Source organism: Gavia stellata, chromosome 25, assembly GCF_030936135.1.
Source record: "Gavia stellata isolate bGavSte3 chromosome 25, bGavSte3.hap2, whole genome shotgun sequence".
In the NCBI taxonomy this organism is placed as follows: Eukaryota; Metazoa; Chordata; class Aves; order Gaviiformes; family Gaviidae; genus Gavia; species Gavia stellata.
The window spans coordinates 8,047,905-8,273,278 of record NC_082618.1 but is presented as its reverse complement, the minus strand read 5'-3'; the positions used below and the strand labels follow the sequence as shown (position 1 = coordinate 8,273,278).

General features: G+C 44.8%; 9 protein-coding genes across 12 annotated transcripts; 5 read left to right on the top strand and 4 right to left on the bottom strand.

Annotated features, from left to right (window-relative positions):
- The first annotated feature begins 12,817 nt into the window (after positions 1–12,817).
- Positions 12,818–13,570, top strand: BHLHA9 (basic helix-loop-helix family member a9). The gene has a single exon (XM_059829473.1). The coding sequence runs from the start codon at positions 12,818–12,820 to the stop codon at positions 13,568–13,570; it is 753 nt and encodes a 250-aa protein (XP_059685456.1).
- A 2,828-nt stretch (positions 13,571–16,398) lies between these two features.
- TRARG1 (trafficking regulator of GLUT4 (SLC2A4) 1) lies at positions 16,399–24,429 on the top strand. Its single transcript, XM_059829516.1, has 3 exons — positions 16,399–16,800; positions 23,678–23,810; positions 24,422–24,429. Exons 1-3 carry the CDS (start codon positions 16,399–16,401, stop codon positions 24,427–24,429), a joined length of 543 nt encoding a protein of 180 aa, XP_059685499.1.
- A 17,522-nt stretch (positions 24,430–41,951) lies between these two features.
- GOSR1 (golgi SNAP receptor complex member 1) lies at positions 41,952–73,679 on the bottom strand. 3 transcript variants are annotated; one of them, XM_059829160.1, is made up of 10 exons: positions 73,645–73,679; positions 73,552–73,568; positions 73,035–73,143; positions 71,216–71,303; positions 70,884–70,991; positions 69,617–69,708; positions 69,171–69,245; positions 53,219–53,248; positions 44,261–44,343; positions 41,952–42,918 (listed from the first exon to the last, which is right to left on the bottom strand). In XM_059829160.1, the coding sequence occupies exons 1-10, from the start codon at positions 73,677–73,679 to the stop codon at positions 42,794–42,796; spliced, it is 762 nt and encodes a 253-aa protein (XP_059685143.1). In that variant the 3' UTR covers positions 41,952–42,793. The 3 variants fall into 3 exon arrangements, with proteins under 3 accessions (XP_059685143.1, XP_059685142.1, XP_059685144.1); XM_059829159.1 differs by lacking the exon at positions 73,552–73,568 and having other exon boundaries at positions 73,029–73,143; positions 73,649–73,679; XM_059829161.1 differs by lacking the exon at positions 73,552–73,568 and having other exon boundaries at positions 73,649–73,679.
- A 275-nt stretch (positions 73,680–73,954) lies between these two features.
- On the bottom strand, positions 73,955–101,728 carry CPD (carboxypeptidase D). Its single transcript, XM_059829154.1, has 21 exons — positions 101,046–101,728; positions 98,219–98,466; positions 90,201–90,343; positions 89,280–89,449; positions 88,325–88,692; positions 87,713–87,904; positions 86,631–86,798; positions 85,328–85,437; positions 84,766–84,868; positions 84,132–84,274; positions 83,366–83,535; positions 82,460–82,771; positions 81,019–81,214; positions 80,607–80,742; positions 79,641–79,790; positions 79,123–79,218; positions 78,964–79,028; positions 78,672–78,803; positions 78,099–78,284; positions 77,686–77,785; positions 73,955–77,030 (listed from the first exon to the last, which is right to left on the bottom strand). The coding sequence occupies exons 1-21, from the start codon at positions 101,726–101,728 to the stop codon at positions 76,804–76,806; spliced, it is 4,098 nt and encodes a 1,365-aa protein (XP_059685137.1). The 3' UTR covers positions 73,955–76,803.
- A 7,063-nt stretch (positions 101,729–108,791) lies between these two features.
- On the top strand, positions 108,792–112,193 carry TMIGD1 (transmembrane and immunoglobulin domain containing 1). The gene is made up of 5 exons (XM_009820085.1): positions 108,792–108,870; positions 109,869–110,147; positions 110,646–110,924; positions 111,788–111,891; positions 112,161–112,193. Exons 1-5 carry the CDS (start codon positions 108,792–108,794, stop codon positions 112,191–112,193), a joined length of 774 nt encoding a protein of 257 aa, XP_009818387.1.
- A 1,886-nt stretch (positions 112,194–114,079) lies between these two features.
- On the top strand, positions 114,080–133,986 carry BLMH (bleomycin hydrolase). Its single transcript, XM_059829325.1, has 12 exons — positions 114,080–114,092; positions 114,330–114,527; positions 114,975–115,084; positions 115,756–115,897; positions 117,206–117,294; positions 118,610–118,702; positions 122,569–122,724; positions 123,238–123,396; positions 123,495–123,562; positions 123,880–123,997; positions 126,453–126,522; positions 132,980–133,986. The coding sequence occupies exons 1-12, from the start codon at positions 114,080–114,082 to the stop codon at positions 133,129–133,131; spliced, it is 1,368 nt and encodes a 455-aa protein (XP_059685308.1). The 3' UTR covers positions 133,132–133,986.
- A 14,549-nt stretch (positions 133,987–148,535) lies between these two features.
- SLC6A4 (solute carrier family 6 member 4) lies at positions 148,536–160,812 on the top strand. Its single transcript, XM_009812777.2, has 13 exons — positions 148,536–148,998; positions 149,747–149,881; positions 150,671–150,890; positions 151,322–151,460; positions 151,857–151,991; positions 153,825–153,928; positions 154,638–154,765; positions 155,110–155,222; positions 156,022–156,153; positions 157,266–157,365; positions 157,701–157,801; positions 159,801–159,968; positions 160,738–160,812. Exons 1-13 carry the CDS (start codon positions 148,536–148,538, stop codon positions 160,810–160,812), a joined length of 2,013 nt encoding a protein of 670 aa, XP_009811079.2.
- Positions 160,813–165,412: 4,600 nt separating this feature from the next.
- On the bottom strand, positions 165,413–183,917 carry NSRP1 (nuclear speckle splicing regulatory protein 1). 2 transcript variants are annotated; one of them, XM_059829327.1, is made up of 7 exons: positions 183,898–183,917; positions 182,595–182,682; positions 172,750–172,806; positions 171,291–171,422; positions 170,134–170,341; positions 169,437–169,545; positions 165,413–167,050 (listed from the first exon to the last, which is right to left on the bottom strand). In XM_059829327.1, the coding sequence occupies exons 1-7, from the start codon at positions 183,915–183,917 to the stop codon at positions 166,015–166,017; spliced, it is 1,650 nt and encodes a 549-aa protein (XP_059685310.1). In that variant the 3' UTR covers positions 165,413–166,014. The 2 variants fall into 2 exon arrangements, with proteins under 2 accessions (XP_059685310.1, XP_059685311.1); XM_059829328.1 differs by lacking the exon at positions 183,898–183,917 and adding an exon at positions 183,672–183,695.
- Positions 183,918–185,328: 1,411 nt separating this feature from the next.
- EFCAB5 (EF-hand calcium binding domain 5) lies at positions 185,329–218,914 on the bottom strand. The gene is made up of 19 exons (XM_059829515.1): positions 218,349–218,914; positions 213,387–213,543; positions 212,591–212,654; positions 210,680–210,750; positions 206,933–207,088; positions 202,052–202,151; positions 201,048–201,329; positions 200,442–200,585; positions 198,304–198,518; positions 196,937–197,093; positions 193,329–193,618; positions 192,294–192,466; positions 191,296–191,524; positions 190,426–190,578; positions 189,106–189,209; positions 188,030–188,283; positions 187,217–187,446; positions 186,918–187,014; positions 185,329–185,468 (listed from the first exon to the last, which is right to left on the bottom strand). The coding sequence occupies exons 1-19, from the start codon at positions 218,912–218,914 to the stop codon at positions 185,329–185,331; spliced, it is 3,582 nt and encodes a 1,193-aa protein (XP_059685498.1).
- Between the last annotated feature and the right edge of the window lie 6,460 nt (positions 218,915–225,374).

Below are 225,374 nucleotides of genomic sequence, written 5' to 3'. Positions count from 1 at the left end.
CTCCCCTTGTCCTCAAGCCATTAGCGCAGGTGGTGCCAGCTCTGCCCAAGGGTGACAGCGCAGGCGCAGTGGGATGTGTTGGCCGCTCTCTGTCCCCCACCAACTCCCCCATTTGCTCCCGCCCAGGTTCCGGGTCAGTACCACAGCCTGTCCCGGCTCCATCCCTTACAGCTCCTGATGGAGAGTCCCCTCCAACCTCCACAGCCAAACCCGGTGCCTCCATGGCCCCCGCAACATGAGGCCTTGCCGCTCAGCACAGCGAGCTGCCAGGAAGGCGACGGAGGTTCGGCTGAGCACATCAGCCCTGTTCAGGGCAGGAAACCACACTCCGCTTGCACCTCGAGGAGCACCGCAGAAGCAGCACAAGGTGCAGCCGCTCCCCCTGCAGCACAGCGGCTGCAGAGACATGGGGGTAGCAAGCAGCCCGCAGCCCCCAGGGTGGCCGGTTTTCCATGCACAGCTCTCTGCATGCACGCAGGAGTTTTTCCACATGCTTCCCCCCGCCGGACACGCTTCCTGGCTGCTCCCACCCATGGCACCAGCCTCTGCACTCCACGGTGCAAACCCCCCCTTTGCACATCTTCCTCTTTATCCAACGCACGGCATGAGGTGAGCACTTGGACAAACCGCCCGTGGGCCACCAGGACCCCTCCGCCGGCTGGCCACCCCTGGCGTGACACCGCCCAGCAGGCCCCGGTAATGCCACGTCCCAGGAGGACCAGGCAGCCGAGCACGCCGGACCCCGGCCTGGTGGGTGTCCCGGAAAGCGTCCCCATATACCGAGATGCCCAAACTGGAGCCACCTCTGTGCCGCACCCAGTGGGCCTTATCTGGTTGCACGTGCCAACCCAGGCAGGTGCCCTTGCACAGCCCAGACAAAACAGCCCCACCAAACCGCTGGGCTTTGTTTTTACTTTGGTTTTCGCGCTCTTTCCACCATTGCAAAAACAACAACAACAACAAAACCCCAAAACCTGCAAAGCAGCTGAGCCTCCCTCCTCTCCCTGGAGCCAGGGGGAGCACCCACCCACACCCAGACACCCATCACCCTGCGGTGACAATGACCAGCCCTGGGTGAGAAGATGCTGCCAACCACGTTCTCAACCCCCTCCAGCCACCCCCACCTCCGACCGCAGCACAGCTCCAGCTGGGAGCATCCTTGCTGCAAGAGCCAAAAGCCAAGTCCTGTGGTTCCTCCCCGCCACCGACCGGCCCCACGCAGCCTGCCTGGTGTCCGGCTGTCTGCCTGGCATCTGCCCAGCCCCTGCCTGCCAGCCCACGCATCGCTATTTCTGGACTCTTGTGCAAGAGGCTCCTCCAGCCACGGCCACACGAGCCTCGGTGCTTGCCTGGGGCTGGGGACCCGGGGCTGGCATCGGGCACCCAGGGCTGGCAGCAACCGGAGAGCAGCTCCGGAGCTGCCTGCACCTCCAACACCGGCGTGGGGCAAAGGGGGTGTTTTCCTGGGGGAAGAATGGAGGAGAAGAGGGTGGTTGGGGAGCGCCGTGCAAGTGGCAGCGTTAGACAAGAACTAAGAGAGCAGCCAGAGTCCTTTGACTGGGAGGGGGCACAGACAGCAGCCGCGAGCCCAGCTTTCCAAGCTCCTCCAGTGCCCGCTCTGCCGGGCTCTCCGGGAGGTCTGGGCTGTCCCTTGCTGGTGCAGAGCACCAGCTATTCCCTTGCCAGAGATTGCAGAGGGGAAAAAAGAGGAATAAAGGAAAATGTTTCCACCCTCCCACCCAAGGAGCACAGCAGATCCTTCCTGCTCTGTCCCCTGAACATACCGCTCCTCAGTCCAACTCAGCATTAAACTTTTCCCCCAGTATCACTTTCCTGTGGGATGGAAACCCCAAGGTCTGCGCCGCATCAACCCCAAGCTCTGCTCGCAACCCCTGGGCACGGCCGGGAGGTGCCCGGAGTTCAGGGCAGCTGCTCGGAGCCTCCTGCCCCCGGGGAGCCAAGCAGGGCACCAGAGCCGGGCAGGTCCCCCGCAGCAAGCATGGGGAGGAGGGCAGAGACCCAGCTGCAGCAGCAGCACCCTCCTTGGCCTCTCAAAATACCAGACAGAGAAAGAAAGAAAGGTGGTGGCTGCTCGCAGGAAAAAGCCTCCAATATCAGATTAAGACCTGGGCCAGCTATCGCATTGCATCTCTCTTCCGAGAGGGAGGAGGTTGCAGCTGTATCTGCCAGCGCCGCAGCCCCAGGCTGCTCCTCTCCCACCCAGCCCTGGTGCCAGCACCGCTGAGAAGGCTCGGCCAGGTTTGCTTCCCGCTGCAGGACCTGCGAAGGAGAAGGAAGAGGTGCTGGTTAGCAGCCTCGGAAGAAAACCGCCCATGGCAGAAAGCCCTGGTCTTGAGCACAAAGGCTTCCCTATCTGCCAGATCTTTGAACAATCCCTGAACTTTGCAGCTGGGACTTATCTTGGGGCAGATCTGCAGGACGTCCTCTGCGATTCTGCTTAGGCTGGCCAGGCCAGCTACAGCCGAGGGAGCCAAGAAGTGTTGCTCCTACTGATCTACATATGCAAATTATCCTCCTTAGCAAACACTGATAAAGTAACTAGGGGTGGGATAGCCAAGTCGATGTGAAGATGTCTCTTGGGGATGCAGCGAGATCGGTGTGCTCCCTCCGGCCGCTCAGCCCCGGCCAGGCTCCCAGCTCCCGGCGGCTGCTCTGGCCAGCCTCCACGGGAGGGGAAACCCGGCAGTGCCATCAACCAGTGGCAGATGTGCCATTTTCCCAGGATGGATGCACACTTCAGTGAGCTGACTTGGCTAAACCAGGCTCCCCTCTCCATCCCAAGGGAATATTATTCCCCTGCCAGCACGGGGGAAAGCATCTCCCTCCGTTTGCTGCTGCAGGGTTGGCCGCAGCAGACAGCATCCAGCAGAAGACAGAGCAGAGCCATCCGCTGGGATCCCAACTGGCGGCATCGCTGGCCACGCTGGGCAGGAGCGGAGGAGGAACTACCCGAACAAAGAGCCCCGCTGCACAGAAGTGTCTTTCCAGGGGGAAAAAAACCCCAAACCAGATTTCAACAGACTTACAATGCAAATCTATTCAGGCCCCGCAGGGCACTTCTGGCTGTAGCCAGCCATCTAATGAGGGTTTCTTGCGTGCCCTGCTGCCACCGCTGCTCCTACCTGGGGGCCACCGACCGCCCCACAACCAGCCACTGCTGCACTGAGCCCGAGGGGGTCAGGGGCCACCTCCGAGCCAAAGCACTCGCCCCCGCAGCGGGCACAGCCCGCAGCACCGCTGGCACGGAAAGGGGAACTGTGTCCCCTCTTGCCCTTCCGCACGGCGCCGGGGCAGCCCAGCACTGCTGCCTACCGCCTGAATGCTGCTGAGCTGGGGGAGCTTAGCATCGTCTCTGCCCCAAATGCTGGGGGGCAAATAGCCCCCACAGACAAATACCCAGCCAGCGGGACCTTGCTCGGCTGACAGCACACAGGGACGCGCAGGGATGCTGCAGCCAGACCCCCCTCCTGCAGGTGAGACGTCAGCATCTCTGGGCCGACGAGAGCAGGTACTGCAGCCGTGCCGGGAGAGAGGAGGAAGCCGTTCCAGGAACGTTCACACCAATTTTGAGGATCTGGTTGGGAGGAGATGCAGGATCGTGATGCTGGGCAGCAGCCAGATTCCCACTGCAACCACACTTAGCTGATGCGAGAGCTGATGGCAGAGGGGAGCAGGCCAGGTGAAAGCCAGACCCAGCCACGACAGCTTGCCAGAAGCATGGATGTGCCCACCAGGGCCGGCTCACCCACTGTCCCCCTGCCCAGAAAGAGGGACAGGGACCCCCATCCCACCACGCATCTGTCCTGCTCGGCATTCACAGGGTGCCAGCTCCTGGAAGGGCCGTTTCTCCACCCAGCAGATGCGGCCGCTGACGGCTCCGCTCCCGCTGACGGCTCTGCTCTGGAGCAGAGATCCCGGAGGTGCCCACGGGCAGAGCTGGTCACAGGTTTCCCCTTTGCTCTTCCAGCTCCTTTACAAGCCCTCCACTATTTGTGCATCACAGGGAAGTTACTCCAACAACCAGCACTTACTGCTCTCATTTAAAAGCTATGCTTTTAAACAGCAACTGTTCTACTCAAAGGCTTTTTAACCTCGTGAACTTTTGCATTTATTTATGATTTTCTTTAACAGTGCCAACCTGCCCCAGCGTTAACCCTGCAGTCCCCAGCTCAGGCAGCCGCACGTCACGCAGGGGTTGCTGTCACGCTGCCATCAGGGGGGTTTGTGGAGAAATGTCACCTCCCAAAACACCCCCCCGGGCCCCAGAGCAGATGGAGACGGTTCAAAGGTCCCCAGCAGGCACACACACACACGCACGCTGCGGTTTTGTCCTTGCCTAAGCAGTTAAAATTAAACACAGTGACTCTGCCTGGCCTTCCCCAGCCAGAAGAGGAACTTTCAGCATCTTCAGAGCCACACAAGCACTTTCCAACAGTGGGGAAAAGACAATGAAGTAAAAATTAAAAAAATAAAGGAGGACACAGAGGTGGTAGATCAACTTGTGTCCCCCCCACACCTCCCCGCTTTGGCACCAACTTCAGGATCCCTCCTGATGCTACAGGAGGGGAAATAGATGGACAGACAATACAACACTTCACTTTCCTGGGCGCTGCGGGACCGCCGCTCCTTCACCTCTTGCACGCCACAACCTACCCCAGACAGAAAGAGATGCACTGGGATAAACTCTGGACTTTGCTCACTGTTTTCCGTTCTCCTTTTGCTGGGGTCTTAGGGGATTTTCCAAGAAAGGGACGAGGAACCAGCAGGGTCCAAGGGTGGCTCAGGACAGCAGGACAGAGCCCTGCCCGCGGCGCTGCCCCATCACCTCCCCATCTGCAGAGGAGTTTCTCCAGGACAGACAGACACTTTTGCAATATCATGTACTTGCCAGCAGCAGCACAAGCTGAAAGCAGGGACGGAGCAGCAAGAACAAGCCCTGCCTTTACCCAAACCGTGCCAGGAGGCCCCAGCACAACACCCATGGCGATCCAGCCCCCAGCCAGGAGCGCAGGGATGAGGCGGCCGATGCCCGGGGATCCAGACGCCCCAAGGCCCCTTCCCCATCTCAGCCCTTTGGTGCACACACCGACACCGCTGCATTTCTGCGCTCACCAGCCTGCGAGGCGGGGACCCCGCTGCTGCCAGCAGCCTGCCTTCCCATTTCCCAAGGTGCTGGCGAAAGCAGTGTGGCGGGGCAAGCAGAAAAGCCCACGTGACTCCAGGATCTTTCCATGACAGAAACTGTAATTCCAGCTAAACAGAGGGCTGGGGATTTCATTTACGGCACAGCCTGCAGCCGCAGCATTCTGCCGTAACCAGATCCACCAGCCAACCCCATCAAGGACTATTCCAGCTATGCCAGTGCTCCCCACCCCAGAGCTCGCATTTCTGGGGCGCAGGGCGATGCACAGGGCAGGCTGGGGACTCCCAAACCCAGCAGCCTTCCAGAGGAGCTTCAGGAGCTCCCACAGCATCCCAGCTCCATGGCAAAGCCGGCCTCTTTCTCAACTTCCCAAGGGCAAAGCAGTTTGTTCCACCTTTGTGCGCACTACCCAGCTGCCGGGCACAAAGCATCTCCCGATGAGCATCACCGCGTCCCTCCTCTCGGTCACTGGCACAATTGCCTCCCACCCGCTGACCTCACCCTCTCCTTGCGGGTACCAACCCGCAGCACTGGACCCTTCGCCCCAGACTCGTGCCGCAGCAGAAGGGAGGTGATGGTGGCAGCACCCAGCCGAAGCACCACCGCGCCCCGGCACACCCCGACCACCTCCCGGCACAGCCATGCGCGGCACTGCGCATACTCAGCTGTGAGGCCAGCTGCGTGTTTAGCCACAGGGACAGGTGACGGCTGAGATGAAGGGAATTTTAGTCCTTTCCACGCTTCATTTTTAGCCATCTGCTCGCTGACGCTCAGATTTTGTTGGTCCCGGGTGAGCTGGCACAGGCGTTATCTCAGATGCCAGGATCACATATCTGGCTGTCACACGCGCTGCTCTCACGCAATAGCTGCAAACAGGGGCATCTTGCAGATTTCCTTACTTTAAATCAGATTAATCACAAGCTACTTAAAGGAAACCACTGTCTTTCCCCGGTAATTCCCATGAAGATGATATTCAACACTCCTTCGCTTGCTGTCCAGATAGCGCTGCTGTAGGTTACAGCGAAACGGCCGGGGACCGACCACATTCAGCCACAGCCTCAGCACTGTTAAGCTCCAAAATTCACATGAAAATACTGAGGGACCCAGGCAGAGCAGTGCTAATCGAGTTACACACCACCCAGACTGCTGGTGGGAGAAGCAAACAGCACCATGATCAGGAATTTTTAATTATATCTGAAAAATAAAGAGAAGTGAGAAGAAACAATGGGAGCACTAAGTTAACCAACTATCCAGAGAAAGGGGGATCCGGGCAACGACCACACGTGTTTTACTGTACTCTCAAATTCTGCTTTTAAATGTCAGCGCCGGCAGTGCACACAGGCGCCCTTATCACACGCAACAAAGAAAAGTGCTGATGCTCAGGAAAGGCTCGGGACAAGGCTGGAGCGCTCATCGCCGCCGCCATCAGCCGACCTCCGCGCAGAGCCTGGCCATGCCACGGGGCAAGGAGCCGGGCGCTCGGCAGAGGGGACACTGCCTTCCCGGATGAGCGCAGGAGCTGGGGACCATGATGGAGACCCGTTTGGGCGAGGAAGAGGAGGAGGAAGAAGAGGCCATATTTAACCACAGCAGATGCAACCTTGGATTTCAAGGTCTTGCCCAAAAGACTCACCCCGACTGGCTGCAAAGGCCTTGGTCCAGCCACCTCAAAGGGCAGGGTTACGAAGCCGGGACCCTCGGGGGCTTACGCTGTATTCCAGGGAAGCCCCTTTAACAACACCCACCTTGGCCTGAGAGCAGCCTTGCACAGTCCTGGGTGTTCAGAAACATTCAGGAGCATTACCCAGATAGAAATAAAATGCAGGATCCGAGTGTAAATCAGAAGGATTTGCGCTTGGTTGCTCCCACGCACTCGAGCCCCCTTGGCCGCTGAGCAGCTCTCCAAAAACTATAAGCGGTGCCCGCTGACGGGGAACTGGGGAAGGGCTTGGGACGGCTCTCTGAAGGCAATACATTGAATGCCCTCGGTCCTCACCGCAGGGCTGGGAGTGGGCTCCCACGGCCGGTCCCTGCCGATCGGGGAGAGGCACAAACACACGTGTGAGCGAGCGCGGCGCAGTACGGAGACAACACCAAGAGCAGCCATGTACTTTGGACGTTTCACCTCCAGACAGCTTGAGAAGGTGAAACAGAAACTGAGCTGTTCTCTGGCCCTGTAGACTAATGCAGTAAGTATAAATTACACTAAATACTAAGCATGGTTCAATATCAGAGCGCTTGCTACCCAGGCAATCTTAAACCAGCATGATACAGCCGTAGGGAAAAACCACCACCCCAAACAATCGAGCAACAACAAAATTAACTCAAGTCAGCTGCAGAATTAGCAACATAAAAAGTGACATTCAGGCTGTCAGGACTCCGTTTGAACCGGGATTAAAGCTGATGCAATAACAACTTCCAGGCCGCTGGAAGTAGGACAGCGTGACGGGTGACAGCGCTAGCTGGCTGCGCCTTCAGTGCCACGAAACAGCCACTCACTTGCAAAATAACATCATCCTCAATCCACCCAGAGAAATGCCCGGGGACTCCTTGCCGCTGGCGTGCTTTTCCTCTAGCGGCTCCAGGACTTCCCCACGGGAGATGACAGGGAGTCACCGGAGCAGAGGTGTCCCTGTCAGCAAGGTCACACCTGCAGGAAGTGACTCTCCTGCAGTGTCCCAGCCCCAGAGGTGGCTCCTGGGCCAGTGGCACATCACCAAGAGCCAGCTGCAGGGGACCGGCCAGCCAGCCCTGCTCCTCGCGTGCCTGAGGAAGGGGCCTTGGCACAGGACACCCTCAGAAGTGGGACAGGGACAAGACAGGGGCTTGGGGTGGCCTTGGTGGTGGGACAGGGACAGCACAAGGGCTGGTATTAGCTGTTTGATGGGGATGGCACAAGGGCTTGGGGCGGCCTCAGCCATGTGATGGCATGGAGTGCCCCAGCTGCGTGATGGGGCAGCCTGGGGAGACCGTCAGAGCCTCTGCCGTGCCGTGGCACGGGGGGCATTGACTGTGGGCACAGGGGCTTGGGATGGCCTTAGCAGCGGCACGGCATGGGGACGGAGTGGCACGGGATGCCCTTGACTGTGCCACGGGTATGGCACGGGAGCTCAGCGCGGACAGCACGAGGGCGGGGGATGCCCTCGGCCACGCAGTGGCACAGGATGCCCTTCACCCCGAGAGGGGGCTGGCACAGGGGCTGGGGACACCCTCGTCCCCGGCGCGGGACGCCCCCGGGACGCGGGGTGGGGACGGCTCCCCCTCGGCCGTGCCGCGGCCCGGGGCCCCCCGCGGCACCCACCTGCCGAGGAGGCGTCCTCCGCGTCGGAGCTGCCGCCGCTGCCTCCCTCCGGGGAGCTGCCCGCGGGCGCGCCGGCGGGGCTCGGCGGCGGGCGGGGACCGGCGGGCGGCGGCGGCGGCGGCGGGGGGGGGGCTCGGGCCAGCGCTGCCTCCAGGTAGCCCACCTTGAAGCGCTCCTCGGCCAGCGCCCGCTGCAGGCGGCGGAGGTGGCGGCGGCAGCGCTCCAGCTCCCGCTCCATGGCCCGTACCGAGCCCAGCTCCATGCGGGGCGCCGGTTCCCCCGGGAACTCCGCCTGCCAGTGCCGCGCGAAGTCCGCCCGGGCCGCCTCGCCCGCCGCCATCCCCCGCCCCGGCCCGAAGTTTCCTCCCCCCCGGCGCCGCCGCTGCCGCCGCCGCCGCCGCCTTCCGCCCCCCGCCGCCGCCGCGGGGCCTGACGTCGGGGCCCGCCCCCGGTCCGCCCCGCCTCGGCACGGCCCCGCCGGGGCGGGGAGCAGCGCTGCCACCGCCCCCCGGGCGGGCTCCGGCTGCGGGCCCGGGGGAGGGAGCGGCCGCGGTACCTGCGCCCGGCGGCTCCGCCTCTGCCGCCCGTTCCCCGGGGGGCACCGCGGGCTTCCTCCGTGATGGGCTTCGGCAGGCCGGGGCGGGCGGGGGGGGGCGGTACTCCCGGCTGTTTCGACCTTCGGTTCCTCCGTCCCCGCCTCGGGGACTCCCCGGAGGAGCTGCGGGACGCGGGCCGGGAGGATGCTGTGCGGGCGAGGAAGCGTCTGGTGTCGGCAGCGTCAGAGCAGTAAAGGAAGCGACAGCTAATGGCACAAACAATCCCACACGCTGCAAGAAATCGGTCCCCGAGCCAGGAACAACTGAGCCTCGAAGGCACGGGGTAGCTCCTCTGCCACCGAGCTGCCCTCCCCCAGCCCACGCCTGCCCCGGCCTTTGCCGTGGGTCTCCGTCTCCCAGCCATCCTCACCCTCGGGCCAGCGATGCTCTGCCTGCCCTGCCCGTCTCCGGATGGATGGGCCATTCCCGCCAGATGGAGGGGCAGCCACAAACTCCTGCAGTGGGTGGTGAAGGCCCACGTAAGGCTTTTCCCCCACTCTGTGCCACGGCGCGTGTGCCCGCTGCCTTTAAGCTGCCAGGGAAGGGCATGCCCACCGCCCCCGGCTCATTCCCGCCCCACGGGATGGGGCTTTCCAACCCCACGCCCTGAGCAGGGCCGGCAGTTGCCTTGTGCCATGCCAGGCGCTGGGGCATGGGACTTCGCGGGGTGCCGGGGGCAGAGAGGCAGGAGCCTCCAGGCAGCACGGCCGCGGGGAGCTGCCTTCTCCTGTCTCCTGCAGCGTACTGCAAGATGGCTGGCTGTGGATGACTCACGATCCAGTGTCCCTTGTGTAACCTGGCCATGCCCCAGCAGGAACAAAGCGCCCTATTTATCTACCCACAGGGCCCAGGCAGTGTTGCAACAACCGCCTCCTCTTCCTCTCCATCACCACCCGAGCAGGGGGCTGTGCAGGGGTGGGCACTGCCCTGCACGCCAGTCCCTGAATCTCACGCCTTGGCACCATGGGATCCCTCTCTGTGGTCTCCCTCCGGCACAGCCGTGCCTCCTGGTGCAGCCTTCCCGAGGAGGATGGGTGGTGCTGGGACACTGCCAGGAGCCGGGCAGCCCCCCCAGCCCGTGTCAGCTGCCGCCTCACCACCCCATCAGGGTTTCATCTCCAGTGGGGGCTGTGCTCCCAGATGGCCCCAGCAGCTCTCACCTGGAAGTGGCGGTGGTTTGGGGCTGCTGGATGGATGCAGGTGGGGGGCAGGCAGTCCCAGGCCCTTTGCAGGAGCTGCAGCCCCCGCTCAGCAGCGGTGTGAGGGGCAAAGACACCCAAAACACGCCTTTGGGCTGTGACACCCGTGAAAGCTGTGACGATGCTGCCCAGGATGGGCAGGTGCCCAGCGCTCAGCAGTGCCCCAAGTCCCATACTCATGTGCTGGAGAGGTGGGGTATCCCCGGGGGTTGAACCCCTTTGTGGAGGCTGGGAAGAAGGGGGGGGTACTGTGAGTGGCCTGATTTATGTATGGCGACGGATAATTACAGCTCTTTCATCATCTGTCAAGCAGACAGGCCCGGCAGAGCCTTACAACACATTTCTGGCTCCCCGTCTCAGCCCATAAATCTCTACAGTGCGCGGTGATAAATCAGCGGGGGCCGAGGGAGCAGGGCCAGGGTGGGCGTTCCTGCTGGCCTCCCACCCTGTAATGGGCACCTAGGTAGGAAGCATCCAGGACGAGGTGGGGACGGCCCAGCGGGACGCACTAATTACAGGCGGCAGGTGGCATCCGATGACCGGTGATTTACGTTTGGCCTTGCCCTCTTCTGAGAGCTGGGGCTGGATCCCTGCAAGGCCAGGGCTGCCCAGAGTCGAGATGCTGGGAACAGCCGGCAGTGCTCCCCAGCGAACTCCCGGGGGCTGCGGGCAGGATGGGGACAGCCTCGGGGCTGCTGCCTGCCCTCTGCCCCTGCCTCTGCCCAAGCATCGCCCCGGCGGGGAATGGCTTTGCGCCCAGCTCAGCCACCTCCGTATCTGCTCCGTACTGCACCTCCCGACCTCCCACATGAGCAAAAACACCCCTGAGGCAGGGATCCGTCCTGCTTAGCTGGGTTTTGGACAGGCATATCTCTAAGTGGGCCCAGCGTGCACGTCCTGCTGGCGTTCAAGCATCCCCAAGAGCCTCTTGCTCCCGAGCTGAGCTCACTGTGTGAGTCGGTGGCCGGGGGAGCACCCGCTCCTGGGCAGAGCAAGACTGGGCGGCCAGAAGGCCGCTGGGGAGAACAAGAAGGCCATAGTGAGCACAGGTGAGTGCTCAAAAATATTTGCAAGCTTCACCTCCCTTTGAAGTCCTGCTGCCTGGTCCTCCCCTCTCCCCGAGGCCCCGGCTCCTGATTTATTGGGTTCCTGGAGCAGAGGCACCTAAATTAGCTCCGACTTCAAAGAGCCAAGAGAGGAGAAGGGCAATAGACAAATAGCCCCCCGCTAATTGTGGCTATTGATCAAACATGAGCCGGGACAATCAGATAGGAAGGGATGGATCAAGGGGGGCACGTTCTCCCAGGGGCTCTGCTTTCGCACCAGTCACCCCAACAATTTGTCAGACTTACTCCTGGGCCATTTTTCAACATGTTACCCTTCGCACAGGAAGGCATTTAGCGACTGCTCGCTAATGAAATGATGGGCAAACACACGTGGCGGCCCCACGCTGCTCAGAGGACAGGGACCTGGCCCTCCCCCTGGCCTCCGGACCCACCACACCTGGCAAGTCCCTCTGTCCCACCAGCTTGGGGATGCAGGGAACAAGGAGCTGCTTTCAGCATCGTCTTCCCCAGAGTAAGTGCTGGGCAGACCCAGTAGCACCAGCCCAGACAGTTCTGCCCCCAGGCTCTCCGCTACTGGGAAGGGACAGGAAGGCTTTGGAGGCAGGTAGCACTTTAGCTCTTTTATCACCTGCCCCAATCCCTCCTGCCACATTCCTGCTTCCTGCTCCGCAGGGCAGAGGCGTGCCAAGCCCCCCACATTCCTCCGCTGGCTCCCAGGGGCTGCTCCTGCCCAGGCACCCACCTACCTCCGTGCCCAGGGATGCTCCCAGCTCGCTGGAGTGCAGCTGCATGGAGCAGCCCTAAGGCACCATCTCAAAGGCAGCTCAGTGCTCCAGCCCTGTTCCTGAGTTGTTTTGTCTTCTCCTGCACCCAGGCAGAAGACTCGGTGGTTCTCCTCAGCAACATCATCACTCTGTGCTTCAGTTTCCCCAAGCTGGGAAATAACAGAAATGCTGCAGCACCCATGAGCGCGGGGGAGCAGAGCTCAAGCCCCATGCCAGGGTGGAGATGCCCCATGGGGCTCTGCCCCGCAGCACCATATAAAACCCAGGGATGACCCGTCCCAGGCTGAGCTGCCAGCTGCCCTGTTGAGGAGAGGGCAGAGCAGCTCGAGAAACTCCTGCAGTGACCAAACTCTTAGCAGAGACTAAAGCAACCACTGCAATGTGTGCTTGGTAGAGGTGCTTCTGCTCCTGCAGCCTGTGAGCATCCCTCTGTGAGCTCTGGGCACCCCAGCACCGGTGCCCCATGCTCCAGCCTGGCACGGTGCTTGGGAGCATCCCTGCGGGCAGAGGCCAGGCAGGGCTCGCCCAGTGCCCCTCCGCAAGGCAGCACACCTGCAGGCAGGTGAGGAGGGTCGGGAGGAGCCACGTGACGAGCCCCGCCGTGGGGTTTTTAGAGGCGGCTGCGTGTCCCTGGAGGAGTGTCTCCCACACCTCGCAGGAGGCAGGACCACAGCAGCACCTCTCCCGTTCCCCCTCTCCGCGGCCATGTCCGGAGCAGCCATGGGGCAAGGCACAGTGCCGGAGCCTGACAGCTCGGAAGAGGAGCTGGAAGTGGGGGGCGCACCCCAGGCGTGCTACGGGCAGGGTCTGTGGGTCCCCCAGGGCAGGGAAGCAGCCACCTGCCTGGGGGATGCCAAAGGGATAAAGGTGAGGAAGAGGAGCAGGCCAGTGCGCTCCAAGGCCAGGAGGATGGCTGCTAACGTCAGAGAGCGCAAGAGGATCCTGGACTACAACCAAGCCTTCAACGCCCTGCGGCTGGCCCTCAAACATGACCTCGGTGGCAAAAGGCTTTCTAAAATCGCTACCCTCCGGCGAGCCATCAACAGGATCACGGCTCTGTCCCTGTCCCTGCACGGCGCTGGGCGCTGCTGGCCCTGCGCCCACTCCGAGTGCCGCGGCCGGGCCAGGGTCCCTGCGCAGGAGCCAGGGGCGAAGGCCAGCCACCCCCAGCTCCCCTGGGAGCCTGGTTATGCAGGTGCTGCCGGCTTGCAGCACTGCCTTCCGTCCCCTCTCTACGCCAGCTTTTCTCCCGAGAGGCAGCTCCAGCGCTATGAGAGCCCGAAGGAGGATCGCTCCGTGCCCAGCCCTGCCTATTGCTCCAGCGGGACCCACCACCCCGGGCTCCGAGGCCAGCAGAGATACACGGGCAGCCTGCAAGACCCCCTGGCCGGGACGGTGCCCTGGCAGCTGGGCTATTGCCAGAGCTGGGGACACCAGCAGTGCCTCCCCATCCACTGACCTGCAGGGCTGGGGTGGCAAGACGGTGCCGGGAAGGTAACGCATCCGCGGGACAAACGGGGGAAGCGGGAAGGGACTGTTGCGTGAGAGAGAAGCGCTGCAGGATGCAGAGCTCATCCGCGATGCTGGCCAGAGCTGTGAGCCCCCGACACGCCGTACGGGACCCCAGCACTGCCCGGCTGGGGCTCTCCACTCTGCGGGAAAACTGGGGAAGGTGGGAAGTCCTCTGGAAGTGCCAGCTCTGTGTTTCTTGTTGCAAGGTCTCACTGCTGCCAATTGTCACTGTTATTTATTCTCTCTTGCTTGCTCTGTGAGAAAACACGACTTAAAAATCCAACACCGGGGCACTGGCTGTTAATATGTGTGGGGTGGACAGATGGGCTGTGGGGATCACGCTAAAACCCCTGGCTGGCTGGTCGCTCTGGCTCCCGCCGGTGAAAGAGGGGAGCAGAAGCTGGGGAAGGTTAGTGCCCTGGGACTTTTGATGCTAAGCTCCTTGGTGCAGACGTTTGTGGCCGGCAGATTTGCAAGGCCGGGCCAGGAGGGGAGACAGATGTCGGCTTTCATAAAACCCACCCCCCCGTTTGCGGTTTCCTCCTGATCGCAGCAAAGTGGCTCCGGTGGGACTGATAGTGCGCTCCCGGCCAGTCCCAGCGGCGGGGAGGAAGGGGGGAATTTTGCCTGAAAGGCCCCTTTGGCCCCTTCCCTCCAGCTCAGAGAGCTCAGACCGGCTGGGAGGGCTCCCTTCTACCCAGGGCTCAGCAAACTGGAATTGCTGCAGAAATTAGGCAGGGTTTTACTGCCGCACACATGACAACCGGCAGATTTTTGGGCAGGGTAAATAGCACAGCATTGATTCCTGCAGTGCTGAGGCCCTGCAGAGCTCCTCCAGCCCCACTGCTCCCGCCCCAGCACTCCCACCCAAGCCCCATCGCAGGTTCCCAATGCACCAAGGGCAGTCTGAGCTCTTTCCCTGCAGGACGGGGGGGCATACGCTGGAAAAACCATCTCAGCCCTCCCCTCTGGTGTGCCAGTCCCTCCCCAGGGTCTCCTCCTCCTCCTCCCTTAATCCCCAGGTGGGAGCTGGGCAATGAGGAGAGGAAAGCTAGCAGCAGCCGGGAGAGAGAGCTCTTTGCTCAGCAGAGGAGCCTCTTTAAAGTGCTGATGGTGTGTGAGGCATCTTGGCTTTAATCTCCAACAGATGCTTCCCCTGTCAGGAGAAGGCCTGCAGCGATGTCTGCTGAAGGAATCCTGCTTCTCCCAACAGCATCCCTGCGCTGGGCGGCTTCCCCTGCTCTGGCTCTCCCTGGAGCAGCGCATGCCCCCGCTCTGCCCCGTCAGCACCCATCGCACAGGGAGTGAAAGCCCAGCAATACCAGCATTCAGAGAAGGTTTAAGTGAAACCCAGCCCTAATCCAGACACAAAGCCCTCCCTCCACCCAAATTTGCATCTCCAGGTTTTCAGCTTTGGTGTTCAGTCAAGGCGAGACAGATGGAAGCAGATGGCCGGAGAGGCAGAAGGAGGGGGAAGGCATAACAACCCCGCGAGACCCCCCGAGGCAGGGTCACCCCGCTGCTCTTGGGTTCACATGTACAAAACGGGGGTCCTAATTCTGCCCGGAGGCTGTGGGACGGGATAAGTCCCAGGGGGGCAGGTGGGGGGGCAGCAGCCTGGCAGGTTCTGAGTAGTGTTGGGCATCAGGCAGCAGGTTCCTCGGGCACTTCTCGGAGAGGCAGAAGCTGCTGGATGTGCCCCGTAGATGGCACTCACTGCCAGGGAAATCCCAGACAAATTTGGAACTGAAGCATAATACAGAATGGGTGGAAAACATCCATCCATATTTGCCAGGCATCCAGGTTACGTGGGTTTTTTTAGCCCACCCTCCTGCCCCTCACAGCATCCCCCACTCCCAAGGATGCTGTCATTTGCTTTACAGGGTGTAACCCACCCCCGCACCTGCACCCTTTCTCCTTTGCAGGTCCTATGGAGGGACACAGTATCTGTCACTGACCTGCTGTCCCTGTCCCCAGCTGCCGTGTCTCCAGGCTCACCCCCGCGCGGTGAGGGCAGGGCGAGCTCAGCACAGCGTGCCCAGGGCCTCCTCTCACCCTGTGCCCGGGGAGGATGCTTTCCCGGAGCTGCTGGAGCCAGGGACACGGCCGGGCACCCGCACACGGCCCAGGCACCGCCACACCTGCGGGCAGCAGGCAGCCGCTCCCGCACAGGGCAGCCCCAGCCCCTCTCCGCAGCGGTGAGGGGTTCGTGGGACTGGTCTGTGTCGCATGTCCCCCAGCTGCCCGGGAAAAGGTTTCAGCCAGGAGGGACCCAGCGGCAGCAGGACTGTGTGTACCCGCAGCCAGCGCAGAGCTGCCCTCGGCATCCCGCTGCTCCTCCGGGGCCACCGAGCCCCGCTGGCACCAGCGGAGCCCGGGCAGGGCTGGGCTCTCACGTACCGCTGCAGCGGAGCGGAGCCCGTGGGAGCCCCCGGGAGGAGCGGGGGGCCGGTGGGGCGGGACAGAGCCTGGGGCTGGGCCGGGCTGGAGGCGGCAGGGGACACCCCGGCTTTCCCACCGCTCCCCCCCCCCCCGCATCCCCGCCAGCATCCCCGGGGACAGCGGCGCCGCCTGCACCGGGGGCTGAGCGCGGCCCGGGGGCGGGGGGGGGGGAGACGGGGACGGGGACACCCCGGGGGCGGTCCGCGGCCCCGATCCTGCCCCGGGGGCCGAGCCGGGCTGGCCCCTCCTCCGGCACGGCCTCCCGCGGGGCGGTGGGCCCCGAGCGCAGAGCGGCGGCGGCGGGGCGCGCTCGGAGCCCGCTCCGCCGGGCCATGGCGAGCGGCGCCGCCGCGCCCGGGGGCTCGGGCTCGGGCTCGGGCTCGGGCTCGGGCACGGCGCTGCCCACCCGCTTCCAGGAGACCGAGAAGCTGCTGGCGGCGACCGAGGGCCGGGAGGAGAAGGGCCTCCGCGGCTCCAAATCCTTCACGGCCGCCTTGCCCGGCGAGGCGGAGCGCAACGGGCACGGGCTCGCCTACAAGTCGGTGTCGGTCGGGCACCTGGAGGCGGCCCCGCTCTCGCCGTCCCGGCTCAGCCTGGGCAGAGCCTCCTCCACGGCCACCAGCACGGCGGCACCGGAGCAGGGCCGCCCGCGGGACTACCTGGTGCTCGCCATCTTCTCCTGCTTCTGCCCCGTCTGGCCCATCAACGTCGTGGCCCTCGTCTTCTCCATCATGGTGAGTGCGGGGCCCGCCGTGCGCCCGGACCCGCCCGGCTCCCCCCGCGCCGCCGCCGCCGCCCTCGACGGTGGGAGCGGGGCCGGGGAAGGGGCCGCCCCGGCGCTGTCCGCGGTGCTGCACCGGCGGGGACCGGGGGCGCGGCGGCGACCGGGGCGGGAGGAGCCCGCACAGCTCCCGCAGCTCCGCCGGGAGCGCGGGGAGCTCGGCCGGGCTGTGCCGCTGCTCGGCTCCCGCAGGACGCTTCCATCGGTGTCCGGGGAAGGGAGGCGGGCAGGGGCTCTCCGAGCCGGCGGGGACCCCCGGCAGGGCCGGCGGCCGAGCCCGGGACAGCCCGCGGGGAGGCGGCGGGATGGAGAGGGGCGGCCCGGCATTTGGGGTGGGATCCGGGAGCGCGCAGGGCAGGGCCCCGGGAAGCCCGATGGCCCCGGGAAGCCCGATGGCTCCGGGAAGCCCGGTGGCCTCGGGAAGCCCGATGGCCCCGGGAAGCCTGGTGGCTCCGGGAAGCCCGGTCCCTGCCGCCAAGCAGGGGGCCAGAGAGGCTCGCTCGCCGGGCTTCCCCGGGAAGGAGCTGCGAGGCAAAGCAAGGACAAGGGATCTCCCTCCGCACCTCCTAGCAGCCGAGCCCAGCCCTGCAGCACTGGGAAGACCCTGGCTGGGGGCTGGTTCCTGTCCTCGGATGCTTCAAAGGAAGGGGCTGCGCTTGCAGAGCTTTTAGAAGCAATTTTCTCCATTAAACATCCCCCACACCTCAGCAAATACACCAACATCAGAGCAGGGGAGAATAAAGCCAGCCCGCCTCCCACCCATCTCGGGTACGGGTGGCTCAGGCAGCACGGCCCTGCAAGTACGGCCACCCCCTTACCCATCAGGATGCCCCACTGCTTTACAGCCCCAGGGCACCTTTTATGCCCTTGATTTGCAACAGAGGCAATTTTTTTCTTTGGAAATCAGCTCAGGGAAAGCAGTTACTGCTTACTACACAGAAATACACTGAGGGGCACCTGCAGCCAGCACTTCCCCCAAAACCACCGACGACTTGAAGACAGACACCGGCAGTTGCCACAGAAAGCCCTCTAGAGAGACCAGTTTCCATTTTGTGGAGGAATCACCATTTCTGCCAGTGCCAGCTGTCATCTGCGTAGTACAGTTGTGTGGCGGAGCCTGTTTAGGCAGCATACGGGGAAGCCAGCCAGCCTTGTTTGGCTTTGCACTGCAACAAGAGGGAAAGCGGCTGAGTATTGCATATCCATGGTAATAAACAAGATCTCTCATGGGGATTTTCCAACCACATTAGCCTTCATGCAAAATAGATTCTCACACTCTCCCTTGCAGGCGTTAGAGCCTCCAGCACAGTGGAGATGTGCCTTGGGCCACATAAGCCCCATGGAGTAGAAGAGTAAATAGTGAAAAAAAGAGCAGAAGTCAGTTAATACTGCTAGACAGCAAGGTACCAGTGTGTATTCACTGTGTTAAACCCAAAGGGAGGCAGGACCAACAAGGCAATAAGACTATTTGGCTGCCTTCTGCTTCCAAGGCCCTTGACAGCATCAGCCAAAGCCCACCCAGACCTGGGGAAGGGGATGTCCGACCCCAGCCCTCTGGGTCCGCCGAGGCAGAAGGCACGCTTGGATGAGCTTGTTCTCCAGGACAAGGTTTCTAGCACACACAGCATGTTAGTAGCCAGCACGCATCCTCTGGCCCCTTCACAGTCACCCCTGCACTCCCTGTCCCATGGGACACTTAAGTTATTACTGCCCTTACCAGTCCTGGCCATGCCTATACCATTACACACACACAACCCCCCCCCCCACCCGCCAGCCAGGGACCCCTGCACGGTGCCAGCGGAGCGGGATGAGGAGTGATCCTTGCTTTGCGCTGATGCTGGGGAGCCAGGAAACATCTGGCTGGGTCCTCCTGCCAGCAGCAACAGCTCCCGGGGCATCAGCTGATGTTTCACCTGCTTACGGCAGGGAGGAATTTAGTTCCCAGTGACCCCCGAGGCTCCCACAGACTTAGGTCTCCCCACAGAATAAAACCCAGGAGTGCCTGATCAGGCACAAATCTGAGCAGGAACCAGGTTTTCATGATTCCTGGTACCTGGGGGGCCTTTCCACAATGTGCTGACATTCCTTTAGCTCTGCAATTGTATTTTTCTTTCCTAAGTCAATGCTTTTTGCATAGGAAAGCTTTTTTCTGGGTAATAAGTAGCATCCAGAGAGGAAAGCAAAGGAATGCTTTTGGGTTTAGTGCCTTATAAATCATTTTTCAAAAGCTGTTCTCAGATCCTAGCAGGGCCTATGGCCAGAGGCAGAAAAAAATCCCCATCTGCTCTAGCCCCCAGCCTGTTCCTGATAATGCTGTTCTCATGGAAATGAGTTACCTGGAGGCTCCTCTACTGACCCTTGGATGCATTTTTCTTGACCAAGCAAGGACCTGGCTGCACTAATGGGTCTGGGTCCCTCTCCGAGCTGGAGAGCAGAACTGGTGGACACAAGGGCAGCGCAGCCCCCCAGGACCCATCTTGGAGGAGTGCAGGGCAGGGCTGGGTGCCACACACACGCACACGCTGTATTGCTGTTATCAAATCCCTTCCCCTTCCCACCAAAATGCAGCCACATCGGGGGAAGAAGCAGAGAGGTCACTTACCCGTACAAAACTCTGAACAAATGAAGTGAAAAAGAAAAGGTAAATCCAGCCAGAACCAGCATAAAGTGATGACAATTCTACACAGCACTTGGTGTCCAAAATAAGTAGTGTCATTCCCAAAAGATGTGGGAGAAGTCAAACTATCCTTACTCATTTTAAACTGCACAGTCATCTATCTAAGTCTGATGTTGACTTATACCTCTCTCAGAATGTTATCTTCAACAAAACGCAAGTGTGGAGGATTAATGATTTACTCCGAGTAACTGGTGGAAGGCAGCAGAGTGCATCCAAAGCGAGTTCATAAATTGGGAAAGATTGCGGGGAAGAAGAGGTGACAATTCGTCTTCTCTGTCCCTGGGACTAGCACAGAAAAGTAATTGCCTTCATTTGCAACAAGACAACTTAGGTGATCTATTACGGAAAAAACCCCTTTGAACAGTAACTTGAACAGATAACAGTTTGAAAACAGGTAAGATTAATAACTCCTTTGAATCACGCAGACTTACCTGGCCCCATGGGTGCTGCGGTACAGCGTGCCTTCCAGCCCCACTGCTAGGGTCCTCCAGATTTTCTACTACTCCGCTGTCACACGGCGTGCCTTGGCACACACAGTGACTCACTCCCCCGTAGCCCTCAAGCCTTTCTGAGCTATTCTGCCTTGGCAAGTCTTGATTAATAAACAAGATGTTCATGTTTTTATGTGGAAAGCAAAACACAGGATTAGTGATACTAGAGAGCTATAATCAAACCGTTCCACACCGATGAATAATATATGTACAGTAACAAATGCTCGCTAAACACCCCATGCCAATGCTGATATATTTTTCATAATTCTTCAGGATAAATGAGCAGTAAACACTTCCAGAAGCTGTAGTGATAAATACATCAAATTCGTTAGGCTATGTATTTTCCCTAGAAGACAGCTAAAAGTGCATATTTCACTGCAATCTAACCCACACGCTGCAAAAATATTACACATGCTACCAAAACCTGAGCCTAAAAAAACAATCCCAAATGTTGGAAGCTGCCAGTGAGCAGGGCAGGGATCATGTCAACCTCTGGGCTACTGCGTCCTCCCCATCTCTCGCCACCAGCCCATGAGGCTTCATTTTGTCAGCTCCTGTTCTCTAATGAAAACAGGCTCTCGGCTGCATCCCATCGATTTTGGGTATTGTCTGTCAAACGTGCTGTCAAGACCAGAAGGAACAAGGTCTTGAGCTCTCTTGGTGTCAGCGGTGGGGACATTGTTACACAGGGTGGCACGTGAGCGGAGCGGGACATTTGCAGGGATGCAGTGGAAGCAGCCGCCTCTTTGAGGCTCCGCTACGTTATTTACATGGTGATGCAAACTGAAAGTAGTACATGGAAACCTTCAAAGCTGCATTTTACCTGCCCGAGCAGTACGGAGCAGCAGCCAGCACGCAGCCCGGGCTGGGCTGGGGGCCTCTTGGTCACGGTGCTGCCAGGAGGGTAGTGGAATTAAAGCGGGACGAATGGAAAACAGGGTAGTAACATCAAGTATTTATTTGAATTCTCAATGATATTTCACGGTTAGTGCTGGAGCTGTGCTAGGCCTCCCGGCTCTTAATTCTCTTTTTTTTTAAAACATTTGGCAAGAGACCCTTTCCAGTGCAGTTGTTATTTCCGAGATACACCTTTTTTTGAAAGGAAAGTGGGATTGTTTTAGTACACTTCCACCTTTTTAACTAGAATATTTATTTTTTTAACTTGGCTTTTCCCCAGTTTTAGCAGCCACACTCCAAAGGGAGGAGCTGACACATGGTACGGGGCTGCGGGGAGCTGCCGCCCCACAGCCTACCCCAGATCTCCCTCTCCTGAGAGCCGGCCTGACCGAGGCAGCATGGCTGGAGACAGCCGGGGGAAGAAGCCTTTAACCCGTGTAAAAATGTTAAATACTCAAAAGCAGAGTAACTGCTTCAAGGCAGTTAAATTATCTACAAAACCCTGTCCCCTGTGAGGTCGAGGGGAGTTTTGCCGGACTCCTCCACCAGATGAAGGTGACAGACCCGTGTGCTGGGCTCCCTCCTCCTTGCCCTGGTCTCTCCGCCCAGCCTTCTGCTTCTCCATGCTGCTTCTCTTTCCCCCCACCCCAAGCCTTCCCAACCAGGTGCAAATGTTACCGATGGACCTTAAAACTCCTTATCCAGCTTCCCTCCCTCCAAAACCCCTTCCCGATGGGTTTCACGGGAGGCAGAAGGGCTCTGTGTGAATTCGGGAATGCGTTTCGGTCTGGAGAGCCGTGCTAGTCGCAGACCAGCTGCCTCTTCCCTGTTTTGCTGATGGGAGGGCTCCAGCCTCTACCGCACATGCAGCGAATGCTGACGCACGGTGAGTAATTTCACCATAATAACCTCGCCGTGGTACTGCACGGCTGCCCTTCTGCTAAGTGCTAGGTCCTCCCTCAGCCAAGCGCGGGGAGCCCAGCACACCGGCTCCGGCAGGCTGGGGAGCACTCTGGGCTCTTCCCTCAGCAGTAATGCTTCTCCTTCACCAGGAACTCTTACTTTCAGTATTTTTCACTTGGGAACCAAATGATTGCCAATTACAAGAGCAAGAAACAAGACTGTTTCTTATTTAATCACTTACTCTGAAAGTTTGCGATGCATCTGTTCATTATACGTTTTCCGATGAGCTGCGCTTGGTCTTCGGGTCGCTGTGTGTGGTTAGCTCAGGTGGAGGCTTCTCTTGCCCAGCGGACCAGGAGCACTGCTGTGCACAGGGCAGTAAGAGAGCTGGCACTGAAGCTCGGAGGAGTCAGGCCACAGCATCGCCCTCGCTGCACCGTCAGGCAGCAGGCGAGGTGTTGGTGAGCCCATGCTCATCCAGTCTCATGCCTTTCCTCTTTGGGTGTGAGCCCAAATCCTGCTCAACCCATCCAGCCCCGTGCAGCTGTGGCCCCGGCAGCGCTGCTGGGCAGACCTGGGGGAAGCTTCCCTAACCCCCCTGGAGATGCCCCAGGGGCTGGGTCTCTGCGGAGCCCATGGGTGCCCAGCCCTGACTGAGCAGTGAAAAGCAAAGTTTCCAAGGGAACCTCCAAGTTGTGTTCTCCATCCACCCTGGGTTGCCACTTATTCCCAAAGACAAGGACCGCTGCAGCTTATCCCACCAAGAGCATCCCGTTAAGATGCCCACCAACATCAGCGCCAGGCAAGTCCTGTTCCAGCTCCGACTCTTGGGGATCTCTCTTCATCCCTTAATGAGTCCACATACAATAATTTCCAGGCACCTGCTAGTGCCTTTCCCCATCCCTGCCACAGCCAGAGAACCTGTTCTTTTAGTTACAGAGCAGAGGAAAGCTTTCACTGAGCTGCCTGCAGAAATCAATAGAGCAGCAGGGGAAATCACAATGAAACTAGAAGCAGAATAGAGAAGCTATATGGACTATTCCTTCCCTCCCTACAGCACACACAAGAGCGCGAATTCACTGTAGGAGGACTGCGTTTAAAAACAGAGATGGCAAACGCAACCCATCTATGTTGATGCAGAAATTCAGGGTAATGCAGAGGCACCAGAGCATATCCCATCACAAGATGAAAGCCAGCAGTTAGTGCCCGCTTTATCAAACCCGTTCCTCTCGCACACACATTCAGCTCCAATGGCCAGCAAAAAGGCCACATGCTGCTATGGAAATGTTATTCCTTTTTTTTCTTTAGTCTGTTGGTAATAGTTACACTCTCTCCTTACATCACTTACACTTACATCACTTCTCAATACATAAGTTTGCAGAAGAGGACGGAGGTAGGATGCTTTTCCTGCACACAAGCTGCAGAAGGGCAGTGGTACCCCTGGGGGACGCAGTCCCCCCGCACAGTCCCGTAGGAGTGAGCTGCTCTGGGGACTGAAGTTAAGAATTTCAGGGGTTTCCATGAAAGAGTCAGAGAGGGGCTGCTGCTGGCTGGGGCTCACTGTGCCGCCTGTCCCACGCCGCGGCTGTTTCTTAGTCACTCCAACAAAAGACAGACTTGAGCCAGTCCAGCTGCTACCCAGGGCAAGCAGAACAGCATCCCAGGCGGGCTGCTCCGGGCACGTCACGTTAGCCGGACCACAGGCTGTCAAAGCCGTGGGCTCGCAGAGGGGATTCACGTGCCACCCTGAGAGCGCCCGGGATAGCAGATCCAGCCCCCCGCTGACACAGCAGCTCTCATTTTGGGGACTACAGCCCGAGAGTCGCCCGTTCTCAAGAGCCTCTTTCTGTGTTTCCCCCCAGTCGAGGAACAGCGGGCAGCAAGGGGACATGGACGGAGCCCGGCGACTCGGCCGCATGGCCAGGCTGCTCAGTGTCGTCTCCATTATCCTGGGGACCATCATCATCGTGCTCTACGTTTCACTCAGCGTCAGAGGTAACATCTCCTTCTCTTTTCCCCAGCCTGGCTAGAGCAAGAACCTCGCATGGCTCCTGCCTCCAGCCCAGTGTATAGGATACACCTGCCCACCATCCACCCCCCTCCTTGGGCAGGCTAGGGTGCTCCGTTCCCACCCCAACTGCCACGGTAGGGCACTAAGCACCTGTACGGTCCAGGCTGGTTTGACCGTCACCAGCTGCACACACACATGCAGAACACCTTGGAGAAAGGGCTCCTTGCAGGAGCAACACACACCATCCAAATAACAGGAACGGAAAGTCCCCCCCTGTGCTGTCCCATAGCGCAGTGGTGACCATAGAAGGTCCCTCTGGTGAAAGATCTTGTCCTGGCAAAGGCTGTGGTGGGTTTGGAAGCGTGTAGTGGGGTAAAAACTGAAGGGGTTCAGGGTATAAATCAACTTGCCCAGAAATGCAATCCCAAAATGTTTGGGGAACCTCCCAAACACAAACCCACCTGCCAAAACCAGCATGACCAGCGTGTAGCTCAGGCAAACGGGAACCTCAGAAACACACAAAGCCCAAACCAAGAGCGTAAGGGAAACATCTGTGACTACTGGAAGCTACCCTAAGACTCTCTTTATTTTACAGCTTCCTAGAAGACGTTTTAGCATGCAAATACCTCGAAGAGGAGGAAGACAACTTTCCTTTTGGGGTTTTTACTTTCAGCCTTGCAACAAAAAATTGTCACAGTGTAGGTGGGCAGCCCTAGGCAGCCTGCTCTGGAGCGCTGTCTGAAGGAACGCATGCTTCTACTTCACCGCCTCTTGGAAATGAGTTTGTACAAGTGATGGGATAAAAAAACCATATTGCAAGAAGGAATGGGAAAGGACTTCAGATTCCGAGCGGAGAGGAGAAGGGGGAGATCCACTACCTCATTCCCCTCCAGCAAAACTCACGGAGTGGGGAAACAACTAAAGTGCAAGAGGAGGAGAGAGCATCAAGAATGAAGCTTATTTTAAAAGAAAAAATTTAAGGCAAGAACAGGACATTTTGAGGAATCCTCCTAAGAATTTTGGCACAAGTCACTGAATTTTTGGGGGGTTGTTGGTTTTTAAATCATCGAATTCTCTGTCTCTACAAAAAAAAAAAACAAACACAAAGCTCAAACTGCCATCAGGAGCTGAGAGCTGTTCCACGGAGGAGGAGGGAGAGCAGAGCTGCAGCAGGACCACGGCTCTGCTCCGAACAAAACGCAGCCGCAAAAGCTGGAGGATGTGGTGGGTGCTTTTGTATTTTTGATGAAAAAAAAAAAAAAAGAGACAATGACCATTTGCATGCCTTTGGGAATGTTCTCCATGTCTGTTCCTATGAGCTCTTTTATCACTTAGGGCAGATCTCAGAGCTGGCAGAGCAGGATGTTGCTGCATGGGAACGCCAGGCTCCTCCTCACCCCGATCCCATGGGGGGGTTAATGGAGGGAAAAAGAGTGCTTTCTCTGTGAATCCACACATTTCTCTCTCTGTGCACCCAAAGTGAGGTTAATACTCATGGAGCTGAGAAAAGAGCCTGGTTAATCTGCAGCAGCAGTAGCAAGGCACGGAGAGCCCGCTCTATCCACGTACATATTTATGTCATGTCATGTCCATCACACAAAAGCTTCAGCATGATCCAGCCCCCGCCACTGTCAGTGCTCATCTCCCCGACCCTTTTGGGCTTCAGCTTAGGGCCTTCCAGGAGATTTTCAGAGGCACGGAGGAGTTTAAGAGCCCTGCTCCTGTCCCTGCACCCCTCCCATGCTCTTCTGCATCTCTGAAAATCTCCAGCATCCCCGGAGCTGGCTGGGGTCAGTCCCACCAGTAGTATTATTTTTTAATGTTTTGTATTTAACGTAACAAGAAAATAGACTTTGCTCCTCCCGATCTGCCTATAGGTTCCCCGCACCCTGCCGTGTCTTCCACAACACGCGGCTCCTCAGCCGTTTCCTGCGGGATCCGATCCCGCCACGCTCCCTCCAGCCTCCATCCAGCCCCGTCTCCTCTTCCCGCCCCAGCAACCCCGTCCTTGCCGCGGGTTGTTACTGGGGTTGTTCCTCTATCCAGCCACCCAGACTATGCAAAGTTTCATCGCCTGTTATTTTATTCAGGCTTTGTAGATGGCTTCTGGCCATATCCATTGGCTCCGTATTAGCTGAGCCTCTCTCTTTTATCAAAACTTTGCGGGCACAAGTACACGGCCAAGAGCTGCACTCCCCGGCCTTTCTGTTGTCTCCAGCTGACAGCCTGGGACCTAGAAACATGGACTGCACTGAGAAATACCGTGTTTCAGGGCACTTCTGCTCCCCACCATCAATCTCCTGAAAAAAACCCAAACTTAGACCAAATCTAATGCTCCTGAGGGCTTGTCTACATGGAGAATCACTGCACACCATAAGAAACTTCACGACGTGGTAACCGCCTGGCGCTAGCTTCTTCTCTGGAGTACGTGAGTGGGCACACGTGCGTACGTGGGGTTAGCATAGGGTAGGGGTCCACTGTAAGTCCATGCTGTAGTTACTCTGTAGTAACTAATGTGCAAAGCCGTGGGCATCGCTGTGAAAATTCTCTTGTCACCTGTTTGATTGCTCCTCTTTAAAGTGTTTTCTTTTTCTAGGCGTTATTTGAATCCAGGGGGTAAGAAAGCCAAATCCCCTAGACACGCTGTTAACGTTTTTCTCTACATTAAAAGGGATTCTGGGGACTCACAGCAATAGCACATCGCTACAGTCCTTTCTTGGGCTCCATTCCCATCCACCCCTTTGCCAGGGCTTTATTACAAACCATTGGCTTCTAAAATGGACCAAATTTGCAACCTTTCTTTTGCAATTCATTTTTTGTGAGCTTCAGCAAACAGGGGCCGCTGAGCGCTGCTGGGTGCGAGCTCCCACCCGCAGCCACTGCCAGGGTACCCCTTGGCACCAGATCTCTTCTTCCCGAGCTCGTCAGAAACCCTCCCTTGGAAATTCAAACTCTGTACTTATGGTTGATGAAATCCCATGAAATCCCCCAAACCTTTCCTTCTTTAACGCTTGAACCCGAAAGCTGCTTGCTGGAAAACTCGTGTTATTTTTTCTGAGATTCGTAAGGGCAGTGCTGCCTGTCCGTGCATCTTCTGCCCTTTGCTCTCTGAGCTGCTGAAATTCAGCTTATGGTAAGAGCTGAGCAAGCTCCTCCTTGGGCAGGAAGAGCCGACATTCAGGGAAAACTGCCGCAATGAGTTATAGTGCTTGAGAGCGCCGAGTATTTATTAAGTAAGAATTTAAATGCTCTTTTACCATTATATAAAGCCTTTCATCTGAAGTGCTTTACCACGTGTAAAGGATTAACCCTTGCCACGCCCCACGAGGTGGGTTAGCATTACGCTGCTCTAACTGCACGGATGGCAAAGTTGCTCAGAGTCACGTGCACCGTACAGCTCCAGAAAGAAACCCGTTTTTCTTTCTCCTCCTTACTAGAGCCATGTATGAATACAGATTTCCTTTGAATCTGATGTTTCCAAAGGGATTTAGGAAAACCCACACTACACTTCAAAATGGACTGGGATACCTGCAGTCGTAGGAACGAGGGGGCTTTGCGAGGCAGCTGCAATGGTCCTTGCCAGGAGAAGTCCCAGGCTGGTGAAACACAGAGCAGTAGAGGTACCAGAATTCATCTGAATGCAGGAGAAGGCAGAAGCTTTCCCAAAAAACCCCCCGGTGATGATTTCTTGCATGCACCCAAACGTGCTTTGTGCCTTCTGTCTTAGCCTGTATCATCAGGCTGCTGGGGCGGCTGCTTCTCATCTCACTATTAAGTATAATAAAAAAGAAAAACTAAGACACTTAAATTCCTTTCATTTTTAATCTTCTTTCTGATTAGATACAATTGCACTGCTCTGCACTCTTGAATACAGCTTTTTGGTTCTTATCCCGCACTTAAATCCGGGGAAAAGCCTCTACACTTACTCCTGACAAAATATTTTCTCTCCTCGTAACCTGGCTCTCCAGAGGTAGAGAAACAAACTCCCCAGGGTTATCTGGAGATCTCTTCTCCCTGCTCTCCCCCAACTTCCCCATACATTTTGCAGCCTGATATTTTGCAAAGGTTTTGCCACTAGATTTTTGCTCTCCACGTCACGCACGGTTTTATCCCAGCTCGGCTGCCTGATTGCCTCTTGTGGGTGCATTAGGTCGTATTTGCAAAGGAAGAAGTTGCTGTGCCCCCAGTCCTTGACACACACCTCACCTGTCACTGTGTTATGAGGAGCTAAATCATGACAGAACTTCATCCTGAGGCCACCAGCAGGCACGGTTCCTCTTTTGGTCTATGTCTGGGGAACAAAAGCATCCCTCGTGATTTTTTGCTGACTTAGCGTTCACCTAAGCGCATTGTGTTCTCCACATCCACAACCGCTCCTCTCCTTAACTTTCTTTTTAGCACACAGGAGGGAGACCACAAAAAGTATGTCATCAAAAGACTTTCCATCCCCACAAACAAGCCCTATTACTCATGTCACAGCTCTTTGCCACCTGCTGCAGCCTCCTCTCTGCATGTCAGAATCAGGTTTTCTGTGTTCACACCTATAACAGCCACAAAATCCGCAGGATTTGGCCACCTTTTACCCCCTAGTGAAGCCGGCAATAGGGGAGAGGCGAGAGATCCAAGCGATGCGGTGGCAATCCAGCCTTACCTGACAGCGAAGTTGAGCTGGTAGGAGGATAGCTTGCTGAAGAGATGGAGAAGGTGGGAAACATCTCTAAATGTAAGTTGAAGTAGGAGTTACGATCGACAAGTGTGAGGTCCTGGTGGGATATAAATACACGGTTTGCACTGCTCGGGAAAGCGTCTCTGAGTGGAGCGCATGGCTGACGGCACCTCTCTGGCATCGGTGTCCCTGGGCTCTTGTCCCCAGGGTTCGGGGGACTGTCAGGGTCCGCGGGGCAGCACAGAAGAGCTCTTGCTGGGTACAGCCATGCTAGACTGAAGGCTTAAGCTGAACAAGCGATTTGCTGCCACCCAGCAGATGAGCTAGCTTGGCTTCATACCAGCTTCTCATAGGATGCAACGACCGACGGTCGGGAAAGGTCTAGCACGAGTCAGTTGGTCACAGCAACACGCTGGCTGGTGCCCGCCGGGTGCCCGCAGAGGATACCGAAGGGATTTGAGCACAAAGGGAGGAAAGAAAGAGACAAAAGATTTGATTTCAAAGTTCGCTGTGTTAACGATGAGTTTGCTTTTGCTGGTCGGTATTTCATAGAAACACTTAGGTTGGAAAAGACCTTTAAGAGCATCAAGTCCAACCGTAAACCTAACCCTGCTAACCCCTAACTCTGTTCCAGTTCACCCCTCTCTCCCCATCTTTGCCAGTTTAACATGCTTTCCCCTCAGCATTTCTACCCTAGAGCCATACACGAGACTCACAGGCTCTTCCCTCCCATCCTCTGCCTTTCCTTTGAGCCGGGACAGGTCTTGTTGGCAATGAGATGCCGTCGCTGGGCTTTGCTGAAAGGCGTTATTGAGGAACCTGCTCCTCTAAGGCTCTGACGCAGGCTGGCTGCGGACTCCAGCATGTACCACTGCAGCAGTTGACCTTCCAAATACAGTCTTCTCCATGTAGACAAGGGGAGCAGATCTTGCCTTTTAGATAAAATTAAAACTCCATTTCCATTCAGTCCGAGTCCAGGGAGAGGCTGCAGAAATGCACCCACTGGGCTCGTCCCGTGACTTTATTTATTTCTTTTTTCCTGATACCCCCAACCTTGCCCTATCACTTTGTTACTTATCACAGAACCACAGCCAGGGCTGCACAGTCAGGCTGAAATAATTTCAGATTTAAGGTCAATTTTCTTTCAGCATACATGCTTTAATTCTGGCAAAGACAGTTAGACTTGGACTGAAGACTCCCATGCTTGGGCACAAGCCAAGGGGGTGGTGGGGGAAAGCAGCTTTTTCGAAGTGGGAATATTTGTAAAGGACTTGCTGACACCAGTAGGTAGCGAAATTCAAACCTATAAATACCCATCCAGGATAAGAAACATCAGAAAGGGAATGTGTGCAGGATTCACCAAGGCAACCCTGATACCCCTTCGGAGCAGGTGCCCCTGTTAGATGGTGCCCAGGAGACGACCCTTTGGGTGGAAGTGCAGGGTCTGTCCCCCCAGTGCCGTCACCACCATCCATGCACCGGCTCCTCCTGGTTTGAAGGCAAACTGGAAGAGCCGTGTTTCACACACAGCATGACCACATCAGGAATTGCAGCTGGGCACTTCTCTTTGCTGATAGATGTTTCTTTTTCTGCAGGATGATATGGTATATCTTATATACTTTCTTTGTATTTCTTGGCATGAGAAAAAAATTAAAATGTAACATGCATGGTCAAAGCTGAACTTGTTTTTTCTGTCTAAAGGAGAAAAAAACCCTCCAAACTACCCCTTTAACTATTGCTTCACACTCCAAGAGCAAGTAGATCAGAGGGTATTTTGGGTGCGGTGGGTTGCAAATAATACATATAAGCAAAAGGCAGAAGAAACCAGCACAAGTCAGAGCAGAGAAAGGTCCAGACAGATCAGCCTTGTGCTGCAGAAACAAGCGGCACTGAGCTCCTCGGGAAGCACAGCTATTGCAGGAGGTCTCCAGCCGGCCATGCCACAGGGCACGCCTGCCCCGGGAAGAAGGAGAAATCCTCCTTCCTTGCAGCACACAAACATGGGATGGAGAGTAGGCACTGGGAACTGCTTCTCATTGCTGGCCCTGCCACTGCGGGTCAATAGTATGGTGCACAACCAAGTCCGAGAGAACATGTTCCAAACTGCTCAAAACCCAGAATTATTGATCAAAACCATAGATTTCAAGAATGCACAGCAATATTTGGTCTGCACTCAAAGTGCCTAAATGCAAGCAGTTCCCAGTAAACAAGTCCTTTTTAAAGTTTCTCAAGCCAAGGCTTGAAAATTCAGCCATTGCCGAAAACAGTGGCTTTAGTCTTTGCCCAGGAAGAGTTTTCCCAACCAGACTGGAAAGCTGTTGACTGGGTACAACACACACCTTGGGTCACCACCAGAGTTATTTCTGTGTAACGGCACAGTGGTCAGTCAAGGCTACCGATCTCTACTGAAGATTAGTTGCGCAACAACCTCATTCAGCTGAATCCTAACAGCCTCCTCTGGCTGCGCGTCTCTGGCATCCTCCGGGAATGAACAGCAACGCAGCTTCCAACCCAGCTCAGCCTGGAGAGAAGACTTGCCAAGTCTGAAATGAATTAGTTGTCTTACACAGCTCTCTCCTCTGTAGCAATATGCTCAAGCCGTCCAGACTTCAGGGTAGGGCTTACTGGAGGTAAGACAGTCCCGCAGCTTCCCGCGGACGACTCCTTCCCTCTCCCAGCAAAGCAGCACACACAAAGCATGCAGGCGGGAGGCAGGGATCAAAAATGAGGCTTTATGGCCCCGGAGCTGGTACCAGACACAGCACTTCCACTTTCATCCATGTCTATTATGGAAAAAGACAGATGTAAATCCTCTGCATTGTTGGCAGCCCGCAGTGTGATTCAGCAACAAACGTACTTAATGGCCCTGCCTGGAGCGCGTCCTGCCGATGAGATTCCCGATGAGATTCCGGCCACGGCAGGGGCCAGTCACTCCCCAGCGAAATGGCCAGAGGCATTACGGAGCAGCCCGGGAGGTCCGGGGCTCCACTTCCCCGCACCCAACGGAGCCCACTGGGTCATAACTCAGCAGCAAACGCTGCGATGAAACAGGTTCAGCTGTTTGACTTGTTGTGGTCACGTTTAGGAAACGATTATGCCCATGTTGGTGGGGCAGCAGGATGAGCAGACCCTTCAAGACCACCTCTGTGGTCCAAACCCAAATCCCTTCGCCTCTGACGTGACACAGCAAAGCTTTGGTCTACCTGTCATTTTTATAAGCAGTGTTACGATAAACACCTCTTTTCCTTTCTTAAGGATGTAAGCTGAAGGGTTTTTTGGGCAGCAAAAAATAAATAAATAGGGAAACCCTCCAGGTACTCAAAGCCAGAGAGGATTCAGATTAAATGTTGGCGAACTCATGAAAAACAGATCTGTTATCCTCACGTGCATCTCAGAAAACGGTCAAAGGAACAGTAATCAGTTCTTCTAGATCTGCCACTGCCCACAACACAAAGCCCAGCCCCTATAAGCCGGAGCTTGTCCCAGTATCGGATCTGTCCCTGAGGTTTCCTATGGCTCAGGCAGCACCGCACTGGTACGTCACTGCCCCAACAACTCCCCGTGAGACAGAGCTGCTCTGCAGCCTCCAACACAGCAGCAACGAGCTCAGCCGTCCTGTTATCCCGCAGCCCTTCGCTGACACTGTACCACCCATCCCCTACCCGGCTCTGCAGCTTGCCAGGGCTTTCTTAACAAATTAAGCCTATTTCTTTGGTGCACCCATTCCCCGTTACTTTGAAAACTGCAACTCTAACTAGACCTGCTGGTTCTTACTCCTAAATACCCTCCCCTTATAACACTACCTGAATCAGTGTTCTCGATGTTTAGTTTCACATACGAGGGCTGGGATATCGGCTCCTCAAACCTCTATCTTTAAGACAGATAGCCACGGATACTTACTCACAGCCACGGATACTTACTCACAGCCACGCAGGTCCGAATGTACACCACGCTACAGCTACGCCCATTTCGCACTAAGGCTGGACTTCGCACGAAGCCCGCGTTATTCAGCAGCAGCATCCCCTCGCCGCCTCTGCTCACCCAGAAGTGCAAGAGGCGTTACTGTCGCACAAGGGCCCTCGGCACAGCGAGTGGGATTCCGGGGGAGGTCCAAAGAGCCACCTTTGCTTGTCCCGATGGAGAAACAAAACGTAGATGTTTAGAAAATTCAGCGTAACTTACTTCCCGCTGTTCAGCAAAGCAAAGGGACTTGTGGTTGTGGTTGGTGGTACCCGCGCATAACAAAAGACCGGGACGGAGCGGTCCTGGTGGGAAGAGCTTTCGAGGAACAGATGCAATCTGCCCCTCAGCGCATGATGTCTGAGGTTGCTTTAAGCCAACTTTGGCCTTCTTTGTGTGTTGCTTTAAGCAGGCAAGAAGGCTGAGCAGGAAAGAACAATGGGTTTGTCCTGGAGGAGGAGGATTTTACTCACATAAAAACCCCACACCATGGAGAGATTCCCCTCGGAGCATCCTGACCGTGCCGCTGAAGCAGCTGGGCAGATGCAAGTTCCAGAATTCAAAGACGGAAGCCGACAGCCTCACCTCTGCTGTTTCGCTAAAAAGACGGGAGTGCCAAGTGCTTTAGCCTCCTGTTTTATTAATACGCTGCTCTGATGGGCTCATGTATAATAGATTCGCAAAGGAACAGCAAGAGGTTTACATCCAATTTCCATGTTGCATATGTTACTACTAAGCACTATAGGCTCTCTGTTCACCTCTTAATGTTTGTCTTCGCTAATGAATTTGCATGAGCTTTGGGGTTCAAGCAAAGGACAAAAACTTGGTCACCAGTTCCTCAACTGTTTTCTGTGACTTTGCTCCAGACAGGAGCTATGAATTAAAAGCACAGGGAAGATGTTTCCACTTTCTCTCTCATTCCTAACACTGGCTGCTCTTGAAGAAACACGTGTGCAGCTGAGAGTTTCCCTGGGCACCCTCAAAGCCACGCACAGCCTCTTGGCAAGTCGATTGTGAGGCGCCGGAGCCGGAGCCCTGCGCTGCTGCAGCCGCCGCAGCCACGCAGGCAGCAGTATCGCGCAATCGCACCGGCAGAGCTCAGGGCTGCAGAACTGCAGCAGCAGGACCTCGTGATGAGCAGCGCACGAACACGCCTGGCTCTGGTACAGCTCATGCTGCTCCGCAGAGACACAAGGGGCTTGTAGCCCAACGCTGGGCCAAAAAAAAGAATAGATTGCACCCCAAACTTCTCCCTACTCACAGAACAGGTTATTAGCTGTAGAGAGAAAAAAAAGGTGAAATTAGGATGTATGGTGGACATCTTCAAAATTTGAAGTAGTTCACCAAACACACTCCTGGTAGGCTCCAGTAAAAAAGCAGAGAAAAACCGAATTTGACTTTGTTAGGGTGCTGAAAGCCTCCATCTTCCTATTTTCCTACCCAGAACCAGCCTTCCCCCTTCTAAACGCAGACTCTTCTGCAGCATGACTCCGCACGTTGCCTCCAGTTCAAAGCTGTCACCGTTCCGCTGCAAACGCAGTCAGAGCGACACGGCCCTGGCTCCCACATCCACACAGCGAGACATTTAATCAGGAGTCTAGCTGATCCTACGTGGCACGAGGTAGACGCTTCTATCACGTCTCAAACTCCTTTTTTTCATCAGACAAGACATACTTGACAAACTTTGTAGAAGGACCAGTGGTTAGAATCTATACAACGGGAAAAACGAGAGCCTGGCTTGCACAGGTGGGTACGAATTGCACCGGCAGATCAGGGCACTGCTCTAAATTAGGACTTTTCCTTTATGGTGGGTACTGCTGGATACTTCAGAAGATGAAAACTCCCATCCTGCAATCTCTAGAATACCTAAAATAGAGTAATGGGGATTTCTCCGTGAGCTAAGCTACCTAGTTTACGTGCTAAAAAAAAAAAAGACGAGTGATGGCCCTCATCGTTTCCAGCTTAGCTGTAGCGTTGGATGCTGTTCTCGCTCAAGAGCTGCCGAACACTTCTGAAGCTTGCGAAGTTGTTTGCGTTAATAGCACACAGCTTGAAACAAAGCAAAGACGGGAAGTCTTCCCAGCGAAATGCCTCCTTCTGCTGAGCTCGCTGTATCTCGCTGCCTCTTGGAAATGTTTAATTATAGGCTGCAGATTCTAAAGCATTTTCTTCCAATTATTTGGTCTCGGGTCCAATTTCATAAACCCCGTATTTTATACTCCCTCGCAGCGAGGATCGATGCAAACTGATCACTTCATCAATTCCAGTTGGGCAGAAAAACAAAACAGCACCTCACCCACCGCACTGTAATTCATTACCGGGCTGAAAGAGCTGGCCCGGGCACACAGCAGACTGTAATAAAATTAAAGGAATGTTGATTAGAGCTTTGAAGATACTAGGACTAAAGCAATGCTCTATTTTTACCTTATTTTTTGATTGCAAAACATACAGCAGCTATAAGCTGAAGTCTCCAAAAAAATGAGTTAGCAGCTGTGGAATAGGCTGTTCTTCCCCTGCCCAGGCGACGGCTTGTCTCAGCCTCCCCTGCCCGGAGCTCCCAGAGCATGGCCAGCCCAGCACTCGCCTCCGAAGGGCATTAGTGGCACCACGCTTGCAGAAGGGACTCGGCTGCTGAGTTAAGAAACATCTTTTTCTGAGGAAGCGCAGAAGTTCATTCCCCTGGGATGCAGCCGTGTCTGTGGTCAGACCCCAGGAGGCTGGTGGTGGTGCAGGACGGCCAACGTCTGCCTGACTGACGTGGCAAAGCGCACAGCGATGCTCTGCTAGCAAAGACACAGCTGCCTCCAAGAGCCTCAGATGTTCAAAGGCCAAACGGAGACATTGTACCTGAACAAACGGTAAAGATCCGAATACCAAAATCCCCACAGCAGCATCCCTCCTCCTTTCCCCTCCCAGAGGCACTGCGGCACAACTCGAGCTGAAGCATCCCTGAATTATTGCAAGAACTGATCATCCCCCAAATGTTTGTTGTTTTTTTTTTAAAAAAAAAACCCGAAACTTCATCTAAGCCAGAGCATAGGCTTGAAAATTATTTACATTTCCTGAAACGTATGGAATCTCGGGAAGAGCTGGCCAGCAGATCCCTCAGTCCTGCTGTAAGGCACAGACACAACCTGAAGGCGCAGTTGGTACCCGAATGCAAAGACCTATTTGTTGCGAGAGGGCAGACACACCAGGAATGGTCTCTGCTGCAGGCACCCGCCCGCCTTCTGCCTCTTTCTAAGCTATAGCTCTTTGCATAAGCAGTGCATGCTTTTATAGACCTGACTCACAAACCTCCCCACCTCAGTAATATTTTAAAGTAAATTTAGCACTGCTGATACATGCCTGACCTAGAGGGAACTCCATTTATAGCACAGCAGGGAAATAGCCACGTATGTCCCCTTCCGCACTCGGCTTCCCTGCTGGGGTGTTTCCCTTGCGCCGAGGGGACAGGCTGACCAAGTCCGAGCGTCGGCTCAGCCTCCCCGCTACGCTGCGTGGCGGGGGACACTCGGGGCTCTCCCGCTTGTTCGGCACCATGACACAGGTACCCTCCAGCGCTGACAAGGTCCTTGCACGGTCCAGTGACTCTAATGTAATAAACGATGGCTTGTGTTCATAGCTGGACCTGCCAGGGACACCTGATCGGCACTTTCACAGGGACTCCGGGTTTCTTTTTACATCTGCAATATTCCTGAGCACCCTGCAGAGTTTTAAGAAAAGGTTTCCTTAAGAAAGCTGACATTTCAGCAGCATTTCACCCTGAAAGAAGCCAGCTCAGCACAGGTCTGAAGTCAGATGGATCTGCAGCAGATGACATACCCAGGCGCATCTACCAGCAAACGTCTTAAGTTTCCACTATATAGCAAAGCAGCAAAACGGGATTTTGCAATCTGCAGCGAGGAGCTTCTAGTTCTTTTCAGTGCCCCTTTAGAAAGACAAAAGGTGAATAATATTGTCCCCACTTCCAAGAACCTTGCATCAGACGGATGGGTATGGGCAAGGAAGATAAGAAAAGAAGCAAAGCAACATCTGAAGGGACTAAAGCCGAGAGGTTTGCAGTGTTTGTGGAAGAGCACGCTGCGCTCCTGCACCAAAGCGGTTATCAGTGAATTTTCAGCTACAGCTCTAGGCATGGTTTTGATCGATAAGCTTCAAGTTGCTCTGGGACAGCCTTTCTGGACTTCAAAGGAAGGATAGATTTTTAAAAGAAATGAAAATTCAGGTGTTCGAAATGTCTAATGGAAGCCAAGCACCCAGGAAGAAAGGGAGGAGAATCTGCCAGGCAGTGCAGCGAGCAAAGAAAGGGAAAGCAACACAAGATGCAAGACCTAAACGGACACGATCGCAGAAGACCTCTCAAAAATCACACCACAGACTGACAGAGGATTCACAGGGTGTGAAAGTCAAAAGACAACCAGAAAATAACCCACAATGAGAACACTGTAAATGGTTTCAAAGGCAGAGGGACCGTGATTACAGCCAGACTTCTGCTTTACTAGCAGCGCTATCAAAACTGGGTTAGCAAAGCCTCAGGGTCCCATTAAGAACAAAGAGCAAGGAGGGCTGCAACGACAGGGAAGGATTAAGCAAGGGACGAGCAGCAGCACACACGCTTGCAACGGTCTCAAAGAGCTTGCAAAGAAGGGGGAAGATGAAGGCAACCGCAGGCTCCGAGCGTTTAATGAGCACATCCCAGACGCCGAGGCACAATCAGGGCAGCAGAGCTTTTGTACCTGAAGAGCCCTGTTATGGATAAAGACCTGGCATTCAGAAAATGTAAACACCTACTGCAAACATTGAGATTTTCTATTAAAACATTCAAAAAAATCAAGGCCACACAGCAGTACATCTCCCACGTTCAGTGAAACGGAGAAAACAAAGACACGCCTGCCTTTCCCTATGAATTTCTAATGGAGTGCTCAGCTCCCTTTCAGCAGGAAATCTGCTCGTGGAATTGCACCAGGACTGAAGGAGCAGAGCGCGGCTCATCCATAATGCACGAACACCCACTGCGCCCGAGCTTGTCAGGAAGGACAGCAGCTTTCAATATGAACAACAGTATTCTGGGAGGCGGATGGTTAAAAATATGTATCTTACGCCTGTGCCACTATAAATTATTGACTGTACAGGGAGCTGGAAAAAAGGATTCAGCGCCATTAATAATTAATTTTCTAATCCAAACAAAGATGGAATTTTATGCACCACTTATTACCAGTGCCACAAACTGGAAAAACTAACTGCACTTCCCACTATCTGAAGCCAGAATTGCCTTTCCATTTTCGAAACAGTTTTTGAAGTTTCCTCTCTAACTCGAAACATACAGTCAAAGCCTTCCCTTGAGAACGCATATGGTCAGTCCTCAAGATTTAGTAGGCACATTAAGGATACAGAAATCTATCTCTACTTGAAAGCAGCGTTACAGGCACAGCACGACAGCTCTGAAATGAAGAAAGCCACCCCTCTTCATTCTGTGTCTTATGCAAATAGACAGGTATCGCACTGCCAGGCACATTTTCTTGTTTGGGAAAATAAATCTGAGCGGCATTGAAAGATTTAGCACCAATTGCAAAACCACCAGATGCAGATGGGTCCTTCAGGCACGACACTGCCTGGTTTGAACACCTGAGGATGGAGGTGGTCCAGATCGCAGCATGGCTAGAGAGCTACAGGGTACGACAGAACTTCACAGAGAGTTTTTACGATTGCTCGTACCATGTTCAAAGCATCAGCTTATTTTTGGTGTTTGTGTTGTGATTGCAGAAGGGAAGGAGAAAGAAAGGTACCAAACTACCGAGAATCGTATTAAAAAGGGGGGGACGTACCTTATTGCTGAGAAGATTCTTCAGATCAACATCAGTTTTGGTGTGCATTTGGGAATTAAATGTTTTATACTATGGATACATAGAAAACTTTTCAAAGCTTACCTGCAAAGAAAACCATCCTTGTTCCATCTGTCAAAGAACAGCAAGAAAGAAAGTCATGACTATGTTCAGACCCTTCCAATGCGGACGCACACGCAGGCAGGAGGATCACATCCCGCCAAACCGAGCACTTTGGGTCAGGAAATGCTCCATCACATGAGGTATTTGGTAAAAAAATGGAGAAGAAATTAATTCGTGTGTTCAGTGACAATCCCAAACTGGAGAGCTGAATCTTCTCTGCATCCTCCCTGAAGTTTAGGTGGGCAAATATTGTCATGGGGAAAGAACCAAGCACCTTGCTTAGAATTCTAATTTATTATTAAATTACATATCAAAGCTTTTTTTAATACATACGGAGAATGCACAATAGGTGAAAACAAAAATAATTACAGTTACAATAAAGTAAGTTTCAAGAAGCTATGTGAAACACAAAAAATCAGTAAGTGCAATCAGAAACTCATTTACAAGGGTCTGGACTGGGATATTTTGTGAGAAAGGGTTTTATTTTTTGTCGAGTGTTTATTTAAACTGCTTTCCTCACTCAGTAGTAGACAGACCAAGAACCGCTTATGTATTCAGAACTGAAAGCATCACACTGGTTTCAACTATCCAGCTGACAGGAGAGATACAGGGCACCAAGAGGACTTGCAGATGTCACCTAGAATATGGCTCAGTTTTGCCTCAATATGTCTTTCACTGCAGTCTCTCTACTGCACACTGCTCAACAGCACCATTGCTCTGAAGGATTTCATAATCCGATACTGTTATAAGGAGTTTCGGAATTATTTCCTCCTTCAGAAGTGACACAGCTGTTACCTCTCCTTCCCGTTTCAAATGAAAGCTTTGGGGAAAAAAAAAAAAGTAAAAATAGGAAAAGGTTATGCATCAAGTGATCTTGGGAAACAAGCTGTTAGGTTTACAGAGTTAAAACAGTCCCGACTAAATGAGTTACACAATCAGAAGTGGTGGACCAGGCTTTGCTCCCTGGGTAGCAGTTTTGGGGGAGCTTCAGGAGCACAGCTCCTCAGAGGACGCAGCCCTGGAGGACAAGCTGTTGAAAATTTACCTGAAACTTTCACATCACCTCAAAATCTACATTTGCTCTTTCATTTTCAACATCCAGCGAGGAACTGACTCTTTCTTGTCACAGTGATCTTAAGACTGTCCGAAAGAAAGGACTTCTAAAACTACAAATGAAAAATTCGAGTTGATAATTCAGCGTAATGAATCTAGCAGGAATTTATACCACACTTCAATATGCAAAAGCTCCTGAAACCAACATTGGTTAATAAAAAGTGTTGTGCCTTCCCTGGAAGGGCAAACTCTCATACTGCCAGCAGCAGTACACTGCTTGGTCCCAGAGACGTAGAGGAGCGCAAAGCCCTGCCTCCACCCCTGCTCAGGCACACTCCGTGAAGGGCTGGGGTTTAAGTTACAGCCGTGGTCTGGGCTACGGCCACACAAACACTCGCTGTTGACTGAACACGCAACACTGGGTGTTGCCCGAATGCCATTCCTCTGCTCTAGCAACCAGCGCTTGAAGATCAGATAAACATGTAAAAAAAATTGTCTAAAAAGCAAGGATAAAAATATTTGCGTATATGGGAAGCACGGCATTGAAAGTTATCAGTACGATCCCTTATGTTCTAACGCCGAGCTAAGGGGTTGTTGGACAGTTTTAAAGTAGGTGCTTGTGTACTGGCAAGAATAAAGCAGAAATTTTAAAAGTGTGTGTGTGGGAAATGTGCCCTGTAGAAATATTACGGATTTTCTCACTTCATTTCAATGGCTTAGCAATAATCTTCTTAGCACAATTCTATCTGGTTAAGTTACGAAACTGCAACTTTGCCAGGAATTGCAGAAACGAGAATTCTTTAACCACATTTTTGTCCTTAGAGCAAGAGGAACCACACAGAATGAAAAACGTAGAGAACATATTTAGCAACAGGAGACATACAAACCTATATTTTGGGGTTTGAGATTAAACACTACAATCCACCGTTTTCATTCACAGTCCATTGCCCGAACTATAGGCCCACGTTATTAAAGACCTTCAGGAGAATTAGCAAGTCTTCCCCCTCGGCTGTATGCAAGCACACCACTTCAGAGGGCAATGCAGAACGCCTGCTGGCACTGCTAGAGGACTACAAGAAGATGATGAAGGGGAGACTACAAGGTTAATTAAATGTATTTTTCAACACAAAACTCTGTCTCAAAACCAACACAAATAAAAACCATGGAGGGGTTGCCAACACTGAAACCATTTCCAGTAAAGCTTTATCAGAGAGAATTCAGCATATTTCCATTATTTTATACTAAAATATATCAGTTCCTCCATAACATTTTCATAACATGAAAAATCAATTATGTTTACATATTTATTATACTCTACATATTTTCCATAGCAGCTTTTTCACACAATAAGATTAAATATATGCACCAAATAATCAATTAAGTCCAGTAAAAAGACTTGTTATAAGATTAAATAAATGAATTTATTTACGGTACTGCAGATCTTATATTGCCAACTATATAGCAACCAAATCCTACAAATCCTAAACAGAAGCACGACTGCTGATCAGGGTCCCTTAGGGTGGTGGAGGAATCAAAGAAAAAGCATCGGGGAGAAGAGGTTTGATCTCCCAACACAGAGATTCATTAATAAACCTCCTGTATCCACCAAGGTTTTCCATAAACCCCTTTAATGAACACTTCATTTCAAACCAGGAACATTCCCAAATCAACCAAATAATCACCCTTTATTTAAAATACAAGCCCCACAGTTTTACACGTATTAATTCCAAATGCTTTCTAATCCCAACAACAAGATGACTGATTGGAAGTCTTGGTCGACTTTTTAGCACAAAGTTTTAGTCTGCCAAGAAGCCTTCAAATCCATACGAACATTTTAGACGCAATAATGTGGTTTTGCACACTACACGGGCCCAAGTCTCTACTCCCTCCAACAGGTACTTTGCAGACACTGTAAAAAGCAGTAAAAAATTGCGTCCATCCCACTAGACTCTGTTCCAGAGGAGAACCTGGAGACTATCTGACATTTGGGGGCAATGGCGTACATGAAATCTGTTAGGAGCACTGTAAATTGATTGTGAAAAGAGTTAATCAAGTTCTTAGAAAGGTATTTCAGTGCCTCAATTTGAATTTATTGGGTTATGATATGACAGATGGGAAAGAGCTATTGAAAGAGCAGAAAAATCCGTCATTGGTGAATCGGCAATATCAAAGCCATTCCTGATGTCAGCTTTGTTTAGAGATGCAAACACAACAGGATTCATGATGCATTGTCTGGACAAAAGAATTTCCCCCTCCCAGATAATGGTAAATAATACTTGTTTCACTATTCATACATTCAACTCTTTACTATGAGGAGTTATGTCCAAAAAGTTTGCACGCAGATACATTTGCCTCAGGTATAACCATCATAATTTTTGTTTCTAATTGACAGTTTAGATTATATCCTACTTACAGTGTAAAAATATTAACACTATTAGAATAACTTTATCTAAATGACAATATAGACTTTTCAAACTGCTTATCATGTCTTTATAAAGACCTTTAGGATGCCAGCCAAAATCAAATTATTTACACCCAAAAGACTACTTTTAGGTGAACTCATGTTTGGTCACTTTTCAGATGACTGAACACTACAGTAAACAGCTGCTAGGACACTGTGCTCCCTTTTTACAAAGGGGGACTCGTCAGTCCCTTTAAAGCCACAAGAAACCTTACAAATCTTCCTCAGAGGGTAGTTTATTCATATTCTGTGCAAAAAGTGAACTGAACAACCCTTTTTTTTTTTTACTTTGAGGAATTTGTGTGAAGCACAGTTTTCACAGCACAAATTATGCAGAAATAACTAGTATCTCAACCATGAGTTAAAAAGAATTACAGAACATGTATTTAGTAGTAAAGCAACCTGACGGCTTAAAGCTGCAATATTCTTCTCACAGGCCAAAAGTGCTCAGTACTGTGCTTCGCCTACAGGGGAAACTGGCTTCCGACAGAGTTTCCACCCCAGGCAAGCGTAACGATCTTTTTCCACTTACCAGCCAACAACACACCTCCCCAGAGCCACTGAGCACAGAAACTGTCCTACCGGTTCTGGTAAGCATCCCATATTTACTTACCTTGCAACAAGAACGGGAATTAAAGACAAACAAATCCCACAAAAATTAACCAAAGGAAGATGTATGGCAGGGAAGGAGAAACACTGCAGCTTCAACCCAAAACCAGTGTCGCAGTCTACCATCATAAGCTCTAGACATCATGCTGATACTCCCAGCCATACCGAGCAGGCTGCTTCAAGTCTGTCGCTTCCCCCACTCACTTTTCCTTGACTGGGGGGCGAGGGATGGTGGTGATGAGTTTAGCAGAGTCCGTGGGGGAACATCCATCAATGAAAAGCATATAGCAGCAGTAAGATGGTACAGATGCCAATAATGCCACCCAAGATGAGGGAATCTCGTCGTTTCCGAAGGTTGATCCTTTGAATCAGGCTGTTCACTGCTGGAAACCGATCTTTAAGGAGTCTGAGTCAAGGTCATATCAGCAAACAGTATCTTCGCTAACAAGCCCCAAATTCTGTATGTGGAAATCCCAATACTGCAAGAAATGCAGAACTACTCCCAAGCTGGAGAAAGCAGATGCAGTGAAAACACCTGACGGATAGTTAGCGGGATTACAACTGGACTTCACTAATAACCATCAGAGAAAAGAGAGAACAGAACAGCTTAAGAGTTCACTTTTACACAGTATTCATCACCTGATCACCTTTACACAGTATTCATCACCTGATCACCTAAATTACCAGCGTTTGATATACTTTAATCTCCAATATGTGAGGCTTCATTACTTTTAATAATTGTGTTTAAATGAGACTAAAAAAAAAAATGGGGCAGTTATATAAAACACCTGTGGGATTTATTTAATGGAATTCCGTTACTGGGGAAGGGAACAACCAAAAGCATTTGACTGAGAAAATCATGCACATTGCATGACTACACACAGTTCAAGTATAGCACATAAGGAAGAACTCCTCCTACTGTAAAATCATAAGGATGTAAATCTATCTTTTAATGTACAAAATACAATTGCCAACAAGATAATAAGTTTCAGAGCTTCATGTCTTTGGAACCAAGAATCTTTTAAGGCCAAAGCTTATTGAATTTTTTTTTGTTCTTGCCAGTTGCTAAGAACTGTAATGAAATTTACGGGTTACCAAGATACATCTCTTCAGGATGTCATCTGTCTAATCAAATGATGCTAATGTTGTTCTTTGGGCCCTTATGACAGTAAGGAAGGAATAAGTGGGGAAAACGACAAAAACGCATGACTTGACAGTCCGGCACATTCTTTAGCCATGAGCACAGAATATGAGAAACCAACAAACCAAATCTTAACATCTACAAGACTGTGACAGACAAGAGGATACTCAGGTCATGAATACTTTTAGCTGTAAACCATAACAAGCAGCAATGTATGCCAAGCTTCAGCTCTGGACAGTTTTGAAAGCAAAAAGCAAGAAGTAAAATGAAATTACACTTTTACGAAAACATATAGCAGGGAAGGCCATAAAATGCCGTCACAGATTTCTACGTGAAAATTAAGCTACACTGATTTATATGCAGTATTCAAATTTGAGTAAAAACAACTTATTCACCACATTCATCATTAAGATGCTTCAGTCGGACTATCGAGTGAGACAGGTTAAAAAAAGGTCTGTTTGTCACTAATGACAATACCACGACAGGTTATACAGCCATTGACATCGCAAAGTGTTTTGATCCCCAAATGACAGAGTGAAAAATTGCACTATACCTCTTCTTATGCACTGGCAACACAAATTTTTAAGAAAGGATACTCGCCAAGGTATTCATCTTGCTTTGTATTGACTTCAACATCCCTCTCTGCGAAGTCATATTTTCTTTAGTTGCCATGGCAATGCTGGAGAAAGAAAAAAAAAAGAGTGGATCAAGTTGTTGGCGCTAAGAATAATCTATAGCTAAAACAAGAGGAAAGCAAGCAGACAACGCTTCTTTAGAGAACAATGAATGAGGTGAAGCAATATGAATGAAACCACATTTTTTCCATTAGTCTCTATCCTTTACACTTAAAGGATTTCTCTTTTTATATAAGCCATTAACAACTGAAAACACTGTGATTTCTTGAAAGAGGCAGTGTTTTGGCATATCTCCCCTAGTCCCAACAAGAAATGGTATTATTACAAGTAAACCTAAAGGTACTCTTCTGGCATAAGTTTTAAATTTAGAAGGTTGTTTAATCACAGAAGCCCCATTCTTACTTTCACTCTAGACAGCGTATGAAATTTCTTGTCTGCCATCAGGATATGATGGCTACAGAAGTAATAAGCAAATAAGAGCTGACTCACAATTAAAAATCAATTTGCAAAGTGAAGGTGCTGGTTGAGAGGAGATGGAAGTGCTGTTTGAGATCCGACACAGCTCATGGAGCTTTACACAGAAGGTTTCTGGACAATCAAGCTGGGACATACAGTCACCAGGTCTTTGAAGACATTTAAACACAACAAAGCGTTGAGATCTACTTTGACTCAGGATTAACACTGTCCTCTGACTCCAGATAAGTGGGCAAAGCTTGAATTCTCCTGCATTAACGTCTCTTCCCAGCCAGCCCCACATGACTGTTTTCCATAAGCTGGAGTTGAGGGAGCTGGTGTATAATGAAACCATATCCAGTGATGCTTCCATCGTAGCACAGATAAAACACATTTTTGAGCTTTGGTCCTAATTAAGAATATCATCCATGGATATACAAGTTTTCATACTCTGTTTCTTTACTAATATATGGTCCAGCTGTATCTACTTTATCCAGATATAAGGACACAGTACAGGTGAATATAAAACAGAATTATCCATTTCAAATTTAATACATTCTGGAAGTTGGAAAGAAGCAACTGTGCTATTAAAAATAAGATGTTTAAATGAAGATTTTAAAGAACTACTCAGCTGACAAAAAATTGTCTCTACCTTAAGCTTCTCTTCAGCTTGTAAAATAAAGCGTTATAGGATGGAAAATGAAAGGGTAGGCTACTACTTGTAGCCACAGGTAGTATTTCATGTGGCTACTTCGAATGCAAAAGCTTTGTCAAGACAAACTGTACAGACTCATTTAGATCTAGAGAAACAGTATACAAAAGTTTAGGCTCCAGAGATACAGTGGTTAAGAACAAACAGTATGACACATACTGCTCTCCTTGGCTGGCATGGATTTCAAAAATAAACAAAGTAGGACATAAATACAACATAGCTGGATAATAACTCAGAAAATGGCACCTATACTGCTGTTGACTGTATCTACATGAATAACAACAATTAAAACAAGTTCTTGGACTTCTGAGTCCCAAGTTTGTAAGCCTTAAATATGGAGGGAAAGTGTTCTGGAAGAATAAAAGTTAAGTGGAACAACACAATACAACAGATATAAATATGAGAAAAGGGAACTAAAGCCGTAATTTCAGAGGAGAAAAAACAGATAAATGCAAAATGCTCCTTTTACCCAATACAGACAACCAAATTTTCAAAAGCATTTTGTGCTTGCTCACACTCAGTATCTATATGTATACAAACACAATACAAAAACGACAGCTAGCATGAGCGTTACTTCTAAGGAGGGGCAGGCACAAAGCGCCGAAACACACAGTGCAAACCTAACCTTATTCGCAAGTTCTGCAATATGAACTGGACGCTGCATTTTACATAAAGCCTTAATATTTACTGCTGAACTCTCTGAATGCACTTGCTCAATACATCTGGTGCTCAAGCACGGTTCTGTACTAAATTCATCTGGGTTTCAGCGCTTTGGGCTTATCTTTCTGTAACAGTTAAAATGTGGAAACATCCATTTGTCCAGATACTAGTACTGAAGTACTTAGGTTGACCTGGCATTTCAGTACTGGAAGGTGATTAAAAAAAAGGACCTTTATCCACCTTAGTGTACCTTTCCAGGTAAATCTGGTAGGAAAAAAGTCACACACAAATTATATTTGTACACTTAATAAACATAGAACTGGCATTCCTGACATTTTTATAGCACAGACTATTTGATACATTTTATTTCAAATTTCTCTTGGAAGAAAACAACATTTGGAACAAGCAGCTCTGGATCATCTGATGTACCACTGGCTTCCCTACTAGGACACTACAGCCAGTATCACAAGAATAGCTGGCAAAACCCATTGGAGCCAAGTCTAACAATTGTCCTCCCAGACTTACAGCGAAAGGTCAGTATCACAGTTCGCAAACGTCTTAAAGAAGAAAACAGCCCGGATCAATGATCCCTAAAGTATTTCTGGAGCAGTGAGTTCCTTTGGGCTCCCTTCCATTGTAACTGCCTACTCTGTCTCAAGTAGCCCGTGATACAGTATCGTCAGCCCTCTCATAATGTGCCAGGCAAACTTTAAGAAATAAAAGAAGGAAAAAGAAAAAAAAGGGAAAGGAAAAAAAATCTGCTACTGCCTCTTCAAGGTGGAGGCTGCCTTTTCCAGCTCTGGTTTTGCCCATAAAAACTAAGAGCTCACCCAGCCAAAGCCTGAGTGTTATAACTTGCATGATTTTGGTTTTAGCAGTAGCAGAATACCTTGGAAAGCAAGACAAGTCCATCGCAAAGACATAGGTGACAGAAGGGCCAGCCTATGGCTCTTGTAGCTTTCAGGTCATAGAAAAGACTCTTCCAAAAGCTCTATACATAGAATTCTTTTAAATAGAACAACATGCATTGACAGGGCAGATCAATGTATTATTTTAAGGCTATATTAGCATTCTGTAAACTTGGACATACATTAGGAAATTGGGAGTTTATCAGTCAGAGAGGATAGAAACAGTTCGATAACATGTAGGCAAAACCGTGACATTTTCAACCAGCAGCTCTATGAGAACAGATTTAACAGTTTAATATGAGGTTTTGAAGTATTAGAGTTAAAAAAAACCCAAACAAACATGCCACGGAAGTTTCAGGGCAGAACTAAGAAAATCCTTCAAGCATTTTTTATCTGCAGCCAGCTATTTAGCACTTTTTTCTTTTATACTTTTGAATTGCCAAATCAGCACAAAGCGAAAATGAAACTCATGGTTAACAGGAAGCAACAGGGCTTGCAGTCACCTCCTTGGTGTTTATAAAGGGGTTGCCAGAATCTGTTAACCAATGCTCTTTGTTTCTGCAAAAAGAACAGAAGAAAGCCCACAAAGCTTCTCCTCTTAGACTGTGTAGTACTGCCATTCAGCACATTGTGTGTGCTTGTTCCTGTGGATATACTAACTCACCTAACCCATAAATGCACCTGATTTATTGGATTACATGGGAGTCTTTTCAGGACTAAAATTACAAGGAAAGAAAGTGAAAATTAGATTGGAGGAGAAGAAGAAAAAGAATTGCATCATTGCCTACCCCAACAGCGCATGAGTATACAAAAGAAAAGCATCTAAGAGAAGGTGTTAACAGAAATTCTGAACAGAGAATAAATGGCTGTATATCAATACAGAAAAAGCAGCTACCATCAAGGGCTGAAAAAGGAACTACAAAATCAGAACAGTAAATACATCAAATCGTATTGTATGTGAGAAGATACAGCATTTGATAGATTATATACATTTACAACTCAGCATACAGGTATTTTAGTTTTCTAAAGTAAAAAGCCACAAGCTTGCAAAAACATTCCATTTGCTATTCAGAAGAGCACTCAGGAAATTTTGAATTACTAGGAACCAAGTTGGAAGACAAAAGATTTCCTAGCTGCACACAGGAAAGCATGCTCAGTAACCTACAGCTTCTTATCTTGTACCCCCACACTGACTTGATACTTGTCCAGGTGAAGTTTTAATACAGCATTTCTCAAAACACTCCTGAATTAAGCCACATGTTTTCATAAGATGCATACAATGATTCATTAAGGCATCCATTAATTTACAGAAGTGAAAACACAAGATGATTGCCAGGATATAAAATGTTCCTGAGACACTTTCAAAATGCCTTTGGAAATAATTATTACAGATTATCATGGAACACAAGGTTCCTGCTTTAACATCTGAGGAGTGAAACTGTCCATTTCGTACAAAAAGGCAGGATGTAACTGTTTAAGTTTACATATTACAAGACTGGAACCATCTTCATTTCTTTTACCCAGGATTTTGAAAAATTTAGCTCAATGGGCTAGGTTTTACTGAAGAGCTCTGAAGAAAAAAATAATCATAGTCATTACCATTTTTAATATGATATGGTCTAGTAATGAAATGTAATTATGATATCCATGAACAAGAGCGTAACTGGATTCTAGCTACCATTAACAAGTCAAATTTTAAGTAAAGAGCACAGTTCTTTACGTATAATTTGATCACTCAAAACGTGAGCTGGTTTACCTAAGCCTTTGTATCTGTAAATGAGACTATTAAATTTAAGCACTACCAGAAAACACACAGCTCCTGGGGACTAGTCCACTGATTGGTCTTGTACAGTCTTCAGTATTGCAGCTTCCTCATATCCTCCATTAGACAGTTTTGGTTTCATTCCCACCCCTAACATACGCTCATTGACTTCCTGTTGCCATTTCTCCACTGACAAATGCTTTTTAAAAAAAATTAATCATATTCTTCCCATTCATAATATTGGCTCCATTTAGTTACTTGACACCATAATCTCCCCAGATCAAGAATACCTTTTTCTTACGTTGTGAAACCTCTACACAACATTTACGATAAAAGATTAGATGCTTCTTACTGGAATCAAGATGACCCTGATTTAACGTTCCATTTGGAAACCGGCACAAACTATTCTTGGTGCTGCACTAGCTTGAACGACTACAGTTGGGTGTAAACGAAGTTTCTAAAACCAGATGGTATTCTGCTCTCTAATATTAAAGCACTGCTGAAGCACAACATTAAAGACTGCTGCACTATTGGAGAAATCTCTTCTAGGCAAGCCCGAGGTCACAGCCACAAAGAGGCCACCCATCTCTTCCAGAAATCAGCAGGACTACCTCAAAATTCCTGTGCTTGCAGCCGTTTCTCCTCAAAATTTCCCTTACATTTCAAGTTCGTCCTTGAATGTTCGGTAGTGGCGCAGGTATGCAAGCAACCAAATTTCTCTTCAAAACTAGAACAACTAGAATTTGTACAAGGTTTGCAGTTTTCACTGGCATGAAAAAGTACAGAGTAATAAACATTTCCAGCCATTATCACAGTCAAACTAGACTAACATGCAGAGATACACTTTTAATACTGCCTGACTTGGAAGCAAAGTGTTTTTACCTAGACAAATGTTCAAGCTGCTGGGTGCCTTCACCCCATACAGCAGCCACATACATACAGCATATTATCAAGTAAAACGTACCAAAAAGTCAACTCCTTGCTTCATCCATTGAGACAGCTCAGTCAAATCTACACTGATGAAGAACTAAAACAAAGCTCTAAAGGAACAAGACATGTTTTTAAAAATCAAATAATTCACGTATTACTGGAACTTCTGCTTCATTTTGTACTCCATGAATCATACTTGCTCATTTAAATTCATTACAACGTCTATGATTAAGGGAATGGACTCTGTGACTCTGCATAGAAATGCAAGCTCTAGTTTGAAATTGGTAAAAATTCTGATTGTATCACTTATTCTTTGCATATACATACGTACACATATATTCGTATCTATAAAAATACACGTGTATATATATGCACACACAGAGAGTCTTTCAAACTACTTTAAAGATTGTTGTGTCTTTTGATGAAGCCCAAGATGAAAACAAAAGGAACATTTCCCCAAAAATGCAGGTGATTTTCCCTAGACACTCTGGGAAGGCTCTTTTGAAAAGAGCTAAGACTGAAAATCTAATTCATGCCTTTCCATTCTGTAAAGTCAAGATTCAGTGCAAGTGATTTTTTCCCTTTTATTAAATCCTAATTATTACCTACAGAAATACCCCAAATATATAAGGAAATGATTTTTTTTTAAAACTTAAACCTATGGTTTTGGTCTGGCTTCAGAGTGAAAGTGGAGTAGTCCAATCTGTTAATATACAAACACTGAAAAATCAGCCTGAATCAGGCCTCAGAAACAGTATTACAACAAAATCCTAAGAACTTATCACACCGTACATGCAAAACTATAAAAAAAATTCCAACTGAGCCAACCTAAAAATACAAGTTGTTGGAAAACAAGAAATAAATCATTTGCTATTTTGGAGAAGTGATAACGTTTGAAAATGAAAACCCGAGAACACCAAACATATTAAGCAAAATCTATGCTTATATTTAAATCTGGCCAACAGAAGTGAACACTGTTCCAAAAGAACTGCAGTACAAAGTATCACATCCCACTCGTTTCTGGAAAGAAATATGCTGCAGTAAGAACCCATGTCACGTAATTCATTTAAAAATTGATTAAAAGTTTAGTACTAACAAAACATCTGGAACGACAGCCCTGCTCATCGCTTTAGTTACTGATTCATTTCAGCTTAGGTGCCCATATATTCTCTTGCACGTATGTTTGCTCCCATGGAGGAACCACACACAGAAGAGTCAGGCTCTGCACTTCTTTGGTCTCTTCTCTACGGAACGTCAGAGCCAGGGTTCCACAATTAGTGCTGACTGTAGCAACGGGGTCACTGGTGTGCAGCCGGTCAACAAAAGCCTCTGCACACACAGAAAAATGCTTTCCAGTGCTTAGAATCACTGCTTAATAACAACCCCTAAAAAAAAATATGTTATTTCTTAACTTCCTGAATTACACCCAAATAATGAGTAATGAACTACAGCAGATGTAAACCTTGAAGACAGAGCAGTATTAGTAGCCAGAATAAGCTAATTACATCTCACTTCACTGAAGGAATCTGCATTCAAACAGCTTCCCCTGCACAATTCCCTCTTTTACTTGGTTTACAATAGATAAAGCAATTGTTAATCAGAAATTGGGTAAATTTCTATCTGGTAAATTCACTTCAAGTGCAGGAGGGTTTACCACCAATTAATATCAAACCCGAACACTTGCAATTACTGGGAATAACAGGAAAAAGAGTGAAACAAAAAATTCACCCTGGTTTCAACAGTGTCGAAACTGAATTAAGATGATATAAATGAAATCACATTTCATGCTCAATGTCATTACCAAAACAAACTCTCTTTCTACAAAAAGAAATGTAGAACATTTTTGGCAACAACTACAACAAGAAGTTCATTTACTACAGATAATAAATGGTGCAACAAGGACTCCTGAAATCCAGCCTCTTAAAAAAAAAATCAATCTAAAAAAATCATTTATTAAGAGAAGGAATGCTTTCAGTAAACAGCACCACAGAGCTCTGAACCAAGCCGTGCGGTAGGGATTATTGCGTGAGAAGCAGTCACTGTGGAGATAGCTGATTTGTAATCAACCACAGGACTGCAGCTCATGCAAATGAAACTCAAAGCAGTTTTAAACCAGCCAGGACACCTACTGATGACACCATGGAGCTTCTGAGTAGGCTCAAAACCGATGGAGGAACCTGGGTGAGTGTTCAGCTAGCTGCCCTGTTCTGAGCTCCAGTCTGCCACAGCTACGCTCCCCTGCACAGGTAAATCGACACAGAGGTTCACTTATCACACGTACTTGTACTCTCCGCTTCTCTGATGACACATAATCAAGAGGCTAGATGAAGAGCTCAAATGATAAAATACGAGTCATTTTGCAGGATATTAAGCTTAATAAATCACCATATGCTGTTTAATGCTCTAGTTACTGGAGTGGCAGCGAATAAGAGATTCAACAAATGTTGAGCACTTTTACGAGGTGGAAAAGTAGGGCTAGAAGCATGGCAATAAAGGAGAGGATTTTTAATCAGGAAAGGACTAGAACCCCAAGTAAAACAAATACTCACAATAACTGCGCCAAGTTTGGCAAATGTCTTTATGAGGCCGTGGTGAGATTATATCCACATTTTCAGACATTATTATACTGACCGCTTCTGGTTCATCACTGCACATTAATGTGGTTTAACACATTCCTCCACCACATTAATTATACCGAGCCCACTGTATGCACTTAAGCTAGCCAGCCCTTAATGGACATAGAGCCTTGCTGCACCTCTAATTACTCTTCTTGATCACTTATGCCAGTACATGCATTATCTGAAAGCATATCTTACTTTCTTTCTTCCTTTTTTTTTGAAAAGCAATAATCTAAAATTTAAAACCATTAAGTTAGGCACTCTGAATTATTGGTTTGCAAAATCCCAGAGTTCAATGGAAGATTGGGAAGGGCACAGATGATAAAATTTATGATGCTACGGTTCTAGAATTTCTAGATCAGTTGAGTGATACCTTCTCTAAGTATTCGAACCACATAAAAACCCAGAAGGTAAGTAACTGTAAAACAGCAATAACCTCTCAAGCCCTTGTGGTAAAAGCCCTTACCTAAATCAGCTGCATACTAGGGTGCTGTATACATTGAAGGATTACAGAAAATCATGTTGTGGAAGACTGTCACTATGAGAAGAAACAGCTTGACTACTGGAATAGCCCTCAACAGCTCAACCTGAGATTCACTCTGCTCTATCATTCCCTTTGTTTCTGTAGGGACTATTCACCTTTGAACAGACACCTGAATTTTCTAAACTAGGATGAATAAAATATTTAAGCAACACCATTATGTCAATATTGAATAGGGGAGAAAAAAAAACCCACCACCATTTCATTGTAATACTGCCTATGAGTTGCAAACAATGCAGTTATTGTATAAACAAAATGACTGATATCTTTGGACACAATTCAATATAAACACTGATTGTACAGAAAATAATGAAAATTAGTAAGTTCATTCCTACCTTATTGTTTCTTCTATCAGTCGATCTGAGCTGAAAGCCAAAAGAAAAAAAAACAAAGTTAAAAAAGGAACAAGCACTAAGTATTATTTTAGATTATTAAATCAAAGATATCCATAATATAATCCTTAACAGATTTGCCTTTAGAATGTCTTATTTCAGGATGTTGTCACTTTTTGCTACTACACAGATTTGGTATATGTGAGAGTCTTTGGAGAAGATGCATGTAGTGTCCTCTAGAGCAGCATTTCCTAACTGTATGCAAGAGCAGATGCTCAGAACACACAAAATACCGAGAAGACAGAAAAAGGGGAATGGGCTCCGTGACTCATCGCTAATTAATGTTAACTGAGCCTGATGTGCACCAGGAGCCCAGGACAGTTGGAAAGGAGTATTAGAGAAAGAAGTACCTATTTTTTTTTTCTCTTTAATCCTGGTCATTCCTGTCCACCCACTCAAAAAAAGCAATTAAAAATAAAAGCTGAGGCTTGGTTCCAGGTAATAACATCTTAAAACACTACTCCAGAGCTAGTTTACCAAACACTGTTTTATGGTGGTTAATGAGGCAAGTTCTTTCTATAGTAGTACCAGTTGGATGAGAATTAACTGATGCTTATGGGAAACAGAATACACGCCATCTGTAAGAGAAAGATGTTGATAACCCGTGCTCCTTCCCCTTCGCTGCCACACATTAATCGCATTTCTATGTAGCATCACTGGGAAAAGGACAGCCTGAAATACAGCACCACAGAGAGAACATTTAATTTAAAAATGGATGTGCGAGATTAAGATGACAAACAAGATCCTCAGAAGACTTGAGCTATTTCTCTTTTTCTGTACTCAACTTGTTATAGACAGGTTTTTAATCGCTGTTTTACAGCCAATTAGGTTTTTCTGGGATTTCATATCTTGTTACAGCAATCAATATCTCAAATGTAACACTGACATAGAATAGGTGACTGCATCCCCGCTTCCCATACTGCGGCAACAATGATGCATCCCTACAATTGCTCCGTTTACCCCACAGATTTACGCAAACTCTTGTAGAGTAACTGAAAAAAATGTTTGCAGTTTAAGAAGGAAATCAATCTGACAGAAGTTATGTTGTACTGCATATTGCTTCCAGTATTGAAGCAGAATTTATTGTTGCCAAACTAAAAGGATTAAAAGACACTGAAAGGGCATGACCGTCTTCATCTTCCCTCCTCCTTGCGTTTTGCCATCTCGGGAAGGGAAGGTATCAACAGCCTCCGGCGCAGCACAGTTCTGCCTCTGACTCAGCCAGAGCTGCCCGATTTGGAACTTTTCTTCTACCCACAGGAATTCTGGAGATCCCCCACACCTCCAGCTGGAGGCACAGCGAAGGAGCACGTTGTGCAGCGAGCGCACGCGTGTGTAAACTGCTCGGGGGGGGGGAGATGCTAACAGAACGTCCTTATTTGTCTGTGAAGAGGAGTGAAAACATGAAGGTTGCTATTTCAGTCTAGTCCATGGCTTGAAATATGGAGACAGCACACAGAGCACTAAAAATATTTTGCCCGATTTTAAGTTGAGAGGGACTCAACTGGGGCAGCAAACACTGAAAACACTAGAACTGGAATGCTTCTTTCTGCTCCCAAAACAAAGCCACACTCCAAAGATTCACATCAGTTGCAAGTACATTGGTTTAATCAAATAAAACCATTTTCATTCACTGTGTGGTATTTATTACCACTGGCACAGAGAAGTAAAACACCATGGTTATGTACACAAAGTGATGTAAGCAGCCTCAAGTCTCACAGCATCTGATAGTGCCCCCAAGGCAAGCAGAAGAGAAAAGCAATGCATTAAAGATTTCTGTAATCACTGAATCTCAAAGATACAAAATTCAGCTGAGAATGTGCCTTTTATACATAGTCTCTAACAGACAAGTGTATTATGTGAGCAGTGCACAGTAAGAATAAACTGCGAAACCAGTCTGAAAAACAAGAATAGTGCACAAGAATGCACCATTTTTAAAAAGGTTTGATTTTTTTTAATTTACTAACAACAAAAAGATACCAGGAGCCTAGCTGGAAATAAGTTACACCTACAAAAATTCTGTGGAACAAAAATGAAGGGCAACAAAGCTGGTGAGGGGTCTGGAGCACAAGCCTGATGAGGAGCGGCTGAGGGAGCTGGGGTTGTTCAGTCTGGAGAAGAGGAGGCTGAGGGGAGACCTCATCGCTCTCTACAACTACCTGAAAGGGGGTTGTGGGGAGGTGGTCCTGCTCTCTTCTCCCAAGTGACTAATAATAGGACAAGAAGAAATGGCCTCAAGCTGCGCCAGGGGAGGTTCAGGCTGGATATTAGGAAAAATTTCTTTCCTGAGAGAGTGGTGAAGCAGTGGAAGAGGCTGCTCAGGGAGGTGGTGGAGTCACCATCACTGGAGGTGTTCAAGGAACGTGTGGACGTGGCATTGTGGGACATGGTTTAGTGGGCATGGTGGGGTTGGTTGATGGTTGGGCTTGATGATCTTACAGGTCTTTTCCAACCGTAGTGATTCTGTGAAAACATTGCTAGAACAGTCCTACTTAAAAAAAAAACCACCCTACCCTAGAAAAATCATCACCAGCATCACCAACTCTTTATCCATTTAACTGATGAAATTGTAGCATTTTCGTGTTGATGAACTGAAGACAACAGGGAAGTTGAACACATTCAGAGACCTTAAGTAAACTAGGATGTTCTCCAGGGTTTTCAGAGCACAAAAATTAGGCTTGCCAGTTTGCAGCACAGACACTAATTGCTTTTTAAGTTAAGAGAAAGCTGTAGTTAGGCAGTTTTATTACTTAATCAGAGACATAAACACAAAAAATATTTAAAAGCTTCAGATTCAATTATATTATACTGCATTATTTTTTATATATGTATGTATACATACATATAAAAATAAACCCTGGAAAAGTAGCTACCTATAGAATGATAACAAGCAGAAGTTAATAAAAATGTCTAAGCCCAGTAATAAACAGTTCTCAATACAACAAACACAGACATTAGATGCAAATGCCAACACAAGGCATTTAACAGGCACCTGAAGTCACAAGATCAAAGTTTCTCAACTTACGGTGAGGTCATCCCAGCTATTTAAAAGGATGAGATGCATATGAATTTTCTTCAGAATGACTGATGCATAGGCAAGGGCAGATTGAACTAACTCTTACAGTCTTAAATAAATAGCTGGGAAGCATACACATTCACCAAACACAACTTCCAGTGTGTTCTTCCCACCCCAAGGAGCATCATCTTTTAACAGCCCTGAGAGGATTTCCAATAACTTCTGTACTTGCAAGTCTCCAGCAGGTGAACAAACTCCAGCAGAAAATGGCAATGACATTCACTGCAATTTTGGTAAAGGCAGTGTGAGAGGGAACGTTTTATGGTAAAAATCTGTGCATCGGAATCACTCAGAGCTCTATTAAGTTTAGTGCTTCCTGCAAAAGTTCACTTTAAGCAGATGCTAGAGGCTTTTCTAAGGGCAGTAACATGCACTCATACAGCATCTCTTAAAGTCTTTCAAAATTCTTGGCAGATGTGGATTGTAACGTACACTTAGTGATACCCAAACAGAAGCAAGCAAGTGTTTCATCATTTTACAGTTCATAACCATAGAAAATAACAGTCAGATTTAAGGAACATCAGGAACACGAAGTACAACAGCATCCAGAGTCCCAAGGGAAGTTTGCAGATATCTGATTATTAATAACCTGGTTTACACAAATAGAAGTTCTTCTGACAATTATGAATAATGCTCATTTCAACTGTTTGACAGAATAAAAAATAATATTGAAAGAGGTAATTTTGCTAAACTTACACATTCAAAACACTACAGAAAGAGGGTCTTAAAAAAATAAAAATCTCTTGACTTTGTTGTTCTGCTTTCCTAGCAAAGACAACAAATCCAGTAGACATTACCTTATCAGCATCCAAGCAAGCAAACGGTGGTTCTGGGCAATATTATTCTGATTTGCTATCTGTTTCAATAAGCTATACATTTCCACCTGCCGAGACAGATGGCACTTTGACAAAGCCATTTAAAAATACTATACGAAAGAAATGCTGAAAGATGCTGAGGCAATCACCTGCTGTCATAAGTGGCACAAATCCAACACCAGCAGTCATGCATAATCAGGCCTCCGTGCAACTGCTGTCTTCAGAAAAGGTTGTGCAGTTTGTCATTTAAATATGCAGACAGGTAAATTAATCCAAAGGAAAAATTAAGTGAAATATGCGTCTAGGATAGAAAAGAAGCCTGCCCATCACATCAAGCTTTTACAACTAGAGAAAGCATTTTATGTTCTTTGGTTTTTTTAAAGCAAATCTCTATGCCAGCAGTTAAAATTCAGCAATATAAATGATTACTTAAGTGAGGACTGGGCTTCTCCCATATCCATAGATTTTGCTGCTGACCTGCTAGCTGGATACCCAATACAAGCACTTGTCAGAGAAACAAAGATAGAGCAGGAAGACCCATCTGCACACAACTCATTTCACAATGCACTTTAAACCCTTCAGATGAAATTAAGGGCAATATTATCATAAAGAATAAGTTAAAAGGATTAGGGAAAATCCCTGTAGAATAAACGAATATAGCACTTGATAACTATTTTGTTACTTTCATAAAGAATAATTACAGAAATAAGAATTTTACTTTGTTCTTTCTCTAACCACAAGATATATCACTAGTCTCAGCTCTCTCAAACTGCCTGCACTAAATCTTTCGTATTTTTACAGTCCTGGATCACGAGGCAATGCGGAGCTTCCAGGAATGCAAATATTACAAAACATACTTGATACCCTAATACAAATATACAGATTACGATGAAGCAAATCAGACATACAGTCAGTTATTTCCATCATAATAATCGTTCCTAACTCACAAGTGAAAAAAACCACTGTGCACACACAAAAAAAACCCAGCTGCAACTCATTTTTTCTGCTTGCCATCAACGTACTTTATCACCTAAAATATTCAGATGATCATTAAGCGCTTTAAAAACTTAAGTAGAAGAATGTAAAACAGAACACTTTTTTTTCCCCCCTGTGATAGATAACAAACAAGATATTCCAGGTTTTATAAGACTTGTCTCAAGCTTGATTCAATTTAGTGTCAAAGAAAGACTGCATTCCACTGGAGCCGCTTAGCTAGTTTGGACAGTCTCCTACAGTTGCTAACGAAGACAAGAATTGGTGTAGAAGCCTACTCATTGACTGAGACTCAACACAAGAGCACAGCGAGACAAACATACCTAGGGTATATGACGCCCAAAGAGAGAAAATTTCTAACAGAGGACTTTGCTGACAACACAAAATTTGCTCTGTGTTTTTACGGAAAAGCAGAAGTAGCACCTGCTAGGAATGCACAACATGCAACAGCACAGGGAGGAAAAGGAATATATTTGTCTACAAAGCATACATCTTACATTTCCAGCACAAGAAGAGGTAGCTGGCCAAAAACAAAGACGTGAGGTTAAATGGCTATTTTCAGAGAGGAACAGTTTGCCCACAGAAACCATTCTGAGAGCAGAGAAAGGTTCAAATACCGACGCAAACGGCTCTCTTTTGTGGGTTCCCTTTACATATTAATTAAAGCATAAATCTGGATGTTAAGGAGATACAATGTTTTCACGCTTTCTGTTGCAGTAGGCAAAATGAAATAAGAGCTTACAACAATAAAACATAAAAACCAGCACAAACATGAGCATTAAGTCAATGAATAGATTTGCTCCAGAAGAACAATATGTTAACAACATCACACCTACAAACTCTAAACACGTAAGTAAGCTTATTTCTGCAGATCATTGTACTGGAGCGTCTGACGCTCAGTAATCACTTTCAGTAAGAATGAAGAATAGTTGCAAAATTGGAAAAGAAAAAAGCACAATAGCACAACATCACGTTGCTTTTAATCAATGCAAGCAATTTGTTAAATCTAGAATGAAAGGCACTGGAACATAATCCATTGCTCTAAGCAGGAGTTAACCAATATTATCTGGTGCTGAATTTCTTTCCAGATGGTTCACATGTACCTTACATATAAGGGAAAAAACCATGCAAAAGGCATGCTCTTCACTGTATGGAAGAATCTGCCCAAGCATTTCCAGGAAAATAAACTGGTGAAACCTACTCCCTCCAATCTGAAATCCTCACAAAATCCTCACGAAATCCACACAAAACTCACTAAAAATTGGACTCCTAGCTACATCACTAACTAAGCATCTCCCCAGCTTATCAATTCCGGCAATCTGAACTTAAGCTAACATAACTACTTTCTTTGCAGCTAACATCTGTAAACATGTCTACATATGCACCATAACCAATAAAAAGATTGGTTGTTCTACCTCAGTTTAAAGAACAATTTAATGGATGCAAGCACATAAGGGGGGGATCCTTTCCAAAGGGTACAGCCTGCACCTCCACTGAACTCCATGGACTTGTCTGGGAATTATCAGCAGAGTGAAAGAAATGTTTCTGTAAAAAGAGGAGTTAGCCAAGAAAGCTCTTTGGCACACAGAAAGACTACTGGGGAGAGTGTCTGATGTTTGAAAGTCCCAAGAGGGTGAGCAATAGCAATACTTCTTCCTTTAAAGCTAATCTATAAGGAAATAAGAGCCTTCTCAATAATCTGCAGTATATAGTTTACCCAAAGAACGCAGTTAAAAAAAACTCAAAATGAAAACAGCTCCTATTGTCTAAATGAAGTGCAGCAGCTGGTTGCCTGTTAGTAAGCATCAAACCAATGCCAGGACGGCACCAACAGCCACATAATGAGGTTTCTAGAGGCTCTCTATTCATGGTTGTGAAAGTTCCTGGATAGATTGACCCTTCCATATAATTGCTCCGTATTACCCATAGGAACAAAGTTAAATGAACTGAGAAGGGCAAGCCTTACTGTAAGTCATTATCAGTAACCACAACTGTCAGAACAATTCCAGTAACTTACTAATGGACTATATCGGCATTTCCTCAAATTTTACATGCTGCATGCAGAACTAGCATTCAGTGGGAGTACTGTTTTCACTATTTCCTCTGGTTTAAAACATATCATTTAGTTTATACCTTTAACTAAAGAGAAAAACCCTCAAAACCAAGCAACACAGCCTTCGATATCCAACATTAATCTGACAAAAAATGAGCTCTACCAAGATAACCTGGCATTACCGAATTGTTGGGCACACACAGACAAGATAGATGCACAACTTACAAGGAACACAAGCTGTTTATAATCTGTACTGCAACAAAAAAGATTGTGCTACTTTTCTAGCTCAGTGGTTTTTGACTAAAGCTCGACAAAGCTAAAAAATTTGTTCTACTGCTCACACACTCCTAAGTAACCAAGAAAAGAGAATACAAGGCAGAATGTCTTCCAGAAAAGCCCCGTAAGAGCTTTGTAATTAATATATTTTTAATTTCCAGTGAAGCTAACACAGAAATGAAGTGAGAGTTATCCCTGGGATGACAACCCAATTTTAATTTAGTACAAAACCCTAAAATATGCATCAATAGAAATGTATTCTGCTTCCTAACTGCATTTTCACCTCCCATGGTTTTGAGGGTTTGTTTGGTAGATGTAGAAAGCTATATGGCTTTCATCCAGGACTTGGCTGAAGTACCTAATGTTAAAACTATCTACCTGCCTGTTTGTTAAGTTTCAGAAAATTATTCTTAAAATTGCATAGTTAGCTATACAATATAATGAACACCTGTGGTTCAGAATGAAAGTGCACACTGCACTTAAACCATCTACAACCCAAATTCAGGATGCAGTTAATTAACAGGTGAAGATCTCAACATTTTTCTTCTGACCCAATTTCACTGCGTTCTCAGGCTTGTCTTTTTATTTAAGACTGAACAAGCTGCATTCTTCCAGAAGTGTGACTATACTCAATATAAACAAGTCTCTCAAGTGAGAGGAAAGCACTCTGCATCTTTCACTTGACAACAGAACTAAGGTCCTTGAAAGGTTGTAAGAAAAATTTTATTATCAGGCTAAAATAGGCATGCTTTAGTGAGAATTTGCGTCTAGTTCTGCTTATCAGCATGGATTTGATAGAAAGGATCCTCAGCAGATGGGAGTTGATGCCTTTTATCAAACCACCGGTAAAGCAACACACTAAGATATCTGCATAGCCTACCATACCGCAGCCAAGACTGATGAGAACCTCATTCTGATGCATTAGTACAGAGGTTCAAATTAAATAAACTCAAGAATGACATTTACACAGCAATATGATAACTTTCCAGAGGTACACTCTGTATTTGAGAAAAATGGAAATAATCACTATTTAACATCAAATGAAATTCAACAGCTTGTTTTTACTGGAGGTTCCTACAGCAAATAACAAGCAAGCACTTCTGACCTTAAAAAAGAAGGAAGTACACAGCCACGCTGACAAAAGATGACACGGCGCATCAGAATAATAAGTGATTCTCATATTCCACAAGACAAATTCTATAAAACTCCACAATTGCTGATTCTGTTAAAAAGATGCACCTACATTTCAGAACCAACCCATGTAAGAAGGATTTCAGTATTTGTCGAAGTCCTAATTTCAATACAGACCTTGGGGTGGGGGGGAAGCTGTCCTAGTTAAGAAACAGTGTTGAAAGGAAAGCTAAAAACAAATAAAACATGCATCACTGACTTGTTTATTTCTGAAACAAACAAGAAACTTCAGAAGCAAATACAGAGCTCTAAAGATTTAAGTGTGGTTTTATATCCCTCCCTCTCCCCAAATCAAGAGCATAGCGTTGTTTCTAAGGTAAAGCCCAGAACCGAGAACCAGAGCCGAGTTTTTGTCACAACGACCCTTTTCCCGTGATATATTCAGGTCATCTTTCACACTGTGTTATAAGGGTTTGTTCTTTAATTTCTGCAGACGTCCAAAACCACCTAGGATAGTTTCTATAGCCTCTTTCCTGGGGGTACATGGAAGTTCATGCATAAACCTTCACATTTTATACAGATGAAAAGCAAACAATGAGTTTGAGGTTCTTAATGCCAACACCTCTGTGACTGCATCCTTTGTCACCTGGATAATTCAATTTTGTAGTGGAAGTTACAAAGGAAGTCCCCAAACTCGGTTTTGTGCATGTGTGTGGTGGGTTTGTTGTTCCCCCCCCCCCCCCTTCTTCAAATACCATTCATTTTAGACATATTGAAGTATAAAAATATCACAACAGACGTCAGAAATTATTGATTACAGTATTTTTTAAAGCAATCCAACTATAAGGATACCATGCAAATAAATCTTCTGAGACGATTATAATCTTTGGTTCAGTGTTCTGGGGTAGGTTTGTTTTTTTAAGTCCTAAATACAGCACAGGAAGATGAAAAGCACTAGTTGATTTTACTCTAATGAAGCTCAAGCTATTTTTAGAGGGAAAACCTCTTTTAAATCCTGAAGTGCTTGGCTGATTTTCACGTCCTTTTATTAAGTTATTTATAAATAATAACGATACCCAGGAGAGCATCTTCCTTCATTGCCTGCAAGCTTTGAATCTCCCCAAATTCTCATTAAACTACTTCAATAACTTGCTCATACAGTCATAATTACAGTCACATAATAAGCAGTGAAGTTTCTTTTCTCCAGAAGACATGAACTGTCTCCCTCATTGAGGAATACTTACTATTAAAACAAGGAAATAGATAAGTTGTGCTCAGTCTGGTGTTGTAGTTAAGTATACGATATGCCCAAGTCTTGTATTAAGTCTGGGACTGTTACAGGGGAAGCCAATCCAGCTACTTATGAAGTGGCCTTGTGTCATTCTGGCATGAATCTTCAAGAGACAGAGGTTCTGCCAGCAGGCTTGGAGATAAACCCCATTCAATTCCATCTATAAGGCTAAAGGAAGGAATCACTGATGCATAACTGCAATTGAGAAAACTGCAGTAATAGGAGACAGCAAAAAGAAAAAACGGAATCGTATTTTGAAACAGGATTACAGTACAAGTCGATATGCATCTTTAAGTTTCCGCAATACTAAAAATCCTCCTTTGTTCAAATCCCTTCCTTGAAAACCATTATATTTGTGCTGCCGCTCAGACAGAGATATAGCCCTACCCAAAAAGTCTATATGATGGATATTCAGCGGTAAGTCAGTCAGTAAGGTAATTACTGCAGTCATCCTGACTAGCTTAGCTGAGGCACTAGCACGTACTTTTAATGCGACATTTTCCCAAACTTCCTTATTCCAGAAATAAAGAAAACAAGTCAAGGGTATGTAACTGCATTTGGGAAAACAGTGACAGACCATTGCCAGAGCTCTTGCAATTAATGGCCAGCAGAGAATCATTTTAACCCAGATTCCTCAGTCTCCCCTTGCACTGTATCTTCCAGTTCAATAGACAAAGTGCTGCAGCCTTCCGTCACTACTGCACAGCAAGTCTGCAGCCACATTACACCGTATTTGGTGATTCTGGGCAAACCAAGGCCATGGATAGAATGTATTGTCCTTTCATAGCAGATCTGTTTTGTTTTTTCATTACTGCTGTAAATCAAACAAAATTGTTATCAAGTGCTGCTTCAGTTAAAATTCATATTAAAATTAAGAGAACGGAGCGACAAGAACACCACATTCTGCTCTGACATGAACAAAAAATAAGTTTAATTTAGAGGCAAGTTTTGCAATTAAAAAAACCCCAACCCTTATTGGGCCTGACTAAAGTGGAGCTCAGCAGTTCTGAGGCTGCAGAGTCGGCAGCCAGCAGGCACCCAGGGAAGACGCTCATCACACTCCTCCCTCCCTGCTGCTTCCCCAACCACCTTGGGAAGGAAAAAGGAATTGGTGAATTAGCTATTTTTTCCTACAGTCTCCTTCCAAGAGAAGATGAAGAAGATGCAGTGCTGAACCACTTGTCAGCTGGAGCAGTTACTGCCCAGGCATCTGCGTGTCCTCCCCCTGCAATTGGAGGCGAGGGAGGGGATGGCAGGGGAGATGACACCAGTTCTCTGGTTTTAATCCAATACTGAAGGTCCACTGAAATCCATAGGAACCTGAGCAGCAACAGCACCGTGAATGGAAACCAGGGCATGCGGAGCAGAGAACAGGGATAACAAAGAGGAAATTACATTAAGGTAGAAAACTGATAGCTTTTCCCCCAAAAGATGAGCACACCTATAACCAAAAACCCTGTAAGGCGTCTCAGCATCTCATTAGGCTGACTTCTCGGTGCAAATCAGTACTGAAGTGAAAATTTATAAGCAACATCAAAGTTTGGAGGAAAAACGGCCAACAAGTCACTCCCTCTGTTAAGATCTGGACTGTATCATGAATAAAGTTTGAAAGCAGTTTCCCGGTGATTATTCTCTACTGAATGTGGCCATTGCTGCCCAAACAACAACAGGAAATTTGAAACAGTTCTGCTCAAAAATTAAATGTAATAGTCATAAAAGTATTTAGTACTCCAGAATACTTCACATATATGAAGTACTGCACAAACATTAATTTATCCTAATCATCTCCATGAATCAGGTATGTATTATTAATAGCACCATTACGCAACTGCTGCAGATTCCCGTTATTTCTTTTGCTCACTTCTCTTATTCCTCTTTTCTCTTTCGCATGCAGAACACATCCCTCTGATTTGTCTGCTCTCCTCCTTTTCTCCTTCCAAGTTTCTCACCCACCTACTCTGGCACCCCTACCCTCTTTGTTCCCAGTGCTAAACATTTTAAGACACACAGGGGTGTTTTGTGGCCTTAGCTAGCCTGAACACTTTGAGCAGGTTCTTCTCATCTACCTGCATGCCTTACACCTGATACTCTTAAGCTGAAAATTTTTTTACTGGATAGACTGATAGCCTGCATAGCAATGCTCACCAGAAACATGCAGCCATCTGACAACGATTAAAACCACAGCTAATGATATCTGCACCAGCACAGGCACCTGCTTCACCACCAGCCGCTCCTTTTGGAAAAGGACAAATGTCTCATTTTTGAGCACTGGAGCTCAGTAATAAAGGAACAGTCATACAGTGGCCCTACAACGGCAGAACAAATCTACTACAGCAAATGCTGGCGACCACTAAGTGATCTAGTTTTCATCTAGTTTCACAAGGAATTCATCATAGGTAATAAAATCTGTAATTTTTATCTAAACCTTGGAAGCCTTCATCAATTTGTACACAAATTCATCAGTATCCCCTGATATGATATCATTCACATACAATGCAAGTACTAACACAAGGGAAATTTTCACTCGCATACACACGCAATATTGCAAATTTAATCAAATACATCAGTCCCTGCTTTGCTGACTTTGACTATAATTCATCAATAACTGCAGAATTTTTCAGGGCAAACACTAAGTTGACAGGACTCTTTCCTCTGAGGCAGCACTTTTCAGAGCAGTTTTTAAAATGCTAAGCTAGATCTATTAATCAAAACTGTTTTCTTTAGATGGAAAACAGTATTACAAGAAAAACGATGACTTGTTTACCTCCCTGGCCAAAAGCATACAAACAGAAAAGATGAGACAAACACCTTTACTGAATGGCACAGACCCAAGAAAACAAGCATTCAAAAATCAACTGCAAACATGACCACGCTAGATTTGGTATTTCCTTAAGCATCTGACATGCCAGAAGATCTGAGGTATTAGGTAAAAATATTAACAGGGCATCAATATTCGACAAGACCTGTCTTCCAGCCTCATTTTAATTAACAAGTGTTAAAATTTTTATTAAAAAATTTAGGCATTATTGGTTTCCTTTCCAGAGGAAGGTAAAACTATCCTTGAATTATGTGTATGGAAATTACGTCGGAAACTGAGTGGCTTAGAAACTTTATGCCTCCTATCCACAGTCCGTAAAATTTCTAGACAAATCTCCTTTCCCAGTAAAACTCAGAATCAGCTGATTTATAAAATTAATTGAACCAGCAGCGAAGCTTTCAGTTGAATAGAGAAGAACACAATATGCTTTCTCTAACCCTCCCAGAACTGGGGTGCGGGAGCGCAGAGCCCCGCATGCCCCCAGCCCGAGGGCTGCCCCGGCAGCACCGTGATCCTAACGTGAAAGCGCACAACACCCTTGTGCCAGCAGCTCTGACACAGCAGCCAGCCCCACCCAGGGAAAGTGAATCCAAATGGATGCACGATCCTCACGTCTTAATGGATAGCAGTTTTATGTATTAGAGGCATAGCAAGGGTTTGCACAGCGCTTCAGCTGTTGTCATTCCCTTGGTGCTTAATATACGTTGCATCCTTTTACTCAGCAAAATTTTGTACTCACAGATCTTTTATTTCCCCTCCTTTTTTACCATTACCTACATATGTAAAATGAAGACACACAGATTCTCCTTCATTATTCTTCCAAAAGAAATGATGTTCAAAATGTGACAGAAAAATAAAAAGGCAGATTTAAGCAAAAAGCAGAGGTCCAGCTTCTCTCCAAAGTCCCTCCCAGAGAAGAGCTTTCTGGCTCTCCTCCTCTTACTCCCAAGTGAGATACCACCACAAACAATACCTCTCAGGGCTGCCAGCAAGCTTTTTAAAGAGCATTCACGGAAAACGCCACCAAGAGTAAACTCAAGTTTCCGCTTATCCTGTCTCACATGGTAGTGCATAAAGAAAGGCTGACAGCCGAGTCTGGTACTCTGCAGTAGGGTAATAGCTCATACGTTCTCCATTATCAGATCATGGAATAAATATGTAATAAGTTAAAGTACTTAATATCATAAATTAAGCAGGCTCAAGACCAAGTGAATGCTCCAATATTTGATATGAATATATCATTCCTGTGGCATTATTTCATAACTTTGCAGCATATAATAATACAGTTGCAAAGTTTATGTTCCTATCTCTGTTCTTCAAGCTCTTTTCATAGCTTTCACTAAAAATATGTTTGAATTTTTACTATTGTGTCTTTGTGACAATGTATATATATTCATCATGTAGTTCTGTCAATTAATCTAGCACCATGATTTACTGCACTGCACGTATTCAGCATCAAGACTCACACAAAGCTCATCAGCTTATCCTAGGAGCATATTTGGTGTAATCTGCCAGCTCCTGGTGATTTCTTGGGACCTTTTGCTAGCTTTTACAGCTTTTTGGCATTAATAGCTCATTGACTACTTTCTCTGAAGACAAGTATGTTGGAAGCTCTTTAATAATTTCCTCTGCCAGTATCTCTTTCTGAGCTTACTGATTCTCAATTCAAAAGTTTTGAACATCCTGCAAGCTTTGATTTCTCGCCAAGGTTGTCTTCTGCTTCTACACTGGATTTCTTCATACACCTTACAGTTATCTCCACCTTGCAGTAGTATTCCATGATTAGTTTTGGCCCTGTTTCCTACAAATGCCCAACTCATACTTATTTCTTGTTTTCTTTTTCTCAGTGTCGTGTTTTTGGGTTTTTTTAAGTCTTGACATTTTCAAATAATCACCTAGAATATGGTTTAACTGCTTCTGAAACTGCCTTATTTAATTCTATTTTTCATGCATTTTTATCCTAAAAACATGTTTAAAGAGATCAAAGTAATCAATGCCCCAACAAATGCTAGGCTCAAATTCTTAAGACATCTGCCAGATAACGTTTACAAAATGGTTTAAGTTTTCCTCTCTTCATTGTTTCAAACTTTTCAAAATAGTGCACTCAGAGGAATGTCAGTTTCTTAGAAGTATATTTTACAACTCCAGAAACATTTTATTTGTAACCTTCTTTAACAAAATGCCAAATGTATAAAAGTATTTACCACCCCTCCAACAAAAAAAAAAAACCAAAGCGAAACAAAAAACCCCAAACACAACATCTAGAAAGAATCAGGTTTACTCAGATTAACTGACATTGATTCTTCAAAGTACAACATTTCAGATAATATTCACCTCCACAATATTAAGACTGGGGTTTTTTTTCCTGGAAACTTTACATTTCCTGATCATTCATTTCTAATAAAAAATTCAACCTAACAGAACTCATAATTCAAGCTTTAAATAAATCAATTTCTAAGTTTTAAAGGTATTAAACAAAGTTGAGGATAAAGTGGTGGTAAGCCACAAACAAAAAATTTGGGTTTAATTTCCTGTAAAAGCTTTTTGTGCAGTTATGGCTAGAAGTTTAAGTTATCTTTAAGAAAGCACATCTGAGAAAGCCACAGGTAATTTTTTATTTATTTTTTTTAAAATGAAAGCCTGCCCTCTTGTGTAAGACTGAGGTTTAACATGACTACAGTCAAGAACACAGGCAAGAAGATCAGTGCTACTTCTTGACTACCTAGAAAACATGAACCTTCCAGCACTCTTTTACCAGAGTGTGCTGCTTTTGCTGAATGGGGAACACACAAAGCAGCTACTCATAATCTAACGCCCTCTCTGCAACAAGAATAAAAAGAAAGTGCTTCCTATATTGCTTGTTATGTTGGCCAATAAACCAGAGTCAATTTGCAAATATTTAAGTGCGCAGGTAATTTTGGAATTCGTGTCTTCCATGTACCTTTTGTACACCTTCAGCAGAGACAAAAGGAAAAAAAGGTTCTTCTCTGCCTAACACTGACAAATAAAGGAGAAGAAAAGGAAGAACAGCTAAATCATTGGGACTTTGTTTTGGTTTTTAACCCTTATCCCAGTTAGTATACTATGAAGGCATCTACTTCCTTAAGAGAGGAGGTCAAGCACGAAGTCACAAGTGACTTGCGAAAGCCCACTGAAGACAATGTACAAATGTCACTTAATGCTGACAAGATCCTAAAGTCAAAATCACTGAAAACTAGCATGACTACTACCTACTACATGCATTTCACAGTCAGCATGAGCAATAAATGTTTATCCAGCTACATAAGTAGCAGCACTGTCACAGAATACATGGAGCAAGGCATGCATCATGGGCAATAGCTACAAAAGGACAAAGCTTTCACCCATACTTGAAATTAAGAATGCTTCATCCCCCAGAGAAGTCAGACACCGCCAAAAGAAGTAAAAAACAAGTAACACCTACTTTCGAAGGTGTTCGTGTTCCTTCAGGAATAGTTCTGTTCTTCTGTTATTGACTCCAGACCCGCTTTTATATGATCTAAAATGTAAAAAATAGTAAGAATTGAAAAACATTGTTTCCAGAGGTTTTTCATTAGACACTATTAACTGATTTACATACCCATCACTCTGAAGTGACCAAATAGAAAAGTTCCAGCCATTTTTAATGGGATTTGGCATAGCTTAATAGTTTTACTTTAAAAACGTGAATTCCTTTTCAGTTAAAAAAACCCAAACCAAAACAGAATCTTATCATAACCTTAATAAAAGTCATCAATTCAAGTAACTTTTTTTGCTTTGTTCAGAGCACAGAAAAATAAGCTACGCCAAGTATTCTCCTACATGAGGGTTTCCACCTTCTTCCTCTGAGGACAGTCCCATGCCATCGCTGTAACAAACAATACGACTTACTCGATATCTTTTCGTACTGATCCCAACAGATTCTCCCTTTCTCGTATTGCCAAGAAGTTTGCTTTGGTTTTGTGGAATTCATGCGTATAATCCTGTAATAAAACAGTGATTCCAAAATTAGGATCCTGAGATCAATTTAACAACACAATATACTCAAGTTAAGATCCAACCATCTTTTAAAATGTTAACTGTTCTCTAATACAAAGTGCAAGACCAACTTATGAAATTAACATAAAAAACGCTTGCAAGTTACTGCAAAGTATTTTTAAAACTCACTGCTCTTGCAGTACTTGCTAACTTTTGATAGCTACAGCTAAGGTCATAGAGGAAAACCCACTGTAATTCCTTCTCCCAATTTCATGTATCTTCACCTTTCTGATGAATTATCATTTTGTGTTGGAATTTCCCATTACTGGTTGAATCAGAAGCCCAATAAAACCTGCTTATTTGCTGTGGTGAAGATATTCTTGGGTTTATTTTGTTGTTACACCGATGGAAAAAAAGTCTTTTCTGGACAGTGAAGATGACTTTTGATGGTTTGTTTTGGTTTTTTTTTTTAATGTTCAAGTTGCAATTTTACATTTGAAAACATGTCAGGCAGCTAATACTTCTCTAAAACTAATTTAACTGGCAACTGGTGTCCACCAAAACCATTGTAAACATTCAGCACTATTTTTCATAGAAATGCTACAGCTTTTACAAAACACCATGCTTTTTACATTGTGTATTGCAGATTCAAAAGAGAAATCAAACTGTATATGACCAGCCAAACAAAACATGCACTTTTAGCATTACTGTGCCATGAAAACATCACCAGTTTGAAACATGGTTGATTTATAACCCTAATTAGTAGCTTTAGCCATCACATTTCCTTCAACTCCCTTTAGCAGTTTAAATGGTTTTACAATCATATTTTCTCAAGTGTGATGTTCCGTCTCATATTGCTATGTGACAGACCACACAGACAAGGTAATTCATTACAGTACCCTTCCCCTTATGCTATATAAAAGACACCTACATAAGATGGCATACTTCACCGTTCTTTCTTAGCTAGGTGCTAGTCACCAATATGAGATAAAAAAAAAAATCCTCTTTTTTCAACTCAGAGTTCACTGATTGGGGTGCTCGGAGGGAAGAAAAGTGAGATGGGATTGGTGGCATTTAAATCTTCTGGTAAGACATTCAAGCATGTTGTGATATCAGCACTGCTAATAATTATTCCAAACAAAGAAACAAAATAAAAGCAAGATAGACGTCCGTTTGTTACCTGTAATATGTCTCTATGACGCTGTAACGTATGCATCAGTGCAGCATTCAGGGATGGGACTCCTGCGCTATTTGTGTATTCTGCCATTTTGTCATTTATTCCAGTAAGCTAGAGGAAGGAAAAAAAAAACCAACAAACCCAAAAACATGAAATGGCTTATTCTTGTAAGAAAGTTACAATGCATAAGTTGAAGGAGCTAGTTCTAACGACAGACACATACCTTCAGAAACACTTGTCTAATACCCACGCTAGTATTTCCCAGCATTCATCACAGAAACCTGTACTGCAATATCTCCTAGATGCTGAAGTAAAACCACAGTAACCTGAGTTACCTTTCCCAGAAGTTGTTCAATCTCCACAGCCATGGTCTCAAACATTCTGTCCTGGCTTGATCCATTTAAGAGAGGAGTTGTGTCAGAGCTAAGGAAAAAGAGGAGAAGCAGTTACGAAAAAGTACATCATCTTTTCACGAATGCCAGAAATAAAGAAACACTAGTGTTAGGTGTTGGCAAGCTCCACTACCCAGGTTTCCTAGAGGGATAAATTAAGCTTAGAAAAATTACATTTTCTTATCATACATGCCTTTACCTCTTATCTGAACTAATGACACAGCATCACCTGGGGAAAATATAACCTCTCCTTGGAAGATATGCCTGACACCAAACACTTGTCTACTACCAGCACGTGTCTAGTACCATTGCCCTTCTCTCCCCAACTTTTAAGCTTGATTTATTTATTTATTGGGAGGAGGGAGCACTGCACTATTAATATGTTATACCAGCTACATAATTACACCTTAATAATACAGTGTTAGGACGACCCACTTAAGCAGTCCAATTAAGCAGTCAGTGTTCTACAAAGCAATACAACCCACACAACTTATCACAATTAAAGTTTCATACAGTACACCTTCCCTATATGCTTTTTAAGATAAACTAAAACCACAATGAAAAGTCATATCTAAGCAAAAGAACAGAAGCGCAACACAGGGTATGCCAACCTGCAGAAGTATGACAACTAATACCTTTCAGAGACTATTTATTGCTTTGGTAATCTACCATAACTAGAGTAAGAGAAGTAAGATTTGCATAGGACAGCAAAAATAACTAAAACCATGAGATTACATGGCAAGTAACAGCACAGAGCCAGAAACAAGAGAGACTAGGACTCTGATTCAAGAGTAACACGATCATTCTTGAGGCTCTCTCAGGCTTCCAGAACCAGAAATTCATGGAAAGGTTCAAAACAGATTCAATCATCAAAACAAACAAACAAATAAATAAAAATACCAACAGACATACATGCAGTAGTCACACTCACAACTGATACACAGTGTTGGGACCCACAGTTAATAAGCAAAGAAGGGCAGTTTTTAAAGGTTGCGCATAGGGACGGAAAAGTTGATAGTGCTGTGGAACTGCAGGGAAGACCTCAACTCTGGCCCATAAGCTGAAAGGCTTGAGAAATTTTCACATTAATTCTTCAGTCAAACATGAATCTGCCTAAATCAAACAAACTATTCATATATATACACATGTATGTATTTATCTGATTCATATATATATAAACATATATACAGCTCTCGCTATTACTACTCATCTTAAGAGAAAGCCAGAAAGAAACAGCTACCCCTCCTGAAGAGAGGGCTAGTCCCCTGCGCAACCTTGGACCAGTCACAGCTGCTCGGCGCTCCGCTTCCCTTATCATTAAAACAGGGATTACAAATACCACACTGGCCCACCTAGGAGCTGTAAGGCTAAATTCCCCTAATACTGCAGTCCCTGAAAACCTCCTGCTAGTTTAATGGAAGAAAAACTAGAAAATAAGTCGAGGTAGCATGCATTAAAAAGCCGTATCGCTAGTTCACACGCTAACCCCACAGTTACAAACTGAGGTTTAAATTCAGCTTCCCCTAGTGACATATATGCTCTCACGACGCACCACTGCAGCTCATACACCTTTCTGATTCACGTCCCAGTACCACTCAATATCGCACCAAGACCAACACCAGCATCACAACATCAAGAAGCGATGAAATGAGCTTCTTAAGCATAAAAGCCACTGGTGGGACCAGCATTCAGCAAATTATAAAAATGAACGAAGAACCACAAGCAGCATTTAAAACATAAAGAAATGGGCTAGTACCTATACCTGTCGCGCCTTCCGTCTCGGGTGCTGCTGTAGCTGGTGCAGAGTTTGCTGAAGGAGACCAGCTTCAGGTCCAGCTCGTTCTCCAGCTGCCTCGCCTGCTTCCTGAGATCTGCACAGGGCGGCCGGGAGTGGGGGAGAAGTCACAAACCCGCACGGTGACCCCACGCCTTTGGGTGACGCGTTTTCACGAGGTGTTTTCAAGCGGAGCTGGCGCAGACCGCTCGGGAGCCCCAGAGGGGAACCCCACAGAGAAGGGGGGCCCGACAAAGCGAGGCCCTCACTGAAGGGGGGGCACCCCACGCCGAAAGGCGGGGGGGGGGGCGCGGCTTAACACTCACCGGTCCTGTCCCACACAAGCAGGAGGGTCCGGCGCGGGGTGCTGCCCCCCTCCCCGCGGGCCCCCTCCCCGCCGCGGGGCTCAGCCGGGCACCGCCGCCTCATGGCTGAAAGGCCGACGGGGCCACCGCAGCCTCCGAGCGCGGGCGGCGCCGGCCCCCCGGAGGCGAGCACAGGGGACCCAGCGGCACTTTCGCCCTGCCCGGACCGGGCTGTGCCCCAGGAGGGCCCCGCGGCGCGCAGCCGCCCCGTCCCCGCCACCCTCAGGCCCCACTCGCCTTCCCAGTAGTTGCTGCTCCCCGCCGCCATCTTTGTTGTCCAACGTCAGCCGCGGCCCAACGAGACCGCGCCGCCGAGAAGGGCGGACCAGAGCGTCTTCCTAGAAGCGCGGCGCCCGACGGGACGGGCGGGCCTCCCGCTGCAGCGCCCCCTAGCGGCTGGGCGGTGCCTCGCCCCGGCGGCCCCCACCCTGCAGCGCCGAGCACCGGGCGGGAGACGCCGGCCCCGGCCCCGGTCTCCCGCAGCCTCCTCCTCGCAGCCCCAAGCCCCTACTGCCCGTTGTAGGAAGAACGAGACAACCCAGGTGGACATCAAAATAGTTTTATACAGATTATTGGATCTCAGTATACAGGTAAAAAACAGAGAGCCCGGCTGAGGGCAGAACCAGGCCTCGCCTCACACCGCCCCGTCCCGCTTCCAGGAAAAGGCGATTCAAGTCCCTTTTAAAAATGTACATTTGAAGGCACAGTGCACGGACCGACACGCTCCAGGGACAAGCGCCCGCGGGGGACCGGCTCTTCGCCAGAAGTGGCCCAGGCACTCCCGCAGATGGACGGACGGACAGACAGACTGATGGCAAGGGGAGGCTGCTCCTGCCTTCCCAACATAGGTGACAAACAGCCCTGTGGTTCTGAGCACACCACCTGGTCCTGCTGCGTAGAAAAGTCTCACACCTTTGCAAAACGTCTCGAATCCACTCCCCTTAAAAAGATGCACCCGCTCCAAGCTAATTGCAGAATGCACTCTCAGGGGGAAAGGGCCAATTCCTAACAAGACTTATTGCTAGTGGGACAAAGCAAGGCCAGCTCAGTCCGTTACCTGCTGCCAGAGCAAACAAAGCCCAAACAGAGCCCTAAGAGCCATTTGCAAACTCAACTTTAATATGAAAACCCAGCTGTGTCTCTTTGTAAAGCCCTCAGAAGCAGGAAAAGTTTGGACATCAGGCAGGGTTAGCACTATTGCGTGCTGGTGTGCTGCAGCTTATTACACAGGGAAAAGGGTCACGGTCCAGGACCAAACCCCATCCCCTGCTCAGCACGATGAACTGGGAGCAGGCATGGGGATGTTCATGGCTCCTGCAGAACAGAGGCAACAGGAACAGCGCTTTCACACCACAGTGACGTGGGACAGGAGCACGGGGATGCTCAGGCTCATCTCCCTGTGCCCAGCACACCTCCCCAGCCAGATCTTATCAAGTGCTTTTTGCAATGTAATTCCCCATGGAACAGCGAAGAAGGTATACTGGTGTTTAAGGGTGATCTTTGTCCCTCCAGATAGCTGCACAAAATCAGCATGCAGCTGCTGAGACAATGAGCATGGCAGCATGGCCACAGGCATGTGGTTCTGGAAGGGCGTCTACTGCACACAGAGGTGAGGAACAGCTCCTTCGGAAGGCGATGTTCCCCCAGAGATGACCAGGCCAGAGCCCTGCAGAACAGACCCCTTCATACATTTGGGTGCAAACACCCCCCCCAGACACCATGTGCAGGTTTCACTAGTGGACCTCCCCAGGCTGCTGGAGAACAGATCAGCTCACTGCCTGAGACAGTGCTGCACCAGGCTCCTGCACCCCAGAGCTCGGGTCAGTGGGGCAAGAATTAAATAAGAAAGTGAGCAGCAAGAAAGTAAGTGCCTATTCTAACCCCAGCCTCCTGCCCAGAAAGCACAGAAACATCAGAGATGCATAAAGGCTTTGGAAATCAAACATTTCAGCTATTCTTCCCTTCTGGACATCCCTTCTATTCCCCACAAATCCCACGTCTTTGGGATGCATGCTGCAGCTCCTCTTTCCAACTTTCTGCCAAGTGCTACAAAACAGAATTGGGCTGCTCTTCCCTTCTCCTTCAGCACAGCCATTCAGCCCTTCCTCACGCCTTGCACCCAGGCCCCGCAGCAGCAGGCACAACTGCAGACACGCAAGCAGGTGGAGCTCTTGCTACATACTTCAGGGACACTGTAGTAGCAGAACAGAGCCAAGCCAGCAGGTTAATTTGATGCCTACCATCACCAGAGCTTAATGAGAGGGTGTTTGCAAAGTGCTCTGATCACTAAATGGTATTAGGTAGACAGTGGCAAATTGTGCAGTTTTTCTTCAAAATTTAAGACTGAAGTTGGGCCATGGATACTCCCATGACCTTCCCTGCTGCTTCAGTAACGCACAAATACAAAGCAGTCGTCAGATTTCACTGTTTCCTCCTGAACAGTAGTGGACTTGGGCAAAACTGATCAGGTGGAGTCAGTAACTGATTGCTTTTCTACAGCATCCACCACAATCAGTTTATCCATTTGCTTAGAATAACCTTCAGTGGCTCTTTCAGACTATTGTAACGCTAATTTGAGACCCCCAAAGGCCAGGTCTACTACACAAATGAAAAGCAACCAGGGGTGATGGGAATAAAGTTTCTTTCTTCCCCAGAAGTCAGGAACAGCAGTGCCGCAGCGCTGGCGAGCCACTGAACTTTGCCAGAGTTCACTGAAGCTCTGACAGTTGCTCCTTTCTCCAGCTCACATCAAGAATGGATGTCATCTCCCCCAGTTTTCAGGATGCCAAGTCACTGCCTGGAACTAGCAACACATTAGAGGTGCTCCACAACCACTGCAGATCATAGCAGGCCACAGCATCTCATGGTGGGGAAAAGCTCCAAGGCAGCAGCTGAAAACCAAGTACAGTCTTTTTCTGAGGGCTGCTCTGCAGAACGTGGAGTCAAGTGAAGGATCTGGCTTCCCCCAAGTACAGAGTGGAAAACATTAAATCAAAACAAGCAGAGAAACTGCTTTGGAGTGTTGTAACTACGACCCCATGCAGGTCTTGGGGCACTTCCCCACCATCTGCTCACTGTGTCGAGATGCTGAGGAAGTGCTAGGAACTCTGCTGGCCACCCTGTTAGGTTGCCTTTCAAACAATGTCATGTGAACCTCCAGATCTTGACCCAAAAATGTAACAAGCCATGTCTTTAGCCCGAAACACAACCTCCAGCACCCACTGATTTGCATGTACATAGGAACAGAGCAAATAGTAGAGGGAAGCTGGGAGCTGCCACCCACACCCCTGGAGGACACATCCTGCAAACTAATATTTCTAAACTGAACCACAGGGATCGCCCCCCGCCACCGGGTCTGGTCCATGGGAACCTTCTTTCCTGCCCCTGAGGTGTCAGTGTTTGCTGGAGTACAATGTTTCTTCTTCAGTGTCTGTTTCATCCTGGAATTCATGGCTCAGGAGCGACTTCTTTGAGCCAGTGGACATCATGCGGATTTCGTCCTCATAATCATCGTGGTGCTGCCGGAGGCGGTGGAAGCCATCCTTGTGTCTGTTGGACTTAATCGAGCAGACACACCAGATGATACAGGCGGTGAGGACCAGCGCAGACATACTTGCACCTGCCAGAGAGAAGACAAAGTTAATGCCATGTTCCCCCACCTCAGAGACTCATAGCCTTGCCATCATCTCTCTTCCCTTCTACAGTCACAGCCAGTTTCTTCACTTCACTGTGACCCTGCTCCTTCCTCCTAGGCCACAGAAAACATGCCATGCAAGAGAGCTGCTCCCAGAGCAGCACTGCACTAGCTTTATTTTCTGCGCTCGCAGTCTAGGATAGCATCACTGAGCTCCTCTGCAGACCACTGGGTATAAACTCTAGGCTCCCCAGCAGCTGCCACCTTGACAAAAGAAAAAAAAAAAAATATCTCTTAATGCTTACCTGGTGCCACCCCCCTCAAAGAAACCTTGGGGAAGAAGCAAGATCTCCCAGCTCTATGCACAAATAAGCTCTCCCCATTCCAGGCATCTCAAAGTCCATTCTGGACCCTTCAGAGCCCTGCAACACACTCTACTTCCTCCCTCCCATCTGCCAGCCCAGCATCACCAGATCCAAGGGTTGTTGGACCGGTCTGCAAGGACAAGCACATACTCAGAGGGAAAGCAGGAGATGGCTTAAGTCCACAGGTTACTTTTCCAGTTCAGCAAAGGGTGATTGTCAGCACAAACCCCTACGGAAAGCAAAGCTCAAAGCTTTGATCAAAAGTATCACTTTACCTGCAACAGTGACAACCAGCTCCCTTGGCAAACCAAATACCCTGTTTTCCGTGTCAAATACAATTAACACAGTGCTGGGTGCATCATGACGTACAAAGACCTGCAGAAAGATAAGAGAGCTCAGACTGTCTCAAAGCTTGTACCTCTCGTAGGTGTCCACACAAGAGAGGTGGTCCTGACCAGGGCAGGACCAGGCAGATGCCAAAGACAAGCGCAATGGAAAGAAAAGCTACTGCCCAAAACAACCCTGCTGTGCTGAGAAATTCTTCTCCATCCATTTATCAAGGCAGAAAACAGCTACCCTGGGCACATAATCTGCAGCTAAACACAGCAAATGAGGCAGAGCCCAAATAGGGGATGCCTTTATATGACAGGGAGCGGGGGGAAGATCTCTGGTACAGACATTCACATACCTTGACATGTTTCTGCTGGTACCCGTCAGCTATCACATTGATGTTATGCAAACCTGGAGCCAACAGCACATGGAAATAGCCACCTTCTTTAGTATAGACCCTCAAACCTTCATTGAGAACAATGGTAGCTTTAGAAATTGCCTTGCCACTCTTGTCTTGGACAAACCCATGGACTCCCTTATGAACCTGAAATAAAGCATTTCAAACACTTCATGTTCAGATCCAAGCACATGGCACATTTGTAACTAAAAACCAGGATCTAATCCTCCCCTCAAAATACAGCCCATTTTCCATCCCTGACCCTCATAATATATAAAAGTGCAGGATACTGCAAGGACTGCTTAGCCCACCATGAGGCAAAACAGCACAGATATTTAACTCTCATGTCAACACATTTCCTGGTCACTTGCTTCCTCTGTTCAATCCATTCCTCACAGTCTAAATTTTGACCATCTGTAATTACAGAGCACCAATAAAGACACAAAGACTCTCCATACTGCGCTCTCCCTCTCCCCCCCCAGCCCACCACCTTTCACTCCTTGCCAGAATTTCCTCCCACAGACTGCGACTCACCTCCACGAGCATGCTAAGGAGAGATTTCCTGTGGTCTGCCCACAAGCTGGGAAGCTGCCCTGCACTCGGGAAGTAACAGCAGCTGGTATAAACAGTGATCTCAGGACAATGACCAAACATAACACTGAAATCCTGCAAAAACCAAAACCACAGTTACAACAAAATAGGTGGCATTTAAAAAGTTTTGCAAAGTGCAGCTGGAGGTGGGGAAGCTTTGCCCAGACATCAGAACGAATATGCTTTTTAATGCCTGTTTAGCAGACATGGAAAGCCTTGTGCCATGACGAAGTACCTTCATACTTCCCAAGTGACTGTGCCATTCAGAGCCACGGATCACACCGCCAGGAATATTCTCATCTGTGAGAGCAAGAACACAGCTGTCAGACAGATCTGCTCCTAGCAGAGTCTAGCACAAGCTGACAGGGGCGTTAAAGGATTCAACCAAACATACCTGACTTATTTGGACAGCCTGGCTGGCCCAAATGCATCAGTGGATGGTTGTTTGCATACAGAGATGCCAAATGCTTCAGTGTTTCTTTGTTCTCCACTACAAAGAGAAAAGTGAGACTTTGGGAGTGCAACTCCTATTCACTGGAGGGGCAGATTCCCATTCTAACCCCATGACCCTGTATTAAACAGTGACACAAATTGTTTCAGGGGCATTCCAGATTTCCTCTAACACTGAGAGGTGGTATCAAAAGCAGACTTTATAGTAGCATTGGCAGAGGAAATGCTGAAATACTGTTGTAGGAACAGAAATGGTAAGTGTTCTGATCCCTAGCTGAATCCTGTGAGGTTTTATAGCTTTACTTAGCAGACTGTCAACTCCACATAAAGGGCTGAACACAAAAGGAGGCTACAGAACACCAGCAGCGCAAGAAGCTCTTACAACATGTGGTCACATGAACTTCTGCAGAGACAGCCCGAGGGTAACTGTGTGTGCAAGGCCCTGGAGGAGTTAAGTCATACCTGTCTGCACTGGCTTATCATATGGGTAAGTGACAAGCAAAGATCCTCCATCTAGCGCAACAGAGAGGCTGAAATCCTGCTTCAATATCAAGTTCTCTATGATGGCTTTGGTCTCAGGCTCTCTTGTCCCCGAGTACCGGGAGTAATTGCCTGTAAATCAGAACAACAAATAGAAAAGGGAAATGACAACAGTTTCCTCTGCTGTTTCAGAAGCCAGCACAAGTACATTCTTTGTTTATGTCTGAATTAGGTCTGCTGCACGTATTAAAAGGTATTTGTTAGATCTCAGCAGATGTGCCTGACATCAAGTAAAGCACCTAGTCCACACTACCCATGGGGGGAATTAATCTGCAAAGCTAAACAAATGTGACACATCACTATTTCCACAGGCTATTTACTTTTGTGAATGTAGAGGGTATTTCATGTGTGTTTGCTCTCCTCAATGTCACTGAGCTGACATTTTTTTTAAGAAAGCATTAGGGATGATCCGAGCCAATCCTGGCCAGAGAGAACACTTCATCCCAAGAAAGGGTGGGCATAGCACTGATACAGTGCTATGGATACAGTGCTATGGATACAGCAGGCCATTACGTGGAAACCAGAAAAGCATGAAAAAAGGAGACTGTTTCCAGGAAGCATGAGCAGAGGGCATTTTTTCAGAAATAAAGGGTTGAAGGAAATCAATTAACAGGAAAAATACATTACCTGTTGTCCAACCTCTGGACTATTCCTAAAGAATTCTGCTTCATCTTTTCCTTGCAAATAAGGGACTGCAAGGGGGATCCAAGCTTTGGAAGTTTCCCAGCAGCTGTGCTGCCTGGGCTCCAGGGCCAGAGTGCTGCTCTCTTTACAGGTAGGCCCTGTAACCAAACGACTACACCCAACCCTAGAGCAGCTAGCAGACTTCTACAACAGCCTGCATTTCTGCAGGGACACTATACACCACTTTACTTTAGTTTGCTTTACTTGTGAAGTCTGTGTCCAGATCTCTGCCACGAGCATTAGTCTGGCCTATCTTCGATGTGCAGCCTCTCTCTTGTGCTATCTCACGTCCATCTGGATTCAGGGAAGGCACAATCACAATCCGTGTTCGGTCAATCAGCTGAACAAAAGGACGAGAAACAGTACATAAAGCGCAATTAGTAGGGTTCATTCTCTGTACATGTCATTTGTCTGGATCTCATCCTAGGAACTGCTGCTTATACTGGTATCAGCAGTCAGAGGTTCCCACTGGCCCCTTGGATTTCACACCACCTCCCCATTATGTGTGGGATTGCTGCAACCCACAAGCCACTGTTAACAAGACAAGTCTTGCAGTGAGCACTGTCTTCTCAGGATACAACTAGAGGGCTCCAAGATGGTACCTCGCGTTGGTTACCTTTGTAACAGCAGCATTCTTCTTGTAGTTCATGCAAAGAAATTCTGCCAGTGCCAGGAGCAGCTCTGTACCAACGGGAGCATTTCCATGAATACCAGCAACAAAGCGGATCTTTGGCTCCTCAGGTTCGGACTGGTTGGGCTTGTTGGAAATTTCAAGGGACCAGATCTGACGGAACTCGACGCTCTGACCCAAACTGCCAAGAGATGAGAAACCAGAGCGTCAGCTCAGGAAGAGAGCCGCACGCCTAGCCTGGCCTTATGGAGAAACCCCAGCATGGAAAGGAACTGCTGCCTGCCTCCAGGAGGAGGCTGCAAAGACACGTGACGCACAAAACACAACCACATCATGAGAGATCTGCAGCAGCACTGGACCAAATTCACTATGAACATCAGTTTGAACACAAGCATCTGTTTAAGAATGTATCCAGGTCCAGATGTACAGGATGCCCAATGCACCATATACCTCTATATAGCCTATAACATCACTATAAATGTGGAACTGCTAAATGCCTCTGTGCCTCCAATGTTGTGGGTTTTGTTTGGTTGTCGGTTTTTTCCTTAGATAGGGATACATCTGGACATCAAACTAATTTACAAAGCACCTGGTTTAGAGGACAAAAGCAGGCCTATTTCCAGTAATGCGTAAGTTCTTGCTACAGTCATGCCATTAAGTTAGCAAACTGAGGGCAAGCAAAGCAGGGAACGCAATCGGGGCTGATGCAACTGCACGGACAATAGAGGCTACAGATCAGAAAAGCAGCCTTGGCACCAGCGGGGATAGCACATGAGCATGTTGTGCCTGGTAACAACAAGCAAATGAGGTCCTGGGACAAAGAGATTTGTGCTTTTTAGAGCTGACAGAGGGTAACTGCTACAAGTCACAAAGGAAAGCAGAGGACTGCAGACAGCTGGTCTCCTGCAGGAGGGCAGAGACCTTGGCTCAGGGCAAGCTAACTCAAACAGGTCTCGCACTATTGAATTAAAATCTGAAGGCAGACAAACAAAAAAGGCCATTTGATATTTGTAAGTCAAATTTGATTACTTTTGCTGGGGACTCTTTGGCAGGGTGGATGTTAGAAAGGCTTTGGAAAACAGAGGAAATAGAGAGCGTGGAACCGAGCTATTTGCAGAAGCATGGGATATCAATACTGGGAATATCACCAGTCCCAGGCACCCCTGGGGAACCGACAGCACCCCAGGTTTAAGTCAGTAAAATGATGTCTCAGGAAAAAGCACACGAATGCATCTGCAAGTCCCTGCAGCCAGTGCTCTGCCACCATGCCCTTAGGCGTGGGGCTCCCTCGAACTCAGGGACCACAGGGAAGGGGAGGGACAAGTTCCCCATCTCTGTACTATGTTCACAGCTCATCATTTCACTACTTCCCTTCCACAGGCTGCTGCTCAGGGAGGAGCTGAGCACTGCTGCTTTGAGTTTTCACCTGGTGAGATTTGTGATGTGCGGGTAGTTCAGATAGAGGCCTCGGAGGAACTCAGAGAGGTCCTTGTAAGGGCGATATCGATAAGGAGAGACATCCCCCGAGGAGGTAAGCAGGAGGCGCTCCAGGCCATTCTCAGCAGACAGATCTTTGATTAGGGTCTCAAACTCCTTCTCGTTGGGGTCGCTGGTGTCTGGGGTGTTCAAGACTGGCACCTTCCCCTCGTCCACTTTGATGTCTGTCCGTGAAAGAGTGAAGTTGACTTGCACCCCACCTTTGCTGCCAACTGCCACTGTCTTAGTGACTGGATCATACCTACCCAGAGAAGAGAAGGCACAAGAAACGTCAGGGGTTCCAGGCCTCACACAACAAGCCACCCCCCTTCCTGACTAGACACTCACATGGGACTGCTACTGCTCCCCAGCCAAAAGTGAGAAGCATAAAACCAAAGAGCAAGAACACTTTAAAGGGACATGGGAATGGCAGGAGGACAGGGAGCAGCTCAGCACCCAGCACGAGCTGTGCTGCTTTTGGCTCAGGTGTTGCAGAGTAACATGGCAGACTGGCAGGACAACAAGTCAGGTTGCTTTAACCCAAAGGTTTTGGCAGCGGTTGAAGTGATGAAGTCCTTTCTGCGGGCAGCTGCCTGCCAGAGAATTTCCCCTAAAGACACTAAGTTATCAACTCCTTCCCCACACCACCTCTAAACAAGGGAAGATTTGGATTATACATTGACACCAGGTGAGCAGTCTTTGACATCAGGGTAGCATCACATTGCTAAATCTGTACAGGCCAGAGGGCAGGAGAAACAGCCATGCCTACATCTGCTGTAGGCAGAGGCAATGGGACTACTCCTGACTAGGAAGTCAGTCACGCAGCTGTTTGCTCCTTGTGCCATGGCTCACTCACCCTCGGGCAGATGCTGTGATTTTGTATGTCCCCTGGACCAAGAGGCGCCAGTAGTCTCCATCCTTGTAGGTGGTCACTGGGTGGTTGATGCCGGCAACGCTGATGGTGGCGTTGAGAATGCCCCTTCTGTCCATAGCATCCAGCACAAATCCCCAGACGCCGCGGTGAACCTAAGCACAGACCCAGAGCCCTGCTGAGTGCCAGCCCTCGCTCTGCCTCCCACCCCACACATCGCTGTGGGATCACTGACACCCAGATCCCACCAGCTCCCAGCCCAGGAGGTTCAGCATTCCCAGAGGAGCGAGATGTTCCAAAAGGGTTCGGGTTAGACTCGCCAGCTGCTGGAGTGGACAAAGATCACCTGATGAATACAATGAGCAATTATTTGGCTCAGGCTGCCACCACAGCACTCTTTGCTCCACACCTTTGTTTGCATGCCCCAGGTGTGCAGCACTACCACCAGCCCTGACTCAGATGGGAACAGCACACAAACGCCACTCCAGCCTAGGGAAAACCAAGGTAGTGCTAAATAAAAAGCCCACACCTGCATCACCTGGCTGCTGTTTCCGTACAGATTTTTGGTATGTTGAGAAGGAGGGGAGAGGAAGAGTCAAGACATGTTCTGATGGAGATGATTTCTCTGGAGCAGGTACCCAGTCTGGCCAGGAAGCACCACTTGCTTCAGCCCACATATTAGCCTGTTCATCCTGGCACATCTAATGCAAAGAGGGAGCTCACACAATTGCTTGGGAACAAAGTGTCTCACCTGTTTCATGAACTGGAGGAGAGATCGACGGTTCTGCTCCCAGTACTTTGGCAGCTCCTCAGCTTTTGGGTATTTCACGCAGCCCAACTCAATGGTCACTTCAAAGCAGTTTGTATGTAAGTAATTCCAGTCTTGCATCCCACCTACAACAGGAATGTAAAAAACATTTTGACAAAGTCTCCTGAAGGCAACTGTACTACAGGTCAGAAAAAATAAATATATCGGATAGTAGAGAAAGATTAAGTACAAACTACAGCACACATTTTATATCTGAAGAGGCTATAAAGAGGCTATAGCTGAGAAGGCTTTTACACAGGGCAAGATTCAAGCTTCAAAGGGATGCCAAAACAGCAGACAAATAACCATCCTTCTTGTAAATACCTTTCATGCTAATATACTGCTGTAAAATTTTATGAAACTATTTTGCTAATAGCCAGAAAAACTACACTGTAAATTCCTTCCCTCAGGTATAACTTTACCTGGGTACCTTATTTAAGAAGTTATAAAAGAAACCCGAGTCCCAGTAATCTGGGCTGACCAATGCAGAGTTTGTGACCGATCAGACTAAATTCTTTCAGCTGCACGTGCATTAACTTGGAGACAAACAGTGCAAGAGATTTAAGGTCTACTTTACCTGGAACATTGTACCACTGAGCTCCGTTAGTGATGCCATGCGGGAAGTACTCGGTGGGGTACATATCCTTACAAGGGCTTCCCTGATACATCTTTGTATTTTCCTAAAAAACAAGATGCGACATGTGAAGCTGAGTCTCCGCACTCTACAGCCACTGGCATTTTTGCTCTAACATTAGTCACACACTTCAGGTTACCAAACACAGAGGTTCACGCGGGCCTGTGTTTGTATGGCTGCAGCACAAACAGACTGCACCCACACCCAACCCCAACACACAGACATCCTTGCTCTCCTCCCGGCCCGTGTTTGCAGCATTTTCCACCACCCTTCAGTGCGTATGGTCCCTGTGCCTGCACAGAGCGCTCTTCCTACAGGGCCTGCAGGCAGAACGTGCTGGGCATCCACTCATGGAACCAGAGCCTCCCACAGGACCCTTCTGCTGCGCCTGCAACACCAGGCACCCACAGCACCTGCGCCCTCCTCTACCAGCCGCTCAGGAGGTTCCCCACAGCATCAGGAGTTAACCCAGCAGGATGTGCCTGTTTTCCCGTTAGAGCTTTACCTTGGAGTAGGAAAGCGCCAGCTGCTGAAACACAGCATCGTCTGGGGATTTACTGTATATGGCTATTCCTTGTTCATCATCATCAAAGGGGTAATTAACCACCAGAGAACCTGCAGGGGAGACAAGCTTTGACTTGTACTTGCACGCTTTCCAAGTGATCCCTCAGCCTAATAGGGGAAGTTTTTCTTTTTCTCCAAAGTGTGCCAAGTCTTCTGTTTCCCAAGACTTGGCATTAAACAAAGCATTAAGCCCATGGCTAGAAGAGACAACAAAAGCACAGGAATAGGTAAGACCACACCCAGCTGGGAAGGTGAACCCAAGCCACCACACATCAAGGGTTTGGCTCTTACATGCAGGAGGGATGAGAACAACCTCGTAATAATCGCTTTCAGAGAACAGAAAGCAAGGGGAGGAATTTCCTAGAACATGCATAGTGCCCTTGGCCCAACTGCTATAGTTTTTCAGCCTTCCGGAGTTTATTGCAAGCACTGTCAGATTATAAAATCTTTGGCTTACTGAAGCCTTCCCTAAGCAAGTTGTACCAATAGCACCGTGGAACCCTAGACACCACCGCTGCTGGAGAACTGCCAGCTCCCTTGTACCCACACACGGTACTTCTGCACTACAAAATTAAATATGCTAGCACAAAGCAACCACCTGCAAGTTACCACAGCTACAAGCCAGCAGACAAACTGTCTAGGGAATAAGCTGTAATATAGACACTTAATTTAGATCATTCCAAAAACATAATTAAATTACAGCAAATTTCATAGTTCTGCCATGCAATTCAAGGCAGGGAACCCTCAGGATTACATCTTGTTCCCTTCACTTTATAAATACTATGAAGCCTTTAACAGCCACAGCACTTTATCACATTCCCAGACCCAGCTGCTGAGCAACTGCTGACAAGAGAGTCCACCCCATCTCACAGCGGGCAGCGTGCTAGCTACTGCCCAATGCATCTGCTCCCTTCAGAGAAGTGGTTGTGATCCTCCCTGCAGCCTCTTCAACTCCCTACAAGTATGCCTGCGGACATGGTCTTCACCCTCTGTTTCCAGCTTCTGATCCATCTTCCAGCAGCACGAACAAAAGGGTTGATTTACTCTTTGTGTAGGCCCTTTGCAAACAGCCTGTTGCAGGAAGCTGGCTGCCTTCACTCCTGCCATTTCACAGCAAGGCCAAGGGCAGAGAGCTCTCTGCGGGAGCTCCTCAGTTCACACCTAGAACACTGTGGAGATATCCCTGCAAACTCCCATCCCTCAAACCTCAGCACAGAGGAAGAAGCGCGGTTTGGCTGCCATACCTCCGTGCAGGTTTGCCGAGAGCACAAACGGGTAAGTCTTTAACCAGGTCATGACAGCGAGAGTTTCTGGCTGCAGAGGGTCTGCCACATGGAAGAACTGATCTGGGAAGTTCCGGTTCAGGTCATAGTTGTTGCTGTTGTTTCTGCCAACAGTACCTCCTCTGTCTCCTGAAAATTAAACACAAGATCAAGCTTGCGCCCTGTGCAAGTTCCCACTTCAGTGCAGAGGCTTCATCCTCTTACCACAGAGCTTACAACTATCAATTAATGGACAGCAGCAGAGAGCACAACAGTGCTGGCTTCCTACATCCCAGAATGAGGGGACACCCACACTCTTTCAGCAACAGGTCCACTCTGTGCAGAGGTGTCCAGGGGCCCTTTCAGCGGGTGATTGCACAGGCTCTCAGTGCCAGCCAGACCACAGCTAGCAGAAAGGCAGCGAACCATGAACAATCCCAGCAGCCGGATGTCACAACCGCAGAAACCTCAGAGCTCACCTTCTCAAACCAGCCGGACAAGTTCTTTGTTAAACCCAAGCAGAGCTCTGCTTCCAGAAAATAGTTCTGGACAGACGTTGTTCTGCCAATCTGCAAGAGCCATGCAGTTTTAAGGACTTCCCTGAAAGGATGTTTTTGCCAATTTCAACATAATGATAAAAGTCTATATTATCCTTGGACAAGTGCTCTACAGACAGCCTGGCTCCTACATCACATGTTACTAAGAGCATGGACCAAAGCACAGCAAGTATGAGCTGTGTCAAAGGAATGTCTTTTTTTTTTTTTAAAATAAGCCTTGGGATAGCCACAAACCATAAGGGGACCCAAACAGGGGAAGCATATAGCACTGCTGAAGCATAAGAGCTCTCTCCAACAGCTTCAAGCATCAGTCGACTGCCCACATCCTGCAGTGCGGGGTCCGCCTACTCATCCCACGGCACGCCCCAAGTCCCTTCCCAGCCTCCCTGTGCTGAGAGCACTTCTGCTCCAGCAAGGCTTCCAGATTTCTCAGAGAGGTACCACGAACCCAAAGCTTTGCTCTCAGAGCTAGAAACCCCACAGACGTTTCAGCACAGACAGCACTACCTTCCTGGGACTTCTCATAGCCATCAGGGTTCATGGACGGCATGATGTGGATCCGTGTGCTCCGGACCAGGTCAGTCACTTCAGGATCTGTGCCGAAGTTCTTGCAGAGGTACTCAATGAGGTTCAGGAGAAGCTCTCGCCCCACAACTTCATTTCCATGCATGTTACCGATGTACTTGAACTCCGGCTCACCTGCATAGACATGGTCACACCAAAGAGACAATTATAACCACTACATTAAAGCCTGGAGACACCTCGCCACCCTGAGCATTGCACTCTCAAGCCTTTCTGCAGGGCTGGAGGGCGTTTACCTAACATTTACCTTTCTCTTCCCACAACACCAAAAAGGACGAACATTGTTTCAGGGAAGCCCCTTGGTCCTTCTGTCCCCAGAGCTCCATGACCAGTGTAGATGTCCCCAGCAATGCTCTTTAACACACTAGTGCCACCCACTGCACCTGGTCTTTTTAGAAAGGATACTGCAAGGAGCAGCTCAGTCTCTCTCCAGACAGGTGCCAGCTCTACACTCCTTTTTGCTCTGCCCACAGTCTCCCAGTGCAATGGGTCTATCACTTGCATTTGTGCCTCGCTAGAAAGGATTTCCCACATTACCTGCTTCATGGATGCCAGGGTTGTCTGAGATCTCCATTACATAGAGCTCCCGCAGCTCCACCGACTTGCCCACAGAGTAGAGTCGGGTTATGTTGGGGTACTCGTTGGCATACCGCCGCAGAAAGATCTCCATGTCTGAAAAGTGATGGTGGCGGAAGTCCACAGGTTGGATGGGTTGATGGAGAGAGGTTGGGCTTGGAGCCCCTGCCTGCACAGGGGTGGGGGTGATGGTAGAGACAGGAGCAGGCGTTGCTATGAACTGCGTGACGTTAAGAGCTGGTGGCATTACAGTTGGCTGCAAGGAGAAATCCACTTCTGTTGCAGCTCCCTCCTCCACCTCGATGTTCTCTCTGGTCACTGGTGTGTAACTGTGAAAAACACAGCTGGCTTCAGCAAGGAGGGTCTGCAGAACAGAGGCCAAAACTCCCTGCAGCTTCTTCACCACTCCAGCCTACTTCTTCCAGCCCAAACACACTGGGATGTTAATGACTATATTCAGCAGCAAACAAGCTGATAGGACTCATCCCACTGCCACTGGACCCAACTATGCTGCTGTCCTTGCTGTGTCACAGAGGCACAAGTTCCTGTTTACAGATTCACTGGGGAGAAGCCACAGGCGTATCACAGGGCTAGCCACACATTTACACCCAGACTTGAGACAACACAAACTCTTACTGGGGTGACCCTATTCCACTTTCTCCCTTTGCCCAGAAAGTAAGATGCAGGTTGATAGAAGCAATCAAACAAAGGTGACAGAAATACTGTGCACCCAACAGCACCCTGCTGCAGCGGGGCACGGGGTGAACAAACACAGCTGCAGCTCTAAGCTGGAGTCCTTAACTCCTGCAGCTTCCAGCCAAGCCCCTTAAACACACAAGATGCTTTGGGGGAAAAAATCAAGTGAAGGAACACAAGCAGCTAACAGTGTGGACGCAGGCTGCCACAGAGGCATTACCCCATTACAACTGCGGTCACGTTGTAGGTCCCAGGCACAAGCAGTCGGTGGTAATCGCCATATTTGCCCGCTGTGATGTTGTGAGCAATGCCGGCAACAACAATGGTCGCGTTCTCCAGGCCAGCTCCAGTGACTGCATCCCTGACAAAGCCTTTCACACCAATGTGGACCTGAGGAAAACAATGCAAGAGCCTGGCTGAAGACAGGAAACATCAGGGGAACCATGTCCTCCGCCAGCAATACCCCCCTGCTCCTCCCCAAAGGCAGCAGAGCAGGACAGCTGCCAGGCAAAGACACACAAGTGCCCATGATTCAGACAGTGCTTGGCCAGACAGCAAGGCCAGGAATTCCAGCATGCACTGCGAAGGCAGCAAGATCTCAGAACTGATCTTCCCTAACAAATCCTCTATTTCATTGACATGGGCACACAATGTGAACACAGCAGGGTTACAGGCCATACCGAGGGACAAAATGCAGCTGCCTCCCTTCCCAGCCTAAACTGGCACCAACTCAACTCATACGTGGGCATCTGGAGACAGCCTGGCAGAGGACTCTGCAAGCCAAGCTCTCAGCAGCGTTGGTGCTTTTGAACATCACTGGAGGTTCATGACACTGAGGCCATACAGGTACTTGGCATTACTTTGTAAGAACTGCACTGGTCGGTCCCTCTGTTTAACACTGAAGCCCACAAGGCCCCTCTGAGCAGAGCTCTGCTGTCATGGAGGATGCGGGAACTGTGGCAGAACCACAGAGATACACAGCAGCTTTGTAGTCACCGACCTCTGCACAGCAACTGCAGCAGTTGTATTACCACACGCAGCAAACAAAGCCACAAGAGCAGCTGAACACGGTGCTCCAGCCCACCATGGACACGCAGGTTCCACAGCTGCTGCCCCCGCACCCCATCCCAGCCCGCACTACCTTCTCAATGAAAGCAAGGAGAGATTCCCGGTTGTTCTCCCATTCCTGCTGAAGCTCAGAGGTTGGCGGATATTTGCAGCAGGACAGCTCCAACGTGATCTCAAAGCAGTTTGCCCACACGTAGTTGTAATCCTGCATCCCACCTGAGAAAATGAGGCAGAGATATGTCCCAAGAGCAATGCACAGACAGCCCACCATGGGATGCACATTTCTCCCTGTCCTTCACCTCCCATGGCATCTCACCATGATGCTGTCCTAGCTCCAGAGTGAACAACCTAAGGAGAAAAGTCAGATCAGATCATGGTGAGAGCCTGTGCTGGGGGAGACTGAGCTCTGTTTCGCCCAGTAACCGGCATACTGGACCATTCAAATCAGCCACAGAGAGTTCAAAGATGACAGACCGTTGGTCTCACTGCTCTGTCAGCTGATCTCAGCAGCACAGCACTTGGAAATTCATATGGGTTCATTTTGCTGTGAAGACATTTTCCAGACACTACAAATCCTGGATGCCAAGGCAGGCACACCAGAGTTTGAACACTACTGCTGCCGAGTCCTTCGCTACGCACACCAAGCCTCCTTTAGATTTGTGAGGTTTTCCTGCAAGAGATGTTACTCTACCCAAAATGAGCTTCAGGCCTCTGATACAAAAGAACACACCAGACTATCAACCTGGGAGGTGGCAGCTTTAATCTGCGTGTCAAAAGTTTCAAGGACCACACAGCCGTTCTCACCAAAAAATCTTAGCAAAACTCTAGATGAGACGAGAGCAATGCTTCCCCTTCTCTACTTCCTCAGCCTGCTCTTTTCCTCCAACTCCTCATCTGAAGGTCTACATTTACTTGATATTTAGAACAGCCCTAGCAGAAAGTCTGACAAGGTCTGACATGGTGACAGCATGCAGTGAACTGCAGCAAGTCCAAGTCACCTTCAGGAAACTCTCCTCTTGATCTGGGAGGGCAGTGACACCTCCCTCACCACTGAGGATTCCTGTGACCCCACAACAGCCAGGTCCTGCAAGAGAAGAACAGGACACAGACTTGTCCACCTGGGAAACTCCAACTGGAAAACTTCCTCTTTTCCCTGAGCCCTGCAGCCAAGTCACCAGCCTCCTTGAACATTTCCTCTTTAAGGCAGCAGTCTCAATTAATTTAAGGATGTCGCAGCCCCTGGGGACAGCTTGCTAGCTTAGCATTATACCAGCCAAACCTCCATAAGCACCAGAAAACAGGAGTGCACAGAGCTGTTTCCCAGTATTAAGCTAATCTTGCTGTTCTTGCCCTTCAGAGAAATCACAGGCATTACTACGAATCAAAAAGGTCACCTTGTTCCTGACCCCATTTGCTGAAGTTTACATCCAACCCTCAGCAAGCAAACCTGTTTCTCCAGCAGGAATGAATCACATACCAGCAGGACGTGAAGTCTGCAGGTATCAACACTCACGATCTGGAGCTCAGACTTCACCATGCTGCTGAAGACTGCAAATGTTCGGCCCTCTAAACATTGATGGGAGTCTTCAATAGCAAAAAGGACATTCCAAAACCAGCACAAGTCTGTGAAACAGGTTTCAGAGTCACCCTGACAAACCCTAACACAGGACTGTAGCCAGATGTCATGGCCACATGAGAGGATTGTTCCCACCACCACCAGCAAATCAGGCAGTTGTGTCAGTATGGAAAACACACCACACTGAGTTTTATGCATCCTGATGGTATCTTCTGGGTTAATCAACCTTATTCAGTTACAATCCAGGCAGACTGGCGTGCCACTACCCAGACGGCTCCATCCCAACCTCACAGCAGCGCCTGGGACCACTCAGCCCAGAGACCTCCACGCACCGACCGAATGACTCCCACCGGTGTCAGCTGCACATGGGGGGACAGGCAGTGGGTCTCTCCTGGATGAGTTGAGGGAGTCAAACTGGCTCTCAGAAGCCCATCTGTCATGGAACAGCTACACATTTGCCCCGCAGGAGGCAGATGCAAACTTCAGGAGGAAGGAAAGCAGAAGACAGCCCATGGCGTGTGTCATGGCACTAGCCTGCAGGACCCCCGCAGGCAAGTCTGTAAGAAATGCGTTCTTTGTACTCCCATCCTTTGCTTTGCCCAAAGTGCTACATTAGTGCTAATGCTAATAAACCTCACTTGCTTTGTCTGAGCAGTTTCCTAATCATTCACAAGCTCCCTCACAAGCGAGGGGCCCTCCGGGGTGCTGGCCAATTTACCAGCCAGAATGGATCAATACCACGATGCAAATGCACTACCTGGCATTTGCAGAGGCTGTGTTAATGCACGGCCAGGAATAGCTATCAGCAGCACTTTACCAAGCAGAGGAGTCTTATAATAAATGTGATGGCTGTGAGCATTTACTGTCCCAAAAGGTCAGGGACCGCTGCTCTGAATTCAATAGCCCCACCGCACTCAGGTAACACAGAGACGGACTGACAGCATAAAGTAGGATTAGAAGAACAGACCCCTGGGAAGATATGCGGGACAGTACCAGATCAAAGACGTCCCAGTTCCTCTCAATCCTTCTGGGAGCCTGCTGCTAAGAGAACATGTAGGTTTTATTGTAACAAATCAAATGTCACTTGCCGCCAGAGAGCATTGCAGCTTGTGCATGGGCTGAAATCAAAACAGGAAAGAGACTTTTCTGCCCAGCACAATGGGCCAAAAAGTGTTTGAGGATTTTAAAACTCTCCAACTCAGTTCAAGAGGTTAGAGGAACAAGGCCTGCAAATCTGCTACATGCTCAATTCTATTCAGCTCCTGTTACCAGGCTCAGAAAAGTAACCCACAGCGGACCACTCTATTCACCAGTAAACACCATGCAGAATGAAACAATTTGCCGGCCTATAACCATCTGTTCATAGCAGGACGCTAATGCATTTGAAAACATCCATATGTAAACCAGAGCCATTATGAAGCATATTTAGTGCTTCATCTGCCATTCAAGCAAATTTAGGACAGATGCTCACCCGTAACAGAGCAGCAACGGACTAAATTAGAGCTTGCTACATTTCGGTAAAACTGTCTCTTTGAGAAAGTAGTCCATTGCATGCTTGAAAATTTGGACTGTATTCGCTGCACTTATTTGGCCTTCACATGGCCCCGTTGCCGAGCAGGACAGTTATTTTTACAGCATATGGAATTACGTATTTTTCCATATACCATCTGCACAGCCTCTCCTGGCTACGCAGAAGAGCCGGAGGTGTAAAGACAGACCAGTACACAGCCTACCATTAGCAGAGCAGAAAAAGCACACCCAAGGCAGAGGGCTGTCTGACTACAGTGCTTCTACTCTACCTATCTGTTTGGGTAATATCTGAGATAACTTGCCAAATTTATTCTAGCATTTTTTCATCACAGGGTGTCTTTTAGCCCAAACTGCGTAAAGCTTCAGCCTCCCAATGAAGCATCATACCTATTTTACCAGTGAGGAAAGCAAAGCAAAAGTGAGCAGCTTACAGTCACAGCAAGTCAGTCCCTGGCTGGCAGTAGGTCACAAAAATGCTCAGAACAAACCTCTCCCCTGCTCTGTCCCACTCCTTGAGCACCAGGACTGCACTTCAGGCAAGGATCCCAGACCTCCTGCAGCACAAGCGCTGCAGAGTTCACTCGGACAAGCATTCCTCTGCTCCCTGCCAAGCTCCACACCAGGCAGGCAAGCAGGAGAGTGCAGCTCTCTAGAGTCAAGCCCGGGGATCCAGATACCATAAATACACCACGTGCCAGGAGAAGCCTTCCAGGCCAGCCAGGAAGGACTCTATTTTCAAACTGCACTATGCAGAAACCTCTCTAATTCCAGCTCTCGCTGGAGCAGACATTAGGAGATGAGAGACCTGCACCTAAGTTAAAGCAGAGAAATGGTCATGTCTGCTCTGCAGAGAGCAGATGGCACAAAGGAAACTAGAGCCGCAATTAAATACGTGGCACAAGTCACTTACCCTGTGGACGGAACCAATTGGCCCGTAGCACAAGACCAGGGTGAGCACCAGCAGCAGCACCAAACAGGCAGAGGAATGTTTTAGTCCATTAGTCTGCAATCATTAAAACTCAGAGGAGGTGAGGTTTGAGCCTCCAACTCCAGCAGCTGCATCACACAGCCCAGAGCAGCACAGCCCCACAGCCTTCCCGGGGCTCTCTCAAAGTGGAGGGCAGTCTTCCCAAGAGCTGCACCACCAAAACACGGCCCAGCAGTTCATGTTAGATGTGGAAAAAGGCATCAGACCCTCGAACCACCAAGCCAATACTTTTCTCAAGAAGAAAGAAAAATTTGCAAGAAGAATTCTATGAAAACACAAACACATAAGGGCAGCTAACTGTGCATATCCCAGGAAGACATGGCTGAAAACTTCTACCAGAGCTCACACTGTGCAACTGCCTTCTGCCATGCCCAGGAAACAGAGGCCACCACAGCAATGCCATGAGCACCCACTGTTCTCAGCACTCATTTGAATTGCTCTGAGTTTGATGCCACTAGAAGCTGTTTGGAAGCTCAGTGTGGCTAGTAACCACAGCCAAAACAACCTAGTAAGCACACACATGACCTAAATCCACTTTCAACCTAAGACGTGCCTTCCGGTAGGCACCAGAAACACCTCAAACACTTGGACATCAGCAAGTCAAACTAGCAAAGCAAATAACTTTTGGGACGGGACTACAAATAACGACAAGACCTTCCAAGACTGCCCACAAAATACCATATTGAACATTATGTTGAATTCAACTTCCAAACTTGACTCTTTACAAAATAAAAGCAAGCATGTCCTTCCCACAGATAAGACTTAAGCGGTTTCTTTTAACCGCTTTCCAAGCATCACCTGGACCATACACCAGCCCAGACTTGCATGTATTTTCTTGATCTGAACCAGCCACTCGGTAGTTAAAACCCCCGGAGGTTAAAAAGGAAGGAAGAGTAAGAGCATGTACAACAGAGATAGCCTCTAAAAAGTGTCCCCAGTCACAGACGTGCTTATCTATAGCAGCTGGAATGCAGAAGCCAAATTCAGCCATGTGGCAGAGAGCCATCTTTCTCTGTGCACACTTGACCTTAACAATTACTCCAACAGTTTGTACTTGCCACCTCGGTTTGACACACGTAAGAGGTTGTTTGCAAACTCAAATGAAAGTTAATGGGGTCTGGCACCAGCATAAACCTGAACTGGTAACTCCGGGACAATGAATCCTGTAGCAGTTGGCTTTCCAGCATGTTTGATTTCACATGACAAAACGTGGCAGGAAAATTTCCACCTGTTGAGACGTTATGTTCTCATTTCTTTGTTTTTCCTGGCTTTAGTTCACTTGGAGCCTGCAGCCTCTCCTGGCACAACCTGATCCACAGGCCACAAGCGTGTGCCCCGCACCGTTCACAGAACCGTGTGCTCAGAACTCTAGAGCTCAGCCCAGCCCAGGGAGCTCCCACAGGGTACTGGGATTTCCCCAGCCTCATTTTACCACACATTTAAATTCTGCAGTCACTGGGAAAGGCCTCCTGGTCCAAGTACGAGCCTCAGCAGTCCTTGGCACAAAGCTGAGAGAGTCAATGACTCAACACAGCCACCACGGTGGTTTTGCCGCTTCTGTCACACATGGCATACAATTGACTCCCATTCGCCTGCTCTTCATCCACTACTGAAAATAAATGTTAACACCTAAAATGCTGAAGGGAGACAGTAACTTCACACAACATCAAAATACACGTGTACTGGCCTCTGCAGTCAGTTCTGTTAGTTCACCTGTGCTCTTCCGTGGATTCTCAGCTCCCGCGGATTACACTTTACGTGAACTCCTCAGCCTGGGAGGTGCTCCAAGGGCTGCCATCACCCTCCACACGTGTATTCAACAGCGACAAGACCTAAACTACCACTTTGGGGAGAAACCGCACAGGTCTGTCAACCTCAGCAATGCTCCGCTCTGAGAGCTAGCGTCAGTGCACCCTCTCTATCATCTCTGCCCGTGAATTGCCTACTGCCATCAGCGCTGAGCCCGAGATTGTGGCTCCTCACAGTGAAAGGGGTTATTTCCGCAGAGGCTGGAAGCTGGAGGCTATTGGACATAATATAAACCACAGCGATGGCAGCACAGAGCAAACAGGTCTTCAGTTCACACCTTGCCATTTCCTGCGAAAGGAAAGTAGGTGAAACCTCTGCTCTGCTCGCTGACAAGGCAAAGGCAGCCCAAAAGGTTCGTGCACCAGTGCCACAGCCACTAGCAAACCTTGCACTCCCCAGGAGCCTCACATTCTAGCAGGAGGATGAAGAAGTTAACGCTGCAGCGAAAAATGCTGCTCACTGGGGACAGGGGAACCCAGGTCCAAAGCTCTGGAACCACTCTCCCTTCAGAGCACACCCCCATCCCACTTCATTCCAACAGCAGAAAACATTAGAGCTGTAGCTAACAAACTCCCCATTGAGATGTTTGCCGATAACGACTGCCACCAGAACAAGGCAGCACAGATCATCCAGGATATCCTGTTCCCTCATAAGCAAATTCACCAGATTACACAAACCTTCATCCTGCCGGACTTTTCACAGCAGCAGAGTGAACCTTGAGCCAGCAAACACCAGAGCTGGTGTGCTCGATAGGGCGGAGGGAAGGAGACAGCTGCTAGAGAAAGAGGTAAAACTGCATCTTATTTGAACACGACATCTTATTTGACCAGTGAAATACTGGGGAATGATTCAGCCACCACTGAAATCAAGACTTCCTCTTCCAGCACAGAGGTGATGTGTTCAGGCCCAGTAATGGATCCCCATCCCTCCTTCCCAAGCAAGGTGGATTCAGGGTTAACACAGGACTCAACTCTGAAGCCCATGTTTTGGAAAGACATCGTCTTATTACAATTTAAGCTGTAAGCTCTGAAGGATAAACAACGCTCAATGTCACTACTTGCTCAGCACTCCTGCCATCACCCCTCAGCCCCAGTGTGAGGGAAAGCAGAGCAGTCCAGGCGCAGCAAAGCACCACAACTTCTTTGGATCATTTATGCAAGGTTTTTGTGGTGTCCTCACTACAGAAGTTTCTGCACCGTCTGGCGAGGCCATGGTTGTACAACATCCGCTGAGGGGGCACGGCAATGGTGTAACTTCTTCTAATGACACGGCCAAGATTTTCCTTCCCAAGAGCCCACAGAGCCTCTTCCACGAGAGCATCTTGCCACATAAACTGTCTTTTAAATCCCATTTTCAGCAAAACCGATGCACACAGAGCAGCCCACAACGTGGCTGAGCCAGGCCAGCTACCTCCACACAAGCAGAGTGGTGGCACCCGGAGGTAATTTGCTTATATTCAAATCACCTCCCAGTGCAGCTGCCTAATGGGGGGAACAGGAGCTCTCCTAGAAGCCCCAGCAGACCGAATTTTGGATCCCTTCTAGATCCCACTGCACTCGTGGACAAGAACAGACCGTGCTGGTTGTCACCCTCTGCACAGGTCTAACAGCAGAGCAGTTCATAGAAAAGCTGCCTACCCACTACCAGCGAGAGCAGCTAGATTAGCTCAGACCACGCATTTAAACCATTTGACATAGTTTTACAGCAGGCTAGTCTATAATCATTTACAAAATTACAAGTTTGGAGGTTAGAAAACCCTCACAGACTATTAGCATTGGTTTAATACGTTTAACAACAGTTTCCTCTTTCCTGTATCAAAATTTAGTAACCGTCCGGAGACCTAATGACAGTTCATTTGACAAATGAAGCCTCCCGCATGCAGGATAACTCTCCAGCACCTAACAGGGTCGGGAAGAACCTCCAGTTTTCTGTGATCTCTTCCCTACAAACATCTCCCGAGCTGTGATTCATCAAGCACTTACTGGTGTGCCTGTGATGCCACTTCCCTTCATTTCAAGCTGCTAGAACACATTCAAAGTTAAAAATACCACTTCACCCGCCGTCCTTTCCTCTGTGATAATCACCACTGGTTTGGCTGTCACTTCTCAGCGGGAGCAAGAAACTATTTCCCTAAGACAGTCTGTTAGGTGAACTAGGAGAGAGCGAACGATTCACCAGCGCAGCTTACCTTCTACATCATACCACTGAGCACCGTTTGTGATACCGTCTTGGAAGGTCTCTCCCTCCTCGCCGGGGCAATTGGGTTTGCCAGTTCTCATTATGGGGTGATGTGACGCGTAAGCTTTTGCCAAATATTTGAACACTTCGTCATCAGCAGATTTGCTGTAGACTCCTGTAGGCTTATGCGTGGGAGAGTCATCATAGGGATAGCTTGCAACCACTGAGCCACCATGAAGATTGCCAGAGAGCAGAAACCTGGGGTTGGGAAGGAGGAGAAGAAAAAGAAGAAAGAGTCATACTGGAACAATTTCAACAGGAAGCCGGCTACAGCCGCCCAACCAGTTATTCTACTGCCTTCCCACCCAAACTGTGTTCTCAGGAGCCTCCAAACTCTATTTGGGATCAACGAGGCAAACCGCGTCCACTGGACGAGCTGCCCAGCAGTAACGCTACTTTGGAAGAGGAAGCGATCAGACCCTGCTCCATCAGCCCTGTGCAGGGAGAACGCCTGTGGAGCTGCAGCTACATGAAGGCTACGTTAACAGATACACACTCATCCAACACCGACTTGGCTACTGTTGAACAAAGATACACTGTCCTGGGAGACGTATCCCCTTGTATTAACACCAGCCTCCAACACTGCGAGCAGGATTGTCAGAGGGTCTGAGCAGCGTCCAAGTGGGAGCACGCTGGGGAAGTCGGCAAATTTTTGCAATAAACCAACTCTCAGGACTGGTTTATTCACTCCCCAAACCGACATCTGGCATTAATGGAGATGAAACAAGTTTCTTGCTTCAGCCTAAGACAGAGCCCTCAAACTCCGTGATGGACAAGCAGTGCCCTGCGCATAAAGTAATGTACACGGCTCTTCGTCAAGCTTTGAGCAACGCTTGGTACGTACAACAGAACTGACTTGCATAAATAAAATCTGGATGTGTGACAGAGCTGTTAAAATCCCAAGTCAGAAAATACAGCACGGCATGCCCTATATCACACTTTAATTTGATCCCAGGCAGCATAAACATTTCAACGAATCCCAACAATAATTTTCTCTGCTCTTCCTCTTTCCAATAAATACCGCACCGAGGGGAAAAAGAGCTTTCCTTTTCATTCGGTCAAATGGGATTTTGTTTCTGAGCAGAAGTAACATGACCAATACCTTTGCCTTGCTTAAAATAGCGCACATAAATTGCGTTACACCCACTATCTCTTTTTTTAATCAAACAGTTCTATTTACCCATTCATTTTTCTATCAGTGGTTATGTTAGTCTAACAAGTGTACCAACATTAACTGGTGCTGCCAGGCAGAGGGATGCACAGAGCACCACGTTCTTCCTGTTTCACCCTGGCTTACATGCAAATCCCACCTCAACCACTTGCAAAAAAAAAAAAAAAAAAAAAAAAAAAACCCAAGGTATTTTCAAAATGATATTAAGAACGTGCATGAGTTTCCCCAGTAACTAATTTTGAGTTGAACCAAGTCTGGAGGGATTTTAGTGCGAACTGCTGCATCAGAGCTGTCCTAAAGCATCCTTAGGACAAGCAATTACTGGGGAAGTTCATGAAATTCCTCTAGAGCAACAATGCCCACGGACAGCACCATCCACCACGTTTTAATAAAGATAGTCTGTCCAAGCAAATTTTGTTCCCTAAAACTGAGCAAACATTATACGAAGCTGAACGTTGTGTATGTTGGTTGGATCCAACCGACAGCCCTACAGCGCACCGCGGCCATCAGCCACCCCCTCTCCATTTCTCTCTCTACCCCCATTTGCGAAGAGGACGACAGTCTGTTTCAGCACGTTGCTCGTATCTGACCAGACTTTGCATTTTGGCTTTCTCTGCACAACTTTACACGCTTGGTTGCGCTGACCTTAGTGGTTTGAACCTTCCACAGTTCTCTAAAGAAGAGCACACAGCTAAATGAAGAGACGGTGCCCAGCCTGGCCGCTGCGCCTCCCAGGGCCCCAAAGTGGAGCTGGGCTTCACAGGCGCCGTCTCCCCCCCGGGCTGTCCCGCTCTGGGCACAGCGCCTTCCCACCATTCACCCCCTCGGAAGGCGAGGGCCTAACAGGTCAGCGTGGGCACTAAAGGCTCAGCCCTGCGTGCTTGGACAGGACAGACAGGGAAGAGGGCTGCAGGAGCAGGGCCCGTATTTGGAAACGCTGCTGCACAGAGCGTTATTGCTAAATCCAGGGAATTTTCCATGAAACGCGGAGATGGGGGGAAGCCCTGTTCAACACAACTCTCTGTTAACAAGTTTGTACACAGACCAGTTATACACATAACCCTGGATATTTTAAGCACCCCACAGCTCATGGTGAAAGCGTTATCGGTCCCAAGAGCAAAACCCACAGACAAGCTGAAGACGAAGCGGAGAAGGAGACGTTTCCAGCTGCAGGCTCCTGGAGAAGGGAGATGCGCAGACACCCACGGAGGCCCGGAGTGCCCGGGTGCGTGCAGGGCACGAACCGTGCCCAGTGGGGCTAGCAGGGCTCCTTGGCAGGTAGGCGCATGGCAAACCGTGCCCACCGAACCGCTCTCCTGCACACACTGGCCAGCACAAGGGTTGGCCCGGTCACCGGGTGCAGGATTTGTCCCCGGCTGCGAAGACAGGCCAACCCAGCGCAGGAGGCAGGCTAGGACGAAACGGTGGGAAATGGCTTTTTTTCCCCCCAAGCCCTGCTAGGCAGCACTGGGAAAGGCCGAAAGCCAGGGAAGCCCCCAGGGAGCGGAGCCGAGGGCCCCCCTCTCCCCGGAGCGGGGTGCCGGGCCCCGGGGGCCGGCCGTGCCGGGCGGAGGGGAAGCGGGCGGGGGGGCCGGGCCGCACTCACTTGTTGCGGCTCATCCAGGCGATGAGGGCTCGCACCTCGGGCACGGGCTCCAGGTCGGGCTCGGCGGCCCCGAACTGGTCGGGGAAGCTGCGGTTGAGGTCGCGGCCGCGGCTGTTCTCCCGGCCGCCCTCCGCGCCGCCGCCGCCGCGGCAGTCGCCCTCGTGGGCGCGCTCGAAGCCGTCGGGGTTGAGGCTGGGCAGCAGGTAGAGGTCGGTGGTGTTGAGCAGGCGGCCGATGCGCGCCTCGCCGCCGGCCCAGCCCCGCACCAGCTCCTGGGCCAGGCGGAGCAGCAGCGGCCGCGCCAGCGGCTCGTCCCCGTGCATGTTCCCCACCAGCTTCACCTGCGGCCGCCCGGGCAGGGCCGCGCCGCCGGGCTCCTCGCCGGCCCGCTCCGGCCCCAGCCCCGCCGTCAGGCGCAGCACCCACAGCGGCCGTCCCTCCACCGACTCGCCGATGCTGAAGAGCCGCGCCAGGCCCGGGGGAGCGGCGGCCGCCAGCGCCCGCAGCGCCTCGCCCAGCTCGGCCGAGTGCAGGTACCGCAGCGCCTCGCCGGGCGCCGCCGCCTCCGCCTTCTTGATGTGGGCGGCGAGGGCCGGGCCCGGCAGCAGCGCGCAGAGGAGCAGGAGCGGGAGCGGGAGCAGCAGCCCCCGCCGCCGGCCGAGCCCCCGCGCCGCGCTCGCCATGGCCCCGCCGCACGCCCGGCCCCGCCGCTCCCCGGAGCTGCCGGGCAGCGGGAGGAGGCGGTGGCGCTCGCCCCGCCCGCGGGCGGGCGCTCCTTCCGCCGCCCGCCAATGAGCGACGGCGGCGGGGGGGGGAGCCGCTAGGGCGAGGCGGCGAGGGACCAATGAGCGGCGGTAGGGAGCGCTGCGTCACTATGGGGTGGGGAACCAGGCAGCACTGCGGCGCCCCCTGCGGGCCGCGCCGCTGCGGTGGCCCGCGCTGCCGCCGGCCCCGGTGGCCGCGGGGAGAGGGGCGCCCGGCGCGGGCCCAGCGGCGCGGGGGCTGAGCAGGGAGCGCGAGGAGGCGGCGAGAACCCACCTGCGCTCCCCGAAGCGGTGATGTCCTTCCTCCCGCCGGAGACAGCGGCCTTCGGCTTTGCGCGCTCAGCGCCTCCCCTCCCGAAAGCCCCCGCGGGAGCAGGGCAGAGGCCCACGGAGCCTCTCCACGGTGCTCAGCGGTGCAGCAGATACGAATAATAATCCAAGACGGAGTTATTGCATACAGGGTGACAAATACCCGCGCACGGCCATGCTCCGCGTACCTCGGAGGGGCGTCACGTCACGCTGTTGCAGCAGCGTCCTCTCCAAAGGAGAAAGCCTAAACCCAAAACACAAAGGTGGCCGGAGGTGGACGCAGCGGGGTGGCCTCTTGCCTTGACACAGCGGCAACCTGCAGTTCACGGGGGCCAAAGTGCCGCTGCCAGTGCCTCTCTTCCTGGGGGGAAACGCATGGTGCCTGCCCTGACCGCGCTACCAGCCCAGACCGGACCTCGGGGCCATTAAAGACATTTTAACGCTGTTCGATGTTTTGTATTGCACGTTGCTGTATGGCGAGCTACTGCAGAACTGTGTGCCTGCGAAGATACAGAAATAGTACTTTGGGGTTTTATCCATTCAGATCTTTCCTAATTCCTTTTTTGAGGTAAGCGGGATGATGAGGAATAACAAGCAGAACAGCTTACTCTGCAAAAAGTGCATTGCAGTCCATAAAACGTTGAAAGTGGCCACCTCTGACAGCAGGTCTTGTCGATTCCTGTTCAACTTTTCAGTAGTATCTCATGTCCACATCTGCTTCCCAGCTCTGGCATTTCCTGTTGGAGACACAAGCTCCGAGTCTAGCGCATAAAACTGATTTTCAGGGGAACCCTCAGTGGTATGACTCTTTTATCTCACTGCATTCTGGGATCCTTTGCGTGAGAGATCAGATGATGCAAACTTTTGTGTAAGCCAAGCGTGATACAGCATCAGAAGGGCCCCGAGGAAAAGGAGAGTAAATTGGCTTCTCTTTCTTGGGGCTCGTCTGTGCTGCGCAGTCATTAGGAGAGGGACAAGCAGGAAACAGGGACTACCCATCAAAAAGATGCCCCAGATCTAATTAAACTGGAAAAGCCGAAAGACCTTGGTCATCGGGACGTTCTTAAACCAAAAGGGAGAAGGAACGTCAAGAGGGAATTTGGCTGTCTCAGAAGTGATCACTGTTGCACAGGTTTAAGTCCTCAGTCTACAAATAAATTGCTCCGGATTTACACAGGGTAACTGAGCTCATTTCCCTTTTTAGCTGATAAAAGCCCAGTTGTCTGGAATTTCAACAAACCAGTTGTAAAAGCAGCATGTGGCAGAAGACTGATGAGTCATCCACACATTTTCTCAGCAGCCAGCAACAACAAAACCTTCTTATTTCCTTGGGCCAACCTAAGAGAGCTCTGCCTTCCGGACCCCTGGGCGAGCAAGTCCGTAGATGAGGGACGGACATGCAAGAAGCCTCCTCCTCTTCCTCAGCTCTGCCCTGTGCTCGTGCTTGCTGAGAGCTGCAGCCCCAGCACTCTGAGAAGGTGTTTCCTCAGGGACTGTGGCTTTTGCCTTACGAAACTCTCTGCAGTGGTTCCAGCCACGGAGAAGGAGTGAGGTTTCCTCCTGAAGACTGGCAGCAAATGGTTCCCCGTCAACTGGAAAGAGGAAGCAGCTCAGTCTTTGCAGGTTCCTTGCAGAGGGAATGAGGGATGACGCCACAGCAGGGAAGTTAAAACTGCTAATATTGTTTGGCAGCACTTCACAAGATCAAATCAGCACTTGGTTTTCCAGCAGAGCACTTCCAAGAAATCCCACTGGTGATGAAAGTTCCTAGGTAGACAAAAATATCTGAGGTTCAAGCTGTGGAGCAGCCACAGCAGAATACAGTCTTGAGAGAGAGGCAGATCTGGGAATACTGCTAGGGAATGTCCCGTGCTGGCCATCAGAGAGCATCTAAATCAGGCAAGAAACAGGCACCCAGTTTAGCATCATCCTCAGTCATTTTGGTTTCCCAGAGGAAACAAAACCCCCTTGAAGTCCAGCCCATCAGTGGCAGCGGCATGTTTTCTGTCCAGAAAAAGAACCAAGTCATGGGAACCTGGCAGATCTCTGCTACGATACAGCCTTACCCCGTGGCTGAGGCAGGAGACCGCCTTGCAAATTGGTTCGTTCAGGTAGAAAATGGAGTTTCATGAGTGGGTGATGCAATGCAAAAACTAATAGTATTAATTTCCCTGAGCGCTGCTAGGTGTGAAAGCCGAAAGCTACTCTCCCGGACTCCCTAGGTGGGAAACTACAAGGGCCAACATTTAAGCGGAATTTAATGCAGATAAGTCACTTTTATCTCCTGCAGGGGACCTATATTGCTAATTTAATGCCAAGTTCTTTTCACAGTTCCTTTTATTTGGGACCATATTTCTCAGAGTAGGATAGCAACAGCCACACTAGTGTGCTATCTTTAGACTTCTAAGTCAAGACTGGTGACTGTATGCGCCCACCAGTGCTGGATGTAACCCAGAGCGGCTAGGAAAAGGGGGAGCAGTGCTGGCTGCTGGTAACAGACAGCCGTGCGTACTGCACTGCAGGAATGTGGTGGGGCTTTCATGCACAGTCCTGACAGTTTCTGCAGTCCTTGGGTACTTTCTTCACCGCACAGGAAACACTGGCAAGTGCCTCGACGCTCTTGATGAAAGGTTAGACTTGCCCTCCTGGAACGTGGCTCCATTTCTTGCACTCACTTCGAAGCGGGAGAGTTTAAAAGATCCAGGAGCAATTGTTTAAAGCGATGACTGAGGTTCTCTAAGCCTAATTTAGTCACACTTCTGAAGGAGAAATATGAGTATAGAATATCAGTAAAAGCCCAGGATATGGTTCCTTGTTGCATCACTAGGAGCACAGATTCCGCAGGGGACTTCCCACAGCGCAGATGAAAAACAGGAGGGGAATTACCGTCTCAGAAATGCATCCTCCTCCTCCTCTGAGCCCAAAGGTTTTGGCAGACCTGTCCGTGAGCGTGGCATTGCTTTAGCCTTCTACACGGTTTACTGTCTCTGAGCTTCTGCCGTGGTGATCGCAGGGATCTCATCCCGTTTCCAGGGCTCCCAGAAGGTGACTTTCCTCCCTCCCGGCCACTCGCCTGCAGGGCTGCCAGCTCCCGTGGGTGGCTATCCAGTAGATGGCATCCGCGACCAACGCTTGGGCTGGAGCTTCACCTTCTGAGGGCTTCTCCTGTGCCTTCTGTATCTCAGGGTCTGTTTCTGCATTAATGCCTACTTCGCATTTGAATGTTTAATGCCCTCTAAGCAATTTATTTTAAAATTTCAAAATGTTCCCTGGTTTAGTGCTCTTTTCACTGTTCTTATTCCTTCCCAAGAATAAAAATCACTTATGATTCCTCTGCATAGTGTGGGACCTTTTATAGAAGGACCATCAGAAAATAGATTAACAAAATTATGCAAAAAATACTTGAGATCTGTCCATCTCAAGAGTGGAAAATATGCAGGGTATGGGCTGGGAGTCTGAGAAATCAGGGCTCATCGCATCTCCATAATCTTTATGCTTGGGGAAAAATAGGTTTTGTGGGAAGGAAGAGGAGTGCTAAGTTCAAGCAGCATTCCCTGACAGCCTCACGTTCCAGCCCAGGTATCTGGCAAGCGGAGGCAGTGGGTTTCGGTGTTAGAGTCATTCTCCAACAATGGAAGTGTTGCAAAATATGTAGCACCACATATTAAAAAGGGATTAGGAGCCGGGGAACCACAACGAGTAGGAAGACAGGAGCAGCCTTTGAGCAGAGCCTCAGGCACTGTTGCAGAAACATGTTTTCTGGAGCAGGATTACAGCCATGTTACAGGCATTGTTTGCCTGACAAACCAACCCACAGATACCATCCCCAGCTTCCACACGTCTGTGCAGATCCTGCTACGCCCCGGACTCCAAGAGCAACCTTCAGCACTCACAACGCTGCTGAATATAGATGGAGTTCCCGTCGGCCAGTGAAAATGTGGGGGATTAGGAGCTGTGCCCCCTACCCCTGGAAGCACTGGGGATAACCGAGCGGAACCCAAACTGCTGTGAAGTTTGGAGTCGGAGGTTAAGAACCCAGTGGAAAAGAAACTTCTGCCCAATCTCTATCATGTTCTCAATCTTCTCTTCTCAGGTTTCTAAAGCTTGGATTACACCCAGGAATAGACTGGTGTTTATTAATTAATTCCCTTGGGCTCTTCAGAGTCATATTTAACAGCAGTCTTATTCTGGGTTTGTTGGTCCACTGTTGCCACAAGGATGACAAGCAGGAACCGGTGTGGTGGATTACTCTGGCTCTAGCCCATGGTCCGTCTAATCCAGCCTTGACAGTGCCCGATCCAAATACCTCAAAGGAGCGGGCTGGATCCTTTGCCGTGGAGAGTTACGGAGTATCTGCCTCACTGAAGAGGTTCCTCCCAGTCTGAGTCACTAGTGGCTGTTTTACATTCTGGAACATGAGGTTTACATCCCTCCTAAACGTAATGGAAAGGTGGATAACGCAACCCACAAAACTCTAGACCTCAGTAATTAGACACCCACAAGATAATTTCGCCCTGTATAAAAAGAAAAGTGTAAAAAGTAATTGCGAAAGTAGTTCTTATCAGTTTAAAAATGCTGCCTTTTAGTGCCTCTGGCCAAGTAACACCTTGCTTTTCTAGTCTCTCTTCCTTCAGCATAGCTCAAAGCCCGTTGCAAAACAGGGCGCTGCCATTGCCTTCCTTTAAAAAACGTAAACCGGGTGAACCTGAGCTCACCTTGCCGCCTGTCACACAGACCTGCTGCAAACCTGGGACAGAATTTTTCCCAGGTCCCACCAGATGCTGTGTCTTGCATCATGACAAACCCACCACAGAACAGCTGGTGTCTGACAATCTTTTCCCTTACTCTCATTTCTAGACTAATAAAATACCCCAAAACCCGATACTTTCATTCTTCACATCCTCACTTACTCTAAACACCTCCTTCTTCTGGATTGTCATTGCAACGCAGTGACCAGAAGGAGCACAGACCTCCCTGCACTCTCATGCCTTTGGCTCATGCCTTGGCAGGAGCACACGAGCCGTTTCCCAGCCTGTTCCTTTGCCACACTCTCTATTTCAACTCAGAAAAATCTAAAAAGATCACTTTACTCTTAGGAAGAGCATTTTGATTGAAGTTTGTACCGGATCATAAGCCAAGATTTAGTCGAATGCTACAAGGACAGGGCATACAACTTCCTATAAATGGTAGAAGCAGCTAAATTTATTTCTTAAAATGTCTTAAATTGAGTTTGAAGATAAAAAGTGAGTTAAAGGCTGGACACTAATTTCTGAAACAGTAGTTTTCTAGAAGGCAGGCTGAATACTGTCTCTTTTAGCGACTTTTATACACGTTTATTTTTTTAACAGAAAATGATTCCCTGTTAGTTTTAAGGGTAAACCAATGAACACAGAAAAAGTTATACTAAGAAACACTCAAAGGTGACCCATGTTTGCAACAGCCCCACAAATAAATAGCGCTGTCTGCTCGTGTGCTCTCTGCCTACAGCCAACCCTCACTGCCCACCTCTGTGCCGCTGAGCTGGGCCACTGCGTCTACAGGCGAAGAAAATGCTCAGGACGTGTCTCAGGCTCCTCCCGCTCATGAAACGCACTTTATGGCTCTGCTCAGCCAGTTCCTGACAAGTGACGTGCCCTGAGCCTGCGGGGACACTGACAGCGGTGAGAAGACATTCTGGAGGCTGCGAGGACCCCATCATTTGCAACGACGTCACCATCATCCTGCTGAAGTATAAGCAGGCAATTTCGGACACTGTTTTCCCTGTAGCCGAGTGCTTCAGTTGTGCCCTCCACAGACACGCAGCGGGTGCACACAGCTGTCCCAGCAGTGGGGGGACCCCCGCTGTACGTCGGGCGGTGTCCAGGATCTGAGATAACCACAGGAGCACCCTGGGGGTACACGCCGGTGAGCAGGACAGTGTCTCTGCTCTCTCCTCTGCCAACGTGCAGTTCAAAGTCTGAATCAGTGCATTTTCTCATTTTCCAGTCAAAGGAGGACACGGCGACAGAGCTTCAGGCAGGAAGGGGCAAATCAGAATCTACTCCTGCTCTAGGATAATCTAGGATAAACTTCCTACAGCTTGAAACAGTGTCGTGAACAGCCAGAAAACTGAGAGGGAAAAGGTATTATTTTTGGCTGAAGGTCTGTATAGCTGATGCAGGAACTCTCTCGTTAGTTACTCATTGCCTTGGCAAGTCTCATAAAACAGCCAGCAGAGCCCAGCAAATACTTTTCTTCAGTGATCTGGGAGCTCAGAAATCCAGGAATTGAACAAGGCCTTGAACCCATTTTATGGACTCACTTCTTACTGAGCTACCATAAAATATTAAAATTCAGACCTTATAAATAAGGAGGGGAAAGAGGTGCGCATTTCTTAGCAGAAGCAGCCTCTCCAGAGACTCTTCCCAAGGTAAGTCCGGTGCTACACGTCCCAGAGACGGGTTCCCCTGACGGACAGTTGATTGGCGACAACAAACTCATGCAACAGAGATTAGAGACGTAAAACCCCCTTGATTCTGCTCTGCACTGGAAAAGGTCCTGCAACAAAAGGACTTAGTTTATTCCCTGGTGACACTGTCTGACGGCACCAAGCAATTAACCCGCTGGGAGCCCCGAGCAGAGGCAGCAACGCCGTGACCCTCTCTCCAACAGACACCAGCTGGGCTCCTCCGAGATGGTGCAGAGAAGCAGCCTCGCAGTCCCCTATGAAGTGCCTGTCCTTGCCGTTTGCTTTTTGGCACGCGTAGCCACAGGTAAGCAATGGAAAAAATCCGTCGTGGCTTTGTCCATCATGCCGACATGTGAAAATCTCTGGGGTTGGGCAGGGGCCGGGGTGATGTGCCACACCAGGATCCCAGCTTTCCGATGTTCTGGAAGTCTTCCCCAGAGGACCATCTGAAAAGTGGCCCCTGATTTTGAGAGTAGCAGAGAAGGGAATGGGGAAGCTTTAGTGTTTTCCAACGTTATTGCAGCAGCTGTGCAGGGATGATGAGGCCACTGTTTTCAAACCTGCTCTAAGCAGTGAAAAGTGTGATAGGTTTGGCCACCTGGGAACACCAAGGAAGAGACAGGGAGCTTCAGACTTCTTATATTCACAGGACTATAGTGCCTTTATACTCTGAGCTATATTTTTAGTTCATTCATCTATGACAAAGGCTACAGTAGTGAGTTTCAGCCTGTTACAAAAATGTATTTCCCATACTGGTTCTTCATTTAGTATGTCCTGAGGTTTGTGCGTTAGACAAACTGCAGCTCTCCTACAGCTGAACTCAGACTGGCCAGGGTACGGCTGAGGAGCTGATTAACTAATTTATACTCTCAAGCGCATTCAGTTCCAACCAGAAACCAGTGTATCAAACCATGAGCACAAAACCTGAGGGCACAGGTATGCTGCAATGGTGATTTGCAGCAAGAGGGTGAGCAAAACTGGAGGGATGTGGATGATCTTTTGCTGTGTGTGTTACATCGTCACTGCTGGTTTTCAAACCTTTTCTTATTACAGGTCAGGCTTTGGTGTTCTTGCAGCCAGTTGCAAAAGCCTGACTTATTTTAAATAACTGTCAAGGGAGCCTTGTGATGAAGACACTTCTTGTCTCAAAAACTAAAGTCCCACCTGAAAACAGCTGTTAGACTGAAGCCTGAAACTCAGTCCCTCCTCCAAGGTCGAGCACTTGGAGAAGCTAGCAGGGCGGCTTTTGGGGGAAGAGTACAGCTTGGGATGCTTAGTGCCCTCGTTCTCCTTCTTTTGCAGGTTTGGAACTGTCTGTAAATAACCACATTGCTGACTTCTCCCTGTCTACATTGCCTGGCCCTCTCGTCTCCCTCTCCTGCCTAGTACAGAACAGCAGCCAGGCTGAGGAGCTGCTCTGGTACCGAGGAGATGGGAAAGTGGATCTGAAAGATGGAAATAGAGTGAACATCAGTAACATCTGTGTATCCCCAGTCACCGAGTCCGACAACGGAGTCACCTTCACATGCAAACTGGCACGGGACAAGTCTGTCCAGGTGTCTGTGATCCTGGATGTCCAGTGTGAGTTGCAGTGGTGGATATCTGTGCCGAATGGCTGGGGTGGGACGAAACTGTGGGCTGAGCACCTTGGTGTCTGGGCGCTAGCTGAAGGCGGGGTGTTTTGCACCCTTGTACACTGTCCTCACCAAGAAAAAATGCGTTTAGGAGGAGATAACTCATGTCGTAAGACACTCCCTTTCCACATTGGTGCTTGTGGCCTGATCTAATGCCTCTTTTATAAGGAGTGGGTGGGCCCTTAAGTAAGAAGATGTTCTGGATATGTCCCTGCCTCCACCTAGATTCTTTCCCAAGGATACAAGTCAGGGCAGAGGAGTTACGGGAGTGACCGTCTCTGCCACTGATTGCACTGCTGCTTCCCGGGGATCATGAAAGGCTGCACAACTGTGATGTGTTACACCACAGAACAAGGTGCACAAGGGATGTGTAAAGGGAACTTATTTTGTGTTAAATGGTGATCAGCATTATTAATGACCTGTTGAACTGCATTACTGTGAACAGTTCCTCCCCGGCTAACTGGAGAAGAGTCCCTCCAAATCGAAGAAGACAAAGATGTCACTCTGTCCTGCAACGCCAGATCCAACCCTCAAGCCCAAACAGCTTGGTATAAGAACAACAGCACCTTGACCCTACAGCAAAATCGTTACCAGCTGTACCAGACTAGCGAGGTCTTTCAGCTCGCTATCAATAAAGTACGGAAGTCTGACAACGGGACCTACACCTGCGTGGTGCAATCTTCTTTGGGAGAGGGGAGAAAGGATTTCCACCTGATAGTTGAAGGTAACAAGGCTGCTGCCAAACAATAAGCTTTACAAGTAACTCCATTCTCTTTTGTAGTGATAGCAATCACATTTCTATTAAGAAGTGTAAGTGGAATGTTGTAAATTCCCTGCGTTAACTTCTGAGGGCACAGCAACAGCCAGGAGCTCTCCGTGCACCTGTGCCTGGGACCACAGCACCAGGAAGGGCCTTTCCTCCTCTACCTGTTATTCAAAGGCATTTGGCAAGCATGACCCGAGGCGGGCTCACCCCACTGTCTCACTTCCCACGCCAACAGGGCACATTCAAGTGTGGTTTAAACCACCTTAGGTCTTACTTGAAGCATCTTACTCTTACCATAGTATTCTGTCATGCTGAAAGAGCTGTTTAAGGCAAGAGAAGCGACTCCAGAAGTGACTATAGCCCTGAGACAACAGGGAGGTGGAGGCTTTGCAGGGGCTGGGTGCTCAGGTCTCAGACAGGTGACACGAGGTGAGGTGACCCACCAGGCACCCATTTCCCACCCTCTGGCTGGACCCCTTTCATTTCTGCACTCTGGGAACAGGGAGGAAAGCATCGTTAGCTGTGTCAGTGGTACGGCTGGACACCCTTATTTCCATATGCAAGAGTGCCTTGGGGATCTTCTTCTTCAGGGACCGATGTTTCAATTCTTCCTTCAGTTCGCTAAAATACAGCCTTGGCTCCCTTCTTTCCATGGGACTAATCCACACAGGCAGCCTGCGGGCAGCAGACAGAGCAACAGTTCAAATCAGCAGTGACAGCCATGGGAAAAGAAATATGTCTTTCCGCAGTTCTCTGAAATGTTCTGTTTTATATGACTGCACCAATCTATCACATATTCAACCTCCTCTCCCTCTTGACAGATAAAAAACCTGTTTTTCCCAAGGAGGCTGTTATTGCTGCTGTCGTGGTGGTTACACTAACGGTACTTTTTGGAATTGTGGCTCGAAAAGATACAATTTTTAAGGTATGGAAAACTCTAGTTTCTTAGGAAAAAAATAGTATTGTTTTGCTGCAATGCACTGGGGGTTTTTAACCTTTTCTATGCTACTTTGTAGTGTTGCTTTCCACTGTTAAAGAATGTTATGTACTACCTCCTGCTTTAGAATTACTAGTAGATAAATCGAATATTAGATATTTTAAGGTGGAACGCATTATGCACTTACAAGATATTAGGAAAAATATCCCTATGGCCAGGAAATACAAAAGATAACAAGACTGTTTCTTTATTTTCAGTGCTTCAGAAGATCAAGTGAAACAGCTCTGTAAGTATTTGACTGCTTATCCATGCAGTTTCCAAATGAACCCCCTTCTTTAAGCCTTAGCAGAACCTGGAAAAGAAAAGAGCACTCAGCACGCCAAACCCAGCCACACTGAGTTACCGAGCTCTTGTTCTGGCTGGCTAACGTGAGTCCGCACCTTCTCTCCCAGCAGAGAGGGGTCCACAGGAACGCGGCAGTACAGACGTGCATCCCGCCCCAGGCACGGCACGGCTCCTGCCCTTGCCCTGGCCACCCCTGTGTGGAGGCAGTGGGGAACGAACATAACAGTGTATCCCCAGCCTGCTGAAAGCTTTCTGGAGCTGAGTGCAGCCCGGGTGAATTCAACTAACTTGATTTTTTTCCCTAGTAGGTGATTTTTCATTTATTTTCGTTTTGCTGCAGGTAAAGACCCCAAGGTTCCCGTTCGTACCCAGAAAACATCATTTCTAGTGGTGGAACATAAGCCCTTTGTGGGAGATGATGAGATAAAGCACCGGAAGAAGTTTTTTGGGTTAAGTTTATATGGTCTTTTAAAAATATAAGTGGTTCTTTGAATCTGTTCATTCAGACTTACTGCTTAGAGCACTGCCACGGGGGGTGGGCTGCCTGAGCTGTTGCCAGATCTTGCCCTCTATGCTTATTCCTAAAAGGTATGCATGTGCAGTCAGGCGCGCGGCTTGTCAGTCGGTCAACAACGGGTTGCTACAGATCGTTATGCTGATGCACGAATAAAGTGAGGTGTTGAGCTGGCAGACGCTCTCTTTGTCCTGTCCTACAGTGCCATTCCACAGGGTGTTAGGGGTGGTGGCCACCCAACTTGCTGCCCCTTCCCGGTAATCCTATGGGCATCTCAGCTTCTGTTGGCCAGGGCGAAAGCTGCCTGGCACTTTGCACTGCTGTTGCATGTCCTGTCTCCCTCGGCTGAGAGCAGACCTCAGGGCTCGGGCAGCCCCAAGCGCCCAACAATACACAGTGGAAATTTCAGTGTGAATGCTCCAGCACCACGACGGCAGGAAAACCTCTCCATCCCTCCCCCCAAGAAATACGCCACTCAAGCATTTTTCTCAAGGTCCTGGCAAGCTTTTAAGGCCTCATCATGTCTTGGAACGGTACATTACTAATACCATCAATAAACACCGTGTGCTGTAAATCAATTTGAGTCTGTGATGCGCAAACACTCTTCTCGGAGGAGCAGGGCTGTTACTCAACAGGAAGCCTCTGTGGCATGACCCGGAGCGTGTCCTTGACTGACGTCTGCCAGCGCTCAGGGAGGGCCCTCACCATGCAGTGTCGGCGCCAGCTCACGCTCCCAGGCGCCCGGCCTCGACACCGCCTGCTGCGGAGACCCGTTTTAAGCCCTCCCGTTAAGCTGCAGAGCAGAGGGGGGGACACACTGGGGGGTAAAGACTGGGGGCAGCGGGATGGGGATGCTTGAATGGCACCTCCCTTGCCCAGGGCCGCCCCGGCCCTGAGGGAACACGGCTGCCTGGAGCCGCAGGGCCGGGCCTGGGCCACACGCAGCCGCCGGCACTGGAGCTCCCCGGGGCGGGGAGGCCGCAGCCACCGGGGCCGCCGGGCGCTGCCTCAGGCGCCGCCGCCGAACGTTCTCGAACAGGGGGCGGGCGGGTGTGAGGGGATGGAGCCCCCAGCGCCCCCGCGCGGCCCCCGCCGTCAACGGCGCGCGCAACCGCCGCAAACTTGTCCCTCGCGGCGCGCCGTCCGCTTCCCGCCCCCCGCCGCGCGCGCGCCCCCTCCCCCGGCCGCTGCGCGGGGCCCCTCTTCCTGCTTCCGGTGCCGGGGCTATAAGAACCGCTTCCGCCTCGGCGCGCGAGCTGCGGTGGGCCCGGCCGTTGAGCGGCGCTTTCCGTTCCGGGAGCTCGCGCAGCCTGTGCCATGAACGCCCGCGGTGAGGGGCGGGGCCCGGCCGTTACCGGGGCAACGGGCTGGGGGGGGCGGTGGTGGTCCTGTCCGTGAGGGGGGGACGGTTACCGCGGCAGTGGGCCCCGGGAGGGGGGGAATTACCGGGGCCGGGGGGGGCGGGAGGGAGAGAGACACGCCGTTACCCGGGCAGTGGGTCGGCGGGGGGTGTCGGTGCCGGGGGGGGCTGCGGGGCCGGCGGTGACGGCTGCCCCTTGGCCCCCAGGGCTGAGCACGGAGAAGGCCGCCGCCTTCACGCGGCGGCTGCGGGCCGAGCCCCAGTTCCTGCTGGCCCAGAACGTGGCGACGTGCAACGACCCGCTGGAGGTGTGCCTGCAGCGGCAGGTGGTGCAGGACACGGTGCAGGTCTTCCAGCACGCCGTGCCCGCCGAGGGCAAGCCCGTCACCAACCAGAAGAACTCCGGTAAGGGGCTCCCCAGCACGGGGCGGGGGGGTCGGGGCTGGCGGTGTTGGGGTGCGCTCCCGCGGCGGCTCTGCCTTTGGGGGAGGAATGATGTCATGCTGGCTGTGCTCCGGGGAGCGATGGCTGCCTCCGAAGTCCTTTTGTCAGGCTCCGAGCAAAATTGAATCCCTGCAGCATCCTCTTGAGTTAATAACAGCCTTTAGGCTTGCAGCGTTTGCCTATTTTCTCTTCCGTACAGTATGAGATAAAATCAGTTGAGAGACTTCCATCTGCAGTAAAAGATTTCTGAGCTTCCATGAGCTTTGTGGTATTTTACGATCCAAGCCAGAACAGTGGGCCAAAGGCTTGAGGCGGGACGGTGTTGTGAATCTTGTGTTTAAAAAAAAGCCTAAGCCTTACGCAGCTCTTAAACATTGTAGTTTAATTCTTGTTCCTTTGATCTCTCAGGGAGATGTTGGATCTTTTCCTGCCTCAATGCAATGCGTCTTCCTTTCATGAAGAAATACAACATTGAAGAGTTCGAATTCAGCCAGTCGTATCTCTTTTTCTGGGATAAGGTACAGTAGTACAGGTCACAGGTTGTGCTAGGACAGCTTATGCAATCAGGTGTTAGCACTGGGACAGAGTTTCTTTTAGGCTGGACCATCTTAACAATCCAGGTGGAAAATGTACATGAGAAGAAACTTCAAAAGTTCTTTAATTATGTTTTTTAAATGTCAGTTGAGCAAAGTGGGACTTTCAGCTTGAGAAGTTAGTTGTCAAGATGTTAGTGTTTTGGAATAGTAAAAGTTGTCTTTCAGGTGTTGCGCGTATTTCAAAAGTTACTTGTAGGAGGCTCATGGAAACATGACTGTAACTTTCTGTTGAGCTTTCGGTTGTGCTTGTGACCTACTGATCTGCAAGCTGTGTGCCTGCTTTTGTTCCCCTAAGGGAAATCGAGAAAATCTAGTACTAGTTTGGGCCAGGCTTCATTGCATAACTTCTGTTTCACACTTCCTGTTCCCTTACTCTCAAGCTCTGTGCTAACTTACTCCTAAATATTTGGTCTGTGACAGAAATAAGTTTATAGGATAAGCCCTGGAATGATAGAGGGGAAAATAAGGACTTCAGCTGAGGAGCAGACGGTAGCTTCATCTAGTTAGGACTTCTGAAGAACTGAATACTCAGGAATGAATTAATGCACAATGTCACACTTAAAATATCTGGTTTTCCTGTCTGTCCATTCCAGGTCGAACGTTGTTACTACTTTCTAAATGCCTTTGTGGAAACAGCTCAGAAAAAGGAGCCTGTGGAAGGAAGACTGATACAGTTCCTGCTCTCCAACCCCACGAATGATGGTGGACAGTGGGATATGTTGGTTAACATTATTGGTAAGAGAACTGGTCATTAGGAGCCCTTCCTGAAATTGCACTTGGGTTTGAAAGATGAGGAATGAAATAGAAGAAGGAACTGAGTTTGAGACCTGGGAGTTTGCTAACAGCATGATGCCATTGGCCACTACCTTTTTTTAATCAAAGACCTTTTTCATGCCAGCGTATAAATATTAGGCTTAAATCTTGTCTAGGATCTTCACTCTTGCATATTGCTGATGATAATAGAAGCTCAGAAGATTAACAGAAGTAATTAGATATCCCAGACTTTCCATTTAGTAAAAAGGTTCAATCCCCTTTTACTTCAGTCATCAACTCGACATTGTTTGTTTATATCCATGCATACAATTTTTAGGGCACTTGGTAAAGAAAAAAACATTGCTAGACCAGGGTGTGTCTCCAAGGCAGAAGCAAAACTACTTACATAGTTGCAGCCTGAAGAAAGATGGTATAAAGATCAGTGAGAGGGAAATGATGTGGAATGTGGCAATGCTGGTCTTACAAAGATCCAGTTTAAGTGGGATCCTCCTTACACTGATTAAGGAGATACTTCTCCATGTCTGAATTACACTAGCATTTGTTTTCATTTGTATTGTGAAACAATGTGATGCCTTTGTAAATCAACAAGCCAATAATGTAAGTTTAGAATCACAAAGGGAATTTGTTTCTTTGAAGCCTGGAGGTTACTTTTTTCCCATCCAAATAGAAATATTTGTAACAATATAGACATATATATAAAATATATAAGAATATATAAAAATAGGTATAACAGAGAAGATTTTGGATGCTGCTGTCACATCCAGAGCTTTGTATGGTGTGATCTTTGGTTGGTACCATAATGTAGGAAGCAAGTGAGCTGTTGCTGGTGTTTTATAAATGTTGAGGAGGAAAGGAGACTGGGAAGTTAGTCACTTAACTGTAGATAAAGTACATGGAATAATTCATAAGAGGCTCAGTTGTTTAGAAGACATTTCAGGAGCTTAATTTTCAAGTAATCATTTTTTTCTGGTGATAAGAGCTTCTTAAAGCTTTATTAGTTTAGAACTTTTAAGTGTTGAATTAAATGATACTGAGCCATTCAGGGATTCCACCTTTTGAGATCCCTGTGGAAAACAGATCAGAGGTCAAGATTCAGTCACAAATTAAAATGTAAACTTGAATACTTGTAACATTTAAATAAGAGACTTTCCCTTATCGCTGCACAAAACCTAACTGTGTTTGGCTTTTACATGGGTATAAGCAGAAGCGCTAGCATCTGCTGTATGGAAAAGAACATTGTTAACCCATAGTTTTATTACTTGCTTTTAGAAAAGTATGGTGTTGTCCCCAAAAAATACTTCCCGGAGTCTCATACCACAGAGGCTACTAGAAGGATGAATGAGATCTTGAATCATAAGGTAAAATTGATTTAGATGATACAATTAAAGAAGGGGAGGGGATGGGAATGACCCTGCTCCAGGTGGTCCTAGCTACCTTCATTTCTCTGTGTTGACCAAAGTATTAAGTGCCTCTCAGTAACTTAACTTGCTTTTGTTCAAAAAGCAGCTTAGAGTCCCAGCAAAGTCTGGTCTTAATCTTGAAACACAGAGCAGGAGAGTGTGTTTATGGAAGATGGCCATTGCCAGGCTTCAGTAGCTTGAAAGCACCTCACATGATTTTAGTTGCAATTGTTGCTAATCCTCAAATTTCCAAGAAGTTAATTCTTCATGTGTGGCTGATTAAGTCTGTTTCTGCAAAACTAGCCCTTGGCATCTAGGTGACTTTTTTCCTGCCCCCTCACTATTTCATCTACCAGTATGCCAAGGTTTCTAGAGATTACTGCAAAATATCAGGGAAAAGATAAAAGTATTTTCAAAACACTGAATCTTAAAAATCAGCTTTCAGTATAGAAGTGTGCAGCTTTGTCTGAAAGAAGGTGTAAGCATGCTCCCTGAACTCTACAGAAATGAATTATTCTGGGAAGATCCTGGTGTAGGCAGTTAGATAAAAATGCAGTTAAGAATTTTTTACAGTGGGCTTTTATTTTTTTTTCCCTGTTCATGTGCTGCATGCTCAGGGGAAATTGTCTGCTGAAATCCCCATAAAAATGTAAAATACTTGCTGAAGTGAGCTTAGACATGATGAATGGTGTTAATGTTATTCTAGTCTTGAACACTGCAAACCAGCTGGTCTTGTGGGAGCCCCCCTCACTGTTCTTGGCCTTATGGATGGTGACAGTAATGGGAAGCGTGTGCTCTTACTGCAATTCTGCATGCAGTGGGGAAATACTCCATTCTTTTTATCAACCAGGAGATCAATTATGCATTAGAATTGCAAAAGAAATTTTACAGTATGAAGACAGTCTGTTCTCTGTGAGTCACAGAGGTGGTGATGCATATGGATGTTGCATCATCAGTTACTGAACTGAGAGAAATCATGCCTTAAGAAGAGCTAATGGCTGTAAGCTTCAAATCAGTGGTTGGAAAACAGTAATTGACTGGCAACTATTTGTTAATTTCTGAATTTTTTTGTGATCTTTTAACTAATTCAATTATCTTGGTTTCTTTTTTAAAGAATCAATATCTAACAAAGCCTTCTGAAAGGGATTTTCATTTTGAAAACATGTTATGAAGAGTAAAGTAGGTGCTTGAAACAACCAGATAGGAAGTCCTAAAACCTGATTAGGTGGCACCTTTCATACACTTATAATAAAATGACTTCCTCTTTAAACAGATGAGAGAATACTGTTTGCGGCTAAGAAATATGGTGGAAAGTGGAACAAATAAAGGAGAACTTTGTGCTGCAATGGACACTATGATAGAAGAGGTAAGTATAGTTGTGTGACATGAACCTTCTTGGAACGTGAGGCTAGAATGGATGAGAATTCTTGCTTGCTCTTGTTCTATAGCTGTTGGATCAGCCAAAACAAGTGCCTTTTGTTTGCCTGACTAGGAATGTTATGTATGGCAACGTGCTTGGAGGTATTCAAGTGGAATTTTCTTGAAGTGGCTTGTTGTTCATCTCATTCCGAATTTTTGTAATACTTCCAGATAAATATCTTGAATTTATAGATTTCAGAACTATGTCATGTTAAGGAGACGTCTGCCCCTTTCTGTAGGAAAGCAGCATTTTGTATCTTAAGATATCTCAAAATAGTGGCCTACCAGGCTTTTATAAATAGTAGGAAAGAGGCAGGTTGAAAATTGCATTTTGATGGCTTTGAATGTAAAATCTTACAGCACAAGTGTTGTTGCAGAGATTCCCCACAAGAGAGCAGAAAAGAACAACAAAAGGGAGTCCTGTGCATTATGGAAAAAATGTGAGCTGAACATGAGGCTGAATCCAGCCGTGTTCTGATACTGGTGGCAGCAGAGGAAGGAATCACAGCATCTGTTTCTGGCTGTGTGAATTAACTCAAAATCAAATCAATCAGCAAGTCTGTAGTATGCAGCGTGTGGTGGCTGGCCCTCCGTCTGTTCACACTGAATATAACAGTGACACATGTAATTTTTCTTAGTAGTCCTCATACTTGATTCTTAAATAGCCAAAAGCAATTTTAAAAGTTGAGACTGTTTTAGTTTGACCAAGTGGGTGCATTTTAAAAAAGTACAGGTCATTTGTTTCTCAAACATCCAATGCAAAGTGACCCCGTAGTTTCAATGTCTGTCTTTAGATGACTCAAGAAATCAAATGTTTTGGTTATGTGTATTAGTTTTTCTGCAATCCAGTAAACACCAGTGTTAGGCCAAACCTACCCTGGGATATTCTGTAAAGCTTCAGGTGGTTCCACTGATATGCAAGTATTGATTAATGCGTTGGTTTGGTTTTTGGAATTTCATCTTTGCACTTTGTGTAAAAACCTGTAGCTTTTTTATCTTATTTTCACATTACTTAAAAAAAAACTTACTTGTGTTCCTTGGGTTATATTATTGAAACTAAAACTTTTATGAAAGGTAACATATGCCTTAAGATCAACTGTAATTCTGTGCTTTGAGCCAACCCCAGTATCTTACCAATCAGCACTTAGTTCAAAAGTGAATTAATATAACTTACTTCCAGCGTGTGTGTCCAAAAGCCCTTGGAGCAGACATCAAAAGCTTCCTAGAGATGTTCATTTTTAGGGCAATGACATACAGTTCACTGCAAAATGTCTCTTCATTTGTTTAGAGCCTCTTGCCCTCTGACAAGGGATCCTGGAACCAGCATTAAAGGCTCATTAACTGATTGCAATTTGTCTGTTCTGTAAAAAGGTTGTGCTTAATTCTCTGAAGTTAACACAGTATTTCCTCTTGCAGCGGTAATAGTGGTTTGCAACTTAAGTGGACTTACTTTCAATAAACATTGTAGTTGAAATGTGCAATTGCACCTGCCTTGTATACTTGAAAAGCACTTAGTTTTAAAGGTTTGAGACCACTCTTTAATGTCATGTGTTTACATGTATATAAGTGGCATTGCATTTATTTTTATACGTGGCAAAGCAGAACTTGGTTTTGTTCTGTGAATTTTTATTTGCATAACAAATCTTGGTTCGCTCATGCTGGGAGGCAGCGCTCTAGCTAAAATGGGGTAGTTGTACTGGAACACCAGATTAAATATTCACTCCAGAACTATATAAACATTCTTCTTATCAAACCAGTGCACAGCAGGTCAGTAGTTGAAATCAGTGCAGTGCATGTGATTGAATTTTTCTTCTTTTACTGTTCTCCTTCGTAGACTCTTCCTTATCAGGAGTGTCCTTCTTTTCCCCTCCTCACTCATGTTGTTTTTTAGCACAAGCCACTATCTTTGTCTTATCTTACTTCACTCTAGTGACAACTAGAACTAAGTCACCTTTTAGTTTAAATGTCTCCTTACTTTATTCATTGATAGAGGAAGCTTGTGAGATACTAAGAGATGGCCTATGATGGGTGTGGTGGCAAAACAATTGAGGGAGGCTATTCCCAGGCTCCACTGCCTCTGACTGAGACTTCTGTCTCCATCATTTTCCTTCCTCTGGATGGAGCCCAGTTGCTCATTGCTCTCCTTTTAGGCTTTTTTGCTTATTTTGTTTTCATAACCTCGTCTCTCTCTACTTGGGGTTATCTGAGGTAATGTGGGTGTATCCACAGCAAATGCTACCTTTTGTGCAGTCTGTGCAAAATTAAATATTTGTCGTAGCTTAGGGATTTACATTTGCTCTTTAACGTATTTATTGAGAAATAAATGTGTGAGTTCCTCCAGTAAAAACATTAAGCCCACACCCTTGTTTCAACCCATAATTAATCTCTTCACTTGTTTTCTTAAATTGCTTGGAGCAAGAACACCTTTATTTGTATTTTGTGCACAGCCAAATAGTGTTACTTAGCATGAACATTGCACTCCTTTTGCCGTCAGCACAAAGTGCACGCTAGCACAAAGCTAGCTCTTATGGAGCCTTAGGATCCATATAAATCATCTCAACTAGCTTCAGAAAGAGTAAGTCAGCTCTGGGAAAGGTATTCCATCTCCTCTCCTGTGAAAGGTTGGTGAGAGGAAAGTCTGAAGACTGACAGCCTGGGAAAGCTGACACAAACCCCAGGCATTGGATCCTAGTGCAGAAGGTGCAGTTGAGATTTGACTCCCCCTTCTCTTATTTTAAATAACCTGTCATTTCCTTGCAAGGAAAAGATTTACCTCATGCTCAGGACATGGACAGCGCTGAAGTAGACCAGTGTCAGCTGAAGTAAAACAGATTCAAATCTGATTAAACAGGATTGAATTCTCTGTCCCCATAGTACCTCTGGCAGGTCCTGTTAAATATCCCTAAAGACAGTCATCTGGTTACACTGCCTACGAGTTAGCACATTTTATGATAAGCCATGTGAGAAAGTACAGTGGTGATTCTTAAGTGCTGTTTCATATTCTGATTTATAGGGAGGCTGATGACTTGAAATCTGGTCAACTTTTTGTGCTAAAAATCAGTAGAAAGCTGCCAGCTGCAAAGGATGTTACAGTCAGCAGGCAGGGATCTTGAATTAAATTACATAACCTGCCAGCTTAACCCTAGACTGAGACATTGTTAAATGTATTAAAACAGACAAGAAGATTATTCTACGCTTTTGAAAAGAAGCAAAGGCCCATCTTTGAAATACAGATGAACATTACAGGAAAAAAGTGATTAGTACAGGGGAAATACTGGGATAAAATGCTTTGCTGTATGCATGTTAGGAGGGCTGGTTTGTCTCTGTATGGGGCAAACTGCCTGGTGGAACAGGTGGTGCTGAATGCTTAAGCCTTTCTAGAATCAGTTTGATAAAGTTTCTCTTCCACTGGGAAAGTATCTTGTTGGATATGAAATACTGGAATGAGACTGGGCAATGTATTGGCTTTTGCATTTGGCTGCTGCATTCCTAGGATAACCTGGAACTTATGTGTTCAACCTTAAGCTTCTGTTTTGCCTGATAGTTTGCCTGAGAATGTGGAGTGTAAGAATGGAGAGAAATGCTGTTGATTTTCGGTGGCTTTTCAGGTTGATTTTTGAACTGTTGAAACACCTAGCTTTCCAGAGCTGAATGCAAATAATTCATGTGTGTATGTTTATTCATATTCTTCAAAGGTGGATTTCTCCAGTCGGTTCTCATGTGGAGAAATCCGTTCATCAATGGCATTGCTGTGGTAGGAGAGGCAGACCTGCATGTTTCAGCAAGTTCACAGCTGTTTGCTTCTCTGGGCAGGTATTCAGAATAGTGAGTACTTGCCTGGGCAGCCCTCCGGAGACCTTCTGCTGGGAGTTCAGGGATAAGGAGAAGAACTACCACAAATATGGCCCTGTGACACCAGTCCAGTTCTACAATGAGCATGTGAAGCCTTACTTCAACATGGAGGACAAGGTTGGGGATGCTGAAAGGCAGTAGCTTCCCAAGAGCTTTTTTTGCTGCTAAGTCACTTATTTTCCACTGTTGCAAGTGTACTGTCTACCCCTGTAGCTGCACCATATTGGATGGGTACTGCTCCCACAAGTCAAAGGTGGCCCTATATTTATTCTCGCCATTCTCCTGCTTCTGCTCTTCCTTTCAATTAGCTGTGATCTCGCGTTGCACTTCCGTGATGATTTTGTAATGATAAAACATGTAATGATCTAATCGGTCATAAAATGCTGTAAGACAGCCATTAGAGAGCAGGAATAACATGCAAAGCTGCTATGCCACAGTTATGAGGTGAACTTATAAAACAAAAAACAAACAAACAAAACTTAAACTTGGTATGTCAGCCAAGCAGCTTGTTTGCTAATGGGACAGACAGCTAGCTGGGACAAAAGCAATTTGCTGAAATCCACCTAGATTCACTTCTCAAAGGTTTCAGTTAAGTTGCACCTTAATTTATGACATCTTGTTTTTTGGCAGATTTGTCTAGTGAATGATCCTCGACCTCAGAACCCGTACAACAGGCTGTATACAGTGGAGTACCTGGGCAACATGGTAGGAGGGAGGAAAACGCTCTATAACAACCAGCCTGTTGATGTCTTGAAAAAATTAGCTGCAGCGTCTATTAAGGATGGCGAGGTTTGTTTGGTTTCTCTTCATGGATGGCATGGTGCAACTCTTGTAATGTAAAACTCGCTGGGCCATGGCCTACGCATGACTCTTCTTTCCATTTGTAGGCTGTGTGGTTTGGCTGCGATGTTGCAAAGCACTTCTATGGCAAGCTGGGAATCAATGACATGAATATGTAAGTAGGAAACCAAAACAGAATACAGTTTGGGATACCTGGCTAGGACATAAACAGTGCTTTGGCTGCTTAAGAAACTAATTTGTCCATACTTTGGATTGTATACCCAAAAAGAATATATTTAAGTAATTCAGCAGCACCAGAAATGGGTTTTTTCCACCTGTTAGCTAAAATCTTAATCCTTTAAATATGCACTCATTTGGATTGTCTAGTATCTGGTGAGAAAAACTCCTAAGGGGAGTCTACTGATTCTCTGGATTGCTAGTGAATATCCTCCCTGCATCCTTTTTGATATTGCTTATGTGGCTTTCTAATAGATTTAATCATGAGCTGGTGTTTCGTGTCTCCGTCAAGAACATGAACAAAGCAGAACGATTAATCTTTGGAGATTCGATGATGACCCATGCCATGGTCCTGACAGCTGTCACTGAGAAGGTAGAGTCCGCCTCCAGAAGTTCTGATGCTTGCGCAGATGTATTTGAATATTCTGGGAGCTCGTTTATGTGTTCTGGCCTCATTCACAGTATGTAAGCTGTCCTGCTAGAGTTCAGCATGTGTGCCACAACACACTGGTGCACAAGGCCTAGGTTGTCTGTTCTCCCTGTGTTGTTTGTGTCTGAGTGTTCAGAACTATAAATATTTAACAAGGAAGGAATAATTTTGGACAAGTCAAGGGCTTCTTTCCTTCTGCCCACAAACTTTTATTGGAGAAAGGGAAAAGAAAGTCAGCTTCTATTTTTAAGATACCAGAAAACCTATGTTAACTGATTTTTAAATACAGATTGTGATGATTTCTTGCTGAGCAAGAAATCTAGTATGACAGCAAGTATTTCCTACCCTATCCCATTCCATGGGTCAGTCCAATTTACATGTTGCAGCATGAGGCTCCTTCTGTTAAAATGCCAGTAGGAGGCACTTTGCAGCAATCGTAACCTCCTGCAACTCACTGGCATGTGACCTCTCTGACCTACTCATAATTAGGGAAGGAAAATGGTGTCCGAAATAGCTCTGTGGCAGACAGTAGGCTGAGATGAATCCACCACTAAATCTGCTCCTGGCAGTATAACAAAGCATATATGAAGTAAAAAGAACCATGTGAAAATTTACAACTCAGGGTTATCTGCAATGTTGATGTTTTCCATTTATTTCCAGAAGTTGTCATTATTAAAGTTTCTTTGAAGTGATCTCTTCCTGTCCAACATGACCTTGGCTTGAGAAATAACAGCTTGCATATAACTGAAAAAGTTTGTTTGAGCTCTGGAGTTTGGGGACTTGAGATGGGACTGCTGAGTCATAAGAATTTTTCTGAGTTACTTTTTACAACCCAGTATAATTTTCCCTGTTGTGTTCTGCATTCTGAGCTCTTAATACTTTTATTTTGTGTACCAGAGTGCATGAACACAGCTTTAAAAAAATTAGTTACTTTTCTAGTGTTCAAAACCTATTTATCTATTCACAACTGAAGTGTGTATATTTGTACTTATTGTACCCAGTTACTGGCTGCACTTCATTGCCAGCTATAGTGTATGGTCTGTATTTTTAAATTCATACTTCTGGATGCCTAAATGTATAGTTGCATAAAATGTGATCAAATGTGACCTGATTTCTTTAAGAAAAGGATGTGTATAAGATCAGTATATGATGGATGGTATCTCTAAAATCAAAAGATAGTTTAAGAGAAATTATCTTAGAACAAGTTAAGCAGTTAGAGGCTTTTCCACATTCAAAATGGACTAAGTTGTTTCTACTTTTTGTTTGAACATGTTGTCTTATATTAAATGTTAACTTAATCTAAAGGAGCTTTGATAAACTGGGTTGTAAAATGTAGTACTCTGGATTTACCCACTTCATAAAAAGGCTTTAAAGATTTAAAAAATCCTATTATGATTTTACAACATAAAAAATTGTGGATTAAATGCACCTTTTGGTTAAAAACTTAATGTACATGAATGCGTTTGTCCCAGTTTCTGTCTGATATAATCAAGAGTTGACTTATCCTCAGTCTGGTAGCTCTCAAGTGCCTCATTTTAAGGACTGTCCTATATTTTTAAGTGAGAATAGAAGCAATACAACAATATTCCTTTGAATATTAAAAATGGATTTGTGGGGTGTTTTCCAGGTTAGTTTTTTGCATTAAAAAAAACATGGTAGCAAAAGAATAACTGTTCTTTGGTTCCTCAAGGGACTTGCTGTTTCCCCATGAGAGGCTGCTTGAAGGAAGCAACAGTGCACTTGGTGGCGTGGCAAGCCTATGAAGCTGTTTTCAGTGCTTTATGTACTTGGTAGATTTGAACCAGACTTCAGATATACTCAATGCAGGCTAGGATGCGGCATGCTTCTGAACATGAAATCAAATGTACTTCATGCTCGTTAGAAGCCTTGTATATCTTTCAAAGCACCAGACCTGGACCTGTATCCTTCAGCTAGATTCTTCAAGTGTTTGCACTTGCTCTTACTAATACTGTTCTAAATTACTAGAGTTGCTTCATTGCCCTTGTTCCTTTCTTCCGATTCCTTGTTCAGGCAAGTTGTGCATTCTGCGTTTCAGAAGGCCCCCGTGTCCTGACAAGTGATAGGGAAGGCTGGTTAAATTCTGTCAGTCAGTTAAGTCCAAACTTGAATTTAGTTCAGTTTAAGTTTTCTGGTTAAATGTATCGCAGGCTCTCTTTTTGACCACATTTCCTCATGGTTTATGTAAGCAGATAGACAAGTATTTCAGAAAATTACATTTCTCCAACCATTAGCGAGAAACCATTGTCTGAAACTTGCCAATGTCTGTAGACTTTTGGGAGTGGAGCTCTGGTTTGCTGGTGCTGGATTTAGAAGGGTTGGCAGCTATGAACTCACATGGTCCTTCACTACTGAATAGCCATCACTTGTTTTGTTGCAGGATGGACAAGAAGAGGCATTTGAAAAATGGAGAGTGGAAAACTCCTGGGGTGAAGACCGTGGTAATAAAGGTAAAGTAATTTATAGTTGCAGTAACAGAAAGCTGAACATAGAAATAAGGAGGTGGAAGGGGTAAAGGAGATGTGCTGTGTGTCCTTCATCAGGACATGCATGAAACAAGCCTGCAAACAGCCTGTGTATCACTGAGTTACAGCACTGCATTGCTGGAAGGCAAACATTCTTCACTTAAATGTGATTTACGTTTAAATAAATCGAATGTAAACATTGAATGGAGAAGCAGGAAATGTCACTGGGTAAATTTGACACTGTGGTTGCAAGTTCAACTGTAGAGGCAATTGCATTTTTTGGGAGATGGCCATAAGTGATGGATGCTCACAGTTCTTGACAGACAGGGTGTCTTTGTCCCAAAGGCAGGAGGACAAAGTTGACAGAATCCCCTATGGAGGCTGGAACGGGAATGCTCAGTGATATGGGGTATATCTTATCCTTGCACTACAGCTTTTGACAATCCAATAACCAAACTGTTTAATTTGTGTATGGAAGGTAATGGGAAGATACTGGTAGACTTCAGATGAAGTTCACATAATGAAGTATTTAAACTTTGAAATAACTTTTTTAAGGTTGATTAGTTTATTGCTGTAAAGCTGCTTATCTTCCTAAGCATTCTATACCAGTTTGCTGTTGATCACAAGTAAATTGCCAGCTATTATCCCTGTCAAAAAAAAGCAGCCGCTGTAGGAGCTTGACAAGTGTGCAAGGGGGAGAGCAGAACCTTTGTTATTTTGTGGCTCAAAATCCTTTGCTGCAGAACACAAGTCTGAAAAATCTGGGATTATTAGTCTGTAAATGTGGTAGTACATCTCCTCTGAAATACCAAGAATTCCAGTGGGCATGTAAAGCAATCTTATAATAAAGGGACAATAGCTAAGAAATGCTTTGCAGTATCAAGTAAGATAGGATCATTTCCAAGAACTGCACTGTATAGAATGCTTTCTTTCTAGTATGAAAGGAGAAATAGACTTCATTGCAATAATTTTAAATGTACTGAAGTTTTTGGTAACAGAGCTAAGCTTAAACCTGTACACTGCAGCAGTCTCATCTTTGGGACCTTATGCTGGCTGTGGCTGATGTTATGTAAATAATCTTCCTGAGTCATGTGTGAAACCGAAGTGGTTTATATTTTCTTTCAAGGCACTGTTTATCAATCACTGCAAGCTTTTACTTCCTCATCTACAAAATCAGTAAATGAAGGTATGGCAGGTTCCAGCTTGTGCTGTGAACAGCTGCAATGTAAACTGTTCTAGCTCCAACACCTGTCTGTAAAAAAAAAAAAATTAAAAAAATCATAATTCTGGTTGCCTTTCTAAAGCTATGCTGAAAACATGACCTGCGGCATCCTTGCAGTGTTCCTCTCTGGTATGACAAGCACTAGCAACAACAACATCCGCAGTTAACATGTAGTTCAGCTCATGCCAGGTTTTCTGCATGAACTTGCTTTCCTGTTGATGACTGTCTCAGCCTGTGCTATTGTTCCTTTCAAAAGGATTTGTAAGCGCTGTAGGGCTGTAGCGGGGTGGATGCCCCAGCCTGGCATGGCACATGGGCAGGCAGTGTGGACAAAACGGTGAGTCACAGCTGAGCGGTGGTTTAGGAAATTCCTTCTAATTGCTTTCCTGCTCAGCCTGGGAATGACTGGAGGGTGCTTCTCCGCCTGGTCAGGGTGGGCAGCTCTGACCTCCCCTGGCCCTAGGTGAGAGGGGCTGATGGTGTGAGAGCATTTCTACTTTGCTCTGCCAAGGCCTGTAGTCAGTCAGCTTTTCCGAAACGATTGGAGTGGAGCGAGATCTCCATAATTTTTGTCATCTCCTATCTGAGGCAGGATGTGGACTCAGCCATGGCATGATAAGCTCACTGTTGAGCATGCCAAGCCAGAGTTCAGTGTGTCCCAGGGCATAACACAATAGTCACTGCTGACCACATTTTTCTGTTGCAGATTAATCCCAAATGTTGTGCTCACAAGATTTGGTATGGCTGAAATTTCCCAGGATGTCTGGGGTTTCTTCTGGGAATAGACTATTTCTGGGAAAACTCTGTCTTAGGATGTGGTCTTATTCATAAGCTTTTGATATCTTATACATGAACAGCTAACTAAAACATAGAATATTCTTGGAACAGTGTCTTAATTCATGTTTTGGCCCCTTAGTCTTGCAGTAGTGTCTGTTCTGAGTTAGCTGTATACATTTGCAGCAAAGTATTCCAATAAAAATCTTTAGTCTTGACAAAACAATGAAACTATGTTGATGTTCAGCCTTCAAGGTTCATCAGTGTGACAGTAAAATGTACTTTGGAATGTTGGATTAAGTAAAGAAGCCAAATCGATACTAAAAAGAAGTAACATCAAAACTTCTCTTGTTTCCAAGTACAAACTAATAACTATTTTGTTAAGCACCCTTATGTATAATAGAGAATATAAAATATAAAAATGCCTGGTTAGTTGTGCTTTTATTGTCAGAACACTTTGTTTTGAGACACTCCAGATACTTGGTTTGTGATGTTAGATGCTACTGGTGTTAGAGGAATGCTTCCAGGAAGGAAGTGCCTTACTCAGCTTGCTTTACAACTGCTCAGCATGGACTTTGGTTAGTACTCCAAACATTCTGAAGTTAATAGATGTCCGTCAGCAACTTTGATTTTGCGAGTCATTTACACTCCTTGGCCAAGGTTCAGAGTTGTTCTTTATTAGAACTGGAGAAGGGCTGGGCTCAATTTTAGGATATTGGCAATTACTCCCGAACCACAGTGCAGCAGACTGAAGCCTGACACTGCCGGTAGGAGTTGTACCTGTTGAGCTGTGACTGAACACCTGCAGATCTGTGCTCATGTTACTGGGCTGGAGCATCGGCAAATGCTCTGACGGAGCTGCGGAGACTGTGATCGATACGTGTTGGGAGCTGCATGCATTTTTGGCTTTCTTCACTCTAAGCACGTAATCCAAAATCAAAAAATAAAAACTACAGCAACTAGAAATGAAAAGTTAGAAGTAACACTAAATTAACCCAGTTACCTAGTTGTCTTTGAGTATTACTTCGAACTTGCTTGCCAGCTTTGTAAGCTTAACTTGCTACTTGGCTTGCAGTAACAGTGTATCCTCCTTAGGCTTTATCTCTCTTCCAAATACAGATTCACTTTCCAAGAATGAGTTCTTGTAGAGCCACTTAAGAGGAGTTAGTTGTTCCTTTGAAATATAATAGGACCCCAGAGTGACTTGAATAAACCCTGCCTGTACCTTGTATGCATGTATTGTATGCATGCCATCTATGTGAACTTTTCTGGGTGAGTCACTGTCACTTACTAGTTTTGTGCTGGTAGAGACCACAGTCTCTGGAAAGTCTTGCTCACTGTGTTTTGTTTTGGTTAGGGAGTTGCCTGGAAAAGAGCCTTGACAGAAAATCCCATCAGAACTAGGAAGCTTGACTCTATTTCAGACTACCTTTTTCAGGGAGGTGAATCCCTGAATGATTTTCTTAGGTATGAGTAAACAACCCACTGCTGAGCTAAAGGCAATTGGATGTACGTTTCAGAGCTCGTTCTCAAACATAAGAGGTAACTTGACTGGGTTTCCTCCCCATCCTCCTGCCCTGCTGTTTCACTCTTCAACAGCCAGTACTAGCTGGTGTAGGAGGGTGAGGATTTGTAGTCTGTCCAAGCTCTCTTGCTATGCCACTGAGACTGTCTGGCAGTGATTTTTTTATCTTATCTGCCATGTTAAGGAATTGGGAAGCTGTGCTTGGATAAGTCCAGTGCAGAGAACCAGAATCCACATCAGTAAAGAAGCAGCCAAGAATGATGTTAAACTTGGCACATCCCAATTGAGGCCCAGTTGGGTGTGGGGGATACAAGTGAGCCCCAACGCCGTTATTTCTTGGACAGGATGATAAAGGGTACAGCCTGCAACAAAACACTAGAGATGAGACTTTGAATCATTAAAAAACAAACAAATGACTTATTGGTAGGAAATGGAAGTGTTTTTTTGCATGGGGTCCCTCTTGTTTTGCTCTGAGGACAGTCTAAGGTGCCAGATAACACCTGTTTCCCCAGACTTGCAGGGTGCTGGACTGGGAAGACTGTGACTCCTGGTTCAGGTATCATGGGATGAAGTTATTTATATGCTCCCACTTTGCGGAGTGGGCAGAACTGAATTCTTGTGGTAGTGCTTGTCCCAGAGAAAGGGAAGCCCTGGGAACAGCCTAGCATTGCCTCTCCTAAATATTTAGTAATTACATTCATATTTGTTGTAAAAGTGTTTCTTGGAATCCTGTCTGTTTTTCCTCAAGGAACAAACACAGCTGCTGACAAACATTGCTTGTTTTTTGAGGTAAAAAAGTCACTTCCCAGTCAAATATTTCCTTTCTGTGTTTTACTGGCACTTTGTCAGCCATACAGGCAAGTTTAATTATTCTGCTTACTCTTTTGTTTTGGAGACATGGTACATTATTACCTAACTTTGAACCCAGCTTATCCCATCGGATATCTTTTTTTAAGAGGGGAACACTAAATCACATTATCACATCCATTTGATAGGGGTCCATCTGCTTGTTTTGGCGTGAAAAGAACTTTCTTGTGGTACATCTCCAGCTAGAAGTCAGCTCCCTTTTGACTCTTTTAATCTCTTGTACTGACTGTTGCATGCTTACTCTTCTGCATGACATTTTAAGGATTTGACGGTAGACACTTAGTGTTTTTATTCATGTATGTGTGTATATATATCACCTCGTAAGTACATGATGACGGAATGACTTTGTTAATTTGTTCTCCCCGAGGAGGAGTTGAGGCACCAGCACAAAGTGGCTTGTACAAGGTCCCATGGGAACTCTGCAAGGGCTTTCTTATCAGGTGCCCAGATCCTAGGTTACACAGTAACTCGCAGACGGTTCATCCTCGACTGACCTCTCCCTGGCCAGCAGCTTGTCAGTTTTAAAATGTTGCATGTTCAGGTTTTCCTTTGGGTAAGGTAGAGAAACGTGGACCAGCCTCATACGCAGAGGAGTGCACTTTTGTAGTCAGGTGCTGCGTTCTGTTACAACAAGATAGTGCTGTTCTAAGTTCTTATCTGTATTCTGGCCTTAACATACAAATGGTTTAGTACAAGCAATAGACTAATTGCCTGAGGTAAAACTCCATTGTGTACCCTGCCCAGAAATGCAATAAACTTGTCTGTTTCTTTTGCTTCTGCCTGTTACCTGGATGGAATGCAGAGCTCAGGGTTGCCTTAGGCAGGCTCTTGGGTGTATATATTGCTGCATATAAAGTATGTGTCTCCTTTTAATGAAGAGATTGATAATGGCTTTCATTGTGACACCGGGCACAGGCCTTCTCAAAGAGCGACCTTACTTATTTGCATGTTCTGAAGTTCTGCTTGACGTTTCCTTCTTGTTCAGACACTGCGATCCTAATCAGCACTGTCAAGCTTTGAGATGCAGGATGTCAGGAGCAGAGTTCATTATCCTCTCAGGGTGCAATTACTTGTTGGCTCTTGGGAGTGAGAGGTTTTTGTGTGTCCCAAGAACTCATATCCTGAAGAGAGAATAATCAAGGCAGCTCCCTTTGGCAGTGTTTCCAAAATGGTTTCTAGCTCGGATTACAATTGATAGGGTTTTTAATTTATGGGAATTATCTGATCTCTTGCTTTAGAAACAAGATGGTGGAGATAGATGCATTTATTGTCCATATTCTTTGGACGTTTTCTTGTTTCATTTGATTGTCTGATGATACTGTATAAGGACATGAGGAACTTTATTACATAAAGCCTTCTCATCTGTCTTCTGAATGCTTTCTTTCTCCCAACCGCTCTTATTTTCAGTTCACCTTGAATAGCTTGTTTCCAGTGGTAGCTTTCTGCTGAAACCTGTGATACTCTAAATGTGACTTTTTTCTCCCAGTTTAAAGGCTGTTGACTGAAATTCTCAGTAAGAAGTATATTAAGGGAGAAAATTAAGATTTAGTTCAGCTAAAGTGTGATTTAGATAGCTTTACATTTGAAGAAAGCAGATGGCCTCCTTCTCTTACTGCAAAAGCTAAACCGGCAAAGTTTTCTTAAGCCAAAGATGGTTTGGATATTCACCTGGAAAACTTCCCTTTTCTTACCAAAATCCTGAAAAATTCTAAAGCCAGATAATTGATAACTTTACATTCTGCCTTAAATACTAAGGTTTGTTTTAAGGCATTGTAATTCACTTGAGTACTTTCAATGCCTATTTTAACAGAGGAAGCATAAATGATGAATATTCGGGGTCTTGTTTTTCCTTCTTGCTTGGTCTTTCAGTGCACATGAAGTACATCTGGTTATCCTATATGTTAATTTCTTTGTGATTTTTTTTTGTCTTGAGAAATACGAAATAAGACTAGGTCCTGTTTGTAACGCAGCATTTCTAGGTGAAACTTTTGTATGTGACTGCTTCACTGTATTGGTAATGGTTCTCTGTTGTAATGAACTGTTTTCATCTCCAGGTTACCTGATCATGACTGATGACTGGTTTTCTGAGTACGTGTATGAAGTTGTAGTGGATAAGAAGCATGTACCAGAAGACGTCTTGGCAGTGATGCAGCAGGAACCAATTGTTTTGCCAGCTTGGGACCCTATGGGGGCTTTAGCCAAGTGAACTACAGAACGTTTGCCTCTTAACGGTCAACCAGAAGTAGATGCAATAGAGAATTCCAGTGGTTGGAAGCCATAGCCAAATGATAATGTGACCAAGCACTCAGCATGGTCCGTATTCTTGAAATGTAAGTTAAGGATCTTTGGGAAATAGCGCTTTTCTGACTTGGCTGAATAAAGCTCTCAGACAGGCTACTCCGCAGAACTAAAAAGGGAAAAGGAAAAAAACTCATAATGAAAATGTATTACAAGTGCTGTCATTGGCAGTTTGATTTTACCTTAAATTTTTAATCAAAATCAGCATAGTAACTCAGTAGAATTATTTTGACCAGTGTTTTTCCTAGAAAAGATGGCCATAAAAGGCCCTTCTTTAGAATTAAGCTATGTGATTGTTAGAACAAATACATCAAGATACTTATAAATTAACCATCTGTGGTCTGACTTGTACCATAAAAGAATGCCCGAAATATTTTCTATGTTTACATTTTTAGTTTTGCTGAAGTTTTGGAGGGGACTTAAGAATTGAAACTGCTAAAAATTACCTTTAGAAAATGTTCTCTTCCAGCAGAATTGGGGGAGGCGGAAACCGTTTCCTTGAGGTTTCCAGTTTCACTTGGTTCTATTCTTCCATTATTGAGCTAGGACCGGATAACCCATGCCAAGGCCCAGTGCTATGTCTGTGTGCACAGGAGCGCTATTTTTCAGTTATATTAGCAAGAACAAACAAATATGTTCACAGGTGGAGTTAGTGTCATGCTCAACAGAAAAAACCCAATGTTTTAATTGCTGCATTTTATTTGGATGTTTTAAAAAACAAGATGGTGCTATGAAGCTTTTGAATAAACACTTTCTAAAGTGACTGGTACAGCTCTGTTTTCTTTTTTTAAATGACCCTCATGTAACTAATGAAATAGAAAGTTAGTAGGGATCTACAAACATCTAAGTGAGCCAAAATGTGAATGTATCGGAAAAACATGCTGCTTTATGCTCTCAGTAGTAGCCACAAAGATGCTCCTCTCACTGAACAAAGGTAAACACAAACATAGTATCTCATGTGCTTACAGGAACTCAGATAGTTTGACCACAGTACTAATCCTTCGATTTAAATTGTGCCGAAACAGCGGACTGTCTTTGTGTGTGCCGTGACAACTTTCCTGTTCTGTACTGGGTTTAGCCATAGGCAAGTAAGAGGGTAAGTGAGGATGAAGAACCACACCGAAACATGACTGCCAGCTACTGTGGGTAGCAAAGAGATGTTGCTTGCTTAAGTCAAGGGCAAGCAAAAAAAGGATGTTTGGTATGGCTGTGGTACTCTACTATTCGGTTTCACTTTTCTTCCCTTTGGACTACAGAGGTAGGAAGTTATTAAATGATGATGAAAGTGTGAAAGTGTATTTCATGCTAGTTACACAAATGTGTGTGTATGTATGTACATACATATGTTAAAAATGCCAAGCTAAATCATGTCTGCATGTTGCCTGCTAAACTAAATCCAGATTAGGGTTTGTCTAGGAGTCATCCAAGATGATTCAACCTGCTGTGATGAACATTTCCTGAAGTGGGCAGGAGTGCTGGTTAGGTAAGTGAATTTGGTGTGGAACAGCAGCAGCAGGTTATTGTTACTGTCCTGGAGCGATGTGTTTGAAGAGTCTGTGCCCTTTGCGGTGTTTTCTGCAAAGGTAACAAAGCTGTTCTGGAGAGGTACAGAATGTGTCTTGGCAGTACAGTGATACTATAATTTCATTCCCTTTGAATAAAATTCAGCTCATGTTATCCTGGGCTTATGTCAAAAGGTTTTTCTGTCATCTCAAGACCTGTGAGGGTACAGGAGCAAGTGGCTATTGCTCTCACTTGCCTTTTCTAGTAGCAACGGTCAGGAGCAATAACATAAAGCTATACCTTTGCAGTAGGTTTTCCTAATCTAGAAGACTCCAATGCTCAGATCTTCTCCTGTGTCTTGAGACAGGTAGATGACCTTTCTTGCTTTCTACAGCGTTGACTGGCAGAAGTGTGCATCACATGCAGTTATCTCTGGAAGTTTGGGCATATCTTTTAATTATCAGGATATTGTTGAATTGTTCATTTGTCAAATATATTTAATTATCAGGTTATTGTCAAATACCTTGCCACCATTTCTGATTCATATTCCATGCTCATCAAAATGTGATCTCTATCAAGTCATGCAAATGTATATTGTATAAAGAACAGTGCCTAGCCAGGAGTAACCGGATATGCAGAACAAGTGTGGACTAAGTTTAAGTGGTGTGGAAAGAAAAATACAAAAATGTCGTGGTTGATCACATATTGCTGTAGGGAAAAAAAAGTAATGTAATTGGGGTGTATAAACAGAAATAGCTGGCAATATATGTAAAGTTACCCGGCTCTGACTAAGACTGATGGGGAGCGAGTTGGAGTGCAGTATCTAGCTTAGGGTCCTGCACCTTGGGGAAGATGCAAACCAAAAATGAGTGTAGGGAAGAGCGGTGAGAATGATCAAAGGACTTGAAACTGTGACTAGTGAAAGGCTGAAAGAACCATGGTGTTAGTCAGAGCAAAGGGGAGACACAACGTTCTTTGAATTCATAAACGGATACTTTAAAGAAGGGAAGTTTGTTCCCACTGCTGATGATAAACTGACCAGAAAGTCATGGGCTTCAACTGCAGCAAGATTTAGTGAGATTAGGAAGAGCTTTCTGGTGATAAAAATAGTGAAGAACTGGAATAGGTTGCCTGAGGATGTGTGATGCCTCCGCTCTTAGAGATCTTTAAGAACAGGTTGCAGAAGAACATGTCAGAAATGGTGTTGGTAGAGTTGATCCTTTCTTTCGGCAAAGGGATGGACCAGAGGATCTTTCGAGGGCCCTTTAGGCTCTGTGGGTCGGTGGTGCACAGTCTCTACCTCATGCTGTGTTACTTGCATCAAGGCGAGTAAACAGTCTTGTACTTGATGCTGAACCCTGGTGGCTCTGAAACAAAGCCAAATCTCCTGGGAAGCTGTATTATGCACAATATTTTGATTATGACTAATGCTTGTGGTGTTTTGGGGGCTTTTTTTCTTCCAAAAGGTCAGTATTTTAGTCTTTCAAAATCTTTCTGCTTATGACATTACCCCAGTTCTTCTATTTCCTCTATGCTATCTGAGAGGGGGATAGCAGCCAAAGAGTGTTAACTTCTTCTCTGGAGTTTAACTGACTAACATTTTTGTTGCCCATGGCAGCACTGATGAGGATTGAGTTTGACAAATTAAAAACGGTTTCCAAGCCAGTTTTTGTTAATTTGAGTGTTTAAAAGTATTGTCCAGCCTGTGCTTATCTCTGCAGCTCTTGCCCAGATATTTCCCTGTACAGCTTATACAATAGTATGGTTTTTTTTCCTTTCCTTCAAATAAGCACAGAAAATCCACATGGCTAAAACACGTTATAGGAAATGAAGCCAATCCGGCAGAAACAGTTTTGCATTTATGCCCAGCAGTTTTATAAGTTCTTTAAGAAGGAATGGGGAAGAGGGGGGGAAATACATGTCAAAGCAAGAGCTGTATTTCTTCTATTTCGAGGACTCTAAGGGTGGTTGAACAAACTGCTCTAAGGTTCATGCTAATGACACTCTCTAATTCAAGGCTGGCGCAGTATTAGGTAGAATATTCTCTGTTTTAGTAACGTGTGATAACAGCCCATGAAAACCAGTCCTGTGCTTTTGGTAAGAATCAATAGCTGCGTGCTCTTGCTAAGTAGCTGTCTTTGTTATCCCTAAAACAGACTGTTGTATCTTAGGGCAAGTGGGCTTGTTTTTAAACAGTAGTTTGAAACGTGAATAAAATCAGTATGTGTAAAACAATTTTCCATGTTGATGTGATGTTTACTGGATCACTCTGTCCTTTTGTCCCAAAGGAAAAATCACTAATGTGATCAGCAGTCCTCAACTGGGGGATTAAGATTCGAGACAGATGAGCAGATGACTGAGAGGCCACGTGCTCCATATGGAGGCTGAGGAAGTTCTCAGTGTCCTGCGTAGCGTGAGGCACAGCTGGATCTGGAAGAACCTCAGTCTCTTCTCAGGTGCATGGTGGTTAGAGCCCGGAGATGGCAGAATGGATGAGCAGGCTTGGCCCAGCACCTCTCCGGTGGGGTAGTATGGGAGCACGTAAATGAGGAACAGACTACTTAACTCCTGTCAGTTTGCAGGAGATGGTTCAGAGATGAGCAAAAACTAAACTCTTGCCAACTGATGGAATAGAAATAATGTGGGAATAAGCCTAGCTTGCTACAGGTTTAGTCTCTCACCAAAGAAAGCTCTATGCCTTATGAACTGTAAACCCAGATTACAAAAAAATTAACATCCAACTGATAAAAAGATGCTTAGGTTAAAATAAAAACCCCAAACGAATCAATCCCCTCTGTGTTTCAGTGGTGTTTCTTTCTTCAGTTTATACCCTTTGCAAATCCTTAAAAAGACCTTTGGATTGATTAGGAACCAACCAACCAGATAGTTTTCCAGTTTGCCAACAAAACCATGTAGTTTTCATGTGATAATTCAAAGGCAGTTCCTCTGACAGGTGGAGAATACTGACAGGTAATGTTATAAAAGCCAACTATCTCAGATTCAGCCAAAAGTCAGAAAATAGTAACTACTGCTAACTAAGAAAAGGAAGAGGCAGGAGGAGAGGTTGTGCAGTGCTGGTTTGTAGGTTCTCAGAATCAGATTTCCCCACCCGAATGCGCTCTCAAAAGAGTTGTAGTGGAAAGAGCAAAACCTCTCCAAAACCCTCTAACTCCCACGTGTATATCCCAGCTCAGCCAGCTTAGAAAATATCAGGGAAGGACAATCAGAATTTCTTTTATCCCAAAGCCAATCTTAATAGCTTCTAAATGTAGTCTGATTCCCAATTAAGCAAAAGATGGGAACAAATAAATATTTTAGGATTTGTTTGTTTTGTGTTATTTGGAAGATTGTTCCTATCCTCTTATTGGCAGTGAATCAGAGATATGCTTGCAGAATTATTCTTAATCTCTTCTTAGTACAGCTGGTACTACTGTTATTAGGTAATTTGGTTGATGCTTCCCATTCTCGTGCTGGCGTTGGCAACAGCTGCTTTATCTGTGGAGAACTGTGGAAGTGTTTGAAATTACGTCTTGTGTAAAGTCCATTTTCTTGTTTTTTCATACTTCCCCTAAATCATTAGGATTTTGCCCACCAATGCACAGAAGATTTCATGAAATTCTGGAACTGACTCGGTACAGGACCTGGAAGTTTTTCACATACGGGGTAAGTGAGTGCCGTAAAGTTGAGGGGTCTGCCTGAAATCTCAAGTCTGTTATTTATATTATGCCCCATAGGCTCCAGACTGTGTGGCAAGAAATTAAAAAAAACCCCATGCTGCTGCAGAAGACATTAATGGGAAAAAAAAAAATCAATGGAACAAAAAGGCCAGGATAAGTCATGAAAGGTGATTTTTGTATTCTTTATATGCTGTTTTTCACGTTACAGCTTTGCATGCCCTAGGAAAATAACTCAGTACTGACATTGGGTGCCACTGATGTGAGCAGATGAAAGCACTGTAACTGCAAGTGTTGACCAAGATGAATGGTATGCAATAGTGGTTCAGAACTTGGTACAAGAACCGACTCTAAGCAGAGACTAAGATGGAGAAAAACCTCAGACAAAGGTCACGATGCCTCTAAAACTTTAAAAAAACCCCCATATCATTATGTAAAGAGCAGAGGGACCCAAAGCAGAGAGAATTTATTTCTTGTAGGAGGGTAGAAAAATTGAGTTTGGAACATCCATTCCAGTCTCAGCAGCAGTGAGCTGGAAATCCGTATGGAAAGGCAGGCATGGATTCCTGGTACTGTCCCTCCTCCCCAGAAAGAAGCAGCCTGCTGCCCAAAGCACGGGGTCCAATCCAGAGGGATGCTTATGCATTAAAACATTGTGCTTTGACCTTCGTAAAGGTCTGGTGAGCGAGGCACGACGGTATCTGTCCTTTTGCAAAGCCTTCGGAATAGGACAAAACAGGGGGAAGGCTGTGAGTGAGGGCACTAACTTGTGGGGCTTTTCCTGCCCGCAGCTAAGCGGAGATTAATGTGACCAACACTGTTTAGTTTGGAAAGAAGAGTACAGGAGGGGAATTCAGCGCGGCAGAGAGAAGACGAGTTAGCTATTGCTACTTTCACTAAAACGACAAATCTCTAATACAACTGAAGGCAACGAGCTTAATTTGACAAAATGTCTTTAATGTACTGCCCCCAAGAATTAACGGGAAAGCAGAAATTATTTCGATCCGAGTCTCCTTAATGTTTCCAGTTGTAATACCTGAGCTCTCCTTGAGATGGGGCAAACGACACACTGCTGAGTGGCTGCTGCGCTCATTGAGGGACCAGAAGACAGAAAAAGGAAAGTGCTAATTATATCCCTATGCTTTGCAGTTTTCAGAGTTTGTTTTCTTTTCAATTGTTTGGAACAAGTCTCTGAAAACTGGCAACCACTTGCAGCAAAACTGCCCTTGCTCTAACAATTAGCTATTCTTCTCTGTCCCTATTCTGGTTTTCCACTTTTTTTTCCCCCAAGTCCGCCACCTAAACTCTGGCACTTTTTCGTTGACCTGTGACTTGTGACTTTTTATAAACAAATTGTAAAGTCTAGGAATGAAGAAATCCTGGGTGAAAGAAGCTGGAGAAAAAAGCATGTGTCAGAGGGTGAGTGAGATATTTTGAGGAGTAATAGCAAGAAAGGAAACAACTTGTTGAGCCTACTGAAGCAGCAAAATGCTTTTTAAAGAATGTGCTTAATGCTTTAAAACAAAACTAAATCATATTTCTTTATTAAAATAATGCAACTGCTGAGCAACAGAAATGATTCTTTCCAAGCCCTTTTATTGTGATATCCCAGTCCTTCCTACCTTTCTGTAAGCTACAGACGCACCTGTAAACTTCTGGTGTCCTGACTCCCTCAAAACTTCCGTCCTGTCTCCATCATCCTCCTCCTCCTGTTATTTATAGCTGTTATAACTGCCAGCAAAACTGTCCCTTACCAGAAGAGCTTCCCTCCTTCTTCTCACCCTGCCTTCACTGCCTCCTGCTCTCTTGAGCTGATCAGAACAGGCAAATGCAGCCACCCACCTCTAGGAGGAAAACTGAGCTGCAGCCCCGGTGAAACATAAAGTTTATTTGACTAAAGTGACGCAAAAATTCTTAAAGAGCTCTTTGGCAGCAGATTATCTGGAAATCAGACCATGTGAGGGGGATTGGTGTACAAAAACCTCACCAAGATGCTGAGTTGCCCACGGCTGAGCTCCTGAGACTCTGAAGTACATGTGGGTGAAGGTTCCTCGAGCTTGGATAACTCCAAGGAAAGCGCTTCAAACCCATCCGAAAGACAGGTACGTTATAATTTTGTTTTTAACACGCTGCTCTAAGTGCTTTATACTTACTCCCGGGCGGCTGGCTTCAGAGCCTGCCTTCTGAAGCAGGCAGATACTGGAGCTTCATTCACTTCCACTCCTCATTGCCTCTTTCAACTTTGGTTATAAAATCTGAAATACTAATGACAGTCTAACGCTCATATAAGATATTTTGTTTCTTTTTAAATCAACTTTTAAGCTCTTAGAGTAATTTCCAAAACATTGTGAAAACGTACACGTAACAAAGCTTGGGGGGAAAAACAAGATACGTTGATTTTTGGTGAAAGTTTGCTTTGATTTTTTTTTTAAACTTTTTATACTTTTTCTTGCTTTTCTCATCTTACATGCTCTCCTCCATCTTGTTCAGGCACTTGTCCAGCAATTATGAATGTGGGGAGTCAAATGCCTGTAGCAGAACATGTTATGACAATCCGAAATTAGAGTTTTGGCAGTCCACATAACTGCATTATGAATGTAAAGTTTATTTGAAATTTACAAAAAAGCATTAAACTATAAGGAAAAATAAAGGAAAGAAAAACTATAAGGAAAAATAAAGGAAAGAAAAACTATAAGGAAAAATAAAGGAAAGAAAAACTATAAGGAAAAATAAAGGAAAGAAAAACTATAAGGAAAAATAAAGGAAAGAAAAACTATAAGGAAAAATAAAGGAAAGAAAAACTATAAGGAAAAATAAAGGAAAGAAAAACTATAAGGAAAAATAAAGGAAAGAAAAACTATAAGGAAAAATAAAGGAAAGAAAAACTATAAGGAAAAATAAAGGAAAGAAAAACTATAAGGAAAAATAAAGGAAAGAAGCAGATTCTGAAGCAAAAAAAAAAATCAATGCAAACTGTTATTTATTTTAAAAGGGTAAAGTAAGCTTTATTAACCATGTTAAGTTATATGTTAAAAGGTAAACTGTTCTAGCACAGTAAATTATCTAACTCAATGGGATAGATTTATTATAAGTAATGAATCTGAAGAGTGTGTTGTATATATATTTATAGTCAATCATGTTTACTGCTGAAACCAACTGGCTTGCTGGGTTAGTTTGCTAAGAATATGGAAGTTTACGTGAGGAATGCAATGTAACTGAATATATCAATAGTCATGGAAAACGTGTTTTGATGTGTTAAGAAAATCTGGGGAGAAAAGGATCGTGCACTTAATGGATCTGGATTCCTGGAAGCATTGTGGATTTTTTAATGTGGGTTGTTAGCTGTCAGGCATTTCACCAGGGAAGGTCTCCTACACTGAGGCTTCATCTTCTGGTGCTTTTGATGAGTGAGCTGACCGTAATTTTCTTGGAGAGTAATTTGTAAACTTGGCGTATAGCAAATGACTGGTGTGGGTCCATTTTCTAATTGGACAGAGTGCGATGAATTTCAGATGGTTATATAAATGAAGAAAAACTGCCCCGAAACTGGAATTTAATAAAAGTCCTAAATTATTCCCACACATGGAAACATGCAGTGTATTTAAGCTCTTTCCTGCTTTCCTCCATGGAAATATAAACCGCTGAGTTTTCATTAGGAACAGCATTAAGAGCCTAAAGAAATGTTCTGCATGCCGGTCTCCCTTCTGATGCTAGCGTTTTAACCCTTTTCCATAAATGTGTATTTGTGGCTCTGGTGATCTGGCAATCTGTATTGTATAGAACTTAGGGCTTCATTATGTTGTATATGGGATGTTTCATAAAGAGCTTAAGTAGAACTTGGAGCCTGAATAAAGGGGCTGTAATTTGGAGATAGCCATTAACAACTCTCCTTCAAAGGAACACCATCTGGAAACAATAGTGACTGTTTCTTTACTTTCTTTAGATAAAAGCACCATAAACATAAGTACATGCATGCTGGCATACATGTGCAGCCAGTCTTTGACTTGAGTCTGCAAACAGGTCTTTACTCGGAATACCGTGCCCGTTAATTTGCCTGGGCAGAGTCATATTAAGGAACAGCACTCTAGTTATTTGGTGGTATTTGCTGTGTTACAACTCTCCCTTCAAGTTTATATAAATAATTCGAGGAAGAATACAAAAGGAATACCATTCCCTCTAAGCTTATCTGTTTCCTTGCACTACATATGGATGCTCTCGAGCGGTAAAATGCATTTTCTTCCTGCCCCCCCCCCCTCTGTCCTTTAATTGACTGTCATCAGTTTGGCAGCATTCCCACTACAATATGGCCTCTGCCTTCTCAACAAAGTTTTAAAGGTGAAATCTCTCTTTCCTGCTGACTTAATTTCAGAGTGAAACATGGACAAGACTGTGACATAAAACTCACAGTACAGGTTTATATTCCCCCAACACCGTTGCTTTCAGAAGCACTATTTTCACATCTTACCTATATTTAGCCTTATCTGGGAACACAAGAGTTAACTGGAGAGAGCTCACTCCTTATGCCATTCTCACTTTGGTAAGCAGCTTTTTATTCTCCCAGAAAGGCTGTTGTCTCAGTGGGACTACTTGTTGAGTACAGTTCTACTCTTGTTTTAGTAAGAATGTGAGCAAGCCCTTGGAGAACTGCAAATATTCATATACAGGGTCCATTTTGTCATCTACATACTGCAAGTTTCTTGTAAAATACTCGCATATCACAGCAATGTGCAGAAGTACCCAAATCCAGTTGCATTTAAAATCACTGGCACTGGGATCAGACCTGCTGTGTATGGAAATAATTCCCTGGACCTATTAATTTCAGTGGGTGTTGATCACTCTTTATCAAAACTGACTTTTGATACTCTTAAACTAGATTAGAGAAGCATAGCTAAAAAGGAACCCTGAAGAAATTTATTTTCAGTTGTTGAAGGGTGCTCTAGGTATCTGCTTGTATCTGCCTTGCCCCTAAGTCCTCCGATTCTGCGGTTACCAGCAGCCCTGCCAAAGCTGGAACTCTGTATCTTCTTACTACGTATTTATGAATATCAGGTTTTGAAATCTGAAATACACTCTGTCACTCTTGCTATCACTTGCCTAATGGAGACAAGCTAATAGAAAAGGACATTCTAGGTACTCATTTTTTAATGAAATCAGTATACGTGAACACACTCAAAAGTAAAAGGCATTGATTTTTTGTGTTATGAACTCTAAATAACACTCATGTATGACAAACAGCAGGTAAATTTCATCATAATCTAGTGCAAGCTAGAGTTAGTTGGCTGAAATTTTTATTTTCTAACAACTCATCACAGTATGGGAGCATCTGAGCTATCCCATAATAACTTTGATTGAAGGGTTACTCCTGGCCTGTGCAAAATCAGAGGAAAAACACAAAGCCTCTATACTCCTTCACAGCACACATGCAGCAAAACAAGAACGCACTAGCCCCCGAAAGCCTGGCAAAAGGAATAATCTTTACGAGGTTCTTGCTGTCATCCAGGTCACGTACCTCCCCTCCCGTGCAAAAAGACGGACTAGGACTGTGTGTGGGGGATACGGGTGATGACCAGAAATGTTTCCTGCTGTATTTCTCAGAGCCCAGTCCCTGGCAACACCCAGGTACGTGGCTGTCGGAGGGTCACGGTTGATACCGTGGCTCAGAGGTGAGAACAGTACCTACAGATAAACACCACAGCCCCTTCCTGTGTGGGGTACGTGATTTCTATAGTCATCCAAACTCCTCGCTTGATTTTCGAGATCAAAGTAATTTCCTTGGACTCTTTCCATTTCCATACACCTGCCTGTGTGAACTGCATCTTTACTGCAAAGTGTAACACGCAGTCAAGCAGCTGCATAATTTTAACAATCTTCAATCCTTTGTGATAAAAGCGAGATTTAGATCAAGCTAACAGAAATCATCTCAATGTTTGACTCTGTTTGCCAATGCTGTAGGCTAACTTTTTGTCTTAGAGTTCAAAATACTTTAATCCTTTGCAAGTGCTAGCATGTAAACGGGCAGAAGTACAGGAGACGGAGGAGCGGCATGAGTGACAGTGGTGATGTGAGCTCTGCCACAGGAATGCGGCTGAAACCAGTGGGTGGCTGGTACTCCGGCAAGCCTTGGTTTATAAAATGAGCACATGAAAAAAGGATGTCATTGGTACGGAGTGAAATATATGCAAGTACACACGTTTTGCGACTGTGCGAGTTAAAACGTATTTGATCATTTGGAGACGAATAATGACTTCTGTAATCGCGCACAGTGAGGCTGAACAAGCCTTGTGCTGAGAGTTTGGGAAGTCAGTGCTGCCATCGAGATTCACCTCCCTTGAAGCATCTGGTATTTGCTGCACCTCAGCCTGATTGTTTTAATCTCCTAGATGCATTAAAAGTCAATTTTCTCCTTTAAAACAATACAGAGGACAGGAAAATAATTTTATTGTAAAGCGCTGGAAAGATTTGCTTTACTAGACGGCAGAGCATTACAGGACAGGGACTCCCACACTGCCACGAGAGGTCACTGCATGCCTCAAGAAATAAAGAAGGGGACGAGACATCCATCAGCTGTGCAGCTCCTGCTCGGGAAGGGACCGGACCCCAGGACAGGGCTAGGACCCCAGGACAGGGATGCTCCTTGAGGATTGTTTTGATAAAGGCAAAGGAGTTGGGTTTGTGCATCGAGGGAGACCCAGGGCTTCTACATCTCCAGTGCTGGTTCAAGCTTAGCTCTGTGTGGGAGTAACCAAAAATTATAATTTAATTAATATTTGGCTTATGTGAACTGCGTTGGTGGCTTCAGCCAAGCTCGTAGAAACACATGTCTTCAATTACCCATCCTAGTGTTTTCAACAAACAAGCAAAGCGGGGAATAGTTGTGGAGGACAGACTGCTCGTTACACGGTGCTACTCCGGGGCAGAGCTGGGGGTCTTCAGTCGCTCGTTGCACGAGGAGTGCAATTTGCAGGGCTGGCAGTGTGGCACCTTTCATGAGCTCCCAGGCAGCACAGCACCCCGGAGATGAAAACCGTCCTTTAGAATAATCTCTGTTCAGAGCTACCGGAGAGAGAAAAGGTGCAGACGCTTCGGGCCTCTCAAAGGAGCAAAGTCACACCTCCAAAACACAGATCAAAACAAAACGAAGGCACAGCTATTTTTCTCCTTTTTTTTTTCTTCTGCAGCTAATGATGTTGGTAGATAAGAAGCCAATTGTATTTATGTAACAGCAACCTTTGCAACAGCTCAGATTGAAAATAGGTCATAAACTGCCATTTCTTATATAATTCACTATCGTCTTACTAGAACCTGTAACTACAGAGAGATGGGTGCACAGAGATGACGTGGAGGCTGATGTGGGCAAAATCCTTCACTATTAGCATAATTTTCCCCTGGATACCTTCCCTAGTGCTCCTAACATACTACTTAACCCTGAGAGCTCTAGTTCTGCAGCTGTTGACACTGTCTGTAGCAGTTACAATCCCTTCAGGTAATTTTTTTTCTTGAATTGTAACAAGAGGGAGGAAAAAGTACATTCTCCCACAGTTTTTTTTACAGCCTAATGAAATCTTCCGATTCTGTAACTGTTCTGTTTTCATGTGCCAACTACACCGCTGTGAACACCGCGGCACAGCTGTAGTCTGTCACTCCAGAGATTTCCCAGGGTAGCTGACGAGCTGTAATGCTCTTTCAGAAAGGAATAGTTCAAATTCCAGCTGAAACCCCTGAAAGTTCACACATCATTTTGCATATTTGAGGCTCAAACTACTGAAAATTCTACAAAAATATTTCAAATAATGTGGTATTTCTTTCCTGTGGTCTGCAGAAGACCAGAAGGAGCTTAGATCTGGATAAGGCAACTATCTTGATTGTCACCAATCTGGGAAATCAACAATACGTTCAACGACCTCTCCTCAGTAAAGGAAGTGCCAAGAAGTATCTATGTGCAGAAATAAAGTGTTTTACAAATACAGTAAGTGTTTGAGTCTCAGGTATGGAAAATTCAGTCTCATGAGATAATGCAGTTAAATCAACATCCTTTACTGCTTTCCCATTTATGAGTAAGAGGTGTAAAGTCCAGAAGGGCTCAGGTTACTTTTCCATATTCCTACCTTATATTTAACATGTGCTGTACAAGGAAAGGATTGGCTGTGGCCTTTCCTAGGATTTTTATCTTGCCACCAGTGGTGGTAGGACTGTTTTCATCTACACAAGCTCTTTTGGGACATTTGGAAGGTTTCGGACTCCAAAGACACTCAGTTTTTATAGTCTTGCAGGTAAAACAGAAACTCCTGTTCTTTGCTGTAGTATTTTTCTCTGGATCTCTGAAGATGTTTCAGTCTTTGTGGATGATTAACTAATGGTAGCAAAGTACTGCTCTTGCAAGAATTCGGCATTAATGATGCGCTGCTTGCTATATGATGAAAAGAACATTATCTGGGTAAAGACAGGACGTAAACCTGAAGAACTAGAGATTTCTGACAGTTATAAACACCTTCAAGAGACTTTTATCTCGAGAACATCCTCCTGTTTGCTCTGCAGCTCGATAACTTTCCTTCTCTTTCTGCTTGCACTGATAAATGTTTAGGAAGAGGTTTAACAAACTGTCTTTGCATAAGGCTGAGAGCGGAGAAAAACTTGAGTTTTAATAGCTCTGGCAATGAGCAAATTCTCTCTGCTTTGGTTTTTCCAACAGTTAAAAGTGAAATAATGCTTATCCTTCTGCTAGGATGTGACGAGGATATTTACTGTGGTCAAATGCTTTGAAAAGGAAAAATTAGCTGTAATTATAATAATTTAATCCGTGGTGGTGTCGTGTAGATTGTGTAACACTTTGCTAGCTATAAAGCAAGGTTAATACCCCAGGGGATTTACAGCACAGCTGTAAATTTACAGCTCCTATTTCAAGATTTTGCTGAGTGAAGGCAGCTGGGCATTTCCATTACCTGAACAAATGAGCAGAAAACAAAACGTGACCCACAGAATCGCAATTCTTTTTCTCTTCTTTTTGTTCTGAAGGAAAAGTTAATTGCTTTATACTTTGTTTTATTTCCCCTGGGTTACTCTTCTAGCATGTATGAAGAGGGCAGGTAAAGCTTGGGATTCTCCGAGTGCCTGGTTTTTCGCTGGCGGAGCACAGCAGCACAGAAGTAGTGCCCGCTCCTTCCCGGGGCTGGAACCACAGCATTAGCAGATCCGAACAGAATGAAAGATGCCTTGATTTCCCCAAGGAGTTAAATAAAAGTGGGGACAACTTCTGTCCTTTAGACCCACATGTTAGTTCTTAGTGATTCAAAACAATCAAACTGAAGTCTCCTGATCTTTTCTTTCCTTGTTATTAGTGTTGACTGAGCCTCATTGATGCAAAAACACTGAGGTTCAAGTACTTCTCTACACTTTCGTTTCAGCCTTCTAGGTCTGCTGCTAAACATAGCAGACACTGGGAGATTTCTGAAGAAAGGTGGTCATGAAATGTAATTTGTGTATCCATTGTTATCTCATGTTTGTTTAATTAATTCTTTTGCCTTCGTACTGGGTGAATCTAGAAATTGCCAGTAGAAGTCACAGGATGAACTTACGAAAATGAAAATACAAGCCACGCTAAACTCTGCCCTCATTTTTGCAAACTGGGAGTCCCACAACCTCCCTGGGTGTGAAACCAGTGTTCAGAGGGAGAACGCGGTACCAGAAGACAGCAGGACAGTGTCTGCCTGTGACTCGTCCAACCACGCACGAAGTCCAGCAAATCTGCCTGAGAGGTTATAAGCCAGGTACACCGGCTTCTGCTGTAGAAGAGGATGATTGTTTCCGTCCTTCCTCCATACAAAATCCTGGATGGGTTCTCTGCTGAATGATTCATGTTGCATGCTGTGGTGGTTAATTACTTCCAAAAGTATTTTAATCACAGAATCTGCCAGTTGTAACTTGAAAGTTACCAGCACTGGTAAGCCCTGTAATGGATTTTTAACTATTTTTCATTTCTTAGATGGTGTTTGTGCCTTCGATCTGATGGATTTAAATATGGAAGAGGAATTCTGAAAGTGCTGGGAATACACTAGGAATAAAAGCGTGGGCAGACAAGCCACAGGGTGATTCTGTGCCACTGTCCGGCTGCAAGTGATCAGAACAAATCTCGGAAAAAATGGAAAAAAAGGCAACGAGCAATGAGACGGAGCCGCTGACTTCCAGGAAAGATGTCTCAGACTGTAACGAGGGAGAAGACTGTAAAGAGAACGGACTTCTGGTCAGGAACCCTAAATCTGCCCTACGGCTAGTGGAGGATGGCAATAAAGTCCATCCTACCCAGGGAGATAAAGGGGAGGCAGCTCAGATCTCAAATGGTTATTCAGGGGTTCAGAGCTCGGTTCCCTGCAGTGGAGTGGGCGAGGTGGAAGATGCTCAGTGCGCTGCCCCAGCAGCCACGACCACCACCACGACCACCACTTCGACCACCTGCGGAGCAGAAGGCCAGCAGCAGCTGATGGAGCTAGAAGACAGAGAGACCTGGAGTAAAAAAATGGACTTTCTACTCTCCGTCATTGGATATGCAGTGGATCTGGGAAATGTGTGGAGATTTCCTTATATATGCTATCAAAACGGAGGAGGTCAGTGACTAGTTCTGTATGCTGTTCCTTAATTCTGAACTTCCTTGCTTATAAATGGACGATTTAGTGGCTTATTTTAATATCATATATAACAAATGACCAAGGGGAAATTACTTACTTCTCAGGCAGACTGGAAAACCTAAATACTGGGATAGGATAACTAGACATATTAAGATGCACGAAAAACTATTTAGCAAGATCTAAAAGATCAGTACAACTAGAAGCTGAGAGCCAGTTAGGTGCAGAACCACCTTCCAAGAGAAAAGACCCAATCCATGTCCCGAGGGGTATTTTAAAATCAGATAAACCAACATGTCAAAACCAACTCATCAGGAATGCTAGGCCTTAGACTCACTGACATATCCGCCAAAACATAAATCTAATCAAGGAGGTCTTGGGAAGGACTTTTGTCTCCGTGATGTAGCAAAGGCATTTTACTGAATAAATTAATTATTTTACCTGTAGCCCATCTCACAATTGTATCCGTTGCAGCCAGTACAGTCTTGGTGAATCCTCTGTGTACTTGTCACAGAAATGTGAGAAGTTTGGCCTGAGTGTTGCTTCTTATTCACACTGCTAAGTAGTTACTCTTAGGAGAAATCCCACGGTAATTCCATGTGGCACACTGGCTGGGGAGGGGATATGCATTTTCCCCGTGGGATAAAAGGAACTGTTGTTTATGGAGTGCTGGTACTGGTGGAAGAGACGCCCTGTGAAGAGTTATAATCATCTGCTTGCTTTCTTGCAGGAGCATTCCTCATTCCTTACACAATTATGGCCATCTTTGGAGGGATTCCTCTCTTCTATATGGAACTAGCATTAGGACAGTACCACAGGAATGGGTGTATTTCAATTTGGAGAAAAATATGTCCTATATTCAAAGGTAAAGAAGGGAAATGGAAAATTAAGAGGAACTTTCTGAATAACTGGAAGATTTTCCTATAAAGGGGAAATTTCGGAAAAAAAAAAAAAGATAAAATCTCATAAAACAAAGTAAGGTTTGTTCTACACAAGATTTTGGCTTTACAAAGAAAGCTTTCATAAAACTTTATGTACACCTGCAGATATGTGTATGTGTACTAAAATTGATTAGATAGAGGCCAGTCCCCTTTCTCTGACCCAAGCCTTTAAATATAAAAGAAATAAACAAAAAAATGTAATCAATAAAGTGCAACATTACTGAAACCAAAGCAAAATTAGAACCAGGAAAGAATAAAGATCCATTTCTATAACAAAGATGTTAGAAAGAAATTATTGCCTCTCTTCAAACTGGTCTGTCAATTGCTATCCTACCAGAGTCCTTTAGCGTAGAAAGACCTGTTCTAGATGCTTGATTGCTCTTGCTCCCAGTGTTATAGCTCTGTGGTCTTGTCTTTTTAATTTACTGAGAGTGCAAGCTGCCTATTTCTAAATTCCAGGAATTTAAGAACAGATGAAAAAATATATAAGCATGTTCTGTCTTGATTAAGGATGCTTCTTTGGAATCGGAGCCTGAGTGTTTCCGAAGCCACAAGAAATTCCAGTGTTGTAAACACTTGAGAGGGTATGTGTACCTCCTGCAGAGCTGCCTTAGACTGTTACTAATTGTAGTTGACGTGATAACCAATTCCTTTCTCTTTTTTTTGGCCTAAAACTTACACTCACTTCATGTAATTATTCCCTGCCTTACTAGGAATTGGCTTCGCCATCTGTATAATAGATCTTTACGTAGCCTCGTACTACAACACCATTATGGCTTGGGCCTTTTACTACCTCGTCTCCTCCTTCACGGTGGAGCTGCCATGGACTAGCTGCACAAACGTTTGGAACACGGGCAACTGCACTAACTACTTCAGCAAGGACAACGTCAGCTGGACCCTGCACTCCATCTCTCCCGCAGAAGAATTTTATACGTAAGTGCATGTAAGTGAGGACAGTAATATTAGACAGAATGGTGGAACATGTAGCAAGCTTTTCTTTGGAGGGGGAGCAGGGCTGTTTATTAATGGTACCCTTTTCTGAACTATTCAAATACCTGAATACTTGTAGGTGTATGTAAGCTTAGGGTATACGGGAGGGTACTCTTTATTTTAGATCAGAGGTTCCCAACCACTGTCAGCTATCGTCACTTAACCATTTATCACCACTAGTGTACCATTTATATCAAACTTTTAATTAAAAAAAAATAAATATCCAAAATGACATGACTCTGAAGGCTACTTATCAAGTCCTCAGGACTACTTGTAATGCTCAGACCACAGCATGGGACTGTTCAAAGCATACTTAACATAAGCATTTGTTAAAAAAAAAATAATCTATACTGTGTTTTTCTTTCCTCTTTCAGCCGCCACGTTCTACAGGCGCACAGGTCCAATGGGCTGGATGACCTGGGGGGCATTAGCTGGCAATTGACCCTCTGTTTATTGTTAATCTTCACCATTGTATACTTCAGCATCTGGAAAGGGGTCAAAACATCTGGCAAGGTGAATGAGAAAGCAAGACAAATCAACTTGGTACAGTATTGTCGAGCAGCAGTTCTAAAGGAGCCAATTAACTTGACAGAGAATCATCTCAGACTGTCTTCATGAGAGGGATTATAGGCTCATGTATTTGGGAAGCGCTCACGGTAGAGTGACTGTGACTGTTATCCAAGTAATATATAACAACAGTAAGTTATGCCACTGTTCTCTGGACAAGAACAACCCTGCCAAGAGAAAGCATGGGTATAGATGTGCAAACTGCCTCTTTACAGACCTTCTGAGAAGTTCACATGAAGATGTGAAGGCTTATAAATGCTAAGAGCTATAATAAGAATAACTCATTATCACCTGTTAACTTTCTACCCATGAAAAATGCTATCTTCTCCTTTTCCCTCGCAGGTGGTATGGGTGACTGCCACATTCCCATACGTCATACTCTTTATCCTGCTAGTGAGAGGTGCAACTTTGCCTGGGGCTTGGAGAGGTGTCCTCTACTACTTGAAACCTGACTGGCAGAAACTTCTGGCCACTGAGGTAAAAATCATTACAGAAGGATAGAGATTTGCTTGTAGCCTATCAGCATGTGTATCGGCGTGTATATACTTCAATGTCTATTTTCGGCATAGAGCATGATTAAACAGATGTCTTAGCATGACATCATGCTCTTGTTTAAACAGTCATGCTATTCTTTCCATAATTACAAATATTTTTTTAAATATTAGAGTCCACCATCAATTTAGCTTGAACTAATAGTAGAGGTCCCATACAGTGGTTGAATAGAATTAGTGATATGATTAGAAAGAAAACAAGTGACCAAACAATTTTTCGCCAGGAAAATGGTGAACAGCCTGGCATTGAGCGAGAAGCTATGATTGCTGCTATACTGCAACAAAATCCTTTACCTACAACAGCCACACTGAGCAAACTACATTTACTAAGCCCTAACAACTGGTCTAGCTGCAGTTTTTTTGGCTGAGGGGATCATTGCACACTTGGGCAGGCTTCTCCACAGCCCAACAGCGTCCACAGTTGCCCCTATTTAAATACCGTGCGTTACTAGGGTTGAAACTCCAGATCTCCGTCCTGTGACAAGCTCTGGCAGATAAGCCCAAGGAGAGTCTCTGTAGCCACCAACTAAAACATGACTCAGTAACGCATACACCACCGAGATCTGAAAAGAAAGGAGGGATGAGGACAAGACTGAGCTAACCAACAAACCCCAGGCATTCCAGCATCTGCTTCAGCTTTGAACTCTGTGGATGACAAGTAGTCCATCAGGCTCAAGGCTGCACTTACTTCACTGCCTACGAAAGTGTCTAGTGAGGAGGGTGATGGAAAAACCCCAAAGCAATAAATACTACAAATACAAAGATTAAAAATTCTAATGTTTGCAAGTCTGCTGCTGCCCAGCTGATATGGAGAGTTTTGAATGAAGAGGAAATGAAAAGACACCAGTCTCTGATAAAGCAGCATCTCCAATAAGGGACCACATCTTCTGAAAAAGCAATAAAGGGCATTGATATTGTATTGGATGTATCTGAAGTGAGGACAGCAGATTGCAATCTGTGTGCGGGACGATGACAGAGCTCTGTCTGTGGATGATACAGGATGGCCTCACACGATGGCAGAGAATATTAGAAATGAGTTGTAATGAACTCCATGTTTCAATCAAAAGAGGATAAATGAATGAGGACTTTCACCTTCAGAAAGAGAACTGATATTGTACTTTAGGAACACGACTCATTAAGGCTGTGGCCACTTCTCAAGTACAACAGGCTTTTCATAACAAGATCATCACACTTGCATCTGTCATGGCTACAACAAAGCTGAATTGAGTCCTAAGGACTAGAACTGCATCCGCATTGTCAAACATATTTCCATAAATCTAGGAAAAATCTGGGCAGGGATCATCTACTGCTTAGCCTGGAGGACACACAGCCAAACACAGGACTATTCCACAGCACACGGAGTTTGGAGGAAGATGGGCCAAGCCCACAGCAAAATCATGGATAGGAAGTTCTCTATGCATTGCAAAACTTGTGTGAAACTGATTACAGGCAAATCACTGTGAATTAATCTAAGATGCTGTCAGAAGTTAAACTGCCAGTGAGCACTCACAACAGCGTAAAGAGATAGAACAAGCACTGCATAGGCACTAAAATTATAGTGGTTATTTACAACTCTCACAGATCTACAATAAATATTCGTATTTCAACATGCCCTCTTAACAAAATGTTTGTTAGACCAGAACTAGGCTATAGGCAGACTAGTGAAACACGGTTTCATAGGCCTAAGTGATATTCTGAATATGCCAAACTCATTCAATCTGTTTTGTGTCATTTTTTCTTGATGTTCAATATTTTTCAGGTTTGGGTGGATGCAGCAGCTCAGATATTTTTCTCCCTTGGTCCAGGTTTTGGGGTCCTATTGGCTTACGCCAGCTACAACAAATTCCATAACAACTGCTACCAGTGAGTTCTACCTTATTCTATAAGTAAAATTGAGTTTAAAAAAAAATGTAACTGTAGGTATTTGCGAAAAAGAAACACAGTGCTGGTGAAAGGCGCTGAATTGTCAGACCTGTGTGCATACAAATCAGACAGAAGCGTAACAGAACAAAAGTCCTTATTTGAAAGAACCTGCAATCTAAAACATTTCTTCTCTGTTGTGCCTACTCTAAAGAGAGAGAATCTCTACCAGTTGCAGCAAAGAGTCAAAGATGTAGAAACCTGCCACAACAAAATGGACTAAACCTCTGCCAAACAATCCCATTATAATGATTTCATCTCAGCAGTCAGTTAGGAAATAGAGTCTTGAGCTGAAAGGCAATTTATGGTCATTTCCTGGTTAACTTAAAAAATTCTATTTATAACTTGTAAAACAAATTCTCAATTCATTAATATTCCTATAGTAATTCCTATTTTTTTAAAACGCCACTGTACATCCAGCATTCAATTCAGTGTCAGATTAATGTTACAGCATCTGTTTGAAGTTGAAGAAGAAAAAGTACTCATGGTTTTTTTTTCTTTCTTTCTTTCAACTCCGCTGCTTGGCTTTTTCACTGTATTCCCCCAGTTTTTCTAGGAGTCTATCCAGATCATTAACTCACCCCATCTGGTAGTAAACCACCCTTTCTGGCAGACGCCGATTCCCTGATATGAGTTAGGTCTTCTGTTGCAGAGATGCTCTGGTTACCAGTACCGTGAACTGCGTGACTAGTTTTGTGTCTGGATTCGTCATTTTCACTGTGCTGGGGTACATGGCGGAGATGAGGAATGAAGACGTTTCAGAGGTTGCCAAAGATACTGGTAGGCTCACTTTTTGTACACATCTCTCACACTGCTTCTAAGATAGAATATGTTTGTATATTATCTTCCAGATTGAGAACGGCCTGAATTATGCAGAATATTTAGTATGTAATTCAGGATACTGACTTACTTTATGATAAGGGCACTGTTACAAATATACAGTACGGCTAAAAAAATATTCTACAAAGAGAGCATATAGAAGTTACATTGCATGCAACTTCACAGATGCAAAATAGCCTGGGAGGAGATGTTTTCCCCTGGAAGACAACGCGGTAGAGTGAAACAGCCTGTCCTCGCAGCAGTACGCACTAACAATTATCCCTAATTCTCCGTTCTAATATCAGGACCCAGCCTTCTCTTCATTACGTATGCTGAGGCCATTGCAAACATGCCTGCTTCCACTTTCTTTGCCATCATCTTTTTCCTGATGTTACTCACGCTGGGATTAGACAGCACGGTGAGTAGACGGTAGGCAAGACAGCGGCCCTCCCAGATATCTGGTGTATGGCCTCACCCCCACGAACGTCAGAAGAAACAGAATTACAAATACTGCACCGTCACTAAAGGGTTTAAAGCAGAATTGGCATTTCCACCTGCCTTCTGTAACACAGCAACTATTACTCCAATTTTGACCCAAACAGGCCTAAATAAAATTAAATTATTTGTCAGTGTCATACTGTGACAGTTAGTAACAGACCTGGAAACACAACCAAAGCACTTGACTCGTAAACTCCTGGTTGAATGCAGCCTTCCAGGCTCCTTCTCTCTTGTACTTGTAAACTTACTTACAAAGCAATTATTAAATTCTAGATTTTTTTCACGCTAATTGGATTTAAAAGGTGTGAACTGGAGGTGGCCTTCTCCACAGCACAGGGAAAAGGAGATCTTCTCAAAACTTGCCCTGTGAGCCTGTTTTTACAGATTGAGAATCAGCTCCTTCCAGGAAGGCTAAACTCAGCTGATTTCACAACCTTGGGTCTACTGAGCCACCCACCACTTATCGGCATCCTACTACTTGTAATACAGTTCTTCCTCTGGATGATAGCCACTTCCTACAGATATGTGAAGACTAAATCCCCACCTTAAAACATTCAAAAGTTCTGAAGAAAGACTGTCTAAACAACAGCCACACCAACTCTACAGGCAGAATAAAGCACCAGTGTTTCAACACTTTAAAGCTCCTCTAAGCATTGAACCATACTTTAAAGCAGGTAAAACTGCCCTCTATTTCCCAGTAATTTTTCCATGCTTTTCAGTTTGCAGGACTAGAGGGAGTGATTACTGGAGTACTGGATGAATTCCCGCATGTCTGGAGCAAACGCAGGGAATTGTTTGTCCTTGGTCTGACCATCGTTTGCTTTTTGGGGTCACTAGCAACCCTGACATTTGTAAGTATTTTACCCATTCCTTGGCTTTCCTTACTGGCAGTTTCCTGCAAATGACATCTTGGAGAGGGTAGTGTTTTTTGAAGGGAGTTTCAAGAAATCAGATTAAATCTCCAGCCTGTTTTCTTTATGCATTAGAAATCTATATTTGGCATGAATGTGAACAGTATCTCTCACTAGGAAATGTGTTGCAAAATGATCCTATTGCAATTCAGCAAAACTCTAATGTGCCACACGTCATAAATGATGCAGCCGCTGGTCCAACTGCTGAATCAGTAAGCAGACCACCTTCCACATTTTCTATGTGGTTTACTTCTTGTTCAAAAGCTCCATGTTTAAAAATAATATGAATTATTTTAATTTTTACAATGTTTGAAATGTATTTTGAATTAAAAAAAGAATGATCAAAAAATTATCTGGTAGAAAATGCTGTAACTGACCGTTGGTGTCCTCCAAAAATTTCTAGCAACAAATTTCCTGGATCTTCCTCATCAAATCAGGCCAGAAATCATCATCAGTCACACCAAATAGTCCCTGTGGGGCTTGTGGGATTTCATTTTCACAACAAGCAACATTTTGAATAATGAGTGTAATGATCACAAGGGACAAGGAAAAAATACTTGGCTTTCCCATCATGTTTGACTCCCCTTGCTCATTTATGTGCCACTTCCTTCTAATTTAAAGCATTTGTTGTAAAAGGAGACTTAGTTCCTCTCTGAGACAGTGTTCTCCTTCGTCTGATTCTAGATCCCAAATGGAAAGAAAGCAAAGTAACTTCCTATTTGCTTCCTGCTCAGTAACTGTGACTCAGGTTGAAGAAAGAAGATGCCATTGCAGAAGGCATGCAAAAAGCCCTCCCATTGAACCCCACCAAATCTCACTTGTTCATTAAAATCCAGCTAGAACTGTCAGCATATTCAGTTTTAGCTTTTCTGCACGGCACCAGAGAGATCGGCAGCACGCTTGAGGATTTCGCTGGCAGGCACTGCCACAAAGCGACAGACCTGACTGAATTACCCATCTGTGAATGCTCTGGTCCAGATGAAGGCAGTAACAAACAACAGGATTTCCATCACTGGATCTTTGGTCCACTGATAATATGATCTCTCTTCTAGGGAGGCGCATATGTGGTAAAGCTGTTTGAAGAATACGCCACTGGTCCAGCTGTCCTAACAGTCGTGTTTCTGGAAGCAGTTGCTGTGGCCTGGTTCTACGGTACGTCTACTGCCATGTTGACAAGCAACACTATCCCAAACTCCTGAGCTTCTGCAGCGTAGTACTTTCTCTGTTTCTGCAGACAAGATCACTGATGTCTCCGGGAAAAGTTTACAAAACCTTTTTACAAACTCACTGATTACCAAATCCGTGAGAATTGTTATTAATTGTTCTCTGACAGAAGTACAGTGACATCTAAAGGTAACAAGAGATATAATTAAGAGTTATAGGAACAAAACAGTCTTTCATGATGGATTCTGAGTTTATTTAATGTGCATCTACCTATGAAAAACATGTATCTGCTGTCACCACCCTCCTCCCACTTGTCTCCACAGGCATCACCCAGTTTTGCAACGATGTGAAAGAAATGCTAGGCTTTACCCCAGGCTGGTACTGGCGAGTTTGCTGGGTAGCAATTAGTCCCATCTTCCTTCTGGTGAGTTTGCCTTATAGCTTTTTCTTTCCAGCACAAGCAAATTACCATTGAACTCAGCAGATCCTTAGACTTCTTAAAGCTTAATTACAGAATTTTCTTGTGAAGTTCTTTAGTAACAATTCTTGTTAAACCAAAAAGGCTCAATTAGTGAAAAATTCAATACAATGCTGCAAGGTCTTGTTACTAAATCACTATTTTAAGGATTTTTGTAGATGAGCTAGATAAGTAAGACTGGGTTCTGAATAACTCCCCTCCTTCCCTCTTGCTGAACAAAGTTACTTTGTTTTGTTGCTTTATATTTACCTCAGCAAGATGAAGCAGTAAAAGATTATGATGAAACATACTGTCTGGGGAGGAAAACCAAGATAAGTAAATACACTTTCTCAGCTGACTGACAACTGTAGAATATTCCACTGAAAATTTACAGCGGTTAATTGCAACCTTTATAAATCTATAATTCAGAATTGGAAATACTGTACCAATGTTTGACTTGGCAGGATTATTGATAACATTTTAACATAAACTGTTCATTTCCTGATCCAAGATTAGTTCACGCTATCTTTTATTGCTACTAACCTTAGTGGGAGCAGGGCAGGTCAAGACGGAGTTTATGAAGCACAGAATATAGATTTAAGACCTACAGAGTGAATTCAAAACACCTGTAATCATCAATGCACAATTAACAGATTTCCTTTTATTACCCCTAGAAAAAGAAAGGGGGAAAACCCGCTGTAAATAAGTGTGACACCACAAGTAATTGTCATACTACTGTCCTCTTCGTGATCCTAAAACAGTAAAATAAACAGAGAGGAATACAGCCCTGGTGATGTGGTTACTAGGCAGAGCTATTTGTATTCTCTGGGGAAACGACAAAAAAGAAAGCCCAGAAGGTAGTATGGTTTTTTTGTATGGAAATTCTGCTGGTAATCCTGATCTTCTGATGATACTCTGGAAAAAACAGAGTCAGAGATCCTTCCAAGGATAGTCACAAATATTATTCCTGTAATATTCAACTAAAAGTATTTGTTGTTCCACAAGAAGGTTTTCAGTCATGAAGGATATGCACAGGAAAATGATCTAACAGCATTAATCGAGCTGATGCCAGAATACTATATTCAAACTAGTATTAACATTTGTAAAAGCTACTGAAGAACCAAAATGCTACGGAAAAATATCACGGAAAAGATAGAACTTGTAGAAAACAAGTAACAGTGAAAAAAACCTGAATGTGTGTAGCTTATCACAGAGAAAACTGAAAGCTGCTGTGATTACCACAGGTAAGTACTGTAACAGTACTTGAAAGAGTATTAACAGGGTCTACAACCCAATAAAGAACAGCATAAAGCAACAACACAGTGGCTGTGAGTTAAATTCAGACAAAGCAGAACTGACACTGATCATGATTAAATACGGGACAAGTAGCTAAGGGAAACCGTACACCTCCCATTTCTGGTGGCTTAAAATTAAGATGATGCCTTTCTGGCAGGGACGCTTTAGCTGCAATCAAGTTATAGAGCTCAATACAAGGGTAACTGGATGAAATTCTGCACGCTGGAATCAATCAGTCTGATTTTGTCCATCTAACATCTTTTTATCCTTTAAGTGTGCAAGTGTGGTCCTGAATTTTCTCTCTAATGCTTTTTAAGCAAGAAACAGCACCATGTGTATTTATGGAACAAGCAATACATACGAGAATTTTTACCTAGTTCCTTTCAGTTAGTTGCTGGTTGGGCTGTACTCTAAAGCTCCTGAGTTCTTTTAAACTTCCTGAAGGACGTCTGGACACCCAAAAGTGGTTTTGGCGTTTTTTTGGTTTTGTTTTATTGTTAAATCCATACGAATGTCATTTAGGATTTTTTTCACTGTCGACATGTTTAAACGTTCTTGAGTCCTACTCATTTTTTCTTTAGTTCAGTGCTATGCCGGGACACGTAGATCCCCAAAGTAAGTGCATGCTATCAAAATACATGTATTCATAATTTCCTCTTTTCTTTTTCAGTTTGTCACTTGCAGCTTTCTGTCGAATCCTCCAGCGCTACGGCTTTTTGATTATAATTATCCCTACTGGACCACAGTAGTGGGTTATTGCATAGGAACCTCTTCTATCATCTGTATTCCAATCTACATGGTTTATCGGTTGATCATCACTCCAGGAACACTTAAGGAGGTATCCATGATGCTCTGTCACTGCTATTTGACTGTTAGGAAGGAGTTGATTCCCAGAAATATTATGCGTAGATTTTTCCAGGATCTGATGCCCTGGGACTGGAGGATTATTGCTGTTCTGTTTTAGCCAGCTGATAGCTAATTGTCTTCTGCCCATTCTGAGTGATTTACCAATCTTCCCAGGCCTTACTGAGGCTGCTGACACATTCGTATAAAATACTGAATCAAGTGGGGTTTTTTTTAAGCTCTGGTGAACTGGAGGCTTTTCCTAGAAATCACACAAGAGACAGTATCATGTGAATGAGGCAGTGAAAGATTGGTTCCCTTGGGCATATCTGTAAGAACAAGTTTCTTTTTCTCTCCCACACTTAATAAAATTTCTCTGCCATAAATCTGTGGCAGCCTGCGGTGACATTTTTGGGATTTCTTGTAAGTTCATGTAAATACAGTTCAGAAATAGTATTTTCAGTTGGCTCAGGGTATCCCAGTAAACTGCAAAGTCCTAAAGCATTAATAGAACATCTGTCAAACTTTGATCTGAATGATATGTTAGAAATAATTAAAAAAATAAGGCTGTCTACTTCTACAGCACCTTATATCTTCATAGTGCTGAGATAACAGAAGCCTGAAACATCCTTGTGTGATTCAAGAGGTATAACAACTCAAACCAGAGTCATATTTTCATTATAAATCTCTTCCCAAATGGCTGCTGTGTTAGATCTATTATCTCTAAAATGAATCAATTTCTAATACTGATTTCTTTCCAACAGCGTATTCTGAAAAGCATTACTCCAGAAACAGCTACAGAAATTCCTTTTGGAGACATCCGCATGAATGCAGTATAAGCTACGCCTGTTTTCTGGTGGGAGAGAGGGGGAGCATAAAATGTAGTTTTCCTCACACTCTCCCCCCCAAAGAATTACATTTCCAGCTGAGACCACACATGGAGGAGTTTTCTGTGGAGGTTGTGTCACTGACAATGGGCATTTCGTAACATGATGCCTCCAACGCATTAATCCAAGCAATTCAATGAAATCTCCTGTGCACTTCTAACCAGACTGAACTGACTGAGAACTAATTCATTCTGGAAACACGAGGATGTCTGTGTGCATGAGAACACCACTACTCCACGCACGAGCACTGGGGCTGTTTGAAAGTGTGCGTGACTGCATAAGCCACTATAGGACGAGTGTCAGCGGGTAGGATTAGGTGTAGAATCCCAAGTCTGTGGCAGTTACTCCTGTATCTTCCTCAATGTGATCGTTCGTACTGGGCAATGTCGTATTCGCTTCTAAGTTTCTAATTGCTTAAACTACATTGAAAAATAAAAAAATATTTCTGATAGCCATACATTACTCAAGTAACACAGGGTTTTATAAACTAGGAAAAAAAAATAGTAAATTCCCTAGGTTTGTAATGGAGTAGACAGAGGAAGAGGAAACAATCCTGAGCAGCACTATATACAGCTCTGCATACACTAGCACACACATTGAGTAGCATTATCCTCCTTTTCATTTCCTGCATTTTGTAGATGGTAACAATTTCTATTGTTTCTTGCATAACAAATACTACAAAAGCATTTTCTGTAATGTTGTAGGCTTCACTTCCCTTTAGACCCAATCAAGCCACAAAACCTCATCATGGGTTACCTGACAAGTACCTAAGTTGCTAGCACTTACTATACTGTTTTCATAATTAAGCTAGATAGATAGTCACAAAATCATTGTCCTGACAGACCTAACGCTTACACCCAAAGAAACTACAGACCAACAGTGAATTTTTTTGAGTTCCAATGCCAAAAAGTGGAATCTTAAAGATCTGCTTCCCTGCTTTGCTGCCTTTTTTTTTTTTCTCTTAATTTAATTTCACACCTAAAATTTGCTGGAGCCTGTGGCTTTTCTATTCTTTCCTAGTACAGAACTAAAGTTTAGAATAATCTTTTTGGCTGACAAAAGTACGTTTAACAAACTATACAAACCTACTTTGAAGATTTATTAGCTCATATTCTAACGTGAATGCATTTGGTTTTCATCCTGAAGAAAAAAAGGGAAATTTTTTTTTTAACAAGACATTGAGTAGAGTTCAGGAGGATTGATTCTCATCAGAACTATTAAATTTTGAGGCACTGATATGCAAATTAACTTCCATGCACATACTAACCTCTTTGTATTATATGCATACACGTGCTCTCCAAATGTAACTGCCCCTCAGACCAACTGCAATTGCCAAGTCAGTTGGAGGACAATAGTTCTACTGCAGTTACATGGAAGTTTAGATAAACCTAAGTAGGCATCATTTATGTAAAAACTTGCATTGTATTTTTACTCTACCAGATAGATTATAACAAAAGTAAAATAAAATAGAGGATAAAAGTCTCTTTGGTATCTCATGGTCTACTTAGGTAACATACTGCTAAAATTAACAAGGTTATATACACATTCATAGCAGCAGGCGTTAAGAAACCTTTTCAAGAGTTTACATCAGCATGAAGAATGAACTTACCACATTAGAAAAAAAGCAGTGGTGGTGTGTTTGCCTTTTGAAAACATTTTCATCACTCCCACCAAGGTGGTTCTCCCCAGGTGTGCAGACACCTCTGGAGGAAGGCCCCTTACACTTCAGCTATTGACCTGAGTTCACTTAACTTGAGGCCTCAAGCCCAGCTTCCAATAAGGATATAACTTAAAGGGACAAGAACCGTTCTTTCAGGAAGACGAACAAAAGACTCCTGAACTATTTTTAAAAAGGGAGTATGTTCTTTCATTGCCACCAGGAAAACAAAATAAATCTGTCTTACTGGACAGTTACTCATAAGAAATAGTTTTGTAGCTTATCCTTCAAGTATATTTGAAAGCTACTTCCAAAACTGGCTTCATTGTAAGGAAAAGAGGAACAGTCTGGGAATTCTTTTAATATTACAAAACCATTTAGTTATTAAATCACCAATCAGAAAACTACTCATTTTTTTTTTTACATTTCTGTTATTAATTCATTAATTGAACTAATACATATGAAACGTCAATATAAGATGAATGAGGTACTCATATGTCTCCAGTATCAAAGTGTGGGAAATAAAGGAGAAAACCCTACCTAGCTTCATCCTTCAGACTGGTGTTCAGCTAATGCCAGATATGTTTCCTCCTAAATGGATAAGTATTTAAATAGATAAATCTTACAAATGGAATTTTTTTGCCAGACTTGATACTGTTTCATGCGAGGCTCATTAAACAAAACAGAACAAAAAACCCACCCACCCCCAACCCAAAACTTAGAGTTCCAATTTTTGGTCTTTTACATATACCCACTTGCAAAAGCCTCTTTAAACAGACATTCTGCTACCTTTTAGTAGAAGAGTGAAGGTGGGGACAGAAATGGTTGTGCTAAATACGAGCATTATCTGTATCAAAACCAAAGTTTCTCTTTCAATCTTTGCAAACAAACTGAAACTGGGAACATTATTTCTAATGGAATAATTTGTAGAGTAGTAATTGCAGAAATCACTGCAATTTAGTGTACAACACTACTGATGTTATTCTTTTGTAACAGCATTTGAAACGGCAAAAGACACATCTTTAATTTGTATTTTTTAAGACTAATATACGACAGACATTGTCTCTCTGGGTGGTTTTAGCACAGAATGCTGAGCAACTTCCCAAGAAATGCCACTGTTTTCTAGCGGATTAAAAGTCAGCCAAGAAGCCCTGATATTAATACAAGCCCTGCAACAGCCACACTGTAAAATAGGGCAAGGTCTCTCAGCTTGAATTCCTCAGTTGAAAAATGAGAATAACGCACTCTGAGTACAGGTGTACTGAGAGAGGGGGAAAGTTTTTAAAATTATTTGAAGATATAGAAAGCAATGTAGACATGCAAAATCATAGGAAAAATATTTTTAGAAATAGACGGTCCAGAAGATCATTTGTGATGTTAGATCTTTGCTCTCTGTTCACTAGGATAATCCAGTCTGAGGTCTTTATGGAAACAGGGGGCAAGGAAGCCCTCCAGAAGTGGATTAAAAAGGCTCTTCTTTTACTGAACAATACAAAGATAAAATACATCCATGTTTTCATTCTATAAAAGCTGAACTTTCAAGGCAGTTTAGTCCACATTATTTTTTTGTTACATGGCATACTGGTTTGAAGTTTTCTAAATCTTCTTATGTTAAGTTCATTTTTTAGTATCTCTATTTAGCTGAGTGGCTGAAATACTGAGAAATTTATTTCATTTATTTTTATAATTCTTTTTTCTTCCTTTTACATATCCATCTGAAAACATGCAAAGTAACCAATATTTACCAGGTAGCTCAACAAGTAGCCATACATTAAACATTGTTTTTGTCCAAGAACTAGTAATATTGATACCAAATGGGCTGCACTGCAATTAAAAGTGTTCTGAGGCAAGTGAACAAATTCCTTCTCTTCAGCTCACCTTCCGCTTATCTATCACATGAGTATATCCTACCCTCTATTCTGAACAGTGAAAAGGAAGTTATGAAACTGGTAAATTAGGACCACGTTTGCCTTTTAAGCAAAAAGAGAATTAAACTGGAGTTTTAGCTGTACAGAACTAGGCATACCCTCCAACTTGTACATGATGCACCTGTATTAATTTATGCAGCTGTTTAGTTACAAGTGTTGCAAGCTGATTGTAAGTCATCAGTATGTGCCTTGTACTGTAACTGTTATTGTAATAAATTTAATATTCTTAATCCATCTGTAGATGTCTCTTGTGCCTCTCTCTTATGGGAAGAGCAAAGATATAACTCAATTCCAAGAAAAAGCAGAGTATCTAGTCCAGTTTACTATACCAACAAGGCCTCTGACAAAAAGCAGAAGATTTCCTTCAGTGTTTGAACCTTGGCCCACTGCTAAATACTCTTTCAGTCTATTCCAACAGAAGAACCAATGCACATTACATTGTTTAGACAGAAAAGCAGAACCAAACTGATCCACACTTGGAGTACGTGCTTAGCTGCTTGATTAGCTTACACGTAAAACGCATTCCATTTCAAGTCTTTGTAAACTGGCCAGCTTGGCATTTAATTTTACTCACATGTGTTCAGCAGACTTCGTAATGAAACAAAAATATTAGAGAAACATTGATCTCAATTTTTTTTTTTGTATTAGTTCACCTTACTGGAGCATAGAAGTGGTAAATTTACTACAAAACAAAGTGAAAGAAACCATTATGAAAAGTGTTGAAAATGTATTCTAAAAACTACGACCACTGTCAGATATCCTACTTACCAGTTATACTTTGGAGATAACTTGATTATGAACCTTCGAGCAGATTGACAAATTAAAATATTACCTGCACTAGAACAAGCGTATATGACTGTAATACATGAAAAAAGACTCAGATACCTTATATCACACAAAAAAAGATGCAGTAAAATAACACAAGCATTAAAAAAGACCCACGCATTAGAACCAGTATGTATCTTGCACTTTATTTGTTTCTGTACGTCAGGTCCCCAAAATCAAAGCCCACACATAAATATAAAATTAATATATCAATACGCATTTAGCTTACAGAACGCCGTACTATGTACAGAAATCTCCTAGAGTATTATTCAGGCTGTTTTTCTTGCTTTCTTCCCACTTTTACAGGCCTGCTTCTCGTTTTGAGAGCATCAGTGGGCAACAATGACTGCTGCTAAGGCCTGAGAACACCTTTGTTTCAGCAGAGCTCACTGTTTCAGTTGGTGAAAGGAGTAGGGGCTGCCAGGGGATGTATTCTCACCTTACATTGTTTAACACTTCTAGGTCTGTCCCAGAACCTTCAAGTACCAAGGATAGGGTACTGAAGGCCAGGGTGGACAGAGTCAGCCAAATTTAATATTTCAACTATATAAACAGACTAAGAGTGTGTATCAAGTGATCCATTAACCCATTTCAGAAGTTGTTCTATTATGGCACACACAATTTCTTAAATGAAAGCCAGGAATAAATAGCTAGGATACGCTTTTACTTCTGTACCAGAGTCCATGCAGCAGTGGCTTCTCCTCTTGGCTGACAGACCAAATGTTTTTGTCCACCGCAGGGACATTAATCTTCTTCCTTCTCAATGTAAGATTTAGTACTGACACGTGCCATTTGCCTAGCCAAATAGCGGTCCCTTGCCGACATGACTGTCTCTTCATTGCTCCGTTTGGCAAATTTGCTCATGCTCTCAGATGGTTTCTGTGCTTGTTCTTTCTCTTCTTTCTCCCCTTCTTCTCCAGCTTTACGTTTCTGCTCGGACAAAATTCCAGAGCTGGATCTTCCCTTCTCATCCACCTCTCTCTCTTTTCCCTTTCTCTCTTTTTCCAGACCAGTCCCTCCATCTTTTTCTAAAGATGCAGGAGTACTTTCCCCCCTCTCTCTGTATTTCTTTTCATCACGACCATATTTCTCTCTCTTCTCCTTCACATGATCTTCCTTTTCTCTGCACCTCTCTCCCCTCTCCTTCTCTCTGTCATTATATCTATCTTTACCATTTCTTATTCTTTCTTTCTCTCGTTCCTTTTCTGAGCCCTTCTCTTCTCTCTCTTTTGCCTTCCTCCACTCTCTGCCATGCCCCTCCCTCTCTTTTCCTTCCTTACCCCTTTGTTTATCGTCTTGCTCTTCCCTCCTTCTGTAGTTATCTTTATTAGTGTGATCCCCATATCTATGTCGCTCTTCCTTTTCCCTTTGGTGATCCTTTTCATGGGTCCTACTTCTCTCATAATCTTTTTCCCTGTATTGTTCATCATTTCCCCGTCTGCTTGGTCTGCTCTCTCCCCTCTTTGTAAGATGATTTGTTTGGGCTTTTGTGCGCAGCTCTTCCTCCACGCTGGACGAGCTTGGTGACCTGGAACGCCTCTGGCTCTTGTGATGTTGAGCCTCCTCTTCACTGCTCACAGAGCTCTCTCTCCTTTTCTTCAAGTTTACTTTACTATTTTTCTGTCTCTTATCATCATCACTGCTATCAGTTCCTAAGTCGGTATCAGCGTCCGGATTATTCTCCTTCTTAGCAGAGGGCTTCAGTCTTTGTTTTTCATATGGGCATTTGTTCCTTTCGTTGGATTCATCACAACAACGGTCAGATTTTTCTTCCTTTATCCTACATTTTTTATGTTAAAAAAGAAAAAACATTACACAGCCTGAAATCTCAGACTTTTCTACAAACTGACTTCTGGTCAGGACTTAAGCAAAAGATGCTGCTGCAAAGTCTTAAGAAAGCAAACCTATCTGTGGCTCAGGTTCCAGGAATCCAGTGCAAAGGATTTCTATTAAATATCTGTATCTGGTTCAGCGGCGAATGAGAGCTGATGAATTTATCTAAAGGAATTACTATGGTTAAGTATCTGTAGCCTCCATTTAAGGAAAACGACATAGATTTGTATTCTTGTGTAAGCTTTTTGGCAAGCTACACATTTTTTCCTATGTGTTTATTCCTCTATTCATGTCAAATAATTATCCAGAGAAGAGGTGGGTTGTATGTTTTGATGACAGAGGTAGGAACATAGCTTCCATTAGTAGTGGTAGTAGATTTTTTTAATCCAGTATTGCCGAAGATCTCACTCTTGTGGCTAGATAGAATTTAGTATTTTTTAACAGCTCATAGGTTCTTAAGTACAAAAAGCCGGCCCATGGAGGACCAATTTGGGCAGTAGACAGAAAGGTTATGCTTTGTCATTCTTTTCTGACTGATAAGGAAATACGTGTTTACTCACACAAGCCACGTGCCTCTTCTTTTTAATCATACACCTGCAGTAACAGTCTGCAGTAAATTCATATGAATCTGCACACCATCTAGTTAGATTGAATGTTTGATGCATGCTTGAAAGCATGGTTAGTCTATGAACAATGACTAAAAATTATGCTGAAAAGTTTGACAATTTATTTAGTAATCCAATTAATTAAGATGACAAGTCACTTTAGGGACAAATGATGCAAATTCTGAGATCTAAAAATTGAGCCATTTTCTCCCTGTATCCTATTGTACCACCATAACAAAGAATAAAATTAAAATATACACCTGAGCTTATTTGAAAGCCTTGCTGGGAGCACCATCTACAGTACTACTTGTTTTCCCCTGAATTAATTTTATATACAACTCACAAAAGGAACATTTCCTTAATTTGCAAGATTAAGAAACCATCATTTCAAATGATCTCTACACTACAAAACTACATCATCCTGAAGACACTCTGAAAGACAAACTATTAAAGCAAATGGACAACGAAGCCAGCTGACCAATACTGCTACTGTTTTTATAAAGAGATGCAACTGAGTAACTTAGATTTCATCAATAAAAAGAAGAAACCATAAAATGCAAAATTCATTTAACCACCTCAGTAGCAATCTTTGTGCACCACTGAAACCAAGCAGGCACTTCTCTCTGGTGAAAGCCTGAGATGGGATGTTTTTCCAAACAGACAGGTACATTAGTACTTCAAGTCTCAAATGACAAAACTGTGGCCTCAAATTTCCCATTTTCTGCTTAAATTCAGGAAGCTGTTCTGCTTTTCTTCCAGTCAATAATTCTTACTTCCTGTTTCTTTTACACTACTTTTCCCTATTTAGTTCCAATAAGGTCGCATATCCTTATACTAAAGACATAACTGAGAATTCCCTTATTTCAGAGAGCTGGGTAACCACTGTGATCACATGCCTCATTTAAGCTAAGAATTTACTTTCTAATAATGCAATCTCAGATCTAGAAGATCTCTTGATGAAAGCTGCATTTTCTTTGTGATGGCAAGCATTTAACTAGTGACATCCAGGTTTAAGGCTTATCTCAAGTGAGATTTCACCTGAATTAATTGTTTCAAATGATCAGTTGTTACATGTAATAAACATATCCCCTTCACCATATTTATCCACAGGGCAGAATTTCACCATCTCAACTACGTAAGTAATTCAGCCTCATCTCATTACTTTGCTTTGGAATGTGTATATATTAAGATTTTAAAATATTCCCACTGGATTTACTATATATTTGATTTATTTCCTTTTACCACAGCATCAACACTCAATTAATTTATTTTTATGAACCTGTAAAGGAGGAATAAGTACAAAGTTAGAGACTCGCATTCTTTTCAGGAAATTCGTATCACAACATCATTTCCTATGACTTACCTCTACACTCATTATTTCACCTTTTGTCTCCCTCATGATTCAAAATACGTAACTTAATGCAGATTGCCAAATATTATGTAAATCAAAGTAAATATAGGTTAGAATAATACCAAGCAGTATTACAAGTATGACTGTCCTCTTGACACTTAAACGGCATCCTTCTCCTGATTGTTTCTGTCTTATAGTCTGTACCACTGATGATCATTGGTAATTTTCCAAATAATTCAGTTAATCAACTGTAATCAACTTACCCTACCAGTGTTTTAGTACTCTCTGTCTAATTCTTACAGTGTTGCAGTGAGACTGGAATCACAAACAGCCAGAAACTGGTTTACATCAGAAAGCCTTCTGGAATCACATCCTACCTGGCTTCTCGGAAACTGCATTTAGGCATCTCTTCTTCCCCTACCCTCTGGTTTAAAAGATGTCTGTAAAATCCACTGAGATCCTTCTGTTTGGTCACATCCAGGTATGCTAAGAGAAAGAAAGTAAGTTTGGATTTACTGTGCCACAAATACTCATCAGACACAACTCACAGTCGGTAGACACCACCAAGACTGCAATCTCCACCCTGGAGATTTCCAAGCCCAGAGTGGAAAAAGCTCAGAACAACCTGATCTGACCTCATAGCAGACCACACTCGGAGCAAGCGCTGGAATAGATGACCTTCAGAGGTCCACTCGAACACGATTTATCTTATGTTCCTATATCCTATTCTTTACACCTATTCCTGGGACACTGTACAAAACGTCTGAAGTAAGGAGTATAAGTATCATTGTACCCAGGCTTACGCGTCTTTCTTCAACAACTGACACTTCCTCAAAAATTAAAAGCAGCAACCCAAATAATACTGACACACCAACAGAGGAGCTTCCTCTATTTCTTCCGTAACATGTACAAAGGAAAATAACAGACTAAGTGGAATCTGATTCAGTATCTGCTATCCCGTCCTTTTTTATTTTAATTATCTCACGCCTCAGAGAGAGGCCAGATGACAATGTTGTAAATCATGTAAAAGGCCATACTTCTTTTTAAGGGGAATTATTTCAGTGTGACTCTTACCCTCGAGAGCTGCCTCTCTTCTTTCTCTTTCCTCCTCCTCAGCCCTTTCTTGCAGCTTCTTCTTATAGGCTGAAGTCACAAAAGCCTCTTTGTGAGCAAACTCTCCTCCTTCCATTTCACGCTCTTTCTGAATTTTTCTTTCCATTCTTTTTTCTTGCTCCTTCTTTCTAATCTCAGCTGCTTTGAGGATATTTTGGATGTATCTGGGCTAAAATAGGAGGAAAAATGGTATAATGCTGAGAGATAATTAAGGTGGCTGAGAAAACACAAATTGGGATTGCTGGAGATGTTGAAGAACATTTGTAATGGAAGAAAATTGACAGAAGCTAGTCTAACATATTCTCACACTGTATGATAGCTATCTGAAATAAACTGTCATTCCCTTTTAGATCACTAACATGGCACGCTTCCCAATAACAAAAGAGGTTGCTGTATTCCATCAAAACAGTCAGCCCATCTTTGACTAGGATTATTTTTGCTCCAAGTGAAATTAAATGGTTTTTGATTTCTCACCCCTCTGTCTTCTGTCTTTTAATAGTCTTGCCTTTCTATTGCTGTAAAGGAGTGGGAAGCTTCCTTTTATACCCACATAACCTGACAAGAGCTTTCAAATGAAACAGAGTAAGTAACAATGAAAATATCACTTCTCAGGATAATTCAGCAATGCTTTGAAACAAGGCACTGGGCTGTGGGAATTGGGTCACGTTTCACCAATAAAAGTTAATTACTTTAGTCTTCTGACAGTCCTCCAATAAGCACACTAGTGAGTGAGAAGGGACGTTACGTTAATAACCAAAGAGTCTGTCTTATCAGAAGTAGTATTGCTGCAGGGCCCACTGCCTCTAATCCTATTATCCCACTGTAACATTCTCTTCAGAAATACACAGAAAGGTACCCTGTATGTACATCATAAATTGGGTGGGAAACTTGCAGTCTGCCGCCCTCCAGAATACCACTGGATCAGGACTCTGAAGTATCTTATGATCTAACAGTCTTGCCAAAATTCTTACAAATTACTACCTTATGTAACAGGATTTGAGCACAATACTTGCATGCCCCATGAGAAAATACATTTGGCAAAGCTTAAAAGTTAGTCAATCATAGTTATTCCAAGCATACAGAGATAAGACAGACAGCATACATTTTCAGGTATCGACCTTTTTGTCATCTTTTCCGGATAACACTCTGGCATTACTTTCTTTCTTCTTCTGCTGCATTTCATCATAAATACTGTCATATTCATACACTGTAGCATCTTCCTCCAAAGCCTTCTGAATCTCCAATTTTGTCTAAAAGAAAAAAAGGGGGGAGGAGAAGAAAAGATACCAAAAAATTAAGCATGAAATTTTTACTATTTTTACTATTTTCAGACATTTTATTCCTATATTGTAATTTAAACAGATCTATAATATAAACCTATCCATCAGAACATTGAGTGTAAATTAAAAACAGTCTGATCCACAAAGTTCTTGAGCTGTTTACCAGGACCGAGAAGACGAACAACCACAACATCACCAGTATTTGCCGTTATAGGAAATATAGGAAGCAAAGCACCACAAGCAAAACAATACTGGAAACTTCTTAATGAGGAAACTATTCCATCAAATAATGCAATTCATTTTTTTTAATAGACAGCAAACAACATTTCAATAAATTTTACTGTCTGTTTTCATCTATAGTTTATCCCCCTTCCCCAAAGCTCCAAACAATAAATATGTACCAATATAATTCAGGGTGTGATTCCATATTTCACAGTTCTATCTCCTGTTTGTACAGTCAAGTTGGAAGTAAGAACTGTGAAACCGTTCAGTTTTTAAAAGCTCTATCAGAAAAAAAACAACTACTAGGGGAGCCCTTAGATCAGATCTCCTGACAACAGAAGAGGAATGCTGAATGGCAACCATACGAGTTTCTCTTAAGCACATATTACCTCCATCAAAAACCAGCAATAACCAGCAATGTCTTAAATGTATGATGCATAAATATGTTCTTCTTCTAGCTATGTCTTTCATTGGTCTGGAACTTTAAATGTAAAATTTGTGTTTCCTCTGTACAATTCATTCCTCAATTACAGTAAAAGGTTCACTGTTGGTATATATTTAAATATTTAAAAACCCAATACTTCGTAACATTACAGTTTACAAATGAAACAAACTGTTTGAGAAATTCTAAAAACATCAATGCATTCAAAGCCACAAAACAAACTTCAACATCTTGTGTATTTAAGTGCTCACGTTGAGTAAACAGAAATTTTATTGTGTTTTAAATTATGACCAGCTCTGTGTTAAACCTCACTCATACAGCTTTCATTGGGCAGTTTTTCAGCTACTCTGATCATAGCCAGAAGAATTTAAAAACCAACAATCTCGCCCAGAAAAGCGGAACAAAATCTTTGCTAGAGGAAAGGCTCTGAGAACGTCAAGGCAAGTTTTAAAGAAAGCCTCATGCTGCAAAGAGCAATGCACAAAATCATAAAATTACACAGAATTTTTTTTGAAGGGTAACTCTAACTCTGAAGTTGCACAATTATGTTTCTGCAATTATTTAATTAAAAGAGAATGGATGCAGTAATTTCCTAATTTGCCATGGGCATGAAGAGTTCCCACTGCATCTCACCTGCTTCATTGCTTGTTTTTTCAATGCTTCTTTCTGAAGACTTTCACCAACAGATGGCTATAAGAAAGAAACATTGCACAAATAAAATTAATTGCATTGACACAGCTCATATTAGTTTTCTACCATTCTAACGAGCAACTATATAACAGTCATATTACATAAGTCAGTCTCTCACTTCAATAGTATTTTTCTATAAGCAAGAAAAACTAAAAGTTCATTCACAAGCATACAGTGACTCAGCCTTTTCCATGAGCAAAGTATTGCAGTACCTCAACATATATATTCTTTTTTATTAAAATGGTGATGAGTTTAAGAACACTATTTCAATGACATGTGTACCCCAAAAGCTGCATAAAATTTCATGCCATTTTACAAAACAAGCAATCTCTGTCCAAGAAATGCGCAGAGACATAGAAGGTCTGTGAAAACTGTTTAGTTGCAATGCCCTCCTCCAACCACTGCCAACAAACTGGCAGAAAAGACATACCCCTCCACTACGGCAAGCGTCAGTCTGTTGGTGCCTGAAGCCAGCACATCAGCAGACAAAACATCTAGCAAAGAGCAGCTGAAGGCAGCACTGAAACAAATTCCTAAGAGAAGGGTGCATCTAATAAATCTACTCACTCACAAACACTACAATTCTTACAGGTTTTGCCATTAAAACAAAAAGAAGAAAAAAGAGAAACACAGAAACAAACCCCCCAAATCAACAGAAATGGGAATTATACCCTGCTACCAATTTATGCATCAAAAACGTTTTAAAGTTCTTGAGAAATACATGTTTGTGAATAAAGAAGGTTAAATATTCTCAATGATTTTTTAAATTCTATTTCTAATAGTCTGTGAAATAGATAGGTGCTATTCAGAACATACATACTGTTCTTCCAGCATCTAAATGTCATCAGAGATGTAGCAGTCATGAGCAGACATTCTTACTGACAATCACAGGAACAAAACTGTATTCATAGTAAAAAACAAATATCCAAAAGGATTTGGCACTTATTTCAAGTTTGATCTGTGTCATTAGTTCCGTATTTTTAGAAATAAGAATACTGCTGGTTTGAACAGCATGTACTTCAAACGTTGATGTTTAATTTCTCAAGATTAAGATGCTAGAAAATAGCAATACTAAGCTTCCCTAAGAAAAAACATATCCACTGCTGAAAACATGTTTTCTAATCATACTGTCTTTTTTAAAAAGCTTTGCATTTTATTTAGTTTTGTCTTTTAATTAGTGTGAGCTAAACTGTGTATCTATCTTCCTCAACCAATAGATAATACTGTTTATTAAAAGAGATTCACTATAAATGACAGGACTCGTATCCTTGTTTATATAATTAAATATCTCTTAATCTTAAAGAGCAGAAATAGGAAGGAAAAATCCTTTTGCATTTTGGCAGCTTCCCAAGTTTTGCAACTTTGACTAATATGTTCTCTGTATCACATTTTAAAAAAAGACAAAAGAGATTGTGTAATCAGCTCTTAATAAAATTAAAAAATGGAAACCAACTCGCAGGGTGCTTGGCAGCAAGTACTAGGATCTTCTGAAATCAAACAGAATTAGCACCATGTACATTCAAACAGATCCCCTGAACAAGAAGGCTTTTGATTTCATTTGATGTTTAAAATAAAATAATAATGTGTTCTGACCCCTCTTTCTTATGCAATTAAAATTTCAGCAGATGTGTCAACAAGGGAAAAAACCAAGTGCTTTTCCACAATTTTCTACATGACAGACTGTAAACAGTTCAAATATTTTTCACTGGTTAATTTCAGAAACAGGGAACAAGTTGTGCCATGAGCAGCAGAATTAATGGAGTTTCATTATGTGTGACTTTGTGCCCGCTGTCTCTTTATTTCCCCTATAACCTCCTCAGACACCCTGCGTTCTTGATTTGGCAGGTAGGGAACACTGTGTGTGACCAAAAGCTAGCCCTGTGCTGAGCAGTCAGTCAACAGTTCCTCCTCAACACTGAGAGGAGAAAAATCACAATTTGTGAAAATCGCAAATTCTCATCTATGTCTCTCCCTTTACCCAGCTGCCAATTTTCATGAAAACCACAGGTAGGCAGTATCTTCGGGACCTCTGCCATGCACAAGGTTGGTTAAGGTAGTAGGGAGTTCACAAGTCGTATGGGACTAACTAACAGGTACACACAGTGATCACCTCTAAGGGATTTTTTTTTCTGCTATGCAAACCATAAATAATAAAAAGACTTGCAAGCTTCTGTGTAGCTTTTTTTAAAAAATAAGCCAGAAAGGTAGTATCTCAGATGAGTATGAAGTAATTCTAAACTCAGCAAGAGAAGGTGCTAAGGGAACACTGTCAGTATTTGGAGACATACATATGGTAGCACGTAATAGCATCCATTGAATTCTAGATACTCAGAACTTTGCTCGCTTCCCATAAACACGCTAGGACTTATTCTTATAAGTAATACTACAATCAGAAAAAAAGGACACAGACTATTCAAAATATTCCTTCCTAGTCCACTCCAAGTGAGGGACTTACAGACAAGTAAAAATGGGAACTTGAAAGGGCACATATTCCAACTTTTTCTGGTGCTTTAATTACTACTTGCAGACTTAGATAAAATCCAACTCTGCTTTCAAAATGTTAAACCTTGTGGTTAAACTACAGTAACAAAGGGAAAGCGTGATGTGCACTTTCAGGGAAGAAAAACCCCACACTGACTCGGTTATGGTCATCACTGGAAAGCAGCCTCTCTCTCTTACCCAGCTGCAGATAACCAGGTAAGGAAGCAGACCACGCTTCAGGCTTTAGGAAGCTGAGCTTCGCAGACACGAGCAACACACTCACAGAGAGTCCGCTGTGGTATCTGGGACTACACCCTGTATACAGCAGCTTGCTGATTATTTGGACTAGAACTGGATATAGTGTCTTATTTATGTAGCTGGTTGGCTGGTGGACTGGGGGAAGTGGATAGTGGATTATTTAGTTTAAAACAATCTACAAGTATCCTGGCTTCACTCATCTAGTATTTACCTCTGGCTTTCAAGACTGAAGAGCTGATGTTGAGAAATATTTAAAGTACCGCACTTAATTTTTATGTCATACGCTTTCTTCTAAAAAATACTATAAATGAGTCAGTATAACCTTAATATAAACAACAATTTTAAATTGGCAGTGGAACACACATCAGCATTACACAGAAGACCTAGACTTCCTCCTGGCTCTTGGGGAAGAAGATGGTTCTCTGCTGGAGATATTAAGGGTCATCACTGGAGGCTTCCTTTACCAGACACCCTTACACTGGTTTTACAGAAAGGTACCTAAACAGTAAGGAATCTCCCCTGCATTATGCCAGAAAGCAAGGGCTCAGTAAAAGACAAAACAGATTCTGCAGTTACATTTACAGAATAAGCCTTATTCCACGAAAACATCTGAGACACTGCTTAGTGCGTTTTCCTTGTCTGCCTACATGAAATAACCATGTTGATCTACAAAGATTACATAAACACAAAAGTAATATATAATCCTTGGTTTTGTACATATAATTGTAAAGAAGTCCACCTGCGATTTGTTTGTCTAGAGTGGCAGTAAGTTTACAAAAAACAAACACCTTCCCTAATGGTTTATGGTTGACAATTTCCTGTTGTGCTATGAGCTCTGATAGATGAGAACTTCCCGTTCTTTTGTATTGTTTTTACTTATCAACTGCCCATTTATTAAAGGCCCTATAAGCTCAGCAATCTGTCTCATACTTTCTCTTTCCCTGCAGTCAAGCTATTCTTCTGAAGCACAAAGCTTATAGTTTAATACTTTCTGCAAGGAGAAATGTTTTAACCCTATCCTGTGAAACAACATAGAATCCATGCAAATCAAGAAACTCTGAGAAACGTGATTCTACAGTCTACCAGCCCTACGAGACCATGGAAGAGAGCTTGTACACAATGGAAAAGGTTAAAAAAATAAAGCGTAATAAAAGAAATTACCCCAATCTACTAACATTTCCCACTGTTCTCTCCCATTTCTTATCTCCTTCAGGTATCTATAAACTTCTTTCAGGTTCTTAAGTGCTTCAGCTACCTCCTTATTTTCATTCTGCAGGTAAGGAGCCCTTCTAAGTTACTTCTCAAAATGTCTTCTTTACATTGCTGCTACAGAAGCAAGGAACATTCAAACTACTGACCAATGTTTTTGGTTTGTCTCAGCTATGTTCAAATCATGACAGAGCATGTAAACAATTTACAACTTTATATAAAAAGCTGAATTCAAAGTTCAAAAGCAAATACCTAAAAAGGCAACTCCACAAATGAGACAGCTAAAATTTCATTTTCTTACAAATTTGACTTCTCTGCCTTCCCACCACAATGTCCCAGTCTTCCCACATCTCAGGTCCCAACTGCAATTCCTTGGTTTCCCTCTGCATCTCCTGCTGCCTCCCTTCTCACCTAGACTAGGCAGCCAGCCCTCAGCTTCCTGGCCAGCCAAACAGAACTGAGGAGGGTTGAGATCATCTTGTCTTTCTCCTCATCGGGGCATTGATGGGGTCTTTGTTCTGCAACTAGAGATGTCTAGTCTTGTCGAATTCACTTGAAATTGGCCAGTACATTCAGAAACTTAACTACGGGCAAATGTCAGACAATGAATTGTATAAAGCCCTTTTTAGAAAACCAAACCAAAAGGAGGATAACAAATGATTTACCTGAATATGCCTAGCTTAAAGAATACTCAGGCTCTATTTAGCCTTCTGAGTTGCTACTCATTTGTCTTGTTTGGTCCTTGGGAAAAAAAGCCAGTTGCTGACGCTTGGTTTTTAGAAGTAATTCCTCCTAAACTGCTGCTGCAAATGACGTAATTTCTGGAGCAGAGGGTGCAGCACCATTTAAGCATAGCCTCAGAAAACAAGTCTTAGTCTGTGACTAGTATGATTTTCAGTGCTGAAGCTAGTTTCTAGCAAGTTACAACCTTAAATCTGAAGCTGAAAACGCCTTGTCAAAATGTCACAACTATTTTCATAGATGCTCTCAAAGTGTGAGATGCTGACTTGTTTTTCCCCACTGACTGCCACAAGAAGTACGAGACCAACAAATTCTGACATAATAGTATTACTGATGGAGTATCCCATATTAGCTGCATAGCCCGCCTCCTAAGGAAAAGCGTTTGCAGTTGCTACCAAAACCCCAGGCATGGTACCTGCTGACAGACAATGTGAGACTTCACGCTATTCCTTTTTTAAAACCAAAAGATGCTTCTGCTCTAATATAACCTGTTATGAAAGACCCATGATGGGGCCTTGCCCTTTAACACTGCCCTTTTGAATTCTGTACATGCTGCTTTGCAGTAGACACATAAAATAAATTACCTTTGTTTAAAATGAAATACATTTTAAAGGGAAATGGAATGCTTCAATGACATCCTGCAGATTATATGTAGTTTGATTTTAATCTCTCATTACAACCATCTAGTTTTAACTGGATCCGCAGAAAAACGTTTGACCAAACAGCAACAACTAGATATTTGGAGCTCTATTGGATCAGCAAGTGAAAGGAGCACAGGTAGTCAGTCAGTTCACACAATGCAAAGCTTAAATTTATACTGAACTAGCCAGTCCAAGAGCACTTTATTGTTAAAGACTGAGAAATAGACACTTTCAGAGCAAAATTCATCTCGCTGATTTTAGATGTCTACTTTAGAATGAGATAAGTTGTGCCCCAGAAGTACCTGCATCTCTACTGACTGTACAGGGAGCTCAGGAAACTCAAGGGTAGATACCTGCATGTGTTTTTATGGATCTCGACCCAGGTTTGTGGCCCTAGGCAGCTAAAGTCTCTGAAAGGCTGAGTTGCGACTGCTCACTTCATTCTTCTCACATCAGAGAAGGAGTAAGACACTGAGGTCTTTGGATTCATGGCACTTTGGTATCAAAACATCTTAAAACAAGCTACTTACACGCTCGCGTATATGTATCTAGCAGTGAATCTTTAGGGCTTGCCCTCACAGAGACCTTTGTTATCCAACTACAGCCTGCACATGGACTATCACAAAATGTACATGAGACTCAAGCCTTCATGGGGGGAATAAAAAAAAAATAAAAAAATCAAGACAACAGATTCATCTCAATTCATACACTATATGAGCCATGGTTACTAGTAGAAGATTAAGAGAAAGAAGTCCTGTACAGAATTAGCTTTCCTTGGCATTCCCTCCTAGCTTCCAGCAACCAGGAGTTTAGGGACTTCCTGAACTGGAGGATGCACCTGGACCATTGTTTAACACCAAGAGCATCCCTTAATTTGACTCATCATTTCTGAATGCGCAGAATATTTTTGGCCGTGCCACAATATCCTGTGGCAATGAGTTCCACAACTTAATCAAACATCGTGTGGAGAAAAAACCCCAACTTCCTTTTGTTTAGATTAAACCAGTTACTGGGTAATTCCATAATATACCCTACTACTCATATTATGAGAAACAGCAAAATCACTTCGCTATCGCTGAATCATTCTTGATTTTACATACATCCTCTCAAGTTATTCCTCTCCATTTCCTTCTCAGTAATTTCTTTTTGAAGAGCCCCTTTAGTCTACTTAGTCTTATTTTGCATGAAAACTGTTGCATAAACTCTGCTCATCATCAAGACTCATTACTTTGCCAATCTTTTTTTTAGTCATACTTCGCAAAGTTGCAAAGTGAATGGAAGGAGCCGGTAAGCAAAACCAAAAATCTGAGTCTATAACAGGATGTAGTTTTCTGCTTGTTTTCAGTTTCTTCCTTTGTGTCTGATTAAACACTCAATTTATCTTTTAGATGGTCACTAAAAAAAAAAACACCAAATCAAGCTGATACATTCACAGAACTATTCACGCTGACTCCATGATCTCTCTCCTGAATTTACATAGACCACAGTAGGTGCTACAGCTATTTTTTCAGCCACACTTTAAATCCTACAGCAACAAATCAGTTTTGAAAGGCTGGTAAGGTACCGGAATGTATGCTGGGTAATTCTGATACAATCAAGAAACAGAGATTTTATCTGCTGCACCACAGAGATATTTTCAACTAAATTCCAAAGATAAAATAGAACGTGGAACAGTGCACTGGGAATACTGACAAGCCACCTCTGAAAACGCAATGCATGAATAAGGGAATAATATTTTTGGAGGAAATGAATACATCACAAGTAACAGTAAGCCAGAAGGAAACATTTCTAACATACCATAGTTTGTTGCTGTAACATCTACTCTCTACAACAGGCTTTCCTAGGGGTAACAACCTTCCCCCTAGTTTTTAAAGATAGCAACAACTCCTCATTACAAAGGCAAATAATTCAGAACTATATTGGCTAGAAGTAACTGTAATTGCCTGGTTTACTTTTTCCCCAGTCAACGTGGTATTCCAAGAAAATTTCCATCCCAGATGTTCTGTTTCTTATGAACTAACCCAAAGCCCATATTCATCAGCCACTAACATCCATTAATGTACTTAGCCACAGAAAAAAAACCTTTCAAATGCCTTCAGCAAGTGTACAGGCAAAAGAAAATACGCATAGTAACATTTAAAAAAAAGGGAGCAAAAGTTTGGTATCTAATATATAATCACAGACCAAGTCAGGTGTGCAGATTTCCCAGCACAAACTTTATTAGAGTTCAGTTAAAAATACATAATCTCCAGACTTTGAGATGTAGTTCTGACTGATAAGGTAGCAGACAGGAAATGAAACCCCTCCCAAATGCTACTCCTTATCTTGAAAAGCTCTGAAATTATTATTGAACTAATAAAGTAATTTTGCTTTTTTAAAAAATGATCTTCTTTGATAAAGGCTGTTATGAGATTATTACTTTTTGCTGGGTATGTACCATACTGATGAGCATGACAACTTTGAAGAGTCTTTATAGCAGACTCTGGTAGTGAATCTGTCAGCCTTTCTGAAAGGGAGGACACTTGATCTGTTAAGCTAAAAGTTAGTAGATAGCATCATACATTATTATAATTATTAGCATTCATTATTTTGCTTTAATGTTTAGATATTATAAGAAAGTAAGAAGTGAAAAAACGCAAGATAGCCCCACACTCAGGAAGGTTCCCAGTCCTACCGTGCAATGTTTAATGACAGCAGATTAATTCAAGCTCATTCTTGGGATCGGGAAAATGTGCGGTCAGTGCCTTAATGTAGAGAAAGACACCAAATCCTAAACTGACAGGGAAAGTGCTCCTGCCACTGAGGACAATGGATCCACTGTCATCTCCATTAGTTGTATTTAAGGGAAAGCCTCTCTTTAAACCCACGGTGCCGGCTATGAGCTCAAATGGAGGGATGCACCTCCCGAGAGCGCTGAGGACAGCAGCTAAGCGAGGAAAGAGACAGGATTTAAGACATGTTCCTGTCCTCTCTGTTTCCTGTAAGTCCTGTAAGCTGCACTGAGGCAGTTTCATGTTAAGGGCTGAGTGGATATCACTAGGAAGGCCTTCAGCCTTTTCATGCCCTGTATAAAAGGAGCTCAGACACCTTCAACAGCAGCATTCTGGATTCTGTAATGGAACCAGGCACACAGAGGCTGGGACTTGCTAGATTCAGGCTTTCTGTGACATAAAAATAACAACTGCTAGTTCATTAAAAAAACATTTAAAAAGAAAAGTTTTGTTAATAGGAGTCAGAAACTGACGAAGACTATTTGATGCTTTATTAGCATTGTTTTTTTCAGCCACACGAAAGAGCATTGAGTGAAGCTCCAGAGCAGTAACAACATTTTTGTAACACAGGTTCTGTTTATAAATTTCTACTGATTCTACGTTTCAACTTCTTAAATGTTAAAATTCTAGACTACGGGTACATGTAAAGTTTATTTTCTGGGTTTTGTGGAAAAAAGCTAAATATGCACATAATGACATTATGATTAAATCATCACAAGTAATTCCAGATCGACAAAACCCAGTAAATTGTGACATCATGTCCAGAAAGCTCCATCCATGTGGAGAGTTCATCTCCACAATTCTCAGTTTCTATTCTTTACCTGTAAACTATGAAGCTACTGGCTTTAAACCCTTCAAAAATTTTGTTTTAGAAGCTGGGTTTCTGTAAGGTATCCAAACCAGCCTATATACCACGTCAGTTCTTGGATGCCCCCCATACTCACAGCAGTACATCCAGAAGTGTGATTTTTATAGTGTACAGCACCCTCTACTGGGGCAGGTAAAAGCTAATATTTTGAAGGTAATAATAAAAAAAAAATATTGAAGGACACTATAGAAAAGAACAGTATCTACATCATGCAATATAGTCACACATCACCGAGTATCAACAAACTCTGTGATCATAGAAAAGCTGTGTATTGTTCAATCTAATATTACGAGTATTGCGAGTACTTCCAGAACTACAAATAATTCTCATTACTTGCCTTTTTTTTTCCTTTAGCACTCTTGGTTTGTACAGCCTTGCTTTTGTTTACAGTGAGTGTGAACGTCATAAATCAGTTACATCAAATTTGGGTGGAATGAGCTAGAGGATAAAATACACTTTACTACTACATTTTAAAGTTAATATCTGAGAAACAACTGCTGATTACTACTGTCTATTTGCAGACATATTTACCAGTGACTGCCAACAAATTTCTTTACCATCTAGATACTGTTAACTCTTGCAAACAGGTTGCCACATGTGATGAAGTTTTGGAAGAGCTGACAGAAAGTAACTAACAATCAAGTCATCGCTTCCATGTAACTTGCACTGAAGAAAACACAGATCGTATTTCACGTCCAAATCCAAAATGATAACACATATCTTAGTGACACTGCCATAAGCTGATGCAGGCATTATGGGTTGTAAACAAATAATTTGCAGAATATGGGGCAAATTTCAGAAAAAAACTGTTGAACTGACCTCTTCATCAGAGTCATCTGCAAACACTGAAAGTTTCTTCGAAACAAGATTTTTCTGTGGCAATTTTTTTGGCATAATGAGCCCATATCTAGGGAAAAAATTAAAAGTTACCTTTAACATTAGTTACAACAAAACAGCACGTGCCAAAACAAAAACCTACCATTCACAATTTTAGAAACAAACCATCAGCATCAATATAATGTATCAATTATAGACGTGAGCAGCATTTGCAGCAGTGCACTCAGCCTTGCCACACGCTTGCCAGGTTCTCCCATAGCTATTGCCATCTTTTTCCATGCAAAGTTTCTGGATGCAATGATCTTCCTAAATTAGGCCACAAACGCCTCTTGTCCCGAGTGATTTTTTTTTTTTCTCCTTTGGAAAAGTAAAAAATTGCTACTGTTTAACCTCCACAGACTTAGTCTTAGTCTACACTAGACACTATTCCATAGCTACGTTTGCTGGGGCAATAAGTTCACCTATTTTGCATGGCAATGTAAACCACCAACCAACAGATACAGCTACGGCAAAACACAAGATCTACAGTCAGCTTATATCATGCTGAGATTGATTAACTAGACACGCAGAACTCTTCTGCCGACACAGCTAATCTCTGTGCTGAGAAACCCTTCCTATGTTTTTGGTAATGATCTCTAAATCAGGAATTTCTCCCTCACCTGCTCTTCCCTGAGGCCATCACTGATTAAATAGCGCATCAGAGCCTGGAGCGTTGAGCTAGAGAACTCCACGATGCCGTAGGTACTACAGCATCATTGTGACGAACTATTTGCTTCCGTGTGCTCTGAACCCGCCCCCCAACAGCTCCCTCTGACCCCGCCGCGGGGAGCCGAGAAGCCGCCGCACCTCGGCCACCTCCGGCCGGTGCTCAGGGGAGCTGATGGCGGCAGCTGCACAGCGGGCTGTGTGGGAACCCTGAGGGGACTCTACTTCGTCAGGGTGAACGCTCCCTCCCAGCAACACATAAGCAGCCTCCGATACCTTCCCACTGTTTGGGGTTTTTTAATAAACACAGTTTTAAATTCAGGCCAACACAGCAAGGCTACACGGTAGACATACAGCGGCCGGGACCAGCGAGCCCCGCTCCTGCGGCCGGGCGGGGGGTTCTCTCAGAGCTCGCCCCGGCCCGAGACAGGGCCCCGACTGCGCCTGCCCCAAGCAGCGACGGCTCCAAGGCCTCCCCCAGCCGCTGCCCCGCGGAGCGGGGCTCGGTCGGACCCTCCACCCCGAGGATCCCGGCGGCGGCGCGGCGGGGCCCCGCGGCCCCCGCTCCACCGTCACTCACTGCTTGCTCAACGCCGCCATCTTGTCCCGGCCGCTGCCGTCGCCGCCGCTAAGTAGAGCCGCCTGCCGTTCCGCGGCCGCAGATTCCTCGCGGCCGAGACGCGACGCGCCCCCCCCCCCCCCCCCCCGAGACTCCCGCCGCACCGCACCGCGGTCCCGCTCCAGAAGGGAAGCGGAGAGCGGGCAGAGAGGGCCGGAGGCGGAGGACGAGTTTTTTAACGGCTCATTGGCGAGTGGCGAAAGTGCCGATGGAGGAAGGGCTGTTGCGGGCGGCCCGCGTCACCCTCAGAGGAGCCGAGCCGAGGGGGGCGGCAGCTCCTCACGGCACTGGCCGCTGCTGCCCACGGCCGGGCACGAGGGCCCGCGTGGCCCCTGAGGCGGGAAGGGCCCCTGAGGCGGGAAGGGCCCCTGAGGCACTCGTCCCGCGGCAGCCGGTGGCCGCCGCTCCCCCGGGCGGAGGGGTGAGAAGCCACCCTGCCCCCGCCCGTCATCACCCACCTGGAGACGTCGCTTGTCGCCAACTGAAGAGCGAGAGAAAGAGGAGTTTAATTTCCCAAAATGTTATTGAAAAAGTGATTCTGCCGAAAGAAACGTTATTGGAAAGATGAAATCTTGCTGCAGACAGTGCAGTTGCCTGTAATCTCAAGCTTTATCCCAGTAAGAAAGGGTTTTTTGCTATATTAAAAATGTGAGGGCTTTCCTGAAACACGTTTAGAAGAACTTGACAAAATGCTGATTAACAACCTTTACTTAAAGTTATTCCTAAAAAGTAATTTAAGGAGACTGAATCTTGAAAATTTTTGCTGTATCATTTATGAGCATTGTAGCTTGGCAGTCATAAACTCATCCCTGCCTCTCTTTTTCCCAACAGAATTAATTAAAACAACGCCAAAAATCTTTAATCAAGGTTTTAAAATTTAGTAGCTATACTAACAAAATTGTTTCCTTTAATCACAGAATCACTACGGTTGGAAAAGACCTGTAAGATCATCAAGTCCAACCATCACCCCAACCCCCCCATGCCCATTAAACCATGTCCCGCAGTGCCACGTCCACACGTTCCTTGAACACATCCAGCAATGGTGACTCCACCACCTCCCTGGGCAGCCTCTTCCACTGCTTCACCACTCTCTCCGTAAAGAAATTTTTCCTGATATCCAGCCTGAACCTCCCCTGGCACAGCTTGAGGCCATTTCCTCTCGTTGTATCGCTAGTTACATGGGAGAAGAGACCAACACCCACCTCCCCACAACCCCCTGTCAGTTAATTGCTATTTTCTTAATAATCCCTAACAGACTTCCTACCATCTTAACAACAAATACTTAGTGGCTATGCATAAAAAACAAAAAAACAACAGTTAATTTAATAAAAGATGTCAAATACCAGAATCACTAAGGTTAGATGAGGAATCAGAGATTTAATTGGAGACACACTAGAACTGGATGCCAAAAGGGGGTAAAGGTGGAGCTTTTTTGCTTGTCATCTCCACTAGCGACAGGCAGGTGTGTACCCAGTCATACAGGTGCTCGGCTGGAACCGAGCCATGCTGCCGCACCGCTGCTCTAGGTACACCTGAAAGAAAGAAGAGAGGTAACTCCAAAAGCCAAGGCAAAACTGTGACCGGCGTTGTTACAAGACCGAACAGAGAAGATCATCCCATCTGCGGAGCCTTCCCCGAGTCCAGTAATTCCACCCTGGAAAATGGTGGTGCTTTGAAAAGCAGACAGCATTATTGTGACCGTGACTGGTCAAGCACAGGAATGCTGCCTTTTTATTATAATTTATTTTGTATTGTGGTACGTCCTTTGTTGTACAAAGTGCTCTGCTATATTTGAATGCTAAACATTTGATAATTAAAAATGTAAAGAGAAAAGTGCTTTTTTTCCAAGCTCAGATTTTATGTAAGAGTAATAATATCCTTCAAAGCTCTTTTACTAAATGCTATTAAAGTCATTACAGAATCACACCGTTAAAGGTTGCTCTGTCGGCAGAGCGTAGGTTGCTTTGTGCTCTGTTCTACATTACAGCACACATATATGGAACATACGGGCATTATCTGATGTTCATTCTAAAGGAATTCCTATAATTGTGAGTTATACCTGTATTCACACCACTGATCTGACACTGCTCTCTCAGAGTAAGTTCCATCCTGGGAAACCAACCTTTTGTAGCATACTAGCAGTTTGCCAACACTGTATTCTTTTAGTGACATCTGTGTCCCTAACTGGAGGAAGACTGGATCCTCTAGGCCTGCTTTGTTCTTCCCAGTGAATTAGTTCAATATATATGAGAACACATGAAAAGGAACTATGACTGCATTAAATGTTCACTGTTCATCAGCAGGCAGGGTACTGTTGATAAATATCCCCAGCTAAATTAACAAGTCTTGTCCACATTTGATTTTGAACAGGCCTCTCAGTCTGGCATTAGATCATCAAGGGAGAGATCTCAACAAGAACAACAGTCATTTCTCCTGCAGAGGTATTACAAATAATAATAGCCTCTTGACAGCTCTGGCACCAAATAAGCTCACATTCATTAGAGGAGAGAAACACAGACTGAAACCCAGCTCCTGTTTATGGCCAGTGAGTATATTAAGTACCTGGCAGATGGTGTTTACAAAGAGGAGGGCTCACACTGTCCTCCCACAATGGAGCTGGGTCAGTCTCTCGGGCAGGGCACGGAGGTCTGAAGTAGATTTACTTGCCAAAAGAACCATCATTCTTAATATCTTTATCTGGGGGTTTACAGTGAGATCACTTGTTCTGGTAGGTTTCAAAGCTGATCTGCTCCCTTTTCCCTGAGGCAGTGAATTTTGATTCTAAATTTAACAGGTGGACTTTTATTGACCAAAAAAGACTGTAGATATTTAGGACTCTTTATCTGTTGTTTAATCTGCTGTGAAATCAAAGTTAATTTCTGAAGTAAGGACCTTAAAAGCACTCAGCTGAAGGTTGCCACTAACACTGTTTCATTGCTGAGCCAGGTCTGGTAATCTCACTATTAGTTTATGATACTTACCAGTGATGCAGTCCAGCAGCAGCTCTGCTTGAACTTGCACAGATGCAGCAGTTGGATCAAAGCAATAAATCTCCTGAATCAAATTGTCATCAAGTTTCTGCAATGCAGAGAACAAAGAGAGTCAGGTGGCAGTGAAGAACTTAAGAGAGGGTTACAGAATTAAAGATGGCTAAGACAAGCATATAGGAAATCTGTAGGTAATGAATTATTTCACTACCAATTCACCCTTGGCAAATTCCACTAAATCTTGTTGGGGGAGGAAGAACAGACAACAAAGTCTCAATATTTTGAAGCCTCACCAGTTTACACTGATTCCAGTTCTCAGTCTTCTCTGAGCCCTTCCAGTCTGGATGGAAAAGCAACAGCACAGCCTTAACTATGTTATGTACCAGAGCTGGTGGTTCTACATAGCTCTTTATTTCAGCAAAGCTCTCAGCATCAAGTTTCCGGATGCACTCGCGCAAGTCCCGCAGCATGAACTGGTGGAACAGAATCCCTGCATGCCTCAAATTTGCCACGTGTTCTGCCTCTGGAATCAAAAGCAAACCTTTCAAGAAGTTTCTCAGAAACAACTGCTACTCAAGATTTATGTTATTGACTGAAAGGCTCTGCCCTCTTTATGATTAACTCTTTGTCTCCTTGACTGATTGATTAGTATACAGCCCAAGTATCCTATGAAACTTTTAAAAATGGGTATGTGCTTGAGAAGGAGAGAAAACTTGCCTCAGAGGCAAGCAGAGGTCCTGAGACCATGAGGGGTTCAGGCACGCAGGTAATTCTAGAACTGTGACATTCAAATTCCTTCCATCTTAGTTGGGGCAGTTCTGAGGAGGACATGCGAGATCCCTGATACAACAAAGCACCTTGCTTCACACCTTTGATTTCAGTGGGAATTGGGCATAAAATATCCTGTGAACCAGAGACAAAATTTAAACATTCTGTTTAACTGTACTCTGCAAAGCACTTAGGTTTGCCTAGGAGTAGTTTACGTGTAGCAGAGGTTTGTATTTGTCTCTCCCTACTTGTAGGAATGATACTTCAGATGTGGTTTTACTGAGGTTCCTAATTTCACCCCTAAAAAAACCCCTATCTGGGCTCTCTATGCACAATACCCAGTACATAGGTTGGTTCTGTTTCCTCTAAAGACATCTTCAGTATCTCAGAGCAGGCAGCTTGGGCCATCTTCAGCATTTTCTGCAGGTCTTTGTGTTCATGAGGTGGTAATTTCTGGCGGTGTCCGATGCTGATATCAAATATGCCAAGAGCTTGTCCTGATAGGTCACAGAGAGGTACTGCAGTGTGGTATTCTCCACAGACAGAAGTGTGAATGACCTCTGAACTGTCTATGCACTTAAATAGGTAAACTCTGAAATGAGAGTAAAGAGAGGAAAATGCACCAGACTTTACCATTCTGGCTTCTTTTGGGAATTTATTTAGCATATTTTAGTAAGACGCCATTCATCTCTTGTTGTTAAAACAAAGGTATGACATTACTAAATCATCGTTTATTTCCTTGCATTGAAATAGGCACAGCTTTAAGTATCATTCAAGCCATATACAAAAAGGAGAAAATAGCATTGTGGAACACAATATTGCTTAGCTGAAAATCATAAGAATGTAACAAACCCAAATTAGGTTATAGTCTTGCTTTAAAAACTGTTTCCTGCTTATAACCACATTGACATTTGTTCTATAGATTTTTATAAAAAGTAAAAACATCTGCTGGAACAGCAAATGGCTGTTCAGCTTTGACAACAAGGATGATACGCTTAAAAGACAAGTGTGTGAGGATCTTGGGAGTGGAAGGAAACAGACAGTTGAAGGAAATGAGACTAATATGACCAGGAAAAAAGACAGATTATTTTAAAGAGCAAAGTGCTTCAGTGTAGGCTGTAATCCTGCAAACCTTTCACAGCAGGTGTAGAGCTTGCTTGGCAGCTCAGCTGGTGAGCATTAAGTTGGAAGTTAAGTTTTTGCAGGCCTGAACTCAAAGAGAAAATACTCCTCACCCCTTCATAATTCAGTATCGCATGCATACGCACCAGAAGCCTTGATAGTGAGAGAGCTACAGCCAGACACTCTTGCAGGGTTGCATTACCATGGGCTTTACGTAATGTGGATCATGCCTGATGCAGGCTAGAGTCTAGGACCAGAGGTAACTCATTCGATTGCAGGTGCTGGAGCCTACCTTAAGAGGTTTTCTTTTCTGAGGAGAAGAACAGGAGAGCTATGAATTTCTTTTTGTCCTCTATTATCTGTAGTAATCACCTTGCGCAGAGCGTAGTCACATGTCTGCCAGAGAGAAAAAGGTTTAGCTGCATCCAAGAAAGGAACAGCCATTTTGAAGCTTGGAGAGGCAGGAAATTGTTTATTTCTTAAAGGAAGCTCCTATGTACATTCAAGTGCAATGGGATGATTTAAAGACATCTCCCAACAATGCCTGGTTTTATTCCCAGAGTGTATTGCTCAAGATGCATGTAGAATGTGCCCTGGACCTCCCTCAGCCAGACTATTTAATCCATGCCCAGGCTCCATGCTGAGGAACACCCACGGGCCAAGAAGAGGTTTCCCTTCTTTTCCCATCCCCTTGCAGTCCTCTTTCTCATGTCATGTTTGTGTCAGTGTGCCTTGACATGTGAAAAGCACAGAGGGGAGCAAATGACCTGGCTATCAGGCAGCTAAGGAGGGAACAGAGCGGAGCCTGGAATGACAATAGAAAGCTGCCAACATAAACCATGCTTATCAGAGGAAGCAGCTGAATTATGGCCACAGCAGATGTCATACAGACTTTGTGATGACACAGGATCAGTCCTAAATATTGCATACACTTTTCATCTTCTTAACTCACTTGTATGTGAAGTGACAAGCTTCCCAGGGCCCCAGTGCCTGCTCAACAACTGGAATATGATCTGCAGGGAGGGGGGCTGCCTTTACAAGCTAGCTACTGGGGAGCAGCCACTTCCTGAGTTGTATTTACGTCTTGGCTGCTGACATTAGTTCAGAATGAAGAGCTAATACATTAGCTAGGACATTCTTTTTGTCCTATAAAATACCATAATTTTGACACGCACAGAATCTCCACAGAAGAGCATCTCCCTTTGTGGAGGTCCCAAACAGCAAAGCTTTAGCAGGGACTTGCAGTGTTGGCTAACCTACAGATGGATGGATGGATGGATGGATGGGTGTGGTTGCTATTCAGCTGTGAGCACTGAAGTAGGAGAATATTCCATTTTCCCATGGAGAAGGGGCTATACTAGCAGTGCTGTTGAATTGTTATACATGGGAGGATGAAAAGCATGAAGAGTGGCCTCCTTCACAGAGGGAACCTTCCCTCTCTACCTTTGTAGCCCTTTTGTTGCACAGGCAGGTGCAAGAATCTCAGGCAGGCTTCAGTTTTTATGATAAAACCACTGGGAAATCACAGGCAGCTAGAAATGGAAGGTCCTTACTAAAGTAGCCTTTCAGCCCCTGAGTATTACAGGCCTTTTCACTGCAGCAATCTGCCTACCTTGTCCTTGCCAGGCTCCACCAGGTACGTGATAACAGTGCGGATGCTGGGTGCCCTGGGATACAACCAGTCCAGAGCAGTAACAGTCATTTGTAGAAAATTTTCCAGTCTGCAGACATAGTGGTAGGCTTTGCTGAACGCCTGAGAAACCCCCTGTGAAAGCAGAATCCTCCAAATAAGCCAGACAGTTCCACAGGATTTGGGGAAAAAGCTGGGGAAACTTTCATGCAGCAAAATGGTCGTAACAAGTTACTTTAATCACAACTTGTAAAGCTGAAAAGTGACTATGAAATGTCCCTTATCAAATAACGCTCTAAAACTCCAGAGTACCCGGGTCACAGCCAAGTCCTAGACTAGGCAAGGTTGGTTTTTTCGTGGAGATAGCCAAATCGAGTGGGAATGTTGGCTTGCTGCGCTCCCTGCTGCCCATATGATGCATCCACAATGAGGCTGATTCTAAAGAGCATCCCAAAGAAATCCGGACTGCTGTTGCTTATAATTATTCCACCACGTAAAAAGTAAGGTTTTAATGCCACTTTATGGAAACAAACACAAATATGAGGTTCAAAGCTTCAGGGAATAAAAGCTACTGTCTTTGAGCTTTGCACAAAAGTGCAATTAATTTACTTGTCAGGAGAAGCTTAAATTATTGATGAAGTGATACCTCACAATCAGTTACAGATAAGATGCTAATCAGTCAGATATTGATAAGGTGTTCTGCTCACACCACTCTCACCGTATAAAGGGGCCCACAGTTCTTTTCTTAATTGTACATCTTACCTTTACTCAGAACGAACATGTGAAATTCAAGTGGTCCCTACACAGCTTTTTGCAGAGTGGTCTAACAAACTGCTTTCTGATGGTGCCCACCTGATAGAAACTGATCTCATGGGTCAGAAAGATGGTTTTCTCACACTGGTCCCAAAGAGTGTCAAGTCCTAGAATGCCAAAGACTCTCCAGCGAGCATCGTGCAATGGCAGTACCAGGAGTGATCCTCTTCTCTCCTCCACTGGGCGGTCGTAGTTCCAGAAGTGGATATTTCCATGGAGCTGAACTCTTGGAACATGGATTGGCTTTCCCTCTTCAACAGCTGCAAAGCTGAAAACTAAACTTATGAGGAGGTTTGTTCAGAGTAGCAGAAAACCTTTAGCAAAGCAATAAATACTGCAGCTTTGATGTCTCCCTGCTTTTTGGCATCAGAGAAGGAAGGTGTTAACTCCTTCTTCTGACCACACCCAGAAATACCCCATTTGCCACTTGCATCCCAAAGGCAGTGGTAATAAATAAGGCACTTTTCATCCTTAGGACATTTTAAAAACATCAACTAATGAATGTAATGAAAGGGAATACAGAAGCGAGCAGTAGTTACATTTAATAGGTTAGAAGAAGCAATATTTAAAGAAAGATACAAATATGTCTACCTTTTGGAAACGAGGAGTAAAGGGTATGAAAGCTCTTTATAGTGTTGTTGTGGTTTAACCAGCACAAGGGTAAACACTAGGGAAGGAAAGGCATTGTTCTCAAAAAATATCCTGTGGATGTAAACTGGTGTAAGGCAATTAATTTTTAAAGAAGAAAATGTAGGCCCAATATAATAGCCTTCTGCTAAAGGATGAGATTTATTAGACTGTGAGCTAATCTCCCCAAGGAAAGGAGTGAAATCCCAAACACAGCAGTTCTAAGTAGACCATGCAAAGTATAAGGGCATGTATATGATAATGAATCATTCCACAGTGGTCCCTGAGGAGATTCCCTCTTTGGAGTACTCTGTCAACCTCTGTTTCCAGTGCACCCCAAACACTGCCTGGTACTCCTACATTCCAAATATTTTTGAGAAAAAGGAACAGTTACCTGCAGCTTTTCTTACCTTACTCCTTTCATATCTCTGTAAAGTATCTGGTTTAGAACATACGGAGCATCATCTGCGGTACACGCCACATAGCGTAGGAGAATCTGTCCCCGCGCTGGTGAGAGCTGGTTCTCTTCCAAAAGGGCAATATATGCACTGATCTTCTTGTTATCCCCATGGGCTTCTGCATCCTAGCAACCAAATGTTTCCCATTACATTATGTACATTAGCCATTGGCCATCACACTTACTTAATGTACTTAGCACTTGTCTCATTTTTTGCTGAGATGCTGTTCTGGGTCACTGATTTTGTATGTTATGCACCAACTGCATGACATGTATGTGTCTGTGCTGTGATCGTGTCTGACCGGTACGCCCTGTTACAAGCAAAAACACTTGGTATTTTGATTGGCAAGGAAAATGGATTTCTTTTTTCCTGCTGCTAATGGGGAGCAGTTCATATAAAAATAATCCCTAATTATAACCTGTGCCTAAGCAAAATTCCTATGGATTTCTTCTCCAATAGGAGATTCCTTTGGAACATTCAGACAAACAAGTGCCAGAGTTGCTATTACAAGTCTAGACAATATTGTAAGAACACTTCAGCTACCATGAGAGAAGTTTTGCTTTGAGGAGGGCTTTAATGGTGAGGACAAACATCTGAAGTTGCAGCTGCAAGTTAAAAATGCAACTATCTCCACTACAAATTAACCATCTTTGTCCCAGACTGACTCTGGTGTGTTTCATTTCATAAGCTCCAAAACTAGAACTATGGATTTCCAGATTTTGATGCGAGTCAGCTCTTCAAAAAGTGAGACATAAGTATCCAAGAGATGCATTCTGTATTGGCAGAGCATGGACGAGAATTTTCATATCGCAGATCTGCCCCGTGACTCTTTCCGCACGTAACCATGGGCTCTCCTGAGTGTCAGCTAAGTGCAAAAAAGCACAAGGAAACCAGCTTCCCATGCTACCTGCGAGCTCCACTCAAATGCACCAGGGCTTGAAGTCAGTGTCACAATCCCAACACTCCCGTGCTCCCTGGGATGCGTACCTGGGAGAGGGCCTCAAACACTGCTTTGTAAACTGGTTCCATGCTTGCTCCGCTGGTCTCGGCTGCTTGCTGGATATTGTGCAGCCATTTCCTCCTGGCTAAGCTCTGCAGGCACGCCATGTGACTTCGTTCCACGCTTGTGGTCAGAAATTCCACCAAATTACCAATAGCTTCATCCTCATCACCACTGAACTCGGAAGCAATTAACTCAAGGAAAGCCTGGAATGCCTTTGGGGATAGCTTCCCCACTCTGCTGAGCTGTGGGTAACGTGAGCAAAGGTGTTTCTTTGCTGGTAGAAGAAACAGAAAATAAGCCAGGGTCAGTCTATTTGAATAAAATGTTCTGTTTTCCTCATGCAAAATATGAATCAAGCCCTACACTGGCTTTGGGTGGAGTGCTCCAGTCCATCATTCTGGGTTTCTTCCAGCTATCTCCTAAATGCAAGTTGTCATCATGACAGGTAATCTCCAACTTCAAGACCAGATGCACCTTTTCCTCTGGATGCCTACTTTCTCACCTGCTGAGAAAGAAACCTGCACAGCATTGCTCCTGTGCCCCTTTTGTACCTCTGCAACATACCTAAAGAATAAAGGTCAATGGAAAATAGCAGCGCTGCTTGGAGTTATCAAAAATCAGAGGTATCTTCAGATCAGAACCAAATTTTATGGACACTTGAGGGGCTGGTGGGACTGGGCTGCAGGTACGCATTCTGCATACAGTAATAGTAGTTGGGACCTTACAGAAAAACTGTTCATCAATCCCATTAAAAATGCGAAGACCATAGTCTACAGATGATTTCACAGATCACTCGTATTCCTGGATTTTCCATTATATACCATACTTGCAGACGTTGTATTTTTCTTTTGAGGCCTTCCAAAGTAACTATCATTCTTAATTACCCTTCTTTAGGTGCCTTTGATGAATTATTGAAATAACATTTGTATTATGCTAAATATCATAAACAAAGAGCAAAGAAAACGAAAGCTCTATTGAAGTCATACAGAGGTCGGGACAGCGGTGCTCTGGAATCACCTGTACTGCACCAAGAGCAAAAGGAGCAAGGGAGCTTTTATAAGAAATACTGGGTTTAGAAGAATAAATCAGTATGAAAAACATCTAAAGCAGTGAAGTGCTGCCTGTTAGCTCCCAGTCCCAGGGGCATGGAGGCTGCTCCTTCCCATCTTGTACATGGCCGGGGAGTGGAGCCGTGCACCATTGCCCTTTCTCATGTCCCAGAGCTTGCAGCTGATCTGGCCCAAATACGGGCAAATAAGCTGCAGCAGAAAGGTCTGGCAGAGTTTCCTTTCACTCGGAGGAAGGAGGAATGCCGCAACGGTCAAATTATGATTCTCAAGAACCGCTTTCCGGTGTCTACTCACTCTAGTTGACAAACCTCCAGTTTGCCCAGAGCTCCTGCAGACAAATGGGACTCATCTTAGACTCGTAAACCTAACAGACTGAGCATGAAAATGTGAATTTACCCCTTGGGTTTCTATTCAGAAGTTACTTAAATCAGCAGCCGGTGTAGCAGAGATGTGCAAGCCCTGTGCCCGTTCTCCCACGCCGCAGCCCCGGGCTCAGGAGGGTGCTCTTGCACAGCCTTTCGAGGTTGCAGGCAGCTTCACCGGGTGCTCTGCACAAGCTGTGCTCGCCTAATCATGCTCCTGGCTGTGCCTCTCCTGAGCACTGCCATGACTAACACTTTCATCATTTTTTTCCGCATCCTGATTTCAAATCCTGTTGGACCCGAAGAAGTAAAGAAAAGGAAAGAGAGCTATTTGTCAAGCTGCTTCCTACTAGCAAACTAAGCAAGCAAAGATATATAGGTAGAAGTGTGACTTTCCTGTTAAGCAGGGAGTATTTTGTGATCGATACATAGAGTGGGCTATAAGGAACAGTGTAATAGAAAATGCTTTGATTAATGACGCACAGGAACAGGCAGAGAGCTGCCCTGATTGCCTCCCGGTGCCCCCAAGACACGGATGTTTATGGGAGCTGAGAGCCTCCTCCTGCCCGCACAGAAGTCAGGGGGCATTTTATCACTGATTTTAGCTATAGACGTAGCAAGTACTAACTGGCCCCAGTCCTGGTGGAGCTGACTGTTAATGCTGTCTTATCCTGCCCATCATCTAAAGAACATTCAGTATTTTTTAATTGGATTTCTGATTTTCTGACAGATCTAGGATGGAGAATTTTTTGATGGTATAAAAATGTTTGGATTTTCACCCCCACTTTTTCCTCTTTTTGAATAAAGATATGATGAAAGAAATGCACATGAAGTTGAACATGACATGATCAGTTCCTTCATTATTGAGCCACAGCATAAAGAATTATTTTCCCCATTATATCTCTAATGTTACACTTTCCACTTACAAGGAAAATCAAATGATTCTACCCACTTTTCACTCTGTGTTTTCATCCAGGAAGATCTATGCAATATCTATGAACCTTTCCCTCAAACCTGCTTGTTCCACGATGTCTTTGAGACATTAGGTTGAGGCTGTTAGAAATAGTTTTACGTTGCTTGTAGGTGGTATTGATTTTGCTACGCTATCTTTCTATTTATTTGTCCTTTAGTTTATGAGCCCTTCATGGAAGAGACTATGTCCTTCCATATTTCTGTAGTGTGTTCTGGCATGCTTTGAATACAAGGGAGCTGTAAACTGCCAGTTTCTTCTGTGGCTGTGCAGCCTGGAGACAATTAACTGTAGCATCCTGGTGTGCTCCACACAACACCAGCTGCCTCAAGTGAGCTAAAGGATAGAGAGATTTTGGTTGTTGCCAAAATGAGCCATTTTTAGTAACATGCGGCAGAACAAGCAACATGAAGATGTGCATGGAGATGAATAAACCAGTCCTCTCCACCCAAGCACACATGCAGGCATGTTCTTAATTGCTAAGACAGTATTTCAGAGCACCTGATGCCCACGTGTTAATGTGTATGAAGCTGCCAGACAGGTCCAGCTGAACCTGCAGCACTGCTGTCTGACCCAGGTCTATTCTGTCAAGGACCAAATTTGCTAAGTTTCTTTGGAGAAATGAACCAAGAGAGAAGTGAGACTCGAAGTTGCTATCTAATTCATGAGAGCTGTGCAACAGTGTGGATTACTAGACGCTATTTGAGACCTATAAGGAAAGCTGTTGTTCTCTCCTATGAGATACGCTCTCACAGATAGCACGGTAAAATGTATCTATTAAAAATAGCTGGGTAACAGAGACAGGCTGGACTAAAAGTGCAAAACGTGTCTTCAGGCTTTATGTGTGTTTCTCACTGCCGTATCACAAGTATACTGTGATATATTGCATGTTACAGCTGAAATAATTTTTCAACACATCACAATGTCATGAAAGCATTGGGCTACCTCTCTGACTGGGAATCTGTCGCAGAGGAGTCTCGCACAGGAGGAGGGGATGGAGCTATGAATTAACAAGTAGGTCTGGATAGCTGTTCCTTTTCATTTTATACATCATACCTTGTATGTTTATGACTGCTTGCGAAAAGAAAAAAATTACTGGTGCTTGCCAACAACTTCATTAGCACTGTCATTGAAGGGTTCAAGGCCTACTGTGCTGACATTGTTCTCTCAGAGCAGAGCTATTTTCTTACCCTTCCTCAAGGCCTCTTTTTCCACCCCTTCCTTGAATGTGCTTAGAACAGCATCCACCTCTTCCAAGTCCAGAAACCCGGATGCATTGTTGTCCCACTTTTCAAAAAGTGCCTCCAGAAGCAGTTTCCGTTGGGCCAAGCGAGAGATGCGGTGAACCTACAACAGAGAAACAGCCGGTCTTCGATAATTCCTGGACACTGATGGTCAATGTCTACACAAATATGGAAAATACAGTCATTCCTATGGGCCAGGCCAAATCTGTAAATACACAGCTCAGACCTGGAGAACCATTAAACCTGGGAGATATTTGGAAACACAGAACACGTTCGACAGTTCAGTTTTACCGGTTAGAATCAGTACTGCAGAGGGTTATTTCACAGCGAACAAATGAAGCCCGTGCTGGATCTAAGGTGAGATCAACTCAGGTTAGTGGAAGTTTCCCAGAATACAAATGTCTTCCCAGCAAGAACTAACCACAGCCTTGTTAGTAACACCAAAGACTTGACAGTTAGTGTTTCCGTACATTGTTATTTTGCTGGTGCCGCCCTGGAGTGCGCGGGCTCCAAGCAAATGCATGTACAATTTGTCACTTAAACCCAGTCTTTGCACAGCGTACAGTGATAAATGGCTGGAGTGGAATTCTCTCAAAGGCCAAAATACTGGCAGCGTGTGTTGTGTTCAGCGTGAGGACAGTAGAGCCGTCAGATCCAATATCTCATCCAAATTAGGCCAGCAGCACAGAGGGAAACTAGGAGGTCTGAGGAAAATGCAGCTAGAGAGGCTACTATGGACAGACCCACCACAAAATATATCTGTACTCTGAAGCGATGTGGGGCACCCTGTTGATGTGCATGAGGATATTGCCGAAGGAAAATATATTTTTTCAACACATGGCAAGAGCACCTTGTAACTTAAACACAAAGAAGCATGTGCACGTTCACATACAGCCATGCAAAACCAAACACACTTGTTTTAAAATCCTGCCCAAAACATCCACAACCTCATATGCACATTCCAGCGCAGTAGGTCAGAGATCAGGTTCTTGGCTATTATAAAGGTGAATAAGCAGAATGGAATGTTTTGAGCTCTTTCACAATTAACTGTCAACCCTGTCTCACTGAGTCCAGCTCTAGAACAGACAACCTCTTACAGGACAAGTCTGTCATCACTTCTAGAGCTAAGGGCTAGGGAGGGACGATCCACATGAAAACAAAGGGATAAAAGGTCTCTTGAAGAAATAGAGAATGCAAGGCTGCAAGTGAACAGCTCTGTCAACATAAGATTAAAAGTTGACTTTGTCAGTGTCTGTAGACATTTGCTTGTTTTTTGTTTGGACATGGGATCAGCAAAACCTATCAATATTTACTTTTTCTAGTTGTTCCATTTTTTCCTCTTCTGTCTGTTTGTATTCTTCTTTGATAAATGCAATAAGCCTCTTCACAGTAGGCAGAGAAATGTCTTCACCAACAAATGTCTCCATGAGCTGTACAAACTGTGGCAGGTTGAGGCAGCTTTCATCAAAGGCACTCCTGGTACGAGAAGCCCAACGGTTCTGAATCTCTGCCATGATGGGATGTAAGTCTGAAAGGCAGAAAGTACAGTGTGTCGCAGGAAGCCAAATGCTGCCCTAAAGCCGGCCACGTGGCAGAGATCAACGCAGTCCTGAACCCTGCGCTTCCTATCCAGTGAAAGTATGGCTGAATACGGACTGACTCCATCCTGACTAAAGGCCTTAATCTGCTTATACTTTTCTAATAGTATCTCTTCAGATTTATGCTCCAGTCTAGCAGGGATGCTATCATACAACCAGGTCAAATCACTGAATACAGGTGAGCTGAAATTACTGTTACACAGCAAGTGGCCTTCCGAGACAAAGACTACACTGCTCCTACCTTGAAGTCAGCTTTGGGAATTAGTGTTTGTATTCTTACCCAAACTTTCAGCTCGCAGCAGTACTGGCATGTCTGCAGACACTGCCAGTTGCTATGTCACACAACTTTGTGAACAAATACCTGGAAATCTAGTGTCCTCACACTTCCAGTCCTCTGGAATTCTTGCTCCATAGCTGCTATACCTGCAACTTAGGTCAGATGTCAGAAGGTCACCTGACGGAAGATAAAATATACCTTGTAATGATAGAAGCTTTTAAAAAAGACACAAGATACAGCTTTTCTAAAAGCCTTTAAATATATATATCCAAGCTATAGTTTCTAGAGCAGATGAAAAGAGCTGACATGAGCTATCATCTGACCATGGTACTTCAAACTCCTGGCTAGCTTCAGCTGGAGAATCCTGTCTGTCTGAGTGTGCTGGACCTGCAATTTTAAAAAGAAATCTTCCGCAAACCAGAGCTTACTACTCTGAGCACACTGCTGATTAATATGTAACATCTACCTGGGTGTCTCTGGAGTTACCCATGCTATCAGTAGCTGTTTATTTTTACTGTCTGGAAATAGTGCTTCCTGAAATTCATCTGCTGAATGTTACAATTCTTAAGCCCAGCTACAAATACCCATTTTAGCAAGAGCAGTAAGATAATTTTTTTCCAAGATAGGTTCAAAATTATATTCAGACTTCTTGTTTCCATCCACCTTTCTCTCAAAGAGCATGGTACCACCACACCATCGTTTCTGCGAGAACAGGGTGGGAATCTACTCTGAAGATGGAAGTCACTGCATGCCCCAAACAATGCGGGATGCGCATCCAGGGACTGGCTGAATGACAGGTTAGTGCTGCGTACTAGAAGTTAACAACAGAAAGCTGTAGGTACCAGTGGGCCATACCATCCGCTTTACAGCCCTTTACGTAATAAGTCTGTCACTAGACTGCTCTGGCAATGTAGACCCAGTTCGTGCAGTGTTTTAAGCTGTGAGACACAAGAGTGTATTCACAGAGTGCTAGCAAGGAAGTTGGTCCTTCTAGTATGTTTAAGAAATTACCTTTTATGAAACACACAGTTGCCCAACCACAGCCTTCCTAGAACAAGGGCCTTTGTACACAATTAAGTATGATACTCCTTTGGAAACACAGTGAGAGATTAAATGAAAAGGTTCCTGGTGTATGATCCCATAACTTATCTCCCTATGGGCAATCACAGTCTAAAAACTATTAGGAGTCATTTCAATATTTAACATGCTTAGGCTCCTGTCTTGCTATACTAGTATTACAGAGTGAAACAGAACACAAAGTTTCTCCTTGTTATAAAAACGCTGCTGCTGCTTCAGAAAGTCCCTACTTGAATTAAAGTGTCTGCTCAGTGCCTTGAATACAGATCACCAGCAAAGTGACTCACCTGCTGTCCTGTGAGAGGAACACACTCTGAAACCTTGGCAGAAAACACTGTGCTGAGAAGATACCAAAGCTTATAGTCTTGTGCATTCAGAAATCACTCACATGCTTTCAATAGTTTTGAAATTGATTAAAACCATGTCTATAGTTAAACTAGTTCAACTGTATACGTTGAAAAAAAATTAAGGTCTGCCAGAATAAAGAAGAATGCTTTACCTTTACCCTGGTCTTGCAGAAGGTCCTCATCCTGCAGTCTTGTCTCTGAGCTCGTCTGTTGGCCAAACTGGCTGCCACGCTGCCTAGAAAAACTCTCTTTTCTTGCAGGAGTTTCTTTCACAACCTTTGCAACTGGAGCATCCTGTTTTGAAGCAATGATGTCCATGTCTGCCACAGCTCTGTTTTCTGAGGTCATGGTTGTAGCTTCAGGTGTTGGTCCTGAAATTGTGTTGGTTGCCTCTGCAATCCAATTGTCCTCCTCCTGACTAACTTGCCCCTGTAAGCCAGGTTCTCTGTCTGAGATACGATAATCTTCTTCCCTATTTGTTTCTGTATCAGGTTCTCTACCCAGGCTAAATTCCTCTTCCTCCACCCGTTTTTCAGATCCAGGTTCTCCATCTCTACTAAGACTGTACCCAGTAGAGGCTGATCCTGGGAAAGCCTCCTCCTGTCTGGCTGCACTTGCAGACTCCGTTTGCCTCTCAGTTTTGATGTCTTCATGGAAACTGGATTTCTCACTATGTGTTGTATCTCCATCCAAATCACTAGCTTCAAAATCAGTGCTTTTCACTGCTGATGCAGCCTCCTTACCTTCCTTTTTCAACTCAGCATCACTTGATTCTGCTGCTTGGTTTTCTTCCTTTGAAATTCCTCCAGTCTCAGCTTCGCTCGTGCCCATTTGTTCAAGAAGACCTTCTCTGACACTAGTTGTCATTCTATATGTACGTTGTCTGTTATCACCTACAGGTTGGTATGCTGAAATCTCTCCCTCAGAAAAGTCTGTCTGAGACAAGACTAACTTTTCGCTGAGTTCCTCACAAACTTCCTGGTCATCAAGGCCTCCCCATAAATCCGCAAGCTCAATCTCTTGCAGCTCAATTATTGGCCCTAAAATAGAAAGAATATTGGTAAGTTGATAGTTTGCATGGGTTTTATGTTCTCTATTATTGCATAAGAAAAATTTTTAATTAGGAAAAAAGGTATTCCCTAGCAAATACAAACTATCAGAAAGTACCTTCTGCAAACATGCATCTCAGAAACTCAAAACCTCAGAATAATATTTTTGCCTGCAGAGAACTGCACTTGTTAGTGTATTACACCATATTTCTTTTGAAATAAATACCATGTTTCATAATTCTCCATACTAAGAAGGAAAACTGTAATTTGCCTTGCATTTGATCTTAGCAATGAATTAATGTCCAATATCTTTAAAAATATTTTACTTTCAGGTAGGTGATTCTCTGTGTTTTTCCTTTATCCTTCCATGTTCCTGGAGAAATTTTAGTGTAAACATGAAATTAACTTCTAATATTGCCCAGCAAGAAAGAACAACTGTTTCAGGAAAAGTAGTCTTTCTTTAATCCTACTTCCAAAAAGTACTTCAGAATTTTGTAGGAAGGAAAAGTTTTGGATGCTGAAGTATTTCTGAACATTGCATCACAGTTTGCAAAACATGTTTGCAAATTATGGTGCGGAGGTCACAGCATTCATCTGGGTCCTTTTTTAGGCTCTGTCCATTTCTGGTAACACTTATAAAATATATATTAACTCCACAACCTCATGTGACCTCCTATTGTTTTAACCACAGTTGAAACATCCCAGATACTTACACTGCCTTGGGTCACAGAATCCCCTCTTAGCAATCACCGGGCTTCTGTCATAGAAGTCTAGCAGTAGGGCCAGTATTTTTTGTCTGTCTAAGAGACCAACCTAGACAAAAAGATTACAATTACTGTATTTTTTCTCTGGTTCTTGGGACTTACACCAACATTTGCAGCACTACAAAGGTGCCATTAGCTAAAAATTACCTGTGACTGAAAATTATCCATTACCAGACATGAGTACAAATTTCAAAGACGTGAATTTATTTCATAGGGGCAAAAAACTCTTCTCTGGGCTTAGCCGGAACTCCTCATACGTACCGCTTCGCAGGCACATCCTCTTGCATATTCTTGACACGTTACAGTTAGATGACTGTAACCACTTCTGCCAAAGGAGTTCGTCATGTAAAGATCAAAGCTTCACCGTTTCACACTTTCAGGACAAATATTGATTGCCTGACAGTACTATGGAAGAATTTTCACATATTATGGGCTGTGCTATATTATGTTAGTGACTGCACATTGTAGTTTGGTTTTGTGCCCCATCGTTTCCTTTGAGGCATTATGTATTGGCAACTGCCTGGGAAAATAATGAGTCCAAAAATCTGAGCTATTATGACAACCTCCCTAATTTCCTTTAAAAATTCATACACATTCGACCACAGAGGTGAGAGAGGTATCCATAGTTGCAGTGCAGAGGAACGTGCAGATTTTATTAAGTCCTTGTTGCTCAGGGTGAGTGTATACAGACAATAAAACCAGGAAAAGACAATTAAATGGGTCATTTCCAATCAGGAAATTGTGATTTTAAAAAGTAAAGCAAATCTAAGCAATTGCAAGTTTTCCATTTTATGATGAATTCCTGTTGTCATTATTTAAGTCCTGCCACCTTTGTAATCTCCCTCCCATTAGTGAAATACAGTAGTTAATTAGAGAACAGATTTACTTAAGGTCATTATTTGTAGCAAGTAGCTTTCCAACAGAATTATTGATTTCCTTTTCACATTTTGCTCTTAGATTAAAAACTGCAAAACGTAAAACTCACCAAGCTTTTAATTCCTTGTGAACTTTTCCTGCCCTTAGGCTGAAGAAATAAAGGAAGAAGTTTGCTGCTCTTTTCTGGAAATGAGCTCAAGATGACTGCGTTGTTTATAATCTAAACCCGTAATTAATGGCATCAATGTTTAGGAACAGAGGCTTTGAAAACAACCGAGAGATACCCATCACTTAGGGGAGAAGTGCCTCCCAAGGAAGCTAATACTGAAAACTAAGTGAATAAATCCCATTTTCTGTTACTGCAACACCTTTCCTCTAAAGGGAATGGAAACCTTTTTGTAAATTCTGAGAAAAGGATCAGAACTGAAATACAACCTGCAGTCCAGTCCAGTTTTAGTGTTTCAGACTCCTGTAACTTAACTCCTGCTGGTAAAAAACCGCTGGCAATTACAGTTGAGTTTCAGCCATGTGTGGGTTTGGAACAACAAATGTCATCACATAATTCCGTCCCTAAACTTACAAATGTAGGCCCTGATTCCCCATAACTTCATCTTCTTGACATTAATATAGAAATATCTTGCATGCTCCCATGCAAACATTTCTTCAGGCTGTTTGTTTTTCAGTTGAAAATATCAGATTGGGTTCTGCATCCATTTAGTAGATACACAAACACAGAACATGTTTCTGAAGATGTTACCAGATCACTGCGTAATATTTGGATTCTCCATTCGGTATTTCCATTACACACACTTAATTTTCCCTTTAAATTCCCTCAGCTGTTACTTGTCACAATCATCTGCTGGCTGCCTTGAAGTTGGCAGCACTAATGCAAAGCTTTGTTTTATTAAAAAGGTAAATCAATGAATGAAGTAGTATTAAAAAGAAAATAAAAATGTTGGTTTGGGATTCAGATACTTTTTTGTCACGCTAAAATAATATACTTGGAGGATTTAGATAACTCAGATTCTAGAAGAGGTTTTTTGTGGCTTAGATAAATAATTTTATTTTTAGATATTGTTAAAAATAGTAAATTCCTTTTCAGAAATTACCAGATATGAATTACAGGTATATTTTCCACCTTGGTTTGACATTTACAATTTATACAGATTTGCCATTCTACCAGAGGTCTCTGTTATTTCAGGACACTTTTCCTTACAACTTACCTTGGGAGGAACATGTCGCAGTAAAGCTACCTATAGAAGAGAGGAGCATTACAAGAGGAACACCAGTTCCAAGGTCCAATACCCAGTTACGCTCTCTTTCCGGGTTCCTCAATTTACTAGCAAAGGTCACGTTTCTTTGCACTTCGTGTGTGCCTGGGGAGGCTGATGAAAGATTCCTGCCCACCAGCCCTTCCTACAGAGTCTTGTCGGCAGGACAGGGCCAGCATCCGCTTCAATTGACAGCAGACCATCTGTGTTTGTACAACCGCCCAAAACTTGTCTCCGCTTTTAATGAGTGCCAACTTTAGTGGCTAGAGAGTTGAAACATGTTGACCTAATTTTCCTGTCACCTAGATATTGGCAGGTGATGATTCTCAGTTGTTTTCAGCAATGTTCTGTGATCTATGAGTAATGCCTTTAACAACACAGACTAAACCAGACTTGCCATTTAATCAGTGATAGGTCAGTGTTTAACCGCTTGATTGTTTTTCTGGAAATGTGATGTGTGTATCTTGAACACCACAATACGCTTGTTGGCGAGGAGGTTGGGAAGAACAGACACTCAGGAAAGGTCATGAGAAAGCAGACTTTGTTGTTGCTGTGCTGCAAGAAAGGTAATCAGAAGTGTCTCAAACTTAATTAGACTGAAAACTAATCTCTAACTAAATTCAGTTACATTTAAAGATCCTGGGCTTAAAACATCCCTGAAAATTAATGCAGATTCTGTTATAAAGTATAAAAGCAACTATACTTGATGTGCATGAGCACAGAGAGAGAATAAGCTTAACATTTATGGAGCCATTGCCTTTTTGGGCATTAGAGCAGTGATTCAACTGTGTTCTGGTATTGTCTTGGAAAGTTTCGGCTCCACTGTAGAGTCCAGGCTGTTCTTGCTGAGCTGCCATCCTTCTGGATGCATGCATTTGAAATCATAATAATGATCATGTGGATACCTTCTAATTTGACTGTAATTTAAACACTGCTTTCTCAGCTCCCTGGCCCTAATTGCAGCTCACTGAGGCAGCCAGCCACACTCACCATACAGACTGGAATAAGTGCCTGCTACCAAACAAATGTAAATTAGGAACTGAAACAACTGCTTTGCTGTGCTTTGCAGAATGAGTACTGCAGGTAATGGATCACATTCAAGTGGTAGAAGTCCTTGGGTTAGTTTGCATCTTTTATCTTCCCTGTGGGTACAGTATGGCATTAGAGCTGTACAAAAGAAACCAGGTCAGGTTTAAAAGAACTGCATGGTCCGCACTACAGCTTCGTGAACTCAATTTGCAGAGCAAGGCTACCTCGGAGGCTAGAAGCAGCAACCATGTTTGTGCTCTGATCATTTTTTTCTGGGCAGCGATGGCGTCTGTGCTGATAGCTGCTCACTCTTGTTACGTTGTGCTAGCATTTTTGGCTCTTTGCCTCTGAGATTCCACTGGGATTAGTAGCATGGAGATGGTGATTACTGCCGCAGAAATAATAGGAAGAAAGTCACATTAAAACATGAAAGGGAAAGAAGAGATCCTTTCAAACTGCATGGCAAAGATAGGACTCAGCTTTATATATTACTCTACCCGGGAGGATCCATCAGCTCTTCTTGACAGAGCAATCGGAAAACGAAATGTCTTCTAACTGAGAAGTAGACACATTTCTTCCCTCATCTGTGAAACAGCGGCTTGCCTGCTATTCTCTGAAACACACCATTGGTGTTGAAACGTGCTGTGTAATTCCATTCTCTTAGATGTAATGACATTATTAGCATGACATTGTAGAGCACAGTTCATTCTGGGGAGGCATGCTGTAAACATCACTAGAGGAGTGCTGGATGGAATCTATAATTTATGGAGGGGAAAACTAAGATTATGGCAACCGTTTGCTGTGTAGTAGCCAGCAACTGGCTAACTGAGGCTACTCATTTAAGTACCATACTTTTTGGATGAAGCCCAAGTTTTTAGCAATAGCTTATGCCATTGATTCTTCAGCTCCTACTCTTTACCGGTTTTCTAATAAGTCTAGCTTTTTTATTTTTTTAAATGGGGTTGCAGGTGTATTCAGAGGCTGATAGATAGAGTTCAGAGCTGCTGAAAACCAAATTATGGCTTTTCAGCTCCAGTTCCAGCTCCGTAACTGACTCATTGTATTTTAATTTCCTGCCTGTAAACTGTGGCTGAAGTTCACAGTACTTTTCTCAGAGAGGTTGTAAAGATAGATTAATTTGCATTTTAAATTTAAACTGTTATGAGATTTATTGATAGAAGCCCTAAAGGTGTATAAATCAATGCAATATAATTAACACAATGTATGTTACTATTGTAGTAATGTGCACATTTGTTAAGGTCAATCTATAGCAGGTTATCTTTTCTGAAGTACGGCCGAATAGACAAATCAGCACCCAAGCATTCCGACCGTGCTGCAGGAACAGGCAATGACCAGAAGCAGTAAAGCTCGTGGTTAATTTCTTCTCCAGAATCATCAAACTTCAGCCCCGAGTCATCGCATTAGGTCATTCAGTTTCTATTTAGCCATCAGCTTCTAGGCTATTGGCTGTTTCTGTGTCTAAGAGCTATGCATTTGAAGACAATGCAGCAGCTATTGTCCTCTAAAATAATGCTGAGTAAGCACAAAGAGAGTATCTGGAGTCATGAAGAATAAAAAGAAGGCAGTGACCCAGAGAAATACCGAACTGGAAGCATCACCATATTGAAATTAGGCTGAGAGCTGCTTTGCCTACCTTTCCATAATCACAATCTAGGAAGAGATCAGTAAACATTTGCCTCCACATATCACGTCTTACTGCTTCTTGGAAGTCATCAGCACACTGACAGAGATGTTTCAGGATTGCTTGGAACAGGTCATTTGAAAAATGTTCAGTGTAGGAATGGACATACTGTGGAGAGAAAGCAGTATTGTAAATGGTTAGCTTTCTTCACGTATTGCCCCCTGTGTCTGAACTCTTAAAAATCTATTGCATGCAATGAAACATATGTGAATTTGTAGTTTCATCTGCTAACGTAATGCAAACTTGGAGCATGGATGCTACACTGCCTACTTTGTTCTTTCTTTCAGAAGCAGCAATATTCTCCAAGCAAGCCTGGGCCGCTGCCGCACTAGGCACTGCACAAACGCATCTTGAACAGTTCCTTCCCTGGCCCAGAGGTCACTTGTCATGTTCAGTGGTTCAGAGATGCTGGGTCAGAATCCCTCCTACGAAATGTCATTGCTTAAGCTAGGTTATCTCAGGGAAAAGTTCTCCATGGTTTTCTGCAGCATTTAGTATTTCCGACTTTACTCCCAAGGAGGCATTTTGAGCCATTAGTTTTTGCAGAACTGACAGTCACTCAACTCTCTAATGCCACAAAATGACCCTTGCCCACAGTTTCAGTGTTTAGGGAACCAGTCTGGATACAATAAAAAAGGAAAGAACCTTTGAAAATGAGCCTGCTGTCACCTAAGTCCTCTGACACTGGGAATACTACTGACTTGAGATTTATTTTAGGTTCTAGCCTTGGAGACACTTTAGCACTTTGGATTTACAGCCATGTGGCTTTTATGAGCAAAAGCAATATGGTTCTAAAAATGTGGTGTGCATGACATAAATAATAATGGCCATCAGGACAAACCACAATCCCAAAGCCTGTGCTGAATTATTATAGCAGGTTTCTGGAGCCAGCCGCCGTAACAGGGAGCCCATCCAGTTAAAAGGAGGAATTTCCAAAACACAGAACGTTTCCCATTATCCCATTTGTGTGGATACCTGACATACGTGCTAGAACATCTTGGACTTGTTGAACTGCCGCACAGGCATTAACGAACTGAAATATTAATAGATGTTATTATTATTCATGTCTCTATTGCATAATTTCCAAGTATATGGGACAAGTGGAGAAGACAGGAAGAGCAGAAAAGCAGCAGCCAATGGCCTGGGGGGTGGCTGGTGGGAAAGAACAACTCCTAACGCAATGTATGTTTTTTCTGCATTTCAGCATAGAAAGAGAGGACGTAGGTGGGCTGGAGAGAAGATGGCAGATCTGGGGCTACGTGTATCTACCAGCTCTTCAGAGCTATTACAACCCGGAGCCCTGTAACAGATGAACCTTAAAGATGACAGCAGTTGGGAGGAGGCAGGTTGGACAAGCAGCTTGTTATTTTGTATGTCATCTTGATGACACATCCAAAGGCTTGTGTATTAATACTGCTGTCTAACAGCTCCACCGAAAATTTTTTTGAAGCGTATGTTCAGCTATGTGGGCTGGAGGAACTATCGTAGTCATAAGCTTTTCTTAGCTGATGTGTGTAAAGCACTCTACTGTGTAAAGTACTGTACACATAAAAAGCATACATTTATTTATTATTAACCAAGAGATTTTGACACCCATCAGAAGAAAGCTGGCACACCTCCTTCTTGCTATCCAGTGTGAGACCTCACTGTAGTCTGTGAACACATTATCATCAACAACAATGGATCTTTGCTTTTTGTTCCTGCTGATCTCAGTAGAAATCGAGGAAGCCACATGCAATCATGGAAAATAATCTCATCTTCAAAACCTGATTCTGACCCTACAAAGGCAATTGAGCGTCTCCCTTGGTGTCAACAGCTTCGTGTCAGACTGCTGGGGGTTCTGCATGTTACAGTACAAAGCCCGTGAAATAAACTATTAAGGACCGGTCTCTGGGATTTAAACGCGTTTAACATAAACGACCCCACGAGCTTGTCACGAAGGCTGTAAAAATTCAACAGCCGCTGTTTGCATGTCCGAAAAAAAACCCCAAAACCCAACAACAACAATGTGTGAGGTCTCTCTACTGAGTTTCTAACAGCCTTTAAGCAACCCAAAGCTGCACTGAATTCGAGGAAGAAAAAAAAAGCGCCATTTAATTTTAAGGTCCATTAAAAAGCAATGCTTTCCACATGTGGAAGGGCCTAGATCAGTGTGGAGAACGATCACCTCGCTCTCTGGGTTTGGGGGATGATGCAAACTGATGAACAAAGGTAAATTGTAGCTGAGGATCAGAAACAGCCCTGTCCTGAGAGCGAGGCCTGTGATTATGGAACGGTTCCCAAGGGAAGTGATGAAAGCCTCATCGTTTGATTGAATTAAAACCGGACTGGAAAAAGCATCAGAGAACATATTCTGAGAATACACGTTGCACTGGCTGGTAAATCAGACAGCTTGACAGCCCGTGTCTTTTGTACTTCTGATCTCTGTTGTCATATCTTTAATTGAGTTAAAATAGAGTACACAAAATACAATTTAAAACATTTTTCTAATGCTAATGGAGCATGAATTCATTCAGTGCTTATACATGTACCATAGGGGTTATGGATTGATGCTTCATTTCAGTGACAAAGGCAATTCTCTTGGGCTCCTATTATCCACAATAGTTTTCTTAATTAAATGCAGTTATTCTGAGGTTAAATTTAAAAATACCTCATTTCATGCTTAAAAAAGCCTTCAACAAGCTATCATAAAAATGCATCTCTGTGCAAAACACTGAACATGTGGGTCTTCTGAGAGCAAAGAAGGCTCAAAAATCACAAACTGTTGCTTGAAATTAGTCTCTGCACAGCTGCTTTATACGCTGTTTTTAATTATTGTAACAGCACCCACTAGCACTGCTGCAATTGAGGGTCTGTCACTGTTTCTATTCTAAACATCCCTTTTCACAGGTTTAATTACCCAGCCATAAAATTTAGCTCTGTCGTAGGTAGAAATGGCTGGCAAAGTCTTGGCCTAGAGAGTTCTTCAGTAAATATAGTTTGAACTGATTTGGTTGTTTTCAGATTGTTGAAGAGTAGAGTAACGGAGTGAAACTTCCGACTACATTTATTGATTTTGGTGAGTTAAAAACACACTTTTGATGTTTCTCAGTGACAGCTTTTGATTTTAAAACTGCCTATTTTTCAGCCTGGTTATGCTTCTCACACATTTATGACACTTGTTGCAGTTTGGTTATGGGTCAGGCCAGTAATAGTTCAGGGCAAAAACAGTAGAGCTTCACATCCCAGTTCATCATTTGTTAGGTCCTTCTAGGGTTAATAGAACTTAATCAGAAATAGCAATACTTTGGGGACAGTACTAACTACCTCAGGCTAATGGTTATATTGGGACACCGAACCTCCCTTGAGCAGCCAACGCAAAATCTGAATTCACAGGTGATTCAGGGCTTTGGCATTCTGGAAAGGGGCTGAGAGGGATGTCCCAAAACCCACTGCTTTAGAGTAACTTCTCAGAGAGTGGCACAGGCTGCAGCTCTGAGGAAAGTAAAATACTTTCCCCTTGCTGGCCAGAATGGAAGCGTTGTGAGAGCAGAGGATGAATACGGAGATGGAACATGAAATGTCCTGATACAGCCAGTTGCCTGGGATGCTGGAGAAGTGAAGCCCTTCACTTACTCATCTTAGCTGTCCCCAGGGAAATGCTACTACTTTGTGATAAACATCATATTCTGAATCAGATGCTCTTACTTCATTTCTCACCTCTGTGAATTCATCTATGTTTAGTTTTTTTCCCAATGTGTCTACGATTTCCAGCTTTCTGCCATAGATTGCTAGGAAAAAATGAAGGGATACGGGTTTAGAAAGCAAGCAGTTGTGGGTTTGCATATTGTACACATTTTTTTGCACACTGCTACCTTACATTAACTTTCTTCTCATGTTGGATTACATTTATTTGAGGTTATCCTACACAACAGCTGAAGCATCTGATGGTATAGAGGCTATCTAAATCTGATTCTTATATATTTCTCTTGCTGACAATCTGCACTAATCTATTCCGAACTGTATGGTCATATTTTTTCTTGACATATGTTGGTGCAAATTGCAATGATTTTAACAGTACTTACAACTAATTATGTGAGAGAAGAAATGATTTTTGATTTAACAAACAGATCAAACAGCCTTAAAATTCTGGGGACATGGATTCTGCTTTGCAAGAGTGGAATCTGAAAGTCAGTAACTTTCCCAAGAAGCTCTGTGGGAATATTTTTACCAATTATGATATTCAAAACTATCTTTTGGTCAGCTTCTGGGCTGCTATAATGGAACTGAGAAGGTATGTCAAATGTCTACGTAGATTTCTGAATGAGGTCTTTGAGCACAGACATGCTATTTCTGTTGGGATTATAGTTCTGTTCTTTCTTCTACAATATATCAGGAATAAAGAGAAAATTCACCATAGAATGGATTTACCCCTTGTTGCTTAAGACATTCCTAATCCATACATTATCTTTATTAAACTATAAAACAAAGCTTAATGTTCCATTAATGTATATTGGATGCTATTAAATTAAATACATTAAGAAATGGAGCTGCACTCTTAGGGAAATGTGACATAAAGCACCTCCAGCACATGGAGAGCAAGTGTCTGGACAGAAACTTCCTTCTCGGTTTCGGTCCCGGGATCTGTTCACACTGCAGAACCACAGCCACCGCAGCAGTAGCACGAGGGCTGCGTTTGGCGTTCGCACAACGAACTACCAATACAGGATGATTACTCAGCAGAGCAATGGAATATAGAAAGGGCTGAGCAAGGGCATGCTCTAGACGGAGGTGACTCCAGCAGCAAGCACAAACGCACTCTGGAGGTTCCCTGCTTACCATCCCATCTCCTGCAAAGGCAGACTGGTTGTTATTGATGATCATTACAGGCTATCGATGTAACGGGCTGGCAGCAGGCTGTATGTTCCCACTTCAATGTTCCTGGCTCTATCTATTCAATTATCATTATTCGGGGAGGTCAAGTGTAAGCTATGTAAAGTGGACAGGAATTATGGAAACCTTTCTGTGCTGGGTGCTCTGATACAGAGGCCCTGGTGCTGTGTGTCACTGCCATGCCTGGGACTGGCACAGGGAACAGCTGGACCAGATGTGTGGTTTGGTGGAGCGTTAGGTAAGCTTCAGCATTTTCCCTGAAACCATAAAAGGTAACAACACTGCCAGACGTCAATTTTTTCAATCCTACCTTTCCTCCATACCTCCCAGTATGCCAAGCTGTCCATGGGGTTTCCAAGACCTCCCATGAGACAAGGAACACCGTGGGATAGAGTAGATGAAGGAGGTTGTTACAGTGATTCTTAAAAATCGTCATAAGCACATGGCAACGCCTGGCTAAGGCAGGATGTAAGTGGCAAGGGGCCGCATTTCAGCTTTCTATGTCTCTGAAAGATTTTTTAAACTTCTTTCCATATTTTTCAAGATCATATTAATGAACCACATGGTGGTTCAGTCACTTTCCAATCTGTCTGAAGATTTGTGGTTAATATCCTAGCTGGTGTAAACTACCCTTAGAGATTCTTTCTCTGTTATCAAGTCCATTCACTGTTTGCTCACAGTCTGCATCAGAATTCAGACCACAGAAATAAAACTAAAGGAGACACATCAAAAACTTACCTTTTCTCACATCCATGGAAGGAGAAGCAACGACATCTGGAAAAGACCTCAGGGCACTCTGAACCTACAAATCAAGGTAATAGTCAAAGGCCTGTTTCATGCAGACAACAGTAGGCAATTACTAAAATAAATCACCCGGAATAATTAGTCGTATGGGCCAGCAATGCTTCTTACCACATGTAGGTGGGCCCTGTTAAATGTAGACCTTATCTAAGGTGGGCTGTGTGTAATCACGGGACAATTTCCTAGGGGCCTTGTGTGACTTGTAAGAAAGATGCTTGTACCAAGAGATGTATTACAGTTACTGCAAATCTCATCTTCTATGAGCTGCAGTATCAATTTGTATGAGTCACAGGGGTAGAAAGAAGATTTAATGGAGGCCACGGGAGGGCAAGAGTGGCTGCCCCGGTCCTTTTTAAGAGGATTCTGGGGGATAAGCAGCTGCAGAGAAGGACATCCAGTCATGAGGCAGGTATCCAACAACCTCAGGAGTGTCTGAGTACCTTATGGGGCATTTAGCTTCCCAGGACCTCTGTGGAGAACGCATCGCAATCCTTCCCAGGACCTCTGTGGAGAATGCATCGCAATCCTTCCATGGGCGTGTGGGGAATGAGGGCTTGGTGGGGCTAAAGCGGTAGACAGCGACCTGCGCCCTGACACTAAGGGGTGTCAGAGCCATTAACCGTCCTTGTGCTCCGTGCTGCCATGCCAGGGCAGACGGCACTATCACAAACTTCCTTCTCCTCCTGTCTGGAGCAATCATAGCAGTGTGTTAACAAGGATCATCTCTAGTTACCAGTGCAACCGGTATTCTGCCACTGACATCCACTGTCCACTCTTTGAACTGAGTTGCCAGCGCCTCCCTTCTCATCTCTTCCACCTGAGACTTCGTATTGTCCACCTGCTCCCTTTCCTTACGTTTGTTCTTTGCCTCAGACTTCATCCTGGCCAGCCTGTAGGACATGGGAATGTGGTTTAGAAAGATACCATCATAAACATATTTAAGCTAGACTAAGCCCACCCTGAAGAACAAAAGGAAAGGAAATAACTTCTTACTGAAATTCTTGTCCTTCTAGTACAAGCAGATTTTTTTCCAAAGAAGTACTTGCTGTTTGGGGCATAAAGTTGTTAGTGTGACTATTGGACTAGATATTAGTAATCTGTGTTTTCAGAGGGCAGCTCCAAGGAGGTGAGAGTATTTATATTCTGATACGTATCACCTCCTGAAATCTAGTGTAACTATGAACCTGAAAAAATAACCTCTGAGTGTCTGATACATGCAGTGGAGAGAGCTTCTTGTAGAGTATACGGTAGACATTTAAGGGAAAATCATCCGTACAGCTCTCCTAGTTTGTGTAGTTTCAACAGTGATAAATTTTACCTTCACATTTATAATGGCATTAATCATTTATTGTGTAGATGTCCTTCAATTTTCTTTCAATTTTCCCAGGAACAGAAGTGCCTAATTTTGCTACACTTGATTCACCAACAAAATTGCATCAGTATGCATTTGTCTCAAAGCCTAAGTACCATTTCACATGAGCACTTCACTGGCAAAGAACAACAAAATTTCTTAAGCAGTCTCACACAATAAAGTCCTTACCGCCTTAGGACAGGGATAATACACCTACCTCTCTGTCAGTTTGAACACACAGAGTTTGCAAGCTTGGACTAAAAGTACCGCCCTTTCCTCTTCTTTCCATTTTCTTTGCTTCTCTAATCACCCAGCCACGTTTTTCCCAATCCTCCATTTCGCACAACAAAAGAACTTAATAGAATTGAGCCCGTAGAACTCATCTACTTTGGTTTTGACTTTGCTTATTTATGAAATGAAAAAAAAAAAGCCTTTAGGAAGTTCAAAATGCTTAAAGCCAAAGGATCAGTTCATATGGGGAGAACAGTTCCTGCTCACGGAGGCTGCTGGAATCTCCCTGGCTGGGACGGCTGCCCTGGGCACCGCTGGGGCTCTCACGCACACCCTCCGTAGCTGGCCGGGGCAAGGGGAGCTGCTCCTCTTTTGTACCTGAGAACACACTAGCCCAGAAATTCTATTTTAACTAACGATTTCTGCTCCCTTCTCCCCCTGTGTTTGACATATTGTGAAGATGGGCTGATCCTGTCCCTGCTATAGGGTCATCCCAGACATCATAAAACAATGATATTTTCTTTAATGAATAGAAAGACCTCTTTAACACGTTACAGCAATACGCTTTGATCACAGACAGTTTTATCGCTAGGTACTTGTTCTTCATGGCCACTTATCACAGAGGTTTCTTAATGAATAACTGGGTTCCTTAATCAGTCGTGAGCATTGCACAAGTGCCTGCTGAGGCGGTTCAGCCTCCGGCGCTTTCATAGCAGGGGAAGGGTAAATAATTTCTTATCTTCTGACTCCTTCACAGAGACAGCAAAGAGGAGGTATGTAGCAGGTACCAAGCTAAATGGACTAACAGATTTTTCTCCAATGTATGCTACAGACAGAAAGAGAAACCCAGGCCATTTCTAGCTGCAGCTCCTCCTCAGGAGCAGTCTGCAAGCTGAAAGCAGAGCTAAGGCCATGGTAGGAGTTGCCGAGGTGCTCTGGTCATTAATCCGGGCAGTGCCCAGCACAAGTTACGCTGCGTGCTGTACCTGCACCGTGCTGCAGTTTTGCATTTATTTCTAGGGTCCTAAAACACCCGGCAGCTGCATCCTCTGCCGGGTGTCCCTGGTGTAGGACAAAATGCTTCCCCGCCAGACAATAACAGCAAAACAGGCTGTAACAGTGCTGGGCACCCGTTTCAAAAAGTGAGCTCATTTCAGTATTAGGCATTTCCAGAAAAGCTGAGATGGCAGCGAGGGTGACTTCTCCCTGCAGAACGAAACATGTTTCTTCAGGAAGACAGCCACCTAACTCCCACACAGGGATGGGTGACTCAGACTGGAGGACTACCATCCCTGGACAAATAAAGTCTCTGTTTCAGGTATCAATCCATTCGGATGAGGAATTTCTCCCATCTGTTCTCCTGCTTGCCTTGACTCCCAGCCAGGTGGCAGTTAAGGAGAGACGGGAGGAAGCCTGAGAGAGCTCACCAAGGACTGGTAAGCTTTGGATAAGAACCGGTGGTGAAACACTGCCCTTCCTGAAGGAAATGTCAAGGCTCCCGGGAGCTTCACTGGGACCAGAATTTCACTCCTCATCTTTCTGGTGCTTATGTGAGAGATTTTGAGCACAGACTGGCATTTCTCTTCTAACATTTTTTTCCTGTTTAGAAAGCCAGTGACTCACGTTAGGAATCTCAGTGCTACGTGGTGTCAGTAAAATCCTCTGTGCTGCTGTGATTTAAGACTCACTCCTATGCAAATCCCACAATACAGCCATCACAAATATGTAAATCCTGAGCTGCTGTGAATGCAATTCCCATGATACTACTACGAGTAGATATGCAAAACCTGCTACAGCTATGGCTACATAAACCCCCCTGGCAGTGCTGTCTATGGAGAGATTGATTTCTACAAGTCTTGATAGTCACTTCCTTTGCATGAGCTCTGATAGCTACAAATTGAGACCCTGTCTCCAAATGTAAACACGGACTTAGCAGCCACGGCCAAGATAACATGTCACTGGTCGCCGACACTTTGCATTTTACAGGAAAATCTGACCTCTCCAGGAATAAGCTCTGATTCACAGAATCACAGAATCACTACGGTTGGAAAAGACCTGTAAGATCATCAACCCAACCCCACCATGCACATTAAGGATGTCCCACAACGCCACATCCACACGTTCCTTGAACACCTCCAGTGATGGTGACTCCACCACCTCCCTGGGCAGCCTCTTCCACTGTTTCACCACTCTCTCCGTAAAGAAATTTTTCCTAATATCCTAATTTTTCCTAATAGCCTGAACCTCCCCTGGCGCAACTTGAGGCCATTTCCTCTTGTCCTATTATTAGTCACTTGGGAGAAGAGACCAACACCCACCTCTCTGCAACCCCTTTTCAGGTAATTGTAGAGAGCGATGAGGTCTCCCCTCAGCCTCCTCTTCTCCAGACTGAACAACCCCAGCTCCCTCAGCCGCTCCTCATCAGACTTGTGCTCCAGACCCCTCACCAGCTTCGTCGCCCTTCTCTGGACATGCTAACGAAAAGCTAATTTTTTCACAATGAAAGCTAAGAGTATTTTAGCAGGAAAAAAAAAAACAAAACCAAAACCAAACAAAAACCCAACCCAAACCCCCAGGTAATTTTATGTATTTTAATTCAATTTCTTTTGCAAAATAAAAATGAGACATTGTTCTGAACTTCCTGCATCTAGGTGTCCCTCTGTGAAGCAATATGAATGGTGAAACAGTCCCCAAAACAAAGGTTTGGCAAGGCTGCCATCCTAAACATCCCCCCAGAACAGTCTGTGCTTGAGTGGAAGCTCACTGAAAAAGAAGATGTTTCACAAGATCATTTGTTTCAGTGGACTGGCATTTAAAAAATAAAAAAATAAAATTGAAAATCTTTTACCAGCTCTGGTTGTACTACTATATGTCTGCTTATGAAGAAAACCCAAAAAGCTGAGCTCTTGCACACTGACCATGATCAGTCAGTTATAACTATTTTTATCTGTGGGGAAAAAGGACTGTATGAAATTCACTTATCACACTGCTTTAGTTGTAGTCACACAAGGCATGTTCCTACGAACTGTAACAGTATGTGGGCTAGAAATGTAGAGACAGGAACTCAGAGCAGTAGAGAGAAATTTAGCATATTCTTTTATTCATTATAATACTGGGAACTTCAATTATCTTCATTTAGAGTTTATGCATAAGACTTGTCAACATTTTACTTCCCTAATTCCTGACAGTGAAACCCTGAAACCAATTGTCAAGCTGTATGTACTATTTATGCAAATAGAAGAGACAGCCATTCAAATAGAAGTCATTCTTCTACAAACACAGATATAGAATAAAGTGATCTAATAGTGAATGAGTAATTTTGACATCATTCACAATCACCTCTGGGTCATCTATAAACACAAATGTTCACTTCTATATTTTTCTGAATAGAGCAATGAAAACAAAAGCATTATTGTTCACCCAATGCACTCACATTCTAACCTTAGCGTATTGTAAGATGCCATGGAACCCCCTTCCAATATTCATTAAATATTATACTAAAGCAAGCAGCCTAGAATACACCCCAGAAAGAAGCAACATAGTAAAACACAAAACAGTTTCTACTTTAAAGGGAAAAAAAGAATCTGCAAGGAAAGCCTAAGTAAAAATCCCAGGAGAAGGAGTTTCTACAATGTGCCAGGACAATATTGTTGTCGGTTTGGTCAAGAGAAATCATCCTGGAGGAGGAAAAAAAGGTTATCTTTTTATTAAGTTTGGAAGAATATAGAAGAAATGATCGGAAGAGTCCATAGACCTTTGATACTAACGCCTGTCCTAAAGAACTGCTGTGACTAACCTAGACCGATTTGAAAGCCATTTGCATTCCACATATGTAATTAAGATAGATTCTATAGAGGAATTATATATTTGTGAAGGGCAGAATATTGCCTTAAATAGGAATAACTAGTGTTTCATTTTGCGTGACACGTTCTGGCATTTGTCCTGCTTCTCACGTTTTTATGAGAGACAACTCCCATCTCTGGCACTGGACTCCACAAGGTTCATTTCGTTCGACGCTTCGCCAGCCAGGCTGCAGTCACACCATCCCTTTTGTCAAACAGAGACCACAACACCAGCTCTGGTCTTGTGACCAGCCACACTTTCAACTCTCACCTCTCTGACGTTGCACCCGGCATCTCAGTTTTTAGCTCCTCCGTGACTGTCTCCATTCCTCTCCGGTACCAGCCTGGTTTTGTAGAAATACCATAGTGAGGGTTATGTCTCATCAGATATTCGCCAAGAAAATTAATGGGGTTAAATCCGGTTGGTTCTTTGTCTGGTGCAAGCACATTCTTTCTTTCCACTTCCATTAACAGTTTTTCCACTCCTGGGATTAATGTAGGTAGGAGTTTGTCAAGCAAATAGATGCGAGTGTCTAGAGACTCTTTCGCTTCAGTGAACCACTCCTTGGACAGCCAGTCACAGGGTTCTCTCTCCTTTACCTTTTCTTCTTTTGCCTTTTGTGCGCGAATCGTCTTCACCTTCGCCTCCTGCAGACTCAGACACCTCTGCTGTACCTTTTCATAGAAACGCTCTTTCCACGGAGCGTAATTACTAAGACATGGCAGCTCAGCATTCCCCTGATTTCTCTTCGTTTCTGTGGCAGTCACCTTCTTACCTCCAAGCTTGGGGTGTTTTAGACCTGCAGTTTGGGCCGCTGCTTCTGGCTGAGCAGCCATACTTCAGTCACTGTGACACAGAACAAAAGCGGTACGTTATATAATGCCAAAAGACTCAGCAGTGTCCTAGCAGATGACACAGGAAGAAAGTCTATTGTTAGGAATTAACTAATACTCTTTTTCAATGTTCCTTTTTTTATTCTGTTACTGCTGCTTTGTACTCTTAAATAAATACAGCCCCTTTACTTCAAAGATCAGTAAATGATTTATAAAGATTAATTATGTATCACAACAGCCCTTGGGGACAGAGCAACTAAATAAGTGCGTTTCTTTCTTACGGGAGAAGAAACTGAGACACAGAAGAGAAGTGATTAATTCCAGGTCACTTAGAGACTCAGAAACCAAGCGTCAACAGTGCTCGGAAGTCTTGTCCCCCAGTTCTAACCAGTGGATTCCTCTTTCCCTCAGTACCATTATTTCTGTTTAGGTCCCATTCCGTGCCTCCAGGAAATCCAGTGGATATGAGACAAAGGAAGCAAGTAATGGAAAATACCAGATGCCTAGGAGCAAGGTTTCTCTACGTGCCACCTTCCGCTTCGTCTTCTCTGTAGCTGTGAAAACAGCGAGGAAGCTTGTCCCATAGGCTACTTAATTTCAACTTTGGCAACTATTTTTTCCTGTGGACATTTTGTTAAGGTAACAAGGACACGGGTGTATGGATCAGCAGGGACACGGGTGTATGGATCAGCAGAGCTCCTACAGAAAGGGAAACTCTATACCATGAACTCTGTAATTAAGCTGTTCACAAGCGCTTGATCTTGTAGATTATTCTGTAAGAGACAGACCTACAGAGAGTTGCAGATATTTCCCTTTACAATTTCTCAAACAACTCCACTGTTTTCTTCTCAAAATGTTCATTCTGTGAAATATCAGGAAGAAACTGAGTTGCTCACAAGGCACAATCTGAAAACTATTGCTGTATGTCCCCACACATAACTGCCTGCATCTGTAATGGCACTTAGACATACGGAACAGAGCAGAATGGTGCCTAACCGCTTGATTCAAAGCATGAAAAATCACCAGCATGCTGCAAAAAACCCAGCTCAGTGTTAAACAACAGCAAGGGAAGGGTGATATTAATAGAGAGAGCCTAACGCCTTTCCAAATTAAAGACGAAACTCCACTCTGAACTTGCTGCCACACTATCCTTTTCAAGCTCTTATTTAAAAGTGCGTTTCGCTAAGGCCTTTCAGTATCCATAGCAATACCATTGCTTTTTATATGTTTTGGTCTTCGTATTTAAGCATTTGTAGCTGTTGTGAAGAGAGTTCAGCCTTCCAGGAAACGCATAAATGTGATCTACAGCCCTCCTGGCACGCAAATGTAATTACTAATATGTTGACCTTCTGGTTCATAACCATTGTTTGAGTCCAGATAGTGCTTGGATAGGTAGGACGCTTCCACAGCACTAAATTTCTCTCTGTTTTCTTGATGGGCTTGTTGGCATCTTCTGGTAATTTGTTTGCAAAGATGATTACTCGCTGGGCAGCGAGATGGATTTATGGATCGAGCTGCCTGCCTGACCCACACAGAGGGTTTTAAGATGGTAGCTGGGTTTGCCACTGAAGGACATGAGCTGTAAAGGAGTCCAGATTTATAACGGTAGAAGGGTAAACCTGTCGACCCTGTCAAATTGTTCCTTGCTTAGGCGAGTTTCTTCCAATAAGCTGTAAAACCAGACTCTTTCAGGTTCAAAGCAGGGTGTTAACCAAATGTTCTAATCACATTCCAAATCAGCTGGTTTTGTTGTGCCAAAATAAACCATCCTTGCTGTTTCAAACACTTATGTTATTTTTTAACATCCTTTATGAAAGCGCTCTGCAGGTTCTGTGCAATGTTAAAGTGACAACTGCGCTCTGCTTTATGAGGTGGCTGAGTCTGACGGATGATGAATATATTTTCTACACCGCTCTCAACCATTTGTTAGGATGATTTTGAGGATTAGTAAATGTTTATAAAGTATCTCTATGTCTCTGAACAAAACAAAACAAAACAAAACACAACTGAGTGCGACTGTTCCATCTCAATTCCATGGCCGTAACTCCAGGAATGGAAGCAGCGCATAGAGAACTATGCCCCCTGCTTTAATGCAGGACAGATAAAGCAGGCTAAGAGGGTACGGGAGAGCATACAAACAGCAGATAGCTGTTAAAATAAACAACAAAGGAGTGCTAGAATCAGGCCCCGAAACTTGGAATTTGTCGAGGATTACAGGGACACACCTCCAGTTTGTGTAAGACACCGTTGGCTCACGAACTTCAGTGCTGATTTATATTAGTTGAGAATTTGGCCCATAAAAAATAGAGCTCCTACAGCCTGTGACATTCCCAGCGGAGGCTTGATTGTCCAAAGAATAGTAAGCATGGTGCACAGAGACAAGCTTTAGAAACACCCAGGAAATTTGAAATGCGATATAAAGTTTCCTGTAAGCCTTCGTTCAAGCTGAAGGCAAGATAAGCTCTTCATTATTTAGTAGGATTCCACTTTCCTGGCTCCTTTTCTGTGAGAGAAACGTTCTTGCTGGAATCCCTGCAGGTACAAAAAGATTATCTCTCCATTGTCTGTACAAAACACCAACCTGCTCATAAATGAGATTTTATGGTTTCGTCGGTATTCTGTTAGGGGATTTTAATGGGTGGGACAGGGCCGGGAAAGCCTGAAGTTTGTCTAGGCAAATATTTTGGAGAAGTTTGAGTTACAGAAGTCTTTTCAAAAACAGAGTCCGATCTCTTTGACATTCTATTGCTCAGAAATAGTTTTGCCTTTCCCTAACGTGCTTCATAGAGCCTGTTTACCTCGCCAATCACAAAGAGCCCAATACCCTTTTCATACATGATCTTCTTTTCAATACAATTAAAATTTAAAAAGACTTTCTCTTTTGCTTTCTGAAGCTTTGAAGAACTGTTTTTCTTACCTTTGGAGAAGGTATCAAAATAGATCTTACTCCTCCTGCTTTCAAAGTGGCTTTGCAAATGAACAGGAATTTAATATGTGCCCATCTGTTCTCAACCATTAAAAATCTTAAAGTGAATTAGGGATTTCTCAGACCTGCGGTGGAGCCGGGCTGTGAGTTTTTCTCCTCTGTGTGTTTGCAGTTGCTAAGCAATAATCCCAAAGGTTGCTATGTCTCTTCCACGACTCAGAATTGCTGTAGGTTGTCTTTTGGCTTTGGCAGCCCAACAGACTCTTCTGTACTGAACTTAGATCACTGCATCACGTGACTGAAAATAAAATAAAAAAGACTATGAATAGCAACAGACAACACTAAGGGCACAAATAGTCGGAGGGAGAGTCCACAGGTGCCCCGGGACAGGAGGTTTACCTTCACGTTTAAGGTTCACGGAGTCCAGAACTGTCGCCAGGTCCATTACAAGCTGAACTGAGGGCTCTATTAAACAGATGTGAGAGCCTGAGAGATAAAAAGAAATCAGTTACAAACTCAATTTAAACATTTTCAGGCTCTCTTTTTTGTAAAGAACTGTGTCGCTTTGAAGCAGCCTTGCAGGAAAGGCACGTACAGCACCGATAAGGGGGGAGTTCATAGTGCCGTTTTGTTAGACTGTCTTTAAACCTGAATCTAAAGGAATTCAATGAATCGCCTGTAATAATTTCTCGTATATTCTCGAAGAATAACATGCAACACAGGGAAAGGAGAAGGGAAAAGACAAAAACTTCTACAACAGCCATTCCGCACTCATTTATACTAATGTAAATCAGGTGTCTGTTCAGCGATTTCCTTGGTGTTACGCAGGACTTCCAACTGAGAAATTAATGGCAATTTCTGCCAGGAAATGAGGTTTATCTAATGCTGTTTCTTTCTTTGTATTTTCCACTAGAAGAGGCATGATCTTCGGATTGTCTACCTGCAGGAAAACCGAACTGTGACTTTATCAACGGTATTTGTCATTGGAACAGCTGCACAGTTCCTACCCTCTAGCAGAGTATTAGTCTCCACTTTATGGGACAGCTGAGCTTGTTACAAAACTTGAAATAGAGGGGGTTTAATATAAATAACAGAGTTTTTCCAAAATCTGGTAACAGTTACTGTCAGAGTCACATTTGTTCTCTAGTTCAGGAACTCCGGAGTTTTCATTGCAGACTCAGAAATGTCATTCTCTGTCACCTTCATCAAGTCACTCGTTATTTATTACAGCACCCACACCACCAAGGTAAATAATGATTGATTTGTAAAACTCTGGAATTGGAAATAGCTCTAAGTGACATGCACCCAGAGTCCCACCATAAACCCAGTACAACGTTTATGTTGCCCTTAAAAAAAGGTTTAGCTTTGCTCCTAAGACCTGCCATAGAAGTTAGAAAGCGTGCATGCTGTGGACAGGCTCTTTACAAGGAGGAAATTTGCTCAGAAATTAAAATAACAATTGTACTTTGGTGGACAGTCGAAAGCCTGAATTTTATTTTAATAGTCTCTATTCTGGAAGGGAGGCCGCTATAGAAATCCCTGGTGTTTGTACCCAGCAACATTTATTTTCCTCTATGTACTCCTGTACATATTTCAGAAAAATCTGTATGGGTGTAATTTCTACAGATACCTTTGGCCACCTGCGCTAAGCGTCTCTCTGAAATAGTGCTTCTTCTGGACACTCTCAAATACCACTGGAATGCCAAGCTTACCGGTGTAGTAATATGCCATAGACACTACAATACTGACTTGATTTTAGAATTCACTATTTGCTAGCAGAGAGGAAACATAGCACAAAAACCCCCACAACAACATGTAAGTCAACTTTCATGTGAAAAATGTGCTGTAATAAATTATAATTTCTTTGCTGTTTATTTGAAAAAACATGTATCAGAAGGAAATACGCTCATTGCAGTGTATTTCCAAGATGGGTTGAAATATAGCATCAATTATGTCAATAAAATGAAGCGGAAAATTAGTGCACAGGAATAATTTAAAATGAGGTTTTAAACTGGATTATGCTCTTTTTCCCTCAAAGCTGTTTGCACATGATTAACTCCTGTTATCTCTTCTCCCAGGTGGGCTTGATTTTTCCCCATTGCGATTCAGAATTTTGTTGCTATTATGATTAACTTCAAAACTTTTTCTTTTTTTGGTATGAAACATAAATTAAAAACTCTCCCTTTTCTTAAAGCGATTTAACCCCCAAACAAGAGCGTACAAAGAGAACTTGGAAGGAGGGATCAAAATGGCTCTATTTTTATTTTTCTGGGAGTGGAATCCCATGGGTTAAGCAAACCTTTAATCGCACCCTATTTAAGTTGGCTGTTATCCCTTAATGTTTTTGCTAAGCAAAGTGTATCCTTTTATTATGCCATCAAATACTTGCACTGTTGACAAAATAATGGGCTGAATATGTCATCACAGATGTTTTGCTGGAATTGCCTCTTCTATCTTTTTTGGGTTTTCTGGGTAAGATGATAGATACATTTTGGGAGCGCTCCGTTGCCTTTTGCAGCTGATGCCAAGATTATGCAATAAAAGCCATGACATGTAGTGAGAATAAGTTGTGTTAGCCAGAGAAATGTTTGCAGAGTATTAAAGAAAGAAAATAGCCAGTTTTAGAAATGCATACAAACCCAGCTCGTGTATAGCTTCACGTCCTTTAAATGATATATAGGGCTAAAGCTGCAGGTGCTGACCACAGTGCTTTCAGCATGGGGGAAGAATAAGGCCACAGGCTTCCAGTCTCTTTTTTGTACCAACTGTGATGCTGTGACCACAGGCTGCCCTCTAATTGCTCTTTTCAATCAGAATACCTCTGCCTTATAGCTTCCTCCCCCACATTTAAATTCTGCTGCTAAAAGACATTGCACATGCAAATTATAGCTTTCTAATGGCTCGGAGAACCGTTGCAATCTGTGATTATTGTAGTTAATAACTGATATGTTGGACCTTTAGCTAATGCTAGATAGCAACTCCATTATTTACTCGTGGTAAAAGTTTTTTAAAAGTGTTTGCTGTTCAAATACCTGGAAGACCTACCAGATATATGAAAAGTACACAAAAGTCTATTATGGAAGGTGGTTGAAACAATCATTTCTTGATAGTAATCCCTGCATGACTGTTGCTCAAAATCCAGAATGAAACACCAGTCCCAGGTGAGGAAACTGCTAGAATAGCAGGTTTTTTCCTTCGAGGGTGGCAGAGCACTGGAACAGGCTGCCCAGAGAGGTTGTGGAGTCTCCTTCTCCGGAGATATTCCAGACTCGCCTGGATGCATTCCTGTGCAACCTGCTCTAAGTGACCCTGCTCTGGCGGGGGGTTGGACCAGATGATCTCCAGAGGTCCCCTCCAACCCCTGTCACTCTGTGGTTCTGTAATACTCTCTGACCTGTAGTCTTCCACCAGCCCTCTGCATCAATGCAGACGTAGCTGAACAGAAGCTGCGTGCCTTAAGCAGCCCTGTATTTGCAGAAATCCATTTGCGAGAAACAAAACAATAACTTGGATAATACGCTTTAGAGAAAGGTGAAG

Coding starts and splice junctions, on each gene's coding strand:
- NSRP1 (XM_059829327.1), bottom strand. CDS start 183,917: ATGGCGGCGTTGAGCAAGCA. Junction 172,807..182,594: donor CAGATGACTCTGATGAAGAG/GTCAGTTCAACA, acceptor TCTTTCTTATAG/CCATCTGTTGGTGAAAGTCT. Junction 167,051..169,436: donor TGCAGTTTCCGAGAAGCCAG/GTAGGATGTGAT, acceptor TAAAAAATGTAG/GATAAAGGAAGAAAAATCTG.
- BHLHA9 (XM_059829473.1), top strand. CDS start 12,818: ATGTCCGGAGCAGCCATGGGGCAAGGCACAGTGCCGGAGCCTGACAGC.
- BLMH (XM_059829325.1), top strand. Junction 123,563..123,879: donor GGAATCAATGACATGAATAT/GTAAGTAGGAAA, acceptor GCTTTCTAATAG/ATTTAATCATGAGCTGGTGT. Junction 126,523..132,979: donor TGAAGACCGTGGTAATAAAG/GTAAAGTAATTT, acceptor TTTCATCTCCAG/GTTACCTGATCATGACTGAT.
- CPD (XM_059829154.1), bottom strand. CDS start 101,728: ATGGCGAGCGCGGCGCGGGGGCTCGGCCGGCGGCGGGGGCTGCTGCTC. Junction 90,344..98,218: donor TCAGTGGTATGATGTAGAAG/GTAAGCTGCGCT, acceptor TCATTTTCTCAG/GTGGGATGCAGGATTACAAC. Junction 77,786..78,098: donor ACCAGCAGAAACATGTCAAG/GTATGTGAATGT, acceptor ATCTTTCTGCAG/GTCTTTGTACGTCATGATGC.
- SLC6A4 (XM_009812777.2), top strand. CDS start 148,536: ATGGAAAAAAAGGCAACGAGCAATGAGACGGAGCCGCTGACTTCCAGG. Junction 154,766..155,109: donor AGAGGTTGCCAAAGATACTG/GTAGGCTCACTT, acceptor TTCTAATATCAG/GACCCAGCCTTCTCTTCATT. Junction 156,154..157,265: donor CACTAGCAACCCTGACATTT/GTAAGTATTTTA, acceptor TCTCTCTTCTAG/GGAGGCGCATATGTGGTAAA.
- GOSR1 (XM_059829160.1), bottom strand. CDS start 73,679: ATGGCGGCGGGGAGCAGCAACTACTGGGAAGGCGA. Junction 69,709..70,883: donor GTCATAGAGACATATTACAG/GTAACAAACGGA, acceptor GTTTTATTACAG/GATTATACGCATGAATTCCA. Junction 69,246..69,616: donor TCAGTACGAAAAGATATCGA/GTAAGTCGTATT, acceptor TTTACATTTTAG/ATCATATAAAAGCGGGTCTG.
- TRARG1 (XM_059829516.1), top strand. CDS start 16,399: ATGGCGAGCGGCGCCGCCGCGCCCGGGGGCTCGGGCTCGGGCTCGGGC. Junction 16,801..23,677: donor CCCTCGTCTTCTCCATCATG/GTGAGTGCGGGG, acceptor GTTTCCCCCCAG/TCGAGGAACAGCGGGCAGCA.
- TMIGD1 (XM_009820085.1), top strand. CDS start 108,792: ATGGTGCAGAGAAGCAGCCTCGCAGTCCCCTATGAAGTGCCTGTCCTT. Junction 108,871..109,868: donor TTTGGCACGCGTAGCCACAG/GTAAGCAATGGA, acceptor CTTCTTTTGCAG/GTTTGGAACTGTCTGTAAAT. Junction 111,892..112,160: donor GAAAAGATACAATTTTTAAG/GTATGGAAAACT, acceptor CTTTATTTTCAG/TGCTTCAGAAGATCAAGTGA.
- EFCAB5 (XM_059829515.1), bottom strand. CDS start 218,914: ATGGCTGCTCAGCCAGAAGCAGCGGCCCAAACTGCAGGTCTAAAACAC. Junction 202,152..206,932: donor TAGATTGTGATTATGGAAAG/GTAGGCAAAGCA, acceptor CTTTTTGTCTAG/GTTGGTCTCTTAGACAGACA. Junction 201,330..202,051: donor ATTCTGTGACCCAAGGCAGT/GTAAGTATCTGG, acceptor TTTCTATTTTAG/GGCCAATAATTGAGCTGCAA.